Source organism: Engystomops pustulosus, chromosome 1 (assembly GCF_040894005.1).
Source record: "Engystomops pustulosus chromosome 1, aEngPut4.maternal, whole genome shotgun sequence".
NCBI classification, from domain to species: Eukaryota; Metazoa; Chordata; class Amphibia; order Anura; family Leptodactylidae; genus Engystomops; species Engystomops pustulosus.
Window position 1 is genome coordinate 228,545,059 of NC_092411.1, and position 245,937 is coordinate 228,790,995.

General features: G+C 39.9%; 1 protein-coding gene and 1 long non-coding RNA gene across 9 annotated transcripts; one reads left to right on the forward strand and one right to left on the reverse strand.

Moving 5' to 3' along the window:
• Window positions 1–1,799: 1,799 nt before the first annotated feature.
• On the reverse strand, window positions 1,800–25,518 carry LOC140074954 (uncharacterized). Its single transcript, XR_011849318.1, has 3 exons — window positions 25,339–25,518; window positions 11,644–11,734; window positions 1,800–2,068 (listed from the first exon to the last, which is right to left on the reverse strand). It is a non-coding gene; the product is annotated as an uncharacterized lncRNA (long non-coding RNA).
• On the forward strand, window positions 23,248–234,981 carry MARCHF1 (membrane associated ring-CH-type finger 1). 8 transcript variants are annotated; one of them, XM_072120270.1, is made up of 8 exons: window positions 23,248–23,369; window positions 23,928–24,136; window positions 120,121–120,171; window positions 133,752–133,831; window positions 134,054–134,791; window positions 143,569–143,749; window positions 169,449–169,596; window positions 232,432–234,981. In XM_072120270.1, exons 2-8 carry the CDS (start codon window positions 24,038–24,040, stop codon window positions 232,731–232,733), a joined length of 1,599 nt encoding a protein of 532 aa, XP_071976371.1. In that variant the 5' UTR covers window positions 23,248–23,369; window positions 23,928–24,037; the 3' UTR covers window positions 232,734–234,981. The 8 variants fall into 8 exon arrangements, with proteins under 8 accessions (XP_071976371.1, XP_071976361.1, XP_071976352.1 ...); XM_072120260.1 differs by lacking the exon at window positions 23,248–23,369 and adding an exon at window positions 23,376–23,718; XM_072120251.1 differs by lacking the exon at window positions 23,248–23,369 and having other exon boundaries at window positions 23,376–24,136.
• Window positions 234,982–245,937: the final 10,956 nt, after the last annotated feature.

The window sequence follows — 245,937 nt, forward strand, 5'->3', positions numbered from 1 at the left end:
AACCCCAGAGAAGACTTATAAACAGGAGACCCCTGGTACATAGATGCCAGCGATGAGCTTTTTATGTGTTTGCTCAGAGCTGTGAGTCTGACACACATAGGATGACACTAGGAATACATAAATGGATGGTTGGATAGCATTCGGAGAGAACTGTGACTGAAAGCTGACCAAGCTATGATCAAACTCATACAATTTTGGTCAGTAAAAATTGTATGAGTTTGATCACAGTGTCCTTTAACTAAGAGGGTTCATATGACAACCTTGGAGCAGTCGGGTGTCTGAGCTATACTGTTTCCATTACTTCCTTAGTAGTGGAAAGGAGATCTGGGAACAGTGTACTATGCTGTTCCTGAGATGGTCCTGTTGTACGCTGTTCCCACAACTTCTATAGGAGTTACAGGGATAGCTTATCTCAGACAGCTCAGCTTCTTATGCATCTGCCATATTGCACATTTCAGTCAAGAAGCATTGGATGGGAGATCATCTACCTGTCCTAGTATTCAGGAAGGCCTCTAATTTTAAGGGAGCCTTCTGGACTCTTTAGGAGAGTTATCAAGAAATTTTACAATTACCTACTCAGATACAGGGAGACATTTATCATATTCCGGTCCACAGTGTGCCGTGTATGATTTAAGCCACACCCCTCATCGGACGGTCTAGCTGGTGTTCAATTCTACGCCAGGCCTCACCAGGTGTACAGTTGCTCTATTATCAAGGTTGAACAGTGCACCCTGGTAAATGTCCCCCACAGTGTCCATGATGAAACATTCATAATAACATTTTCATCCATGAACCCAGCAGAAGTTTATTAAACAGCAGGGAGGGGTAGCAGACAGCCAGTGCCTACTCTTCTCCTCCTCTCTTTCCCTCCTTCTTCATACATGTGCCCAGTAAATACTGATCCTGCTGTGTCCCGGATCCATGGAAGTTGCAGAAAGCAGCACACTGCCACCTACTGGGCAATATGTAATTATGGAAATTTTAGGAAGGCCGACATTGCGGTGGTGGCTGCTTGGTGGTTTGAGCGACTATTGGACCTCTGTTGGCCACCCATCCAGCCATAATTTGTTTAGTATCTATATCATTTGGACTAAACTGAAAAAGCTGTAAAAACAAAGCTTTCATGGAAATCTTGCCACTGCGTTTTATTATAAATTCCACTGCATTTTGATTCTTTTTTCAGATTTTCAGTACATTATATAGATTAAGTGGTGTCACTAAGATGTACAGTACAATTCATCCTGCAGATAACAAGTCATTATATGGCTTTATAAAGGAAACGTATGGCTTTTAAAATGCAGGAAGTGTAAACGAAAATGCAAAATGGAAAAGCCATTGATCCTTAATGGGTTTTTGTGCATTAAGTTTATACACATATTTTTTCATAAGTTACATAAACATCATATTTAACACAGCCCTTGAAAAATTATTTGCTGTACTGCTAGCGAAATATACAATATTTAAACAAGGAATTGTTTCCTTTCCTATAATTACCAAGGACTGGTAAAGTTTCTACTTTCAAAAATATTAGAAATAAGAAAATCATGTTTTGGAAATAAAGTAACATCATTTCCTGTATTTGGAACAGCCAGAGGTTTATCATTACATTTATTAATTATGAATACTGATATAAATAGAAATTTTAGATATGTAATTATGTGGACAAAGTATCATCATAGTCCAGGCAAGTAAAATTCATATTACATGAGAAGTATAATGAATAATTAACTCTCAAACATTTTAATCTTTCAATATCTTTTTTATTATCCTTTCATTAAAAATGGCAGAAAATCCCCCTGGTGATGTAAAATGTACAGTGATTTCTATATTCGTTTTAACAGCAACAAAGAGAATACTATGGGTATAATCACCAATCTTGTAGAGTGGAATTGTCGGAACTGTGGAATTGTGGAATAAACAAGCTGTTACATTATGTATATTTTACTGATATCAATCTTTAAAACAAAAGTATAAAGGGAACACAGAGCAGCCAACGTTTATAGAAGTGGACATCTGTGGACAACTCCTAATCCATTCGCCTCTTCTTCAATGGTTGTAGCGGCACTCCCTATATAGCAAAATGAACACACATCAATCTCAGTGGTGGCCCAGGTATCAACAGGCAAAAGGAAAAACACAAAAGATTATTAAAATAATAGAATGACACTGGAAGAGATAACATTTCATAGTGCAAACTATAATACAATAAAATAAAATACAAACTATGCTATCAAATTTTATTTGGATAAAAATTAATAATTCATATAGTATAGACATGATAATACATCATAAACATGATTATAATATCTAAATAAAGCAATTATTAATAAACACATTTACAAAGAACAGTTCAGTCTGCACTTTGAGCAATTTTCCTGTTTTCTGGTCACATTCTTCATGAATCTGGCGCCCTTTGCACTGCTCCGACAGCGTGCACCACTTTTTTGGTGCAACATGCAACACATTTCGGTCAGACTTTGCATGATAAATGTGGTGCAAGGTCCGACTGAGCACCTGAACACCCATTTCAGTGCAAAAAATTTGTGTTGCATAATGACTACAAAAGTGTCACGTGCGTCACATTTGTGGCGCGGACACTTCTTAAATACCAGTGTAAGCCGATTGCACTAGAATGACCGAAAGAAAACTGAGCTCAGTATATGTGCCACAATGTGTGCACATATAAAAACAACCACAAAACTCGGCAGTGATTATAGGCGATTTTTAATGTTTAAGTACGTCACTGACAACCAAAAATATATATGGGCAAGTGATAATGTGAATAATTTTCTAGTATGTCCAAATGGATCTCTGCATTTTATCTGGCAGAGTGATTCCACAACACCAGCATACATTTAAGATGGATTCTTTGCAAATCTGGAGAGACGCCAGTCTAGTATGAAGTGTGAGCATGTTTCCAGTCAAGTCCATGTTACTGTATGGCAGTCTACTTTGTGCTGGTGTTTCTCTAGTAGTATACAAACGGCCAGTGATAAAGGTGTTGGTACTGTGACTGTCAGAGCGCTGCTGTATTTGTCCGCCTTACATGTGGCATGTGCTTTGCACATCTGTTAGTAGCTGGAAACTCCACCAGACCAATAGGAAGGTGATGATCACAGGGTGAGGTGGTGATTTAGTGCACCAATAGCTCAAAGTTTATAACAATGAGCACAGGATCTAATCAATGCAGATACTGCATGCCACAAAAATAAGCTGGTAAAAATAAAATCATTCCACTATTTTTCCAAATAGTTTTGTTTAATGTCATTAGCTCCTGAAATACAAATTAAACACCTTAGAAATGTCAGAGTTCCTCCCTTTACTAATAAATTGAATATGCGCTGCCAAAAAATTGTGAGGAAAAATTATCCTATACAGTGGGGCACATTTACTAAGAGCCCGGCAAACTACACTAAAATCAGTTTGTCTGTGCATAGTGCAGGCTGCGCCAGATTCAGGATTTTTGGATCATGTTCTTCATGAATCTGGTGCTCCTTGTCTTCTATTAATTCCAGTACCTAAAGACATGAAATGCTTGGGATATACACTCACCGGCCACTTTATTAGGTACACCTGTCCAACTGCTCGTTAACACTTAATTTCTAATCAGCCAATCACATGGCGGCAACTCAGTGCATTTAGGCATGTAGACATGGTCAAGACAATCTCCTGCAGTTCAAACCGAGCATCAGTATGGGGAAGAAAGGTGATTTGAGTGCCTTTGAACGTGGCATGGTTGTTGGTGCCAGAAGGGCTGGTCTGAGTATTTCAGAAACTGCTGATCTACTGGGATTTTCACGCACAACCATCTCTAGGGTTTACAGAGAATGGTCCGAAAAAGAAAAAACATCCAATGAGCGGTTCGAGCTGATAGAAAGGCAACAGTGACTCAAATCGCCACCCGTTACAACCAAGGTAGGCAGAAGAGCATCTCTGAACGCACAGTACGTTGCACTTTGAGGCAGATGGGCTACAGCAGCAGGAGACCACACCGGGTGCCACTCCTTTCAGCTAAGAACAGGAAACTGAGGCTACAATTTGCACAAGCTCATCGAAATCGGACAGTAGAAGATTGGAAAAACATTGCCTGGTCTGATGAGTCTCGATTTCTGCTGCGACATTCGGATGGTAGGGTCAGAATTTGGCGTCCACAACATGAAAGCATGGATCCATCCTGCCTTGTATCAACGGTTCAGGCTGGTGGTGGTGGTGTCATGGTGTGGGGAATATTTTCTTGGCACTCTTTGGACCCCTTGGTACCAATTGAGCATCGTTGCAACGCCACAGCCTACCTGAGTATTGTTGCTGACCATGTCCATCCCTTTATGACCACCATGTACCCAACATCTGATGGCTACTTTCAGCAGGATAATGCACCATGTCATAAAGCTGGAATCATCTCAGACTGGTTTCTTGAACATGAAAATGAGTTCACTGTACTCAAATGGCCTCCACAGTCACCAGATCTCAATCCAATAGAGCATCTTTGGGATGTGGTGGAACGGGAGATTCGCATCATGGATGTGCAGCCGACAAATCTGCGGCAACTGTGTGATGCCATCATGTCAATATGGACCAAAATCTCTGAGGAATGCTTCCAGCACCTTGTTGAATCTATGCCACGAAGAATTGAGGCAGTTCTGAAGGCTAAAGGGGGTCCAACCCGTTACTAGCATGGTGTACCTAATAAAGTGGCCGGTGAGTGTATGTGCCAATGATTAATTAGAATGTAATCAGAAACTTGCTGCAACTCCAGTAAGAGGCTCCACATTATAACAGGAAGCATAGTTAATCCATAAATAATGTTAATAAATGCAATTTCTGCATGTAACACATTGCACTGATCCTTAATTAAAAGTGCCTTCAGTAGATTACATAGTGCCTACTGTATCTATATATGCTGCGTATTTACCAATGACAGATCTTACACCCACATATCACTTCCACCAGCAAGAAACACATACAAATTACCAACCAGCTGTTATCCAAGGGGAGTGTAAATATTTGCTATTCTATAAGATATTCTTTATTATTTTAACTAACTGAAAGCCAGGACAAATTGTGTTGCATTGGATGATAACCATAGTAGGGCAGAAAGATAACCATAGTAGGGCAGATTTTGTAAGAAAACATAAATCTACCTACAATATTGATTCATTGGGACATTTACTAAGAGTAGTGTAAACTAGGGTGCGCCAGATCCAGCATTTCTGGCGCCTGTTCTTCATGAATCTGGCACTTCCCTGCACTGCTATGACTATGAGTTCACCAACTTTTTTGTGGTGCACCTTTAACACAGGGCATGCAACAGACTTTGCATGTTAAATCTGGCGCATCTGAGCACCGGAACGCCCCCTAATTTGTGTCGCATGATGCCTAGTGCAGCTGCTCCACAAAAGGGTCACGTATAACACAAATGTCGTACAGACACTTCTTAAATACCTGTATGTAAGTAGTTTGCACCTAAAGTAATGTGCAAAATTCACCAGGAAACTGGCGCACGGTCTTTAGTATGTGTGCCCCATTGTGTGAATGATTGGAATGTTATCGTCAGCTTGATTTATATAAATATGAGGTCATTCCATAGTGAGCAAAGGTTTGTTAAGCTAAACTTGTGGGTAGTTACTGCACCATGCCGTACAGTTATATCATGTAATTGCCTGGGCTCACTATAGTAGTGATTCCGACTGTTTAATCCCCTTCTATAGAGCTTTACTGGAACTCATCCGGACGATCGGCACCCTCTGCGCCAGGCGTTTAGGACGATCCAACAGTGTGTCTGTCATCCTATGCAAAATGCATAGGCTGACTAATGTAATATGCTGCATTACATGAGTATTGGAGTATATTACACTGAACAAGTGATCAAATGATCACTTGTTCATGTCTCAAACTGAGACAAATTAAATCAGTAAAAAAAAGTTAAAAAAAAAAAAAAAAAAAAAAAGATCCCCTTATACCCCAATCCTATGTAAAACTCAACACAAAAATACTACATATTGGGTATCGCAATGTTCATAACAACCCATATATTAAAAAAAAATAGTTACTGAATCTGCACTTCAAATAGTTTTTTAATTTTAATTTACTGCATAAATAAACATACATATAACTTATATTTTAGACATAAAAAACATTTTCCAAAGAAAAAGATACACTTTTATACAAACATACTGTATCTTATTGGGCTTTGTTTTTGTCTCTTAATTAAAAAACTCTCATTAATTTATCATCTGAATTGCAAATTTGCGTCCATATATTTATCCCCGTGGGCGGCTATGGCTACCTGGCGGTGGTACCCCACTCTCATGAATAGACTTATTGAACAGACAAACCTCATTTCAATGTGAACTCTACATGTTACTTTTTGAATACTACTTTGATAATAATGAATTCATAAGAGGCAAAACAATGCTTAATAGAGCAAGAAATTGTGCATTGAACATGGATAGATTGGAAATAATTGGAACACTTCCATTTGTCTTGTTGAGCATATAAAAGAAACATCTCAAAGGTTATGATAAGCAGCAAAATTCTCCTCAATGACTACATTAATTTTGCTTTTGACACATCCTATAGTAAAACTAATCTAAACTAAAGCTTTCCGGTATATGACATGAGAACAGTATCTGCTTTATGTAAAATATTCACATGCATAATTACTCACATGATAATACATTATTACTTCTGACTTCTTTATTAATCAATCTGAATAAATCCTACTGTATATAGTAACTGTAGCTTCATTTACCTGGTGCACATTCTTCTAGCATTAGTATTTGTCAGTAGGACTCCTTTCTCTGTGTCAGCTGCATCACCACTCATGTTGTCATAGTGGCAACACTTTCTCATCAGAGTGACAGAATTTCCTCACAGAGTGGCCTCGTCATCAGTCTGTTACGACTTCTTCAACAGAATGGTAGTGCTTCCTCATCAGAATGTTAGGGCTTCCTCATCAGAGTTTTAGGGATTCCTCTTCAGAGTGTTAGGGCTTCCTCTTCAGAGTGTTAGGGCTTCCTCTTCAGAGTACTAGGGTTTCCTCATCAGAGTGGAAGTGCTTCCTCATCAGAGTGTTAGGGCTTCCTTATCAGAGTACTAGTGCTTTCTCAACAGAGTTTTAGGGCTTCCTTGTGAGAGTACTAGGGTTTGCTCATCAGAGTGGTAGTGCTTCCTCATCAGAGCGTTAGGGCGTCCTCATCAGAGTGGTAGAGCTTCCTCATCAGAGTGTTAGGGCTTCCTCATCAGAGTGTTAGGGCTTCCTCATCAGAGTACTAGGGTTTCCTTAATAGAGTGTTAGGGCTTCCTCATCAGAGTGTTAGGGCTTCCTCATCAGAGTACTAGGGTTTCCTTAATAGAGTGTTAGGGCTTCCTCATCAGAGTGGTAGTGCTTCCTCATCAAAGTGTTAGGGCTCCCTCATCAGAGTACTAGGGTTTCCTCATCAGAGTACTAGGGTTTCCTCATCAGAGTACTAGGGTTTCATCATCAGAGTACTAGGGTTTCCTTAATAGAGTGTTAGGGCTTCCTTATCAAAGTGGTAGTGCTTCCTCATCAGAGTTGCTGGACTTACTTATCAGAGCGGCTGTACTGCTCATCTCTCCTTAAAATCAACAGCAATACAATGGGGGAAAAAGTATTTAGTCAGCCACCATTTGTGCAAGTTCTCCCACTTAAAATTATGAGAGAGCCTGTAATTGACATCATAGGTAGAACTCAACTAAAACAGATAAAATGTGAAAACAAATCCAGAAAATACCATTGTCTGATTTTTAAAGAATTTACAGTATTTGCAAATTATGGTGGAAAATAAGTATTTGGTCAATTACAAAAGTTCATCTAAATACTTTGCTATATATCCTTTGTTGGTGTTGAGGTCAAATGTTTTCTGTAAGTCTTCACAAGGTTGGCACACACTGTTGCTGGTACGTTAGACCAATCCTTAATGCAGATCTCCTCTAAAGCAGTGCTGTTTTGGGTCTGTCACTGGGCAATATGGATTTTCAACTTCCGTTGAGATCTGGAGATTGGCTAGGCCACTCCAATACCTTGAAATGCTTCTTACGAAGAAAGTAATTCATTACCCTCATTAGTTGGGATCATTGTCATTCTGATAGACCGAGCCACGCTTCACCTGCAATGACCTTGCACTCAAAATCTCACAAAACATGGCCCCATTAATTCTTTCATGTACAAGGGTCATTCATCCTGTTCCCTTTTGCAGAGAAACTGCCCCAAAGAATGTTTCCAACGCCATGCTTCACAGTAGGTATGGTGTTCTTTGGATGCAACAAAGTATGCACTCTTCTTCAAGTTGTGTTTCTACCAAACAGTTTGTCATATGGTCAGATGTAACCAAAGTAAGTCTCCAAATACTCTTCTGGAACATCGAAATGCTCTCCAGCAAACTTGAGATGGGTCCGGTGTGTTACTGATGTTGGCCTTTGTTACGTTGGTCCCAGCTTTCTGCAGGTCAATCACTAGTTCCCCCCGTTTGTTCCTGGGATTTTTGCTCACCATTCTTGTGATTATTTTGACCGCATGGGATGAAATTTTGGGTGGAGCCCCTGATCAAGGGAGATTATCAATGGTCTTGTATGTCTTCCATTTTCTAATTATTGCTTCCAAAGATGATTTCTTCACACCAAGCTGCTGCCTATTGCAGATTCAGTCTTCAACACGCCTGGTGCAGGTCTAAAATTTTTCTGGTGTCCTTCGACAGCTCTTTGGTCTTCACCATAGTGGAGTTTGGAGTGTGACTGTTTGAGGTTGTGGACAGGTGTCTTTTATACTGACAAAAAGTTCAAACAGGAGCCTCTTAAAGAAGAAGTTACAGGTCTGTGAGAGCCAGAAATATTTTTTGTAGGTGACTTATTTGCCAATAAATTTTGTAAAAATCAGACAATCTGATTTTCTGCATTTGTTATCACATTTTGCCTCTCATAGTTGAGGTCTAACTATGATGTCAATAAACTCTCTTTTTAAGTGAGAGAACTTGCAAAATTGGTGGCTGACTATATCCATTTTTTCCTCACTGTATTTGTCTATAGGAAATTATCGTGTGCATGACAATATGCTGTAGTAGAGACTGAATACTAAATGTGTTTATCTCTGCAGTATGAGAACATCGAGGAGACCATCTTGATAAAAAAATAAAACAAATACACCAGTACGTTCATAAGCAACAATCTTCCAAAATAAAATCGAAACCCAAAATTGAAAGAATTGTAACAGACAACATAATCTATTTGGTGCATAGCATACTCGATGATCCTGCTACCACATAGATGTCATACTCGAAATGGCATAAGCCAATAATACATTTATGAAACAGTAGTTGCCTTGAAATTTATCAAAGCTTGGAGTTCACCACCTATGTACCATCTCTTAAAACATGGTGTACCACTTTATTTGATTAATTTGGCCAAATGTCTCTTCCTGGTGTCCCACCGGATGGATTGGACCTGATTGATAAAAGCTGGAGACCTTAAGTATGGGGTCCATTGGCATTGCTAGGGTCACCAAAGATCTGGGGCATGAGCCCACGGGTACCGAATTCTTTGTTGCACCCACTTCCATATATACCCCTCCCCATGTGCTTGCACCAAAAACAACTATATGTGAAAACAACTTCGCAGCTATACAAAACACATTAGAAATGCTAACCTATTATATCCAGTGACTGCAGTAGTTGCTCTTCTTCTTCTCCATCACCATCTCTTTTTCTAGCCATGAATTGTACCAAACAGACATTTTTCATTTTTTGTCCCTAAATCATTGTCCCTAAATCTTTGTCCTCTAACAGTTATCATTCTTCTACTCCTAACAATCTCCCCAAAACAATGTAATAGTGCTACACAAGTCCTCCTAAAAATACTAGTAACACACAAATAGTGCTCCCTAGTGTATAAAATTACCCATTGTAAGACCCTACACTTGGCCCCATATTTTACGATTAAGCCCCAATTTTGGCCCTACACAGTGTAGGGCACCATACTTCACATCACACCCCTCTCTTGTGGCCCTCACACTTAGGAATATACTAAGGAATAGACCCTCACACTGTAAGTGCCACTCTACACTAACCAATAGCCCCCTACACCTCAGTAAGAGTCTCCCCACACTCATTACTATCCCACAAATTCACTAATAGCCAAACCACCTATAACCCTTCTTATTCAGTAATACCCCCCTCACATTCACTAATAGCCAAACAACCAATTATAAACCCCACATTTAGTAATAGACCTTCACACTCAGGAATAGCCTTCCACTTGTTAATAGCCCCCCCCACACTCAGTAATAGCTCAGCAATAGCCATGCACTCAGTGATAGCCCCTCCACTCACTTATAAGCCCACCCCACACTGACTATTAGCCCCCCCACTCTTATAACCCCCACATTCAGTAATAGCCCCCTCACACTCACTAATAGCCTAATAGCCCCAACATTCAGTAATAGCCCCTCACACTCACTGATAGCCCCAAACATACTCAGTTATAGCAATACGTCACTTATAGCCTCCCCCCACTATTGGATAGCTCCTAGCCACACTCAGAAATAGCCCCCACACACACAGCAACGCTCCCAAACCTCACACACACTGTATAATTTAAAAAAAATGAAGTGTGATAACATCACTACATATTCTACAGCTCCAGGCTTCTATAGTGAGCTTCTTGAAGCAGGAGACACGAAGTTGAGTTGTCATCACCTCCTGCAGAGCTCAAAACTCCACATTACAGATGTGTGGGCTGTGTATCGGAGCAGGATACTGATGGCACCACACTCCACTACAGTTATCATCTATATATGCGTCCCGAGGATGTGCCCCGGATCTAGTGATGCCCCTGATGGGGTTCATTAATAAGGTGTCTCATAATCACAATTATATACACTGCTATATTGATAATAATAATTTTATCTTACCATGTAAATTTTTATTGTATTGTTCTACATGGTTCCATTTAAAACAGCATTGCAAGTAGCGTGAGAATCTTTAGTCAATTCCAGACAATAGACGTTTAGTATATTAAGCTCATGAATAATAAATGCAACATCCCCCAAAGAGACTGCATCCTACAGCAGCTAAATTCTTTGCTTGCACTGCAAGATATGCACTCAGCGGGGTACAACTGAGAGACGGGATTTTGTAGTTACTCACAGGACAACTTAACAGCATATATTTATAAATCCATTTAATTCCTGCCCTGCTTCAGAAAATGGATGAAAAACAATCTATTTCCTCGAATAGACATGTTGTTATAACTCGCTACTTGTTGAACGTGTGGATAGAACATTTTCTAGTAAGAATGGGTGTGATTGCCACGTCTCATGTTCAAACACATTATTTTTTTCATTTCTATTGTCTTATGGTTGCTCTTTGTTGTGTCATGACAAGTCAGATGTGACAAATACACCATCTGGAGACAATTACTTGCTGCTATTTATAATGTAACAGAAAATTACTGAGTAAAAACGTAAAAGTTAAAAATAACCAAATAAATTATTAAAGTGAAACGTATATCGGATAATATAGCTCTCTGTTACATTAGCACAGTATTGTGATAGATATATTCTGATTAGACAAATGGCAGGTCATATACCTATTCAAAACTTCACCTTTTTTATCTATTTTTATAGCTTACATTGTGCAATTCCTTATGTCATTCCTTAGAAAGTCCTTATGTCCTTCCTTAAAATTTCTAAGAAAAACCCTTTCTTTGGGTCATTAAGTTCCTGGGGAGATACCAAATTTTTATAGTATTGTTAGAATAGTATTGTTGTCTTAATACATTTAAAAACATGTAAAAAAACATTTCTCTGTAACATTGCTTTCTAACACCCATAATTTTTCATGCTGATTTTTTCATTGATACCTTTATAGGACCTTCTTGTCCTGTGGACCACAGGTTTGACTGCAGCAGTTAGCTCAAATTGATGGGGCAAAGGTTCCTGGCTAACTATATAGATCTGCCAGAGCTGCTGATTAAAGTGCATGCTGTGTGTTTGCATTTTGAGCTCACACCCTGCTGCTACTCGCCTATTATGCACTGTAGAGGAACTTTGACCTACCCACCCACATCCTCATATGCGGTGTACACACTAGGTGGAATTCCAATTTACATATGCTGGAAAGGGTGTGTCAGCAGCAGCAGACAGTTGGGGAATGCCATCTCCAGAGGGTATGGTTAAGTCAATGTAGTGACCAGCAACCATTCACCATCAATGACTCCATGAGTGACATTTGTTTAGTGCTGCACTGATTCCAATATACCACCAATATGGTCAGAATTCGATGGCTGAGTTCTCATCAAAATCGAGAACTCCGTGGCAGCTGAGAAGGAGGACGTCGGCAACGCAGCAAGAACACCAGCAGAGTTGCATTTTCACTTCTCCTCAACCTTCACCACCATCAAATAGGCAGAATATGATTTGATGTTGGTGCTAGTGTCTGAATAAGTTCTGCATTTTAGAACTTCAACTGTAAATTTTTCAATTTCGCATTCCCTGAACTTTATCTTAAAATTTTTCAATTCCAGATCCCTAGAACTTTTTTTTTTAATATTTCAAATCTTTCATTTTTATTATATCACATCTCATCCAATACAAATACATTTACTTTCATTGTTCCAAATTCCCAGAACTTCAACTTCAAAATTTTTAATTCTGCATTCCCAGAACTTTAATTGGAAATTAAGACTTTCCTTATTCCTGGAAATTGAACTTGTTATTTTGAACTTCAGTATTCCTGGAATTTGACATGTGTTCTTTTCATATTCCTGGAACTTTAACCTAATGGAACTAGATCTTGAAAAATTGGCTTTGCAGATTCCCCAGACTTGAAATTTTGACAATCCGTATTCCCAGAACTTGAACTTGAAATTTTGATTATCCGCATTTGAAGAATTTAAACGCAGTGAGATGGAATAACTGGGTCTGAACACTAAGAGAACCTCTAACCATAGTGAGCTGAAAGGTTCAGGGTTTTCTCATGCTTATTTTACCGCAGATGGAATAACTGGGTCTGAACACCCGCAGCGCCTTTTAACGCTGTGACATCATTTTTCAAAATTTCTTTTTGTTTTAATGATTCTCTCTTTTTTATGTTATGTTATTTTAAGTACTTTTCCTAGCCCATTGTGGGCAGGGCAACTGCCCTGTTATCCCACCTTTTTCAGCACCTTGCCCTTATTACTCCTATTTTACAGCCATTTTTGGGTGTTAAAATTCAGCTCCCCATTGACTTCAATAGGATAAAACAATGAGAATATATGCCTCTCTTGATGTATATCTATGCATCTCTTGAGAATACCGTAGACAAGAGATAAATCAGGCTCGCTCACCACCAGGTGCACAATCTGGAGAGGGTCTCTACTCGCGTAGCAATAGAAAGAAAAGGAAGTTGATTGGCACTCACAAGGTCCGTTAAAATTCTTTAGCAGCTTTATTCATCCATAGTAGGTACAATACAAGTGAAGGCAGATGCAAGGATAAGGTGCTGTTCACATCTACATCTGACGTGTTTCAGACCATTAGGTCCTTAGTCATAGATATAATGGTGATTCGGACACAGGCTGATATACCCAGCAAACCGGAAGCTAAGCTAGCCACACAGATGCTGTGCAATCTGTCGGTCCGAGTCTAATTATGTGCATAAGTACAGAAGACAACTATAAAAAACAACAAAATAAACACTTAATAATTTAAAATCAGATAATTTCTAACATTAAGACCTTTCGAAACAATGCTATCTTAAATCAATATCCAAAAACCTTCTCGATTAAACTATGGACAATACAAGCACGATCTCCCAAGATGGTGTCCATGCCTTACAGGATTTCAGTGACTCTTCACAAAGACATACTTTGCTGGATTACATTTTTAACACCTCTACAGAAGCTACGGCATGTAACATTGGACTTACAGAAGCTCTTCTGGGAATTAGAAAAATTACTCACCAAAAGAAACTCTCATCTGGTGGGATTTTTCCACATTACAACAATACAAGGATAAGGATATGATTCCACGAGGCCTCCGGTTAAAAAAGATACCCACTACTATATACTCCGAGGACTTCGTTACCACCTGGAATTCCATCCTTACAACATGCTCTTTTCATTTAATGGACTTGATTCTTAAACATGAGAAAACAGCATTGGATGCAGTACGTACGGACATTCAACACGTTCAAAAGAATCTACAAGTCCATCTTTCTAACAAAGACTTCAAGGACCTAGACAGCAAACTCAAAAACCACGTCATGGAATTAGAAAACTCCATTGCTAACACTAGAAAAGGTAAATTCCAGCGGGGCCTCCTAGACTACCAGACAAATACCGTATATGAATGGGGAAGAAGAGAACGCTATACTCCTAGATCCATTTTAAAAAAAAGACATCAGAACCTGTTAAATAGAGACGTCAAAAAATCAGTAAGCTTCAGTTCCATGGAGGCTGAAAGTTCGGAGGGCTTATCTGATGAATCCTTGGGATCAGAAACAGGGACTATACCAAAACCAATTCAAACCACCTACTACGAAAATTCAAAACGTCCCAATAAATCAAAAAAAGGGGAAGGAGAGGAAGGAGAAAACGCAGCACGTCAGTATCCAAATCGATCACAGAAAACGCAGAAGAACGCGTCTTTAATTTGTCTTCATACATTGTCTCAGATGCTGAATTATCCTTCCTTTCCAAAGGTTTAAGTTTTGCACCTACTGACCATTTTGACCTGTACAAAACCATTCTGGACATCAAATGATTTATAAGAACATTGGCAGTTAAAAAACATTTTCTCAATGCAAATGTATTTAATCATGAACTGGGCTATTCCAAGGATCACATTGATACTAAGGAAAAACTACCACCTTTGACTTTCTTTCCGTGTATGGATGTTGTTGTATATGATAATCTGTTAGATTTGTCTCATTTAAGTCAGGATGTACAAAATTTTTCCATCAATCATGCTGAGAGTTTTTCTGTTATTAATCCTTACTTTTATCCAGTTAATTCAAAACCACCAGTCCCAGACAAATTTCAAGTTATTCAAACAGAACTAATAGAACTACATTCACACATCAATTACAACTCCACCTGTAATTTGACAACTAGGGAAAAAACAGCCATTACTTCGCTTAGATCCAATTCAGACTTGTTGGTGCGTAAGGACAAAGGAGGGGCTATTGTGCTCTTAGATTGTGGCCTGTATGACAAAATGACGAGAATTTTGTTGGAAGACACAACTAACTATATTCTTTTAGACCGCAATCCGACGGCGCTATACAGTTCCCAGTTATACCGACTAATACAAGAAGGAGTTTCATTGGGCATCCTAACATAAAAGGAAGCTGAGTTTCTTATGGTATCTGACCCTACAATTCCAATATTTCATACGGTCCCTAAATTACACAAAAACAAGATCCCCCCACCGATGCGCCCGATAGTAGTGGGCATCAAGTCATTGTCTGAACACCTTGGAGCCTGGTTGGATTCCTTACTCTACCAATTGGTCACCAGGTGTTTTGGGTACCTCAGGGATAGCAAGCATGTCCTATCAGTATTAGAACATATCACATGGTGTACTGATTTCTCATGGCAGACATGTGACATCGTAGCTTTATACACTAGTATCCCCCATTCTCTAGTACCCATAGCTCTTTCTTACCATCTGGACAAATATTCTGAATATTCAACTGACCTCAAACAATACATACAACAAGTTACACATTTTTTTTACTCACCTCTAATTATTTTCAGTATGATGGCATTTTTTTCTTACAGAAGTCCGGTGCAGCAATGGGGGATAAATTTTCCCCATCGCTCGCCAATCTTTTTGTTGTCTGGTGGGAGGAGGTTTATCTATTTACAGATTCTAATCCACTTATGATGCAGGTAGTTCGATACGGCCGCTTCATAGATGATGTTATCATTATATGGAATTCAGATGAGACATCCGTTTCGAACTTTGTATCATATCTAAATAATAATCCCTTTAACTTATTCTTTACATATCAGTGGCACCCTACTCATGTTACCTTTCTAGACTTGGATCTAACCTCTGACGCCATGTCATGCAGCATCCATACTTCCACATATGGTAAGGACACTACTAGGAACACAATTTTACACGGTTCGTCTTGTCACCCTATTCACACCATTAAAGGGGTCCCCGTTAGGGAAATGCTCAGCGCAAGCTACGCGCAATTGCTCTACGGAAGTCTCATTTAAAAAGGAAATGTCCCAAATAGCAGACAGACTCTCCATTCGGTGGTACCCCGCATGGAACCTACATAGAGCGAAAGTCATCTGTCCAAAAAATCAAGACCAGAACTTTTGTCTCCTTGTAAAGATAAAATTGTGGTTAAAGGTAGTAATTTTCATAATAAACATACGTTTGTCACCACTTATCTTATGGAATCCCAAAAAATTCTGAATTTGATTAAGAAATATTTGCCCATGTTAGCACAGGATGACGATCTACTTATCATATTATCACAAGGCTGTAATTTTTCCACCAAAAAAGCTCCCACTTTGGCCAATATGCTATCTCCTAGCATGATTAGTATTAAGGACAATATACAGTCATCCACTTGGTTATCAATTAAAGGCTTTTACCGGTGCGGAGCTAACATCTGTAAATGTTGCACATATGCACAGCTCATTAAAAGTGTTACTACCAATATAGACAATACTGTATATCCCATCAGAGAATTTATGAACTGTAACACAAAAAATGTACTGTATTGTATAACTTGCACTATTTGTGATCTAACCTATGTAGGATGTACTAGCCGCACTTTAATGGAGAGAATACGGGAACACCTCATGGGGTCAACCCTGATGTCAGGAATCCCTCTAATGCAGCAAAACACTTTATTTACAGACATCAGGGTGATCTCAGTGGCTTTTCTTTTAGCGGCATTGAAAGGATCAAACCAAATAGGAGAGGAGGTAATCTTAGGAGGAAACTACTGAATCGAGAAGGTTTTTGGATATTGATTAAAGATAGCATTGTTCCGAAAGGTCTTAATGTTAGAAATGATCTGATTTTAAATTATTAAGTGTTTATTTTGTTGTTTTATATAGTTGTCTTCTGTACTTATGCACATAATTAGACTCGGACCGACAAATTGCACAGCATCTGTGTGGTTAGCTTAGCTTCCGGTTTGCTGGGTATATCAGCCTGTGTCTGAATGACCACTATATCTATGACTAAGGACCTAATGGTCTGAAACGTGTCAGATGTAGATGTGAACAGCACCTTATCTTTGCAAATTTAGCAAAATTTAGTAAAAAATATGAAAAAATATTCATGCCTGGTATCCCCATAATCGTATCGACCTATAGAATAAAGATAACATGATTATTAGGCTATACGGTGAACACAAAAAAATAAAAAAGTAAAAAAATCCAGTACAGAATTGATGCTTTTCTACTCGTGACCTCAAAAAAAGTTCCTAAATTTTCAACAATAGGGGATACCAAACCCAAAATGGTAACACTGGAAAAAGCATCTCGTCCCACAAAAAACATGCCATCACATGGCCCCATAACGAAAAAGCTAAAATTTTAATACCATACAAAAGGGGCCATTGAGGAAACTAAAATCATGGCAGCTGCAGAGCGCTCCTTCCCTTCTGCGCCTCGCTGTGCCCCTCTAAAACAAATAACGGCCACATGTGGGGGGTCTCTGTAATTGGAGGAAATTTCATAATAAATTGAATGGTGGGTTTTCTCTTTTTATCTTTTGCAAATGTGTAAATTTTAGTGCTAACTGAACGTATAACCGACAAAATTTGACCATTCTAAATTTCACCTCCATTTTGATTCAATTACTATGAAGATCTCAAGGGGTTAACAATCTTCCTAAAAGATATTTCTGATAGGTTGAGGGGTATAGATTTTAAAATGGGTTGATTATATAGGGGGGTTTAATGCTAAATATGTAAAATTTAATTTAAAACAGTATTTATTCCCAAAATAGTCAATTCTGAAAATACAGAAAATGGATAATCTATTTGTAAGCCGCGTGACGTCAAAATAAATTATCCAGACATTTCAAAAATGATGAAAATGTAAAGTAGACGTATGGGAAATGTTATTCAGCAACTTATTAAGGTGGTAAATCTATCTGCCTTAAAACGCGATGATTTAAAATTTCGAAAATGGCAAACATTTGCTAAAAAAATTCATCATTTTTTCTTTTTTTTGTAAAGAAACGCAAAACTTATCAACCAAAATTTACCATCAAAATGAAGTACAACATGTGGGGAAAAATCAGTCTCAGAATTGTTTAGATAAGTAACAGTGTTCAAAACCATATAAAGAGACACAAGTTAGAATCCAAAGAATGGGACTGACCCTTAAGCTACAAAATGGCTGCATCCTTAAGGGGTTAAGGTGAGATACTTCAGGATAGCATCTTTAACAAATCACTCAAAGGTTTTTTTTTGCAGAATGGAAACACATTTGCTATGCACTAGTCCTTAGGAAAAAGGCAACTGGTCCTTAAGGAATCTTCAAATATTGAAAATAATGGTGTATCTATCACAGTACACAATTTTATCAGTACCAGAAAGTGTATGCCATCTGGGTCTGGTAAACAGTGGTTGTCATAAAGTAGTTGCAGCACTTCATCCTGGGTTGAGCAGTTGGCAGTTCATATCCGTGCTGCTAAGACTGTCTATGCCTGAGAAGTATGATGGCAATCCCAAACTGTGCAGAGGTTTCATTACACAGTGCTTGCTGCATATAGAGTTAATACTGTCCCAATTTGTCACCGAGCACTCCAAGATGGCATTCATCATCAGCTACTCCTCTGTGGGACAAGAACGATCCAGTTATGACCAGCCATAGTGCTTTCCTGGCTGAGTTCTGGTCTGTGTTTGAGGAACCCGCACAAGCCTCCTCAGCTGAAACAGCGCTACTGAACCTCCGTCAAAGAGACTCATCTGTGGTAGAATACGCTGTTAAGTTCCGTACCCTGACATCTACTGTCTTGGAAAGACGCGGCCTTATCTGCAACTTTTTAAAAGGGACTATCCTCATGAGTCAAGGATGCTTTGGCTGCCCGTGATCTGCCGGCTACTCTGAGCAGTCTCATCACCCTGGCCACTCGGATAGACGTGCAGTTTCTGAAATGAGCTGAAAAGTTGCGGCACGAGCGACCTCTAGACCAGCTTCCACGTCTGCCTCAGTTGGCCCGGTCTTCCAAAACCTGCTTTAGCCTCCAGTTGCACAGTCTGCAGTGGAACCTATGCAGGTTGACAGAGCCAGGTGTTTTCAAGAGAACCTCTGTCTGTACTTTGCCAGTCCAAAACACCTCTTCAGGACTTGTCCAGTCCGTCCCTAATGTCTGGGAAATGCCAGCACCTAGGGCTTGTGGGAGAAGCGTCCCTAGGTGTGAATGCCAATCCCGATGTATGGTGGCACCACTTCTGGTCCTGTCCTCCTCTGTGTCTTCCAAGTCTCTGGAGGGTCTGCTAGCTTGTTACCGGGGCTTTATTGATGTCTTCTCTAAGAAACAAGCGGAGATTTTGCCACCACATCGTCCCTATGATATTGCCCTGTGTATCTCCTTCTGGGCGTCACTCTTCCCAGAGGTCGTGTCTATCCTCTTTCTGTACCCGAGACGGCTGCCATGTCCGACTACATCAAGAATCTGCAGAGGGGTTTCCTCTCCAGCTGCTACAGGTTTCTTCTTTGTTACCAAGAAGGACAGCTCCTTACGTCCCTGCATAGACTATCGCAGGCTGAACAAACAGCTACCCCCTGCCGTTAATTACTCTTTGATCGCCTGCACAGTTCCAGGGTGTTCTCCAAGCTGTATCTCCGTGGTGCTTACAATCTCATCCGGATCCGCAAAGGTGACAAGTGGAAGATGGTGTTTAATACCCGTGACGGGCACTTTGAATATTTAGTAATGCCCTTTGGACTGGGTAATGCCCCTGCTGTCTTTATACATGTGTCGTGGTCTACCTAGAAGACATCTTAGTGTACTCTCCAGACCTTGAGTCCCACCAGGCATACATACGACAAGTTCTTGGTCGAATTCGTGCCCATCACCTCTATGCCAAGTTGGAAAAATGGCAGTTTCACCAGCACAGCCTTCCATTCCTCAGTTACATAATTTCCGACAGAGGCCTCCAGATAGACCCCGCAAATCTGTCTGCAGTTCTTCAGTGGCCACACCTGGGGGGCCTACAATCCATACAGGGGTTCCTGGGTTTTGCAAACTATTACTGGCAGTTTATTCCACACTTCTCCACTCTGCGGTCTCCCATCGTGGCACTCACCAAGAAGGGTGCCAATCCACGTGTCTGGTCTGCTGCTGCTGAAATGGCCTTCTCCAAGTGGAAGTCCGCTTTTGCTTTGGCTTCCGTGCTCCCGTCGTGTGCCCCTGGTGCCCAGCAGAACTCCCCTCTCCTGGCTCCAGCGGTGGTCTCTGCTGCTTCTGCGGCCGATAATTGGTGCTGGCCTGACTTATATTCCTGCCCCTTCCTGTGACCTTTGCCAGATCTTTAAGCCATCCCCTGAAGAGAAAGCTCCCCTGTGTATCCTGGGTTCCTGTGTCAGTCCGTTCCTGTGTTTCTGATCCATGTGCCAGTCCATTCCTGTGTTCATGATCTGTGTGCCAGTCCGTTCCTGTGTTCCTGATCCATGTGCCATTCCGTTGCTGTGCTCCTGATCCGTGTGCCAGCTCCTGCGATTCCTGACGTGAGCCCTAGTGTGCCTTCCTGTGTCACCCCGGGTACAGACTGTCTCCTGCATTACTACCTTGGCAGCCACCGTGGGCTTTGCGGCAGGCTCTGTATATATAAATATCCCTAAATGCTAGCCCTAATCACTAACCCTAATCACTGACCCTAATCACTACATATATTCTGAAGCCCTAACCACTAGCCCTAATTGCTAGCCCTAATCGCTAACCCTAATCGCTAAATATATTCAGCAGCCCTAACAGCTAGCCCTAATCACTAACCCTTATTACTATATATATTCAGTAGCCCTAATTACTAGCACAAATCACTAGCCCTGATCACTATGTATATATTCAGCAGCCCTAATCACTAGCCTAATCACTAGCCCTAATCACTAACCCTAATTACTATATATATTCAGCAGCCCTAACCACTAGCCCTAATCACTATATATGTCCAGTAGCTCTAATCACTAGCCCTATTCACTAGCCCTGATCGCTAGTCCTAATCAGTAGCCCTAATCACTAGGCATAATCACTAGCCCTAATCACTACTCCTGATCACTTATATTCAGTAGCCCTAACCACTAATCACAAAAAAAAAATTACACAAAAAAATGACGGCTGTGGCTGGCAGACTGAATAAAGATAAGGAAGAGGGGTGTGGAGGAGTCAGAGTGGGTTTTGTGGTGGTATTTGGATGTGAAGGGGCACTCTGAGTACACTGAGGGGACAGAGCTTTTATACACGGCACTGGTCCTGTCACTTCTGTAACGAAAATGACAGAATCCGACCCAGGAACCATCTCTTCCCTCCCTCTTGAACTGGGATCAGTCAGGCTGACCTATCGCCGTGATCGTCGGGCAGGGACAGCTGTGATTGGTCCCTGGCCCGATGTCAGTGACGATCAGCTGTCTATGACAGCTGTCATCACAGACTTGTCACCATGTGTTTACATGGTGACCCTTTCAATGAATGATGATATAGATTGTCTTTTTGCGCAAATTACCCTCTGTAAAAGACTATCTATATTGCCTTGCGTCATTAAGCTGCTTGTGTTTGATGCTTTATACATTTGTGTTTGATGCTTTATAGAGTATGTGCCCCTTATATGGTTTGCGCTATCATGATTCCTTTGTATCTTAATCTCTGATATTACCCCACCCCTCCTTCATCTCCCAGTTACCATAACTCTTCCCAGTTCCCTATCTACACAGTCTTGTTCTGTACAACTGCAGCTTCCCTCCTCCTAGGTCCTTAGTTTAAAAAATCCTCCAATCTTCTAGTCATTTTTAATTCCAAAACAGCTGCTCCCTTCCCATTGAGATGCAGCTCAAAGTTATCTTTCTGTAAAATGTTGGATCTAACAGAATATAGAAAAACATCATTGTCTTTCTGTCACTGTCCCGCATAACAAGTTGGTAATCGCTTATAGCTCTAAATCCTTATCATGGGTTCTCTTTCATTGATCAGATTTTGAAAGAATGAGTTTTTGGTGGGAGTCAACGTTAGAATTGGAAATATCTGACTAGTTTAGGCTGGTGAAGATGGAGTAATGGTGCAGGGAAGATTTTTTGTCCAAACCCTATGATACTTCTTCTTGAATGTTAAGGTTTACCTAATCATTGTGACTCACAAAGTTCATCCCTATCTCTAAGCTGTTATTCTGTGGAAGAAGGTCACAAAGTGCAACATGTAACAAATGTCAAGAATGGGTTCCAAAAACATGAGATATCTAGTGGAATCTTTTCCATGATGAATTGTGAGGTGCCAGGGAAGGTCCAATGCAATACAAGATGGGTGTCTCTATTAAAGTGGGTATTTAGTTAAATACTGTAGAATTTTATGTAGTAAGGGGCATTGGGTGGGGTGATAGGAGGGACTTCAAAACTATACTTTTTTGACTAGAAATGAGTGGATCTGTGGTTTGGGTTCGGCCGTCTGACCCGGACATATTGTCAGTTTGGAGGGTAAACACCCAACTAGGTAAATTTACGCCCTTATCATATAGCCATGGCTAGTTGATAGGGGCGTCAATTTGCCAGATTGGCTGTACACCCTTCAAACTGACAGTATGTCCGGGTCATGGGGCCAGGCCGAACCCGTCCTCCGGGTCCGTTCATCTCCACTTATGTCTTCTGGTAAAATAATCTGCAAAGAGTGAACAACTTGATTTCATAGAAATAGTACATGAAATAAGCAGATCCAAACAATAACGCTTCATCTCATTACAATGTTGTCTTTTTTTCCACTGTTTCCAATGCTTTCTCCTCTCGTATGTTCTTCTGTCCAGTGTCTTTCTCTTATACCAATCTTAGTTCTTTCTATTGCTGTCAGCGTCTTTTAGTAGAAACACAGATTATCTACAAATTAGTATTTTGATCATCGTTGCCGACAGATAATGTCATAAACGTGACAGAAAGCTAAAAGTGAATGTCTTCCATTGGTAATAAGGCAGCTGCTGTAAATGCCACGCTGGTGGAAATGTGTGCAGCCTGCCAGTGTAGCATGTGAGCCCCTGCGAGCAGATGCCTGTGTGCGCTGTCAGTGGCTGTTGATTCTGCCTGTGCTGCAGAAGCTGATTATGTCTCATATATACACACACAATCCAGCAAGTGGATAGACTAGAGGCTTACTACGATCAGCTTCAGAATAGCACATTGCTTCTGCCAGGGTGGTATTCCGCTTTACACCTGATTCACTCTCTGCCGCTCCTCACTTGAAGGCAGATCCTTTGACCTAAGCAGATTAGATGCATGAACGACACAGCGAGCTATCTGCGCTTTTCAAGGAAGAGATTTGGCTCCAAAATAGGGCACTAAGCTTTTCAGCCTTATGCCTATTTACCTAGTCAGCACGATGCAGTGTCTCAGGGTGCTTAGTAGCCTCCTGGGGAATCAACTGGGAAACAAAAGCAGAAGTGGCAGCCGCTGCAAATGTGGAAGTCTGTGCCATTAGAGAAAGCGCTTGCTAATAATGGCCTGTGAGACCCAGGTTTCCTTGGTTTCCATGACAGCTATTAGGTACCATAGAAATTGAATTGCACACTGCTCCTGGGGGAGTGAAAGGGTGTTCGAATGACAGAGCATATTACCTAGAACTTGTCGTGTTCATCTTTTTTTAAAACTAACTGGATTATGGCTTTTTTGGTGTCCTTTGCTTGCGGAAGATCTGGATTTTATCTCAACATTCATCTCCAGTAATATTTACTCTTTTTTGTGTTTGTGCATAGAACTGGACTTGGAAATTCAAGGATATGAGCTGTTATACAGGTGGGCTACAAAGGGGGAGTGAAAATAGCAAGCATCCAATCAGGTATTGGCTATCTGCAACACCAGCAATATGCCCCTGCAACAGATATCCGTAGTTCCTGCAAGGGAAACTGCCAGCAATGGAAGAAGTTCAATGGGAAAAAATAGAGAGAAGAACAAAGAAGTTGAGGTGAGTACAGCGTTGTCCTTATACTCTTGTCTATGACAGATGCCATAACTGGAAAGGGAAGATTTTTATAGTAAATCTGTTCTAACTGTATTGCATACATGGCTAAGTCCATATTATGACAGTTTTCTCATCTTATTTCATCATTAGTGCAAAGAGTTCAATCGCTCAAATGAGAGAAAGTGTTAGAAGATATTATAATACAGAATGATTATCATAACTTATAGTGATAACAACAGCACGAGGAATATAAAACATAAAATAATGATGACAATTGTGGCATAAATTAATAGCCATTCCTTATAGCTTTCATTAGCAATGCACTTACTGCATCTTGAGCTGTAGGATGCTATATTAAGCACCAGTAGACCTATTGTGAGGAGTCATCAGCTCATTGTTACCAGCCACCAAATTAATTATAATGCTGGTTCCTAATGACTGGAGCTTGTTAAAGGGAATTCAGAGAATTAATATGATGGAATGTTTTTGATTTTCAGAAATTTTTTATGCTGCCTAATCTTATTCTTACAAGATATGTATCACGTAACTTTCCAAATTACTTTAAAATGAGTTTTGTTGATAAAAATATTTTACTTTGTAGTCATACACATTCTTTATTTGTTTTAATGTCCTAAAATCCGCTACTTTCTAGAAGTACAACATGTGTAATGTTTGGCTAAGATGTATTTGTTGCTCTTTCATTTTGTGTGGGCCACCAACATGGAGAGCAATATCACATTTAAGATGTAAGGAGCATGGAATGAGCCAGTGCGAATTGGACTACAGGCAATCCCCAGGTTACGTACAAGATAGGTTATGCAGGTTTGTTCTTAAGTTAAATTTGTATGTCAAAACTATATATTTTAGCATTGTAATCTCAGCCATAATTTTTTTTGCTCTCCTTGACAATTGGATTTTAAAAATGTTGAGTTGTCATAAGGACCAGGATTAACAATAAATCTTAATTGCAGACACATTTGATAACTGTTATAGCTGTTTATTGTAGCCTATGGCTAAAGTACAGAAAATTACCAAAATCCAGAGGTCCATTTGTAACTAGGGGTCATCTGTAAGTCGGGTGTTCTTAAGTAGGGGACCGCCTGTATTGAATTGAATGTAGGTGGAAGTTTGTTTTTTTTCCCCAAGGGATGTTCTGCATTTCAGAGGTGACAGGATGTGATAAAAATAGATAAATACCCACTTACCTCTCCACATGGCCCCCATTGCTCCAGCACCTGCCTCTGTCCTACAGCTCATACTGTACCTCAGTGCATTGAAATGATAAAGGCTTTGGAGAAGAGGAGATTCTGTGGGAGACATAAAGACCCTCTGGGAGTATGTTTTTGTTTGTTTTTTTTTTTAAAACCTCCCTCTTCAACCATTACTTCATATATTTAGTCCTAGTTGGGTAAAGGGAAAGAAATACATGTCACGTTCCTTTCGGCCAATCAGAATCCTAATCAAATCAAGGTTATGGTGGCACTTATCAATCTCTGTTGTGCCGAGTCTGAGTGCATCCACAGTAGGTCTCAACACCGAATGAGACCAGGGAAAATAGAGCAATCTTTTTAAATGGGTGTGGGCACAATCAAAAACGGTTTCAGATGTACAGAAGTAAAACGTTTTTTTAATTTATAATAGTTTCTAAAATATGACAGACATTGAGTAAAATTAAAATGAACAATGTAAACACATCCGCGTACAAATCATGTAAAGATCTTAATATAGATATAGGAACTTAGTTCGACCTTAATTGTATGTGTATCTTGTTAACAGGATTCCTTTAGAGCTTTTTAAACAATTTTGCAAACAATTTTGTAAACAATTTCGTAAACAATTTCGTAAACAATTTCGTAAACAATTTCTATTCCTTCTGATAGCGGTTGATTCTCTAGATATAGTAATATTAGTAGTCCCGTACACAGTGGGGAGTCCTATGTCCCAATAGAAAGATTCATAAAGATGAAAAAATTCGTAGAGCTGAAAAATTCATGGGGATGAGAAAGTTCATAAAAAAGAAAATTGCATGCATTAAAAATAAAGATAAAAAATGAGTAGTTAAAAACAAATTTGTTTAAGAGTAAATTGGTATCCAGGAGGTTTTTATGTTGCACAAAGTGTAGGGCCCTACACTTGTGTAGACTCTTACAGCTATTTGCCAAAAATATATAGGATGTTTAAAGTCTAATCACTCACAGTTGGTTGATCATATGCGTCTTTCTCTCTGTTCGAGCTGGAAACGTTTACTATTGTGGAGGTTTTGGTAATCGTTTTTAATATGTGATGGCGTCCTCCACGTGCAGTGGCATCTGTGTATGTCCTCCGGGAGCGCTTCCACGGGAAACAAGTTCGTACGTTTCACACTCCTCACTCTCCTCCTTTCACGGTGTGGATTCTGTGTCTGTTAGATGCCGCGGAGGATGTCGCACTTGAGAATATGCAACGTTCCAGACAATAGGCTCGAGCCCACCCACGACTCGTAGGTGAAAGTTTTCTTGTATTTATATCGAGGGTGGTGTAGTGGATCAAATTGTCTAACCCAAAATGGATATTTAACCACACACAACAATGAGGAGGTCTCACAATTGCAAGGCTACTGAGGAAGAAGCATTGCGCTTTGAAACGCGTCTAGCCATTATCCACAAATTACTGGACTCTTACAGAACCTAAACATCCTCACAATTTGATCCACTACACCACCCTCGATATAAATACAAGAAAACTTTCACCTACGAGTCGTGGGTGGGCTCGAGCCTTTTGTCTGGAACGTTGCATATTCTCAAGTGCGACATCCTCCGCGGCATCTAACAGACACAGAATCCACACCGTGAAAGGAGGAGAGTGAGGAGTGTGAAACGTACGAACTTGTTTCCCGTGGAAGCGCTCCCGGAGGACATACACAGATGCCGCTGCACGTGGAGGACGCCATCACATATTAAAAACGATTACCAAAACCTCCACAATAGTAAACGTTTTCAGCTCGAACAGAGAGAAAGACGCATATGATCAACCAACTGTGAGTGATTAGACTTTAAACATCCTATATATTTTTGGCAAATAGCTGTAAGAGTCTACACAAGTGTAGGGCCCTACACTTTGTGCAACATAAAAACCTCCTGGATACCAATTTACTCTTAAACAAATTTGTTTTTAACTACTCATTTTTTATCTTTATTTTTAATGCATGCAATTTTCTTTTTTATGAACTTTCTCATCCCCATGAATTTTTCAGCTCTACGAATTTTTTCATCTTTATGAATCTTTCTATTGGGACATAGGACTCCCCACTGTGTACGGGACTACTAATATTACTATATCTAGAGAATCAACCGCTATCAGAAGGAATAGAAATTGTTTACGAAATTGTTTACGAAAATGTTTACAAAATTGTTTGCAAAATTGTTTACAAAGCTCTAAAGGAATCCTGTTAACAAGATACACATACAATTAAGGTCGAACTAAGTTCCTATATCTATATTAAGATCTTTACATGATTTGTACGCGGATGTGTTTACATTGTTCATTTTAATTTTACTCAATGTCTGTCATATTTTAGAAACTATTATAAATTAAAAAAACGTTTTACTTCTGTACATCTGAAACCGTTTTTGATTGTGCCCACACCCATTTAAAAAGAATCCTAATCAAGGCTCTTTATAATACTTTTTCATCACAAATATTGCACAACATTAATTTATCAACAGCTTTAAATTACTTTACACAGATACTTACACAAAAGGAACACACTGTGCACTGATATATACAGAACCACAAACACAGCTCAGCTATACAATCACATAAGGAACACACATGGCACTTTTACTCAGAGAAACACAATCCCACGCCTTCTTCTGCAAATTTGCGGCCTCATATACCTCCCCATAGATGGCAATAGCGGCACACTGGCGGTACATTGCCACACATGTGTGACACCGATCCACACTGAACATGAGGAAAAGATAGAGAATGCTCTATCATTTTCCATGTGTGCTCCCGTGCGCTGGTGTTTCCTATGGAGGGTGAGGGGTCATCTCCTCCTCTCCGACACACGGTGGTATGCCTGCCCGGTGGGCATACCGCCAAGTGAATGCACCCTTACCCTGTCCCAGTTCTCTGCCACATCCTGGCAGCATGAGGACCTTGAGTGATGTAGAAAGCATGTGATCCGTCACATGCTTCTGACATCATTCCAGGTCCTGGAGGCGATATCCCTGTCTGGACACCAGGTAGAGGAGGGAGCAGTCCGGAGGCTCTCCCCTCTAGGAGATCGGGTGCAGCGCTGTGTCAGCACATCACCCAATCTCCATTACAGTGGTCAGGGGGGTGCTGGTTCCACCTGACCTTCGAACTATAAGATTCAGACACTTTTTAGGATGATTTTCTTGCTAAAAAGTGTGTCTTGTGGTGTGTCAGAAAATATGGTAAAGTCTCTATAAAAACACAATAAAGGAACCTGTTTTCTTAAAAGCCCATTATTGCAGTTGTCAATTTGTAAAGTTGCCATAACACATTTTACGTGAAATCTTGCCTGTTTACCTTGAATGTCATGTGAGATTGAGCATAGAAGAGTCATCTTTTGGAGACTGAAGTGGCAGCTCCTGCCTGCCCTCCACATTTACACACATTACAAAAAACATGAGGTAAAGTGGCCAACCCCTTTAAATATTTATGACCAGTAATATTTGCTAAGATTATTTCACAACTTCTCATAATCAATGATTTACAAATAATATTCACCAATAAAGAAAGAACATCCAATTTATGTTTGATTTCCCATGTAAAAGCCGTGTCATATGACTTTGATATCACAAGAATGTTCTAGGGCTCCTCATTGTTTGACTCCTTCTCCTACTCTAGATTTAATATACCATAACCACTGGTGATTTGTGTAGATATTAGTTTAAGTTGGTAGAGTTGGCAGCAGTGTTTACACCGTGTTTGACATAGAGGTAAAAATACATCTGAAAAATTTCATATAAAAAGAGAGCAAAGCTGAACAATTCCTCTTATTTTTTCCCAATTACACTAAAATTTTGTACTTGCCCTAAGAAAAAATTATTATAAAGATATTTTTGAACAGAGTAATATTAATAACCGGTCTTGGGAGTCCAGCACTTGGAATCCTACCACTCAGATGATCCTGGCCCATGGAGAATGGAGCACGATGTCCACCTCCATTCTCTGTGTACTGCAGCTGAGCTCCTATAGACTTGAATTGTGAGAATTTGGATGGACTTCCATTTCCATTCAGTGTTGTTATTTCACTGCTCCAAGGAAGCCACCAGCAAATCCATGTCCCATGTGATAGATTCTTTTGATGGATCCCCACCATTCAGATGTTAATGAAATATCTTATCAGCTTATCATTATCCCTATTTTCAATATCAAGCTATTAACAATTCTAACAAGATATGAGAGAATTTATGTTCTTAAACTATTTCAGTCATTTTTACTTTAAGAATATTATCTTGTATGTTCTAATTTTTTCAGATATCATCCCACCTTCATAAATAAGTTACAGTCACACAAAGGGATGTCAATCACTAATGGCTAAACAGTTATAAAGAAACTCCCTGGAAACTCATAAAAACCTTGACTTTTGTTAGCTGACAAATCTAAGAATTAGATATTCTTCTTATTGAAATATACTAGATGTTATTGTGCCTCCCACTCGTAGAGTTTATGAACATGTCTTGTCTCTGACATCTCAGTTTGAAAACAGAATAATTCTTGGAAACTGAACAATGAAAAGTTGATAACAAAAGATATAATGCTAAATAGAAATAAATAGAACAAAATGAAGACCACATTGTCGATAATGCAGTGTATTTTGTGCTTTACCAGTCTAGTCTAATGTATATTCATTCTTTTTAAGATTTGGGTCATCATTTTTTACAATCCGCCATTATTGTTCAGTTAATGTTCATCAACATACATGGCGTAACAAAAAGGTCTGGACTGTGGAATATCTTTCGAAATACACAGATCGAAAAACTAAAAATATATGCATCAAATATTTTTTTTAAAATCTATCACTTAATATAGGGCGATTACAGTGCCATTTGTCAATGAAAATGGCTTAAAACATAGATTGGATGTTATTTTTCCTGGGGAATCGAAATCTACAATAAAAAATGGGGGTTTCCATCTAATATATATATATATATATATATATATATATATATATACATACACACACAGACAGTCCCGGGGTTACATACAAGATAGGTTCCATAGGTTTGTTCTTAAGTTGAATTTGTATGTTATGTAAGTCCAAAGGTCACAGTGGGCAGAGGGGTGCGTCTTTAACTAGGGTTGGCTGTAAGTCAGGTGTCCATAAGAAAGGGACCGCCTGTATTAATATTATTACTTTAAAGAGTAGAATATAGTGCAATATTCCCTATATTAGATAGCCTGATCATTTATGTGTATTTATAGAACATGTTGTTGATTGTTGTGTATATCAAGAAAGATTTGCTTTCTAAAGCAGTGGTTTTGTAAGTGTTCCTTTCTAAATCCGTGTTAACAGATACACTAAGCTCTGTTACAAAAAGGATTGACCTGATTAGACATAAATAGCATGTCTTTTAATTATTCTTAATGTCTTATGTAACATATTTTTCTCGCTTTGTAGATTTTTTTAAATTAGCAGAATATTATCTGCATTTAGTTTGTGTGAATACCAATGTTATCGAATGAGAGCTACCAAAACCTGAACATAAATGATGATGTCAAGCTCATAAAAAAGTAAAAGTACCTTCCTGGCTCCTGCCTTTAATGTTTTTGCCTTCTAGTTCTCCTTATGGTCTTGTCTCTGGAACACAAGTGAATATATTTGACTCTCTCATTTGTCTATAGTGACATACAACTTAAAATGGGCCCAATGTGTACTTGGAATTAATAGAATTAATACAAAATATAATACAAGCTAGGAATAAAGACATTCAATTCAAGACCTTCAACTTTTTAAACTTTTACGTTTTTAACTGCATGTTTTCCACAAGCTATAATTTTTTTCATTAACAGTGCTATATGAGAGCTTGTTATCAGGGAGACAAATTGTGTTTTCTCGTTGCAGTATTTAATATTCTGTGCCATGTACCATGTAGTGGGAAGCTGGAAAAAAATTGAACTCCACAGTTCTGATATTCTGATGGCCTTTATTTTTACGGCTTTTTAATGTGCAGTTGAGATGAGACATCTCCTTTATTGTTTGAATTAGTACAATTACAGCAATACCAAATTTATATTGTTTAGTTAGGCCTTTATAGCTTTAAAATGATTTTTAAAAAATTGCCTTGCTTCGCCAAATTCTGATACCAGTAAAATCTTTTTTACATCAGAGCCACGTCTATGTCTCCTGCCCACGTACACATTATGATTCAGCGGTGTAACAACCTGCTGACTTCAGAGTGTGTGTGTGGGGGAATTGCGCATAGACATGCCTCTGCCCGCACTGCCAGGAGGAACCTCATGGAGCCGGGAGGAGTGGTGTGGAAAAGTGAGGCTGTGAGACATTGGAGGGTAAGTATATATGTTAATTATTTTTAAGGAGGTTATATAGGATACTGACTGGAATTTATATATGGCGGGCCCCCAAGAGCAGATCTGTTAGGTGCCAGGGCAACTGCCGTGACCAGTGCCAGCACCAACCATGGCAGTAACTGGCGGTGTCAGCTGTGTCCTTAAACCATCTCCAAACACCCCTTTATGACTGGCCAAAGGTGGTGAAAGTGTTAAGGGTCATAGTTACTGTTTAAAGATTTACAAGCCTTATGCCTTATCGTTCTAGTTTTTACTTTCTAATGTATATCTACTGTACTCTAGTTTACTCTCATCTAATTGATGAGAGCATGGCATATAGCTGGAGTACCTGATTAGTTTGGAGCTTATTTCATTTGTTGTTTAATTTGTTGTTTATTAAAAAGGGGAAATAATTCTCAATGGCTCTAATTGAATCCAAATAAAATTTCTTAAATTATATTTTCTATACCTTTCAATTATCTAATGAAATAAATGCTATTTATAAACAAAACTATACTTTTACCTAAGGTGATTACTTTTATTATTTAACACTTTTATTCTGTATCTGATCATATTAAATCACAACATGGCTCCATGGAGAATGGAAAGAAGTCCATGGAGGCATGCTGTGATTTCATCTGATCAGATACATTCATGGATTAGATATTTCAAATGTAACCTTAATGGACCATAGATGACTTCAACCTGGTCACATAAGTGGCCACTGAAGGAGCAGAGTATCAATGTCCCACACATCAGCATGTCCTAGCAGAGACCTGTCAATCAGTACTAGGGAGGAAATGCAGATCAATATTGTACTCAGTAGTAGGCTGACACCACGGCCAAAAGAGAATGCATAAAGAAATCTGTTAATTACTGGCACTAGTGGAGATATGTTTATTATTAAATAGTATTTAATACATGCAAAGAATTTAAAACATACATATGTTACCAATCATGATATATAGTGTGGAATATAATGGAAATAATGTACATTGATATCTTTAATATAGAGATATATCTATCTTCATAGGATATATATAAAGTGCTAGTCGCTTACAAATCTAGAAAGATTAACTCTAGATGAAATGTTGAAACCCGTTGTCTATTTATAAAAGTTCCAATAGTATAAGTTAATATGAGAAAGTTCCAATGATATAAGGATAAGTCTTGTTTTTAGGGAATTCTTGCTTTTGAAAAACAATATACCTTTTTATGGTATGGGTAGTAGGTTCCGACTTACAATTGATTTTCATATCGCTGTGTAGGTAAAAGTTCTTCTCCGGCATCCCGGATATTTATTACCTTAAGATCCAGATTCTAGCGGGAGAGCGCGCCCGCGTTTTTCCGCAGGTTTGTTCATGCGGGATAGAAGTTTTTGTCGCAACACAAGTGTAGAGGAGACCTGGTTCCTGTATGGAATGTGGTAAGTATAGCGTTTCCTTTGTTCAGGTTCCTGGTAGTGTTGGTCTTCTATGGCAGACCGGGCGATAATTCTAGACGCGTTTCGGAGTTACTTAACTTCTTCCTCAGTAGCAGAACATAAATGAATGTCGTCTACCTCTGGTCTGTTGGTTAAATAACGCTTGTTCCACCCTATTAGGATTTGTGAAAAAGACGTACTGGATCTTTGTATAAAGGAAAAATGGATCTATGATAGATCTTTTTGTATTAGATAGATAATTATTATTTTATCTTTTCTTACGTGATGGAAGTTCTAGTATCCGTGGAAAATTTTTGGGAGTATAATGTAAGCTATTAAGACAGTACAGTAATTTCCATATTATTTAAATCATTTAGCAACCAATAGTAAGCGGTAATATATAGCAAATATCTGTATATGAGATATAAACATATTCATATGAATATACAAAAAAAATCAAAACAAGATTAGAATAAAATGAGATACGATAGTATGAACTGTGTCCATCACATACAACATTATATAATGCTATATATGAAAGAGACAATGGGGCATATTTATCATACGCTGGCCGCTGCATGTTCTCAGCGGGATACATCGAGAGACTTCTTATATGAAAGTCGCCGGCAGCGAGTGTGCGCAGGCGCGGGGACAATAGCGCCCCCCCCCCTTCACGCCCCTTCACGCTCCACTGGTATGAAGGTGGCAGATCGGGGCAAATAATAGCAAAAGCTTGCAATAGCTTGCAATAAGCTAGCATGTGGTAAAATTAGGTACCTCAGCTTATATTCGGATCAGCTCGAGTACATACGGTATTTAAGAAATGATACAATAATATGTATGATTTTTTGAAGTGGTGTTCTAATTTTTAGAAATGTATTATGATTCTTTGCAACATTTGAATTCCTGTCTATAATTGTGCTAATGAGTCTGAAGGGCTCTGGTGGGTGCTCCAGAGCCCCTTAGTACTGTCTTTATACTGGTTGTTACAATGAGCAGAGCCGCCCCTCCTATTTCCTGCGGCTGCTAGATGACACAAGCTAAGGCTACAATCACACTAACGTATGGGGGACGTATATACGGCCAACGTATATACGGCCGATATACGTCCCCCATAGGCAGCAATGGGCGCACGGCACCCTACGGGAGCGGTACCGTTCCGTACCCGGGAAAAAGATAGGACCTGTCCTATCTTTTCCCGTAATACGGCGCCGTGCGCCGCGCTCACCTCCTCCTCTCCCCGTACACTGCCGTTGCCCGCTACGGTACGGTACGGGCGGGCAACGGCAGTGTGAATATAGCCTAAGGGAGGGTGAGCCATGTTCTGCTTATTGTAACCACCTGTGCTTCTGCAGCACTGAATCAAAAAGTTTATTTTTGATTCAAGGAGCCAATGTTTATCAAGCTTGATTTTGATGGTAGATTTCATTAACCCCTTCGTGTCGAAGCCATTTTAGACCTTTAGGACCAGGCCTGATTTTTAAAATTTGCCCTGTGTCATTATAGGAGGTTATAACTTTTTGACACTTTAACATATCCAGGGGATTTTGAGATTGTTTTACCGTCACACATTGTACTTCAAAGTAATATTCAAATTTTGATGATATCTTTTGTGTTAAGTTATGAAAAAAACTTAAATTTGGCAAAAATTTCTAAAAATTCTTCATTTTCATAGTTCAAAATGTTCTGCTTTTCAGGCAGATAGTCATAGCACCCAAGTAACTTTATAACTAACATTTCCCGAATGTCTGCTTTATATCGGCATAGGGTTTTATGCATCTTCTCTCTTTTCTAGGTTGTTAGGAGGTTCAGAATTTTGGGAGCAATTTTTCTCATTTTTATGAAAAATGCCAAAACCCTTATTTAGAGGCACCTGCTCAGTTTTAACTGACTCTGAGAGGCCTAAACAGCAGTAAACCCCCATAAATCATGCCATTTTAGAAACTACACCCCTCAATGTGTAAAAAATCAACTTTAAGAAGTATGATAACCCTTTAGATGCTTCACAGTGATTAAAACAAAATGGAGGTCTAATTTACAAGCTGTCATTTTTTTAGACAATATATTAATTTTGGCCAAAAATTAAACCATCACAATGTATTAAATTACAAAAAACTCCACAAAGTTTGATACCCAACGTCTCCCGAGTCAGAGGATGCCCCATATGTGGTGGTGACTGCTGTATGGGCGCACGGCCGGGCATAGAACGGAAGGAGGCGCCATTCAGAGCAGATCTGCAACGTCACATCTTACAGGCTATAAAATGTTTATTTTTTTGTAATTTGGACATATGGGGGATTATTTTTTTGTGGATGAGATCCACTTTTCAGGTACATTATTTACAGGGGGCTCAATAGCCAATAATCAGATTTTATTAACTCTTTCTTGGTGATGGTTAAAAAAATCATTAATTCTTGTTTATGGTTTTTAGCATTTTTTTCGCCGGACGTTCACAATACCATAAAAATAATGTGTTATCTTTATTCTATGGGTCATCACGATTACGGCGATACCCCATTTACATGGCTTTTTTATGGTGAATTTGTTTTGCAGAATATAGAACTCATTTTGTGAGACATTTACTTGTTTTTGTATTGCCATGTAACAATGGGCAGAACATTTATATTTTTTTGTTTACAGCGCTGGTTTAGAGCTTATTTTTTGCGGGACAAGCTGTACTTATTCTTGGTATCATGTTGGGGTACATTTTACTTTTTGATCACTTTTTATGCACTTTTTATGCGGTCAGATGTGAAAATTTAATAATTTTTGTGAGGTTTTTTTGTGTTTTTTTTTACGGCGTTCACCGTACGGGTTCAGTGACCATTTTATTTTATTTGACGGGTTGTTACGGACATTGTGATACCCAATATGTTGTGGTTTTTTTCGTGATTTTCACTTTTTTTATGTTTTATATGATTACTGCATGGGATGGGACTTAAGGGGACTTTTATTCTTTTTAAATAATTTTTTTTTAGTTGCACCTTTTTTTAAAACAATTTTTTTACTGTTTTATTTTGTCCCAGGGTGGGACATGAACAAGTGATCATTTGATCACTTGTTCATTGTAATATGCTGCAATACTAATGTATTGCAGCATATGACATAGTCAGCCTATGCATTCTGCATAGGCTGACAGCTGCACTGTTAGATCGTGCACAGTGCACGATCCTAGCAGGCAGCTGCCATAGGCAGCCCAGGGGACCTGATCGTGCCTCTAGGTTGCCATGGCAACGATCGGCACCTCCGTGCTCTGCACGGAGGGTGCCGATCGTCGCGCCAATACACCATAGATGCCGCGGTCACTATGACCGTGGCGTCTATAGGGTTAAACAGTCGGGATCGCGATAGTCGCGATCCCGGCTGTTACTGCGGGATCCCAGCTACCGCGTACCGCTGGGATCCCGCGGCGATCGCAAGGGCTCAGCTTCTGAGCTCGGGCGATCGCCATGACGTGATTCTACGTCAAGGTGCGGGAACTACCCGCATCCTATGACGTAGAATCACGTCAGGGTGCGGGAAGGGGTTAAGGTTAATTCTAATAAGTTTAGTGAACACTGGTGAAAAGCTTTGAAAACAATATGTTATAAGCGCTATAATGGCAACAATTGTACTCTCAGGGCCAATGTGCATTACTAATTACATACAACTAGGGAAATGTATTCAACTCTCAAAATGCAAGGCTCAATACACACACTCTAAATTAAATTACCATTCTAAAGGGGCTAAACAATAGAAATGGAAATAAACAATACTCATTACTTGCTCTCAGTTTGTTACAAATAATAATTAATGACAACCTAAGCAGGTTTTAAGTAACTAGTGGTCAGATACAGCTCTAGGTTTCTATATCAGTTTTTTTTATATATTTTTCACATTCTTGTATTGTGCCATACCTCTTTTATTCTCCCTAGAAATTGAATAATAAATTCCTAGCTGCGTGTTACCATGTTCCTTGTTAAAGGGATGTGGCCCTATACAATTAGCACTGAATAAACAGTGGGGCAGATTTATCAACTTGTCTGAAAGTCAGAATATTTCTAGTCGCCCATGGCAACTAATCACAGCTCCCCTTAAAAATATTCATGAGCACTGGTAAAATGAAAGCTGAGCTGTGATTGGTTGCCATGGGAAACTAGAAATATTCTGACTTTTAGACAGCTTGATAAACCTGCCCCAGTATCTCCGTTTGTACAGATGCAGCAGCCATTTTTGTTGACAAGCGCCAATTTTTTTTCAAATTCGAATAAAGCATTAAAAAACAATGTATAGTTTAAATATATATGTGGAAAGTATTGACTAAAACAAATACAGATATTATTGTGCACTCGGTTGAAGAACAGTAGTTTTCAAGTTGGTCAAAGATTATCAATAGGATTTTGGGCTGGAGTTTTGGGCATTTTAACACATTAGTATGCTTTGATCTTAATCATTCCATTGCAACTGTAAGTTCATGACTGGGGTTGAAGTCTCCAACTTCAAAAATCCATAACTTTTTCATTTTTATGTGTACAGACCTGTGTGAGGGCTTATTTTGTGCGTAACAAATTTTACTTTCCTGTAATGTTATTTATTTTAACATGCCGTGTACTGCGAAGCTGAAAAAAAATTCCAAATGTGGAAAAATTGAAAAAAACCCACACGTGCGTCACGTTCTTGTGGGCTCAGTTTTTACGACTTTCACTCTTCGCTCCAAATAACACACCTACTTTATTCTTTGGTTCGGTGCGATCGCGGTGATACCAAATTTATATAGGTTTTATTGTGTTTTAATAAATTTTCAAAAATGAAACGAATGTGTACAAAAAAGAAAAAAAATTTTTTGCCATCTTCTGACGCTAAGAACTTTTTCATACTTTGGCGCACAGAGATGTGTGAGGGGTCATTTTTTGCGAAATGAGGCGAAGTTTTCATTGCTACCATTTTGAGGTCTGTGCGACATTTTGATCATTTTTTATTTCATTTTTTATGTTATGTAAAAAGGTGTAAAAGTCGCATTTCGGACATTTGGGCGCCATTTCCCGCCTCGGAGGTCACCGGGGGGTGATTTGAACTTTTAATATTTTATTAATTTTTTTTATTTTTTAAACTTTTTTTTTTTTCACTATTTTTTAACCCTAGATGGTCAGATCGCTCCTACCATATACTGCAATACTACAGTATTGCAATATATCGCATCTTTGCACACCATACATTACAATGAGCCACAGGCTCATTGTAATGGATATGCAGAAGCCATGTATCCTCGGGTCAAACGAAGACCCGAGGCTACCATGGCAACCGATCGCCGTCTTTTAAATGCCGCCGGCGACTTTGCCGGCGGCAACGGAGGGGTTAATAGCCGCGATCTGTGCAAGCACCGACCGCAGTTATTAGCGGTGGGGGTTTTCTGCAATATGCAAAAAACCCCACCTTTGTATGAAGAGGACTCAGCCCGTGAGCCCTCTTCATACATCCCTTATACCTCTGCGCCGTAGAGCTACGGCGCAGAGCATTTAGGGGTTAAAAGGAACCTGTCAGTGGATATTGGCCTAATATACCACTACCAGTATGTTGTCAACCAGCCAAACACCTTCTAGATCATGCTTCTCTCATGACCCAGTATGATGGAATCATTGGGAAAATCTACTTTGAAATAAGATGTAAATTGAATGTATAAAGTCTCGGAGGCAGAGATTTTAACACTGAAGTCAAGTTTCTCTATTCCTTAGAAAGCCCCCTTACTGGAATTGATGGCCCTGCATCCAGAAACATCACTAACCAGATCTTCTGAAATCAAATGGATGATTTCGATCATGGAGTTTTCCCCACCTTGACTTCAGTGTTAAACTCTCCGCCTCATTGACTTTACACAAGCAATTTACAGCTTACTTCAATGTTGATTTTCTGGATGATGCCCACACACTGGACCACATTAGAAACAACTAGAAGGTGTTACACTGCCTGACAATATTCTGGTAGTGGTTTATTAGGTCAATTGCTGGTGACAGGTTAATTTTTAATCTTCTAATGCCCTGTTTTTTTAAATTGGCTTTAACAATTATGAAAATGAGCCTGAGGGGCTTCTAGCTTTTATTAAAACCTAAGGAGCCTTGACCACCTAATTTCCATCATTTTCAATTCATAATTTTTTTTTAAAACTAGAGCATAAGAAGCCAAAAGAACAGCAGATCCTGTGAGATGGGGCACAAACCAGTATGTAAGTGTGTGCTTGGTTTACAATCCTTGATCCTGGTGGTAGATGTCCCTTGAGACTTTGGCAGCCTCTATCAGGTTCCTCAGGGATTGCTCTATATTCAACTCCATCCATTTTCCTTTTGACTGAAATAATAATAAATACATAAATACAGCATGATAATACCACCATGATGGGAATGGTGGGTTCAGTGGGATATTCATATTGGTCTAATCTGACCAGAGCTCCTTCATCCATATGCTTGTTGTGTCCCTTACATGACATTTTGCCAACTGTGGAGTAAAGACTAAAAGTTGTCCTGTGGACAGTTTCTCCTGAGCTGTGGATCTCTGCATGTCCCCCAGAGTGACCTTTTGCCTCTTCTTTCTTATTGGTTCTCTCCCTTTCTGGGCTGTCTGTTTACATGAACAGCCATATCATGGTAGGTCAGCTGAACGCCATGCTCCTCCTCTCCATGTTCCATGAGATGTTCCAAGCTTTGGCTATTTTTTAAAAGCTAACATTGTACACATTGTCACAACTTTCTGTCTGGATGGTGTGTAACTTGGTTTTTATGATGCAGTTTATTTACTTCTGTTCTCTAACAAACCTCTGGGGCCCTCACAAAAGCTGCACTAATAATGAGAATAAATTACATACAGATTTACCGTCAAATTATTTGAATAAATCAACCATATTTAATTACATCAATAAATTTAATAATTAATTGAGTAAATATAAGAATTTATTTTGGGGAAAAAATAAAAAAATGAATTGAAGATAAGTTTAGATACAGAACACAAGATTGAGAATATCAATTATGCAAGGAGGCTTATAACTTTTTGATGGCTGATTTGGGAAAAAACAAGCTTAATTTAAAGTAAAAAATGTAATTTGTTATGATAACCTAATTTAACTCTGAGACAAATTATCTGCAGCTGTGCAATGTAAAACATTAAACACACACCCACACAGAATTTCAAGAAACTGCTAATACAGTCAAAATATCAAGTTAGAAAATGATTGCTGATGTTACAGTATAAAGAGAAACCAGTAACACAAAAGGTAGACTCAGGTAGTAAGGTTTATAGAAAACCATAGGGATACATTTTACCTCTTAATTTTTTTTTTACTGCTTGCCAATCCTGTTTATAAAAAACAATTACCGTATATATACACTCACCGGCCACTTTATTAGGTATACCATGCTAGTAACGGGTTGGACCCCCTTTTGCCTTCAGAACTGCCTCAATTCTTCGTGGGATAGATTCAACAAGGTGCTGGAAGCATTCCTCAGAGATTTTGGTCCATATTGACATGATGGCATCACACAGTTGCCGCAGATTTGTCGGCTGCACATCCATGATGCGAATCTCCCGTTCCACCACATCCCAAAGATGCTCTATTGGATTGAGATCTGGTGACTGTGGAGGCCATTTGAGTACAGTGAACACATTGTCATGTTCAAGAAACCAGTCTGAGATGATTCCAGCTTTATGACATGGCGCATTATCCTGCTGAAAGTAGCCATCAGATGTTGGGTACATTGTGGTCATAAAGGGATGGACATGGTCAGCAACAATACTCAGGTAGGCTGTGGTGTTGCAACGATGCTCAATTGGTACCAAGGGGCCCAAAGAGTGCCAAGAAAATATTCCCCATACCATGACACCACCACCACCAGCCTGAACCGTTGATACAAGGCAGGATGGATCCATGCTTTCATGTTGTTGACGCCAAATTCTGACCCTACCATCCGAATGTCGCAGCAGAAATCGAGACTCATCAGACCAGGCAACATTTTTCCAATCTTCTACTGTCCAATTTCGAGGAGCTTGTGCAAATTGTAGCCTCAGTTTCCTGTTCTTAGCTGAAAGGAGTGGCACCCGGTGTGGTCTTCTGCTGCTGTAACCCATCTGCCTCAAAGTTCGACGTACTGTGCGTTCAGAGATGCTCTTCTGCCTACCTTGGTTGTAATGGGTGGCAATTTGAGTCACTGTTGCCTTTCTATCAGCTCGAACCAGTCTGCCCATTCTCCTCTGACCTCTGGCATCAACAAGGCATTTCCGCCCACAGAACTGCCGCTCACTGGATGTTTTTTCTTTTTCGGACCATTCTCTGTAAACCCTAGAGATGGTTGTGCATGAAAATCCCAGTAGATCAGCAGTTTCTGAAATACTCAGACCAGCCCTTCTGGCACCAACAACCATGCCACGTTCAAAGGCACTCAAATCACCTTTCTTCCCCATACTGATGCTCGGTTTGAACTGCAGGAGATTGTCTTGACCATGTCTACATGCCTAAATGCACTGAGTTGCCGCCATGTGATTGGCTGATTAGAAATTAAGTGTTAACAAGCAGTTGGACAGGTGTACCTAATAAAGTGGCCGGTGAGTGTATATATAGCTATATATATGGTAAGCTGCTTATTACAATAAACAATGTGCTGCTATCTCTACTACTGCAATTCTTTAGCTCCCACAGAGTTAATAAATTATATTTATCAACTCATGTAATATAATTTAGCATCAATACTGGATGGCTCAAGAAAATGTTATTTCAAATTGGTAGAGATGTTTACCCAAGTTTGTGGTCTTATCGTAGTTAATTCATATGTATGATATTCCAGTGAGTTTTTTCCAAACTGTAGCAATTTACATGGGTTCTCTAATTGGAAGGCTACAAAGTTTCTAGGGATTTCTAGGGGCTACTTTGTGAGGTAGCCCTCTTAACATCAAGTATGCCTAATGATATGATGTGGGATTAAAGCCAAACCAGGATATCTATTCCAAAAGGAATATTTCCCCAACTGTAGACAGCTCTGTTTTGACATGGCGGCATCTCGTCAGTACAGAGTAGGGAACTGGTTTGACAGGCTTTTGACAAGGTTCAGGAAGTAAGATTCTCCTTATGGAGATGTTACGCTGTCTTTCAAGGTAGGAAAAAGAGGCATTGTTTTCCTTGTCACAGCTTGAAAAATTTAATTTGTATCTCTCATAAGCACCCAGGTATTGTAACTGTGGTAATCTTCATATATTTATTATACATGGCCTCCTTCCTTCTTATATCAACTTCAAAATGATGCTAATGAGCATAAAAGGTTACAGGGGCAGTTTCCTTATGGACCTCTGTGCTACAGATTCAGAGGCTGTTACAGTGCACAAGAAGAACTACCCCTCCCACTGTGTGCTGAAACTGTGCTCTGCAACAACTTGTGAATATGCAACATGGAGGGGTTCTGGGAACTGCCGCAGGATTAGCGCATCATTTTAAAAGTTTGATTTAGAAGGAAAAAGCAAAGATAAAAAAATATTAGAGGATTACCCCAGTCACTGTGCCTGGATCTATGAGTAAGTGTCCCTGGTTTATGATGATGGATTTTGATGATAGATTTCCTTTAATGAAAGACTAATTAGAACAAACACTTAGACAGTTTTGTTCTTTATTTTGGAACAACAGATAGTATAAAAAATCTTTCACAAAACAATTGCATTGATTTTCTTTTAACGTTTCATCTTTTTAGGAAGATAAACAGATGATTGGTGGTGCTTATCAAAGAGGGTGGGCCTTCATGATCTCTTTCGTCTATGAGAGACAGACAAAATGGTTGAGCTACATTTACACTTTTTTTTAATGTTGGGAGATATAATCGGATCACAGTAGGGAAGGATATTGCCGCAAGGACAAATAAGAATTTTTTCCGTACTTACTACATTAAGCGTTGAATTTTATGGTGTTTGTTTCTGTAGATTATGTTTTATTTATATTAAAAATACAGAATTATTTTGATCATTTTTTACAAAATGACAATGTCAGGTCTTAGTTCTGACAAAAATCTGTAATTCACTATGTATAAGGCGTCATATTGTCGGTGTTGACAGCATTGAGTTTAGCTTGCATCTTGAATCCTTATGATAGATTTGTAGCATAGCAGCGCAGCCCCCTATGTCAACATTCTCAGCTCCAGATATTTATACTGCCAGAGCTCAGATAAGTGACTCCTGCATATATAGCAGTCACACATTGTCACATCATCACTCAAAGCTCACACAAGCATACAGACAAACTGATTTCTTCTTTCAAGATGGAAGTATAATTCTAGGGAAACACAGACACATAGTATGTTGTTCAGCAAACCATACAGATGGCCATAAATAGCCAATACAGTAATATGTACTGAGACAATAGTGTACTAATTGCTGGAAACCAAGGCACATTATTAGTTGGCACCCAATGCATAATTCTTTTAATTAATTAAATATGTTAAATGAGCATCAATTTATCATTCTGCAATGAGATATGGCAGTGATTTACATAGTCAATCAATTTAACATGCAGCAGTTGCTTGGCTCATTATATTGAGTAACCTGAGTTTGATTCATAATGTGGCTCTTTAACATAAAGAGGCATAAATACGTTTTAACATTAGTGATGCATTTTAGTGACATAATTATTTTAGGTATCAAAAAATCTTTTGTCTGCTCTAAGACTAAGATTTAAAATTTGGCTAATAGACAAGTACATCTAATAGAGAGAACTGTAGATCTGGCAACTTGTGGTGGAGAAATAATTTTAATAACACAGAATTCTATGACAAGTGATGTTTTATTATACTATCATAAAGTACTATATTGTATTTGGATCAGTTTAATTTTATGGGGAATCGAAATTCCTACTTCCGAAGAAAACTGAGTTTCCACAATACCATGTATTTCAAATGGCTCATATACATCACTGCGGTTTCCACTGCCTGTATGAGAGGCGACTGCTCGTGACTCAACTTTTTAGAGCAGGTCATACTCCTGCACGTGTTTGTGGCTTGGGCAGTAATTTCTACTGTCTTCATTGCATTAGCAGACCTCACCCACCGATTGCACATTCCCTGCAAACAATAGGCCACAGGTTAGCCCAGGCAAGGACATTTTTTTCAAATATGTCCTGTAAAAGCTCTTTTATTTATGAATAAGAAGGATACATATATATAAAAATATTGTTGGCTAAAGCAAGAATTTCTCTCCTGGTTTGTCCCTGCATTGTCTGATCTATAGATGATTACTAATAGTAATGTAATCACAGCTGGTTAGCCATAGATCACTGTTATAAGGGATCTGTCTCACAATGCAGAGACATGTTTTAAGCCTACTGTATACTGAAAATTGTTAATATAAAATACAGTATAGACTTAACGGGTATAGAAAGGATTAGGTGACTAAGCACATTTAAAACCAAAACAAAGTTCCCCCACCCCGCTCCTTACAACATATTTCACCCTACCAGGGTGCCTTCAGGGGAATGAGGCACAAATGCTGGCACACACTGATTTTAGAGAGTTACAAAGCCTGTGTGGGAGGTCATCCAGAATAAAAAAAATAATCCAATAGTATTGCATCACAATAAGGGAAGGCAGCAGTGATGGGGTTGAAGGGGAGTGTGGGTGCTTCTTCATCCAATTGGAGTGACCAAACTATGTTCACTTCATGCTCGTAATGTCACATATAGTACAACCTTCAACGTCAGGTATGGAGCACCAATAGGTACACCCAGATCAAGTGGCCCAATGGAAACACTGTCAAGAGATAGCACACTCTCATTAATGTGTGGTACTAAATGCCCCAATGTAGTAGATTTGAAACAAGGCACATACCATTTTTTTTTATTGGATGCTTATAATTTGATCCAAATATCAGACATTACCTTAGTAGATAGTATACATTTATGTGAAAAAAGATCAATAGTATTACAACATTTTGGGCATCTCAAACTGAGTTTTGTGATATACATAGACTAATAGAAATATATACTTATACACAAGGAAGCTAATAACTATAAGCTGTAATATAAAACAGAAGTTACCGGTGCAGAAAACCTTGCAGAGTAAATTTGGTTTTAAGTGAATACACTTACTGATATCTCTTATGGGGATAACCCACTTAATTCGCCAATAATGTAAAGAACACACATATAGAAGATAAAAAATGGCAATAGTACAATTAAGTAATTATATAATTAAGTAAATAATTCATTTGATGCAAGGTACTTTAGCGATGGTTCCATTCTGGTTAACTACAAGCAGGAATCCTGGGTTTCTACAAAGTCTAGGGGCTTCCCTGACGAAGGAGGAAGTATCCTCCGAAACGCGTAGGAAATTGTGTCCTCCTGGACTTGCCGTAGTTTCTGGTGATGTCACCATACGAAGAACTGCCGGAACCAAGTGTAGAGGTATAGCCACCGGCGGCTGGGGCTTTCCTCCACGGGTCCCAACCAACGCGGACACCAGTGAACTATACAAAACTCAGCAAACACACTCAGAGTATCGGACCACTATTTGATTGAAGAGAGACTCAAAACACCGCAAACCAACAAATAGCTGCAGGAACCAGGTAACCATCTTATTGCTACCAAGACTTACTGTAGAGCAACATAATTGTGTTATCCCATTTAATAGTGGAACATGGTAAAGCAACTACAGTACTGTTAGAGTGCATACATATATTTTTTGTGTTCCTCTAGTACCTTATAGATATTCTGTATATATGTCCACATTTGGCGCAGGTATCCAAAACACATTTGTTTTTACTTTTTTGTGGCTCCCTCCTTTTGTGGTAACCACTTGGTAGTTTGGGTGCAGGCCACCTTTCTAAAGATACCAGCAACATTAACTCCACTCATTCAAAGTTCCTAACCTAGTGCGCCAATCCAAAAACATATATACTAAAGTCTAGGGGCTACCTTGTGAGGTAGCCCTCTTAATATCAAGTATGACTTTCAGGATGCCTAATGACATGATGTGGGATTTAAGCCAAACCAGGATATCTATTTCAAAAGGAATATTTTCCCAACTGTAAACAGCTCTGTTTTGACGTGGCGGCATCTCATCAGTACAGAGTAGGGAACTGGTTTGACAGGCTTTTGACAAGGGTAAGGAAGTAAGATTCTCCTTATGGAGATGTTAGGCTGTCTTTCAAGGTAGGAAAAAGAGGCATTGTTTTCCTTGTCGCAGCTTGAAAAATGTAATGTGTATCTCTCATAAGCACCCAGGTATTGTAACTTTGTTAATCTTCATATATTTATCATAAGTGGCCTCCTTCCTTCTTAAATCAACATTTAAATTATGCTAATTAGCCTGAAAGGTTAGAGGGGCAGTTCCCAAAGGCCCTCTGAAATTTATATTTACCAAATCGAGACAGGAATTAAGTCTTTTACAATACTCTCTAGATGTGGATATTTTCAATAGGTGGGAAGAAACTAGCCAGTTTGGAAGAATCATATTTTTATATCCATAAAAAAAGAAGATAGAACTTGGGCATTAGGTACAGAGGAAATGAAAAAAGTTTTTTTTTAGTACTTTGGGAATTTATATTCGGCCCCTCAATATCAGTATAGTGGGGAGGCTAGGGAGTTTTTAGTTAGGGCAAATGTTCCAAAGTTGGATCAACAGAAGTCCATTTGGTTGGATAGACCATAGAAATGGGGGAATTGAGGGAGGCTCTGGCTGCGTCTAAGAAGGTAAAGGCATCGGGTTTAGACGCTATTCTGGTAGAGGTATATCAACTGTTCGAGGAAGTATTATTAAAGGAAATTTTTGATACCTTTCAAAAAGCATGAAAGAGGGGGCCTGGTGGAGACCATGAAAGAAGCTCTTGTAATCGTAATCCTGAAAGAGGGAAAAGGGATCATACCCTGGTAGATACTTATAGTCCCATTACCCTAATGACGTCAGACGCAAAGTTATTGGCTACAACAATGGCTCAAAGATTGAGGGAAATATTGGGAGATCTAGTTCATAGGGATCAGGCTGGTTTTATGAGTGGAAGAAGTACTACTGAAAATCTTAATAGACTATTCTCGAACATACATGGTGCCAAACAATGGAGGAGAAAGGCTTGTATTATCCTTGGACACAGCCAGAGCCTTTGTCTAAATAGAATGGGGATGTATCTGGGAGGTATTGGAGGTTATGGGAATAGGTCCCAATTTCATCAGGTGCATTAGAGTATTGTATAATGAAGCGATGGCCAGAGTGTTAATTAACGTTATGTGTCAGAAACATTTACTGTTAGGAAGGGCACTAGGCAGAGGTGCCTCCTGTCACCTTTATTATTTTGCCCTAATGATGGAGCCCCTTTCCTGTCCAATTAGAAATGATCAAGAGATAGTCGGATATCATTATGGGGAGAGAATTGAGAAGATATCACTTTTTGAAGATAATATTCTGATGTATCTAGGGAATATAGACTCTGTGTATTGAGGGTATTTCAAGAATTTAGGATAATATCAGGTATTACCATCAACTGGGATACATTAATAAATCAGTGATCATGAATATAGACCAAGGTAGGGAATTACCTCCACTTCCAATGAAAATAATAGATAATGGTGAACATTTTAAATATCTAGGTGTGAATGTGTAGAATTAAATGTTGTTCCAGTAATTAGATATGCTAGGAACAAGGTGCAGGCATGGAAAGGGCTAATGCTGGGTATTTCTGCTAGGATACAATTAATAAAGATGAGACCCCTTCCAAAATTCCTTTAAGTATTTGTAAATTCCCCAATATGGATCGATCGAGGGATATTTAAGATGGTAGATGGAATTCTATCAGATTTGGAGAGGGAAGAAACCTAGAATTAAATTGGAGACAATTAAGAGAAGTACACAGGATGGTGGATAAGTTAACCCAGATTTTAAAAAAATATATTATTTAGATGCACAGATTGGGAAAATACTGGATATAAGGTCTGTATGGGAAGAATATTTGACACCAACAGTGAGGGTTTGGAGGTATTACAACTTCTTCTAGATTCTTGAAATGGGGGTAAGTAGGAGGTGTAAAAAAGATCTACCATTAGGAATGTTTATATGAGTATACAATACTGTTAGAGAGGCCTTTAAGGGATTTATGAGGATACTCCTATACGGGGGAATACAAGATGGAGGGATGATTACTTGAATATTTGGATCAATACATTTTTGGATCAATAAAGGTATTAGAATGGTGGGCCAAATTTATGATGAGGGAGTTCTTAAAACTTGGATGACTATGAGAGAGGATTTTGGATTGAACAATAAGGATATGTTTAGGTTCTTCCAGATGAGACATGCATTAGAATCTGTGGAGGTGGAGATTACTCAAGGGAAGAACCCTCTCCCCATACATTGGTGCATTAAATAAGTGGGGAAACGAACTGGGCCCAATAGGGATTGATAGATGGGAACAAATTGTTAAAAGTATACCCGATGTATCATTTAATCCACAGTTGAGGGTTATGCAATATTTTATTGTGAATAGGTTGTACTATACGCTTTATAGACTATCCAAGATGTACAAGGAACCTGATTCCAAATGTAATAGGTGTGGAGAGGAGAGGGAGGACTCTGTTCATGTGTTTTGGGGTTGTATCCATATACAAAATTATTGGAAGGGTGTTTTGGAAATTGAGGAGGGGATTGAGGCAGGAGGAGGAGATGTATACTATTATTATTTTTTTGTGTTGGGCGGGGGGGGTTCTTTTTGTCTTATGCTTATGACATGGGTATGAGTGGTCATAATGGTAAATGTTTTTTATAATATAAAATGTGATCTTTATATTATGATAAATAAGATAAGGATTGTAAGGATAAATAAGATAAGAAGTTTTTTTTATCTCTGTAATAAGAAATGCAAACTGTGATTGATTAAGAAAAAAACTGAAATAAAGATTTAAATATATAAAAAAAATAAAGGACCACAGACCACCTTAATAAGCCTCCAGTGAGTCTGCATATAATTGAAAAGAAGGATGTTTTTCCTTATTATTATTTATGTTCCCACGGTGACCTTTTTCAACTGCAGCAACCAATGTTAATGTGCATGAGTCAGATGCCAGGAACATAGCATGAACTTGGTCAATGTAAAAGGTTAGCGAAAACAACACAAGATAAATAATGGAAAACTATTAGCTGGATGTATGACAGGGATATATAGGTGGATTTTTGACACTATTTGAAAAATTAGCACACCAAAATAGGAGTTTCTGTATTTGAACAAAACTTTTTGTGTGAATATAATATGATATATACAGGTGGTCCCCGGGTTACGTACAAAATAAGTTGAATTTGTATGTAAGTCGAGACTTTATATTTTATAATTATAGCTCCAGAAATTTTTTTTTTTGCCCCAGTGACGATTAGATTTTCAAAACTTTAGCTGCAATGTGACAAGGGATTATCAATAAATCTTCATTACAGACACCTCACAGCTGATCATTGCATCCAGAGAGCTTCACCAGAGGTCATAGTGGGCAGAGGGGTCCTTCTTTAACTAGGGGTTGTTTGTAAGTCGGGTGTCCTTAAGTAGGGCACCACCTGTACTGTATAAGTATAAAGTATATGTGAAAGTATAAGTTTATTGGTGAAAATTATATACTTCATAGGAAACTCTAGTGCTGCCTCTAGATGAAAAAAATTTGGGTATAGAAACATTATGGTATCCCGTGCACATTTGCCTAAAGATATTGCAGCTCAGCCAGTAGACCCCCACACTGGTAGGCTGCCAAAAGTCGTGTCCCAGCTGGTCCCAGAAATGCTTGATCGGCAATAAAATTGGTGACTGGTAATGTCAAGTAAGTGTTGTAGGCATAGTTTATTTTGCTGAAAATTTCAATTGGAAGCCCTGCCATGAGAGACCACACAAGTTGTAGCAGGATGTGACTTTCATGTGATGGTTCTCTAGATAATCTACCTCTCTCCATAATTGGGGCAGTGTTTCACCCCACAACAAAGACTGAATTGGAACACTCGCCATGTTGGGTCCCTACTAGAGATGAGCGAACACTAAAATGCTCGGGTACTCGTTATTCGAGACGAACTTTTCCCGATGCTCGAGTGCTCGTCTCGAATAACGAACCCCATTGAAGTCAATGGGAGACTCGAGCATTTTTCAAGGGGACCAAGGCTCTGCACAGGGAAGCTTGGCCAAACAGTAGGAAGAAAAAGGTTGCAAGCCGCACCAGGTGTGGATAAAACCATCGAAAACTCTTTATTCCAAAAAAAATTTTTTAAAATAACACGGAAGGTGTACATACAAAAAGACAGAGCATCTTGCTTGATAGAGAGTGTGAATGCTGACAAATGGCCTACGCGTTTCGGGCGTACACTACACCCTTACTCATGGCCAAACACCTGGGAACCTCAGAAAAGGATGGAAACACCACGGAAATGGACAGGAAACAGCAGGGGCAGCATGCATGGATGCCTCTGAGGCTGCTTAATCGCACCATTATGCCAAAATTATGGGCAACAGCATGGCCATGACAGAGTGACAGAATGAAGCTAGATAGCATGTAAAACATCCAATAATTGACCCTGACACTATAGGGGACGGCATGCAGAGGCAGAGGCAGCGGCAGCAGGCTAGAGAGTGGCATGGCAACATACCCTAAATGGACTCAGGCTTCAAACCAATGGGTGGCAGAGAGGAACCAAAGGAGGTGAGCAAGAAGCGCTCAAATAATATCGGTACATGATAAAAGTTTGCCAGTATATTTTGTGGATTACACAGCAGGGTGGCGACAAAGTTAACATGGAAGCCATGAAAACAACCCAAAATTCTGCCTGACACAGCTCGTTTGATAAGGGGACCATGTATGGAGGCAGTGAACTAGTAGTAGATTAAAGGTGCTGCAGTTAAAACTATGTTAGTTGGATCTTGGCATGGAGCTGGCGCTCCGCTGCCAGGCGAGCTTTCGCCAATCCAAGCCCCTGTCTATAGGCTACTCCCCAAACAGCACTTCTAAGAACCTTTTGTATAAGATCAAGTGTAGTAGCGTTCTTATAAGTTTAGGATATGGCGGGTGAGGGGAATGTAAACAGATGCGCAAGAAGCGCTGAAATAATATCCCTAAATGGTAAAAGTTTGCAAGTATATTTTGGGGATTACACAGCAGGGTGGCGACAAAGTTAACAACTTTGATGTGGAATGCCCTGTAATAGCTCTTGGGCGGTGTGCCTTTTATCGCCTAGGCTCAGCAGTTTCAGCACCGCCTGCTGTCGCTTAGCGACGGCACTGCTGCTGTGCCTAGAGCTACCGACTGATGGCGCCATGCCCACGGATGGTAATTCGGAGGAGGAGGAGGTGGAGGAGGGGTGGGAGGAGGTATAGTAGGCCTTTGAGACCTGGACCGAGGTAGGCCCCGCAATTCTCTGCGTCGGCAGTATATGACCAGCCCCAGGGTCAGACTCGGTCCCAGCCTGCACCAAGTTAAGTGTAGTAGCGTTCTTATAAGTTTGGGATATGGCGGGTGAGGGGAATGTAAACAGATGCGCAAGAAGCGCATGATGCGCATGGAGCTGGCGCTCCGCTGCCAGGCGAGCTTTCGCCAATTCAAGCCCCTGTCTCTAGGCTACTCCCCAAACAGCACTTCTAAGAACCTTTTGTATAAGATCAAGTGTAGTAGCGTTCTTATAAGTTTAGGATATGCCGGGTGAGGGGAATGTAAACAGATGCGCAAGAAGCGCATGATGCGCATGGAGCTGGCGCTCCGCTGCCAGGCGAGCTTTCGCCAATTCAAGCCCCTGTCTCTAGGCTACTCCCCAAACAGCACTTCTAAGAACCTTTTGTATAAGATCAAGTGTAGTAGAGTTCTTATAAGTTTAGGATATGCCGGGTGAGGGGAATGTAAACAGATGCGCAAGAAGCGCTGAAATAATATCCCTAAATGGTAAAAGTTTGCCAGTATATTTTGTGGATAACACAGCAGGGTGGCGACAAAGTTAACAACTTTGATGTGGAATCCATGAAAACAACCCAAATTTCTGCCTGACACACCTCGTTTGATAAAGGGACGATGTATGGAGGCAGCTATATGGACGACTTTTGGAGGTAGCAATGGAGACAACGTGTGGAGGCTGCTATGGAGACAATTTAATTTGGATAGTGCCTGTATGTGGCAGTCCCAAACATTTTTCAAACCAGAGGAGCAGGTAGGTGGCCCTCCAGTAAAATGGAATAGATTGAGTGCCTGTATGTGGCAGTCCCAAAAATGTTTCAAACCAGAGGAGCAGGTAGGTGGCCCTGCAGTAAAATGGAATAGATTGAGTGCCTGTATGTGGCAGTCCCAAAAATTTTTCAAACCAGAGGAGCAGGTAGGTGGCCCTCCAGTAAAATGGAATAGATTGAGTGCCTGTATGTGGCAGTCCCAAAAATGTTTCAAACCAGAGGAGCAGGTAGGTGGCCCTGCAGTAAAATGGAATAGATTGAGTGCCTGTATGTGGCAGTCCCAAAAATTTTTCAAACCAGAGGAGCAGGTAGGTGGCCCTCCAGTAGAATGGAATAGATTGAGTGCCTGTATGTGGCAGTCCCAAAAATGTTTCAAACCAGAGGAGCAGGTAGGTGGCCCTGCAGTAAAATGGAATAGATTGAGTGCCTGTATGTTTCACTCACAAAAATTGTTTCAAACAGAGGACCGGGTAGGTGGCCCTCCAGAAAAATTAAATGCATGAAGTACTATAGCAAGAGCCAGTGGGCCCTGTCAAAAAATAGCCATTTTCCTCTGCTTTACTGTACAAAGAGGAGGAGAAGGAGGAAAATGAGGAGGAGGAGGAGTGGATCAATTATTCAGGTTGAGCTTCCTTCACCTGGTGGAGATTGGAAATTCTGAGAAATCCAGCCTTTATTCATTTTAATAAGCGTCAGCCTGTCAGCGCTGTCAGTCGACAGGCGTGTACGCTTATCGGTGATGATGCCACCAGCTGCACTGAAAACCCGCTCGGACAAGACGCTAGCGGCAGGGCAGGCAAGAACCTCCAAGGCGTACAGCGCCAGTTCGTGCCACATGTCCAGCTTTGAAACCCAGTAGTTGTAGGGAGCTGTGTGATCATTTAGGACGATGGTATGGTCAGCTACGTACTCCCTCACCATCTTTCTGTAAAGATCAGCCCTACTCTGCCGAGACTGGGGACAGGTGACAGTGTCTTGCTGGGGTGACATAAAGCTGGCAAAAGCCTTGTAAAGCGTACCCTTGCCAGTGCTGGACAAGCTGCCTGCTCGCCTACTCTCCCTCGCTACTTGTCCCGCAGAACTACGCACTCTGCCGCTAGCGCTGTCAGAAGGGAAATACTGTTTCAGCTTGTGCACCAGGGCCTGCTGGTATTCATGCATTCTCACACTCCTTTCCTCTGCAGGGATGAGAGTGGAAAGATTTTGCTTGTACCGTGGGTCCAGGAGAGTGAACACCCAGTAATCGGTGCTGGAATAAATTCTTTGAACGCGAGGGTCACGGGATAGGCAGCCTAGCATGAAATCTGCCATATGCGCCAGAGTACCAACGCGTAAGAATTCACTCCCCTCACTGGCCTGACTGTCCATTTCCTCCTCCTCCAACTCCTCTTCTTCTGCCCATACACGCTGAACAGTAAAGGACTCAACAATGGTCCCCTCTTGTGTCTCGCCAACATTCTCCTCCTCTTCCTCCTCATCCTCCTCCACCTCCACCTCCTCCGATATGCGCTGAGAAACAGACCTGAGGGTGCTTTGGCTATCAACAAGGGAATATTCTTCCCCTGTCTCTTGTGACGAGCGCAAAGCTTCCGACTTCATGCTGACCAGAGAGTTTTTCAACAGGCCAAGCAGCGGGATGGTGAGGCTGATGATGGCGGCATCGCCACTGACCATCTGTGTTGACTCCTCAAAGTTACTCAGCACCTGACAGATATCAGACATCCACGTCCACTCCTCATTGTAGACTTGAGGAAGCTGACTGACCTGACTACCAGTTCTGGTGGAAGTTGACATCTGGCAGTCTACAATCGCTCTGCGCTGCTGGTAAACTCTGGATAACATGGTCAGTGTTGAATTCCACCTCGTGGGCACGTCGCACAACAGTCGGTGAGCGGGCAGTTGGAGGCGGCGCTGCGCTGCCCTGAGAGTGGCAGCATCTGGGCTGGACTTCCTGAAATGCGCACAGATGCGGCGCACCTTCGTGAGCAAATCAGACAGATTGGGGTATGTCTTGAGGAAACGCTGAACTATCAGATTTAACACATGGGCCAGGCATGGCACATGTGTCAGTCTGCCGAGTTGCAGAGCCGCCACCAGGTTACGGCCGTTGTCACACACAACCATTCCCGGCTTGAGGTTCAGCGGTGCCAGCCACAGATCAGTCTGCGCCGTGATGCCCTGTAATAGCTCTTGGGCGGTGTGCCTTTTGTCGCCTAGGCTCAGCAGTTTGAGCACCGCCTGCTGTCGCTTAGCGACGGCACTGCTGCTGTGCCTAGAGCTACCGACTGATGGCGCCGTGCCCACGGATGGTAGTTCGGAGGAGGAGGTGGAGGAGGGGTGGGAGGAGGAGGAGGCATAGTAGGCCTGAAACACCTGGACCGAGGTAGGCCCCGCAATCCTCGGCGTCGGCAGTATATGAGCAGCCCCAGGGTCAGACTTCGTCCCAGCCTCCACCAAGTTAACCCAATGTGCCGTCAGAGATATATAGTGGCCCTGCCCGGCAGCACTCGTCCACGTGTCCGTGGTCAGGTGGACCTTGTCAGAAACGGCGTTGGTCAGGGCACGGATTATGTTGTCTGACACGTGCTGGTGCAGGGCTGGGACGGCACATCGGGAAAAGTAGTGGCGGCTGGGGACCGAATACCGAGGGGCGGCCGCCGCCATGAGGTTGCGAAAGGCCTCGGTCTCTACTAGCCTATAGGGCAGCATCTCCAGGCTAAGCAATCTGGAGATGTGCACATTAAGGGCTTGGGCGTGCGGGTGGGTTGCACTATATTTGCGTTTCCGCTCCAGCGTCTGGGGTATGGAGAGCTGAACGCTGGTGGATGCTGTGGAGGATCGTGGAGGCGACGATGGGGTTTTTGTGCCAGGGTCCTGGGCAGGGGGCTGACTAGCAGCTGACACAGGGGAAGGAGCAGTGGTGTGCACGGCCGGAGGTGAACGGGCTTGTTGCCACTGAGTGGGGTGCTTAGCATTCATATGCCTGCGCATACTGGTGGTAGTTAAGCTAGTAGTGGTGGAACCCCTGCTGAGCCTGGTTTGGCAAATGTTGCACACCACAGTCCGTCGGTCATCCGGTGTTTCCTTAAAGAACCTCCACACTTCTGAAGATCTAGCCCTCGCCGCAAGAGCCCTCACCACGGGAGCTTCACTAGTTGACAGTGGCGCTGATGCACCAGCTCTGGCCCTGCCTCTCCGTCTGGCCCCACCACTGCCTCTTCCAACCTGTTCAGGTCGAGGACTCTCCTCCGTCTCAGAAGCACTGTGTTCACCCGGCCTCTCAACCCAGCTTGGGTCTGTCACCTCATCATCCTCCGATCCCTCAGTCTGCTCCCCCCTCGGACTTCCTGCCCTGACAACAACTTCCCCACTGTCTGACAACCGTGTCTCCTCATCGTCGGACACCTCTTTACACACTTCCACTACGTCAAGAAGGTCATCATCACCCACAGACTGTGACTGGTGGAAAACCTGGGCATCGGAAAATTGCTCAGCAGCAACCGGACAAGTGGTTTGTGACTGTGGGAAGGGTCCAGAAAACAGTTCCTCAGAGTATGCCGGTTCAAATGCCAAATTTTCCTGGGAGGGGGCAGACTGGGGGGGAGGAGGCTGAGGTGCAGGAGCTGGAGGAGTGGGGATTTCGGTGACATGGGTGGACTGCGTGGAAGACTGACTGGTGGTGGACAAATTGCTCGAAGCATTGTCAGCAATCCACGACATCACCTGTTCGCACTGTTCTGGCCTCAACAGTGCTCTACCACGAGTCCCAGTAACTTCAGACATGAACCTAGGGAGTGTAGCTCTGCGGCGTTCCCCTGCTCCCTCATCAGCAGGTGGTGTCTCACCCCGCCCAGGACCACGGCCTCTGACCCCTGCAGTAGTTGGACGCCCACGTCCCCGCCCTCGTCCTCTACCCCTAGCCCTCGGGTTAAACATTTTTAAAATGAGAGTTATAACTTTTTTTTTTTTTTTACTTCTTTTTGTTTTTTTTTGGTGTTTTTTTGTGTTTTTTTTTTTTTTTTGTGTTTTTTTTTTTTTTTTGAGTTTTTAAAACCAAACAATCCTATCCTATTGCTATGGCTATTTTCTAGCCAAGTATCAAAGGAAGCACACTACTATGCCAGATGAGATGACACTGAGTTATTGCCTAATAGAAATCCAACCCCTACTGAATTTTCCCACTTCGGCCTTTGCTATGGATATGTGCGCCACTAAGCGCAGAACACAGCGGTCGCAAGTCTCACTACAAATTGCTCAGAATTGGCAAGTACATGCACTGCAGAAACTACAGCCACCAGCAGATCAACCAGAAATCAAATATATAGAACGCTACTGTAGGCTTCAAGAAGCTGTTTGTATTCTCCTATGGCTATTTTCTAGCCAAGTATCAAAGGAAGCACACTACTATGCCAGATGAGATGACACTGAGTTATTGCCTAATAGAAATCCAACCCCTACTGAATTTTGCCACTTCGGCCTTTGCTATGGATATGTGCGCCACTAAGCGCAGAACACAGCGGTCGCAAGTCTCACTACAAATTGCTCAGAATTGGCAAGTACATGCACTGCAGAAACTACAGCCACCAGCAGATCAACCAGAAATCAAATATATAGAACGCTACTGTAGGCTTCAAGAAGCTGTTTGTATTCTCCTATGGCTATTTTCTAGCCAAGTATCAAAGGAAGCACACTACTATGCCAGATGAGATGACACTGAGTTATTGCCTAATAGAAATCCAACCCCTACTGAATTTTGCCACTTCGGCCTTTGCTATGGATATGTGCGCCACTAAGCGCAGAACACAGCGGTCGCAAGTCTCACTACAAATTGCTCAGAATTGGCAAGTACATGCACTGCAGAAACTACAGCCACCAGCAGATCAACCAGAAATCAAATATATAGAACGCTACTGTAGGCTTCAAGAAGCTGTTTGTATTCTCCTATGGCTATTTTCTAGCCAAGTATCAAAGGAAGCACACTACTATGCCAGATGAGATGACACTGAGTTATTGCCTAATAGAAATCCAACCCCTACTGAATTTTGCCACTTCGGCCTTTGCTATGGATATGTGCGCCACTAAGCGCAGAACACAGCGGTCGCAAGTCTCACTACAAATTGCTCAGAATTGGCAAGTACATGCACTGCAGAAACTACAGCCACCAGCAGATCAACCAGAAATCAAATATATAGAACGCTACTGTAGGCTTCAAGAAGCTGTTTGTATTCTCCTATGGCTATTTTCTAGCCAAGTATCAAAGGAAGCACACTACTATGCCAGATGAGATGACACTGAGTTATTGCCTAATAGAAATCCAACCCCTACTGAATTTTGCCACTTCGGCCTTTGCTATGGATATGTGCGCCACTAAGCGCAGAACACAGCGGTCGCAAGTCTCACTACAAATTGCTCAGAATTGGCAAGTACATGCACTGCAGAAACTACAGCCACCAGCAGATCAACCAGAAATCAAATATATAGAACGCTACTGTAGGCTTCAAGAAGCTGTTTGTATTCTCCTATGGCTATTTTCTAGCCAAGTATCAAAGGAAGCACACTACTATGCCAGATGAGATGACACTGAGTTATTGCCTAATAGAAATCCAACCCCTACTGAATTTTGCCACTTCGGCCTTTGCTATGGATATGTGCGCCACTAAGCGCAGAACACAGCGGTCGCAAGTCTCACTACAAATTGCTCAGAATTGGCAAGTACATGCACTGCAGAAACTACAGCCACCAGCAGATCAACCAGAAATCAAATATATAGAACGCTACTGTAGGCTTCAAGAAGCTGTTTGTATTCTCCTATGGCTATTTTCTAGCCAAGTATCAAAGGAAGCACACTACTATGCCAGATGAGATGACACTGAGTTATTGCCTAATAGAAATCCAACCCCTACTGAATTTTGCCACTTCGGCCTTTGCTATGGATATGTGCGCCACTAAGCGCAGAACACAGCGGTCGCAAGTCTCACTACAAATTGCTCAGAATTGGCAAGTACATGCACTGCAGAAACTACAGCCACCAGCAGATCAACCAGAAATCAAATATATAGAACGCTACTGTAGGCTTCAAGAAGCTGTTTGTATTCTCCTATGGCTATTTTCTAGCCAAGTATCAAAGGAAGCACACTACTATGCCAGATGAGATGACACTGAGTTATTGCCTAATAGAAATCCAACCCCTACTGAATTTTGCCACTTCGGCCTTTGCTATGGATATGTGCGCCACTAAGCGCAGAACACAGCGGTCGCAAGTCTCACTACAAATTGCTCAGAATTGGCAAGTACATGCACTGCAGAAACTACAGCCACCAGCAGATCAACCAGAAATCAAATATATAGAACGCTACTGTAGGCTTCAAGAAGCTGTTTGTATTCTCCTATGGCTATTTTCTAGCCAAGTATCAAAGGAAGCACACTACTATGCCAGATGAGATGACACTGAGTTATTGCCTAATAGAAATCCAACCCCTACTGAATTTTCCCACTTCGGTCTTTGCTATGGATATGTGTGCCACTAAGAGCTAAACACAACGGTAGCAAGTCCCCCTGCTAATTCCTCACAAAATGGTAAAAGATGCAAATTAAAATAAAAAAAGTAGAACGTTATTGTAGCCCTAAGAAGGGCTGTTGGGTTCTTTGAGAATCACTCCTGCCTAACAGTAAGCTAATAGAACACCCTAACGCTTTCCCTGACCAGCAGCAGCTCTCTCCCTAGCGGCATCCAGAGACAGAATGATCCGAGCAGCGCGGCCAGCGGCTAGTCTATCCCAGGGTCACCTGATCTGGCCAGCCAACCACTGCTATTGACGTGTAAGGGTACCACGTCATGCTGGGTGGAGTGCAGAGTCTCCTGGCTTGTGATTGGCTCTGTTTCTGGCCGCCAAAAAGCAAAACGGCGGGAGCTGCCATTTTCTCGAGCGGGCGAAGTATTCGTCCGAGTAACGAGCAGTTTCGAGTACCCTAATGCTCGACCGAGCATCAAGCTCGGACGAGCATGTTCGCTCATCTCTAGTCCCTACTGAAACCCAAATATTGTCATATTCCAAACAAAACCTGGATTTGTTGATAAAGACAGTACAGGTCTAGTTTATAGCAGTTCAGGTTTATTGTTAACAGCACCATTGCAAATAAAGGGGTGGTGGCTTGCTGCCCATTTCAGGGCACACAATGGGTGCCTTGACAACTAATTTTCATCTGGAACTGATCCGTGCAGGAGCAAGGTTATGTAATAAAACTGTCATCTACCCATTCCTGGATATTGACTGACCTCAGTAGTGAGATGCTGTAGAGGTCACCACTGGAAACATCCATTTGCTGTAGCAGTGACCTACCCTAAACAGTACACCATATGAAAATTGCCTTAAAGGAGAGGCACCAGGACACTGGAATGAAAGAGGGATGGGAGTGTATTTAAATGAATGAAAGCCTGTATGATAGCAGATTTGCGTAAAAACAGGACAACCCCTTTAATGACAATAAAAAGGCATTTTTTGTGTTTACTATATATTACAATTTGCTTTTAAGGGTCTATTATTTTTACAATATCTGTCTATCTGTCTTGTTTGGTTGCCTATATAGGCGTTTCCCCCCCACTTAAGGACAGCTGATTTGCAGACGACCCCTTGTTACAGACAGACCTCTCTGCTCACTGTGACCTCTTGTGAAGCTCTCTGGATGCTTTACTTTAGTTCCAAAGTGCAATCCTCAGCTGTAAGGTGTCTGTATTGAAGTTTTATTGATAATTCTTGGTCCCATTATTGAAAAAATTTGTCTGGGACAAAATTGTCACTGGGACAAAAAAAATTTGTCTGGAACTACAATTATAAAATATACAGGACTGCCTGCACTGGCATATTCTTAAGAAGCACATGGCTCACTAAATTGTACTTTTCTTCTCCTAAAATATCTAAATGTCTATTTAGGTATATTTAACAACAAGTACCTAGAAAGTTTAAGCTCTTGAAGCTCAATGGGAACCATTGTTAAACAGGTATTTATTGCTGCTTAGCGAGGATTATATAAACCTTGTATTTAACATATTAATAAGACTTTGCAAAGCTGCAATATCATACATTTCTGAACTTCCTAAATGCAGATTTCACAGCGTTTGCTTTAGAACATTCATAGATAAATAAAAGGCTATTGTTTTAAGACCAATGGCACCAGTACCTACCGTATATATACATTTGGCCCTCAGCCGGCACAAAAAATGATGTCAGCTGATTGCCAACGTCCTTGTTTGTGAGCCACCGGCATCACAAGGAGACCCGTAGAGGAGCTGAAGGACCCCAAGAGGAGCCAGAGGAGCCGAATGACCCGAAGCAAGAAGAGGACCTGTGGGGGCGTGGGAAAGATGAGTACAGTGTTAATTTTTTTTATTGACTCAAGTATAAGCTGATTTAGGTTTTTTCAGCACAATTTTTGTGCTGAAAAACTCGGCTTATACTTGAGCATTATACGGTAACTTGGCTTTAAAATCACAATTTTAAAATTTGTCTTAAATTATAAAATTATCATGTTCCATTGTAGAAGCAACTATGAAAAACTGGTAAACAAATGGCTGAATAGAGTGTTGAGTGTTTTTTAAGGGTAGCTCCCTGTACCCCTATAGTTAGCACTTTGCCATGGATAGCCAAAGAGAGCTATGCTGAGTTCCATCTCGCCTGATAGGATCTCACTGAAGTTTTCCGATGACATAGAAGTCAATGAAAAAGGGAGGGGAATCAGCACACAGCTGCTTATAAAATTAAAGCTGAGCTTTGATTGGCTTTCATGGGCAACTAGAACAGTTTTACCTCAGACACTTCTGATAAATCTCCCCCAAAGAATCCAGAGTTCAGAGCTGCTAGAAAAGAATAAGTCACATAACAGACACTGTTACTCTTCAACAGCACACTGGATTTCTGATTTCTGCTGAAAGGTGATATGTGCTTTAAATTAAACACACAGAGAAGTTTGTAAGTATTACAGTTCAATTAGTGTACTGAATCAGAAAATATTGGCACTACAAAAAAAACAAACAAATGCATCCATCGGGGCTCTTGGAATATAGTGGTTTGGATTGAAATCTTTGAGAAAAGCAGTTAAACATGGTATGAAAGCGTAGTGTGGTTTGTAGGGTAACATCTCTCAAAGTATTCAGGTAAATGACAAAAAAATATGCAAAAAATATCTATAATATTCATAAGGCTAATTAAGAGTTCAGCTTCGGTTTCCTTAAGAAATCTGTGGAATCAGCTTATGTAGGCAAGCAAAAAATCTGAATACGGTGAAAGAACGACCAAAGAAAGAGATTCAACTAGCACAAAAAGATACAGGCAGCCCCCGGGTTACATACAAGATAGGTTTCAAAGGTTTGTTCTTAAGTTGAATTTGTATGTAAGTCAAAGCTGTATATTTTATAATTGTTGTTCTAGACAGTATTTTTTTTGCCCCAGTGAAAATTGTAGTTTCAAAATTTTTTGCTGTAATAAGACCAAGGTTTATCAATAAAGCTTCATTACAGACACTTTACAGCTGATCATTGCAGTCTGGGACTATAGTTAAGCATGCAGAGAGCATCACCAGAGGTCACAGTGGGCAAAGGGGTCCGTCTTTAACTAGGGGTCGTTTGTAAGTCGGGTGTCCTTAAGTAGGGGACTGCCTGTATTTTTGGAATTCTAGAAAGAAAGGAGTCATATTATACCATTTTTGTTTGGTGTTTTACATCATAGATGCACCTTTATCAGGTATGTTGGCAAATGTTGAACTGTAAGAATTTAGATTTTTCCCTCCCCTTTTTTCAGTCGTAGGAGTGCTTGTTGGAGGGCTGCCTAGCAATTTTACTTCTTTGTGAAGGCTTTTAATATTCATAGGAAGCTGAAAAAAATTCCAAATGTAGTGAAATTATAGAATTGTTTTTACGGCTTTCACAGTACGAGTTTTATTATGTTTTTATAGATTTTAAAAAATGAAAACTTTGTGTACAAATTTTTTTTCTTCATTTTGCCAAATTCTGCAAACAAAAACTTTGACACATGCTGCTGTGTATGGTGTGATATTTCCATTAATACCATTTTGAGGACCCTTTTATAAAAAAATCTATAAAAAGTGATCAAAAGCCCGTACAGTCCTAAAAATAGAAGCATTGAAAATATCATCAAAAGTCACAGAAAATGACACCACCCACAGCTCCGTACACTGAAGTATGAAAAAGTTATTTTAGCGCCAGAAGATGAAAAATAAAAATTTGTACAGGAGATTTAAATTTTTGTAAATGTATGAAAACTTTGGTATCCCAATGTACCGACCCATGTATGGATGTATAATAAGAAGGCTCAGCCTGTGAGTCATAATACGTTAGGGGTTAAAGATGCGTCACCCAAAGAATAAAGTAGACAGGTCATTTGGGGCTCACAGTGAAAGACGTAAAATCCAAGCCCACAAGAAAGCGGCAAAAATGCGTTTTTTCACCAATTTCACGGCATTTGGAATTTTTTTTCCACTTTTCAGTACACGGCATGGGATATTAAATACCGTCACTATGGCCCCTTCCACACTTACGTTGCAGATCACGTCAGAGTTTGATCAGGGTGCTATCAGGGTTTGGTCAGTGAAAAACTGACATTTTGCATCAGAGTTCAATCAGTTTTCAGTCAGAGTTTGTTCAGTGTCTCAGTTTTTCACACACATTTCAATGCAATTTCAATGCATTGAAAGGACTCAGGGCTGAGGTCTATCTTTTCTATGGCAATTGATGCGTAAAAAACGCTTTGCACTTGCATGTGTCTCAGAGTGCAATGCGTTTTTGATTCATTTCCATAGACTTGTATGGTGCGTTTTTCACGCGCGTGACTTGCAAAAGTAGAGCATGCTGAGATTTAAACGCGCGTGAAAAAAAATGTAAGTCTGAAAAAGCCCATTGATTACAATGGGTCAAAGTGCAATGCAAGCTCTGCACGTCAAAAGCACGCACAGAACACGCGAGTGAAAAATGCAAGTGTGGAAGGGGCCTAAGAAGTGCAATTTGTTACGCAGAATACAAGCCCTCACACAGCTCTTTACATGGAAAAATAAAAAAGTTATAGATTTTGAAGTTAAGCGGTGAAAAATGAAAACGCAAAAAGGCAGTCTGATCACTCCTACTACATACTGCAATACTATAGAGAATTTGCTATCGATCAATAACAGAGTTATGTAGACTCTTCATACAATACTCTAATCCTACCATTTATGTGTTAAACGTTTGAAGAGAGCTGTCATACCTGGACTATGTTGAGAGATGGATTTTTGAGCTCCCGAAGTTACCTTGGTTACAATAAACTGTAACTTCTCCTTACTAATGACACATTATGCACTGAGTCACTGAACACTTGACCAGCATGAACGAGGTTCAGAGCTGCTTGGAACACAAAGTGGAACACATTACAGCAGTTCAGCTAATCCACGTATAAGGAGGTGTGGCTTCCTGGGAACTTGTATTTAAGTTCTCAGGGCCATTGCTCCGGTATTCTCTTGCATAGATCCCAAGTCCTAATGGTTTAGTTATATCTTGCACTTGAGTCAATTGTTTGTTTTTATTGAGCTTGAATAAAGCTTCTATAAACAATACATATTGGTACATCCAATTAGCATGTAGCATTAGCCCTCTGATGAGTCATGATTCCATGGGCGAAACACGCAAGGACCACAGCAACATTTAGGGTGTATTTAGGGCTTTTTAAGGGTCAGTTGTGTTACTGTTCTTGTAAGGACAGGAGTCTTTATGTGGGGGTCAAGGGTAAGACACTGGTGAGAAACAGGGACATGTGAACATCTTTGAACTGGTATCATGGTATTCAGCAATCAATGTGGTCAGAGCTGCCTGGAATGCAAAGTGGAACACATGACAGCAGTGAAACTACGGTGCGTGTAAGGATGTGTGGCTGCCTGGGATCTTGTATTTAAGGTCTCATTCCCCAGTGTTCTCTAGCATAGTGTCCCCACGTCCAAATGATTACATTTTGACAGGTAAAAGGTCAACACCTGTTGTAAATTCCACCATCAATCGTGGTGTTCAGCGGTGTTAGTGGTGCAGCCAACACCCAACATGTATGGATGTATAATAAGAAGGCTCAGCCTGTGAGTCATAATACATTAGGGGTTAAAGATTTGTCAGTATCATGCACCTGTTAATGTACATCAGAGCGTGCTCAAGTCAATATTAACCACCACCAATATCAACCACACCAAGTAGTTAGAGAGGGGGGACCCCAGAAGAGTGATTGCAGGTCAAAGCGTTGTTATGCCTAACAATAAACACAGGTTATAGCCAACCATAGGCTAAGATTTGGCTTAAATGGCAACAAGGAAACAAAACCAACAGAAAGCCACATGTATATGAAAACACTGTGGGCTCAAGACCAGTAAAGTTAGCACAAATCTTCTGTATTATACAGCTCAACACTAAACCAAAGAAAGAAAAGCTTAAAACAATATTAACTGTGTAAACAATGCATGTTTTCTCTATCCTGAATGCAAAACCTGATCCCTCTACACACAGAACAAACCTTAAAACATATACACAATTGGGCTCATTTACTAAGGGTCGCGGATCGCACATTTGTCGGACTCTCCGACGTTTTCAGGTTCTGCGCGGCTGTGACAGGTATTTAACAAGTGTCTGCGCTGGGATTGTGATCGGATTTTTTCGTGTCGTCGGACGATCCACCTAATTCGGACTGAGTGTGGGATTTAACTTTTAAATTGTGTTGCAAGACAATGCACTAACATGCACCAGGAAGAAGAAGGTAAACTCTGGCGGACCTGAGCCGGGAAGCGACACATGCAGCGAGTACATTATCGTCGGACAATGTCCTTTTGGTGAACTCAGCGGACCGGGTAAGTAAATGTGCCCCAATGTTATCTGAAGTGTCCCATGGAAACCAATCAGAGCACAGCTTAAATTTTATAAACAGCTGTGGGAAAATAAAAGCTGAGGTCTGATTGGTTGCCATGAGCAAAGAGTACAGTGTGCTGTCAGACACTTCTGATATTCTGATAAATCTCCCCTAATGAGGGAGTACACCAGTATAGCCAAAGATAGTAGATTTGTTAGTTCATAAACGATAATGAACTGATAATTCCCTGCCAAGGACGTATCTCATACATCCTCACTTCAGGGGGCTATAACATCGGCTCTATGGCACCTAGAAAGACACTTCTTTTTTCCAATGAAAAAGGAGAATCTCTTCTTTCAAATGAATCTTGTGTTTCTAGATGTCAGTAAACTGGAGATATTCACATTTAAAATGAGAATTTTGGGTGACACCTAGAAACACAAATTTAGATTCATATTAAAGAGAAGATTCTCCTCTATGAGAAGAATATGAAAAAAGAAGTGAGTTTCTATCTGACAAAGATATAGCCTTCTAAAGTGTACCACCCCTCTTCTAGATTCTTAGCCATCAGGCTATAGGGAGAATTTGGATGATGCTGCACAAAGGCGCTGCCTGCACCTCATCGATAATGTAAATATTGACTTTATATGTTACTAAGTTTTGATAGGGATAATATCAACTAATGTGTATGTTTTTATGGTAGGAGATGATTACTGAAAAAAAATTACTGAAATTTTTTTTTCAACAAATATGTTTTTTTTTAAAGCATTTTTGGTAGAGTAAATTCTTGTTGATGTTGTGTATGGGGTGGGAAAAGGCACCAGGTGGTTGAGGGCCGATGTGTGTTACCGAGGTGCCTAGCCTCAGTAAAGTAAGCCGCTAATCTCTGTCAGTAACCTTAGGCTTCTGACCCTTATTTAAAAGTAGCATAGCTGCTTGCTGCAGCTGTTCCAGGCCGGTTTTTATAGGAGTAGTCTGAGAGCTGGGTGGGATGACTGCTCCCATGTATCCAGGCCAGGTGTTGCCTTGGATTTATTAGTCTGGATATTCAGCAGAGCTGGGAGTGTGTGGCTCCAAGCCTGAAGTGTTGGTATGATGTCTTTCTCTTGTTGTTGTCTCAGGACTAGGTCCGAGATACTGGAGGACTCTGCTGTAACTTTACAGAATGTATGGTGAGGATAACCTTATGTTAAAGCCTTTGGCTGAAGAAAAGTCAACTTTATGTTATGCCTTCATTTTGCACCCTGCTGAAGAAAGCTGTTAATTTTTATTAGTGACTTTGTTTAAATAAACCTTCCATTATTGGACATTACTGCGATGGTGACCTTTGTGACAAAGCTTAACCCCCACAAGGGGTATATAAAAAACTGTTCACTTTGTGTTATTATTGTTAAATGCCTATTTGTGTGTAAACATCCGCTTTGATGTTAGTTTCATGCAAAAAATTATGTTTTCATGGCTATTTCAATACATTTTTTAATAATTTGTGTTTGTCACAAAGTTACATGAGGGTGATGCAGGCTGTCAACTGTAAATCAAGGCAAATGCAATTGCCTGGTTGTTTGCTTGCTTTCAAATCATATGTAGGTTTTAGAGATGCCTTTGCTTTTTAGTTTTTTTGCTATATTTTGCAGTTGTGACTGTCTTAAAATTTCTAGCTTAAAAGAAGATAATTAGTTAATTCAGTTTTAGTAATATTAGGATGATTTATTCATCTGAACATACAACAATGAGGTATCTCTGGACACTACACATGTTGATGTATTACATTTAGGAGGCATGATAGAGAAATCAAGGGCTGTTACAGATGTGGGGGATGCATTGCCTGTGAATACCTTGTGACAGGCAGGGAGTTTACAAGTAACAACACAGGTACACAATATAAGATCAACCATTATATAAACTGCAGAACCACAGGAGTGATATACAAAATCACATGCAAATGTGGAGCCGAATATGTGGGAAAAACTTTCAGGGAACTGAGAAGGAGGGAGGGTGAACATGTAAGAGATGTCATAAATGACAATGACACACCGGTGGCGAAACATGTTAACCTACTACATAATGGTAATCCCAAATTTCTGAGCTTTATGGGAATCGACGTGGTTAAACTCCCGCCTAGGGGTGGCAACTGGGACCAGAGAATTCTCCAGAATGAGTGTAGGTGGATTTTTAGACGAAATACCACCTATCCTAATGGTCTCAATTAACAGCTAAACTTCAGCTGTTTTCTTTAATGAAACACCTTTTTTAATTCTGTCATCTTTTTAAAAACCTGTTATTGCATTGTACAATTAGTAAGGTAACACTGTTGCATTCTTACCGTTGATGTGAGAACCTGCCGGCTCCGTTGATGGGTCATGTGACCACTGGGTCACGCGACACAAACGTTGCTATGGCTACGGGCATCACTCCCCTGGAAGTGACACGTCACCTGGAGCATGCGCAGCAGCCCTGCACCGGAACTCCGGTTGGGGGTGCACAAGGGCAGCGCTGCCCAACCAGGTAAGAGGGCACGAGCGAGGAGGGGAAGAGCCTCGGGTTTAAATTCACCGATATGGCATTAATTCAGTGCTCCGCTGCAAACCAAACAGGGGTAGTCACAGCTCTACATAGGGAGGTTAGATCATACTCTCCCTAGATCAAATTTCAAATTTTCCTGGGGTTGCTAGGTTGCAATAGGGTTTGAATAGGGTCTCCGTCCACTGGTGTCACCTTATATCATCCTACTGCATGGAGGTAGACCCAAATCTCCTGAGCACTAGAACCCGCTTATCTACCCTGGTACACAGACAGCAATGTGTACAAAACCATTTTATACTTTATACTTGCTGTTTAATTGACCGTCATACTCTGTAATTGAGTCTGCATGCAGGTAAATCATGTCTCCTTATCTCTAACTAGATGATGTACAATATATAGGAAGTATATGTTGAGGCAAATTCCTGGTGTATATTGTATATTTCTGCATGCAGACAAACTATGTTTTTTCAGAGGTATGTCTTTCATGTCTAGACAGACTTACATCAGGATTGAATAACCCCAGCACTTTTTGACGGAGTTTATTGTCCGGCTGTACTTTTGGTCTTCAGTAATTCCTCTTCTCACTAGACACGAGGGTTACCTCTGAACTGTCATTGATACAACCAATGGTGTTTGTTAATAGTTAGGGCACGAATTCTTTTAAATATTGGCTTTCTAATGGCAGTTTATGAAAATATATTTAGTTTAGGCGGTTAATTTGCCTGACGGGTTCTCTTTAATTCATCACAAAAAAATGCCATAAAATTACAAACCATCAAAGCAGAAACTCAGAACCCCCCCCCTCAATATTAACATCATGTAATCCCCCAATAAATATGTAGTACAAATATATAGGCAGTTTACAGATAGTATAGAATAAATCTAAATATCCACTCCAAGATAAAAGGATTACAATATTTAATGCACAACGTGGTTTGCAAAAATAGAATAAATGTAGATGTGTACAAGACAAATAGCAAGCACAGAAGTGATTATATACCATCAAAATAACAATCAATAAAAAATAATATCGCCAATGAGCATAAAACACATATATCCAGTGAATAATAAACACTTGATCTAAAAATGATGCCTCCTTATTCACTTCCATCCTCACTGTATAAGATTGTAATTTTAAGCCCTTCTTAAATGTGTCTACCACATCTGAAGTGACATGATAAATCTGAAGAAAAGTGTCCAGACTGAATGGGGTGTGAGTTGTTAAAAATGTTGTGCAAATCATAAATTGGAATATGCAACTATTTCTAGTCATTTTGAAATGATACAGCCCCACAACATTAGACCCAGTTCACATTACCTTTCAAACCTCCATTCCTTACCTTTGTTAAAAAAAAGTAAAGAATGGAGGTTTAAAAATCACATTGGCTTCAGTGTAAATTTTATGTAAAAAATTATGGTGGTACTTTTTCTCCGTTTGAAAAAAAACATATGGATAGCTTGCCTAACTGACCATCACGGATTACATAAAGTTTAGATTGATATAACTTCTATGTTAAATCTCTGTTCTTTACTTTTTATTACAGAGGTAAGAATCGGAGGTTTGAACAGTGGTGTGAACTTAGCCTTATTTCTAAGCCAAAACCAGTATTAGTTCGAAGATACAGAAAATGTTCAATCATTTGTTCCACATTGGCTTTGGCTTACAGCAAATTAAATTTAGGCTATAAAATGGCTTAACTCTGTATTTGATGAAAGAAAGAAGAGAGCCTTTTGTATAGCAGCAATAATGTAATACAACATAATATGGGCAGCTTGTACAAGTCCTGCTACTGAAATGGATACAAAAGATATCAATTTTTAAGCGCTACACAATAGGCTGCTGTCTTGTATTTCAGCGGCTGTGTCCTCTGCAGTGACTATTTGGCTATAAATAGTGATAGTTTGCACCTCCCAGAACCTTGTAATGTGTTCTCCAATAAACAATGCCTTTAATGCCATTTCTGGCTTTACTTTTATAAAAAAAATTGTCTACAAAATCTTTTACCTTCTGGTATGGATATTTTGTTGTCTTTTCACACCTTTGTCACCTAATGAGAAATAGCTGCATTATATGGTTATTGCTAGAACACTAATCTTTATATTCCTACAAAATAGGCAAAAAATGGTTCATATGATCATATGGTCCATAGGATCTATAGTCAGTATGATAATATTGAACAACATGCTGAAATTAAAATCCTTATAGAACTCGAGGTTAGGCGAGATCTGTCACTACAAGTAATGTTTTCTATAAGCAGTAACGTGTTCTGGTAGACAAGCCTTGAGTCACTTTTAGACCAATAAAAACTTTGCACCATTCATATATGTCTGTGTCCCTTAAAGAATTAACAAACGAAGAGCATAACTAGTTGACTTTCAGAGATGTCCATTGTTATAACCCTGATTAAGGTGATGTTTGCGGCAGCTAAGAAGAATTGTTGCCCCTTCATCACTTCCAGAACAATAGTTTCTCAATGTATTCTATAAAAGATCAAATGTTCTAATATTCAAATCCAGTGAAAAAGAAAAAATAGAAGTTTATAAAGTTATAAAGTTTGAAAAATTTCTTTGACAAAAAACAAACCCTCAGCTTCATAGATGGAGAAGAAAGAACTGCTTTTAGAATGTAGGAAAGGGAACATCACTTTGTCCTAAGCTGCGGCTTTAGAGGATCGATGGAAGTAATATAGTGGTGCTTTATCACTCGTTACTCAATATATTGCACCAATGCAATTGACAGGTTGACGGTCAATACTTTTCCTGTCCACACAGGATGAGTATTCTAGATATGGGGGGATTTTTTCAAGCCATTCATACAGGTAGTCCGCAGCATAAGTTAAAATTATGGGGGTAGAAAACATGCAGCGCAGCTCAGTTTCCATTATGACTTTTTATGATTATATATGGATGATAAATTGTAAAATCTCTCCAACTTTCAAAACTTACCCACTGAGTGACTTCCCACTGGGCCGAATTTACTAAGGGCTGTGCGCCAGTTTCCTGTTAGACTTGTTCTTTTCAGTACAAACTGCTTGCACAAGTATTTATAAAGTACCAGCGCAACGTTTGTATCGCACACGACCCCTTTGTAGCGTGGCTGCACTATTCCTCATGCAACACAAATTTCTGCACTGAAGTGGAAAAATTAGACCGTGAGCCACATTTATCATGCAGAGTCTGACAGAAATGTGTTGCATGCCCTATGTAACAGGTGCACCAAAAAAGAAGGGATGCACTCTGTTGGGGCAGCGCAGAGGGTGCCAGATCCAAGAAGAACGGGCTCCAAAATCCATGAATCCGGCACACTACATAGTGCACAAAGGGCAGATCGCACTGCTTTTAGTAAATGTGAGCAACTGTGTTAGCAGCCTACCTGACCACAGTCTCCTAAAAATCTCGAATTTGTACTGCACTAGATATATTTCATCAGGAAGACAGTTCTTCGACTGTAGAGCAATGGAATTTATTATTTGCTTTCCAACAGTTTTTTTTTTTGCAGCATGTTCAACATATTGATGATGTGTCATCATCACATATTAGCTTCTTTTCCAATTCTCACTGCTTTTTTTGTCACTTGATTTGGACGCAGCTTTTGAATCCCAACACTTTTCCTGCACTCCTAGTTTTAGACCAACCAAAAGCTAGTCTGCCAAGTTCTATTTCACCATCAGGAATGTGGAGTCATTTTAGACACTTTACGGTCATGCAGCAATTTACTGAGCCCTTGAAAGACAAATCTAAAATCTCAGTCTAATAAACCACACAGTTCATGGGCCAAAAAAATGGACCTTGTGACACAAATAATGAATGCCCTCTAAATAGTGTCTAAATTCATAGAAGTGAAAAATTGTTTGAGGGCTCTAAAACCCCCAATTTACACTCATTATTCATTATATCCTTACTTTTACATGAAAAGAAAACCCACTGTATTGTGCATTATTGTAATGAATAGGTAATCCGCACTTTATGCCGATCCTGGGAGCGCATCCATTTTGAAGATATTTAATTTCAATCATGTGAGATTAAATTCTACAAAAGGATGAGAAATAAATAACATTTACATTTCATTTTTTTTCCTTTCTTTCTTTATTTTCCAATGTTCTCTGTATATTGATTAGCTGAATAAAACATTTTTTAGTTTCAATATATTTCACAGACTCTCGGTCCTGCATATTTTTGCAAGTAAATGAAACTAATAGAGATACATTTTGTTAAAAACTGGAAACGTTGCACTGGTTTCCTGGGAACTTTCAGGGCAGGCAGAATCTCATTTGCTTTCATGAAATATGCAATGTTCTGGCACGTTTGAATTACTGTGCATAGGCGATATGTGGATTAACTTCAACCGACTTCATTAGGCACTAAATGCTGTACCAGACGGCCTCCATTGAATCAGGGGGGTCATTGAAACATTTCAGCGCTTGGGCTTTATTATACTTAAAAAATGTTATGGAAAAAGGAAGATTTTTTGTTATGCTGCAGTAGGAGAGGACAAAGCTGAATGAAGACTGAGGGAGAATGCGACACCGAGGAAGAGACTCATGAGAATACATTCCCGGGGCTAGGTCTTGAGGTGACCTTTTCTTTATACATCTGTATTCATAGGGGATTCAATTTCAGGACTAACTTCTTATTCATGTTTCTAAACTGTAGTATACGAACATTTTATCGTCTTTGGGTAGAGGCATTATATGACATAATAGTCATTTAATGGACAAACTATTTATTCAACTTTGGAACAAATGACTTGGAGCAGACTAATGGCTTTTTCTTTGAGAATTTCTTTTCAGTGTTTTGTATGATAAGCTGTATTATAAGATGTTTAATATAGATTCAGTGTGTTTGATGTGAACTATAAAACCTTTGCTTTGGTTCTATAGAAAGTCATTTTGTAGTACATAGGCACATGATAAATGTTTGGATGTTATAGTGAAGTTTTGTTAAGTTGGTGGGGTTTATGTGTGTGTCATTGTCTATTTTGAACAAATCAACATTTCAATGTAATTATACCCCGCTTGTAAGGTGTTGTATTGCAGGACACTTACATCATAGAGATGTTTAGCTCTTTATGTTCCTGTTTGTGACATGGGTAGAACAATAATATAATCTTTTTTATATAAGCAAAATAGTAGATGTGATAGATCAAAATATAAGGGTAAATGTTTACAGACTGATGTTTAGGTAGATATTAAGAAGTGTTTATCTGCTTTATACAACTGCTGACACAAACTATATGGGGGAGGGAAGACTAGTACTGTAATTGTTCCTCCTCTTCCGCCGATCATACTATCAGGCTAAGAATATGCTGAATTCCATCTGGTTCACTTCAGTGGGCAGTATGAACAGTGTTCTATGGCTGGACTGCTTATTGAAATCACTAAAACTCTGCAAGCTTTGCTCGGAACTGATTATGGTTAACATGTTCAACCTCTCAGAGCTCTGTCTTGTCATCTGGTGCAGACTTCATAATCATATAAATATCCTGTGTGTGCTATCCTTGTTGCTGGTTAAAGCACCTTTGGTAGCTCTATTGTCAGCGCTACTAATTGCTACTTCTTGTTTCTGATATTTGGCTCTTGCTTTTGACTATTCTTTGTTTTTAGGATTTTGTGCTGGATTTTATATTACTGTTGTGACCCAGATTACTGATATTTCCTGTATGTTATTTGTTTGCCTGTCTTGTTTCGTGTCAACACTTTGTTGCAGGGCCAGCCATTTTTGTGGTTGTCCTGTATCGCTTAGGATATGCTAAGGCAAGCAGGCAGGACTTGAGAACCTGGAGTTTTAGGGTTCACTGTTGCCACTACACAAATGCTCTGATGCAGGCTTTCCACATTTAGGTTTTGCATGCAGTTTTTAGAAAATTAGGAAAAAGTATAACTGACACACAATAACCCTATTCTTTCTTCACTCCTCTGCTGCTTTTGACCATAGCTATATGCAAAAGCCTTAACATGGATTAATGTGAACCAGTTATCACAAATAAGGCTTCCTATAAACAATTGTTCCTGATTGGCTCATATAAAAGGGGTTTTGCCCCTAAATCTTCTGTATGAATAGATGTCTCCTGTTTGTATTCAATGTAGAGTTCTCAAAGACGTAATTTTTTTATTTCTCTGTACAGATTGCTGAGGGCTTTTGTACGATGAGTTCCTATTTTCTGATATTGTCTGAGGTGCATACATTTTATTGCATTTTTGAACCCAGTAACAGAAAAATGTGCGCAAATGTCTGAATTGCCATTGTTTTGCCATTTTGCAACACATAAAAAATGTTATGAAAATTGATCAAAAGCTTGCATAATCCCCAAAATGGTAGCAATGAAAACTCTGTACTCCTAAATATGAAAAAGTTATTGGAGTCAGAATATAGTTAAACTAATAATTTTTTTTTTTCGTACAAACTGTTTTAATTTTGAAAAAATCTAATATAAACACCTAATAAAACCAATATAAATTTGGTCTCCCTATGATCGTACCGAACCAAAAAATATATGAGAGATGCCTTTTGGAGTACACAGTGAAAGAAGTAAAACAGGGCCCACAAGAAAATGGCACAAATGTGGTTTCTTTTCAATATTACCACATTTTGAATTTTATTTCCACTTCCCAGTACAAGGGATGTAATATAAAATACAGACACTAGGAAGTACAGAAAACAAAATTCACATGTGTGGTATCCTCTTACTAGGAAGAACAGTTATTTAGTTTATGTGGGTAAATTTTAGGGCTAAATGAACATATTAATGATAAATATTAGTGAATTCCAAATCAAACCTAGATTTTGTTTGAAGCTCTATAAAATACAAGCTTCCTACCTGCTGCTTTGAATAGTTTGAGGGTTGAAGTTAATAGAACAGGGTGATATGTGGGGGAACTGTACTTCCAAAACCGCTACAAAAATGAAATGGTTCTTAAAATAATTGATTCTAAATTTTTCTAGCAAATTTGAGCAAATGCTGTTTGATTTGTGATCTTTCTAGTGTCGTAATAAAACAAAAGGACACTTATAAAATGATGCCAACACAAAACTGAGATATCGTTGATGTTAGTTAGTAACGAATTTTGGTAATAAGATCATCATTTTGAAAACCGAACATTTAGAATTTCGAAAATAGCTAATTTTTTCAAATTGTTTACCAAATTCACCCCTTTTCACAAATTAATGCTAAATACATCAACCAAAATTTCTCACTAAGTTGAAGTACAAAATGTCATGAAAAAAAACAAACTCAAAAACACTTGAGAAAGTTAAAGCATTCTAAAGTTAATACCAGATAAAGTACACAGAAACGAAAAAAGCGGGACTAGCACACCTAAGATAAGTATAATGAGGGTCAAGGCTATACATATAAACTATGGAACTCACAAGAAAGCATAAGTATGCCACAAGACCAAAAAAATAAAGTATAAACCATGTTTATTTTATTTTTTTGGTCTTGTGGCATACTTCTGCTTTCTTGTGAGTTCAATACCAGATAAACTGACACATGCTGGTTTTGAAAAAAGGCCTTGGTCATCAAGGTGCAAATAAGCTTGGTCACTAAGGGGTTAATAAGGATAAGCCACAATACCAATCCCAGCTCACAGAGAAGAATAGTACTAAAATATTAAGTAGGCTTATGTTTTATAATCCAGTTGTTACATCTGTATCAGAGTCTTCTGTGGTTTGTTCAGGCTGAGAAGACACTGAATTCAATCTGCTTCACTTTTGTCTGCAGTGTGAACAGTGCTCTAATGGTTGGACTGTTGTTTGAATCCACCTTGACTGGCTCTCTGCAAACTTTTTTCTTAAAGGGGTTCTCCGGTCACTATATGTACTTTTTTTTTTTTTTAACTAACCAGTTCTTTTGCATATATCATAGTTGCACACGCTTACCTCACCACCCTGGACTGTATACTTTCTTTTCCTTCACTTGTCACTTCACAGCTCACTGCTGCAGCTGCATAACTCCAAGATGGCTGCCCCCATTCTGCTAAAAGACTACATCTCCCACAATCCCCCTGGTCAGCACAGCTTCTTCATACAGAGGAACTTGCAGCCACACACCCCCAGCAGGGAACAAGGAGCTGACTGCACATGTCAGACCAGAGAGCAGAGACAGTATACAGGTCGTTTCTATGGAAACTGGCAGTGCACAGGAATGACTTTGATTTCATGAAAAGGGGGCAGAAGATTTAATGACACTGAATTAGTAAAGTGATAAGTGTGGGGAGATAAGGTATAGTGAGGTCAATCTTTGTCACCGGAGAACCCCTTTAACCAGCGAGGGTTAACATTCTCAGAGCTCTACCCCTCTCACCTGAAGCACTCTATTCTGATTCATACACCATGGGGGCCATTTATCTGATCTCTGTTTGTTTTGGCTAGTTTTTCCCTGTCATATTTTCATTTGCTTCTTTGGTAACTTATTAATATCCCTTTTTCCTTGTGTTAATTGTTTTTTTTTCAGATATCTTTTTGAGACATTTGTTACAAATGTCGCAAAAATGTTGTACAAATGTCGCAAGTCCCTTCTTTCCATTTTCTAGGTTTTCCTTTTCAAAAAACTTTTGATATGTTGTAGGGAAAGTAATTTTAAGCACTTTTGCAATTGGATTAGTTACCCAAATCTTGCTCCTTCCTGGTGTATTTTGCAGACTTCTCCCTGATGTCAGTGACTCTTTATATGGCTGTTGCTAGGCACATCCCATCTTCACTGAGGAGCTGACTACTGTGGTAGACACACTGACCTCTCCTCTCAGCTGATTACCTGACAGTTCAGTGCTCCAGCATGAACTAATGTGGTAACCAAACACATTACACTTATCTCTCCCTCAACTTTCCCTACACTTGTATATAAAAGAATAACACATACACAAGCTGCAGAACGATAACAATCCTCCTCCCCCCATTACCTCACACTCCACAGCAGGAAATGGCAGGAGAGACTCTCCAAGTCTTTAAGCTGTCCCCTTATGTGCTGAAGTTTTACATAGGCAGATACATAGATAGATATATAAATATAAGAAAATAGCAGCACAATCTTTCAGAGATAAAGTTATGGGTGTTTTCCTGCACTCTCACCAGCCAGAGTCCAAAAGATATAAAAAATAAAGAAACGGCAGCACTCCAATTAGTGAAAACAAACGTGGTGTTTATTCCACCTCTAGCAATGTTTCAGCTGTGTCCCAGGGCTTGACAAATGCTGGGACACAGCTGGAATGTTGCAAGAGGTGGAATAAACGCCACATTTGTTTTCATTAATTGGAGTGCTGCTGTATCTTTATTTTTCATAGATAGATATGGTCTCATTGGTCAGCAGCGTGTGCTTGTGATGATGTCACAAGAGGCAGGTCCCGCCTCTCCACCTTGCTGATTGTAGTTTTCTTGAGAGCTGGAAATTGTGGTTGCTACAGGGCCAAAAAAGGTACTAAATTAGGACAGAGAGGCAAAATACTTTGAGGAATGATTCCCAGGGACACCTGGAGCTGAATTATGTTTTTTATTTTTATTTTTTGCTCAGAATGATGGTTACACTTTAAGCATGGTTTTGAGCCGAAAATATTGGAAATGTTTAACAATTTGAAATGATAATTGTCATTTGCAACATTTAGCACATCTGGAATAGAAGGTAAATGTGTCTTAATGACAATAAACAAATATCCGGCGGACATTTCAAAATGTCTCCAAAAATTGCAATGTGCCAAAAAATGTCTCAAAGAAAAAAGAAAATACAGGCAGAAAAATAATGATAAATGATCCCCCATGTGTACTATCCTTTTTGCTGGGTAAAGACTTTCCTGCCAGCTTTATGGTACATGCTTTGCTTGCTATTTATTTGTTTCTCTGGTTTTTGAAATTTGTCACTTGTTCTTCATTATCCTTTTGTTTATGCAATTCTGTACATTGTATGTTGTCATAGTTGTGATCCAGATTATTTACCACCCTTATTGTGTTTATCTGTTTGTCTTGCTTCGTGTCTGCGCTTTGGTGTAGGGAAGGACTGTCTTTGTGATAGTCCTGTATCTATGCAGAGGCAAGAAGTCTGGGCTGTTGGGGGTCTAGAGTTTTGGTGATCAATGTCACTGTATTTATGCGCATCATGAAAGAATGTCCTATAATATTACATTATGTACTAGATACTAAGTATCCATTATTTGCTCACAGCACTATTGTATTATTAGTTTTGTAAGTCTATACAATAATTATATACATCACATTCTCCTTTTGTAACAGGCTTAGTCCTTGACTTCCTCTGTGAGATTGCTTTATTTGCCTGTGGGTGTTATAGTTCATAAACTGTGCACTGTTCTATAGCAATTATTCTGTTTTCAAATGACTCCTACATTCATTTATTTATTCTGCCATGAAATATCGATCCCAATTTATACATGGTTTTGATACAAAGTACATGTCATACAATTTATTCCATATTATTTTATTTTATAGCACATTACATGAAGCAAATGTATATATTGTTTCTTTCCTATATATTTTATTCCTAAAGATGTTACAATCTTTCACATAGTACTGAATGGGAGTATTTATCTAAGTTTTTCCTTTTTTTTTTTTTCATTGTTCCTTTTTTAGATGGTTTGTGCCTTATTTGCACCTTTTTTGCGCCTATTCCCTAGGTTGCATAAAATGAGAGATTTTTGCCTTAGATGCAGTCTTAGGCCCCTTCTACACTCGCGAGTGTGATGCAATGAACTTGCATCATATCCGCAACGCATGCTGCTTGGATCGCACGGCCCAAACGCTGCACACCGGGATGTGAGTTCAGTCCCGGCATGTCAGTTCAGTCCCGGTGTGCAGCGCTCGGGCCGTGCGATCCGAGCAGCATGAGTTGCAAGTGTGATGCGAGTTCATCGCATCACGCTCGCAAGTGTAGAAGCGGCCGTAGGCTTGCACTATTTATCAGGCAGATGTGCTTTGTGTGATTTGCACTTTTTGGCACAAAGCATTTGAATTTCGCCACAAAAGTAAAAATACTATGCCAGCAAAACATTGGGGTTAGAAGTTTTTTCATGAAAGGAGTAAAAAAGGCGCAAAAAGAAACAAGAGCAAAAGAACTAAGACCCCTTTCACACATGCTTTTTTCACGTGCGTGTTCTGCACGTGCTTTTGATTTGCAGAGCTTGCATTGCACTCTGACCCATTGCAATCAATGGGTCTTTTCAGACTTGCATTTTTCCCACACACATGCACCTTTAAATCTTAGCATATTCTACTTTTTCAAGTAATGCACGTGAAAAATGCACCATGTAAGTCTTTGGTGATGCATCAAAAATGTCTTGCACTCTGAGACACATGGAAGTGCAATGTGTTTTTCACTAATCAATTAAAGATAGACCACAGTGCTGAGTCTTTCATGTGCGTTATCTGCATATGAAAAGCCCATTGAAAATACATTGTAAAAAACATGCGTGAAAAGATGAGACACTTAACAAACTGACTGAAAACTGATTGAACTCCGATGAAAAATGTCAGTTTTTCACTGACCAAGCCCTGTGACATGATCTGCAACGTGTGAAAGAGGCCTTCTCCTTGTTTTGCAGCACCTTCCACAGATGGTTGGTCAGATTCAAATCTGGAATATTCAGGTTATAGTATTCTTTGTCATAATTCTGAAAATAATTGTTACCTCGTGCTATTTTGTAAAATAAAAAAATACTAAAGAATTAATACAATTCTATCAAAGTTATTAAAAAGAAAAAAACATTTTAGTTAAGAACAGTTTAAAAACAGTTTAGTTAAGTTTAGTTTAGTTTGTCACTTGAAGTTTCTGCTACACTGAAAGTCCCCAAAAGCTTCATGGTCTCCATATTTCTGAATGGAAAATTTTTACAAATTGGAGAAATTGTCAAGATCCAATGGTCACTCTAGTTGAGTTCCCAAAATACTGTGTCAAAATACTCTCAGGTACTTGCCATAACCAAGATTAAACTTTTTGGTCTCAATTCCAAGAATACTGTCTGGAGGAAACGAGGCACGTATCAACCTCCCAACACCATCCCTACACTGAAGCATGGCAGTGACAGCAGCAAATTGTGCTTAAGTTTTTCAGTGCCTGGATCAGACAAACTTATCAGGATTTAAGGAAAGCTGAATGGAGCAAAGTACAGAGATATTCTTTATGAAAAACTCATCCATAGAGTTCTGGATCTCAGATTGGCTAATGCTTTAGCTTCCAACAAGACAATGGGGCACATTTACTAAGGGCTTTGCGCCAGTTTTCTGACGGACTTTGCACATTCTTTTAGGTGAACACGGCTTGCACAGATATTTAAGGAGTGTCCGCACCACTATTGAGTCGCACCAGACCCTTTTGTGGCGCAGCTGCACTAGACTCCATGCAACACTTATTAGGGGGCGTTCCGGTGCTCAGTCGGACCATGCACTGGATTTAACATGCAAAGTCTGTTGCACGACCTATGTGCACCACAAAAAAGTTGGTGAACTGTGTCGGTTCAGTGCAGGGAAGTGCTAGATTCATGATTTCTGGTGTATGTTTTTAATGAATCTTGAGCACCAAGCATTATGCACAGGCAAGGCACTTTTGGTGCAGTTTCTGACAATATTAGTAAATGTTCCCCAATAACTTTAAGTTCCCAGCCAGCACAACACAGCAGTAAGCGTGGGGACAACTTTTCATATTGTCCATGAGCAATCCATAAAAATGACTGTCCACAAATGCTCCTCATTCAACCATAAAGAGCTTTAGAACATCTGCAGAGAAGCATGGCAGAAAGTTTAGTTGTGCAAACCTTGTGACATTATTCCCAAGAACACTGAAAGTTGTACTTTTATTGTATGTTATTGTCCCCGCACCTGCGCACTCGCTGCTGCCGGCGACTTTTCATATGTGAAAGGGCGCCAGTTGCGTTTTTTTCTACGCCAGCGCAGCATCCCGCCCCGATACTTCAAGAGGCGGAAGCACGAGCGCCAGTGTATGATAAATATGCCCCATTGTCTCTAAAAGAGGAGAGAGACACCCCTGGTGTGCACCCCCATTTAGTAATGCTAGTCAGATTAGGAATAGAGGAAAGAAGGAAAAGTGAGGGGTGTATTATAACATAGCTTTTATTTCTATATTAAAATGTATTGTGCATACACTTTTTTGAACATTGGTCGTTCTTGATGCTGTTAGCATGTAGTTAATCACTAGACATTTAGTCTACCTGTTCCTGGGTAATAATTCTGTAGGAATATGTCCCCAATTTAGTAAATTCCCACCTATAAAATAGGTTCCTGTAATGTATTGTAGCCCTGTATGCCTCTGTTAGTTGAGTTTATGTAGTAAAGCTCATATTTGTCCTTTCAGTTTTCTGAATTGATCAATAGGCAAAGTTCCCACTTATTATTGTTAGAATGGTGATCCCATGTGCATATGGCTAGTGTGGGATTACAGGTGAATACTGTTTCCACTATTCACTTATATCTCATATCCCATTTGACGAAGTATAAGTGCACTTATCTCTGTGGCACCAGCGTGCATGGCAAGATGTTGTGCTGTATCATGGAAATGGAAAATACACAATTAAACTGTATAAACAATTGGTTGCTCATAGATTGTCTCAAAGGAGTATTAACAGGGTATTGGAGCAGTCATAAGAGTGTAACTGTGTATCAATTGATGCTACCCTATCTATCAGCCGATCTATCTGTCGGCTGGCTTGCAGATGATGCCAGTCTGCACGTGTGAATGCTGGTCGGCAATGTGCACTACAGTGTGTGGATTGCAAGAGTCTACCCATCCTACAGAAGATGTCGGCATTATACATTCCTTAGATACCTTAGGCTCTGCATAAACTGCACAACTTTTGATAATTTCAAAAGAGCCTCAGTTGCACTAAAGGCACGTTTGAAATAAAGAAGTTATTCCAGAAGACAAATTAAGCATGATTATAATTCTTCATTACGGACCTACAGATCTAATCTGCTACAAATGAAAGAAAAAGAGAAAGATGACAAAGTTTGATTCATCACATCTCTTCATAACAAATGGCCAGAAATGATTGGGATCCTTGATGAATACTGGAAAATCCTCCTTTCAGATCCTGGATGAAAATTGTAAAGGTTATACTATTCAGAATGCCTTTATCCAAAGTAATTTCTCCAATACTGCACCTAAAAGAACGTGTGCTTATCCGGGTTTCTTCCCTTGTAACCTATGTAAAACATACCAAATTTTCAAAACGACAAGAACATTCCAGAATTGCACTAGGAAAACATATACCATCAAAGAGCATATTAGCTGCACTACAAGCGGAGTTATTTATGTTCTTCAATGCACCTGCAACCTATAGTATATAGGCAAAATATTTAGGGATTTAGTGAACATATTTTAAGCATAAGAAATTATGAGAAAAATAGGATGGAGGCAATATCACAGAAGAAGGATTTTCACCCAACACCATTGGCAGAGCATTTTAAACATAATTTTTGCATAATTTAACGCATAAAAGACTTGACAGGGTGGGCAATTGAACATATTAAATTAGAAGTAAGAGAAAAGGACTTGGACAATAAATTATTGAGGTCAAAGGTCAGAGAATGAATTTACACCCTCAAAACCCTTAAGCCAAAATGATTACTTTAGAATCCAATAACTGGGTTAATAACCTCCAATTCTGCTTATTCCTTTGCCTCTGATATAAGGCATCACATAGTATCTGATTACTCTCTTTCTTATTTGCATAACACGATTTCTATTTTCCGTCTGATACACAGACCCAATAATATAATAATTAACATCCATGTTTACACATGGTCCAACACAGAGTGATTTCACACTCCAGGTCTTTCATAAACAATTCTAAACAAAGGATCCACAAAATAGGTACATTGGATAATCCACCTGTCAACCGGGAATAAGACGCCCATTCACTGGACCGCCTGTGCCCCAAAAGAAGCCGAGCTACTCGGCGGAACACAGGGTAAGGACGTATTAGTAGACATCTAATCAGGCCTCTCTCACCCTTGCTAATTTAGGCATACCTGCCTCTGCAGTGCAATTTCTGCTTCGGCCGTCTCTGCAGACATGGAGTACCCCTACTCAGATACAGGAGTTGGCATTCTGATCAATGGCCTATATCTCCTGTAGGACGGGACAATACAATACATTTTAATATAAAAATAAAAGCTATGTTTTAATAAAACCCTCACTTTTCCTTCTTTCCCCTATTCCCAATCTGACTACTTAGTAAAGGTTCTGGATACTGTAATTTTTGCATTGTTTAATCTCGGCTTTTCAACAAATTTCAAAAGTTTTTTTTTAACATTATTCACTTTATTCTTTCACTGTTTGATTTAGTGGTATTGAATAAAGTATGATAAAGGGAAATTGTGATAAAAGTGGTCCTTAAGACTTTCTGAATGCATTATATGCTAAGCGTTGAGCTGGGGTTTGCACTGCCTAGATCATCATTTGTCTCTGCTGGCTTACCTTCATTCTGTAGTGCATATGTACTCCATATGTTGTAAAGGAAAAATTGATTTATTAGACTCTGCCGGCTACTTCTTTAAAAAAAAAAGTGAAAATCAGGAACCAAAACTGTAGTCACAAAAGCACACATGACAGTCAGAATATGTTTCTACAGCAAAATTTGTACCAGTATTTGAGGCTTTACTCATAAATGAGAGTTTTCATATGGAATCATTCCAAGGAATTGTCATGTTGCTGAAGACGTACAGTAAAGTCTACAAAACCTTTATAACGAATTCCATTGAAAGGCTTAGACAATGTAGCCTATCATGTGCCCCAACTGTGTTTTCATAGACAGTAAAAAAAATTATATTTTTTGCTTGTTAATTATTAATGACTTCAAACTTTTGCTGTTAGGGCCCTTGTTGAAGTACATGCATTTTTTACAATCTCGTAGAAGACGGTAGCAGCAGGCGTGAGCATTTTATAGGTGGTTGCAACCATACTCTTGTGTGAATGTTTCAAGTCCCACTCCTACCCACTAAACGTGGTAATACAACTTACCCTCTTTTAAACAACATATGCTTCTTAAAGAGTTTCATGCCGAATACAGGGATTTCCTACGTTTGCTGATTTACACTAGTTCAGACTTTAGGGTGAAATGTGTGTTGCTTGAATACTTAAAGGAACCATCCATACCTTGTGCAGGGCCTGAAAGGAGAAGCATGTCTGTAGTTTCTTTCAAGGTTCAAGGAATACAATAAAAATGGGTCACAATCATCCCTTGATTCCCTGCACCATGCATTATTCAATGAATTAGCTTTGACTAGAGTGTTACTTTAAACTAACACAGATGTTTCAGGAGAAAAAAGCATCCATGACTTAGAGAGTGCTTCAAGATCGTCCCGTAAGGAGGATTTAGTGGTGGAAATTTCCAATTTCAAGCTTTGGAATAAATACAAATCATTTCTACAGTAGCTATAATCTTTTTGTTAATTGACAATGTGTTCAGTAACTATTCTTCTACCTTATAAGTCCTCCTCAGAGAAATCAAATAATTATATTTGTGTTAGTCATGCTGACAAGATGATTTTAATTAAAGCAGAAAATAATTGATAATCGTGCATTCTATTGAGGAAATGTGCTCATGCCTTCATGCCCTTTGGTAATTACTACTGTTAATTAAAATATAGTTTTAAGAAGTTTACGGTAATCTCTGTATTATGCATAAAGAAAAAATGACCTATGGTAGATTAATTGAATTGTCAGAATTAAAGTTTATAATTTAAAGACTTTTGTATGACTATATGTTTATACATTTAATTAACCCTTTAAGGATGCAGGGTATTTTTGCTAATTTCTCGCTCTCCATCTTCAAAATCCATAACTTTATCATTTTTCCGTCTACAGAGCTGTGTGAGGGCTTATTTTGTGCATAACAAATTTTACTTTCCCATGATGTTATTTATTATTCCATGCCATGTAGTGGGAAGCCAAAAAAAATTCCAAATGTGGAAAAATTTAAAAAAAAAACGTGTGTGCATTACGTTCTTGTGGGCTCAGTTTTTACAACTTTCACTCTGCTCTCCAAATAACACCTCTGCTTTATTCTTTGGCTCGGTAGGATCGTGGGGATATCAAATTTATACAGGTTTTATTGTATTTTAATACATTTTCAAACGAATGTGTACAAAAAAAAAAAATTTTTGCCATTTTCTGATGCTAATAACTTTTTCATACTTCGGTGTATGGAGCTGTGTGATATGTTATTTTTTTGCGAAATGAGCCGACGTTTTCATTGCTACCATTCAGAAAACTGTGCGACATTTTGATCACTTTTCATTACATTTTTTATGTCAAGTAAAAAGGTGTAAAAGTCGTGTTTCGGACATTTGGTAGACATTTGGGCGGCCGGTCACCACCGGCCGTAACCATTTTTATATTTTGATAGATTGGGAATTTTGGGACGCGGCGATACCTAATGTGTTTGTGATTTTTACTGTTTACAGTGTTTTATATCAGTTCCAGGAAAGGGAGGTGATTTGAACTTTTAATATTTTATTAATTTTTTACATTTTTAAACTTTTTTTTTTTTACTATTTCTTAGACCATCTAGGGTACATTAACCTACCATATGGCATTTTTGCACATGATTCATTACAACGAGCCACTGGCTCATTGTATTGAATCCTCAGAAGCCATTCAGCCTCGGGTCTGATGAAGCATGAAGGGGTTAAAGTAATCTTACTTCAATGAGTGTCTGTATTCCATTCAAGTTAATTGATTTACTATTACTATAGCCTTGAAGGCAATGTTAAGTTATGCTTTTATACATGGTCAGGTTATGGACAGACAAAGACAGTGGACAGTTGAGAGTCAACCACTTCAAAGCTGTCCCTGCCTAAATGTAATACCTACAAAAGCAGTTAAAGACAGCTGGTCAACTGGTCGAACTGTTCCCTTCCTTTGCCAAAATGCAAACATGGAGATGAAGACAGTACAGAAAAGAGGGAAGTCGGGTGAGAACCAAGAGGCCAATGCAGCACAAAATCACTAGTCATATGGCTAGTCAAAGAATCAGGCAAAAGGGTCTAGTATACCATATTGCCATACACAGAATGAACTCTAGCTAGCTTAGTAAAAGCATAGCTACTAAATATAGCACCACAAAACCGTTTATGATATGCCAGAACCATGGTCTAGAACAGGGGTCAGGAACCTTTTGGGCTGAGAGAGCCATGAACAGAACATATTTTAAAATGTAATTCTGTGAGAGCCATACAATATGCACATGCCTTCCAGCAGATAAGTAGCCACGGCACATGTCCCCCAATAGATGGGTAGTCACAGCACTTCCCCTTTAGTAGATAGATAGCCCTTGTACATGGCCCCAAGTAAATATGTAGCCACAGCACATGCCCACCAGTAGATAGGTGACTCCAGGACATGCCCCCAGTAGATAGGTAGCCACAGCACATGCACCCAAATTATCTTAGCATTGGCCGGACTCGGCATTTGTGGCGCAGCGCCCTCTGCGCATGCGCCATTTTTTTCCGTTAGATCCCGACATCTAGCCAGGTCTTTTCTGCGCATGCGCCACCCCTATGTGCCCTGAGCACCTGGCGCGGTCACGATACTCATTTCGCGCGCACACCGGCGTCCGCTCTGTTTATAGGCGGGCGGCGATGCAGCGCGCGCACATTTCTCCTACAGCATCTACTCATCTTTCTTCTTGCTGTATGTTGTAAGTATTGTTCACCCCAGCCTTATTATATCTGGTTAGGTTCCACCACCGATCACCATTTATAACATCTACTATTGTTATTTTTCCTATTTAATTATTTATTTCTGGTTTTATCTGTACTTATACTTAAGAACCATCTATGTAATCCCAATTTGAATTCACCTGGTCTCACTTAAGATAAGTGCACCTTTTACACATCTGGGTATTCATTGTATCCCATTCTAATTAAGTCGTTATATTATCCTGTCTAATGATATTTATGCATTTTTTCTCCTGCCATTTATTCTCAATCCTACTGTATGTATACGGACTTTATTTTATTTTAGTAATTTAATAATTATTAATTTTTATTTTTTGTTATCATGTTTTATAGTAATTGGTCTGATGAAGGGTCACCCCGAAACGCGTAACCAATTTTAATCATTCGTAATAAATACTAATTAGTAGAGATGAGCGAACACTAAAATGCTCGGGTACTCGTTATTCGAGACGAACTTTTCCCGATGCTCGAGTGCTCGTCTCGAATAACGAACCCCATTGAAGTCAATGGGAGACTCGAGCATTTTTCAAGGGGACCAAGGCTCTGCACAGGGAAGCTTGGCCAAACACCTGGGAACCTCAGAAAAGGATGGAAACACCACGGAAATGGACAGGAAACAGCAGGGGCAGCATGCATGGATGCCTCTGAGGCTGCATAATCGCACCATTATGCCAAAATTATGGGCAACAGCATGGCCATGACAGAGTGACAGAATGAAGCTAGATAGCATCTAAAACATCCAATAATTGACCCTGACACTATAGGGGACGGCATGCAGAGGCAGCGGCAGCAGGCTAGAGAGTGTCATGGCGACATACCCTAAATGGACTCAGGCTTCAAACCAATGGGTGGCAGAGAGGAACCAAAGGAGGTGAGCAAGAAGCGCTCAAATAATATCGGTACATGATAAAAGTTTGCCAGTATATTTTGTGGATTACACAGCAGGGTGGCGACAAAGTTAACATGGAAGCCATGAAAACAACCCAAAATTCTGCCTGACACAGCTCGTTTGATAAGGGGACCATGTATGGAGGCAGTGAACTAGTAGTAGATTAAAGGTGCTGCAGTTAAAACTATGTTAGTTGGATCTTGGCATGGAGCTGGCGCTCCGCTGCCAGGCGAGCTTTCGCCAATCCAAGCCCCTGTCTCTAGGCTACTCCCCAAACAGCACTTCTAAGAACCTTTTGTATAAGATCAAGTGTAGTAGCGTTCTTATAAGTTTAGGATATGCCGGGTGAGGGGAATGTAAACAGATGCGCAAGAAGCGCTGAAATAATATCCCTAAATGGTAAAAGTTTGCAAGTATATTTTGGGGATTACACAGCAGGGTGGCGACAAAGTTAACAACTTTGATGTGGAATGCCCTGTAATAGCTCTTGGGCGGTGTGCCTTTTATCGCCTAGGCTCAGCAGTTTCAGCACCGCCTGCTGTCGCTTAGCGACGGCACTGCTGCTGTGCCTAGAGCTACCGACTGATGGCGCCATGCCCACGGATGGTAATTCGGAGGAGGAGGAGGTGGAGGAGGGGTGGGAGGAGGTATAGTAGGCCTTTGAGACCTGGACCGAGGTAGGCCCCGCAATTCTCTGCGTCGGCAGTATATGACCAGCCCCAGGGTCAGACTCGGTCCCAGCCTGCACCAAGTTAAGTGTAGTAGCGTTCTCATAAGTTTGGGATATGGCGGGTGAGGGGAATGTAAACAGATGCGCAAGAAGCGCATGATGCGCATGGAGCTGGCGTTCCGCTGCCAGGCGAGCTTTCGCCAATCCAAGCCCCTGTTTCTAGGCTACTCCCCAAACAGCACTTCTAAGAACCTTTTGTATAAGATCAAGTGTAGTAGCGTTCTTATAAGTTTAGGATATGCCGGGTGAGGGGAATGTAAACAGATGCGCAAGAAGCGCTGAAATAATATCCCTAAATGGTAAAAGTTTGCCAGTATATTTTGTGGATAACACAGCAGGGTGGCGACAAAGTTAACAACTTTGATGTGGAATCCATGAAAACAACCCAAATTTCTGCCTGACACACCTCGTTTGATAAAGGGACGATGTATGGAGGCAGCTATATGGACGACTTTTGGAGGTAGCAATGGAGACAACGTGTGGAGGCTGCTATGGAGACAATTTAATTTGGATAGTGCCTGTATGTGGCAGTCCCAAACATTTTTCAAACCAGAGGAGCAGGTAGGTGGCCCTCCAGTAAAATGGGATAGATTGAGTGCCTGTATGTGGCAGTCCCAAAAATGTTTCAAACCAGAGGAGCAGGTAGGTGGCCCTGCAGTAAAATGGAATAGATTGAGTGCCTGTATGTGGCAGTCCCAAAAATGTTTCAAACCAGAGGAGCAGGTAGGTGGCCCTGCAGTAAAATGGAATAGATTGAGTGCCTGTATGTGGCAGTCCCAAAAATTGTTCAAACCAGAGGAGCAGGTAGGTGGCCCTGCAGTAAAATGGAATAGATTGAGTGCCTGTATGTGGCAGTCCCAAAAATTGTTCAAACCAGAGGAGCAGGTAGGTGGCCCTGCAGTAAAATGGAATAGATTGAGTGCCTGTATGTGGCAGTCCCAAAAATGTTTCAAACCAGAGGAGCAGGTAGGTGGCCCTCCAGTAAAATGGAATAGATTGAGTGCCTGTATGTGGCAGTCCCAAAAATTGTTCAAACCAGAGGAGCAGGTAGGTGGCCCTCCAGTGAAATGGAATAGATTGAGTGCCTGTATGTGGCAGTCCCAAAAATTGTTCAAACCAGAGGAGCAGGTAGGTGGCCCTGCAGTAAAATGGAATAGATTGAGTGCCTGTATGTGGCAGTCCCAAAAATGTTTCAAACCAGAGGAGCAGGTAGGTGGCCCTCCAGTAAAATGGAATAGATTGAGTGCCTGTATGTGGCAGTCCCAAAAATTGTTCAAACCAGAGGAGCAGGTAGGTGGCCCTGCAGTAAAATGGAATAGATTGAGTGCCTGTATGTGGCACTCACAAAAATTGTTTCAAACAGAGGACCGGGTAGGTGGCCCTCCAGAAAAATTAAATGCATGAAGTACTATAGCAAGAGCCAGTGGGCCCTGTCAAAAAATAGCCAGTTTCCTCTGCTTTACTGTACAAAGAGGAGGAGAAGGAGGAAAATGAGGAGGAGGAGGAGGAGTGGATCAATTATTCAGGTTGAGCTTCCTTCACCTGGTGGAGATTGGAAATTCTGAGAAATCCAGCCTTTATTCATTTTAATAAGCGTCAGCCTGTCAGCGCTGTCAGTCGACAGGCGTGTACGCTTATCGGTGATGATGCCACCAGCTGCACTGAAAACCCGCTCGGACAAGACGCTAGCGGCAGGGCAGGCAAGAACCTCCAAGGCGTACAGCGCCAGTTCGTGCCACATGTCCAGCTTTGAAACCCAGTAGTTGTAGGGAGCTGTGTGATCATTTAGGACGATGGTATGGTCAGCTACGTACTCCCTCACCATCTTTCTGTAAAGATCAGCCCTACTCTGCCGAGACTGGGGACAGGTGACAGTGTCTTGCTGGGGTGACATAAAGCTGGCAAAAGCCTTGTAAAGCGTACCCTTGCCAGTGCTGGACAAGCTGCCTGCTCGCCTACTCTCCCTCGCTACTTGTCCCGCAGAACTACGCACTCTGCCGCTAGCGCTGTCAGAAGGGAAATACTGTTTCAGCTTGTGCACCAGGGCCTGCTGGTATTCATGCATTCTCACACTCCTTTCCTCTCCAGGGATGAGAGTGGGAAGATTTTGCTTGTACCGTGGGTCCAGGAGAGTGAACACCCAGTAATCGGTGCTGGAATAAATTCTTTGAACGCGAGGGTCACGGGATAGGCAGCCTAGCATGAAATCTGCCATATGCGCCAGAGTACCAACGCGTAAGAATTCACTCCCCTCACTGGCCTGACTGTCCATTTCCTCCTCCTCCAACTCCTCCAACTCCTCTTCTTCTGCCCATACACGCTGAACAGTGAAGGACTCAACAATGGTCCCCTCTTGTGTCTCGCCAACATTCTCCTCCTCTTCCTCCTCATCCTCCTCCACCTCCACCTCCTCCGATATGCGCTGAGAAACAGACCTCAGGGTGCTTTGGCTATCAACAAGGGAATATTCTTCCCCCGTCTCTTGTGACGAGCGCAAAGCTTCCGACTTCATGCTGACCAGAGAGTTTTTCAACAGGCCAAGCAGCGGGATGGTGAGGCTGATGATGGCGGCATCGCCACTGACCATCTGTGTTGACTCCTCAAAGTTACTCAGCACCTGACAGATATCAGACATCCACGTCCACTCCTCATTGTAGACTTGAGGAAGCTGACTGACCTGACTACCAGTTCTGGTGGAAGTTGACATCTGGCAGTCTACAATCGCTCTGCGCTGCTGGTAAACTCTGGATAACATGGTCAGTGTTGAATTCCACCTCGTGGGCACGTCGCACAACAGTCGGTGAGCGGGCAGTTGGAGGCGGCGCTGCGCTGCCCTGAGAGTGGCAGCATCTGGGCTGGACTTCCTGAAATGCGCACAGATGCGGCGCACCTTCGTGAGCAAATCAGACAGATTGGGGTATGTCTTGAGGAAACGCTGCACTATCAGATTTAACACATGGGCCAGGCATGGCACATGTGTCAGTCTGCCGAGTTGCAGAGCCGCCACCAGGTTACGGCCGTTGTCACACACAACCATTCCCGGCTTGAGGTTCAGCGGTGCCAGCCACAGATCAGTCTGCGCCGTGATGCCCTGTAATAGCTCTTGGGCGGTGTGCCTTTTGTCGCCTAGGCTCAGCAGTTTGAGCACCGCCTGCTGTCGCTTAGCGACGGCACTGCTGCTGTGCCTAGAGCTACCGACTGATGGCGCCGTGCCCACGGATGGTAGTTCGGAGGAGGAGGTGGAGGAGGGGTGGGAGGAGGAGGAGGCATAGTAGGCCTGAAACACCTGGACCGAGGTAGGCCCCGCAATCCTCGGCGTCGGCAGTATATGAGCAGCCCCAGGGTCAGACTCGGTCCCAGCCTCCACCAAGTTAACCCAATGTGCCGTCAGCGATATATAGTGGCCCTGCCCGGCAGCACTCGTCCACGTGTCCGTGGTCAGGTGGACCTTGTCAGAAACGGCGTTGGTCAGGGCACGGATGATGTTGTCTGACACGTGCTGGTGCAGGGCTGGGACGGCACATCGGGAAAAGTAGTGGCGGCTGGGGACCGAATACCGAGGGGCGGCCGCCGCCATGAGGTTGCGAAAGGCCTCGGTCTCTACTAGCCTATAGGGCAGCATCTCCAGGCTAAGCAATCTGGAGATGTGCACATTAAGGGCTTGGGCGTGCGGGTGGGTTGCACTATATTTGCGTTTCCGCTCCAGCGTCTGGGGTATGGAGAGCTGAACGCTGGTGGATGCTGTGGAGGATCGTGGAGGCGACGATGGGGTTTTTGTGGCAGGGTCCTGGGCAGGGGGCTGACTAGCAGCTGACACAGGGGAAGGAGCAGTGGTGTGCACGGCCGGAGGTGAACGGGCTTGTTGCCACTGAGTGGGGTGCTTAGCATTCATATGCCTGCGCATACTGGTGGTAGTTAAGCTAGTAGTGGTGGAACCCCTGCTGAGCCTGGTTTGGCAAATGTTGCACACCACAGTCCGTCGGTCATCCGGTGTTTCCTTAAAGAACCTCCACACTTCTGAAGATCTAGCCCTCGCCGCAAGAGCCCTCACCACGGGAGCTTCACTAGTTGACAGTGGCGCTGATGCACCAGCTCTGGCCCTGCCTCTCCGTCTGGCCCCACCACTGCCTCTTCCAACCTGTTCAGGTCGAGGACTCTCCTCCGTCTCAGAAGCACTGTGTTCACCCGGCCTCTCAACCCAGCTTGGGTCTGTCACCTCATCATCCTCCGATCCCTCAGTCTGCTCCCCCCTCGGACTTCCTGCCCTGACAACAACTTCCCCACTGTCTGACAACCGTGTCTCCTCATCGTCGGACACCTCTTTACACACTTCCACTACGTCAAGAAGGTCATCATCACCCACAGACTGTGACTGGTGGAAAACCTGGGCATCGGAAAATTGCTCAGCAGCAACCGGACAAGTGGTTTGTGACTGTGGGAAGGGTCCAGAAAACAGTTCCTCAGAGTATGCCGGTTCAAATGCCAAATTTTCCTGGGAGGGGGCAGACTGGGGGGGAGGAGGCTGAGGTGCAGGAGCTGGAGGAGTGGCGATTTCGGTGACATGGGTGGACTGCGTGGAAGACTGACTGGTGGTGGACAAATTGCTCGAAGCATTGTCAGCAATCCACGACATCACCTGTTCGCACTGTTCTGGCCTCAACAGTGCTCTACCACGAGTCCCAGTAACTTCAGACATGAACCTAGGGAGTGTAGCTCTGCGGCGTTCCCCTGCTCCCTCATCAGCAGGTGGTGTCTCACCCCGCCCAGGACCACGGCCTCTGACCCCTGCAGTAGTTGGACGCCCACGTCCCCGCCCTCGTCCTCTACCCCTAGCCCTCGGGTTAAACATTTTTAAAATGAGAGTTATAACTTTATTTTTTTTTTTACTTTTTTTTGTTTTTTTTTGTGTTTTTTTTTTTTTTTTGAGTTTTTAAAACCAAACAATGCTATCCTATTGCTATGGCTATTTTCTAGCCAAGTATCAAAGGAAGCACAGTACTATGCCAGATGAGATGACACTGAGTTATTGCCTAATAGAAATCCAACCCCTACTGAATTTTGCCACTTCGGCCTTTGCTATGGATATGTGCGCCACTAAGCGCAGAACACAGCGGTCGCAAGTCCCACTACAAATTGCTCAGAATTGGCAAGTACATGCACTGCAGAAACTACAGCCACCAGCAGATCAACCAGAAATCAAATATATAGAACGCTACTGTAGGCTTCAAGATCAAGAAGCTGTTTGTATTCTCCTATGGCTATTTTCTAGCCAAGTATCAAAGGAAGCACAGTACTATGCCGGATGAGATGACACTGAGTTATTGCCTAATAGAAATCCAACCCCTACTGAATTTTGCCACTTCGGCCTTTGCTATGGATATGTGCGCCACTAAGCGCAGAACACAGCGGTCGCAAGTCCCACTACAAATTGCTCAGAATTGGCAAGTACATGCACTGCAGAAACTACAGCCACCAGCAGATCAACCAGAAATCAAATATATAGAACGCTACTGTAGGCTTCAAGATCAAGAAGCTGTTTGTATTCTCCTATGGCTATTTTCTAGCCAAGTATCAAAGGAAGCACAGTACTATGCCAGATGAGATGACACTGAGTTATTGCCTAATAGAAATCCAACCCCTACTGAATTTTGCCACTTCGGCCTTTGCTATGGATATGTGCGCCACTAAGCGCAGAACACAGCGGTCGCAAGTCTCACTACAAATTGCTCAGAATTGGCAAGTACATGCACTGCAGAAACTACAGCCACCAGCAGATCAACCAGAAATCAAATATATAGAACGCTACTGTAGGCTTCAAGAAGCTGTTTGTATTCTCCTATGGCTATTTTCTAGCCAAGTATCAAAGGAAGCACAGTACTATGCCAGATGAGATGACACTGAGTTATTGCCTAATAGAAATCCAACCCCTACTGAATTTTGCCACTTCAGCCTTTGCTATGGATATGTGCGCCACTAAGCGCAGAACACAGCGGTCGCAAGTCTCACTACAAATTGCTCAGAATTGGCAAGTACATGCACTGCAGAAACTACAGCCACCAGCAGATCAACCAGAAATCAAATATATAGAACGCTACTGTAGGCTTCAAGAAGCTGTTTGTATTCTCCTATGGCTATTTTCTAGCCAAGTATCAAAGGAAGCACAGTACTATGCCAGATGAGATGACACTGAGTTATTGCCTAATAGAAATCCAACCCCTACTGAATTTTGCCACTTCAGCCTTTGCTATGGATATGTGCGCCACTAAGCGCAGAACACAGCGGTCGCAAGTCTCACTACAAATTGCTCAGAATTGGCAAGTACATGCACTGCAGAAACTACAGCCACCAGCAGATCAACCAGAAATCAAATATATAGAACGCTACTGTAGGCTTCAAGAAGCTGTTTGTATTCTCCTATGGCTATTTTCTAGCCAAGTATCAAAGGAAGCACAGTACTATGCCAGATGAGATGACACTGAGTTATTGCCTAATAGAAATCCAACCCCTACTTAATTTTGCCACTTCAGCCTTTGCTATGGATATGTGCGCCACTAAGCGCAGAACACAGCGGTCGCAAGTCTCACTACAAATTGCTCAGAATTGGCAAGTACATGCACTGCAGAAACTACAGCCACCAGCAGATCAACCAGAAATCAAATATATAGAACGCTACTGTAGGCTTCAAGAAGCTGTTTGTATTCTCCTATGGCTATTTTCTAGCCAAGTATCAAAGGAAGCACAGTACTATGCCAGATGAGATGACACTGAGTTATTGCCTAATAGAAATCCAACCCCTACTTAATTTTGCCACTTCAGCCTTTGCTATGGATATGTGCGCCACTAAGCGCAGAACACAGCGGTCGCAAGTCTCACTACAAATTGCTCAGAATTGGCAAGTACATGCACTGCAGAAACTACAGCCACCAGCAGATCAACCAGAAATCAAATATATAGAACGCTACTGTAGGCTTCAAGAAGCTGTTTGTATTCTCCTATGGCTATTTTCTAGCCAAGTATCAAAGGAAGCACAGTACTATGCCAGATGAGATGACACTGAGTTATTGCCTAATAGAAATCCAACCCCTACTTAATTTTGCCACTTCAGCCTTTGCTATGGATATGTGCGCCACTAAGCGCAGAACACAGCGGTCGCAAGTCTCACTACAAATTGCTCAGAATTGGCAAGTACATGCACTGCAGAAACTACAGCCACCAGCAGATCAACCAGAAATCAAATATATAGAACGCTACTGTAGGCTTCAAGAAGCTGTTTGTATTCTCCTATGGCTATTTTCTAGCCAAGTATCAAAGGAAGCACAGTACTATGCCAGATGAGATGACACTGAGTTATTGCCTAATAGAAATCCAACCCCTACTGAATTTTGCCACTTCAGCCTTTGCTATGGATATGTGCGCCACTAAGCGCAGAACACAGCGGTCGCAAGTCTCACTACAAATTGCTCAGAATTGGCAAGTACATGCACTGCAGAAACTACAGCCACCAGCAGATCAACCAGAAATCAAATATATAGAACGCTACTGTAGGCTTCAAGAAGCTGTTTGTATTCTCCTATGGCTATTTTCTAGCCAAGTATCAAAGGAAGCACACTACTATGCCAGATGAGATGACACTGAGTTATTGCCTAATAGAAATCCAACCCCTACTGAATTTTCCCACTTCGGTCTTTGCTATGGATATGTGTGCCACTAAGAGCTAAACACAACGGTAGCAAGTCCCCCTGCTAATTCCTCACAAAATGGTAAAAGATGCAAATTAAAATAAAAAAAGTAGAACGTTATTGTAGCCCTAAGAAGGGCTGTTGGGTTCTTTGAGAATCACTCCTGCCTAACAGTAAGCTAATAGAACACCCTAACGCTTTCCCTGAGCAGCAGCAGCTCTCTCCCTAGCGGCATCCAGAGACAGAATGATCCGAGCAGCGCGGCCAGCGGCTAGTCTATCCCAGGGCCACCTGATCTGGCCAGCCAACCACTGCTATCGACGTGTAAGGGTACCACGTCATGCTGGGTGGAGTGCAGAGTCTCCTGGCTTGTGATTGGCTCTGTTTCTGGCCGCCAAAAAGCAAAACGGCGGGAGCTGCCATTTTCTCGAGCGGGCGAAGTATTCGTCCGAGTAACGAGCAGTTTCGAGTACCCTAATGCTCGACCGAGCATCAAGCTCGGACGAGCATGTTCGCTCATCTCTACTAATTAGTTTTTATACCAAACCGTGTGTTGGTAAAAATTTCTGGGTTACAAGCGCACCCATCTGTAGCGCCACATTTTTCTCTTCTGTGGACACTCCTTTGCCTACGGTTCCATTGGATACCAGTTCTTGTGTGCGCATGGGAAGCTGCTGAGGTAACCCCACGAAGGACTCATTACCAAGGGCAACTAAGGCCCCCACATTTATATCTGCGATTGGCCAAGTGGCCACCAGGTGAGCACCTCCTATTACTTACCTGAAAAACAAACCTCCCAAACGTTATCACACGAGGCGCCATCCTCTTTGGTTGTCTTTTTTGTCTTCTCTCTCTCATTTAGCTTTACCGACAGAGTTCCTCTGTCGGGTACCATTCAACCAAGAGTGCACAGGCAGACTACTACTTGGGACCGACTGGACCCATTCCTCAAGAATTTCAGTGTACTTGTTACCAGTAGACGCTAGACGCACGTCTCGCCGCCCTACCAGATCCAACTACGATGTGTCCCAAGGACAAGAGATGGACTTTACAAACGCTAAGTTCGATCCACCAAGTAATACAAACCATAACATTGCCAACTCAGGTTCAGATGAGGGGACAATCTCGACTCTGTTCCTGGAACTTGAAAAAGCGATGAAAACTGAATCACAACATCACTTAGATAAGCTTTTTTTAGATACCTACCAGCGAGAAAATATTATTCCTAGGGGGCTTAGGCTCCGTCCCGAACCAGCTTTCAAAAATGACCCCGTCTTTGTTAAAACCTGGGACTCGTTACTACACCACAGTTCGATGTCTCTATTGAAATGCCTCTCTGATAAGAGATCCACACTGATCAATACCGCCACTACCACTATAGATACCATCATGTCCAAACTAAAAAAATTTGAACATCACCCTCTGTACGATAAACTTGACAAAAAATTAAAAACAGAAATACAAACAGTAGAAAAAGAAATTTTAGATAAAAAAAGAGGTAAACTTGAAAGAGACCGTACCGATTACACCTCGTCAAATATAAAATACTGGACAAAAGAGAATAAACTCAGAAAGAATGCAGACAAAGTGGGAAGAAACTTTAACTATTCCCTTCCAGATGGATCTCGACCCAATCCCCATTACAACAGGTCCAACACAACAAAAAACCCCATCAAAGACCACAAATACCAGGCCAACAGACCACGCCCACAATTTTCACCCATCCGTTCTGGTAGAACTTTCACATCCTCAAACACATTGCCCTCTGCCCCCATTTTACGAGCTAAACTCAATGGCACAACATTACCCAAAACCATCCCTACTAGGAGTACCATCTCTACCCTAAACCCCGAGATCTTGTCCAATACATCTACTACTCACAATCTATTAAATCTTGACCTCCAAAGACCAAACCTACCGTCTGGTCTATACAAAGACCTTAATGAATCAATTCTCACTATACACAGTAACGGCTCCCTGTCCAGTAGCCCTCATGAAGAAGCCATTTTCTTCACACCAAGGGTCACTCCACTTACCACCACCACCACTCAAGATTTATCCCCTCAGCAAGTACCTTCATCCAACGAGTCAGGTCAGTCTTTTTTAGGACTTCCCCGAGAAGTCAAAAGAACTCCTACGTTTCAATACCCGCCCAACCCAAACATAAGGGAAATAGTCCACATAGCACCCCCATTAGGATTAAAAAGAAAAAACCACATAAGAGAGGAAGCAGAGGAGGAAGACTCAGATCCAGAAAGTCCACTCACACAGGAAGACCTATCGACGGAGACTCCCAGACTCAAAAGGCAAAAGTAAACCACTCCACAACTAAAGACCCAATTCCCTCTCCCAATCAGTCCCAGAAACCTCAGTCTACAGACCGAGTGAAAATATTTAATATATCTAACTATGTGTTAGAAGAGATAGAAATTAAGACACTGGAGAAAGGTCTCTCGTTCTGCCCTTCGTCCACTTCCAATGATTTTGATCTATTTGTGGACCTTAATAAGTTTATTCGAAAACTTACTCTAAAACGCCATTTCAATATAACCAGCACAAACCATCCCACAGATACAACCAACAATACCACACCTTCGGCACAAACCCCCTCCCCCTTTATCCACACAGATCTCAAGCCCAGGTCCACCTTCTACCTCACTCATCACAAGGGTAACTATATAGATACATTTTATGCGTTAGTTTCCACCGACTTTCAGAACATGGAAGCCAATAACAAAAACAGAAATAAAGATAAAACCTATCGTAAAAACAATTTGTCATCCAAAGAGAGAAAAGCCCTTAAGAAACTTTCTAGCAATGAAGAAATCGTTATCAAATCAGCGGATAAGGGTGGGGGAATTGTTGTACTTAACAGATCCGATTATATTGCGGAGTCTCTCCGATTACTCTCTGATACCAACTTTTACTCTCAGCTGTCCCACAACCCGACCATCAAATTCAAAACAGAACTATATGCCCTATTAGATGAGGGTTTCAGTCTAGGCGTACTGTCTAAGAAAGAATTACAGTATCTGAGAATAGAGGAACCTTCCACCCCCATTTTTTATTACCTGCCAAAGGTGCACAAAAATACCCAAAATCCACCAGGTCGTCCTATTATTTCAGGAAAAAACTCCCTTACGGCTAACCTCTCACATTATGTAGACCTCTTTTTACAAAAATATGTACGAAATCTCAAATCTTTCACTTTGGACACCTCCGACCTAATTAGACATATCCTACCCATACCATGGGAGGACTCTTACTTATTTATTACCATGGACATTTCCTCCCTTTACACTGTCATTCCACATGACCTAGGCACACATGCCATATCCCACTATCTAAGAAATGACCCAACCATGCCTGAAACTCAGAGCAGCTTCATACTCAGAGCCATTGCTTTTATTCTTTCGCATAATTACTTTGCCTTTCAAAACAAAATCTTTATACAGCAGAGAGGTACAGCTATGGGCAGCAAATTTGCCCCTAGCTATGCCAATCTTTATGTAGGCCTTTTTGAGGAGCTCAACATCTTCACCCACCCACATTTTGAGAAATGTGTAGTGTATAAACGATACATAGACGATATTTTTATTATTTGGAGGGGTAACAAAGAAGAGGCCCTTAGCTTTATTAATAGTGTAAATGACAATAACTGGGGTTTACAATTTACTTCCAATATAACAATTAAAGAAACCGAATTCTTAGATGTCGTGGTCTACCATAATAACCAACAGATTAATACCAGAACTTTCTTCAAAGCAGTAGACAGCAACAGTTTCCTGGATTTCAGTAGCAACCATTTTAAAAAGTGGAAAACCAACATTCCATATGGCCAACTTAAAAGAATTAGACGTAACTGCACGACTAATGAGGACTACGCAGTACAAAGTAAAGTCCTCTGTAAACGCTTTAAAGCAAAAGGTTAGCCTGCTCCCCTACTCACCTCTGCATGCTCTAAAGCAAGCATCCTGAGCCAAACTGAATGCCTAAAACCAAAGGCCAAGAATGCCTCAGAAGTACTTAATGAGATTAACTTCATTACCACCTTTTCAGACGATGGCGGTGAAATTAGGAGGATTCTAAAGAAACATTGGAACCTCCTACTCCACGACCCGCACCTTAAGAATATTTTACCTAGCAACCCTAGGATCACTTTTAGAAGATCCCGTACTCTTAAAAATATCCTTGCCCCCAGTCGTTTATCCATGCCCAAGACCAAGACTCCCTCATTCTTTCCTAAAGTCCAAGGGAGTTTTAAATGTGGCCATAGTATGTGTAAATGCTGCGAAACCATATGTCACAGGAAATCATCTTTCACGTCTAGCAATTCGGGTGAATGTTTTCAGATAAAACACTTCCTCAACTGCAGTTCGAGTTATGTAATTTATCTGATTGAATGTGGTTGCAAACTACAATATGTGGGCCGCACTATACAACCTCTGAGGGAACGCCTCAATAAGCACAGAAGCAATATTAGTAACGCCTTCCCTCTACACAGTCTATCCAGACATGCAGCACAATTCCATAAACGTAACTATAAAGATTTCAGCATCACCCCAATTGAACACATCCCCCCGTCTACTCCACAGAGATATAACCACCTTATTAAACGAGAGATGTATTGGATTTTTAGACTTCAAACCCTCACACCAGCTGGTTTGAATGAATCATTAGAAAATATCTTTTAATCTGTTTTTCATTTTATTTTATCTTAGCGATTTATTATCATTTATTTTATTATATGTCTCTTATATTATTATATTATATTAATATATTATCATTTCATCGTCCTTTTGCTCTATATTACCTCCACCATATTGCCTTTATTGTCAATCATTTATTTAATTATTTATCGATTTATTTAATTAATTAATTATTTACTAATTATTTATTTATTTATTTATTATTCAGTAATTATTATGCATTATGTACTATTAATTTGGCTTAGATCTCATTGTCTTAGGTGTTTTCACTCTCCTTTAGCATTGCCTTCACACTGCATAAACAATTTCCTTAGCATTGGCCATACATGGCATTTGTGGCGCAGCGCCCTCTGCGCGTGCGCCACCTACCGATAGTTCCCGACAATTACCTTTACATTGGCCTGACACGGCAATTATCTTAGCATTGGCCGGACTCGGCATTTGTGGCGCAGCGCCCTCTGCGCATGCGCCACTTTTTTCCGTTAGATCCCGACATCTAGCCAGGTCTTTTCTGCGCATGCGCCACCCCTATGTGCCCTGAGCACCTGGTGCGCATGCGCGGTCACGATACTCATTTCGCGCGCACACCGGCGTCCGCTCTGTTTATAGGCGGGCGGCGATGCAGCGCGCGCACATTTCTCCTACAGCATCTACTCATCTTTCTTCTTGCTGTATGTTGTAAGTATTGTTCACCCCAGCCTTATTATATCTGGTTAGGTTCCACCACCGATCACCATTTATAACATCTGTTATTTTTCCTATTTAATTATTTATTTCTGGTTTTATCTGTACTTATACTTAAGAACCATCTATGTAATCCCAATTTGAATTCACCTGGTCTCACTTAAGATAAGTGCAACTTTTACACATCTGGGTATTCATTGTATCCCATTCTAATTAAGTCATTATATTATCCTGTCTAATGATATTTATGCATTTTTTCTCCTGCCATTTATTCTCAATCCTACTGTATGTATACGGATTTTATTTTATTTTAGTAATTTAATAATTATCAATTTTTATTTTTTGTTATCATGTTTTATAGTAATTGGTCTGATGAAGGGTCACCCCGAAACGCGTAACCAATTTTAATCATTCGTAATAAATACTAATTAGTTTTTATACCAAACCGTGTGTTGGTAAAAATTTCTGGGTTACAAGCGCACCCATCTGTAGCGCCACATTTTTCTCTTCTGTGGACATTCCATGCACCCAAATAGACAGCTATCCCCAGAACATGCCCCCCAGTAGATAGGTGACCCCAGGACATGCCCCCCAGTAAATAGGTAGCCACAGAACATGCTGCCAGTAGATAGGTTGCCCCAGTAGGTACCCCAGTAGATTGGTAGCCACATCTCATGGCCCCCAGTAACTAGGTAGCCACCGCACATACCCTCCAGTAGATAGGTAGCCACAGTACATGCCCTCAGTAGATAGGTAGCCACAGCACATGCCCCCCATTAGATAGGTAGTCAAAGCACATTCCCCCAGTAGATAGGTAGCCATAGCACATGAACCCCCAGTAGATAGGTAGTCACAGTAAATGCTATCCAGTAGATAGGTAGCCATAGCACAGGCTCCCCAATAGATAGGTAGTAACAGCACATGCCCAAGGTAGGTAGGTAGCCCCAGGGCCGATTCTAGCATATTTGTTGCCTGAAGCGAATATTAAAATGCTGCCCCCCCCCCACTCCCTGTTAAGTAAATCCTTAAACTTTACTAACAATTAACAACCCTACAGACAGCTCCCTGACACTGTGTGACTGACTACAGGATCTGAGAGACATTAGTGACATCTAGTACCTTATAGATGACAATCTATTCCATCAGTAGAACTTTATTCCGGTTTCTCCAATCCATGAAGTATCACTGCTGAATTCACGGCCAGATGTCTTCAGCTCCGTGCAGTATCTCCACACTGCGTCCCTAAAAATATTACAGTCACTTACAGTATGAAGTCTCCTGGATAACAACATTGTGCTCCTAAATAATATATACCTCTCACAACACAACTGACCGCACACTCCCCACATACAAAATATCCCTTCATTATATAGGGATAAAATCTTGCCCCACATATACAGTTCCCTCCCAGCTTAGTAATATACTGTACCCGATATACATCCCCCCAGCTTAGTAATATACTGTATCCCATATACATCCCCCCAGCTTAGTGATATAGTGATATATACTATATAGCATTCCCCCCCAGTATAAAATAATTATTGCCCCATATAATATATATATAGCATCCCCCCCAGTATAAAATAATTATAGCCCCAAATAATATCTATAGCATCACCCCCCCAGTATAAAACAATTATAGCCCCAAATAATATATATAGCACCCCCCCCAGTATAAAATAATTATAGCCCCAAATAATATCTATAGCATCCCCCCCAGTATAAAATTATAGCCCCAAATCCCCAAATAAAATATACAGAACCCCCCCTTGTATAAAATAATTATAGCCCCAAACAATATCTATAGCACCCCCCCCAGTATTAAAGCAATCATAGCCCCAAATAATATATATAGCATCCCCCCCAGTATAAAATAATTATAGCCCCAAATAATGTATAGCACCCCCCCCCAGTATAAAATAATTATAGCCCCAAATAAAATACATAGCATTCCATCATCCCCCCCAGTATAAAATAATTCTGGCCCCATATGATATATATATATATAGCATCCCCCCCTATTATAAAATAATTATGGCCCCATATGATATATATAGCATCCCCCCCAGTATAAAATAATTATGCCCCCTAATGATATATATATAACATCCCCCCCTATTATAAAATAATTATGGCCCCATATGATATATATAGCATCCCCCCCTATTATAAAATAATTATGGCCCCATATGATATACATAGCACCCCCCCCCCAGTATAAAATAATTATGGCCCCATATGATATATAGAGCACCCCCCCCCCCAGTATAAAATAATTATGGCCCCATATGATATATATAGCATCCCCCCCCAGTATAAAATAATTATGCCCCCTAATGATATATATATAGCATCCCCCCCTATTATAAAATAATTATGGCCCCATATGATATATATAGCATCCCCCCCCTATTATAAAATAATTATGGCCCCATATGATATATATAGCATCCCCCCCCCAGTATAAAATAATTATGGCCCCATATGATATATAGAGCACCCCCCCCCCCGTATAAAATAATTATGGCCCCATATGATATATATAGCATCCCCCCCCAGTATAAAATAATTATGCCCCCTAATGATATATATATAGCATCCCCCCCTATTATAAAATAATTATGGCCCCATATGATATATATAGCATCCCCCCCTATTATTAAATAATTATGGCCCCATATGATATATATAGCATCCCCCCCCCCAGTATAAAATAATTATGGCCCCATATGATATATAGAGCACCCCCCCCCCAGTATAAAATAATTATGGCCCCATATGATATATAGAGCAACCCCCCCCCCAGTATAAAATAATTATGGCCCCATATGATATCTATAGCGCCCCCCCCCCAGTATTAAACGTTTTCTAGCCCCATATAGTACCCCCCCTCCCAGTATAACATGAAACCTCCCCACATTTAATGAAAGTACATGAAAAATAATAAAATATATACTCACCTGCAGGCGGCTGCTCCCTCCTGTGAGCCGCGGCTCCACACAGTGACACAGGCGCGTGACGTCATGACGCATGTGTCACTGCTTAGAACGGAGCGACGCAGCAGCCGGAAAGGCGCTGCGTCGCTCCGCATATAAATCGCGCCTGTTTCTTAAAGAGACAGGCGCGATTTATTTAGCTGGTGGGCGATTCGGGCGTTAATGGACGCCCGAATCGCCCACTTTAGAGCGGCAAATTTCGCCGCCCTTTACAGGGACACGCATTCTGCCGCCTGAAGCGAGATTTTCATCTCGCCTCATGGCAGATGCGGCCCTGGGTAGCCCCATTACATGCCCCTAGGCCCCAGTAGATAGGTAGTTCCAGCACATGCCCCCAGTAGATAGGTAGTCAGAGAAAACGGAATACTCACCTATCTGCTCTCCCTTCAGCAGCTTCTCATCATTCCCGTGCTCTTCTCTATGACCCAGGCGCCGCTGCCATCGTTGCTTAAGGAATGGCACCTGGGTCATAGAGAGGAGTGGATGCTGCTCTATATTGTAACACGGGTACTGTCACCTATGCAATGGTGCGGCGATTGCACCTTGGTCACGCAAAGGACGCCGGCAGTGGTAACATCCCGGTCTGCATCCAGTGGTCATCGCTATGTGTGTCTTAGATTTGTCTGAGAGCCAGATGCTGCCATAGAAAGAGCCACATATGGCTCCCGAGCCATAGGTTCCCTACCCCTGGTCTAGAAGATGGCATCAGTTCTCTCACATCTGACAGGGTAGCAATGAGAGTGGCGAGAGCTTCTGTCCTTTACAGCCGATTAGTTATTAGTTAACCAGAGCAACGTTCACAACAGACAGATGGATGTGGTGGAAATCAATCAAGGCTGCAGACTAGCAAGCACAGAATGCTACAAACTGATAGTTATCAGCGCATGCTTAGCTATACTTTACAGACACAGGCACAGATGTAACATATGCCTTGTGATTTAAAAATGAAATAAACAATTTACGGTAATAAGAAAAAATCACCAGAATAATGGTTAGAATATTTGGCTATAGCTATAACAAAACTGCAATTCCAAGAATGTAGAGAAGAAGAGTGATAAAATGTATAAATTGTTTTCTGTATATCAGGGATTTAAAAACAGTGGGTCAGGAGCCATGTGTGATTTACAACCCCATGAGTGAGTTTTGACCATAAGCAATAATGTTTGACATGGCATTTCTAATTTACACGTTATAAAAAGTTGTGGATCTTGTGTTGAGCTTTTTAGTCATAAAGTGCTGCAATAAAAGTGTTTTATAATTCTAAGGGATTGTGTCAAATTTATGTGGAAATATGCAGAATTTTGAGATATTTGTTGGAACACTATCCCTTATCCAACTTACCTGTTCTTTGGAGAAAATGCTAGATTCACTGATTGTGCGCCGGATATCCTGCATGTGTCGCTTCCCCGCTCAGGTCTGCTGTAGTTCACCTTCTTCTTCTTGGTGTATGTAAGTGCATTGTCTTGCGACATAATTTGAATCTTAAACCCCGTTCTCAGTCCTAATCAGTCGGAACGTCCAACAGCTACGCCCCCCCGATTTCTGTCGCATGAAAGCCAGCGCAGCTGCACCACAATCCGATTGTGTGCAACACAATCCCAGCACAAACCCCTGTTAAATAACTGTCAAAGCCGCGCAAATCCTGAAAACGGCGAACAGTCAGACGAAAGTGAGCAGCGCAACCTTAGTAAATAAGCCCCAATGTGTTTACAATTAAACAACTTCTTGATTTGTGAGTATTAACATAATCCATGGAAATGTGGTACTAATGCCAACAGTAGATCTGACTTGCCTGTATTCTAGTATTTTCAACAAAAAAGAGCCCATTTTCTGTTGCTTTGTACACTCTAAGTTTCCATAACTACCAAAGCAATAACATGCAATTTAATATCATTTTATGATCAGAAAGTACAAGAACCACTTAAATAATAGCTCAGCATGACTGTACGGAAATCAAATTCCCCATTGCTGCCATGCAGGGACTAATTAGAGGGGTTGTCCTAAGAATAAATATTCTTTAATTCAGCTAGATTGGGCAAAACAAAGTAAATTTGAATATAAATAATTTTTAATTAAATTTTTTTTAAAACTGGATTCCTGTTACATACTTGTTATGTTACTGCGGGTGTTCTATTGATTACACTTTAGAACATCCAGCTAATGTAACACAAAACCAAACCTACCCCTATACTCCTCCATAGATCATCAATGCCTCTCCAACTATGCAATCAGAACACCAAAAGGAACCAGAGCGGCAACAAACACCAATGCATAAAAGTAGTATTCTTTATTGAAAATACATATATAGATTCGACATATATAACCCTCAAATGGGAAAAAGATATAAATACAATGGGGCAGATTTACTTACCCGGCCTATTCGCGATCCAGCGGCGCGTTCTCTGCACAGGATTCGGTTCCGGCCGGGATCTATGAAGGTAGTTCCTCCGCCGTCCACCAGGTGGCGCTGCTGCGCTGAAAATCATCTCAACGCGCCGGAATGCACCACCTCGGACTAGGTGAAGGTAAGCGCTTCCCAAGCGACACTTTTTCGGGATTTAAATGCGGCGTTTTTTCCGAATACGTCGGGTTTTCATTCGGCCACGCCCCCCGATTTCCGTCGCGCGCAAGCCGGCGCCGATGCGCCACAATCCGATCGCGTGCGCCAAAATCCCGGGGCAATTCAGGTACAATCGGTGCAAATCGGAAATATTCGGGTAATACGTCGGGAAAACGTGAATCGGGCCCTTAGTAAATGACCCCCAATGTATGGGGGACACAAGTAGCCCAAGATGGGAAAAAGGGCAACACAGGAGACCAGTGGCTACCCCTATGAGTCCAAGTAATGTAATTGATAATAATAGTAATACAGTCAAAATGTTAGACTCAAATGAATAGGGGAAAAGTGGCAATAGTGCAGTAAAGGTAAACCATGCACATCACTGGAGGTACCATCCAGTGTTGGAAAAATATCATATTATTATTGCACACTCACCCGAAAACATGGTAGACAGACGCTGGGCAGATCAGGGGAAAGCCAAAGGATACACCCTGACGCGCGTTTCTCACAAATGCTTCGTCAGGAGGTGATGGCATGGTGCTGCATCTAGCCTTTTATAGTTACCCACGGCATCCCTACATATAGACGCACCGGAAATGCATCAACAGGAAACGCCACTCCGCATCACGTGATCGGAGAGATGTTGCCATGGAGACGCATTCCGTGGCTGTGCACTTCCCCATGCCCGCGTCAACAGGATATGATCATAAGGTAAGTATGTGAAAATAGTTATGTCCCGATATAATAAACACAAATTGACACACAATGTTAAAAATTAGACCAACGAACCGCACCCATGAAATATGGGCATAAAGTATAGCATGATCTTAAGCAATTATCATCATAAACATAGGGATATAACATAATCTTGAGCAGTAGTAATCGTTTAATATAAACATGATCTAGAAAAATCTTTTTATAAAATCCGTCAGGATTCATCTGTACCCATATAGTCTCTATAAGCCTTAATCGGTCTACAAACATGCCCATCATACTTCAAAAAAGTAAACAAGAAGAACCCCACATTAAATCTCCACAAATCATAAAGCAATGCTCATACATCTACATTAACATTCATTTCTGAATTAGACAGATATCCCTATAATCCATGTATATCAAGGTGGTATAAAAATATAGCAATATAGCATATAACCATGTATATATGGTGAGCTGGCCCGATGGTATAAATATAAACTGTTGCTCATACGTAAAGTATGAACTATGGAATGGATATAGGGATATGAAAATGTATGGGCTCGAACTAGAACACCCTAGTGAAAGTGCTGTAAGTGCATAAAGTGCCACATGCCTCAATGTGAAATATAGAAGTAGCAAAACTCAGCCTAAATGGCAATGAAGTGCTCATATCAAAATGATAAATACAATGTTATCCTAACAAAGATAAAAAGTGTGAAAAATAAAAGTGGGGGAATGATGTTAAAAATATCAAAATGATGACAATAGCTGGGTATAGTTACATATCCAGGACTACCCACTATTAGTGCATATTCGCAACATGTGTATGCAGTGAAATATACAATGTATGCATTATTACAAAGTCAAATAGTAAAAAATTACGTGACACCGAAGTGAAGACACAACAAAGGATGTATATATATAGGATATATATATACAGGATATATATGGGCTAATAGGGGTAGCCACTGGTCTCCTGTGTTGCCCTTTTTCCCATCTTGAGCTACTTGTGTCCCCCATACATTGTATTTATATCTTTTTCCCATTTGAGGGTTATATACTCACCGGCCACTTTATTAGGTACACCTGTCCAACTGCTCGTTAACACTTAATTTCTAATCAGCCAATCACATGGCGGCAACTCAGTGCATTTAGGCATGTAGACATGGTCAAGACAATCTCCTGCAGTTCAAACCGAGCATCAGTATGGGGAAGAAAGGTGATTTGAGTGCCTTTGAACGTGGCATGGTTGTTGGTGCCAGAAGGGCTGGTCTGAGTATTTCAGAAACTGCTGATCTACTGGGATTTTCACGCACAACCATCTCTAGGGTTTACCGAGAATGGTCCGAAAAAGAAAAAACATCCAGTGAGCGGCAGTTCTGTGGGCGGAAATGCCTTGTTAATGCCAGAGGTCAGAGGAGAATGGGCAGACTGGTTCGAGCTGATAGAAAGGCAACAGTGACTCAAATCGCCACCCGTTACAACCAAGGTAGGCAGACGAGCATCTCTGAACGCACAGTACGTCGAACTTTGAGGCAGATGGGCTACAGCAGCAGAAGACCACACCGGGTGCCACTCCTTTCAGCTAAGAACAGGAAACTGAGGCTACAATTTGCACAAGCTCATCGAAATTGGACAGTAGAAGTTTGGAAAAAACGTTGCCTGGTCTGATGAGTCTCGATTTCTGCTGCGACATTCGGATGGTAGGGTCAGAATTTGGCGTCAACAACATGAAAGCATGGATCCATCCTGCCTTGTATCAACGGTTCAGGCTGGTGGTGGTGGTGTCATGGTGTGGGGAATATTTTCTTGGCACTCTTTGGGCCCCTTGGTACCAATTGAGCATCGTTGCAACGCCACAGCCTACCTGAGTATTGTTGCTGACCATGTCCATCCCTTCATGACCACAATGTACCCAACATCTGATGGCTACTTTCAGCAGGATAAAGCTGGAATCATCTCAGACTGGTTTCTTGAACATGACAATGAGGTCACTGTACTCAAATGGCCTCCACAGTCACCAGATCTCAATCCAATAGAGCATCTTTGGGATGTGGTGGAACGGGAGATTTGCATCATGGATGTGCAGCTGACAAATCTGCGGCAACTGTGTGATGCCATCATGTCAATATGGACCAAAATCTCTGAAGAATGCTTCCAGCACCTTGTTGAATCTATGCCACGAAGAATTGAGGCAGTTCTGAAGGCAAAAGGGGGTCCAACCCGTTACTAGCATGGCGTACCTAATAAAGTGGCCGGTGAGTGTACATGTCGAATCTATATATGTATTTTCAATAAAGAGTACTACTTTTATACATTGGTGTTTGTTGCCGCTCTGGTTCCTTTTGGTGTTCATCCAGCTAATGTGCCTAATTTTATTGGCATAAATCACCCTACTGCATTATTAAAAAGAAATCTACCATCTAAATCAAGCATTATAAACCAGGGACACTTACTGGTAGATCCAGCCACTGTGACTGTGGGAATCTTCTTATATTTGTTACCTAATGAGTCTGAGAGTTTTACACTCTGTGATCTGGCTTTACAGGCTGTTACATTGCATCACCCTTTCCCCTGGCTGAGACAGTGCGAGGCTGAGACAGTGTAACAGCCTGTAAATCCTCAGGCTTATTAACAGGAGGCCATAGATAACAAATATAAGAAGATTTCAACAACAAATGACCAATTGTTTTACTACACGTCAAAAAAGCATACTATATGAAACCCAACAGTGTGACGTGTGACTACTAAATACCAAGATTTCTAAAAATGTTATACATCTTTATTTCAATTCATATAACAATATATCCGAGACAATATAAGAAGATTGTCACGGTGCCCGGATCTATGAGTAAGTGCCCCTGGTTTATGCATGATAAAATTTACAGAAAATTGTTTCATTCAATTTGTTTATGGAGAGTTAATACAGAAGAACAGTTAATAAATAACTGTAGATACATTGAAAAGAAAAGATGATCCCTAAGATAGACTGTTGATACCTGAGACATATGTAAGATGTATGTAAGATGCAGTGGTCTATTATACACCTTCTTATTGTGTGATTTGCTTTTAATACATTTGTGCACAGTTCTGATTATTGATATTAATGTACATTTAATAAATGTTGAATAAACCGGTTGCAATAGGGTGCTATGACCATGAAGATTAGGTGGGGGCTAACTATTAGCTTTTCTGTCAAAAAACCTTCACCTTGATTGACCAGCCACTCTTTTATTAGGAGAATGGAGCAGAAATGGTTGTAGAAACTGCACACAGTTTATTTCTTGCAGTATTTGTTTATATGATGAGATGACAGCTGTCGCATAATTCCACAGCAGATTGTGTGTAGCGAGGTCCAGCTCTCCTCTCTTTCCCTCTCAGCTCTGAATTAATAAACTCCACCATAGCCATCAAGTCTAAGTAAAGGACAGAACTTTTCTCCCCACATCACACTCATCTGTGTGTTATAGCTCTCTGAATGTCAGCACAGAATCTCCGCAGCACTCCACTGTACCTGGAAAGAGTTGTCCATCTTTCCTCTACCCCCACTGTCTGCAGATCAAGCATTTACTACATTATTGAAAAACAGACTGAGAACATCATCTCAGCTTCTTCCTCACTTCCTGTCCTGATGTATCATGTAGGTTGTTGGGTGAGTAGACACACGGCAGATCTGAAATTCCCCTTGCTTTAGTCCACCCCACCCAACCATGTGGTGGTGGGGAGGGTCTGACTGATGCCTCAACTCTACTTCCTTTCTTCCAAGCTTCTTTATACCCTAGTCGGTGTACCTGTGTGTGCAGAGAAAAGACAGGAAGTGCCTAAATACAAGGTCAGGGGAGGTCACTCTACCAGGCGGTAAAGAGTCAAAAGATACATTAGTAAAGTATCTTTATGTCATGAACAAATGTCAGTTTTGATGTTTTCAAAGATAGACCCTTTCAGGACCTTCTGAATGGTGGTTCCATGGCAGCCAATTTTTTTACAGCGGTACTTTAGTAGAAGATTTTAACAAGGTTGTTTGTTAAGGTTACATAGCGAATCAGCCTGTGACTCTTCAAACCAAGGACAAATGTGAATGTTAAGCACTTCACAGATATAGAAATGTAGTTACTTTTAGGTCAAATACAGAAAAATCACATTATTCATTTCCTCATGTTGTATTTATTTTGTGCAGCCTATTCTCTGTTGCAGTTTTTGTTTGCATGTGAGTAGTGGTTCTGTTACCATGGAAACTATTGTGTCTTTCCCATGTTTCCATGTCCATTCCTATTGCCAGCTTTACCATTTGTGTTCTGTTTCCAATTAAATATGACAGGCAGATTAGTGTGCATCCTCACATTCACATCGCATAAAGGCGATAATTAAGAATAAGTCACGTTTACTAGAAGAGTGTGAAAATTTAAAGTGAGAACATGTAAAAAGTAAAAGTGAGAATGTGTGAAAATTAAGCAATGACTAATGGTGCATCCTCTTTAAGAAAAAGAGATAAAACAGTAAATCTTGGAATATGTGAATATTATATTCTTATGAAAGCAGTGGAAACAGTATAATAGATTAATCATTCAAATATAAGGCAAACACATTAACTACCCGAAGTCAAAATGTTCTTTATTCAGGTTATTCATCAGGTTAAAACCAATATAAATACAACAAGTGTTTTGATCGGTTTCCTTTTATACACCTTTTATATATTAAAAAAACCCACAAAAAATAAAGAACGTTTTGACTTCGGGAAGATGCACTTCTAGAGAGGATTGTCCACAGTTTGCACTGTTTTTAGTAAATGCGGGTCATAATGTGCACCATGACACCAAATTTTCTTCATCAATGCACTTGAAATCAGTTTACTCCTGTTTGTAGGTGGATCGAATTACCCACTGTAATGCTAGTCTGTCTTGGCCTTCCATATCTTGTTTGTATATGAGTGCCCTAACAGCTAGGTCAGAACAGCCTTGATAGGGCTGCTGCTTCTCTTAATTCAATGATGCTTTTAGTCTAAAAGTTTGTTAACTGAGCATCGGGTGCATTGTAGAGACATGTTTAGCAGTCAGCAATCTCTCACCAGGAGATACACAACCCAAAAGTAGCCTCTGAAGCACTTTTCTTTTGTAACTTTCTTTTTATTATTTTTATTAAAAAAATACAATTAACTGTGTATTACAACACTTACACATTGATAGTATAGACATATTGCAATCTTACGTGTATAAGTATATAATACAAAAAATTTATAAAACACATAAAAGAGAATTATTAACAGTGCTCATAAGTAGGTATACTATGAGAAATAGTGGTGGCCTAGTGGAGTGGGATATTTTGACTGCACTTAATATTTGAAGTTTTATAAAACTGATTAAGGATTGGAGACCACAATTTGCAACCAAAAAACAACCATATACCAGGAGTCCCCAGGTTATGGTCAAGATAAGTTCTATAAGATTGTTCTTGTGTTGAATTTGTGTGTAAGTTTGAACTGGTATATTTAACAATTGTAACTCTTGCTAAATTATTTTTTGGTCCCTTTGATAAATTAATTTTAAACATTTTGTGTTGCTGTAGATTGTTAATTCATAAAGATTAACAATAAAGCTTCCTTGCAGACACCTTACAGATGATCATTGCAACCTAGTTCAGTAAACTACCAGCATCCACCAGAGATCTCAGGAACTAGAGGCCCTCTTTACAGTGGGTATAGAATGTGTTCAGAGACTTCTCCATTTCTATTTTCAAGTTCCTCCAAAGACGCTCAAATGTGTTTACATCATGGTGCTGGCTGGGCCAGTCTAGAAAAGTCACAGAGTTGGTCTGAAGCTTTGCTATTTTAGCTGTGTGTTTAGGGTCATTGTCCTGTTGAAAGGTAAACTTTTGGAACAGTCTGAGGTCCAGAGTACTTTGGAAGAGGTTTTCATCCAGGATATCTCTGTACTTGGCCACATTCATCTTTCTTTAAATTGCAACCAGTTGTCCTGTCCCTGCAGCTGAATATATCCCCATATCATGATGCTGCCACTACCATGTTTCACTGTTTGGATTGTATTTGGCAGGTGATGAGCAGTGCCTAGTTTTCTCCACACATACCATCTTCATCTCATCAGACCAGAGAATCTTATTTCTCATAGTGTGGGAGTTCAACATATGTTATTTTTCAAACTTTATGCAGACTTTTATATATCTTGCACTGTGGAGAGGCTTCCATCGACATACTCTGCCATAAAGTCCCAACTGTTGGAGGGCTTCAGTGATAGTTGATCTTGGGATTCTTCTTTACCTCTATCACCAAGGCTCTTCTATGCTTGCTTAGTTTTGCTGGACAGCAAGGACAAGGAACAGTCCTGAAGAGTACCAAAAATCATCCATTTAGGGGTTATGGAGGCCACTGAGCTGTTGGGAACCTTGAGTGCTGCAGAAATTATTTTGTAACCATGGTGAGATCTGTGCCTTGCCAAAATTCTAGAACTGAGCTCCTCGGGCAGTTCCTTAGACCTCCTGATACTCACTCACTGTGAGCTGTGTGCCTTTCCTAATGAAGTCCAATCAGATTAATTAAACAGAGCTTGACCTCTATGAAAGAGAACCATCTCAAGGACCAGAAGGAAACAAACAGCATGTGAGTTAAAGATGACTCACAGCAAAGAGTCTGAATTCTTATGACCATGTGATGTTTCAGTTTTTCTTGTTTAATAAATTAGCAAAGATATCTTCATTTTGCCAAGATGGGACGCAGAGTGTACATTAATGAGCAAAAAAAAGTACTTTTGAACAATTGGCTGAAATGATTCAAAGAGTGAAAAAATTCCAGGGATAATTTCCCTACCCACTGTAATTGTTAAGGGGTTGCTACCTGTATTGTGTGTTCAGTATAAATTTTAGATTACTTTTATTTTGATACTAGTGACCACAAATTTCAAGGTCAAGTCCCTTTATCCTGATGTGCCAAAGCAATAGGGATGAAAAAGGTCAGCAATTTACACTGTGCCGTGCAGCTGTAACTATTTATTATTGACACTTTTGGTTACTAGTATTTTCTACATGGGCCATAGTAATATGGGACCAGCATAGGTGATGAACTAGGTATGATACAGACATATTACATGCCTTCTTAATGTAGATGTTGTGACTTCTTAAAACTTCCCCAAATGAGCATCATTCTAAAATTATATCTCTACTACCATATGTTGTACTATATGTGGCATAGTCTTTTGGGGTTTGGCAAGCTTTAGTCATAAATAAGTGCATGCCTTACCTAAACCAGCTTATTTACAGAGTGCAATTAATAATTCTCCTAATGGTTATTAGAAAATAAACCATTGTATGCTACTCACTGCTAAGTGTTCATGGGTTTTCTTTTTCTCTATTGCCAACTTTTGAAGTGACTGTAATCACAGTAGTGGCACTCAAATACATTAAAGGGGTATTCTCGTCTGGGCATTCACATTCAGTTTGATAAATCTGCTATATTTAAACATTTCTTCAATTAGATGTTATTAAAAAATATGTTCCTGTGTGAAGTTAATTTCTCATAAATGTAGCCAGGTTGTCCCTTAGAAACGAGATGGCTTCCTCGGATACGGCCACGTCTGCTGGATTGATTGCACAAAGAAACAAAAGGTTTTTGTATATGAAATGTCCGGGAGTTACTACATGTTCCACAGGCGTCCTGTGGTAATGAATGCTGAATGCTGGAGGTCAGACAGGACTCAATACTGCATGTCTGGCCACCGCTGCCAGAGTGTGACGTGGTCGTAACCGAGGAAGCCATCTCGTTTCTAAGGGACAGAATAACTATATTTATGAGAAATTATCTTCACACAGGAACATTTTTTTTTAATAACATTCAATTGAAGAAATGTTTATAAATGGAAGATTAGTTAAACTGAATGTAAATGCCCAGGCGAGAATATCCCTTTAATTTAACATTTATACCACCCACTTGGATATTTAATTCAATAAAACTGAGAACATTCAAGTCGTGAAATAACTAGAGAGATTCTGAAAGGCCATGGAAGCTCTGCCTGTGTGCAACTCGACTTCATAAAATATGGATCCTTGCCTGCATGGCTTAAAAACATAATTTTTCTTTCATGTGTAGCTTCACATAAGGAGATTAGTCATCCTGTCACTTATTCAGTGTAAACAGTGTGAATATGAAGCTCTATTTCTGGGTCTTCTCTTGTAAAGTAATGAGAAGTAAAGCAAGGTACTGTGAGAAATGAGAAATGTGTGAAAATAATGAAAGCCTGGGTGTTCTGATTTATTCCGAACCATACAGGACAGAGGACTAAGCCTGTCTTACCCTTCAAATACAATAAGCAAGGCTCGCAAAAGCAATGTAAATGCTGCTGAAGAGGTTTAGTAGTAAGGTAATTTCAGGCATTAACTAAATACTCCCGTCTCTTGTCATCCTAGGAAACCAGAATACGATGCATATTCACTAAAACTTCACAGGATTTCAGAAGGAAATTATATCTGTGAGCTCGGTAGATTACAGTACATTTTGTGCAATCTCCATCCACTTCAAAAGTAGGACATGTAACAGCCAAGCACAGATAACCATTGGATGTCTTGGCCACTCAGAATAGCAAAATGTCTGAACTTTTAGTACAGAAATACTAGAAACTTTGAATAAATTTATTCTACCATATTCTTCACATGATGAAGCGTTACAGTACAAACTAATGGTTTGCAAAGCATTTTGTTGTCAGTAGTCTATGGACAATGACTTGTGGGACATGTATCAAAGCGCAGAAGAAAGAATTGTGGAGATCGAAATAAGAGCTTTACATAATAATTTGTCCATGTAAATGGTATAATCACTAATGATAACAATTTCTTAAGTGCAGAGTCTCATAGTTGAAGTTGAAGTTTTGAAGCCTAGGTTTAAAAGGGACCTTTTCTAGAATTGTTTGAAACTACCAAATCTCTATTTTACAGTACAAAGCTCTGTAGAATATATATTATTTAAACTAAAAACACAAAATGGATAAAACAAGTCAAGCTTACTATTTTGGAGCTGACCCTATAGGTTTGTATTGTATGTTCTACAAGGAATGACTTTCAGAAATGACTCTCCGATGTCTAAATAGAAAGAGAGCGATTTTTTTTTTGTTATAAATGGCCATAATAAAATTTTACTTTATTAAAGGGAAGCAGAAATGATAACTCTGGAAGCATAATGCTAGTCATTAAAAAAAAAATCTGTCATCCTGATGTAGACATTCATTTCAGCGTTTTAGCAAAGCTGGTTTTATTATATGCTGCAAGTCCAAATGTCAAAGAGTGATTCATACTTTGTGCCATTTTTTATTGCTATAGTGTCCTAAAATGACCACTTACAGTACTGCCTGTGCTGAGGTCTAACAAAATCAGTTTGCAAAGTATACAGAAGGACAACAACTTCTCAATTGATTTTTTTTTCAAATTACATTACTTATATTTTCCTGAATACTAGATAATTCTAGAATAATGCCGAAGAACACTTTGTAGCATCCATTGTCCCTAGCTGTGTTTCAATACTTTGGTCATAGCCTTTCTTTTTTCAAACCACTTTTTGGGCACACAGTAAATACAGCTGTATGGTGCTGACAATGACATTTTTTAAGACAGGCCAACCCTAAAATAAGATGATTTAAGGTTCTACCACTGCTGGGTATTGTAGCAATAAATTGTGATTTGAAAAAGAACTCAGAAGCAAATGAACCTTAAAACTGTAATGGACAGTGGGTTATAGACTCATTGTCTATATCTTGTGGCTTATCCCATGAGTATAATGCAGGTGACCTCTAACTTTTCACCCCTTAACCCCCATATGAGCATCTTGGTTGTAGTTGGCCCAAGTGGGTTAGGTGCATCTCAGCCACAGGAGGTCAGACAGAATATAGGCAGCTACAGTTCAAAGTCAGATCAAGTCAGGTTATCAATAAGAATCCATACAATAGAATTTCAAGACAAGTCTGGGGTAAGTAACACAGAAATCATATAATGACAAAACCAAACAACTAACAAGCAAGGAACCTATGATCCTCATGGACCTTATTGTGTGGGAAGGTGCCTTTTATAACAAGGCTCAGTCTGGGATTTGCATGGGACACTTTAGATATGGGCAGTCATGTTCTTTTAATTCTAAACTCTAGAAGCAGACCCAAGTGCCATCACTAGAAAAGGGGCTACTGAATTATTTATGCTGCACCACTTTTGTAAAATATGATTTTAAAATGACTTTAACAATTCCTTGAAACTTGGAAAGTATTAGATATTAGATAAGAATAATAATTCTTTATTTATATAGCGCACACATATTACAAAGTGCTACACAGCTTGCCAAATCGCTCAACCTACCAATTTTATATTAGAATTGGTCTGATAGACAGAAAATCTGCATCATATCTGTTTTTGTAAATATAACCTCACATATATAAACTATACAGATATGTTATACATATTATTGTCTGATATTCACAGCATAGTTACTGTACATCAAAACTGTATATAGTTTATGTTCTCTTTCTTATGTTATTATATTGCGAGAGATGTGAGATCCCAATTATGCTGCAACCTTAGACTACTTGCAATCGGCTGGTCCGGGCTGCACTCAATTCTTTCATTGCAAAGGTTGAATTCCACACAGCGAAAATGTGACATGCTAAGGATTAGGAATCTTTTTTACACAGCAACAGTTTGGTTAGTATGTACTCTTTCCACTACAAACATGGCTTAGGAACATGCCCATTCAGTAAGATTTAGACCATGAGAATGGAAGACGAATTTTGTTTTTTATCACTGGGTATGTGATCTGTTTATTTGGCAAAGCAATGGCACCAGGATGTGCTATTATACAAAGGCAAATCAGGGAAGGCAGTGTGATGTTATCTGCTGGATCTTGGCATATACAGTACGTGTTATATGACTTATAACACCTATCTAAACATTGTTACAGACCGTGTACCCCTTTCTTGCAATGTAGTTTCTTTCAAAAAGATATTGTGGCCTGCCACTCTTCAAAATGTATTCAGTAATGATTTGACCCCCAAGCCCTTTTTTGTTTTTGTGTTTCCATTTTTCAATCCGCATGTTCAAAAATCTGTAACATTTTTATTTTTCTGTGTTACTGTTACTGTTAGATAACAAATTTTACTTTTTAGTAAAAGTATTTTAAAAGTAATTTTTCATGCCATGTACTGGGAAGCAGGAATAAAATTGTAAATGCTGTAAAATTGGTTAAAAAACATATTTTCTCAATTTTATTGTGGGCTTTGGTTTTAAGGCTTTCACTGTGCACTCCAAATGACATGCTTCCTTTATTCTTTGGGTTGTTATGATCACAGGTATGCCAAATTATACAGGTTTTATTATGTTCTTATTTTCTTCATCTTCTGACCCTAATACGTTTTTCATACTTTATTTTACAGAGCTGTGTAAGGTGTCATTTTATGAGAGATGAGTTGAAATTTTCATTGCTACTATTTTGGGGACTATATGACCTTTTGAGAACTTTTTATTACTTTTTTTATGTGTTGCAAACTGGTGGAAAAGTGCAGTTTTAGACATTTGGGCACTGTTTTCCATTGTATGGTTCAATGTCAGGAATACCTGTTTTTATATTCAATAGATTAGTACTTTTGAGATGCGGCGATACCTGACATGTTCATGATTTTATTTGTGTTATATCAGTCCTTAGGAAAGTGGGTGATTTAAACTTTTAATTTTGTTTAATTTTTTAAACTATTTTTTTAGACCCCCTAGGGTACTTTAAACCTAGTGCTCGTACCATATGCGCCAATACTACTGTATTGCTGTATATGGAGATTTTTCTGTAGATCTGTAAAAGTGTGCCACTGGCACACTGTTACAGATCTGCAGCAATGACAGGTCCTTGTCATGGCAACTGATTATCACGGGAAGAGACGATCAAATTCAATATGGCGGCACTCTGGCAGCAACAAAGTTGCCAGTACCAATCTTGGGTGTTACCTGAGGGTGTTTGTTGCAATATGTCACTTGTATGGAGAGCGATCAGCCTGTGAGCAACTAAATACCTAAAACATGAAATATAAACCAATAGTGGAGATTATAAACTTTGTAATAAACTTTAATACAGGAAGGAAGAAATATCCTTTATTTATCCCTATCCTTTAACTTTGCATGTTCTCCTAATTTAAGCAGTTTCTGTAAATCAGCTTTTTGTTCTGTACATCACTGACTGCTGAGAGATTAAGGAGCCTGATAATGTTCCTTACGACTGCAGTCTTTACAAACAGTCTGTGCATTGTCATATCTCCTGACAGAGCTTAATCTTCAAGGGAAATAAGATATGACATAAGAATGTTTCACTTACTTTGCTCACTGCAGGAGAAGAAAGGGTAAAACATGGGAATTGTTTTTCCATAATGAAGTATGTTACAAAGTTAACTTTTGCCACAGCTTAGTTACACTTTGAGGAATCTGCTGCTAACATTTTCATTTAGACACTTACTGGCTAGCCTAGGCCTCATGTGCTGGTCAAAGGTCATGAACCTGAGTTAAAACTAGGCAGATAGAGAGGTGAGTAAATATATATTTTTAACTTGTAAGGGAATGGATATGACTGGGGTAAATAGAAATAGATAGATAGATAGATAGATTAAGGTATGTGATTCCTTTTTGTTTGCAGTCAATTAACTTCAGATTCTGCAACTATATTTGTGTATTCTACACACATGAGTACAATACTTCTAATAATTATAGCGCTGTAGACATCAGTTCATACTTTACTGTTCTACCTAGTAATTAGAACTAATTGACACAGCATGGATAAGAGTGAGGACAGAGGATACAGTCCTACATACTTATCACACCTATTTTGGTAATCTAATTTTATTTTGCAGAATGATAAATCCCCAGGGCGTTCAGCAAGTCGATCAAGCAACATTTCAAAGGTATGTGAAAAATGTTACCCATTCTCATGCTTGATAGAGTACACGGAGGTGCCAAGCATCAGGCTACATTATTTATTAGACATTATACGCACATATTGTATTTCACCTGTCAGCTTCAGTTTAGAATTTCTTTTCTGACTTTAATTAGAATGATACAGTGCCAATCCAATTTCCACATGTCAAGATTTTAACATGGCATATTGCTTTCATGTTATTCATTGTATCTTGCCAAGACAATGGCACAAATGTGAAGACTGGATAAATGGCTCATGTCTTTGCTCTTATTTGAAATTCATGAGATGCAACGAATGACAAGTGTTTATAAATGCATTCATTCGTGCAAACTTCTTACCATATTACACATATTCAACATCACACGCACTACAAATATGCGTAATCTGCAATTACCAAGGCAATGGAGGAAAAATAATATACTGTAGCATACTGTAAGTAAATTAATCAAAATAAAGTATTGTAACTATACATTATTATGCAATGAAGGTGTTTTCCGGCTTCTCCTGAAAAGTCCCCATGCAAGAGGAGGACCCACATAATAATTGGGATGCAAGTTCTAGGAGCCAGAGAGGACTGGGAGAAACCTTTGCATCTCCCCTGTCTAACTCTTGGTATGATGTGGCACTGGTTGGTGTCACTATTGTCTCTGTCAACCCTTCCGATTTGGCCTCTTACTATGCCCTTCTGTACTTTATCATCTAAGTCAAGAGCTTCATTTTGTGACTAAATTAAGCCCTGAAGTGATATATTAGCTTTTTATGATAATTTGAAAGTTTATGCAAAAAAGCAATACCTTCAAGCACAAAGAAATTATTTGCACAGTAAGCAGGGAGTTACTATTAACCATAAGTAAGGGATGCCCCTCTCCCCCCACTTAATGATTGTAAACTGTATTAATATAAATAATAGTATAAATACTATTACAAGACTTAATATTGGTAGTAGAAATCAGGTTTTGTGTACAGAAGAAACCACATAGTTGAAGTAAACACTATAAAGCCACTAATATTCTACCAGAAAGGAAGTCATACTCAGTGTTTCTGACCATTGTCAACATATACACCAGGCAGAAGGTCAGGACAAGCAGCACAGAATCGGAGTCAGAAACATAGCAATAGGTCAAGACATGCGGCAAAGGAGCGAAGTCAAAGGCAAAACCGGGGTCACAACGGGAATACACAGAAATAGCACACTGCATAAACAAGCTTTCTCTAGGGCACTAAGCACAAAGATCCGGCAGGGATCACAGGAAGAGGCAGGATTAAATAGATTACCTGGAATGGCCAGCGCCAATTAATGGCGCTCTGGCCCTTTAAACCTGCAGAAGCCCTAGGAGTCGGGGATGCGCGCGCACGGCCGAATAAGGCTATTTTTTGGATTTTACCCTTAAAGTGCTCCGGCTTTCCTTACGTTCTTCTTGGGTTAGCATATAAACACTCACAAGGTAACAAGGCTTGGTGGTAATTCCTCTCTCCAGAGTTATGGGAATGCATAGAGCACAAGGAAAAACTTATTAAAGAACTTTTTAATATGCAAAATAGGCACAATGCTTAATAGTTACAAAAATGGTTAAATAACAGACATACATAAAAGCAAACAGTAAAATAAAAAGGGATAAAATAAAGAAAAGACAGACCTCTTACTAATTAATTTGGCATAGAGATCTGCTGTGGAGAAAAACGATGAAAACCCTGGGAAGTCCGACAAGCTTAATGAATTCTCCATAGACAACCAGATTTCAATGGTGGCATGTTACTTGTAACTAACCATCTGGTCCACCCCCTTGGTCATGTGAGAGGAGTGTGGCTACACCTGAATCAAAGAGGAAAGTTGGGGACATATTTCCAAATTGTGTGATATCTTCTCACAAAGGGTCTCCTGAGAAGAACATATACCCACCACATTTCTCTGCATGAATTAACAAAAATAACAATACCAAACACCATAATGAAATGTTGTCCCAATGGTCTAATAGCCATTTTCTTGGCTCCCTTCCTCTGAAATCCTTTGTTCGCGACACCCCAGGACTATATGGAGATCCAGATTTGTTGACCAGAAATTGAAATATTTGCTTTATGACTAAGTTTTCTTTGAAGTATAATTTTGTCATGTTCTTAAGTAGCCGTTTTAAGACACATGACAACCACGAGGGTTTGGAGACATGCAGGATTTCAATAAGAGTTTGTATTGTGTTACTATATTCTTTTGTAAAAGCTAAAAGGGTTTGTCTGCTTTGTTGGCTTAAAAAAGTCTCAAAAAAGTTGCATTGGGTTTTTTGGGCCTTGCACATAACTATTTCCACCACTCCATTAATCTGGCATAAACAAAAAACTACTACTAGTGTAACCACGTGCAAGGCTACATTCATGACGTTAGCAAAATGTTGCATAAAAAGTTGCATAGTCACTCCAGTCCCATGCTGGTGTATGTGCTGGGACTTTTTATCCTGGACAGCAATTAGAGCATAATAACATTTAGTAAAGGGCCAAAGTCACTTTAATGAAACTGATGGGCAGCAGAGCTCCAAAGACAGACATAGAACTGTCCCAAGGAGCTGGTCTAATGATTAATAACCCCCAGAGTCTGCAGATCCTGATATTTACTCCTAGATTTTAGGATGTAGTCATGGGTGACAAAGCACACTGGCATTGGATTTTTGGCTGTAATGCTGCATTTAGCTCGCTATAGTGGTAATAAACAGAATACAATGAAGTGTATCTAGCCCACTAGTGGTTATACTCTTCTAAAAATACGACAAAAAAGTATTTATGAAACAGAATTTTTCTAGGTAATTATTTTATTTTTGTATTTTATAATGCCAATACATTTAGTCTAATTCAATAGGTGTGATAAGAGACAATGGGGCACATTTACTTACCCTGTCCCGCGGAGTTCACAACATCACTAACATCGTGCGATGGAGGTCACCTTCGTCTTCCTGGTGTTTATGTAAGTGCATTGTCTTGCAACACAATTTGAAAGTTAAATCCCGAGCTCAGTTCAAATCCGTCGGATCCTCCGATGGCCCGCCCCCCGATTTCTGCTGCATAGAAGCCAGCGCAATCCAATTTTGTGCAAGACAATCCCAGCACACCCCTGTGAAATACTTGTCAAATCCCAAATACTGCGCAAATCCCAAAAAATGTGAACAGTCCGACGATAGTGCCAATGGTGACCCTTAGTAAATAAGCCCCAATGGCCCAGAGATACTAAAGCCCCTGCACCAGGGGCCTTGTCCTTTGGTGCACTTGTTTTGTTCTGTCTATGCTGCCCAGCAGCAACCATCACTGTCTATTCACACAGTGATTGACAGTTGCTGCAGAAAGAAGGTGTTGGAAGAAGAAATTGGGTGGACCAGCAGACATGACCCCTCACCTGCTGCACCAAGAGGCTGATTTGCATAAAGGTAAGTACTTTACACAGATTTTTGGAAAACAAGAAAGATATATCTGAACAACTTATAAAGTGAACTATACAATGCTGTTGTTACTTGTTGGGTAATTTTTGAGCTGGTAGACTCCCTTTAAAGGACGTGATCATAGGTGTAATGCACTACAATACTTCAGTATGTTATACTTTTCAGCCTATGATTCAGAATCTGAACATTTCATTTCTGATTGTGATGTTAGTGCATTTACACCCTGTCACCACAGCTATGATCAGTGTTATTAATACCTGCCTCCATTCCAGCAAGGTGTTAGCTGTATGTTACACCTGAAACCCGCTGCAGATGACATTGACTCAAGTTCGGATTTTAAAGTAAAGGCAGTGATGGAGCTAATAGTTGTGGAGCTAATAGCTGTTTTAGTTCAAATCAATATAGTTGTCAGCCTAGGATATGAGTACACAACAAGAGAGGTGAGAAATTGATTTCTGTAACAAAGAAATTGATCACTATTAGTCTTAGTCTTTCTGTAAATGTGTTTAATGATGTGTCATATAATAGAGCAGAAATTATAGGGTAAATTTAAACCTGTAATTAACATTCAATAATGTCAACAGGGAGCCATTTCCTTATTATTTACTTGGCGTAAATGAACCAGTGATCTAGAAACCTTAGACTTAACCTGCCCTCAAACAATGTTATCCTCATCTTCGCAAATTGGAATACTGACTTATTGACAAAGCCAATCGAAAGGTCAAGTACAATTTCATTTGTGATTAAAAATCTAATTTTGTTTCATGGATTTTTTTTTTTTTGCTTCTTTAATGGGTATGGTATTCCCATCTTACCCAATCTTACACATGTATCCAGAATATATGCCATAAAGGTATGATATGCATGGGTCTTGCCTACACAGGGCTTATTGTGGCCGTTCATGTATGGTTTTCTCCATTTATGTACAAGTCATAAATGTGTGAGATGTCATACACTATTTGTAGAACCTGTGCCAATGTGGAAATATGATATCTTGTTGTGTCATCAACAGATATCTTCCAGCAGATGACCTTATCAGAGATCATTTTTAATCTCTTCAATCTGTGGTCATAATAAAGTGTCGAGTGCAATGTGATGGTACTGTTTCTTGGACAGATATTAAGTAGTCAGCATTGTTCAAGTTCTATTCACTAATAAACTGCTGAATAGTTATGCTTCCTGTTTTTTAACTAAAAAGGTTGTTCTAGATTAAGTATGTGGATTCGTTTGAATCTACTTTGCTGGAACTGCAAATCACCACCACTAAATTCCCAGCAGCTAACTTACAGTGATAATGTCCTTGTGTGGAATCTAACGTAGGCACTTTGCTCACAAACTTTTCTCGTCTGAGTGTCCGCCGAATCTAGTTTGGTCAGCACACTTTGGGCAGTGCATGTGTCCAACAATCCATGCAGAGAAAATTCTAGCAAGCAGTAGATTAATTTGCTCTCACTCCCTATCCTGTCTTTTATACCAGGCATACAAGGCATGAAAAAGTTTTAGACCCTTTTACCCCACAAAACAAATTCGGTACGGTTGGGAACAATGCAGGCAAGGGAATGCAATGTGCAGCCAAATTTACTGTAACCTGCACCAAACCTATACAATAAACTGGCTGTCAGGTTTCTGGGTCAATGGACCCCCTGGACCACTGTGGGATATGGTACTAGCCGACACCTGGTTTTCACCAGAGTCCTGTAAGCGTTAAACCGTTCACTTTGAGCTTGATGTTTAAAAATAATGCTCATATCATACTATAGTTAGGGAGAGAGCAGAATTGGTTAACACTCACAACAGTTTAACAAACAGGAGAAGAGGTAGACAGATTTGTGATTGTAACGTAAAAGTAACATTGTAACTAAGGGACACATTGCAGCACATTTCTTTACAAACTAATGCTGGATTCACACGACCGTTGCCCGCCGTACCGTAGCATGGCGGGCACACGGCAGCGTGCGGGGAGAGGAGGAGGGGGAGAGCGCTGCTCACCCCCACCCCTTTCAATAGGGATACATGGCGCACGGCACCGTATGCCGTGAAAAAATAGGACATGGGCGCCGCGTGCCCATTGCCATCTATGGGGGACGTATATCGGCCGTATATGCATCGGCCATATATACGTCCCCCTTGCGGCAGTGTGAATGCAGCCTAAGGATATTTTCTTAATGAACTACTGGCAGTCCCCTACCCAAGAACACCCGACTTACATAAGACCCCTAGTAACAAACGGACCACTGGATGTTTTTAATTTACTCTATTTTAGTTCAAGGTTACAATGATCAGCTGTGACCGTTATCACAGGTATCTGCAATGAAGCTTTATTGTTAATCCTGGTTCTTATGACAACCTAACATTTTTAAAATCCAATTGTCACAGAGCCCAAAAAGATACTGGCAGGGGTTACAATTATAAAATATAAAGGTCCAACTTACAAACTAATTCAACTTAAGAACAAACCTACAGAACCTATCTTGTACGTAATTCAGGGACTGCCTGTACATCAGAGAATTTTCACAACCCCACCACTCAATATCAAAAATCATCTGAAATGTTGGTTACTCTTTATGTTGTCTAAATCTCACTCCTGTAACTGGGAGGCATATAAAATGGTGTAACATCTCAAGACAGATGTTTGAAAGCTACAAAAGTGCCAAATTAATCAAACATCAATTGATTCTAAATATCTTATGGCAATAGAAACTTCAACAAAGCTGACTTTTACCATGTACTGTATGTATTCAGTCGTATAGAAGTTTTTCATACAAAACATCAATTGACCCCTAGATGGACAAGTAATTCATGTCCATTGCTAAATAACACCGGTCTTCAGGTCTGAATTACTTTGAGAATTATTACGTGTCAGATTTAAGGATTGTTCCTATTAATTATGTTGAATTACTTTAATGTACTAGAAGAAATCTTTAGAATATTACTTTAGGTTGTTCAGGCTGTAATTACTGGTTCCCATCTAAAGCAAAGAGAACAGCCTACTCTTTTCTTTTCAGAAGCTTGCACTTCACGTCTTTGGATAGTGCACATATACTTTCTCTTCAAAATACTTTCAACTAATTATGCATAAAAGCAAGTGGCTTCCGGGGAAGAAGACCCCCACTTGCAGCCAGCCCTGTACAGCAAGATAAAAGCACAAACACTCATGTCTTCCTAGAGAGAACCGACTATACAGACTCTAGCCTTGATTTGACATATGTTTGTCTTGCCAAAAACGAATTTCACCACAATTCAGGCATAGTTTAATACAATATAAAGCCCCACTCTACACCATTAGAAATAATACTGACATATAAAGGCAAAAGCTCCACCTCCAACTGATCTCATGGATTTAATGGTGCTCTATAAAAAAATAATAATGCTGCAGCATCAGTACATTTGGAAGGCGTGACTCTAACAGTCATAGCAAAAGAGTTGATCGTTCCAAGTCTGCAATTTCTAGAATATTACATCTTTATAACATCACAAACTCATTCAAGTCCCTTGAGAAGGCTAGTTGCCCTCGAAAGACAAATGATAGAGAGGACAGAACAATGCAGAGAATCTCCATGGGTAATCATTTAAACACTGCAGCTGTAATTGCTTGCCAATTATGCTCATCATGTTTTTTGAATTGACATACTTTCATTATGCAAAATACTGTTCTAGTGGCATGGTGTAACCCTTACAAAAATCCATCCATTGCTATTATTTTAAATGTATGAATAAAATAAAATGGGTCAGTTTTAGATATTTTCTTTTTGAAATATCTAAGAAGTTATGTATGCTGTTTTGACACAGCACTACTCTTGTTACCAGGCTGTTTTAAATTGAGGACAAATTATTTCAAATTATGTACTGTATATACTCCAATGAGTTCCTCTAAGTCTGATATTAGCTGCTGTAATGCTGGTGGAGGCACTGCACTGGGAAGAGCAGGTCTGACCTGTCTCTTATTTGTGACATTGTGGTGCACCACAGGAGTTCACATCTGGCTTAAGATACTCTCCAAATCCTGGGAACACATTGAAAATCAAGTGAAGATGCTGCAAGGCGATTGACATTTCAAATCAATCCTAAATGGTTCTTATGATCTACAAGTGGAACATAAGTAAGGGACTCTATATTTAGACACAGAACATTACTTTTTCGTGTTTGAATTTGTGTTTGCTTTCCAAATTGCTAATAGTAGCCTTATGTTTCCTGAACATAACATGACAAATGGTGTTTATCAGACAAGCAAGTCAGTAAGATAATTGGGAGATCTGTCTACAAGTCAGGAATTTATTTGTGCATCATTTCAAGAGTGTGTTAGCATTCAGAAATTGTTTCCAAAGAATATGGGAAATAGGACTTATAACATACTATCCTAATGTACATGACCAGGGGTGGGATCAGACGAGCCGCTCATCAGAGAGACAGCTTTGCTTGCTGTAATGGAGCATGGGAGCTTTCAGCTGCTCTACATTAATCACACAGGATGCCAATTTTTGAAGCCGCCGGCAGCTTTGCCAGCGGCCATGGACTGGTTGGCACCCGTGATCTGTGCTAACAACAATTGCGGGTGTTACCATTAAGTGTTGCGTCGGTAAGGGGTTAAAGGAGTATTTCCATTTTAGAAAATTATTGTTTGTATTAGAAAAAAATTATACAATTTTCCAATATACTTCCTGTATTCTATTTTCTAGATCTCTGCTTGTCCTACTTTAGAAAGCTATGTTCTATGTTTATGTTCTATGTGAAATTACGAACCGTGCACCTGTGTGACCAGGGTCAGATTACGATTACTAAACACTGGTATGAAACATAGAAGCTTTCTATTGAAGGGCTGAAATGGGAATATCCCTTTAAGTGCTGGCATTACACAACTCAACACTCAAAACTCATTACTTTTTACGCTAGGGTTGGTCCTATCTTTATGTACTTAGCTGTGATCCGGTAGTGTTTTTATGTACCAAAATGGATTTTGGTGCTGTATTTACTGTAAGTACTAAGCTTGGTTCTCGTGCTTTATTTATGTATAGAACTGTGTTATGAGACCATATTTATGGTATGAGCTTGGCTCTGGTGCTGTTTTTAACATGATTCTGGTGTTGTATGTGTTCTGCCTTCTGGATCTGTGCAGATAACAAAATATTTTTGTATTTATGGTTTTGTAAAAGAGCTGTATATGTTTATAAATGAGTTAATACGTTAATTAAGTTATTTTAGATACAAAAAGATTTAAAGTAAACCTACAATTTGATTTGATTTATGAAGCAAACATACCTTGAGAATGCTGTAGCTACACTGGTGCAGGATCATATCTAGGTTAATCCCTGAGTTGAGTGGTTTTGCTGAAAAAACAATAATGTTCTGGAACTTGGGAAAGCTGGATTGCATCATTGCACAAGTTACCTGAAGCTTGTATTACAGCTTGTATTACACATGGGACTTAGTGCAGACAGGACTAATCAACCTGAGCTGGATCACTCATGCACAGCAGCTGGGGGATGGTGCAGCAATTGATTATTCTGCCTCCAGGCACAACCCTGGGATTACATCATCCTGTGAAGCAGTGAATAACTAATGTGCTAGGAAAAGCACTGAGCCTGCCACAGAAGAGACAGAGCTTCAGTATCATAATGTTTTATTTGTTTTATCAGCAAAATCACTCAGCTCAGGGATTAACCAAGATATGACCCTGAATCAGTGTCGTTACAGCATTCTCAAGGTATGTTTGCTTCATAATGCATCAAATCATATGGTAGGTTTCCTTTCATTAGGGTATTAATATAAAGTGTATTTAAAAAAAATTTTTGCAGCACAAAAATTTTTGCAGCACAAACCAGCACAAACGTAGCACTAACGTTTGACACCAGTTTTGTTTGATTCCGTTAATGTGGGGGGGCTGCTTGAACTTTTGAACTTTCATTTTTTGTTCATATATTCAAAACAATAGCAGCACAAACAAAAATTTGCGCAGCAAAAACCAGCACAAACGTAGCAGAATTGTTCGGCACCAGTTTTGTTTGATTTGGGCAATGTGGGGGGGCTGGTTGACCTCTGATGACCTCTGGAAACTTTCATTAAAATCTCGAAAACGAAACAAAAATTTCTGCTGCACAAACCAGCACAAACGTTTGACACCAATTTTGTTTGATTTGAACAAGGTGGGGGGCCAACTTCACTCAGGTGCATGTGACTGATCACATTCTTCAGGCCATCTAATTACAAGGAGGAAGCCTTTGAAATTTTGAGTGTAGCAGAAATGTGTATGTGTGAAAGTTTGAATGCACAAATAAAGGCAGAGCTCAGGCTCTCCATTCGTTCTAATGAATGGCAACAGTTCCTGCACACGGCACATTGTATATATACAATGAAACCTCTTTGCACTGAAAAGGGGTGGTCTGCAGATAGGTAGCAGCTTCATTAGAGTATAATGGCAAAAAATCAATGATTGAATATAAAACCAGTCTTTTAGGAAGGTGGTCTTCACTGTGTGTATGTAAATATAAATTGGACACACCTCATTCAAAGAGTTTTCTGCATTTTCATAACTATAAGAACTGTAGATTCACATTGAAGGCATCAAAACAGATAAGAGACCAGGGCAATGCCACACAGAGTTCTGGCAGCAGACACATCTCTACAACAACTGTCAAGAGGAGACTGTGTGCAGCAGCCTTCATGGTAAAATAGCTGCTAGGAAACCACTGCTAAGGACAGGCAACAAGCAGAAGAGACTTGTTTGGGTTAAAGAACACATGAAATGGACATTGTGGTAATCGGTGCTTTGGTCGGATGAGTCCATATTTGAGATCTTTGGTTCCAACCAACATGTCTTTGTGCGACGCAGAAAAGGTAAACAAATGGACTCTACATGTTTCCCACCATGAAGCATGGAGGAGGAGGTGTGATGGTGTGATGATGCTTTGTTTGTGACACTGTTGGGGATTTATTCAAAATTGAAGGTATACTGAACCAGCATGGTTCCATTCGCTTTGCATTTAATTGGACCATAATTTATTTTTCAACAGGACAATGACCCTCAAAAACACCTCCAGGCTGTGTAAGGGCTATTTAACCAAAGAGGAGAATTATTGGGTGCTACAACAAACAACCTGGCTTCCACAGTCACCAGACCTAATAATAATAATTCCTTTATTTATATAGGGCACACAGATTACGCAGCACTGCACAGAGCTTGCCAAATTGGTCCCTGTCCCCATGGGGCTCACAATCTAATCAACCTACCAGTATGTTTTGGAGTGTGGGAGGAAACTGTTGGACCCAGAGGAAACCCACGCAAACAAGGAGAGAAAATACAAACTCTTTGCAGATGTTGACCCTGGGACTTGAACTCAGGTCCCCAACACTGCAAGGCTGTAATGCTAACCTCTTAGCCACTGTGCTGAATCCAAACAAGATGTTTTGGGGTAATCTGGACCACAGAGTGAAGGTCAGCAAGTGCTAAACATCTCAGGGAACTCCTCTATGACTGTTGGAAGACCATTTCAGGTGACTCCCTCTTGAAGCTCATCAAGAGAATGCCAAGAGTGTGCGAAGCAGTAATGAAAGCAAAATGTGTCTACTTTGAAGAACCTAGAATATAAGACATATTTTCAGTTGTTTCACACTTTTTTGTTAAGTATATTATTCCACATCTGTTAATTTATAGTTTTGGTACCTTCAGTGTGAATCATAAAATTTTATAGTCAGGAAAATACATTAAACTCTTTGATTCAGAAGGTGTGTCCAAACTTTTGTTCTGTACTGTTTATGTACACATACTGTGATGCTACCATGTGTTCATCTTTTTATTCCTATGTAGGTATTTAAAAGTGTAGGTGGACATATATATTTTTCTTTATGGTGTAGTAGATCATCACTGTATGATGATTTTCTACTATGGTGCAGAGCTCCAGTGCTATGTGCTGTCAGCTCTCTGTCTTCCCTGCCTTGTAGTGCACTAGATCTCTTTACAAGCGTTAACACTGATTCTGTGACCTGATTGGCTGAGCAGAACTGTGCCTTATGTTCCTGGCTGTGTCTCACTATTGTACCACACCAGCCTCACTGTAGCTCTGCTCTGGTTCTGTAGTAGTTAACTCTTGTGCCTATTTATGCTGCATTACAGTCACTATTTTGTTGGTTATACTTTAACTTAGCTCTGTGTTATTCTGTGTGATTGTTTTACTATTCTTTATTCTGTTTTCTGATCTTGACCATTATACTTTAGACTATGCCTTTTGGACTCCTATTTCGTACTTAAGATGCCATCTTCTTTGTTACCTCTGACCTTGCTTTCTGTGCTATTTGTTTGTGAGTCTTGCTTTGTGTCTGAACAGTGGCTTACTATATTCATGGTTGTCCTGTATCACCTTAGGATACATGAGGCAAGTATGCAGGTGACAGTCATGGGGGTGCTCAGTAAAGTGCTCACTGTCATGTCTGTGCTCCCTGTGGCCCTTGTCACCATTACATTATAACCAACCTTTAAAAAGGTTTTCCCTATCCAGTTTAGGATGAGTTCCATTCTTGATCTTGTGAACTGCATGGAGGGCCTAGCTGACTTAGAAAGCAAGCACATGCTTTGTCACAGCTCCAGACTGGGGCTGTGGCAAAACCTCTTATAGCCCAGAAACCTCCTCCACCTAGTGTTCACACGGTACAGATGGAACCAGGAAAAATTTGAAACATTTAGGGAGTACTGCATTTTTGGGTAAATTCTCTAGCCTCTCAAGGATAGATGGTAGGGGTAGTAGCCTCCTTACCCAAGGGGGACCCCCTGTCCTGGGCTTGGAATTTATCTCCAGCTTCAGAGGAATGGTCATACCTGGATCGAGAGCCTGAATGAGAGAACCACTCAGGCAATGAGGTATCTTCCAAGTTTGTACTTAAAACATTGCTGCCAGTAGCCTTGTTTGCGAAAGATATAATCTCTGGACAAGCTTTGGTTGACTCTGGATCTGTTGCAAATTTCATTGATCTAGCATTTGTTTCAGTTTTAGGGCTTGATTTAGTTATGCAGGATCCTCTTGTCCTGGTTTTTGGGGCACATTCTAGCCCTTAAGGGGGGGGGGGGTAGAGTTTGTTTTAAGACTCCACAACTATTCATACAAGTTAGTTCTATTTACATTGAACTTGTAGTGTTGTCTGTCCTAAAAGATATGTCTGCTGATGTCATTTTGGGTTTCCTTTGGTTCACTGTACATAATTCTGTATTTGAATACTGGGGAATCAGCTAAATGGGTCCTCTAAATGGGTGTTCTTCCCATTGTCCTGCTTTGTTAATATCTTAATGTGAGGAGGAGAAAAATCTGCTTGAATTCATTGCTGATTTTCTGTCTTTATGACTGTATGATTGTGGGATCTTTCTACTCTCAGGGTCTAAATACCCCAAGGGAAGGACTTTTAATCTCTTTCCCACAGAATTTGAGGCTATCTGAGAATATGTCCAGGACAACCTCAAGAAAGGTTGCATCCGATGGGTTCCCCTATGGGAGCAAGGTTTTTCTTTGTTGGAAAGAAAGCTGGCCTTGTATCGATTTGTACCTTAAACTATCCCTTTTGGACTCCAAATTCGTACTGCTATATTCGTTGTGACCCAGGCCTCTAACCTTGCCTTTTGTTTTATTTGTTTGTGAGTTGTTTTGTGTCTGCACTGTGGCTTAGGAAAGGACAATCTTCGTGGTTGTCCTGTATCACCTTAGGATATGTGAGGCAAGTAGGCAGGTGACAGTTTTGGGGGGTGCTCAGTTCAGTGCTCACTGTTCTCTCCTCCCTGTGCACCTAGCCAGCATTACAATAGTGTTATACAAAAACAATAATTTGTTTTGCATTGCATTTTTTAAAAAAACTTTTTCTATTTTTCATAATTAAGAGTTATCATATGAGCAATTGAGGGTTATACCTGAGTATGTTATATGAGCACCAGAAGACATCTTGGGCCAGATGTACTCAGTACCTTCTTATAAGATGAAGTGATTTAGATTTCTTTTCATTTTTGAATATGTAGTGTTTCTAGTTGATTACACTAAAGTTATAATGTAGAATATATTTCGAAAGTTGCCCTAAAAAATGTAGCTAGCCTAAAGGATGGAGAAAAATGTATAAATCTACACTTCTATTTATCATCATAGTACCTAATACTACAATATTTCATCTTGTCTTTTAGGCAAGCAGTCCAATCACATGTACTGCCCCAAGGAGCAACTCACAAACATCTGTCTGTCCTTCTACTCAGGATATATGTAGGTATGTATATATGTATGATATGCAACTTCTAAATGGTTAAAGAGCAGTGACCTTTAGATATGAATATATAATTTATGTTTCATTTCATTTAACAAGCTCATACACTAAATTTTTCATTTAGTCATATAGATGTAAATGTTGTTATAGCTTCATGTATCATTATTTTTCATCTCTTCTTTCATTACTTTTGCATGTCCTTTGGTCATGGATTTATTTTTGTAGAACTGCCTTGCTTGATGTTACAGAAGATGACTTACATCACACTACACCTGTCATGCCATTTGCAACTTCTAATAGGGAGTGTGGTAAAAAACAAGTGAAACGAAGGCTTAGACGAAAAAGAGCAAGTTGCTCCTCCTGTGCCCAAACATCAAAGCAAAGGAACACGCAACCTATTGATGTAGCACAGAAACTAGAAGTGATAGACACAGACTCTTCATCAGACGAAAGAAGATGGGCTACACGAGTAAGAAGAAATGGTAACACAAAACCTCATAAAGGAGGAAAAAAACAGGATAAATCACAAAATGGTTCTTCGGACTCTAATGCCATTGAAATGGTTCCTCTAAGTTCCAAAGATTCCCAAACGCTGAGACTTAATCCACATTATCTTCACCAGCATCAACAGCAGCATATCAGTAATAATACCAACAATTCTTCTTCCTACTACAGAAGGAGAAAAACATCAAAGCTCAGAGAGTCCAGCATCTCTACATCATCTGGATCACCAGTTGAAACCAAGCGACATCCTAACAGAAGAGTGAAACGAAGAGTAAAAACAGGTTGCACAGATACTCAAAAGTGTCAGTGTAACTTTAATGAAGATAAAGTCATTAAGAAAAATGTAAGGGAGGAAGGTGCTGGTGCAGAGACCTTGGCACCAGTTCCTGATACTCAATGTGAGACTACTGCTTCAGCTGTTAACTGTGATGAATGGGGTGATGATTTAGAAGTCTGCAGGTCAGTCTTCAGTTGTAGAACGTTAGTTGGAAACATAGTTTCTTTGTTTATTTTTTTGCTAATTTCTCACATTAGTTTATTCATTTAATACATGCTTTTATGAAACCTCATATATCATTACCATTTTAACCAATATATAAATATAAATACTATCTGATACATCATAGAAGGGGGTATACCCAGAACTGAGAGAATGTCACAATGGAGCTATATGAGGTGTTATTACATGCAGCAGGCCTGATTCAATGCAGACCAAAGATATGACTTCTAAAGAAAATTGTTATCTTATCTTTGTAAACTGCAAAATGCAGCAATTAAAAAGACTACATTTCCACCTTTTCAATACGTCAATCACTTTTATCCAGATGACAAAAAGAATATATATTTCAATGTAATATTTTGACAGGAATAGTAATAAAATTTAGAAATGAAAGTTATCAATTTATCATTTGTCACATAAGAAATATGTTAATATGATGTATTAATGGGTAAATAAAGGATTACGGATGTTTATACTATTAGTGAATGAAAAGTGATTGACGTCAGGTGCAAATGTTATTATTTATTATTAAGTAGCTTAAAAATAGTACGTAGCTGGTGAATTCTGAAGGGGCTGTCCTACAATAGATACCCTTCCCACATCCAGAGGAGGTTTATCTCAACTGTGGGTCTGACCACTGGGGCGCTCTTCAGTTAGGTGAATTGAAAGTCCTGTTTAATCCTACCTATGAATAAAGTGTTAGCATGTATGCTTGACTGGCACTCTATTTACTTCTATGGGTTTTCTATGACAGTGTTCTTATGAAGCAACTAAAAAGTAAATGAGGCACTGGTAACATGTATACACCAGTGCTTTATGTGCAGTAGAGTCTATAGAGGTCATTAGTCCTAAATTTTCTTAATTACTGGGGTCCAATAAACATGCCTCTGACACCCTATCTGACCATCTACTGCAGCTTTGAATGTGAGACTACAATTATATTATAAACAATCATCTTGGCCATGTCAATTTAAATTTTTATTATTTTGTTTGCATTTTGTACTTCGGGCATGCTCCCATTCAGATTCAAGCATGTCACAACTAAAATATGATCTCAGATCTCTTCCCATTGTTGGTGCTTACTGGCCGACTCACTTGGATACAGATACAGTTTATTGTTCAACTCTCCCCACAAGTGTTCAAGACAGTTGAGATTTAGGGACTGTGGGGGCAAGAACAGCAATTCTACTTCATTGTCATTACCTCTTCACCAATCTCAACTCAACGTCTACCTAAGGTCATTGTCCTTGTGGAATACTATGTTGTCCTTTCAATACACATTGTACTCAATTGCATGAAGTAACTAATTTTCTGGGCATGCTCTCATTAAGATTCAAGCATGTATAAACTGATATCTTATCCCAGGTCTCTTCCCAATGTTGGTGCATACTGGACAACTCATTTGGGTACAAATACAATTTATTCTTCAACTCTCCCTACAAGTGTTTGAAAAGGGTTTAAATCTAGGGACTGTGAGGGTAAGAACAACAATTCTACTTCATTCAACACCTCTTTACCAATCTCCGGGTATGCTTCGGGTCATTGTCCTTCTGGAATACTATGTTGTCATTCCAATACATATAGTAATCAAGTGTATGAAGCAACTGCTTTTGTAGAATACTACCATGTAGCTCATCATTGAGACCACCATTTATCCTGGGCAAGCCTCTAACCAACTTAATAATACTTCGTAACCCTCAAAGCATTCTTCACCGAATGTGACATTGCTTGAATTCCAGACCCATTTACACCCATCAGAGCCCAGCTTATTGACTTTCACATCTTCACTGCAAATACACATTCACATTCCCATTTCAACTCTTCTACTATTCACTTTTCCGACTTTAATGCCAAATTATTATGATGATATTGAAGTCGAGGGACATTCACTCTTTTTCAGGCCACCATTGCAGACTTGTGTAATGCATGTCACATAATGCTTGCATCACACTATTACACTACTATGCTTTATCTTAATATTATGAAGAATACAAGTCACCTTCACTGTTGTGTTTGTTGCACCAAAAATGATAGCTCCTTATTTCAAACCAGTCACCTTTTCAATGGGAATGAGCTGAATAATACACTGAGCTATTAGGGAATGTGAGAACAGGTTGTAATTTGTAGTATCCAATATGGAAAAAGATGGTTCCACCAGGAGCAAAACAGTAACCATGAAGTCAATGACAAGGATTTACATAACTAAGCATAAGCTCAAGTTTTGCAAATCAGATTTATGTACTTGTTAGCCAAGATGATTGTCTACAAAATTATGGTAGTTTCATGTTCACAGCTGGAGTATGGTGAGGTATGGAGCCTGAGAGCCTAAATTTTGAAACAGTACTTTCCTTTGCTTGTCTGTGTATATTTTAATGTTTCTAGCAAGTCAATAGTTTCTTCTTAAACCTTCACAAACAATTGGTAAAGGTTATGATTTTTTGTTCGACCAACAATAAATAGTCCTTACTGTAACTACAGACCATTTATGGCTTTTTTCATATAACCATAAACATGCGTCAAAAGTATAATCATAAGTCTAAAAATAAAATACACAATATAATACTGGACATTCAAGTATGCCCCATACCTAGCATCAGGAAATAGCATAATGTATGATGTCTGAACGCTGTGGGGAATTGCTCTGGTAGTTGACAGGTAGCAGTGCAGGAAGCAGTGACACACGAAGGTTTAAAAGTCCAACTTAAGTGTTTATTCACACTTGCAAAACAGAACACAAATTCAGCCTTGGCTTAGGCACATGCAAAAACATTATAAAAGTAATTCCTGCCCGGCTAGGCGCTGTCTAATACATTTTGAGGACCCTAGCTATCCGGGTACCAGGCTGCCTGGCACACGCTCTTGGCCAGCAGCAAGACAGGAGACCCTCAGTTACCTTTTGCTGTGAGAATGCAATCTCGCTTTCAGCTCTCCAGGTAGGGCCTCCCCTACTGCTTCTGGCCTGCAGACTAAATCAGACCCTAACGAGGCCTATGACCTGCACCTGTGGGCTATACAAAAGCCCAGGACCGAAGCCCGGGTGGAGTAGGAGTCCCACTACCAGCCTACCCCTACTCCATAATAAGCAGGCCCAGTACGGACATTACAAATGTGTCTGTGTTAGCTAGGCCAACACAGACAAAACAGACTATTCCTGCTTATCATGTCTGCATTAACCCTTGGGTTACTGCAGACAAACCCAGGGCTTTTACCACCAGCATTTCATCTGCCTGTAAGACAGATAGCGGTTTTCCCACACAACTCCTCTCACTTTCTCACATACCCTCCCCCTCAGTTCAGACCCACCGGGGCGAACTCCTGACATTAAGCAATGCGTTCGGGACAAGGCATCTGCATTGCCCTGTAGCTTCCCGGCTCTGTGCTCCACCATGAAACTGAAATTTTGGAGGGACAAGAACCACCTAGTGACCCTGGCATTCTTCTCCTTAGTTCTACTCATCCACGTGAGAGGAGAGTGGTCAGTTATGAGACGGAACTGTCGTCCCAGCAAGTAGTACCGTAGGGACTCCAATGCCCACTTTATCGCCAGACATTCCTTCTCTACGATACTGTAATTTTTTTCAGCTGGCGTGAGCTTCCTGCTCAGGTAAGTAATGGGGTGTTCCTCGCCATTCACCTCCTGAGACAGGACAGCTCCCAGTCCTACATCTGACGCATCCGTCTGCACAATAAACTCTTTCTTGAAGTTTGGCGCAATGAGGATGGGAGATCCACACAACGCAGACTTCAATGCCTGAAAAGCACCTTCTGCTTGTTCATTCCACCGCACCATGACAGGCCTTTTACCCTTCAGCAGGTCTGTCAGGGGAGCGTACGTGGTGGCAAAGTTTGGTATAAACCGTCTGTAGTACCCTACAATGCCCAGGAATGCCCTGACTTGCTTTGTGCTCACTGGTTGAGGCCAACCCTGTATAGGGTCAATCTTGTTGATCTGAGGTTTAATTATACCTCGACCGATCACATACCCCAAATAGTGTGTCTCCTCCATTCCCAGCGCACACTTCTTGGGGTTTGCAGTCAGGCCCGCTGCCCTTAGAGAGTTCACTACGGCCTGTACCTTGGCCAAGTGACTCGCCCAGTCTTGGCTGTAGATGATAATGTCATCTAGATAGGCGGAGGCGTATCTCCTATGTGGCTTTAACACTATGTCCATTAACCGTTGAAAGGTAGCGGGGGCCCCATGAAGCCCAAACGGTAATACAACATAGTGAAAAAGGCCCTCAGGGGTGATAAAGGCTGTCTTTTCTTTAGCCCTATCTGTCAGGGGTACCTGCCAATATCCTTTAGTTAAATCCAGGGTGGTGAAGTACCGAGCACCCCCTAGTCTCTCAATAAGCTCGTCCACCCGGGGCATGGGATAGGCATCAAACTTAGACACCTCATTCAATTTTCTAAAATCGTTACAAAATCGCAACGTCCCATCCGGTTTGGGAATTAGAACAATTGGACTGGCCCACTCACTTTTGGACTCCTCAATAACCCCTAGCTTCAGCATCTTCTGAACTTCTTCTGATATGGCTTGTCTACGAGCTTCAGGGACTCTGTACGGCCTTAATCTTACCCTTACCCCTGGCTCAGTGACAATATCATGTTTAATTACAGACGTGTAACCAGGCAACTCTGAGAACACATCTGTATTTCTTGCTACAAACTCTCGAGCCTCTCGCTGTTGCTCTTTGGTAAGGGTATCGGCTATTCGCAGTTCTGCCTCCGGCACAGGCTTATCTGCGGCCGGTGAGGGTATCGCAGGAGGTGGACTAGCCAGGACCATCTCTGTATGCAGACTCTCTCTGTCTTTCCAGGCCTTCAACAGATTTACATGATAAGTCTGCTCGGGTTTTCTCCGTCTGGGCTGACGTATCCTGTAGTTCACCTCTCCTATTTTCTCTATAACCTCATACGGTCCTTGCCATTTAGCGAGAAACTTACTTTCTACAGTGGGGACTAGCACCAACACACGATCACCGGGACTAAAGCTCCTTACTTTTGCTGACCTGTTATAAACCCGGCTTTGAGTTCTTTGTGCCTCCTCCATATGCTCTTTGACAATGGGCATGACGGCTGCCACCCTGTCCTGCATATCTGCGATATGGTCAATTACACTTTTGTGGGGGGTGGGCTCTTGTTCCCATGTCTCCTTGGCTATGTCCAGGAGACCCCTGGGATGTCTGCCATAAACTAACTCAAACGGTGAGAACCCAGTAGAGGCTTGTGGGACCTCTCGGATGGCGAACATTAAATATGGCAATAGTACATCCCAGTCCTTCCCATCCTTGTTTACCACTTTTTTTAGCATACTCTTTAAAGTTTTGTTGAACCGTTCTACCAATCCATCCGTCTGAGGATGGTACACAGAGGTGCGTAACTGTTTAATATTAAAGAGCCGACATAGCTCCTTGGTGACTTTTGACATAAAAGGAGTCCCCTGATCTGTGAGGATCTCCTTGGGAAGTCCCACCCGGCAGAACATGGCAAACAACTCTTTAGCAATTAGTTTCGCAGAGGTGTGCCGCAGTGGGATGGCCTCAGGATATCGGGTAGCATAGTCCATGACTACCAGGATATGCTGATGCCCCCGAGCAGATTTTACTAAAGGACCGACCAAATCCATGGCGACCCTTTCAAAGGGTACCTCAATAATGGGCAGAGGTACCAACGGACTTCGAAAGTGTACCATGGGAGCATGCAATTGACAATCAGGGCAAGTTTCACAATACCTTTTTACCCTATCATATACTCCTGGCCAGTAAAAACGCTGCAAGATGCGTTCCAGAGTTTTTGTGGTACCTAGGTGCCCTCCCATCACATGCTTATGTGCAAGGTCTAACACCATCTGACGATATGGCTGAGGCACCATTAACTGCTCCCGGGTTTCACCGTGGACCTTATCAATGCGGTACAACAACTCCTGATTTACCACCACACGAGGGAACAACTTATCCGCACCTGGGTGCTGAGGTACGCCATTAATTTCTACCACATTTTCTCTGGCGCGGACCAGAGTGGGGTCCTGGAGTTGGGCAGTACCAAAGTTGTCACGGGATACCTCCAAATCAGACAACTGCGGTCCTGTCACTACCTCCTCAGTTTCGCCTGCCATAACATCTAGGGGAAACATTACACTTCCATCTTCTGTGGCGGTCACCCCTACGGCAGGAACTCCAGAGTCTGGGTCATCAGGCTCGGCTTCAGAGATCTGACCAGACAACACAGGAGAACAACCCCCCAACTCTTGGTTTCCCCGCCATAGAGTCCAGAACATGGGGAAGTCCCGTCCCAAGATAAGGTCATGGGGCAAGTTCTTGACAACCGCTGCCTCATGTAGTGTCTCTCCACAAGAGGTCTGGAAGTTAATAACTGTGGTGGGGTAGTCCTTTACGTCCCCATGGATGCACAGGACTCCAATTGTGCGCCCTGTGACCGCCTTGGGGTCTGTGAGGGACCCATTAATCAAGGTCACCCGACTGCCTGAGTCCAGCAGGGCCAACGCTGGATGCCCTGCCACAGTCACCCGGCACAGGTGGCGCTCATCAGCAGAGTCGGGGCTAGTAGCTGTGTAGACAGGGGCAGCATAGAGAGAAACCCTTCTGGCGGAACTGCAGTCCATGGGCTCTGAGGAATTGGGGCAATGGGCTGCAATATGACCTGGCTCATGGCAGGTCCAACAGGTGGGAGCCTCCCCCCTCCTCCTCCCCTGGGGTACTTCCCGGACATTGGGCGTTGTCCTGCCCCGGGAATTTGTGGGTGACAAGACCTTCCGTGCCTTAAGGCCTGCCTTGGTATAAGGGGCTTTCTTTGTTAGGGCCTGAGTGGCACAAAACCTCTCCACCAACCCCACCAGCGCATCGGCATCAGACGGGTCCCCGTGTCCCACCCATTGTTGGATCTCACCCGGCAAAGCCTTCAGGAAACGGTTCAAAACAACCTTCTCGACCATCTGGGCTGGGGTTGATGTCTCCGGCTGAAGCCACTTGCGGACCAAGTGAACAAGTTGGTGCATCTGCCCCCTCGGTGGTAGCGCCTCCTGGTATCTCCAGCTATTCACTCTTTGAGCGCGTAGATGCTGATCCACTCCTAGTCGGGCCAAGATCTCTGCCTTTACCTTGGAGTAGTCCCGGGCATACTCCTCGCTCAGGTCGTAGTATGCCTGCTGGGGATCAGCGACGAGGAAGGGGGCCAACACCTCTGCGCAGTGTTGCTGTGGCAACCTCTCTCGGGTGGCCACCCTCTCAAAGCCTGTCAGATAGGCCTCCACATCATCCTCGGCGGTCATCTTGGTCATAGCTTTGCGGACCTCTTTCCTGGCGTCCTTCACCGTCATTGCTGGGACAGTCCTTTGCTGAGCAGCGGTCAGGGCTGTTATCTGCTGGAGCAGCAATCTGTTTGTCTCTTGCTGCTGCACGTTGGACTGGACAAGCTGCTTGATTAACTCCTCCATGGCTGTGGCTTGCAGCTTCAGTGCTGTCAACATCCAGGACATGCACTAGTGTATACTTCACTGCACTTTGCCCGCTCCAATCCACCATATGTGGGGAATTGCTCTGGTAGTTGACAGGTAGCAGTGCAGGAAGCAGTGACACACGCAGGTTTAAAAGTCCAACTTAAGTGTTTATTCACACTTGCAAAACAGAACACAAATTCAGCCTTGGCTTAGGCACATGCAAAAACATTATAAAAGTAATTCCTGCCCGGCTAGGCGCTGTCTAATACATTTTGAGGACCCTAGCTATCCGGGTACCAGGCTGCCTGGCACACGCTCTTGGCCAGCAGCAAGACAGGAGACCCTCAGTTACCTTTTGCTGTGAGAATGCAATCTCGCTTTCAGCTCTCCAGGTAGGGCCTCTCCTACTGCTTCTGGCCTGCAGACTAAATCAGACCCTAACGAGGCCTGTGACCTGCACCTGTGGGCTATACAAAAGCCCAGGACCGAAGCCCGGGTGGAGTAGGAGTCCCACTACCAGCCTACCCCTACTCCATAATAAGCTGGCCCAGTACGGACATTACAAATGTGTCTGTGTTAGCTAGGCCAACACAGACAAAACAGACTATTCCTGCTTATCATGTCTGCATTAACCCTTGGGTTACTGCAGACAAACCCAGGGCTTTTACCACCAGCATTTCATCTGCCTGTAAGACAGATAGCGGTTTTCCCACACAACTCCTCTCACTTTCTCACAACGCATACTTACATAGACAGTTCTGCAACTCCTGAATTGCATTGCACCATGTAATACACACTGCATCCTTTTTGCACACAGCCGCAAATCCGGATTAAATACTGCTCTAAAAAAATTTGAGCTTTACTTTGATATGGGCAACAGAGCCTAAACATTGTCCAGGTAAAGCAATTTACATGGAAGTTAATGGAGAGGAAAGATTGAAAAGTTACCAAGAGTGAGGGAATTGCAATGCAATTGGATTTGGGATGTAGAATCTATGTTCTTCATGAGTAGTATTTGGGAGCCATCATAGCTGGAAGTGTTCAGCCACCAGCACCAGAAATGCAGAATATAAATCATATTATGTGTCATACTATTGATTTACACAAAGTTTTTTTTGTCAGTTAGCATTTCAAGTATCCTTATTGGCCAATATGGTTTTGGTCTTATTATAAATGGATAAAGCTATATAATACGGAAAGGTTTATAAAATATGTCGCACAGTAATTGTAGCACTTGACATTGTTTAAAACACAAACTAATTTTAGTGCATTTTTCAGAATCTGCCATTGTGAGGGAGATGACGAAAATCCCCTTATTACACCATGTCGCTGTACAGGAACATTAAGATTTGTACATCAAGCCTGCCTACATCAGTGGATTAAAAGCTCAGACACACGTTGCTGTGAACTTTGCAAGTATGATTTCGTAATGGAAACAAAACTCAAACCTTTAAGAAAGGTAAGAAGATCATTGGCCTATTCTAATCAACAGATATGTTCAGAACGCTGGTCTTAGTAGATTGATCTGTATGCAATGTATGTGTATGGGAAATATTGCATGTAATTATTGAAAGGATTGCTGGGATATGTTAAGAAAAGAAGCAGTATAAGTAAAAAAAAAAATAATAAGAATAATAAGAATAACAAAATAAGAATTATTGACCAATTTCCACCACTGTCCCTGCTACGCTGTCTGTGCCTCCACTGATCCAATGCAACACGTACAAAACGTCTGTACCTCCAAAAGCCACTCAACTTTTTGTATGACTGTATTTCCTGCGTATCCTGAAAACAGTGGCAAAGCCTCGGGAATAATTTGTATGGCATCAGGAAGAAGTAGTCAGGATATGTTATATTTAGAAGTTTTCCTTTTTTTTGTTTAGAATTGTGAAAATGCTTTTTTGTGTTTTTTTCAAACGTCATTTTGGCCCAAAAATAGCTTTCCCCATAACTATATCTACCTGGATAACAGGAAGAGCATTGCATAGTAGGAGGGTGCAAACAGTAATTTTATTTTATGGACCATTGCGCACACTGTACTGAAAACGGGCCCATACAATGTCCATAATCAACCCCTGAAATAAAGCTGCATTAAAAATGTCATCATCGTAAAAACATTTTTTGTAACTGTTGGTTATTACTGACTCAAGAGATTAAAGTGTAACTTTCATTTCACTCATTTTTCATGTATGTGCAGGGAATGTGTTTTAAAAAATTATTTTAATATATTTCATTATGGTATTTTGGTTTTATTGAAAATCTACCTTTTAAAGCTTGGACACATAGGGGCAGATTTACTTACCCGGTCCGTTCGCGATCCAGCGGTGCGTTCTCTGCGGTGGATTTGGGTCCGGCCGGGATTCATCAAGGTAGTTCCTCTGACGTCCACCAGGTGGTGCTGCTGCGCTGAAAAGCATCTGGACGCACTCAAGTTCACCGGGCCGGACCGAGTGAAGGTAAGCGCGTCCCAAGCGACACTTTTATTGTTTTAAATGCGGCGGTTTTTCCGAATCCGTCGGGTATTCGCTCGGCCATGCCCCCCGATTTCCGTCACGTGCATGCCGGCGCCGATGCGCAACAATCCGATCGCGTGTGCCAAAATCCCGGGGCAATACAGGGAAAATCGGCGCAAATCGGAAATATTCGGGTAACACGTTGGGAAATTACCCCCATAGTGTCAGGAAAGGTGGAAATCTGAATCTTTGACAAACTGTGACCTTTGAAGTCTGAAAAAACAAAGAATAAATAAATTTACAAGGTACAGACATAGATACGAGCTAATATACACAGCAGCAGGGAGAGTGCAGACTATGTCCTCTTTGTCCATACCAAAATTTGTGAGTTTAGGTCTCCCAGACCTGACCCTGAACTTCATTAGATGTTCAGAGCTGGGCCTGGGTTTAGCATCAACTTCCATGGTGTTAACTCTATAAATACTGCTTGCAAAGTTGCCAGCGGCATTTAAACTGCTTAGTCACAGGTAGCTGCCATTTTTGGGAGGATCGTCGTTCTCCGATGACAACATCTGTAGCGATGTTGTTCACCAAAAATACTGGCACGCAGCATATGCATGCTAGTATAAATGCTGTTGGGAACTTTTCCAGCAGCATTTAAACAGTTTATACCCACAATAAGTGCCAACAACGATAGCAGGTGTTACTGGTGGGGGGTCCGGGTTCAGTACCTGAATTTTAATGGGTCTGCACATCAATAGTTACAATAATGATGCATGAAAAATCTACTTTAAAGGATTTAAATCTTGGCAAAAGAGGAAAATGGCATGGTAAAGAAATAAACTGTGTGATGGAGTGGTACATCCAGATTCATACTTTTGCTTTATGTAGACCTCTCCACCTCACAAAATGGTCACCAGTTTCCTCTTACAGGCAGTTCCAGCTAAAGGCCACTGGCCAGTTGCAGGTCATGGCAATAGGTTGTTGGTGAAAATACATAAAAGAAGGGCACTAATTATTTTGATCTTTAATGTTGTCCTCTATGAAGAATAGAATTCAAAAATAAGTATAATTATTTGTCTCACAATTACTGATATTTAGGTCCTGTGTGACTCAGAAAGGAGGTGACTCTCTTAAATGGTAAATGACATTAACCGACTGAAAAATGTGAAAGATACTTAGCAGATTTTGAAAGTGAGGAAAGTTTTTATTTTCAATTTTTCATTTGGTTTCAATTGAGTTTGGTATCTGAACATTTGTATTACCCATTCCTTGCAAATTATATCTGCCTTGCAAACACAAGCCATAATATAAATATAGTTTTGAGTTCCATATTTGCTTCCTTGTACAGCACAAAACTGTAAATAGATGTCATCTGCATTGTCACATTCATGCAGTATTGATGTATTCTGAATAATAAATGACCTAAGGCATCAGTATTCAATCACACAAGACTAATACAACAAAGCATGTCATTTATAATAATGCTAGCAGAGTACAACTAAAGTAAATAATGCCTCGAGACTTATATGCACAATAATAGCTATGCCAGGGTGGGATGTAACTTCTCTCCAAGAATGAAAAGTGCAATTATTTCTTCTCAGTAAAATATGTTCCTTTGTTGCTTTACTGTGCCAAACCTGGTTCTGCATACTAAGTCAACTAAGACATGTGTAGGAGTTAAGCACTTCATCCAAAACTACACCATGATAAGAGTCTGAATTCTAGGAATTAAAACACATGATGCTGTTCAATATGTTCATCAATATGATACTTTAATAATGTAAAAGCAGTGCTTAAGGGATTTAAAATGTTTAAAAGATGTTAGAACAGGCTTCGTAAAGGATACAAAGAAATGAAAGAGAGAATGCTCGCCTATCCAAATCTCAGTCACTCCGTCATTGGCTTTGTGATCTTCCCTGTCTCCTGGTCCTTATCTGGAACGAAAAATAAAAGGCACTCATAGGGCAAACACCTGTTTGTTCAATGGAATCCTATTTCTGGTGACTAAGGTCAGGTTAGTTATCCTCTCACGTGGGGTAGTTATGCTCAATGCATAACTTACTCAGAGTGTGTCAAGAGATGAGGTAGAGCTCAGTGCTCCTACCGTTTCCTCCTGGAAGGACCGAATTGCTAATGGCAGTGGATTAAAGGGAAAAAAGTGGAGTGCTGCTACATCAATTTCAGGCTCGACCAATGTTTGATCACAAATTCACTTTATTCACATAGTATCGAATAGTGAACTACGCGTTTTGGGGGCGGACCACTCCCTTCGTCAGGTTCTTAAATATTCTATAAATACATAATAAGAAAATGGCAATAATGGCAACAGTGATAAAAAGTAAAAACTGATAAAAATGAATGGGAATAAGGTAGTGGTGTGTCTACGACTGAACTAAGTACACAATATTGTTGAAGAGACAACTAAAAAATATAAACACATATATATATATACTCCAAAATATAGGAAATTCACTGTAAAAATGTCAATGACTTGTTGTGTATCACTGTCTATACAGACTGTATACATGCAGGTCACTAATACTCGTCCGTTTGGTGTATACATATCACATATATGGAATACCCCAGATATGACATTGGTTGTGTGGTGTACATGTCTTTTATCTGTATTAAGTCATTTTTTGCCCTTACAGTGATCCAGTTGGAGGAGGAATATTGCTGACTGAAAAGCAGTGGAAATCTAAAAGAAAATCATATGTTCCTGAGTTAGTGACCAATAAAAGTAAACTTATATGTGGGAGTTGCCAGATAAATAAAAACAATATATACATAAAAAATGTATAAAAAATATCTAAAAAATATATTCAAATTGGATCAAACACATCAAGGGGCACATTTACTTCCCCAGTCCCTGCGCGATCCTCGATCTGGAATGTCCGACGAGGATGCACTCTGCCGCGATTCACAAAGATCGTGCAACCAGTATCCTGCATGTGTCGCTTCCCCGCTCAGGTCCGACAGAGTTCACCATCTTCCTCCCGGTGTATGTAAGTGCTTGGCTTGCGACACAATTTTAAAGTTAAATCCCGCAGTTTGTCCGAATCCGTCAGGTTGACTGACAGCCTGCCTCCCGATTTGTGTCACATGAAAGCCGGCTCGATTGCACCAAAATCCAATCGTGTGCAACACAATGCTCTTCTAAATCCCTGTCCCGGTGGCGCGATCCCGGAGAGTCGGAAAACACAGGGGAAATGTGGCCGCGGGACCCTTAGTAAATAAGCCCCCGTATGTTTAAACAGATCATTTGTTTCTGAATTAGTGACCAATACAAGTAAATTGATATGTGGGAATCGCCAGAGAGAAAAAAGAAATATATGCATGTAAAAAAAATATCTCAAACAAACACATATGAATTATATGTGTTGATATGTTCCCACTATATATTGGTACATTCACAATATATGGGTATTAGACAAGTATGCAGGATACACTGGACTATACCATTGTGGCTTTCCTAAAGTGTGGCTCATGTGTTTGTGCAGGGTACTCGGCTTACCACGTTCCACTGCAGCGGCAAATGCTCTATTTCTCAAAGACAGAGGCGAGCCCATAGTGGGTTGTTTTATTGGCTGTGCTTTGCTATGTCGTCAGTCCTATCAGCTGTTTTTTTTTCCATCTTCTCTTTATTGGTGCTGACACATGGCAATGCTGTTACTGTGAGAGAGCGGTAATGTAATTGGACATTACTAATGTTAGTGTATAGTGAATGTAGTATATTCACTATGATTAAAATGTGCTGATGATGTACAGTGTTGTGGGTGTGCAAGATGTATAAAATTGAAATTAAAAAAAAAATCACGTAGGATGGGGCATATATGATCCATAGGTTATATGGGTAAATTCTTGGGTGGAGGTACACACAATGATTGGAGAGATACTGATAAATTAGCTATTTAGGTGCCATGTAAAAGTTGACGTCATTACTACACATTGAGATGAGACTTGTATGATCTATCATACAATGAATAAAGAGATTCGGGAAGGCGACTGAGTTATTAAGTGCCATGTATGGATTATCTGGGTAGGTGCCCAGATGATGCGAGTAAGGTGCTCTAATTTATAACATATGACCAAATGTTTGTGTACTGTATGTATGATCTAAGGTGTACGACCCACTTTTTAGGTGGTTACATGTACTTGGATGATGGACAGTGGATTGGGAGGGTATACCAATGGTTGATGTAGACCACTTATAATGGATATTATGGTAGGTGGGTGTGTTGGAATAGCTATTTAAAGGTGGTTTCTGAGAACACATTTGGATGAGACCCTTGGGACCAATGTTGATGATTCATATTATAGAACAGTCTCTGTGATCTCATTTAGACCGTTGTGCTGCAAAGACACTAATTTGTGGATCCAAAATACTTCCCGTATTTTGAGTTTGTTGAAGTGGTCAGACACAGTATCTGGCATCCAATCTATTGGGGTGATACGAATTTAGATTTTTTTTCTTCCTTTGCGTGGTCAAGGGGGGTATGTTTTGAAAGGCTGTGTTTCAGAAATTTGTTCTTGATATTACATCTGTGGTTGTTCATGCTCTTGTGCAATGGGTTTTGCAGCCAGATCTTGTGCAGTGAGCTCTGCAGATTTTTGTGGCAGATAACTTTAAAAAAAGCATTAGCAAAGCGAGTGTGTGAGCTTGGCGGCGAGTGTGCACTGATCCCAAGTGTGTGCAGTGTCTTAAGTGTGACTTAGGTTTAAGGGACTTAAGTTTGAGGGGCTTTAGCAGGTAACTTCTGTGTTTTTGTGTTACTTGACTGTAAATTCTTCTTTCTGTGCATATTTCTATTGTAATCCCCATTAGAATAATGGACTCCATAAGTGGCATTGCTACAAGGTGTACATCCTGTGCCATGTATGCTTTCCTTGAACAGCCGTTCGAGGGGGAATACTGCTGTGTGGGGTGTGTGAAAATTGCTCATCTGGAAGCCCAGATTCTGGATCTAAATGAGCAAGTTTCAAGGCTGCGGGCAATTGATAATATGGAACGAAGTTTGCTGCTCCTGGAGCACAAACTCTCTGGGGAAGATGGTTGTGGGGAGGGAAGTATGGAGGTGCAGAATGAGGGGGCAGCTAGTTGGGTAACATGTAGAAGGCGGGGTAGAGGGAAGAGTTGTAGAGAGTCTAGTCCTGATCTGGTGCACCCCAATAAGTTTGCCAGGCTGGCGGATGAGGGGGATATCAGCTCTGGGGTAGCAATGTTGCAGCAAGACATGGCCGCTAGTAACCAGGGGACTGTCTGCTCCAGTAAGAAGGGTAATGGGAGCACAGGCAAGGTCAGACAGGTGCTGGTAGTGGGAGATTCCATTATTAGGGGAACACACAGGGCAATCTGTCACAAAGACCGTGCATACCGAACAGTGTGTTGTTTGCCGGGTGCTCGGGTTCGGCATGTTGCGGATCGGGTTGACGGATTACTCGGAGGGGCTGGTGAGGAACCAGCGGTCATGGTCCACATTGGCACTAATGACAAAGTAACAGGTAGGTGGAAGGTCCTTAAAAATGATTTCAGAGATTTAGGCCATAAGCTCAGGGCAAGGACCTCAAAGGTAATTTTCTCCGAAATACTGCCTGTACCACGTGCCACACCAGAAAGGCAGCGGGAGATCAAGGAGGTAAATAAGTGGCTCAAAAGTTGGTGTAGGAAGGAGGGGTTTGGGTTCATGGAGAACTGGGCTGACTTTTCTGTGGGCTACAGGCTCTACAGTAGGGATGGGCTGCACCTCAATGGGGAGGGGGCCGCTGTTTTAGGGGAAAAAATGGCTAGAAGGTTGGAGGAGTGTTTAAACTAGAGACCTGGGGGGAGGGCAATTACACTTGTGCAGGGCAAATAGACGGTGTACATAGAGAGCTGGGAAAAGTCATAGTCCATGGGGGAAGAAGGGGGGCTGGAATGAGATTGGGGAATAAGGACAAAAGGAATAGGGATAGGAAAAACCATATAAAGTGTATGTACACAAATGCCAGAAGCCTCACAAACAAAATGGAGGAACTGGAACTCTTGATGTTGGAACGGAAATATGATATAGTGGGTATCAGCGAGACATGGCTGGACAGTAGCTATGACTGGGCTGTTACTATAGATGGTTATAGTCTTTTTAGAAAGGATCGTATAAATAAAAAAGGGGGAGGGGTTTGTTTATATGTGAATTCTTGCCTCAAGCCCGTCCTGCGAGATGACATCAGTAACGCAAATGTGGAGTCCCTATGGGTGGAGATAAGAGGAGGGAAAAAGAATAATAAAATATTACTAGGGGTTTGTTATAAGGCTCCAAATATAATGGAGGCAACAGAGGAAATGCTGATAAGTGAAATGGATGCGGCTTCAAAGCATGGTGAAGTACTTATCATGGGGGACTTCAATTACCCAGATATTGACTGGGGGGCAGAAACCTGCAGGTCCTTCAAAGGTAGCAGGTTCTTGTCAACAACAAAAGACAATTACCTGTCGCAACTAGTCCTGGAGCCAACAAGAGGGGGGGCACTGCTGGACCTTATCCTTACCAACAGACCTGATAGGGTATCAAAACTACAGGTTGGGGGGAACCTGGGGAATCATAATATCATTGATTTTGTATTACGCTTTACTAAGCATGTTAGTGAAGGGGCAACCAACACTCTAAACTTCAGGAGGGCAAATTTTCATCAACTAAGGGAAGACCTTAAAGGCATAGACTGGGATAATGCTCTCAAGGACAAAAGCCCCCCCCAAAAATGGGACTTTTTCTCATATATTCTGAAAAAGTCCTGTGAGAAACACATACCTTATGGGAAAAATCATAAAAGGAACAAGAAAAACCCTATGTGGCTAACTAGTCTTGTAAAACGTGAAGGTAGTGATGAGGCATTACAGGATTATAGAGAGAAAAATAAATCCTGTAAAAAGCAGATAAAGGCCGCAAAAATAGAGACTGAGAGAAATATTGCCAGGGAGAGCAAAAATAATCCCAAATTATTTTTCAAGTATATAAATGATAAGAAACTAAAAACAGAGAGCGTGGGTCCCCTTAGAAATAACATGGGGGTCATGGTGGAAGGAGATGAGGAAAGGGCCAATCTACTGAATGTCGCCTTCTCAACTGTCTTTACCCAGGAAAATCCCCTGGTGGAAGACACAATGAGGAATAATGTAAATTCTTTTTATAATGTCAACAGTTTAACCCAGGAAGAGGTACGGCGCCGCCTCGCAACCACTAAGATAGATAAATCACCGGGGCCAGATGGCATACACCCCCGAGTTCTGCATGAATTATGTACGGTGATAGACAGACCGTTATTTTTAATATTTGAAGATTCACTGAGGACTGGTTATGTTCCATGGGAATGGCGCATAGCAAATGTGGTACCAATATACAAAAAAGGATCAAATAGCGATCCTGGAAACTACAGACCCGTAAGTCTAACTGCTGTGGTGGGGAAAATATTTGAGGGGTTTATTAGAGATGCTATCCTGGAGTATCTCACTGTGCACAACCTTATAACCCAGCGTCAGCATGGGTTTATGAGAGATCGGTCCTGTCAGACTAATCTGATTGGTTTCTACGAGGAGGTAAGTTCAAGACTGGATCTGGGGGACGCTGTGGATGTTGTATATCTGGACTTCTCAAAGGCATTTGACACCGTGCCACATAAAAGGTTGGTATATAAAATGAGACTGCTGGGAATAGGAGAAAATCTGTGTATCTGGTTAAGTAATTGGCTTAGTGATAGAAAACAGAGGGTGGTCATTAATGGAACATTCTCAGATTGGGTTGATGTTACCAGTGGAGTGCCACAGGGGTCAGTATTGGGGCCACTTCTTTTTAATATTTTTATTAATGACCTTGTAGTGGGTTTACACAGTCAAGTTTCAATATTTGCAGATGATACTAAGCTGTGTAAAGTAATAAATACTGAGGTCGATAGTTTAGCATTACAGAGGGATTTGTGGAAGCTTGAGGGATGGGCAGAGAAATGGTTGATGAGGTTTAATGTAGATAAATGTAAAGTTATGCACTTGGGCCATGGAAACAAAAAGTATAATTATGTTCTAAACGGTCAATTACTTAGTAAAACTGAAGCTGAAAAGGACTTGGGCGTATTGGTGGATGGTAAACTTAATTTTAGTGACCAGAGCCAGACGGCTGCTGCTAAAGCAAATAAAATAATGGGATGTATCAGGAGAGGAATAGATTCTCATGATAAAGACATAGTTCTGCCCTTATACAAATCCCTGGTCAGACCACACATGGAATATTGTGTACAGTTTTGGGCACCAGTGTATAAAAAGGATATAATAGAGCTGGAACGGGTGCAGAGGAGAGCAACCAGGATTATTAGGGGAATGGGGGGACTAGAATACAATGACAGATTACAAAATTTGGGATTATTCAGTTTAGAAAAAAGACGACTGAGGGGAGACCTCATTACAATGTACAAATACCTGGACGGACAGTACAAGGATCTCTCCAAAGATCTTTTTATACCTAGGCCTGTGACCAGGACAAGGGGGCATCCTCTACGCCTAGAGGAGAGGCGTTTCTACCATCACCATAGACAAAGGTTCTTTACTGTAAGAGCAGTGAGACTATGGAACTCTCTGCCGCAGGAGGTTGTTATGGCCGACTCTATGTACATGTTCAAGAGAGGCCTGGATGACTTTCTGGAGAGAAAAAATATCACGGGTTATGGGGATAAAACATTTATTTAATTCTTAAAGGATGGACTTGATGGACTTGCGTCTCCTTCCAGCCTTATATACTATGAATGGTTGCGGAGTTCGTCCTACATATTGTTTCGTGCAAGTACATGATATTACGTATATTACATAGCTCATTTTACAGTCAAAATGGTGTTTTATTGGGAAGGATTCATCCGCACTTGTTGCCTGTAGGGATCTTATGCTCACCACCTCTTACATCACCCCATCTGAAGATTCCCTTCTTCCTTCCCTGTTTGGTATTCGGATTCAAGGATCGGGGAATCTGGGATTTTGGGACTTGGGGCCAGCATACTCTTCAGTGTTGATGCTCGCCAGAAGGTGAGGTTTGTTTTCTTTGGTAGGGATTCCCCCAAAATGGGGTCATTGAGTAGTATGTGCCAATTGTCCATTAGGACATTTTAATGTCTCTGTGTTGGACATTAAAGGTGGTGATAAAATTCAGTTCATATGTAATTTTAGGCTCACTTGTTGCTGGATCATCATTCTGTTTCATGCTCAGGCATTCATTTGCGTGAGCTCAATGGCCCTTTTACATGCCAGTTTTATGAGAGGTTTGCGGTATTCTTAATTGTTTTTTGTAACACTTGTGCCTTGTGAAGTTTTTCCTGATTCTTCTATGCTGGTTGAATGGGATGTTTCGTAACCATTTTCCATGGACGCTTTGAAAGTCCAGGTAGCTTTTGACTTCTACCTTTTCAAAAGATGTGTTCATAAGAATGAAAGTTTGTTAATGAAATTCATTGATGTCATCTATATACTGTCTAAAATGGATTATATGGTGACATCATGTGTCATTGGCCCAGATGTATTCCTCTTCACAGACCCCCATGAAGAGGTTGGCGAAACTTGGTGCTACTATAGTGCCCATGGCTGTCCCTTTTACTTTGTGGAAAATCAGCTTTTGGAAGGTAAAGTAGTTATTAATTAGGATGAATTCCAAGCCAGTCAGTTAATCTTATGTTGAGTCCTTTTCCATGTTCTATATTCGAATATAGTGCTGCGACATCCAATGTCATCAAGAGGTAGTCTTCTTCCCAATTCAGTTCTTTCAATTCCTCGATAGTTGTGCTGAATCTTTCAAGAAGCTCTTAAGGTGGGACACATACGTTTGTAGGATGATATCCAGATATTGTGAGAGGTTACTGGTGAGGACGTTCACTCCCAAGATAATGGGCTGTTCAGCTGGATTCTCCAGGGATTTTGCATCTTATGTAGGTGGTAAAAGTAGGGTACAGAAGGGTCTGTGACTGTAAGGAATTTTCTTTCCTTTTCCGAGAGGATTTTGATCTTGTAGGCGTCTGTGATGAGTGCAAGGTAGTCCTTTTGTAGTTCTTTGAAGGGGGTTAACCTTGATGGGGACATTCCTTGTCATTCAGGATGTCGAGTGCTGTCAGGTAGTCTCCTTTATCTGCAGCTCGATTATGATATCCTTATTGCCTTTCAGGCTCCTAATCACCCTCCTTTCTGGTCCTTTCAGATTGTGATTTAGAATGCAAGGTTTTTCCGTGAGGTGTCTGAAGTCCTTGGTGACCATGTCGCAAAAGATGATTTTGGTTTTGATGTCCACCTGATGTGCTTTTTTCGTGATGACCTAAGGGTGTCTTGGCGTGATGGCGGATAGTCTGGGTTTGATGCTGTACTTGATTTGTTCTACTTTTTCTCTCCTGTATGGTGAAATGCCTCTTGATGGTGAGTTTTCTAGTGAACTTATGGAGGTCCAAGAAAAGCTGGAAATTATGTACCTTCTCCGTGGGGCAGAAGGATAGACCTTTTTTTGATTACACTTTTCTCCGAGGAATTTAGGGTTTATGAAGAAAGGTTAAAAATTTTGATGTTGCCTGATTTTATATTAGTGATGGTTTTTCTCCAGGGCTACTCCTGTATTCTGCATATACCCATATATTAGGAATGTACCAATATATAGTAAGAACATATCAACACATATAATTCATATGTGTTTGTTTGAGATATTTTTTTTTACATGCATATATTTCTTCTTTCTCTCTGACGATTCCCACATATCAATTTACTTGTATTGGTCACTAATTCAGAAACATGTGATCTGTTTAAACATATAGGGCCTTATTTACTTAGGGTCCCGCGGCCGCATTTCCGTTGGGTTTTCCGACTCTTGAGTTCCCCTGTTCCTGCATTCCTGTGTCCTGTGCTCTTGTGTGTTCCTGCGTTCCTGTTCCTGTGTTCCTGTGTTCCTGTTTCCATGCTCCTGTGTGTTCCTGCATTCTTGTTCCCATGTTCCTGCATTCCTGTTCCCGTTCTCCTGTGTGTTCCTGCCTCCCTGCACCCGTGCTCCTGTGTGTTCCTGCGTTCCTGTTTCCCTTCTGCCTGGACCTCCCGTTGCTGACCCCGGGTTGAACTTGACCTTGCATCTCTACCAGCTGCCCTGACCCTGTGCCTGAACCTGACCACGATACTGACTCCTGCAAAGGTACCTCGACCTTGGCTGCCACCGCGGATAAGTCGTACCAGTGGAACGACCTGGTGGTAACCCGCCGCAGCAAGACCATCCCTCTTTGCGTCAGGCTCTGATGAAGACCAGGTGCCACTTAAATGCCGGTCCCAGGTGTCGGCTAGTACTGTCTCCCATGGTGGTCCAGAGGATCCACTGATCCCAAATCCTGATAGATGTGTTTGATCCTATATGAATATATTTTTTAGATATTTTTATACATTTTTTATGTATATATTGTTTCTATTTATCTGGCAACTCCCACATATTAGTTTACTTTTATTAGTCACTAACCCAGGAACATATTGTTTCCTCTTAGATTTCCCCCACCGCTTTTCAGTCAGCAATATTCTTACTCCAACTAGAACATGATAAGGACAAAAAATGACTTAATACAAATAAAAGACATGTACACCACACAACCAATGTCATATCTGGGGAATTCCATGTATGTGATATGTATACACCAAATGGACAAGTATTAGTGACCTGCATGTATACAGCGTGTAAAGACACTCCCCACCTCATGTATTGCCATTAGAGTACAGTGTTTCACAACAAGTCTTTGACATTTTTACTGCAAATTTCCTATATGTAGGCGTGTCTACATGTGTTTATATTTATTAGTTGTCTCATCAACAATATTCTGTACTTGTTCAGTCCTAGACACACTACTACCTTATTCCCATTCATTTTTATCAGTTTTTACTTTTTATCACTGTTTTTATTGCCATTTTCTTATTATGTATTTGTAGAATATTTAAGAACTGGACGAAGGGAGCGGTCCGGCCCCGAAATGCATAGTTCATTATTCGATGATTGAGCCTGAAATCGATGTAGCAGCACACTGAGGAAGCTTCACTATTTTTCCTTTTAATCCACCTCCATCCTGGTCCTTATCGACACACATGGTATGACTTCTCACCTACTCACTGGCAATATGGTGATAAACTCATCCAAATACCAAATTATCTTCTACAAGTGGGTTTATGAAGTAGGGATACCATTACTACTCTTACACAGAGCAAAGTGGGACAGGGTTTAGTGAAGCAACAAGGCACAGCAAGTACAGCCACAATTCTATAAATGCGTTTTTCACAGTTCACACAAAGGTAACATATACTGCTTAACTACTGTACTACAAAAAATATTTGGCATGACCGCCTTTTGCATCAATATTTTTCTGCAGGGAGATTGTTTTGCACATCTTGGAGAACGAAGTTTTTTTTTTTCAGTTCAACAACAAACTTGATTATCTATCAGTTTTTTTAATGTAATCTCAGACAGACCAGATGTTGTTAAAATGGCAAAAGAAAGAGTGCCAACCAGTTGCAAACCACTTACAGATGACCCCTATTTACAGATGGACCTCTCTGTAGTTTATAAGTTTACAAACACTTACTATTTAGCTATTTACAGAGAAATACAATGTTAACCACTTTCTGACCAGGTGAATGTGGCATTTTTTGTCAATTTTCATATTTATTGGTCTAAGGGCCATAACTGTGAAATACCTTAAAATTTTAAGGGATCTTTTTTCATTCAAAATTTTTTAGAATAAAGTTACAAAAATTTGAGAAAAATATATTTTTATATTTATATTCATTATTTTTTATATTCACTTTTGTTTTTTTATAGTCGTTTTGCTATATAATTATATATGATATATCATAAAAGACCCATGGGGGACAGTTCCATAGCTTTTCAAAAAAAAATTTAATTATTTTGTTCAGTATAAGAACCCCAGTTGCAGGGGGAAATGACCTTCTGTGGGGGCTGATATCTGATCAGAGCTATGCTGTAAAGAAAGGAAAAGGCAGAAGCTGTAATAAACTGCTTTTGCCTTCTCCCTAGGGTCTCCAGCTGTGTCTGATAGCTGTAGACCCACTCCTGGTCCAATGATAAGTGCAGGAGCAGGAGAAACTGCAGCAATGTCTTTTGACATTGAACTCAACGCTTTTCGTCAGTGGGTAGAGGGGATCACGTTAACTTTTACTATATGTTTACTATACAACATATGTAGATCCACTTTGTTTTTCTTGCAAGTCCTCAAAAACAATATAGTTATAATGACATGTCAAATGAAACTTTCTTTGTCATAAGTCTCCACTTGCTTGAGGTGACAGTATGGCAACTGTAGATACTGTTACAGTTGCCAAGGCAACTGGTTTCAGTGATACGGTATGTTCCCCATTATCTTAAATGTTACATTGTATATAAGTTATTTTGTACTGCTTTGATATAAATACACACACGCATGCTATATGTACCAAAGTGTTCGTAATGGACAACTATTTAAAGATACTAGACTGCACTATTTATCCGCTGTTGTTCATGGCTCATGTCGACAGGAAACCAAGAAGGCAGTTTTTTTGCCCTTTCAATTTAAAAATTGGCAAATACCTCTTTTGGGGTTTGCATCATTGCTGCATCATAGGCTTAAACTATTACTTAACAGCCAAATGTTTTCTTCAGCTTAACAAACAATATGGGCATTTTTTTAAGCTCAACAAATCAGAATTCTTATTTTTTTTTTAACTAAAAAAGGCTTATGTTCTATACATAACATTTATTATGTATTTAACTTGTATGTACCCCCTCCAAGGATCCCATTGTCCCACACTGCCGTATTTGTTTACAGATGCAGGCACACTCCACTCCGACAACTTCTGCCCATCTGGCACACGGCCCCTGCTCTACACCTGAAACAGCATTAGTTTCGATGTATATAAGGTGTGACGGCAAGAGACGAGAAGGGTTGCCAGGCGGGTCGGAAGTTGTCTTAGCATAAACGTACCTGCCTCTGTAAAAAAAACACAGCATGACACTAAAAGACAGGATCGTAGGAGGAGGTAAGTATAAGGTTTTTTTTATAGGCCCCCCAGGCCATCTGAAGATTTTATTTAACCACCCGGACAACCCCTTTAAGATTACAAATTGCCTTAACAAAACAAATACTAATCTTTTCTGACACCTCACTCATAAAGTTTCTATATTATTGACACATGTCATGTTTCTGCTAATAATATTCATTTTATGTTACATGTCAAATTACATTTTACAGAAATCCTGCTTCTCAAAACCTTTTTGTGAAATACTATTGCACCCTCTAGTGTTCTAAATCTTTATATAATATTACAATCATTCACTACTGGATTTTTTTATTCAATAATTTAAAAAAAACCTTAGTATTAAATCCCATATCGACTGGAACAACATTTCTAAGTTGGTATGATTTATTTATAATACTTTTTTATTTTCCTTTATTTTTCTTATAAAGGGCTAAAATAACTTTGTAGAATAGAATAAAAAAAAAAGAAAATTTAATATAGTCTCCTATCAGTACATGACAGCTAACATTATGGAGAGGAACCTAAGTAGACATGTGGCATAATTTACAAAATGATTTCTGCATGAATAACACCTTTATGAATATGTATTACAACCAGATGCATATATATTTCACATTTATACTGAATCAAAATCTTATTCTATATCAAGTGAGTGATTTGAATGTTTGGGTTTCTTTATTATAATTTTTTAAATTTTTATTTTTACGATTTTTCAGACTCCCTAGGGTACTTTAACCCTAAGTTGTCTGATCATCCCTATCATATACTGCCATACTACAGTATATGGGGATTTTCCTCCTCAAGGCTGTCACGACGACCGATTTCTGCCCCCCGATGATGCCCATGCCCATGCAGCGCTATTTTTTTGAAACCGCCGGTAGCTTTGCCAGCGGGAATAGACGGGTTAGAACCTGCGATCAGTGCTAACAATATGCAGCAAAGACTTACTGGATAAGGAGAGGGCTGAGCCCTCTCCACCCGACATGTGACGTACTATTATAGCACATGTCGGGAAGGGGTTAAATGTTCTCTCTGTGTTTGTGTGGGTTTCCTCCCACACTCCAAAATATACTGGTTTGTTGATTAGAACCCAATGGGGACAGGGGCTGATCTGTCAAGCTCTGTGTAATGCTGCGGAATCTGTGTGCGCTATATAAATAAAGGATTTATTTATTATTAGAGAGCCCCTGCCCACACTCTTTAATATTACACTGACCATCACTGAGCCCTCTCCAAACATTACATCTTCAGTAAGTGGGAATGCCCCACGCCAGTCCACTCCATGCCAGCCGCTCGACCCCCCCACCCCCACCTCCCTTCCACACACATTCTCTAAGGCATAGAGGGCAAGCTTTGGCCATGTGTCCAATTTTCTTACCCAGATATTGAATGGGGAGGACCCAGCCTTCATTACCAAGAGACATGTGGAGAGATCTTTCACCATGTGGATCACAGTTCTCCACAGAGTCCTGGTACTATGTGCCGTTTCCATTGGTGCTAGAGGTTGAGGAGAATTGAATATGGTATTCTACATTGTGGCCATGCCAACTTTCCCTAGGGGGTGCTGGTGGTTCTTCATGCTGCCACTGAGCAATCAATGTCAGATCAGAGCTCTGCCAGTAGTGCTTCAACCAGACCATACTTATACTTCCTCATTTTTATCTCAGGCTCTTGTGGTGGAATTAGTAATACTACACTATCTTCGTAGCATGGATCCAGCAGGGTGACCACCCAGTATTCATAACTGTTGACTATCTAGGCAACTCGGGTGTTATTACAGAGGCACTGCAACATGTATTGGCTCATGTGGGCAAGGCTGCACAGAGACAAGGAAAAGCTGTCCTCAGTGCAAGGTATCTCCTTCTCCACCACCACATCTCCCCCAGCCACGCTCCAATGATGCCCATGAGCTCCTCTGGGTGTCACCCTGCTGGGAGGAAAACTCTTTCCTTTCTTCCTCTTCCAAAACTGTCCCCTGGCTGGACAGTGCAGTACCTGACCGTAGATCCAGCAACCCACCATGCGAGCCACGTGGACAAGCCTGATACCTGTTCCTCCTCTTCTTCCTCCTATGTCATCATTACATCCTCCGTCATGGCCTGATGAAATTATTGAGCAGGCAGAAGATGGGGATGATAGAGCAAACAATGGCATTATGAGTGATGACGATATTGTTGGCATATTGGAAGCAGTGCATCACGGAACACACATGTCTCATAGAGGCCCAATCATTGGTGGTGAAGTGCTGCTGGTCATTACTTCAACTCACCTGGGCGTTCTGGAGCTGAGTTCCACAATTGCCTGCTGCTGCCCACACACCCTTTTCAGCATATGCAGTTAATTCCACCGAGTTGTTATATCACATATAAGGTGGTGGGTGGGAATTTCTTAAGTTCCTCTGCAGTGTAAATAGGCAAGGTGTGAATGCCCAAAATGCTCAGACGACACACACTCTATGTAGCAGCTCTAGCATGTCTGTGTAATTGGTCAGGATTTGCTAAAACTGGTGGTGCAGGGACTTCACTGAATGTATGAGGAAACAGTAGAGGTTTAAGTGGAGTAAGAGGAGGAATGGATTGATGTCTGGCAATCCTGGTTGATGGCAGGATATGAACCAAAGTGCTTCCAGCCTCAGGCCCAGCCATTACTACATTAGCTCAGTAGGTGGTAAAGTTCCTGCCCATGTGTCAGTTGTGAGGTGCACCCTGGGGATAATGGCATTGTGCAGCGCACACCTGATTTTGCCCACAAACTGTTGGTGCAAAGTGGGCATGGCCTTATGAGAAAACTAGTGGTGGCTGTGAATGACAAACTGTGGTACAGCAGCCATAACTAACTTAAAGCTGTCTGTCTTCACCAGCCTGAATGGTAGTATTTCAAAGGCCAGCAGTTTGTAAATGCTCCAATTCAGGACCAGAGCTTGTCCATGAGACGGCTGAAACTCAGAAAGCTGAATGGGTGGCACAGGCAGGCTTGGTGTTAGCGATGGGAGTGCTGCTTGTGGTAGTGGTGATGGCGTCACATCCTTCTTTTGACAAGAAACAGTTGGCCTTATCATTTAGGAGATGGTGGTTCTGGCTGAGCCAACCGAAGCAGAAGCAGAGAGAGCCTCAGGTGTTTCCAGGCTTTTTATTCTTATGTCTATGTTAACTTTGCAGGTGCCTGGTCATATATGAGGTGTTCATATTGCTGAGACTTTGGCCACACTTTATAGATTGATGGTACAGCATGCAAACGACACATGTTCTGTATTCCACACAGAACCCTTCTCAGACACCCTGTGGGCCTGTGTTCTGCTGGCTGATGACACTTCTTGACCACCATCTCTATGTCCAAACTATCGCATCCTTTGATCCATGTTTGGTCCAGGACCTCCTCATCATCTTCATTATCTTCTACCTCTGAGCAGTCATGGCTCTCCTTCTCAGCATATTGCAGAAAGCCAAAATAGTTGGCGGTAGGATTTCATCATCATTATAGATCTTTTGTGATTGTCCACCATACACACCCCCATCCTCCAATACAAGTTCTTGCCAATTTTGCAACACTATGGGGCACATTTACTTACCCATCCCGTCGCGATCCCCGCTGTCCATGTCCGACGAGGATTCAGATCTTCCGCGATTCACTAAGACCGTGGGCCACATTTCCTGCATCCGTCGCTTCCCCCGCTGAGGTCCGCCAGAGTTGACCTACTTCTTCCCGGTGCATGTGAGTGCTGATCTTACGACACAGTTTCGCTTTCGCTTTTTGTCCGAATCAGTCAGGTTGTCCGATGTCCACGCCCCCCGATTTGTGTCGCATGCAAGCCGGCACCGCTGCGCCACAATCTGATCGCGTGCGGCGAAAACCCGGGGCCATTCAGGGCAAAATGGTAAAAAGTTGGGGTGAATGTGGTGTTCGGACCATTAGTAAATGTGCCCCTATGTCTGTAACTGGGGCAGAGGCAGGTGGGTGGCAACAGAATTCACTTAGGAGGATCATCATACAATATGAGTGCCTGCTTCATGACTTTTAGCTGAGATGGCTCTGCAATTTAGGAATATACTATTTCAGCAAGAGAGCGAGTCCCCTCTGAAGTCCCTTGTGAAGTCCACCCATGTGAAGACAGGAATGGTGTTTATGTCTGTGCTCCATTCACTTTTATTGAACTACCGTATATGCCGGCGTATAGGACGACTGGGCGTATAAGACGACCCCCAACTTCTGCCCTAAAAATATAGAATTTGGTATATACTCACTGTATAAGACTACCCCTCTCCCAAATGAAAAAAAGTCTGCTTAAAACTTTGCAAAACAAACAAGAGAGCAAGTGCCTGGTGATCATAACTGTAAGCTGCGATATTAATGAAGATCCGACATGCTTCTGTAAGTGCCGCCTGTGACCCCCAGCTCTGTGACGCCGACCGCTGTGACAGGGCGGCTGCATTAGCATACAGCGCGCCGCCCCGTCAGCGCGTACTAAGCCTCTTCTAATGACTGTGAGAGGCGGACTGCCGCGCATGCGCGGCGGTCCCAGGAAGCGGCTCTCTGCGCGCTGACGGGGAAAAAAACACCTCACACAATGCTGCCCCCGTATATCCGGCGTATAAGACGACCCCCCACTGTAGCCATTATTTTAAGGGGTTAAAAAGTAGTCTTATACGCCAGTATATACAGTATTTCCCCCAGCGCCATAGAAGCCCATTTGCTATCATATTGCAGTATGTGACCATATTATTTGCAAAACATAATGAAAAAAAAATCAAATATTCATTTTAAGATTAAAACAAGGTTTGATGCTTTATCGGCACAACTTTGTAACTGGTTTTTAGCATCTGCTCATGTAAGTATATATCAGCAAAATAAAAATAATATGGAGCTGCAATAAAGCTGAGGCAAGGCAGATGGCAGCAGCAGTCCATAAATATCACAGATTAGATACTCCCGTGTGATTCAGTGGGGCTTGTCGCCTCGGTACATTGCTTTATCACTGATGGAAGTATGCAGTACTCACACATTTATGGCACCAGGGACAGCTCCATGTCAGAATATAAAATGATGCAAAATACTGCAAGGAAGAATTCTGTTCTTAGTGTATAGTGATTGATGAATGATTGAACATAAATTTCACAGTAGTTATTCTCAATCATGACATACAGATACAGCGGAATAAGATATTTATGTCTCTGTTCACACCAGTATCATGGTTTACATTTGTAAGATGTCACATTATCACAGCTTCTTTCTCTCAATTACTCAAATCACCTGTCTAACCATCAGCCTATTATTATTTAATGATATGTTAATTTTCTAACTGCTGTATAAGCTGAGTTCTTCAGCACAATTTCTGTGCTGAAAAGCCCTACTCGGCTTATACTCAAGTATATAAAAACCCCTTTGTGCTCGCCTCCAGCGCTCAACCATGGTGTCCTCTTCTCCCCTGGCTCGTCTTTTCCCCGCATCTATCGGCTTCCCAGCAGTACGTGCAGTCACGCCAGAGGTGAGTACTGAGTTTATTATTTTATCATGAAAGGGGGCTCTGCTGGACATTTCTTTTGTAAAGGGGTCTCTGCTGGACATTTCTTTTTAAAGGGGGGCTCTGCTGGACATTTCCTTTTAAAGGGAGGGCTCTGCTGGACATTTCTTTTTAAAGGAGGGCTCTGCTGGACATTTCTTTTTAAAGGAGGGCTCTGCTGGACATTTCCTTTTAAAGGGGGGCTCTGCTGGACTTTTTTTTGTAAAAGGGTCTCTGCTGGACATTTCTTTTTAAAGGGGGCTCTGCTGGACATTTCTTTTTAAAGGGGGCTCTGCTGGACATTTCTTTTTAAAGGGGGCTCTGTGGACATTTCTTTTTAAAGGGGGTTCTGCTGGACATTTTATTTAAAAGGGGGACACTCATGGGCATTTTATTTTTAAAGGAGGGCTCTGTTGGACATTTATTTTTAAAGGTGGGCTCTGCTGGACATTTTTTATGTAAAGGGGTCTCTGCTGGACATTTCTTTTTAAAGGGGTTCTCTGACGGACATTTGTTTTTAAAGGGGGCTCTGCTTGACATTTCTTTTTAAAGGGGTGCTCTGCCAGACATTTCTTTTTAAAGGGGGCTCTGCTTGACATTTCTTTTTAAAGGGGGGCTCTGCTGGACATTTTATTTAAAAAGATGACCCTCCTGGGCATTTTATTTTAAAGGGGTCTCTGCTGGACATTTCTTTTTTAAGGGGGGCTCTGTTGGACATTTATTTTTAAAGGAGGGCTCTGCTGGACATTTTTTATGTAAAGGGGTCTCTGCTGCACATTTCTTTTTTAAGGGGGGCTCTGTTGGACATTTATTTTTAAAGGAGGGCTGTGCTGGACATTTTTTGGGTAAAGGGGTCTCTGCTGGACATTTGTTTTTAAAGGGGTGCTCTGCCAGACATTTCTTTTTAAAGGGGGCTCTGCTGGACATTTTATTTAAAAAGATGACCCTCCTGGACATTTTATTTTAAGGGGGGCACTGCTGGACATTTTATTGATGAATGAAGGCTGTTGCTGGACATTTTTATCAAAGAGTAGTTGCTGCATTTTCCACCATAGGCTTATAAATTAGGTCAAAATATTAGGTGCCTCGGCTTATACTTGGGTCAGCTTATGCTCAAGTATATACGGTAACTATCTAGCCTTTATGAATTATGTTTTCCACCGGTTTATCATTATAGAATCTATCTTTCTAACTACTTGTCTATCTCTTTATCCATTACTTTCATCCAATAGCTTTCTTTTAAATATAATGACATGTCCTTTTACACAATTCATTTGTGTTTTTAGTGATTTTTTTATATCTTCATTTAGCATGTGCTTTAGAGACACATCCATCACACATTAATCACTGCTACATCTGCGATCACAGCATTACCATCAGTATTTCTCATACTTTTAATGTCACCATGTACAACAGATGAACACTTGAGCCTTACTCATCTGTGGCATGACACATGCATAGCTTTGCTTATTTCAATCATCAGCATAACCTTGTCAGCTACACTGAACCATCTCATTCTCCAAATTCATGGGATAAAACTGGAAATATAGAGAAATCACTCCCTCCTATCAGCAATCCTTAATCTGATGTAATCCACATCAGAGAGACTTTGCAAATCTTTATCTTGAAGATGAACACTTACCTACTAGTCATGCTATGACCGAGGAGGAGAGGTGGGTGTAGTCCTAGCAGCTTTTCCATCAGAGTAAGGAAATGTACCCTTTACAGCATAAATGGCTTAATAGGTTCTAAAATAAAGCAATAAAGGATACATTAAATGTGATGTGAAACTTCATTTCTTATTCCGCTTCTTTCTTCGATAAGTTTTGGCCTTTGTTAGATGCTGTGTTACACATGTGTACCACTAGGTAGCAGCAGTCTCCCATCATCCAGTTCCAGCCTCTCCCCAGAGAGATGATAGTCTAGCCTCCTTTAAATATCTTTGCATTCTATTTGCTCTATATCTGTATGTGCCTGAAGGAGAAATAATCTTTTTCCTTTTACTATGCACAATTTAAAAAAAGGTCCCTTCAGTCTTGCATAAAAAAAAAATAATACTTTGAGTTCTTATAGAAAGATGTATTTTCTGTTGTTCACACAATTAAATATAATAAAAATATGTAATACTTTCATATTCTGACAACAATGGTCCTCAGACGTGTAATTATCCCATTCTTCTAATTACTACATTAGCAGGGGGTACTGTACATATTGTGTGTTCAGTCAAGGGAATATCATCATGCTATAGAATTATAGGTTTGCAGCAATTTGTGGAGTCTAACTCTCGCAGAGATGACCCAAGGTCACCTTTACATGTGGATTTAATTACTAGCTCCAACTAAAAGATTTTATTTTGTTACTATGGAATACATCCCCAGATAGAATGTAGCGGATAGACTGTGGAGTAGTGTGCGGACTACCAATGCTGGGAAAATACTCTTTAAGATCCAGGGACCTGCTATATGCTATAAATACTAGTCATGTCTTCTTCTGGATCAGCCAGGCTTTCAGCATGGCAGGTTATGCTTGATGTCTTTTGTGATGACAATTCAATTAATGTGTTGATTTGACATCCAAATATTATAAAGAGATTCCCAGATGCCACTTGTCATCTCTCCATTCTCTCATACAGAACACTGTGACATGTTGGTCCTACGGTAATTAACAAGTGACATTGCCATCTGTAAAGGGAATCTGTCAGGCCAGTTAGTGAGTCCGAACCAAGGGCAGAATAAAATACCAATAGGCTCCATTATTTTTAACAAAAACACCATTTGTCTAAATGCCCCATGTTTATTCATTTAGTCATCTATTTTTGCTGCCCATTAGCTAAGTATATTTAACACATACTTGAAAAAGAAGGTCTCCTTCAGTATATCTCTACCTGGATCAGCTTAACCGGCAGGGATCGGCAAAACTTTTGCCACAAAACTTTTCCCTGTTCCTGGGGGGCCTTCAAGGACACTGTCCACCAGAAGAGAAAAGTTTTCTATACTTTAGTTATGGGTATTCAACATACCTAGAACCCTCCAATATGTTTCTATTTCCCCTATTGCTTCTGGTCTGTCCTAAAATGGCTGCTGACTTATTAAAAGAAACTGAGAGTAAGTCACAAACATGTCCTCTTCACAGCCTTGGTCCAGCACCATGAAGCGGGTATAATTGTGCTTACAGACAGCTTTTCTGATGTAGTCTATGTCCATTTCAGGTGAGACATGAGAAGGTAACATAAGGAAGCCAGAAAAGGCACGTTCTTCTCCATTCAACCTTAAAGTTTGACTATGAAAGAAAGTTCTCATATCTTAATCCCCTAGTGGTCCTTAATTAATAAAAAATATATATTTTAACTCTTTACTTTGCAATCTTACTCAGTTTTATTTCTGTTTGTTCATTAGCTGCTCTGTGTTAGATTCAGCAGTGGATAGGCACTAGCTGAACAGAAATTTCCTGATTCCTCTGTGCTATGCTTGTGCAGGAGATGCTGTGTGTTGACAATGTGCTTAGATGATCAGGGTGCATGGTTTAGCTACAGTTTTATTTAGCTTCTACTACTATCTGCCAAATAGAAAAATAGAGATGAGACAGATCAGCACTGCTATGCCCCTCCCAGCCTCCAATCATGACACTTATCTCATTGAGCTGGTCCCCTATGCACACTGCTGTACTGGAAGTGCCCCTGGCTCTGTTGCCTCTGTGTTATTTTGCTATCCTGAGTATATTTAAGAATTTTGACTTTGTGGGAATATCGCTTTAACTCCACTTAATAACGTCACAAAAGGTTTTGACATCAGTATCCACTATGTCAAAACTACTATGGATCTTGACCCCTATTGAACCTCCCACTATAGTCCTGTTAGACTCAGCACTTAATAGACTTATTGCTGACCTGAGTACCCAAGTACCTAAGGCCCAAGTGCCCCTAGTTGTTACCTACAGTCCTAAACTGGAGATCTTACACTCTACGCTCACCTCAGTTGTGGAAGAGTTATGTTCTCTTTTGCCATTGACAATGCTTAAGAAAAAAGAAAAAAAAAGATCAAAATCAAGCATGGTAAACCAAGGACACTTAGTCATAGATCCAGGCACTGTGACTGTGGTAATATTCTTATATTTGTTATCCATGGACTCCTTCCTTCTAAAATAAACTTTTAAAAGTATGCTAATGAGCAGGGGCTTAACTAGGAGAGCCAGAGCCCCATTGCAGATTAATGGATGGAGCCCCTCTTCCCCTTTAAAGGACATTGCTCAAACTTACTTGGCTTATGCATTTTATAGTATGAGGAACAGGTTTTTGTAACTTCAGAAACTTGCTGCATGTGGCAAAAAAGAAGTTATAAAAATATGTCAATGAGCAGGTGGCCTACGTCACCGGCGCTTTTCCTGGTTACAGACTAATTAAATATGCACGCCCCCACACTCTGAAGTTGAGCCTGGTCCCTTTCACTGATCACCAGGCCCACTTCAAAGAGTGTGGGTGTGCATATTTCTTTGGAGTCTTCTGAGCCAGGAGTCGCGCAGTTTTATTTTAGATGCATCCTGTAGTTCCTGTAGTTATGAAAACATGTTCCTCATACTATAAAATGCATCGGTCAAGTAAGTTTGGACAGCCTACCATCAGAAATTCTACACATACATATTTGTACACATGCTAATACAATCACACACATTTATACACTCATGTATACACACATTTATATACTTGTATACACACACGTAGGATACATTCACTATCGGCCATGCACCAGTTTTCTGTCGGACTTTGCACATAGGTAATAGGATAAAAATGCTCTGCTCAGGTTATTCATAAAGTAACACCAGTAGGTGCCAATCCACTAAATAGATGTGGAGAGAGATTCTATATTTTTTTTGTAATCATAGTAACACTTTTGCTCCATTATTCTTGTTTGAAGCATCTCAACAATAAATTGATATTGCACTGGATCCTATTATAAGTCAATCTGACTTCACTTGAAAACAATGTATGATGGGCATAGCCCCTAATAATAATGGAAGCCATTATGACGATATGGCCAGAGCTCTATACTTAACAGTCATCAATATATGATTGTATAGTATGAAGTATCCAAGATATAATATCTTCAGAGAAGATTTTCTCTTTATAATATCAGGTAATATTAACGTTTTTTTTCCATTTTCATTTTAGTGGGAAAAACTTCAGATGACCAAAAGTGAAAGAAGGAAAATAGTCTGTTCTGTAACGTTTCACATAATTGCCATTACATGTGTAGTATGGTCCCTATATGTGCTTATAGATCGGACAGCAGAGGAAATCCGACAAGGCAATGACAACGGTAAGCCATAGTGGTTCATGGATTTGGATATGCCATTAGCATGGGCCGCAATCTTGTGTAACACTTGTATATATAAAACTGTTTGCACTTGTAAATTCATCCTATGACACTATTGATTTAACTACTCTTAATTTTTTAACGATTTTAACGTTTTTTTGTTATATGCAGCGATAAATACCGAATAGTCTTTTCTTGGCTATCCTTTTGGCTAGACATAATCTGAAACCTGAAAGTTGTGTTCATTCACGCTCACCCCAACTGTTAACACCAGTACTGAAACCAGTCATGGGCATTAAAGGGATTGTCCACTTTAACTAAATAATTGATATGGTTTGTGTAAGGAAAATGTATATAATTTTCCAATATACTTTCTGTATCAATGTCTCACAGTTTTCTAGATCTCTGCTTGCTGTCCTTCTATAGGAAGCTTTTATGTGTACTTTCAGTCGATTGAAATCAGTCCATGGTCACACAGGTGCATGGCTCGTAATATCACACAGTTCCTATTACTCTCTATAATACTAATGGACCAGGCACCTGTGTGACCATGGACAGATTTCTATCCACTGGAAGCAAACATAGAAGCTTTCTATGCCAGGAAAGCAAGCAGAGATATAGGAAACAGTGAGGAATTGATACAGAAAGTATATTGGAAAATTGTATAACTTATCTTTACCCAAGCCATATCAATTATTTGTCAAAAGTAGACAACCGCTTTAAAAAAATTTAACTGCCACTGGAAAAGCCCATGTGGTGCTGTCGTCTAAGGGCAACTGGCAGTTTTGCCGGCAGCATTTAAAGAGTTAACACCCACGATCATTGCCTATTTTCAAACCAATTGGCACCAGTTTACACAAGTAAAACATCCTTGTTGGAGATTAAGTAAGTAAGGGTGCTCCATAAGTTAAAAACACTTTCCTGAAATATATATTACATCAAGACCAGTTTGGGAAAAAACATGGTTTAGTGGTATTATCCTGGTATTGGTATTATCCTGTGTATCCTATGTGTGACCTCCCAGTGTGATGCACATTGCAGCATCTCAAAGGTCTTGATAACTTGTCTTAACATAGATTTTTTGGGAGGGTAAATTAAATACCTTTAATAAATTCAAGGAATGAACTGTTGGATTCTCTTTTATACATGGCTTTCAGCATTACCATCATGACACCAAACTAAAGGAAATGGATAGATTCCTACTAACAATCCCTGCTGCTGAAAATGTTCTTAACCTGCATATGACCTGTTGCTGTATATGGAAATCATTGCAAAATACCTGTACACGTGGCGTGCTAGTCATATAAAGGTATAAGAGACTTGCGAAACACAAGGGAGAACAGCTAAAAGCATCTGTATGTACAGATCATACAGAGTGTAAATGAAAGCACTGACCGGGAGATCTGCCCCATAAAACCACATGGGAATGTTGCAGTATATTTCAGCCACTGTTCACTTTGGTGATTTACATTTAGTTTTTCTTCCAATTAATATTGTATTATATTGTTCTCAATGTTTTTTTGTTATGTTGTGAGCTGTCAACTAGAAACATTTCACGTCAAAACAAATTCAGAGTGGATTGCAAATGTCACAAGATCCCACTCAGGAACATTACACTAGTAACTAATACTCTCTATGTAATCTATTATAAGAATCCTCTCTATTTTGTGAATCAATCATCTTATACAATAATTAAGAACTTTTCATTTTATTCCCTGACGTCCTTAATGTATTAGTAGATTCCCATACGTTTACTAGAGAGTACAGGTTATTATACTGATCTTAGTACGGCTCATCAATACTGTTCCTTGTCTATTAGGTTTAGTATTGAACAAAATATATTTAATAGCATTGAATATAAAATGCTGTTATATATGGAATTTCCTGTAGAAAATTATATTGACATTCAGTAAACCATGTGCTAAAAGTATCAGACACATTCATCTAAGCTCCACAAGTTGCAGAAATCCTTGTAATTATTTATATGTACAAATTTATATGTGTGTTTAGAGCAATTTAGGCAGAATAATCATATACAATATGGCTTATTAAGTTTCTGCCTCATATCTTTGTGTGACAGGATGGGCTAACATGGCTTTAGAGTAGCACTGATGACTATTTTTTTTATTTGCACATAAAGAAACATACAATTAACACAACCTACATACAAAACAAACAGATATACCAATTTAATGCCAACAACATCCTGTAGAATTTTTAATTAGCACCAATGACATATCACCTATGAACCTTTTCTACTTGTATTGGGTTGTTTTTAGCCTAGAATTCAACTACATTCATCAACATTGACATATCGGTAGTTGGCTGCTTGCATGGGGACAGTAAGGAAAATTCATCACACCTGACATTACATACACTAATCTTGATCCCTTGTGTAATGCAGTAATTTGTACCTACTTCATTAAGAGGCATTAACATAATTAATTTGGAACATCTTGTGCCCTTCATGTGCCAGAAAATCAAATTGGCCATTATTCATGCCAAGTTCTGAAGTAAATTATGTTTTATCAGTCTGCAGGGGGCCATATGTTCCCCAACAAGCCTTAATGTATAATGAAACATTTTAAACATTTTTTCTTCCATAAAAGTATAGTGCATATGATATTAGTAAACTTTGTTATGAATTTTACTTATTTGTCTGTTTTCCGCTCCAATGCCTACATTTACTGACAGTAGAAATGAGAAGTTGTAAAGGTTTCAAGCAACCTAATTCCTTACAGATTGCCCCTTGACTTTTCTTCATACAGTGCTAATTTATCACGTGAAAAAATTCTCAGGTGTGTAAGAGCTTAGTTTTTGGCTTCTTCTTCATTTCATGACCATGGAAACCTCTAAAACCCAAATTGTCGCAATGATTCACTCTCGTCTCGACTACTTTAACTCTCTACCAATTGGTCTTTCACTTATTAAACTCTCTCCTCACCAATCTATTCTTAATGCAGCATTATTTATCTATTCATTTATTTAATTATTTTATCCCTTGAAGAATGGCAGGAACATGTACAAGTCATTCCTATTGTTTCATCTGATTGCGTTAATACTCTGTAACGGTTTCTTTAGTTTTATATTTACCCCGTGATCTCTACAACGCTGCAGTATACGAGGCGCTATATAAATAACGTTTTATCATTATTTCTATACAAAACAACAATCAGAAACACTGCTCACTACAGGGAAAGAAAGGATGAAAAAAAGAGATTTAGTGGTGGTTGGACTGACTTTGTATTCCACAGTCAAGAAAATGGGAGCACCATAAATAAACGAGGCTGTTGGCTTTCAGTAATCAGTTGATATGGACTGTGGTGATAAAGATAGGGAAATGTCAAAATTATGAGTAGCAGTAGGCTACTTGTTCCTAAATCAGGCTTGAGTCATAAATCAGCACCTCACAGGAACCAAAAAAAAGCTAGTGACTTCTCCAGCTTAGGTCACATCTAATAACCCCCATCTTGTTATGCCACATATATCAAAGACATGTGGCATAATTCATATTTCTGCTGCATATTCCTACCTAAAAACTCCATCCAAGTATCTGCTGCTACTGTACCAAAGGCAACTTAGTATCTGCTTCTACTGTACCAAGCGTTCCTCATGTTATCAAAGGCAGGAGGGGCGGTTAAGGGATATCAGTATTACTTTAGCAAATAGTCATTCTTTGGGCATTCCTAGCGGATGGATTGATCGCTTATTTTTGCTTCCCCAGGCAACTAACATATAACATTACACAATGTTCTGTTTCAATCCCTTTCATTTTATCAGCTGTTATTTTTCCATTGTATGTCTGTTTATGTTACCTTTGTTTAAACACACTGGACGACAGATTTCCTGTCGGACTTTGCATATTCTTTAATTTGCAAACTGCTTGCACATGTACTTAAGAAGTTCCAGCGTCTCAAATGTGTCAGAGGCGACTCATTTGTGTCGCAGTTGCACTATACCCGACAAGACACAAAATTATGAAATGTGCTGCATGTCCTATGTCAAAGGTGCACCAAAAAAAAGTCTACCCTGCACACTTCACAGACAAACAATACATAGTGCAGTTTGCACTGTTTTTGATAGATGTGCCACTTTTTGGTATTAAAACTTCGCTTTAATATGAGCCTTCTTGTGTTCTAATACAGGCGGTCCCCTACTTAAGGACACCCGACTTACAGACAACCCATAGTTACAGACGGACCCCTCTGCCCACTGTGACCTCTGGTGAAGCTCTCCGGATCTTTTACTATAGTCCTAGATTGCAATGATCAGCTGTAAGGTGTCTGTAATGAAGCTTTATTGATAATTCTTGGTCCAATTACAGCAAAAAATTTTGAAACTCCAATTGTCACTGGGGCAAAAGAAAAAAAATTGTCTAGAACTTCCATTATAAAATATACAGTTTCGACTTACATACAAATTCAACTTAAGAACAAACCTCCAGACCCTATCTTGTATGTAACCCGGGGACTGCCTGTAATTCCCTGACCTAAAGAAGCATTATCTATATTGATTGTTTAACCAAGTGTTATAATGTATTTGGGCATTGTCTAATGCAACATGTCTGTCAGGCATATATGACGAAAGATAGCAACTAAAATCGATTAGGTTTGAAGGACGGAGAGCTGTCAAAGGATGGTCAACCAGACTTCCATTCCTGAGGTCTGTGGTCCTGGCATGGACAAACACATTTACCTAGCCGTCCTATAATCCATAGCACACATAGAAATATATGTAGTAAATTATCACTGTTATATCACATTAAAATGATCAGACAGGCCCCATAAGTAATTAAATATCCAGGCAGTCCCCCTCACAAATTAAATTAACTGACAGTCCTTCTCATTAATTAAATGCCTAGGCAGCCTCCCCTCATTAATAAAATGATCAGGCAGCCCTCCTTATTAATAAAAATGTCAAGACCTCCACCCTGAATGATAATGTCCAGGCCACCCCCTCCTTAGTTAAATGTCCACAACAGCTCTGTTAAAAATAATAAACTATATACCTACTTCCTGCTTCTTCTTACCCTACGTCCATGTGCTCTGCCCACTCGCACACTATGGCTTCAGCAGGTGATGACACCTCCATGTCATAGTGTGTGTCCCACTGTTGCGAAGTCCCAGCGAGAACATTACCGTTGCTTCAGGAATGCAGGGAAATATACAGTTTCGACTTACATACAAATTCAACTTAAGAACAAACCTCCGGACCCTATCTTGTATGTAACCCGGGGACTGCCTGTACTCACCTTTCAGATACCCCTTCTCATTTTTGAGATGCTATGACTCTGTGTCCCTGTGAGCTGCCGTTGTACACACCATGACATCAGCCGGTGCAGAAATCATTGTGTGCGCCGCCGCGGGCCAACGATGCACAAACTATGACCTGCAGAGTGGTGTCAAAAAGGGAAGTACAGGGTTTGCTATTTATATTGACTAGAATATAAGTTAGGTTTTTTCAGCACATATTTGTGCTTATAGTCAAGTATATACAGTATTAGCGTGGTTCGCCATTAGAAATATATATTTTTCTTTTTAAAACAGAGATCCACAGAGAGTTTACAGACAGCTTTAAAGTAAGTAGCAGGAATATTGAATTCAGGGTTTATTTTTAAGGTAGTAAAGGCACATGGGCAATTTATGTAAAGGAGTGGGGAACCCCTTTAAGACATTTTAAAACCATATAAATTTGTTATCTCTGTGATTGTACTCATCAAAAAGATAAAGGGCACAATGAAAGAGGTAAAAACAAATTGCATGAGAAAATGTTGCCACTGTATTTTTTCATCAATTTCACCACATTTTAAACCATTTCCATTTTCCTAGTAAATTGCATGGTATAATAAATGGCACCACTAAAATTCACAATTTGTTTCCCAGGTAAAAAGTTTCTCTGTAAACTGAAAAAGAAGTTATTGCTTTAACAAACAGAAACACAAAACAATAAAAGGCTCCATCCTCTAAGGATTAAAATAGAATTTTAAGCTTTTTTGGAAGTATGCTAAAGAGTGTAGGTATAACCACGGCTTTAAAAACTATTTTTTCATATAGAGCACTTAAGTAGTTAAAGATTGACGCTGCCAAGAACATCCATCTATTATCATTGGAGTTGATACATTTATGGATGTTCTGGAAACAATCTGCACGTGTCCTCCATGGAAATCAATAGTAAGTTGTCTTCAATACAAAACATGACCTTTTTCTTAGGAAGGAACCAAATGCTTGTCCTTGGTATTCTGTTAAAGCCAACAACATCACATACTATGAACATCAATCAAAATGCTTTTTCTCGTGACACATTTGGCTGCTGATGTAAATTCATTACGTCTTCATATTTATTTTAAGAATAACCTTATTCTTTTGCCCATGTATTGATTTTGTAATAATACTATATAGGCATGTAGATTTAATTAGACATTAGTGATGAACAGGTTGGTCGAATATGTCAGCCACCCTGTCCATCTTAAAGGTTAACTGCCGGGATCAGTGCCAGCATCATCCATGCCATTTCCTGGCATGTGTTAGCTGTTTAATACTGACACCCACCACCTATGGAGACGGTGTGGTTCGTGAGCCCTCATCATACTTCTCTTCACAACTTGCCACCGTATATTTATCTTGGTTTACATTTTGAATCCAACGAATGTAGCATCTTTAATAGTTTCCATTTTGTATGTAGTGAATGCAGAAAATTTAACAGTTTGAATTTAGAACCCAGTGAATGTGGAATTTGACTTAATTTGACTTTCTAACCACCTTACTGAAAGTATGTATGTTCATGTTGGTTGTGTATAGGAGGATCCTCTTGTCAGTGATGACACCAACGGCAGTGCTCTTCATAGGCATACAACTTAAAGGAAACCTACCACTTGAAATGGTAGATGGAAGATGCAAATACCCAGCACCAGTTCAGGGTGAGCTGGTGCCGGAGCTTACTTTCGTTAGTGTCCTAAACCGCTGTATCGCGGTTTAAACACTTTTAAATCTTTATATCTGAAGGAGCTTCCGACACTTCCTATGTAGGCGGTCGCACGGTCGTGCGCTTGGTGCACCGAAGCTCATTCAGATATAAATATTTAAAAGTGTTTAAACCGTGATACAGCGGTTTAGGACACTAACGAAAATAAGCTTCGGCACCAGGGTGACTGAGCTGGTGCTCGGTATTTGCATCTTACACCTACTATTTCAAGTGGTAGGCTTCCTTTAAGCTATAGCCTTGTGTGGAAAATGGCATTCCACAGTGTGGACATGCTAATTGTCCAATTGTTCCTCCCTCTTCCTTGTGCTGCCACTGAGCTCCCAACTCTGTACGGGGACTCCGCCAGTAGTGCCTTCACCAAAGTGCACTTGTACTAATTTTTCTCTCATACACTACTGGCAGGATTATATGCTGTCCTTGCTGTGTGGATTCAGCAGGGTCTCTGCTCAGTATTCAGAACTAATAACTATTTGTTAAACTCGAGTGTCATAAGGCCAAGGCTACCCAGGGTCAAGCATAAGCTTTCCTCAGGGGGTGTGTCTCCTTCACCCTACCATACTAGAGTGATGCCCATGAATTGGTCTGGGGGTCGCACACACAGCTGCAGTATACAGAAGGAAGCAGGAGGGGAGGAAGCAGATTAGTTGGAGGAAGCAACTGGAGGCAGGTAGTGGTGTCCAGCAATTCTGGATGGTGGTCTACTGGTCAGTTATGAGGTGCACCTTGGTAATGATGACATTGTGCAGTGCACACCTGATTTTGTCCACAACCTGTTGGTATAGGGTGGGGATGGCCTGAAAAGAAAATTAGTGGTGGCTGGGAATGACATACTTTGAGTCAGCCAATATATAATCTTTAGATACATGCTTAAATAGTTGAGACTTTGGCCACGCTCTATAGACTGGTGGTGCAGTGTGTAAATTACACATGTTGTGTCTTCCTCACCCCCTGTGGGGTAGCTTTGGTGTGCTAAGCCCTTGGACATGCTGTGAAGTAGCAGGCAAATTTTGCTGGCTGACTGGGAATTCCTAACCATCACCTTTTCATCTGAATTATCACTGCCTTCTATCCCTGTCAGGTCTATGACCTCGTATTTACTGCTGGCATCTGTTACCACTGAGCCCTAGCAGCTACAGCAGTTGGGTTTCATCATCATTGTAAATCTCTTCTGATGGCCTGCCATCCACATGCTCATCCTTCAACACAAGTTCTTGGGAATCTTGAAACTTTCTGTCTGATTCAGGGGTAGATGGAAGGGCCAAAGAATTCCAGCTAGGAGAGTCCTCACACAGCATGACTTCTCCATGACTTTTGGCTTAGACAGCTTTGTTGTTTTGAAGGTGGTGAGGTTCTGAGCATAGCCAGAATAATCCCATGGTATGTAATTGACCCATTCCTCACCTTAAAGTGTGCTACACACCCAGACACCCGCTTGCCTCAGAGTCATGTCTCTGTCCCTTAATCCCTGTTTATCTCATTTTGAAACACCTCATATGCGATATGAGGATATAGGTGAAATAACTAATAACAATGGCACGATGTAGTACTGTATGAACACATAAATGAAATTAGTACTGTGAATAACACTGTTGTATTATACACTCACCGGCCACTTTATTAGGTACACCTGTCCAACTGCTCGTTAACACTTAATTTCTAATCAGCCAATCACATGACGGCAACTCAATGCATTTTTTTTTTAAAAGCTTTATTTGGTCTACCGTAAAGAATATAAATGCATACATATAGTCGCGGTTACAGTAGTGTCAGTATTAATACAAAGCATTGAATTCTTATGTTTTTTGACCATTGTTCTTATTCACAGTTAGATCTCAACTTTGTAACATAAACAAGGCGCAACTAGCGCCCTTACGGCTATTCGTCTGTCTTGTTCATTGCACAACAGCGTTTCCCTTGAACGATTAAAATCACACATAGTAGGAAATACATAAGTAGTATAACTATTTATACCGTGGGAGACATAGTGATCCAGTGTGTGGCATAAAATAACCTCATTTTTCTAAGGGCAGGATAGGTGTTTTCACGTAGGGAACCCCTTTCCCCTTGCTGACACTAGAAATTAGTTGTGTCTATCTGTAAACGGCCTAGGGTCCCTTTCAAGTTCTCAGTGTGGTACCAAGTTGTACGACATAGCTTTGCCATAAGACGCCTGATCTCCTCTGTCGTGAGGTAGGTGGTGATTAATTTCCTCCATAACTCAGTGCATTTAGGCATGTAGACATGGTCAAGACAATCTCCTGCAGTTCAAACCGAGCATCAGTGTGGGGAAGAAAGGTGATTTGAGTGCCTTTGAACGTGGCATGGTTGTTGGTGCCAGAAAGGCTGTTCTGAGTATTTCAGAAACTGTTGATCTACTGGGATTTTCACGCACAACCATCTCTAGGGTTTACAGAGAATGGTCCAAAAAAGAAAAAACATCCAGTGAGCGGCAGTTCTGTGGGCGGAAATGCCTTGTTGATGCCAGAGGTCAGAGGAGATTGGGCAGCCTGGTTCGAGTTGATAGAAAGGCAACAGTGACTCAAATCGCCACCCGTTACCACCAAGGTAGGAAGAAGAGCATCTCTGAAAGCACAGTACGTCGAACTTTGAGGCAGATGGGCTACAGCAGCAGAAGACCACACCGGGTGCCACTCCTTTCAGGTAAGAACAGAAAACTGAGGCTACAATTTGCACAAGCTCATCAAAATTGGACAGTAGAAGATTGGAAAAACGTTGCCTGGTCTGATGAGTCTCGATTTCTGCTGCGACATTCGGATGGTAGGGTCAGAATTTGGCGTCAACAACATGAAAGCATGGATCCATCCTGCCTTGTATCAATGGTTCAGGCTGGTGGTGGTGGTGGTGTCATGGTGTGGGGAATATTTTCTTGGCACTCTTTGGGCCCCTTGGTACCAATTGAGCATTGTTGCAACGCCACAGCCTACCTGAGTATTGTTGCTGACCATGTCCATCCCTTTATGACCACAATGTACCCAACATCTGATGGCTACTTTCAGCAGGATAATGCGCCATGTCATAAAGCTGGAATCATCTCAGACTGGTTTCTTGAACATGACAATGAGTTCACTGTACTCAAATGGCCTCCACAGTCACCAGATCTCAATCCAATAGAGCATCTTTGGGATGTGGTGGAATGGGAGATTCGCATCATGGATGTGCAGCCAACAAATCTGCGGCAACTGTGTGATGACATCATGTCAATATGGACCACAATCTCTGAGGAATGCTTCCAGCATCTTGTTGAATCTATGCCACGAAGAATTGAGGCAGTTCTGAAGGCAAAAGGGGGTCTAACCCGTTACTAGCATGGTGTACCTAATAAAGTGGCTGGTGAGTGTATGAGACAAATACCAAAAAAAGAGACTGATAACAATGACGAAAATAGTTGCAGGATTTGTAGTGTAAGGTAACATTAAATACTTTTAAAACTGATAGTGTAAAATTACACTGATGAAAATACTTCTAAGAGTAATACAATAAGGTAGAACAACCACAAATAGCTCTAAGTTTGTTAGTATGAGATGACATTAATGCAAATACTACTAAGATCAATACTGTAAGGTAACACTGATGCAAACACCCCTAAAACTTGCACTGTAAGGCAAAAATAGACACAAATAGTTCTAAAACTGGTAGTGTAATGTAACACTGATCACATACTGTTAAGACTGGCAGTTTAAGGTAACACCAATGCAAATACTGGTCCTGTATGCTTAAAGGGACACAAATACTTCTAAATCTGGTGCAGTAAGGTAACATATATGTAAATATTAGTAAGGCTAGTACTGTAATGTAACACTGATGCACATAGTTCTATAACTTATAGATTAGCTTAACACTGTATGTTGATGAAAATGCAAATAGCACCAAAACTTCTCCTTTAAGGGATTGCTATATGATACTGAAAATGCAATTAATACTAATACTAGTCCTTTAAGATATTGCTGTATGACACTGAAACTGCAAATGGTACTAAAACTGCTCCTTTGAGATATTGCTGTATGATGCCGGAACTCCAAATAGTATTAATACTGCTCTTTCGAGATATTGCTGTATGATTCTGTAATTGCAAATATTTTTGTCTCCTTTCTGTAACAGTCATGTTAATTATGGGCATGGCTCTAGTTGTATAGGGCTATAAGCTGGCCCTACCAGCTTGCCACATTTTCCCCAACATGAACCCAAAACCGGTTGTTTGGCTCTGGAGTCATTTGGCGCATTCATATGGACCCGAATTTTTAAGTTGGGGTCCACTCATAACTATTAGAGAAAGCATTTTAGAAATGTATCATATCTGTGATTTGTGTTTATATTAGAATATGTTATTAATGTATAATTAATGTAGACATTAGTTGTCTTGCTGTGAGCTCCAGCACTTCAATGGGTTTCTAACTCTTCTCTCACCACATGTTAGCAGAGGTCAATAGCATCTATCCATCATGCTACAAGAGTTTTACAATATTGAAGCATGTTTAAAACCATTGCAATGCAAATACACTATGATATAAGCATGTTAGACCTCTAAGCATAGAAAAGAAAGTCATCCAAATTTACCAATATTGTAAGTAGAAGTTAAATATCTTGTGTATATGAGAGCCTCGAGACTCCTTTGTCAGATAAAACAGTCTGACCAGAGCTCCTTGTGTGTCCTTTTATATATCCTTTGATAAATCGATGATTTCACTCCTTTCCCAACTATGTTCCAAATTCTTCAGTACACTTCCACACAAACGGTATTTGGATGGGAATAGATCGCTATTCAGACAGTTTTAAGCTGCGTTTTCTTGCATCCTGTAGCCAAATAGTGTACAGCTACTATAGAAGAGATTAAGCAGCAGATAGGGTAGTATGTTCAAATATATGAAGTTTATTTTATTAAAACATACTCACAAAATAGAATAAAAACATGCGCATATAAAATCCACCATGTGGACGCCAGACTCGCTAGTTCGCCCTAGCGAGTCTGGCGTCCACATGGTGGATTTTATATGCGCATGTTTTTATTCTATTTTGTGAGTATGTTTTAATAAAATAAACTTCATATATTTGAACATACTACCCTATCTGCTGCTTAATCTCTTCTATAGTAGCTGTACACTATTTGGCTACAGGATGCAAGAAAACGCAGCTTAAAACTGTCTGAATAGCGATCTATTCCCATCCAAATACCGTTTGTGTGGAAGTGTACTGAAGAATTTGGAACATAGTTGGGAAAGGAGTGAAATCATCGATTTATCAAAGGATATATAAAAGGACACACAAGGAGCTCCGGTCAGACTGTTTTATTTTTACTAATTGCTAGATGTGGGATCCATCTGTGACTGTTTGGCAGCTCCTATAGGGGATAGTGTGCATCACAAAAACACATTTTTTCCTTTGTCAGATATTGCTAAATGTGAACAAAATAAAAAATGTTATTATTTTAATTAATAATAAAATAAAAACATTTTTTTCAAATAATAATTCAGCTTCAGCAATAAATATAAGTAATAATCTCTACATTAATTGGCATTTGGATAGTACAGTAGTTCTATATATAGCAGTAGGAAAGCAGCACAACATATATAATATAATATAAGTGGGTGCAAAGCAGAGGGATTTGACCCCGCCCCTTAATGTACACAAAATAGAAAAAATAAAAATCAGCTTTGCATGGATACTTTTATTCCAAAGTGTCCATGCAACATGCAAATTTTTATGCATGTGAACCCTTATATCATGTGAACCTCTACTTACTCTAAAAGTGCCAACAAAAAAAATTCCTAAACAATTCAATTATGGCAGTAAAACTGTTGAGTTTCGGTAATCTCTTTCTAACCGAAATTGTCCTCACTGGTGAATGAAAAAATATGACTACAGGCGGTCCCCAACTTAAGGAAACTGGATTTACAGAGTCCCCTGTGACCTCTGGTGAAGCTCTCTGGATGCTTTTCTTTAGTCCCAGGCTACAATGAAAAGCTGTAAGGCGACTGTAATTAAGTTTTATTGATAATCCTTATTTGGAGTTATAATTAAAAAATATACATGTTCTGACTGACATACAAATTTAAACTTAAGTACAAACTTAAAGAACCTTTCTTGTACGGGGACTGACTGTATATTTCTCATTCCTGATCAAGATTTGCAAATGTCCCAAGGGTAAAGTATTAGTGATTCGTTAATTCTATGCATAGCACTACTCATATTATCAGCAGGTATGGTGGAGCAGTGCATGAAGTATTTAGCATGCATTCATTTAAACCCAGGTCGTAGATTGTCCATCATGGGCAAGACCAAATTATTTTCCCAAGGTGCCCATCAGCGTAATTACATAAATGACAGCTCCCATATGTACATATGGCTTTTGTGAATTAAATGTGTTTTATTTATTTGATTTAGAGGTAAAAAATAAATTGGCTTCATAAACCATGGGATACCAGACGTTCAATTTGCAGCAGATGTCAGTTAGCTCATAACAAGAAATGTGTTTCATGTGACATCAATATAAAAGTGTTAGACAGTATGAGATGACAAGTAAGAAAATATTGAGAGACCATCAAAGGGATTTCGTTTTCATTTTGAAATGCTCTATAACAGAGAGCATGGAACAGCAGAACATTATTTTTGACAATAAAAGGAAAACAAAAGTAAAGAAAGTTTAGTATTGTGAAAGTTACCTGTCACAGGCACCCCCGCGATCCATGTCACGGATCGGGGGTGCACCTATGCCCCTCGCGCTGGCCCCACTGCCCTGGCCCTAGACTTACCTCTCCACGTTCCTGCTCCTGTCCGCACAAGGCAGTGGTGCTCAGAGATTTAAAGGGCCAGCGCACAGGTGATTGGCGCTGGCCACTTCCGGGTCTGCATTTGATCTGGAGGCTCTTATCATTCCCCACCGGACTTTGAAGCCATTCCTGTGAAGAGAAAGCCCTCCTATGTCTCCAGCATTCCTGTGTGTTCCGTGTAGCCTGGGTTCCAGTTCCTCCACCTGTGTTCCGGTGATCCTGCTCCTGTGCCATGTGCCACTCAGTTCCATGTGCCAGCTCCTGTGTTCCTGACGTGAGTCTTAGTGTTCCTTTCTGCGCTGTTCTCCCTGTGTCACCCCGGGTTCAGACTGTCCCATGCATTGCTACCTTGGCTGCCACCGCAGGCTAGTCGCACCTGTGGAACGACCTGGTGGTACCCAGCCGCAGCAAGACCATCCCCCTTTGTGGTGGGCTTGCCTCCGGTCACTCCGGTGTCACTTGACTCCAGTCCCAGGTGTACCATTTAACTCAAACTTAATATAAAAATTGTTAAGCTGAGGGGAAATGTTTTGGTTTTGTGGTCAAGAAGTGACTTTGCCTAAAAAATACCGCTGTCTCTCATCACTTGGATTTGTAACATCTGTGCCGTTCGGTCTTTAGCGCCATATACTGTTCATGTAGTTTGGCAGAAGATGTGCTACTGACTGTGATTTTGTATTTAGTTTGCATTCTGTCCTGCACTAGTCTGAACACTACCTAATTTCACTCAATTTAATAAATATGGAATTTCTACTTATAATGAGCAGTACATCTTTCTTTATCTTGAATTGCCACATAATTTCACTCCTGGTTTCCACCACATCCCCTGCTAGTTTGGTTTGTCAAGATGTTAGGGGTCCAATCACTCTCTGGACAGGGATTTTGATATCTCATAAGAGCATTGTTTGACAACTTCCCAGTGCTTGCTATAAGTCTTCTTTGCTAGCATTTTCCTGGACAATTGTATTTTTGATCTTCTTATCCTTGCTTGTCTTCTAACCCTCCATTTTTCTTTTGATTCTTACTCCACCGTTCTCTTGGTTTTGACCCATATTTGTATTCCAATTCTACTGTGTTTTGTCCTGTTTTATCTCCATGTTTTCACTTTGGTGCAGGAAGGCAAAGTCGACTAGTTGTCACCTACTATCTAGGGTAGGAACAGAAAATAGGTGGGGTCAAGTCGGTTGGGTCTATCTTTGGGGCTAACTGTCCATTTTCTGTCCTTTCTATTCCTTCTTTTTTTCTTTTTCTTTGTCTTTCATTCTCAAACAGAAGTATTACAGTATCTTCACATAGAGACAGTTTTATTAAAGAGATTGTCTTTACGCTTGTAATATCCACAAGAGTAAACGCTAATTTTTATGGGAATGTCCATCAGGAGTTTTTATTCTGTATGGCATATTTTAGAGGTGCGACATTATTCTGTATGAAGGGAATATTTCTAGTTGTCCAGTCTAGATTTTATATGTGTCAAGAAAGTATACAATGTTCATTTTTCCATATTTCAGACTGCTCAGTCTTTAAAATGTGTAATGTAATAATAATTAGTTCTGAAAAATATCTTTTATGAAGTACATGTAGTGTCACCAGTACCTCCTGTTCTCCTTTTCTGCTGCATTAACATTCTGTTTTGGTGCTCGCTTTCATGTTCTTAAACATGCATTTTTTTGCTGAAGCGGTACTTGTGATCACTAGCTAAAAGCACCTGCACTGATGAACTATGACTACAAATGAAACCTCTCCTTTATTCTTCAGTTCAGTTCAACCATAAAGAATAATGTTTTATTACGTTGAAATACATTTAAAAAAAAAATTTTGTTGCAAAATACACCATATGCGCCATATACTGACTCCAATAATTTTTTCATACTTCAGTGTACAGGGTTGTGCAAGGTGTCATGTTCTATGACCCTTTACTTGCTTTTTATTTAACTATTTATGCAAAAGTTTATTTAAAAGTTAGTGAACATTTACAGTTTTATGAACATCAGCATAAATTGTGATAAAACATACAGTAGCATATTATGCAGACATGTTAAAGATGACACGGTCTATCTAGCATTTTATATTTTTTTTATAGCAATTTGTTATTCCAGGAAGTTTAAATTCATTTGGACTTCTAGATTTTCTGAGAAGCTCCAGAGACTAGATTTCTGGAAAATGTCCTGGTATTTTCAGAGAAAGCATCAATATAGGCATCAGCATTAATATTCATTATGCATTGGCTGGATAATTAACACACTTATCATAACTCCTCATGACAGCCTTGTGGGAAGCAAAAACCTTGAAATGCTAAAGTAAGAACTGTCATCTATACAATAATATACAGTTTTGTGACTTGACTACTAATTGGCGGTCTTTTTTTATTATTTTCAATTTGCTTATAAACTTATAGTTACAAAACCTAAAGCATAACTAAACAATTTTGTTAATCAATAATGCAGATGATAATAGTAAACTTTAAGAGAGGAATCATAAAAGGAAATATTCTCTAGGTATGGAAGGACATAATCTGTAGATCTTTTATTTTATATAAAAGTAAAAAACATAACAATACATAACACAAGGATAATATACAATATATACAATAACTTACCTGCTGGTCCAGCCACATTTACTCCTAGCAAAAACATTAACTTAAAATACACCAAAATGAATAAACACCAAATACCACAACCTCCACCCAACCGATTGTCAGATACTCAACCAAACCAATAAACAAAGATAAGCCACACCCACAAATAAACATAAATGACTATAAATATACATATACCCACCCCACACCCATTTTTTTTTTAAATATATAAAAACACAGAATACACATAACACTACACTGCACTAGATCCCTCGCCCGCACCCTCCCCTTCTTCTGTATCCTCCTTCTCTGCCTAAAGTGTACAGAATCAGAGGGCTTTCAGATACACTTCCCTGGACAGGAGTACAAGAGTAGAAACAACACACAGAAGCAGCTTTCTTTAATAATTATAATCGTTATTTATATTGTGCCTTCATATTCTGTAGCATTTAACAAATCATGGGGGACATCTACAAATAAAATAAGACATGACAAAGTGAAAACATAGTCGTATGGAACAATAGGAGTGAGGGTCATACTCGCAAGAGCTTACAGACTATGAGGATTAGGGGGTGACACAAGTGGTATAAGATCTTGTATTATGGTCCAGACATTCTTTATAAAGGAACATGTCCGTGAAGTGTTTGGTCTGAAAGACAAGCCTGACTGCTGCATTAAGAATAGATGGTAGAGGAGAGAGTTTAGTCCATGGAAAACCAATTAGTAGGGAATTACAGTAGTCTATGCAAGAGTAAATCAGAGCAACAATTAGCATTTTAGAGATAAGCCAGGCGTGATGTGACTCGCAGAAGTATATAGCATAATGAAGTATATTACAAAGTTTAATATTGCATTATCATCTGCTATATTGATTTCTGAAATAAAACAATTGCTTCAAAAGTTTAGTGACACTTTGACCCCTTAACGACTTGGACTTTTTTAGTTTTTTCACTTCCATTTTTCACTCACCACCTTCAACAATCTATAACTTTTTTTATTTTTCCACATAAAGAGCTCTGTGATGGCTTATTTTCTGTGTAACAAATTGCACTTCATAGTGAAGGTATTTAATATTGCATGCCGTGTACTGGAAAGCGGGAAAAAAATTCCAAATGCAGTGAAAATGGTAAAAAACACATTTGCAACGTTTTCTTGTGGGCTTGGATTTACAGTTTTCACTGTGCGCCGCAAATGACAGGTCGACTTTATCCTTTGGGTGGGTATGATTACGGGGATACCAAATTTATATAGGTTTTATAATGTTTTCAGACATTTACAAAAATTAAAACCTCCTGTACAAATTTTTTTGGGGGGATTTTGTCATCTTCTGGCGCCAATGACTTTTTCATACTTTGGTGTACAGAGCTGTATGGTGTCATTTTTTGCAACTTTAGATGGCGTTTTCATTGCTTTAATTTTTAGGACAGTACAGCCTTTTGATCACTTTTTATAAATTTTATTAAATATTTTTCAATATGGCAAAAAAGTGCCATTTTTGACTTTGGGCGCTATTTTCCATTACGGGGTTAAAAGCAGTGAAAAATCGTTACTATATTTTGATAGATCGGGCATTTTTGGACACGGTGATACCTGATTTTTACTGTTTATTAATATTTATATCAGTTCTAGGGAAAGGGGGGTGATTTGAATTTTTAGGTTTTTTTATTATAATTTTTTCTAAAACTTTTTTTTATTTTTACTTTTACTATTTTTCAGACTCCCTAGGGTACTTTAGCCCTAGGTTGTCTGATCGATCCTATCATATACTGCCATACTTCAGTATGGCAGTATATGGGGATTTTCCTCCTCATTCATTACAATGTGCAATTAGCACATTGTAATGAATGGGTTGAAACGAGACAGCTTCGGGCCTTCGTGAGACCCGAAGCTGTCATGGCAATGGATTGCCCCTCCCCGTGATGTAATCGGGGAGCGACGATCCGCGGCAAGATGGTGGTGCCCATGCGATCAAAGTGAAAACACCGATTGAGTGTGTTACCGGTAAGCCTTTGCTGCAATATGCAGCAAAGACTTACCAGCTATGAAGAGGGCTCATTCCGCGAACCCTCTCCATGCACCATGACCCGTAGGGAAGCGATTAAGTTTACCTTAACTTAAACTATATTTTTTAATAACGATGGTTTCAGTATTATGTGTGTATTTAATTGATATTCTTTGTAATGAAAAATTTTCTCATATTTTTCCAATGCTTTGCTTGCCGACATTCAACAGGAAGCCACATTGTTTACTTGCTGTGTGTGAACAATTGTCCACGGTCATATGATGTTGATACAGAAAGTATATTTTAAAATTGTATAACTTTACATATTACATACAAAATGAATTATTAGATTAAATTATATTAATTATTTATTTGATTTATTCATTTATCATCCATGGTCCTTATGTCATCTTCAGAGCAGTATTTTTCAAATAACATTGTTATTAACTTGAGGATGTATTAAGAACATTGATATCATACTTGACATTTAATTCTATGAATCCTACTGCTTGCTATTCAGCCATCAATTCATCTTTAGTGATGAAGATGCATTAAAAGGTAATATATTCCACTTAAGATTTATTAATATTGTATTTCTTTACATGGAGCAGGTGTATAAAACTTTCCTTACTTGCAGTTTTGTAGAATACTCTCCGAGGCAAATACCATGTTAACCATACGTTGGCTGGGTGAAGCTGGCTGCCTACATAAACACATTACATATGCAGCTTGTCATAACACATTGAGCTTAGTTAAGATAGGACTAATCAACCTGAGCTGGATGACTCATACACAGCAGCTTGGCCATGTTTCAGCAATTGATTATTCTGCCTTCAGGCACAATACAGTGATTACATAATCATGCGAGCAGTGCATAACTAATGTGCTTGGAAATGCGCCGAGCCAGGCAAAGGAGCAACAGAGCCTCATTAGCATTAATTTTTTAATTGTTTTATCAGTAAAACCACTCAGCTCAGGGATTAAACAAGATATGATCCTGCATCAGTGTAGCTACAGCTTTCTGAAGGTATGTTTGTTTCATAAGACATGTAATTAAATGGTAGGTTTCCTTTAAGGACCAAGTTAAAACAAATTCAATTCAAAATAAACAAAATTATTCAATGTTCTCACTGGGACTATGGTAAGTTTATGTTGTCCATTAAAAACAAAGTTATATGCACTTTCATATAATAAGGAGAAATACATTGCACACAAGTATGAACTGAGATTTAATGTGAGCTGAATTGTGGTCTCTCAAGCGGGTTTCTGTCTTATACAGCTGGGAAGTGCTCCAGAATTCCACTCTTTACAGAATGACTTGTGGTCAGGATGTGTCAATGTAGGAATACTGATGATTTTTTGCAACCAGTTACCCCCTAGATAATAGCACATTTTTCAACTGCACTATATTTTCCTTTCAGCCATTGCAGTTCTAGTCTTCACAGATGTTCTGGCTGCAGAGTTAGCTGACAAATGTACAATCTTGGTGACCCACTTACTCTCTGCTCCTAAACTTTTTTGCCCCTGCTGTTTGTACAAGCAGCTGTGGTCTAGAAAAGATCAAACTTTCAATCTACCAAAGTAGTGAGCTCCACAGTCTTGCAGTCAAGACCAACCTTTGTTACAGGAAGAAGAGGAAAAGTAACAAGTAGAAGGTCACATTACTTTACAGATGTATTTCATTAATATATGATTGCAATAACTCAACAAACCAAGAGATTTATTTTGAAAATTGTAAAAATAAATGGTTTATATCGCCCACAAAAACAAACAAACACAAATTTGTAATCTGTGATATAATGGTGCAAATTTTCTACAGTGATCTTAATATGAATGCTGCACTCTGATGGTTTACAAAGAACATTTTTATTTTAGATCCATAAATTTGCTCCAATATGTCATAAGTTACAGGTGGTCCCCCTACTTAACAACACCCGACTTACAGACGACCCCTAGTTACAAATTGACCTCCAGAGTTTGGTAATTTACTGTACTTTAGCCATAGGCTACAATAAACAGCTGGAACAGTTATCACAGGTGTCTGTAATTAAGATTTATTATTAATACTGGTTCCTATGAAAATCCAACATTTTTATAATCTAATAGTCATAGAGACAAAAAAAATTTCACTGGGGTTACAATTAAGAATACAGTTCCAACTTGAATACAAATTCAACTTACGTACTACCTGTATATAGGTAAACTAGTATGAGAATGGAAGATCTCTGATGAAGCTAAAAAATCACCTTTATTATATTTAAATTCCTGTCTTCATGCATTCTAGTAATCTCCATGATTTTTATGCAAAAATTTGTTTTTAAGAGTAAAACTGATCAGCTAAATTATTTTAATGGCACTAATCTCTGATGAAATAATGTCTTCAGCAATCACTTGAAATTTTCTTCTGAAATGGTACCGTTAACTCCCTTAACATCCTGCGAAGCAGAAAGTCTTCCAGACAGGGCTTTCAGCGATGCCCGCAGCTGGTAACAACAAAGTGCTGTGAGGATATTGTCTAGCTTCCTTTCTGCATATGCCTGAACCAATTACCATTTTATATTTGACAGTGTGACACAATGACAGAAAACATAAAATCTCCTTAAGAAAAATAGAAGAGCATGCTGTATCACAGAATCTAAGCAACAGAAAGTATTTCACATACGTGGGATCCATGGGGAAATTGTTTAGAAATGTCATCAGACAATATAATAGCAGAAGGGCCCTTACCTAATACATTTGTATTTTCAATGGTCTAAAGATACTTTATGGGAAGAGGAACAATGTTATCTAGTCGAATCAGGAACAGGAATCTCTATAATAGTAGACTTGTAGAAACAAAATACTTTAAAGGGGTGTTCCCATTTCAGCAATTTAATGTTATTGTTTGTATGATGAAAAGTCATACAATTTTCCAATATACTTTCTGTATCAATTCCTCACGGTTTTCTAGATCTCTGCTTGCTTTCTTTCCATAGAAAGCTTACATTTTTCCTTGGAGTGGACATAAAGCTGACCATGGTCACACAGGTGCACAGCTCGTTAGTATCACAGAGAGTAATCAGAACTGTGTGTTATAACGATCTGTGCACCTGTGTGACCATGGTCAGATTTCTGTCCACTGAAAGTAAACATAGAAGCTTCCTATAAAATGACAGCAAGCAGAGATCTAGAAAACTGTAAGGAATTGATAAAGAAAGGATGTTGGAAAATGGTATAACTTTTCATCATACAAACAATTAAATTAATTTTCTGAAATGGGAATAGCCCTTTAAGTGATAAGACGAGATGGGCAAATAAATCAAAGGAATCAAACTCTCCTTAAGCATGATGTGTATAAGGTTGCTCTGCTGTCAAGGAGAAGAAGACATATGTATCCTGTGGGTTAAAGTTGCTTTCATCTTTTTACTGATTATTGACATGATAATAGAGGATAAATCTATTACACAGGTGATGCTATTTTATAAAGTATATAGTGGTATAACTCCTGGAACGCTTGGTCTATTCTCGACTAACCCGCTATCTCTCAGCTAACTCCCTCCTTGACCCCCTACAATCTGGTTTCCGCTCTATGTATTCCACTGAAACTGCTCTTTCTAATGTCTCCAATGATCTCCTCACTGCAAAATCCAAAGGTGACTATTCTCTCTTCATTCTCCTGGATCTATCGGCAGCGTTCGATACTGTGGACCACCAGCTCCTCCTTAGGATGCTTCACTCCATTGGCCTAAAGGACACTGCACTCTCTTGGTTTTCTTCCTATCTCTCTGACCGCACTTTCAGTGTCTCCTTTTCTGGATCTTTCTCTTCTCATCTTCCTCTCAGTGTCGGGGTTCCTCAGGGATCAGTCCTAGGTCCTCTTCTCTTCTCTCTCTATACTGCCCCCATTGGACAAACCATCAGCAGATTTGGTTTCCAGTATCATCTTTATGCTGATGACACCCAGCTATATACTTCTGCACGTAACATCACCCCTGCCTTAATCCAGAACACTAGTGAATGTCTCTCTGCTGTCTCTAACATCATGTCCTCTCTCTTCTTGAAGCTTAATCTTTCTAAGACTGAACTTCTTGTCTTTCCACCATCTACTAACCAACCCAACCCTGACCTCTCCATCTCGGTCTGTGAGATCACTATAGCACCGAGGCAGCAGGCCCGCTGTCTTGGGGTTGTGCTGGACTCTGACCTTTCCTTTTCACCATATATTCAATCTCTTGCTCGCTCTTGCCGTATGCATCTCAGAAACATCTCCAGAATCCGTCCGTTTCTGACATTTGAAACTTCTAAAATGCTAATTCTTGCACTTATTCACTCTTGACTAGACTACTGTAACTCCCTACTAATCGGTCTTCCACTCTCTAAACTCTCTCCTCTTCAATCTATTCTTAATGCAGCAGCCAGACTTGTCTTTCAGGCCAAACGCTACACGGATGCCTCCAGTTTGTGCCAATCACTGCACTGGCTGCCTGTCTCCTTCCGTATTCACTTTAAAATAATAACCTTTATCCACAAAGCTCTGAATAATGCTGCACCTCCCTATCTCTCTTCTCTCATCTCAGTCTATCGCCCTTCCCGTGCTCTTCGATCTGCCAGTGACATTAGATTAATCTCTACCTTAATTCGAACCTCCCATGCACGTATCCAGGACTTCTCCCGAGTTGCACCAATTCTCTGGAATGCCCTTGCCCAGACTCTGAGACTAATACCCACCCTCCAAAGCTTCAGACGTGCTCTTAAAACCCATCTCTTTAGGCAAGCCTATCACATTTGCTAACTGCTTGAAATGTCAACTCTCCGTTTACTAATCCATCCTATGTACTATCCTATCTGTTATCTGGCAAACAGCTGATATATACCAAGCTCCAGGCTTCTCTGCAGTCTTTTTCACCTAGGACCCTGTAAATAAGATGGTGGCTGATGGCTGGTTCAAGCAGCAACATCGTTGTTTATTAAATTATTTATTAAATTATTTTATATTGTTCCCTTATAAAGAATGGCTGGACCATTATACAACCTCTTGTGTCACCCCCTCATCCTCATAGTCTGTAAGCTCTTGTGAGCAGGGCCCTCACTCCTATTGTTCTATATGACTGTTTGTTCTTTGTAATGTAATATAGTTGTATATGTCCCCTATGATTTGTAAAGCGCTACGTAATTTGATGGCGGTTTATAAATAAAGATTATTATTATTATTATATTATTATAAAGAATTTGTTCCTCAATAACATCACAGCACTGCAGATAAAATGGTGAGCAGTGGGTTAGTAGTCATAAGGCAAATACTGAAACTTCTGGATCTATTCTATTCCATGGCATTCCATTTTACTTGGCTGGACAACCAAAGGGGGTCATGGCTTTGTTCAGGGTCTGCTCCAGGTTTCAGTAGACCCCTGGGTGACAGAGCCTCAGTGGGTTTCTTTGCAGTCAACTCACGTGGCGGTATTAAAAATTCAGAAACTAAAACAGTCTTCTTATGGTTATTATATATAAAGCCCCCCTCACACCCTATGGCTTCATATATGTACATCCTTATGTGGGTCCCCCCACAGGCCTGGGCCCTGGCACTTGCCAAGGTATGCCCAGTGCTGTCACCGGCCCTGGCTATAATCTTTTATTAAATTATGTGATTCAGATACATTTTTACAATATTTAACTTGACTATACAATTTTTTAAAGCACTCAAACAGAACCATAAACACAGATTGTGTATTGTGACTCCCACTCTTGAAGTTACACCTGCGGTGCACCTACGCTAGAGAGCCTTGCAATTTTGCACACCCCACCCACGTACGCAATAAGGAACCATTACTCTCTCAGCCCTGCCACTTGCTTCAATCCTCACTGCCACCACCTATACTTCTATCATTATTAAATTATAATAAGGCATATAGGTGCCTCTTTACAGAAATCCCTCAACAATTGGTAAATCCAGTTTACAGAATACACAACTAGTTACTTAGCAATTATTATTGGTAATGCTGTACTTCAGACTTTTACCAAAGGTATATTTAAGGCTTTTACAAGTGTGAAATAATAACAATTTCTGGCGGTGTGCTAGGAATTGCAATAATTTCCTCACTTATACCACCAAGTGGGCATAGAATGGTGTGGCAGGGGGTTGTGCCCTATGCCTACGCAGCTGTAGCAGGTTCCCATTCAGGCAATTGTAAAAACGCAACTGTAGAAATGTACGGCAGGCCAGAGCCTCTTCATACATCTGACGTGGCGGAAGAGTTGGGGGCACAATGACCATTGTATGATAAATAGCACCCAATGTCAATTCCCAAAGTCATTACAACCCTCTAAAACAATAATTGTATGTGCTACCATAGAGTGTCATCATACTTCTTAGGAAAAAATATGTAAACAAATAGTAAAAATGATGAAAAGATTAAGGATGAAAAAAACTAAAAGTAAAGATTACACATGAAAAAATACTAATAGCAACAGATAAATGTAAATGCACTCTCCTTCTTATGTTATTAAGAAGCTGAGAATCCCACACATTTCCTTATTTTCTTTTTGTTTATTGTATACAAGGACAAATAAAAAAACCTTTATGATTCCAACCCACTTAGATCTTTTATGGAGCTGTAATCTGACTTTACATAAGGCATTAGGTGGAAACTTTCTAGCTTAGGGGTTGTCTATTTTCGTCAAATAATTGATATGGTTTGTGTAAGGAAAAGTTACTTCCTACTATGTTTACTTCCAGTGGACAGAAATCTGACCATGGTCACACAGGTGCACAGATCGTTAGTATCACAGAAAGTAATCAGAGCCGTGTTCTATAACGTGCCATACACCTGTGTGATCATGGTCAGTTTTCTATTCACTGGAAGTAACCATAGAAGTTTTCTATAGAATGACAGCAAGCAGAGACCTATAAAGCAGTGAGGAATTGGTACAGAATGTATATTGGAAACTTGTATAGCTTTTCCTCACACAAACCATATCAATTATTTGACGAAAGTGAACAACCCCTTTAAGCTTTAATGTATCATTATGGAGCACCTAACGTGATGAGATTTTTTTTTGATGTGTTGGTAATTTAATGTTTACTTTATGTAATGAATGCTGATAGAGGATGCAAAGGGGTTGTTTCCCCACCAAAATAGGACAAGAAAACCACCTGTTCATATCACAGTATGAAGCCATAAAGAAGCAGTAAAATCATATATTGAGAGAGGTCGAATGGACAGTGAATGGGCTCAGACATGTCCAACATGACATGTACCACATTTATATCAGGAGTAAATGTGTAATAGTATTACTTAGGGTTGTAATTCATGGACAGTGGGTATGGCCTATGTTGCAATAAGTTGCCATAAACATTTTTTATACTCATCATTATCAAAAATGGCCGGAGGACAATAAAACCAATTTCAGTCAGCAGGGACTTGATGAACTTGATCAACCTTTATTACACTATTAAATGTAACACAAAAGTAGGAGTTTTACAAGAAACACATAGGTGAGATTACATCTAGAATTTGAGATTACAGGCTCTTTCATAAGATCAATTATTATATCTTCGACTCTCAGTAAAAATGGAACAGTACATGAACCCATTAAACTAGGGTACAAATCACTTGTCTGTTTTCTTACACTGATCTACAGCCCCTGAAGGAAAATACTATTACAAGCTCCACTTTTGTTCTCAGCTTCATCCCAGTATTTCCCCTGCAAGTCTCTACATAGACGTCATCTGTGCGGTGTCCATCACTGGTGCGAAGCAGTTGCAGATACACAACAAAAAATGAAAATGTTTGGAAAGTGATCTGAGCTGATTCTATCCTCTTAGAAAGGGGAATGTTGCATGGCTAAGACTGGGAAGCAGATGAGAAAAAAGTAAAAATTTTTCTTTATTGGCCATGGCAAAAACGGACATTTGAATAGAACCATAGACAATAGGTACATGTGCTGTGGGTTGTGTGAAGCAGTTTACATTTACATTTGTCAGTGGCCCATAGTGGACCTCACATGTGACTCTACATAGTGGACTGACTGTATCATGTAACCTCATAAAACTGTATTATAAGTTTTCCAGGAATAAACTTTAAAGGACCCTGTTGACAGATTTTGCCCATTAAACTACCAGCCCCCTCAGGAATTCTTGCCCATTTACCTCTAAAAAATCTCCTTTAAAGTTATGTAAAAATGAACAGAAAAGAATTATTTTTTTGCATTAGATTAGTTATTCTTAGAGGCTGAATAGGGATAATAATAATAATAATAATCTTTATTTATATAGAGCCATCAAATTCCGTAGCACAAATCATATAGTACCTAGAAACATGCTTTTTGTGTCATATGAGAAATTCCTGTGTAATATCAAAATTACTTTTGATTCTGTGATCCACAGAAATACAAAACATATAGTTGGAAATGTCAGCTGCATTTAAAAACCAAATTCTCACATACTCTCTGTATTTCTGGTTTTGTAATTCACAAAAACACAAGCCTGAAGTGAAAGGTGAGATTTTTTTTATATGACGCTGAAAGCATGTTTCTAGGTATTATTGAACTGAAGATGAGGGCATCTGAAGTGATGCTCCCCACGCAGCCTCAAACCTTGACTCATCTCAGGCAAATATGACTCTTCTCTGCTCAATTTACGCATGGCTTTGGAGGAGTTTTTATATGTAAAAGGACAACATTTTATAAAGAAGAGGGATTTCAATACCCTTCCTTAGTGGGATAGTGGTTTAATGAAGTAAAATCAGGTGGCAGCTCCTATTTAATCATTATTGTGCTATCATGTGCACTTCATAAAAAAATAAACTTTAACTATATTGTTGTAGAATAGATAATATACTCATGTAAAATATCTCTTTCAAATACTTATCTTAACATGGAGTTTCTTTTATTTATTAGAGAGAAATAATGCAGAAAATAAAGGTCGGAAAATTGCATAATACCCATAATGCTCTGTAGGGATCTCTGACCTTTACCGAACAGTGAGATATCCAGTTTATCTGTAAATCCCCCTCAGCGCTTTATAGTTAATTAGGAGCAGGTGGTTTGCGTCCAACCGTCTAATCTTATAGATGAGTAATAGTTAGAACACTTTTGTGAAGTGCAGTAAATGTGATGAGCTATAACACAGAATTCAGTAAATCAAGTAGGAAACATACAATGATTCCACAGCAGTACATAGCATGTTAGTTTATGTATAGCCAAGTTAAATGCAGTGTGTGTGTGTGTGTGTGTGGGGGGGGTAATAGTTTCTATATGTATCATTTTTCTTTATAGACTTCTAGATATCAGGAACAGGTAATTCCATAATTTGTGGATCAATAATCTATATTGCTAATGTTCCCATCTTTGAAATACTTCCTTTTCATTACCGTTCCCTATGTCATGAATGTTTCTAGTAGCGTAAAACAAACCACCGACCATGTGGATAAAGTGTACTGGACTTCAGGCGTCATCTAAAATGAAGGGTGTGAAGGAAACTTAACTACCAACTAACTCACAATCCCATAGAATACCAGTTTGGGTAAAAGAACACAAAGTCTACCCAAAATGTTTCCCAGATCAGAGCCTGTAGACCCTTAAATATGTTAATGTTATATGAAATATTCCCTTATAGATTCCTTCATTAGTGAGCAGAGCCAAAATGCAAAGTTAGGGTCTGTACCAAATTTGGCGGGTTCAGCACAAGCGGACCCGGAGACCGAACAAGTGCTGCTGTTCAGAACCCGGGTCTGCGTTCCGAAATAAGCACCAAGCTGCTTGATTGAAGCAGCTGATGAAGCAGGTTACAACCACTTAGCAACCACAGGCATGTCCTCTGTAGGCATGCCTGTGATTGGCTGGGCTGGACATGTGACTCTGCAGTATAAGAGCCGGGTTACATGTCCAGATGCCATTACATATAGGAAATAGAGCTAGGGAGAGGTTGCTGCTCATCAGCAGGGTCGGTCAGTCACTCAAAAACCAGCAATTGCTCTTTTAAGGGCACTTAGGTGTACACATTAAGCTGCTGTTATTAGGGACAGATGGATACCTGAAATAATTTACAATGTTTTTTTTTTTTTTTTTTAAATAACATTTCCTTTAGTGACCACATTCAACTTTTTTATATCAGCAGACATACAGTATGCAGTGAGGTTATTCAATCAAACTTACTCATTTGCAACTAGTCTTAAAGACATTGATTCAAACTGTTCCTGTGTTTGTGCCATTAAGGGGTTAATGAAATTATTAGCAATTTGTGTCTGAATAGTCTCATCAATGGACTGTTCCAGATATACAGTAGAACAAACGAAATCATGAAATCAGCTTTTTATTAAACCACGGCTTATTGTATTAACTGGAGGAAAGAAGTCAATACCGTGTGAGTTAAAATCAATGCAAATAGGATATTTTTCATTTGCCATGCATTTTAAATGCATTTTCTATAATTAATACATAGTAATTAAATCGGAATTGTAACCATTTTACATATTATTGAAAAAATGAAATGAAAGATTATTTCTATGAGCTAAAGATTACATGGGGTATTAAAATAATGTCATATTTCAGATCAGTGGTACCATGCTTATAACAGCAGGGGAAAGGCAGCTCACCTGGATGACGCCAGCTATTATACTGAGCTTCCAATCACTAGATATACTCCAACTCCTGACAGGCTTCTTAATATAAAACTTCATGGCTGAGCCATGATAAAGATATTTTTTCGAAACGCGTAGGTTTCGCCTGTCTCTATTTTGCTCTTCCATTGCTGTATGTATTGCTGAATATTTTAATTTTTACAAAAAGCATTGAAGTTTTATCTTACGGAGCCTGTCGGAAGCTGGATTATATCTACTGTCTGGTTCGGTTGCTATTCTAATGGTTGTTAAAGGCAGCACCCGTGGAGCATACAGATGTCATCCACAGGTATCAGAGGATTCAGGGTATGCCAAGAAAATATCCTTACAACCATAACTTCAACTCTACCAGCCTGTACTGAAATCATCTGGCAAGACGTATTCATAGATTCCTGCTGGTTGTGCTAAATTCTGACTACCCACCCCTCCCCCAATCGGCAACAAAAACTTAATTTGAACAGGCAACATGTTTTTACTGTTAAGTTACCTATTTTAGCAAACTAAAAGCAATTGAGTCAGGGCTTTAGTTCATACTGTATGGCAGTATATGTGGATATTTCTCATCATTCATTACATATGAGCAGAGGGGGCACACAGCAGCATGTGCTTGGTTTACAATCCTTTATCCTTGTGGTAGATTTCCTTTAAGTGATTCATTTACAGAGATCATTTGATATTGATCGCCAATGCTGTAGTTATCCATTGAGAACAATATCCATTGCTTACATGGACCAAGTATTTCTTGTTTGATTGTCTTTTGTGCATATACTGTATATTATGTGTAAAGATGTGGGGGATTTTATACTGGCTGTATTGGGATAATTTCGAATTTAAGCTGGAAGGTGTACTTTTTAGGTAGATAAAAGATTATTGGTAGGTGTGCCTGTAGATCTGGTTAGGACAATTGTATAGATATAGAGGTTAGGTAAGTTTGTAGAGGTATGATGCCAAATAGGACTTAGCATGAAATTGTGCAGGACAAGTGTTGTTACAGTGTTGACCCTATATATTCTGCCTGGTAAGTAGCAGGAATCCTGTATATTGTACCTCTAATACAAATGTCTCACCTGTTCCTATCTAGAGGTTGAGCCATTAGTATTTGCCAAGGTAGTATTTTTTATAACTTTACAGCTCTGATAATGAAGTAACAGATTTGTATGTTCAGATTAAACCACCTTTTCTCAAGCAATGACTTTGTATTTTCTGGATTCAGGAAACTGAATATGATCTCACGGAAATAATTATGGAGCAATATGTTGTCCTTTCCTTTGGACTACTGTACAAGGTTATATTTTACATTTATTTTACTGTATATCTAACAAATATCTTCTTGCTAGGTCCTTATTCTTTGATTGGTGTCTGTATACTTCTTCTACACAATAGTTAGGTTGAAGATTGGATTTCCTGTCATATACGCCAATGGGCCCATAGAATTTAATGGGCATGCAAAATGCTGGACAAGCTTGTCGACTGTTTCCAATAACAACAAGCAGAATACAGAATTGTAGCTAATGTTACAGGTGGAAATTTCTACTGTGAAACTATTATAATTAATATAGAAACATCTAACGCTTAAAGGAAATTTACCATAAGAAATCTGCCTATTAAGGTAGATTTGATGGTAGGTTGCTAATAATGTCTTAAGCCCTGTTGTATTTTTGCCTAATCCTACAATACAGTACTTTCTAAACTACACTTTATCTAGCTTATATGCTAATTATCAGCAGAGGCTACTGGGGTGTGGAGTAGCCTATCCGGGCAGAGAGAGCAAAGGTTACTGCACGACCCAGTAGCCTCTGCTGATAATTACCACATTAGCTAAAGCTTAGTTTATAAAGTACTTTAGGGTTAGGTAAAAATAGATTAGGGCTTATCATGTTACTAACAATCTACCATGAGATCTATCTTATGCTTAGATTTCTGATGGTAGGCCTCCTTTAAATGGTGTTTAAAGAAAACACATCCTTTAAACATCTGCTGGCTCGGCCATATTGAATATCTGCTTTATTGAATTTTATTTTTCATAAAACACGTGGAGCACATTTTTAGTTTTCTACTTCTATATTTGATGCCAATTCCTTGTAAAAATGTCACAACTAAATTTTCAAAGATCTCATTGAACATATGCCTAGATGTCTGCTCATTCCCAGTTGGTCTTACTAGCCACTGAGGTCTCAGGTTATCTGCAGCAGACCTTTGTTGGATAAAGACCAGAAGGAGAGCTGTAGAACATGCTCATAGAATCAGCAGGGGACTGAATTAGTAAGTGTATTTTTTGTTATAAAATAACTATGGGATTTAATTTTTTTTTTTTACCAAGAACTGAAAAAGCCATTTAACACAAGCAGTAGAAATCACTCAGTCATAAGAGAATGCTACACTACCTTTTTCTTTTGTAGTGCCTTCATCAGGTGTCAGAAGCTTTCACAGTCACTAATGTCCATGGATGTTACAGACTTTAAGCTAAGGTTTCAGGCGTAGCATGAAAAATATGTGTGATGACCTCTAACTGTTATATATTTTCCCAATGGACTATGCATAGATGTCCTGGTCATGTATCATTTATTCTCTCCACAACTTTCAACAAAAGGGACTAAGATGAGAGCTACGATGATAAACATTATATACTGTAGACTTGTTATAAGCCTCCATTTATTGCAATACTACAATAATTCCTAAAAAAACACAAACCTAATATTCATTAGGTTCCCCTTATGCAACCACAACATGGCTGGTTCCTCAACACATAAAACCCTGGTGAAAATCTAATAGCCCCATCTATCATTTAGACAGCGTAAATTGCTGACTTGACAGCCTAAAAATGTGTCCAATTTTTCACAATGGCTTGTGTGGGGCGATGAAGAAAAGTAGATGCGATTTGAAAATATCCCATCTACAATCTGCAAGTAGAGCCACAGGAGAGTTATAAGTTAAGGTAAGTTAAGGGAGCAATATGTAGTGTGGGGGCATTATACAGTGGAGGGCCACGGAAGAAAACTCAGTGCATCATAATATATATATATAATATCCATTCTTCTTCATGGAATAGAAGTGGTAAATTGTACATGGGTGTGTGCCACTAGACTCAAAATCATAAGATAGATCAATCGGGGGAGATTTATTAAGGCAAGTACACCAGTTTTCTGATATACAAGCCTTGAAATAATTGCAATTTTGTGGGCACCCCCAGGTATTTTACCCTTTTTGCTACCTCAATGCCAAGTTGGTGAGGAGGGGCATGAAAGGGGCATGCAGGGCAGCAGAACACTAGCTTTAACAAAAGCCCTCTCTGATGAAGGTTACAGCACAATCCGGCATAATCTGCTGTAGAATAACCTTGTTGGATACATCCTGCTTATTATAAATTCCCCATGGGGATCATAAGAGGAAGGCATCATAGAACATAGGTCCAAAAAGGGGCATTAAACCATGCTGAATGCCACTTGGGGGGATATAATAATGTGTGGCACTTAGGGACAGTGATAAAGGAGTTACCGAACATATGCAATTTTGAAGAACCATCTACATCATCTTCTTGACGAGCAAACTAACCAGAATTTTGGAGTGCTTAATAAAGTGGTCTTTTAGCTCTAATTATAAAGTAAATCAATGCTGAATTTTATGCTAATTCTGACACAAATCTACAGTACTTTGAGTCTAACATTTTGTTTTTGCACGTGTTGATTTATTTTTTGTATTTCAATTTTTTGCACTTTTTGAATTTTTATTTCAGTGCCCATAACAATTTCAAGATGAAATAAGTTCTGTAAATCATTTCAGTACATATTCAAGCTTTTATATTGATTTTCATAACCTTTTATACACTGCCAATATTCATGTGGCATGGATTGCTTTCCCCTTTCTTCATCTGTGATTTTCTAGTCAAGAAGCAGATTTTCAGAGCTGAATTATTAAAAGTATCTTCTCTTCTTAGTTTATACAGGTATTAATAACTTCCCGTCAGTCTTCATCCCCGGTGGGGTTTATAGTTCAATAAATATTAATTGGCCCATTGTGTGCACCGGTTGCGAGTAGATCCATTTTAAATGAACCGTGATGTCAGAGTTCATTTCAATTTTTGAAGAGTGACTGCCTCTTGATATGATCACTGCACAAATGAAGATTTATTTCACTGATGAGATGTAACAAATCATGCATCGCTACACACAGTTATACATTCACAGCTATTTCATCAGACCTGTGACAGATTGTCTCACAAGTCCATCAGCAGAATGCATTTGTATTTCAGAATATCTTGTTATCGTCGTAACAGTATTTCTATCTTGAAGCGGTTGTTCAGGATAAAATATTGATGAACTAATTTTAGAGCAGACCATTAATGTACTCACTGGAGATCATTCCCCACTGACCATCAGAACTCTGTCAATGAACTCCCTACGCTGGGTTATCCCTGGCAAGTATATATGGTGTAAGGTGGTTATAAAACAGAGATTTTGAACAGCCAGTTTGCTGATTTAGACCATTTTCAGCCGATCAATGGCAGAAATATGTGCAAAATTTGAGCCGCATTGTTAGAATTTTATATTTATTTTTAAGCATTGTAGTTGTAAATTTGTTCACAGCGGACAACCAATATGCCTCCGTCAGCAAAAGTCTATTAGACCACAGGTCACGGGAGAGATTGATTGGTCATTTGGTGATTTTAACTTATGGCATTGTGATACAAGATAACCTGCACAGACTAATCATGAATGACAAGTCAATACAGAGGTTGTCCGAGATTGGCAATTACAGTTCTAACCTTTGGTTAGGTCATTAATTGAAGACCTGTGGGGCTATGACACTGGGACGCTACACAGCATATTGTATAAGTCTACAGATCTCAAAGCAGAGTGTTCTGTATACACGGTATTGGTTGTGCTGCTCTATTTCCAAGCCACCATACAGTGTATAGAGCCATCTGCTTCTGGACCTTTACACTGTGCAATAAAACAGATGATCTGGAGAAAAGGACCCCAATCTCCAATTAAGACCTATCATAAATACAGCCATCAGTTGTTTATACTGGCCCCTAACCTGGACAATTATGCCTTTAGAAAAGCACCATATGATATGTGTAAATATATCTCATCTGTCTGCAGAAATTGACCTAATAATACACTACCGGTATCTTGTCACGTAGAATAACACCTTCCGGACCATATTTCTTTCATAAGCCATCATGGTGCCAAAATACAGAAAATCAACTTTGAAGTGAGCTGTATAATGGTTAAATAAAGTCATGGGTGAGGAGAGTTTAGCACTGAAGTTAAGCTCTTCTTCACTGTGATTGACATCATTTAACAGGCTTCCAGATAGCGGTTGCCTCTGGATGCAGGGCAGTCAATTACATTGGAGGGGAAATTCTGAGTTCATAACTCAGCAACCCTAAATTTCGGATATTATCATAAACTGATCACAGAGAATAAAAGAGCAAATAGACTTGCAGTGTTCGGACTAAGTTACTTCAGATGGGAGTGCTGGCTGTTGGACCACTTTAACATAGGTCAACAATACTTCTGGGTCAGGAAATGACTTTAAACATACAACATAAATGCTCTGTTCTCAAAAACAAATGCTTTTAGACATGTTTTTCTGCTTATTTGGGTATGCTTTGTCTTCTTAGAAGGCTATACATTTGTTAATGCTCTAAATGGCAATTGATCAGTAGGATGTTCTTAGGTTGAAGAGTCAAATCCTTAACAAATATATCTAGCTCTGCCCTCCTAATTCCATAAATCTTGGGAAATGTTTGCTCAATTAACTGAATTATAATCATAGCAGTTGCTAAGAGATGAAAAAGCTGAGTAAAGTTTTCAGCCCATGGAATTGAACCACATTTAGAAGGATTTAGGAAAATAAGAATTATTTTGTAGAATCAACTTGGAGTTTGCAGTAGCTTAATATATATTTTTTTAAAGATACAAAATATATTGACACTTGATATATTACATTATGAAATCACAATGCTACTGAAAAGCAATGTTATTTTAAAAAGTAAAGCAGAATCCTCTGCCATTTTCCTTGCAGATCCTCTCCAGCTCCCTCATGTTAGATGGTGAAACTTAGTGGACAGTCGTTTTCCCTGCAGCTGAAACCCCTTCCCCCCATAGCATGATGCTGCCACCACTATGTTTCTCTAATGGGGTTGTATTTGGCAGGTGATGAGTAGTTTTCTCCACACATACAGCTTAGAATTAACAACAAAAAGCTCAATCTTCATATTGGACCAAATAATCTTATTTCTCATAGTCTGGGAGTCCTGCATATGTTTTTATGTAAACTGTGTGCGGCTTTTATATGTCTTACAACTTGCCATAAAGGGCTGCACTGAAAGTTGCACTGATAGTTGACTTTGAGAAACTTCCTCCCACCTCCCTATTGCATCTCTGTAGCTCAGCCACTGTGATCTTGGGGTTCTTCTTTACCTCTTCACCAAGGCTCATCTCCCATGTTTGCTTAGCTTGGTTGCACAGCCAGGTCGAGTTGTGGTCATCCCAAACTTCTTACATTTAAAGATTATGGAGGCCACTGTGCGCTTATGAACCTTGAGTGCCACCGAAATTGTTTTGTAACCTTGGCCAGATCTGTGCTCTGCCACATTTCCAAGCTGCTTGGGCAGTTCATGATTCTTATGTGCTCTGATAAACATTGTGAGGTCTAATATAGACAATGGAAATGGACAACATGTAAGGTAAATATGAGACTCACATTTATGTGATATTTCAGTTTTTCTCGTTTAATAAATTAGCAAAAATATCTACATTTCTGTTTTTTCTGTCAAGATGGGGTGCAGAGTATAAATTAATGAGCAAAAAAAAACTTGTTTGTTTTTATCAATTGGCTACAAAGAAACAAAGAGTGAAACATTTAAAGGGGTCTGAATACTTTCCAAACCTACTGTATGGTAGCATACTTCTGGTACTTTTGGTCCTTTTCATAGATTGTAATCTCTTGTTAGCAAGTCCTTCACTCACATTGTTTCATATGACTATTACTCTGTAATGATTTATTTTGTCAGCATCTGTTCTCAACTCAACCTATTCATCAAAACACAAGAAATAATTGATATATATTTACATATTTCAACATGGTGCATGACCTCAACACCCAGTCATGAACTATAGCATCTATGGTCTACTATGAGGCACAGCTGGGGCATCATTGGTCAGCCAATCATGTGTGCCTTTATTTCTGTACAAGCCACTCATACTCAATACTGAATAAATTAAGATAGTTTTAATATTTTTGCTAAGAAGTATGTAGTAAATGGCCAATGGTGTGTACTGAGTTTCTGTAACCTCACTTTTTTCTTTTCTATAACAAATTGAGACCTTCTGCAAAATATTAGAGACAATGAAAACTGAAACAGTAGAAAAAAAAATTCTATAAGCAGGTCTAGAATATGGTTTTAATCCTGTTGTCTACAAGGTCATTATTCAGAGCCACATACATCTTATCCACTCTCTCCCAACAGAATGTAGACAGTCCAGTCTGTAATCCCTAGCCTGTGAGATGAATCTAATGTCCAAGTGTTTTCTTTAGTTCTAATGTAAAATACTTACACTGGATTTTCTCTCTCTACAACATATATGTCATAAGACTGAATGTAATTTTCATCTTTCCCAACAGACTCCATAACCTCTGACTTTCTGCTTCACAGCACATCTTGAACATCCTCTTAGGTCTTTTCTCTTGTTCACTTCTAATTGTCCCTGACATCAACACTTCACTTACCTTGAGCAGCTGTCTCTGTAGGAAGCCACATTCTATATTATTTAAAATGACTGTGCTTTAATATTCGCATCGAAGCCAATATATTATTTTAGTTCCATTGTTCTAAAATGTGCAGAAGAAAATGGAATGATTGTATCATTTTCACGATAGATCAATCGCACAATAAGTAACCTCACATTTTTTTGCAGCCATGATCCTTGAAATGCCGCACATTCAGTGCTCCAATCACTTGCTTTTTAATGTTTATGGGAATAACTTGAAAAAACTGAACCCCCATTCCGGCCCATGACTTTTGACATAATGTTGGATTCACAATTATTTAGCCAACAGCCGCTCAGTCCTGATTCATCATAATAAAATGGTAATTTGCCCCTGCAGAGCATGTCTGTTATCCCTGCGCACACTATGTATTAATACCTGTATTCAGCTGTATAATAAATTAGTACTTCATACTCAAATAAAGTGTCCAAAGGTTGTAGTTCTGATAATGCCTATACAGAGAAAAGTGTATTTCAGGAAGGAACATCCCTTTTCACTAAATGCGATATTAGCATTTTTAGCCGGAAATGCATTTATTGAAAAGAACATAATAAATACAACTTTTTTTTTTTTTTTTAAGCCTAAAGACCTTTTGCTTTTTTCTGTTTCCATTTTTTACTCCAAACCTTGCAAAAGCCATAACTTTCAATTTTTTCAGTTTACAGAGTTAATTAAGGTCTTGTTTTCTGCAGAACAAATTATACTTCTTACTGGAACCATTTAAAATTCTTTGCAATGTACTGGGAAGCTAGAAAAAAAATCCAAATACTGTAAAATTGAGAAAAAAATACTTATGGGCTTGATCTTTTATGCAGTGTGGTTCAAAGGTCCCATCTATTTTATACTTTCAGGTAGTACAGTCATGGAGATACTAAATTTATAAAGCATTTTTATGTTCTAGTACCTTGATAAAGTGTTCTCTCTTTGAAAACCCACATCGGTGCACATAGCTGCTTGATGTGTCATTTTCGAAGGATGAGATGATGTTTTCGTTGATACCATTTTGGTAACTGTACCATCTTTTGAAACTTTTATGGATGGGAAAATAGCAGTGATTCAGGCATTTGGACATTTACAGCTACATGTTGATTGTGCTAGGCTGTAATAGTGATGACAGCCATTGGAGCCTCTCATAGGCTCTTGGCTGTCATAGCAATCTATTAGCGCCCCCTTATAATGCCACATGTTTGACTATGGTACTTAAAAATAACAATAGTGGGTATTACGGAACAGAAACTTGTACTGAATGGAGAATGCCAGTGAACACATTCCATACAGGGTTAATAACCATACACTATAATATGGATAAACTCCCACTTCAGTCAGTTATTGGATGCTTTAAAACAAGAAGTTTTCTTGTGATTCTTCCCCTCTAGGCGAGGGCTACATGACAATTTGTCCTGTGATTGTCTTCATTTGTCCGAAGATCACCATAACACCCTGCATCCTTACTGATAATTACTATCTTTTCTCTTTCTAGTTTTACATTCAATCTAGCTTGCATTGATCACGGTTGTTAACACTTTGAGCAGCTGCCGTCATCTTTGATCTGATATCATTGGGGAGCAACGACCTGTTGGCTGTCTCATTTTAGCTGATCTATTACAATGTGCGATTTGCACATTGTAATAAATGATGTGGAAAATCTACATATACTGCCATACTGTAGGGTTGAAGTATACTAAGGGATCTAAAAAATAGTTAAAAAATAAAAAAAATTAAAATAACCTAAAAAGTCAAGTCATAAACTTGTTAGGTATCACTGCATCCCAAAATGTCTAGTCTATCAAAATATAATAACGTTTTTTGCCAGCGTTGAACCCTGCAACAGAAAATAGCACCCAAATGTCCAAAATGCCACTTTTTCGGCATTTTGTAGTATATAAAAATTTTATGAAAAATGATCAAAAGGTTATACAGTCCTCAAAATGGTAGCAATCAGCTCATCTTGAAAAAATTGACACCTTACAGAACTCTGTACACCGAAGTATGAAAGTTATTAGCGTTGAGGACTTGCAAAATGTACAATGTGATTAATTTAATATTTGCCATATGCTGACATCTACTGACATAACTATACAGGTACAAGCATTTGGTCACAAGACCTTCCCTGAGACAAGAAGCCTCTAGAATCTTCTGAGGGAGGAGTCTCACAGGTCCAAACTCTGAACCAGAGGGAGGATCTTGCTGTGGCTAGATCATGGGGAGATTAGACTATGCAGGTTGCTGAGTATACAGCTCCCTAGGCAGCTCGCAGCATTGAGTCCGAGCACCAGCTTCCAGTTCCTTCATCCAGTTACAGATCTGCACCAAAATCGGTTGCCATCTTTGGAGCATAACATTGATCATGGCACTGAATGATTTACCTCAGAAGGCACCAAGCTGCCTGCAGTCTAGGCCAGGAGGGCTTCCTCATCTGTAAAGAAATTCACATAGCCAGAAGACAGAGTGCTGTACAAGGGTCTTTAATGATATGCCAGTGTGATTTCCATATGTCTAAGAAAATGCACATATATGACCATGATAGGGAACCATGCCAGTAACCTCCGTGAGTAAAACTCTTAAAATTATTTCCCACAGTGATCCAAACTGTGTAGACCCATCCATAGTAAATGAAAGTAATGAACATAGTAATGAAAGACTGCACTGTAACCATTACCACAAGCAATTGACTGTAAAAACCCCAACAAAGTAAGCGACCAACACTCTTAACAGATCTCTTGCAAATAAGTACCCTGTGTCACGGGCATGGATGCCCCTGCGACCCATACCTCAAGCGCACACGCATTCCTCCCGGTGCTTCTGGTTCCTTGCTGAAATGAAACTCACCTCTCCCGGCTCCAGCGGCAGTCTCCGTGGCTCAAGCGGTCTGGCACGGTCCCCATCTCCTAGGGTGCACCCACTGGCTTTCTGAGATTCAAAGGGCCAGCGTGCTGATAATTTATGCCATCCCTTATAAGTTCCCAGCCCCTTCCTGTGTCCTCTGCTGGTTCTTTGTGCTCATGCCATTGAGAAAGCTTTTTTCTCTGCCTTGCGTTAGTGTTTGGATTTCCCATTGTGACTCCATTTCTGCATTTGACTCTGACCCTGTTCCGCCTGACCTGACCTCCTGCTTTGATCCCGAGGTTGATCCTGTGCTGTCTCGATCTCCCGCCTGTCCCCGACCACGGGTTTGTCTGATGATTCTGTGCCTCACCTAAGCTTTCACCGCTGTGGTACCATGCCGCAGCAAGTCCAACCCGCTTTGCGGCGGGCTCTGGTGAAAACCGGGTGCCACTTAGACTCTGGTCCCAGGTGTCGGCTTACATCATTGTCCGCGGTGGTCCAGTGGGTCCACTACCCCTGGAGCCTGACACCCTGAAACATGTATGGGATTAAAGTATTTTAACTGACAGTAAAGATTCCGGTTCCTTCAGTGATAACTGTGTCGGAGTTGGTCATTACAGACTTGCATCACCCCAAGAGGTTAGACGAGTTCAGTGTGTGGGACACAAGTTTACCATACCAGCCCTAGTACCAAGTCCACACGTGGCACCACAAGTGCTCAAAAAGCTGCTCAAAAATGTGTGACTGTTTTGCACTAACATTTGAAAGGAAAATAAAGATAAATCTCCCTCGCCAACGTATTACAGAAATTGCTAAAAAAAAACCTAATCATATAAAGTGACCTTATGAAATATGCAGCCGCATCCAGGAAAAGATTCTTGTATGTCTTAGGGATAAATTTCACATATATATTATGTATTAAGTAAATGCATATGCTTTGTATAATTAGATTTCCTTAAACTACATAATCTAAAAACTAAAGGTTAACCCCAGAGGTAATTTAGTTTTTACATTATGCATTACAACAAAGATGTATATGTGGTCTATGTGCCACCCCCCCTCAACTATTTCAAACGCCATCAACTAGATTGCATTACATTTACTCTGTAACTTGCATTATGCAGGAATTCTATACAAAAGAGAAAAGTACTATAGAATAAACCAAAGAAAATGTGTATATAAAAGTATTAGGTTCCATTTCCCAGAGAAAGACACTCAAGGTACATCACTGATGTCTATGCCGAGGGCTAATTGTCTATCAGCATGAACATATCATGAAATGGACTGAAAAGCAGGAGTCATGCACCATTTGCCATGATAAGCACTTATGTATCTTTGTAATATGTTTGTGTAAACACACATGGACTCATTCTACAGAGAATTGAGAAATGACCTCCATATCTACACCCAACATTAAGAATAAGAGCAAGAATGTTTCCATTTTTCTGTTTAGAAGCAAACAACTAAGGCTGCATTCACACCAATGTGTGCCCGCTGTACCGCAGCACGTCAGACAACAATTGGCGCACGGGAGAGGAGGAGGGGGTGAGTGCTGCTCACCCCCATCCCTCTCCATAGAGATATATGTCCTATCATTTTCCAGGTACGGAACGTTGCAGTGCTGCACGTGTGCGGCACCGCAATGCTCCATACCATGCCGTGTGCCCATTGGTGGCCTATGGTGGACGGTTTTAACAGCGGCTTTATATATGCATCCCCCAACGGTCATGTGAATTCAGCCCAAAACTAACAACTGGAGCAGTGTATGACTTATAATAAGCATACAGTATTTCACACTGTAGCACAGACTCACTTCTGAGCTGCCAAAACGAATTACAATAAATTCACTTTCCCTTTAAAAGGGAACCAGTCACCAGGTTTTACCGCACTAATCTATTAGTACCATCAGGTAGAATACGAAATGTCCTTTATAGAGTAGTATTCATTCTTTTGTGTAACATCTCATCCATATACCTTTTAAAAAAGTTCTCAGGCAAATAGCGGCTCATCTCAGCCCATTTTCACATGATATGAGTCAAGTTTAGAGGCTGCAGGGGAGTGTCTCTTCAGAGGCCCCTATCCTTTAACTACATACAAGCAGTTAAAAAAAAACAGGTAGGAACCAGATCTTTATCTGCAGCTCCTATTGCCAACAATGTATCTATCTACTATATATCCATTTCTGTAGCTCAGAGAACCACAATCCTGCTATGATCTGAAAGATGAGTTCTGTATCTTTAATATGACACAAAAACAAAAGATAGGGGCATCTGAAGTGGCACTATCCATGCAACCACTAAACTTGATTCATCTTTTGTGAAAATGAAGTTGGAAGAGTCATATATGCCTGACCTGGGAGGAGATTTCTTATAGATAAACCGGTGAGATTTCACATTAAACAGGGTATTCTAGAAAGGACATTTCATACCCTACCTAAGGGACTAGTCATTTAGGGGGGAAAGCCTGGTAACAGGTCCACTGCCATGTGCTGTGCCATGATCTGGCCACACTTTTTTAGTCCAGATCACGACCGTCATTGTAGTCAATGAAGTGTGGCCGCGGCACAAAAGATAGAGAAGAACCTATTTGTGTCTTGTTTTGTGGCACGGTTGCTCAGCTTCTTATGGAAAGGGGTGGGATGAGCAGAGCACTCACTCTTCCCCTCTCTTCCTGGCTTGCGGCTTACAGCACACTGCAGCTGTTATGGCAGTGGGAATGTAGCCTAAGGCTTTCCACATACATTTCCCATACATTGAAATTGCAGAAGCTGTAAGGTTATGTAAAACAAAATAGTAGCAGGCATTTTAAACATGTAAACCATGCCATTTTCAAGAAACTACATCTGTTGCATATGGGATGGGCGTAAAAAGTCAAAGTTGTGCCAGTTAAGGCCACTTGTCACAGAATCCTTGAACTCAGAGAGAACTTGGTATATCATTTTGACAAGAAGTGCATATTTACACAAAGAAATGTCACACCAGTCCTACTCCCAACTTTATGATGTGGGGTGGCAGAATGAGTATCATTGGGGAACAGTGATCCTTTGCTACAACAGCCTGGAGTCTCTCCCAGAATCCCAGGGCTGTCATAGAGAAATTACATCAAATTCAAACGCAGTTGAATCTCAGTAGTACTGCTGTATATTGTATGAGCGATCACATAGGGTTCAAGGTACACTTTTGGCCTAGAAAAAATAGTACACATAGATCAAATCTCCCCCTTTCCCTAGAGCAGAAAAAATCAACAATTATAAACATGTTCTAAAATGCCACTCTATCAGTTTTTAAGAAGTTGATATACAGTCTCCAAAATGGTAGCAATGAAAACATCAGGACAGCCCACAAAAAAAGTAACCTTGCACAGGCATGAAAATGTTTTTGGTGTCAGGATTTGGTGAAAAGAAAGTTTTCTTTTTGTACAAAAGATTTACATGTTTTAAATTTATTAACGCATAATACAACCAAGAAATTTGGTATCACCAGGATTTAACTTGCCCAAACAATAAAAGGACTGTATCATTCGGACAATGAAAAGAAATAGCACAAATGAATTTTTCATCAATTTCATTGCCTTTATAATTTTTTCTTCTCTCCCATTACATTGCATGGGATATTAAATACTAGCACTAGGAAGTAGAATTTGTTCTGCCGCTCTGTAAATGTAAATAAAAAAATTATGGCTTTTATAAAGAAGGGAACAAAAAACAAGGGTTTTTTTTGCCCCTGAACAGATTTTTAAACAAATGACCTATACGCAGGATAGATCATCAGATCTTGTCGATGAGAATCTCCCACATCACCTGTTCTTAAAATATAGATTTTAAAGAGGGGTAAAAAGATGACTCCATATAGAGAAATCTAAGATCTAAGATAAATGTTTTGAAATAAAAAAAATTACAAAACGTTAATGGTGAATGGCTAAAATAGAATTTAATCACATGGAGTAAAGAATATTTTGTAAAGAAAGTACATTGATTGATTCACAAAGAATTATTTGTTAAAGAACCTTGTAAGGTTTATTATAGCATAAATCAATACACTTTTTGGATAAAATGACCAACATACATCTTCCAGCTATACTCTGTGACAAGAAGCAGCAAGGGAGAATGATTATCATTACTCTATTTTGTTAGTTCCCAATTTCTATCTTCAGTACTTTTTTTAACGCAAGATTATTAAAATCACTTGAATCCAACCTGGCAGTATCATCCTTAGCTTAATCAGAACAGTGGGAGAGAAAGGAGAAACAATAGAATTCATGTCCTACTTTACACCATTCATTTTCCAAAAAATAAAATAAAACAAACTCTGTTATGCAGAAAATGACTTAATAAAAGTGAAACTAAATTTGTATTTAATATCTATTTTATTTAGGTGGGTCTGAAAACAATTTGAAAGCCAATTTCAGGGCTCTAAAATATAATGAGGGCAGCTTTTATAGTCTGCTTTGTAGATCAGAATGCTAAAGGTGCTATCTATTTTTAGAAAATAACTGATATTGTTTGTGCAATGAAACACATTGGCCTTCATTCATTAAAGCGTTTGCGGCAGTTTTTGGTCTGACTTTGCACTGATAAGAAGTACAAACTGCTTGCACATGCATTTATAAATATATTTATAAAGTGTCTGCACCAGTATTGTGTCCCGCCTCAACGCAAAATTGTGCACATGCCGTTTTTTTTCACACACAACATTTATTACGGCAACTCAAGAGAATTGTGTCGCAAACCATGTTCCAGTATTCAATAATCTGGCGCACTCTGCACATTAGTGAGGCAAACTTCACATGGTGCAGTTAATAAATGTGGGCCATATAATTTCCATATTTCTAGATGTCTTCTTGCAGTTATTCAGGGATGCCTAATGTGATGTCACACAGGTGCACAGCTCATTATATCACAGAGCAGTGTGTTATTGAGAGCTGTAAGTGGAAAACCCATTTAAGCATGTAATCTCTTTTAATCTCCTCCTTTCCGTTAGTAGGGAAAAAATGTAGTCTGGGAAAACAATATCTATGTGAGATGGAAGCTTTGTGTATTATTTGATATCAGTTTATTTCAACCAATTGTAACTATAGCATCAATACATATAGCATCATACATGTCTCTAATTTGATTGCTTTGATATAAGATCAGAAACACCGTTCTATCCATTTGTAAGTTTTCCTGTCCGATGAGAACAAAACCTTTGTCGGTAATTGCCATGGATAATTCTTTTATATACGATCATCTGAAAGTAACTTGTGTACTCACTTATTTAGAAATGCATACCATAGAGTTCTTTACACCTCTGCACCTCTTCGTACCGATCCTGGTGGTGTTCTTTAATGTTTACACGCCATGCGAGAGGTGTAAATTCACAGCCCTTGCGTGACCTCTCCTATCTCTCCCAGCATGGGAAAGGAAGGTGGCATGCATAATTAGCAGCCCCGAGTGCCGGACATCTGTCCCTGCATTCCGGGCTGCTAATTTTAAGTCTTTTTTTCTAGGCTATCCCTGTGTCTTAAAATTAAAGAAGACCAACGCCAGAATCCGAATGAAGAGGAGCGCAGGCGAGTATGTCTGGTTTATTTTGTGTTTATTTAAAGGGTTGTTTTCCTTTAAAGACTTTACCTTCTCAGACTCAAAGCATGTACCATAGCCTGCAGGTCTCTTCTTTTTTACAATTAAGATTACGGTCAATCTCAGGTGCCATGATTGAATTTTTTTAACATATACTCTAACCCCTTGGGGGAAGGAGAGGGGTTGCTTCTATGGAGTTATTCTGGTATGCCACTCACACGAGCAAAGTTTTCAGACTCCTATGAAAGAAGAATAATATACATTCATGTACTGCGCTCTCCGGTAAGGATTTTAGCATACACAGTCCTGTCTCTCCTACATTTTCACTGGCTGTTTGTGTCGCATGAAAGCCGGCGCCGAAATCCAACACAATTCCCTTTCAAATGCGACGCAAATCCGAAATCGTCGGAATATCCAACGTTTGTGTGGTCCACGGACCCTAAGTAAATGAGCCCCAATATGTAGTTGAAAAATGAACAAAGGAAATCTGTAAATTAATCTGTCTACCATGACTCTGCCTCCCTCTCACATGGAGTAAAGAATATTTTGTAAAGAAAGTACATTGATTGATTCACAAAGAATTATTTGTTAAAGAACCTTGTAAGGTTTATTATAGCATAAATCAATACACTTTTTGGATAAAATGACCAACATACATCTTCCAGCTATACTCTGTGACAAGAAGCAGCAAGGGAGAATGATTATCATTACTCTATTTTGTTAGTTCCCAATTTCTATCTTCAGTACTTTTTTTAACGCAAGATTATTAAAATCACTTGAATCCAACCTGGCAGTATCATCCTTAGCTTAATCAGAACAGTGGGAGAGAAAGGAGAAACAATAGAATTCATGTCCTACTTTACACCATTCATTTTCCAAAAAATAAAATAAAACAAACTCTGTTATGCAGAAAATGACTTAATAAAAGTGAAACTAAATTTGTATTTAATATCTATTTTATTTAGGTGGGTCTGAAAACAATTTGAAAGCCAATTTCAGGGCTCTAAAATATAATGAGGGCAGCTTTTATAGTCTGCTTTGTAGATCAGAATGCTAAAGGTGCTATCTATTTTTAGAAAATAACTGATATTGTTTGTGCAATGAAACACATTGGCCTTCATTCATTAAAGCGTTTGCGGCAGTTTTTGGTCTGACTTTGCACTGATAAGAAGTACAAACTGCTTGCACATGCATTTATAAATATATTTATAAAGTGTCTGCACCAGTATTGTGTCCCGCCTCAACGCAAAATTGTGCACATGCCGTTTTTTTTCACACACAACATTTATTACGGCAACTCAAGAGAATTGTGTCGCAAACCATGTTCCAGTATTCAATAATCTGGCGCACTCTGCACATTAGTGAGGCAAACTTCACATGGTGCAGTTAATAAATGTGGGCCATATAATTTCCATATTTCTAGATGTCTTCTTGCAGTTATTCAGGGATGCCTAATGTGATGTCACACAGGTGCACAGCTCATTATATCACAGAGCAGTGTGTTATTGAGAGCTGTAAGTGGAAAACCCATTTAAGCATGTAATCTCTTTTAATCTCCTCCTTTCCGTTAGTAGGGAAAAAATGTAGTCTGGGAAAACAATATCTATGTGAGATGGAAGCTTTGTGTATTATTTGATATCAGTTTATTTCAACCAATTGTAACTATAGCATCAATACATATAGCATCATACATGTCTCTAATTTGATTGCTTTGATATAAGATCAGAAACACCGTTCTATCCATTTGTAAGTTTTCCTGTCCGATGAGAACAAAACCTTTGTCGGTAATTGCCATGGATAATTCTTTTATATACGATCATCTGAAAGTAACTTGTGTACTCACTTATTTAGAAATGCATACCATAGAGTTCTTTACACCTCTGCACCTCTTCGTACCGATCCTGGTGGTGTTCTTTAATGTTTACACGCCATGCGAGAGGTGTAAATTCACAGCCCTTGCGTGACCTCTCCTATCTCTCCCAGCATGGGAAAGGAAGGTGGCATGCATAATTAGCAGCCCCGAGTGCCGGACATCTGTCCCTGCATTCCGGGCTGCTAATTTTAAGTCTTTTTTTCTAGGCTATCCCTGTGTCTTAAAATTAAAGAAGACCAACGCCAGAATCCGAATGAAGAGGAGCGCAGGCGAGTATGTCTGGTTTATTTTGTGTTTATTTAAAGGGTTGTTTTCCTTTAAAGACTTTACCTTCTCAGACTCAAAGCATGTACCATAGCCTGCAGGTCTCTTCTTTTTTACAATTAAGATTACGGTCAATCTCAGGTGCCATGATTGAATTTTTTTAACATATACTCTAACCCCTTGGGGGAAGGAGAGGGGTTGCTTCTATGGAGTTATTCTGGTATGCCACTCACACGAGCAAAGTTTTCAGACTCCTATGAAAGAAGAATAATATACATTCATGTACTGCGCTCTCCGGTAAGGATTTTAGCATACACAGTCCTGTCTCTCCTACATTTTCACTGGCTGTTTGTGTCGCATGAAAGCCGGCGCCGAAATCCAACACAATTCCCTTTCAAATGCGACGCAAATCCGAAATCGTCGGAATATCCAACGTTTGTGTGGTCCACGGACCCTAAGTAAATGAGCCCCAATATGTAGTTGAAAAATGAACAAAGGAAATCTGTAAATTAATCTGTCTACCATGACTCTGCCTCCCTCTCTCATGCTGGGTGACATCATGCAAGCATGGGTCTACCATGACTCAGAGGGGGTGGGCAATGGAGCAGTTCAATGCACAGAACTAAGAGTACAGCAGTGTGAGTACATGTTCCAAGTGAAGCTGAAACATAAATCAATTATCCTACTGCTACTGACAATACACATAATGGTATAAGTACAGATCTCCAAGATTGCCTGAAATATTTAGCTTATTAAATTGCCATAGGCTTTACTGTGTATGAATTAACTAAAGTTTTGCATCAGTATAAACATTGTTTACAGTTTTAAGAGCCATTTGAGGTGAAGGTAAATGGTGACAGTAGTTACCAGTGGCGAGCTAGTAATGCAAGTAATATAAGCTATAATAAAATTTGCTTGAGACTTTTAATTGCCATTGTGTCCTATTCAGTGAAGAGATGGAGTATAACTGTAGTCTGCTGGCTGTAGACCTATTGTCTTATGTAATGTCCTCATGTGGCAAGTACATCTTGAAACGACCTAGAGTTGTTGTCTTATTGAAACAGAATTAATTGCTTCTGGGAATTCGATGATTTTTTGGATAATTTTTGTCATCAAGCAGAGAAGGGAACAAAGCACATTACTTGCCTAACCTAAGAAACCTAGTTTTGTTTATCCATTAAAGTTTATTTTATTTCCTTTAATTTAGTTATCAGTACTCTTACATAATCACAGTTATATTTGTATTTCAATCTGCACTGTCTATTTGTTCAGACACACCAGAGATATAAGAGCCAAACTGCTCTTCTAAGATTTTCTGACCAGCACGTACTATATACCCAAAAGGCTTTTGTCTCAATCCTCCAATGCTGGCACATGGGAGCATGGGAGTAATACTAACTTCCTGCAATGCAAGGATTGTGGTGGAATCAAGTGGCCTAAATACTATCCCAACTTTTTACCGTTTTGTCCTGAATAGCACCGGGTTTTTGGCGCACGTGATCAGATTGTGGCGCATCAGCACCGGCTTGCATGCAACACAAATTGAGGGGCTTGGATGTCGGACAACCCAACTAATTCGGACAAACTACAGAATTTAAAAACCAAATTGTGTCGCAAGATCAGCACTCACATGCACCAGAAAGAAGAAGATGAACTCCGGCGGACCTCAGCGGGGGAAGCGACACATGCAGAAAATTGGAGGCACAATCCTAGTGAATCGCGGCAGACCCGAATCCAATTCGGACATTCCGGATCAGCGGCGTCAATGGGACGGGAAAGTAAATGCTCCCCAATGTCTTCCATTTTGGTTACAAAACCAATGGGAGACAAATTACAAATTCCAAGTTTGGGGGCATAATTTTAAAAAGCCAAACCTGTATTACCTGCTTTTGATTATATATTCCCTGGAAACCCTGGGATCCCATCTTTCAATATATAAGCTTAGGCTAAGTTTGGAGGATGTAAATAATGGTAAGGTGGTTTCCTAGGTCTTATACAAATTGAGCACATGGTAGCTCAAATCTCGCACACATGCATAGTAGAGCAAAAGTACAAAAATGAAAGGAGCAGAGATATTAAAACAATTTAACCACTTACCACTCATGCCCTCCCATTTCTGCATTTAGGTTTATTGCTTCCCCACCTTCCAAAAGCAAGAACTTTTTTATTTTTCAGTTTACATAGATGTATGAGGGCTTATTTTCTGCATTATAATTTGGACTTTCTTGTGGCACCACTTAAAATTCCATGCAATGTACTGGGAAAAATCCAAATGTGATGAAATTTATGTACAAATCCAGATGCACTATTTTCTTAGAGGCTCTGTTTTTACAGCTTTCACTGTACAGTCCAAATGAAATATCACCTTTATTCTTTTGGCCGCTATGATCTTGGAGATACCATATTTTTATAGCTTCAGTTCACATTGATGTTTAGACTGTCACAAAAATAATAATGTCAAACTGACAGATCTGTGAAAATGTCCATTGATGTCAATGGAGTTTTACTGGCTTTATTTAGTATCCATTGGACTTCCATTACTTCCAAGTGGAAAATTGGACAGAAACATCAAAACTATTTCTGTAATTACATTTTTTAAAAATGTGTGTGTGTGAAATGGGCCTGAATATTGTGCTAAATTTTTGCACACTTTTAATGAAGCCACACCTCTTATTCAAACATGGTGCTTAAATATCTACAAAGTGTCTAAAACACTTCATATAGAGTTTTTCTTTTCTTGGAGATAAAGAAATATTACTAATTTCTCAATAATTACTAGTATGTATAATTACTAGTATGTATATTGTAAGACACTGCAGGGGCAATATGTTTCCCCTGGGTTTTCCTATAATGCAAGGCGTTTGTGTTTGTCCAATTGCAAACACTGTAAATCCTGGAAGTATGGTTCGAACAAGTAATTTATTGGAGCAGTTATTTAAAACTCTCCTGGGCCAGACTTGTCTGGAATAGATCCGCAGGCTGGTAGTGGGGCGGTCCATTCCACCTCCTTGTTTGGCTAGGCAAGGTTTTGAGTTGTTCAGCATTTTGGACACAAGTGATGGTAGCAGTCTCATCAGGCTGTATAAAGCTGCTGAGCAGAGCTGAAAGAAGACTGGCAGAGTGCAGTACAGCCCTGATGTCCATGTCTGGAGCAGCAATGTCCTTGCAAGGTGAATTTATGTTGTAGTGGTAAGGGGAACTCATTGTATAGCAAGCTCCCAGGCCTGAATGTGAAGGCTGTTTTTTTAGTACTTTCTGCTGGAATAAATGCAGGCGAGACCTGTTTTGGACTGAACATTGGTGTCACGGTCTTTAACTGCATCACAAATCTCCGCTACCTCAAACTCTACTGGGCCAAATCTCCCACAATATCCAAAAGTACTTTAACTCATTTCCGAATGACTGCTAACTTTAAGTGGGCACAGTTTCAGCATCTTCTGACGTTGCTGCAGTTTTCTTCTGCTCTTGCACTAGTTTCCAGAGCAGGACAGGGTCTTCTGTGATAGGAGACAACCGGAGACCCTAGGGAGAAGACATGAGCGGTTTATTACTGCTTCTGCTGTCTCTGTTCTTCACAGCATTACAATGAAGTACTGCTATGCAAAGAGTAGCAGAGCCGACAGTTAACCCCTTCCCGACACGCGCCGGGTCCCGGGTGCATGGAGAGGGCTCGCGGGCCAAGCCCTCTCCATAGCCAGTAAGTCTTTGCTGCATATTCTAGCAAAGGCTTACCGGTAACACCCGCGATCGGTGCTAGCATCTTGCCGCGGATCGACGCTCCGCAATGACGTCACGGGGAGCGGTGATCCATTGCCTTGACAGCATCAGGTTTCACAAAGGCCCGAAGCTGTCTCGTTTTAACCCATTCATTACAATGTGCTATCAGCACATTGTAATGAATGAGGAGTAAAATCCCCATATACTGCCATATTGCAGTATGGCAGTATATGGTAGGATTGATCAGACAACCTAGGGTTAAAGTACCCTAGGGTGTCTGAAAAGTAGTAAAAGTAAAAAAAACTAAAAATTCAAATCACCCACCTTTCCCTAGAACTGATATTAATATTAATAAACAGTAAAAATCATAAACACATTAGGTATCGCAGTGTCCGAAAATGTCCGATCTATCAAAATATAATAACAGTTTTTCACTGCGTTTAACCCCGTAACGGAAAATAGCGTCCAAAGTCAAAAATTTTTTATAAAAAGCGATCAAAAGGGAGCACAGTCCTAAAAATGATAGCAATGAAAATGCCATCAAGTCGCAAAAAATGACACCACCCACAGCTCCGTACACCAAAGTATGAAAAAGTTATTGCCACCAGAAGATGGCAAAATCAAAAAAAGTTTTTGTACAGGAGGTTTAAATTTTTTTAAATGTATGAAAACATTATAAAACCTATTCAAATTTGGTATCCATGTAATCGTAGCAACCCAAAGAATAAAATAGATATGTCATTTGGGGCACACAGTGAAAGCTGTAAAATCCAAGCCCACAAGAAAACGTCGCAAATGTGTTTTTTCACCATTTTCACTGCATTTGGAATTTTTTTCCCGCTTCTTAGTACGTGCCATGGAATATTAAATATCGTCACTACAAAGTGCAATTTGTTACGCAGAAAATAAGCCATAACAGAGCTCTTTATGTGGAAAAATAAAAAAGTTATAGATTTTTGAAGGTGGGGTGTTATAGGACGCTGGTAGTTCTATAAATTGCTATGCACTATAACGATTAATATCACTACCTTCCTCGTTGTACTGTTTACTATATCTTATATCTTCTGTTTCTAGTCTCTGTATTGCACACTATAATTTACCACACTCAGGGTTAATACCAATAATATTTATTAACACGCTAGAAGTATACAATGTTAATCACAATACCCACAAACCCACAGAATCCAACCCACCACAATGCATATAAACACACACACACAATATAATAATCCTTACACCTAACTATCCCTATTATTACAGAGAACGAAGGGGGACAGGGAGATTGACAGGAAAGCAGGGGTACAGAGATAGGTTAATAGATGGAAACAGGGGAGCAGGGGTACAGAGATAGGTTAATAGATGGAAACAGGGAAGTAGGGGTACAGAGATAGGTTAATAGTTGGAAACAGGGAAGCTGGGGTACAGAGATAGGTTCTGGGGTACAGAGATAGGTTAATAGATGGAAACAGGGAAGCAGGGGTACAGAGATACAGGTACTCAGCCCAATCCGGGAAGGTGATATAGTCTGTGGGGTGATCCTCCTAGCTCCTTCTCCCTTCCTTGCTGGTATTCAGGGCAGATTCCTTCTCCTTTCCTAGTTGGTCTGTAGGGAAGATTTTCCTTCTTCCTTTCCTAGCTGGTCTCCATGGAAGATTTCCTCCTCTGTCCTCCACTATCATCCCCTTATAAGTCTCTCCTCTGTCCCTTCCCCCTAGATGGTGGACAACAGATGTATAACCCTTCCTATCCTGTATTTCCAATACAGGATGTGTATTTAGTCACCCATCCAGACCCCCTCAGGTAGGAATAACAGAGATCCTGGATTCCCATACTGGCATAGAGGTGTGAAGCATCTCTAGATAACTGGCCCTGGAGAGTTTGAGTGACATTCCCATAATAAAAGGGGGTTGACATCCTGCTGTCCAAGGATACAGATATGTGAGATTGCCCTCACCACATCCTGAGTAAGAAAGCAGCTGTGTTCTTTCCCAGGGGAATGGAATATGACAGATGGACATTTTATACATATATATATATATACACAAATACCTATGTACATGAATAGACACTTCCCTTTACAATCGCCCTGTTGTCGGGGACTCGACAATTAAAATTTGAGGGAAGTGTTGTGTTGAACCGTATTTGCCTATTCAACCATATTTATCCCTGGTAATGATTCAGGATGGAATGAAGTATAATTTTGCATTTAGGCACCAAGACATCACTTTCCCACAGAGCCACCTTCCTGCCCGTCACTGTAACCCAGTATCCTCTGCCCACAGAGAACGTCATCTGCTTCTTGTCTCTTCCTCTCTGAATCACAGTCCTTTACTATGGTATGAGTCTCTTTGGTTGACCTTGTCTGTGTTGCCAGTCTCTTTCTGTAGCCAATCTCAATTGTCATCCTGAGCAATATAGGACTTCTTTAATACTTCCCACAGGCAGGTTTGAGAGAAAGGCCATTTAGCACATGCAGCACCACCCTTGATCTGGTGTTATGGTCATGTAGAGTCATCATCCAATCTGTCACACAGGCAGCAACTTTTCATCAGAGGTGTTAAACGAAGAACAACGAAGAACCTTGATTGAAGTGGTATCCATGGACAGAGAACCTGGATCTTTACCAAGGCAAAACAGCTGACTAGAATGGGAGGCGATGTCTCAGAACCTAAGGTCAAATTGTGAGGAGGGGCATTGCCTCCCGTGTCCCCAATACCTGACATTCAATCCATCCTGTTATTAGTCATACCATATATAAGGTTAAAAGGCAATTACTCACCATCGTGTGGGGATACCTTACCTGTCCCTAAGGTCCCTACACATATAAATAACACAGGCACACTCTAAATATTGTGTCACCCTTATCCACAAAACACACAAATTCCCATCATTAAAATATAAAAATTAACCCGATTAGGGTAAGGACTGTAGTCTGTAGTCATCAAGTTATCTTAACGTCTGACCTCTTATGAGTCCATGATGCTCTTTCTGTCTCTGTTGTGAGCGTTGATCAGTCCTCTCTAATTTTAACTTGAAAATAGTCCATTATACATAACAGAGACCAGGAATAGAAGAATCACTGTCATTGGGCAAATTAGCATATCAAAGAACAAAGTTGCTTTGGAGCTGTATCCAAACAGTCTCTCCGAGCAGGACACCGCAGAGCCTTTTTTCCATGGCATGGACAATCCCTGCAATCTTTATCTGGTCAAAGTCCTTGATTTTCATTTGGACAGATATCCACACACTTTTCAGGGTTAATTGATGTTCTTTCCTTCAGATCTGCTACATCAATACCTAAAAATAAATAAAAGGAACAATGGCCTCCTGGGAGGAGTTCTCCTCCTTTTGAGCAGTTAGTTTCATCCTGTGTTACTAGGTTCCAAATTAGCTTACATTTGACAAGATAAATCCACTGAGTAAACATCCAGCACCCTTCTCAATGTCTGTAACAGCAATTTAAACAAACCATCTATATTGATGCTAAAGTTAATGTATCTGCCTCTGGGACACTTCCCACCAGGAGATTTATATCTACCACAGTATACCTCAGTCATAGTGGTCCCTACCATACAACAACTATTGGAGAATCCACTCCATTACATATTAGTATCTGCCATTACCATTACAGTATCTAATACCCATTGTGCATAGACGACAAAGTAGTGTTATGCCACCTCCTGTACACAACTGTCCCCATAATGATTAACATAAATAATTGTATGGAAGAAGATCCCTCTATTTAATACATCTGATCTAGTCCATCAGCCTGTACCTTCAAACTGCTGATTTATATAAGCTATCCAGTTTTACTAGGCTGCAGATCATTTCATAGTATTCTAGCAGAGTTGTTGCAGTTTAACTTTAACATTTTAATTGGTCTTTAAATTGTCTGAGGCCTACATCCCCCTGAATCCCTCGGCATACAATGTGCCTACAGGGTGCAGTTTACATATAAGGATCTATCACAAGAAAACAAACATTACACATACAAGTTACACATAAAACCAAAGACAACAGGTAATCACAAGCAGACACCACATAGACAGGACCACAGAATGTAATTTAGGGCCTACTTGTGATTGTCCTACTCAGTTTTAATTGGTCACTTTGAATCATCAGCACATGGTGGGGCACATGTGGCTGGGAAGAAACCCTTTTATAACCATTTTCTTTGTGCCACACAGATGAATTTTCTATGGTGATGTTGCTAGACACCTTACAGTTACTTGCACACGAGCAATGTCTAGCAAAATGACCAAAGCTGCCACATTTAAAACATTTCACACAGCAGTGTTTCTTCTGCCTTTCACTATTTGCCAATTTACAATCCTTAGCTATATGACCTAAGCCACCACAAGAAAAACATGTAATACCTTTCATGCTTGGCTTAGGACAGTTTAGATTGTCTCTACATCTTCTAAACTTCTCCATAGCTAGGGATGCACTTCTGACAATCCTACTTTTGCAGGTCCTTACTATACCAGAAAGCAATGTTTTACCTTTACCTTTCTGGCTAGGATCACTGTTGGGGATGTTTAATCTGTTGCCAGCTCTACTCCCCCCTTTTTGCCCTGCAGAGGGCAAAACTTCTGAGGACTCTAGCCTTGACTTTAAGGTATAAGACAAGGCTGGCACAATTTTGGAAAAATTACTAATGATGTCTTGCAAGCTAGATATCAGTTGAGACCTGGCTGCAAGTTCATCATTGAGCTTAGCAATCACTACATCAGTAGATGCTGCCTGATCCTTAAATCTTTTGACCTCAGTATAGGACTGAGTCAACTGTGCCTCAATATCAGCATTGTGCTTTCCAATTTCTATCAGTTTTGACTCCAGATTCACACTCTCTGCCAGTTGTGTCTGTAAAGCACAAACCTGCTCAGCGTTATAGACACAACATTTGCAGTGAGAGTCTGGGCATTTATTACTTGACACCAGAACCCTATGTTCTGGCCTCTGCAGCGTCTCATTATAAACATAAATAAGTTTCGCCAGCATGTGGAGCCGTTTAGTAGCCTTATTTAATATTGACTGCTTCTTCATATATTCCTTATCATAATTCTGCATTTGTTCAAACAAATCAGACCACAGCGTTTCAGCTGACTTGTATGATGTGGGTGGCTCTGGGTTAAATTTACTATTCTTAGATAACTTCAACAATGTGGAAAGATCCATACTTACTTGTTCCATGGCCATCTCCGCTGTTGGTGCTGTCCTCTTTGTCTGTGCTGCTTGAAAAAGGTCCTTTATCTTCCGGAACACCTTTTCCCGACCAGCTGGACTTCAACCGTATAAGATGAACACCAACATTGATGCAGTGGAACGACACCCTGATGGATTTCTCTTCCAACTACTCCTTGTCAAAGAGCCTCACACAGATTTGCAAAGAAAACAGAAAATTATTAATAATCATAAAACAGTACACAAAAAAATTAAAATAGGTTCTCTGTTATTAATTCTTCCTTGTCCTCTCAAGCACAGCTGTGATACCTGTCCGAACTTCAAGGCCTTGCACACAGTATAACACGACACTACACCGTGTACCAATGTTACCTGTCCGTGCTTCTACCTATCTTAGTTCACAGTATAAAACAGCTTAACTTAATGAACACATAAGAACAAATTAATTAACAGTTGGGCCTGGCTCGCCAATGTTATAAGACGCTGGTAGTTCTATAAATTGCTATGCACTATAACGATTAATATCACTACCTTCCTCGTTGTACTGTTTACTATATCTTATATCTTCTGTTTCTAGTCTCTGTATTGCACACTATAATTTACCACACTCAGGGTTAATACCAATAATATTTATTAACACGCTAGAAGTATACAATGTTAATCACAATACCCACAAACCCACAGAATCCAACCCACCACAATGCATATAAACACACACACACAATATAATAATCCTTACACCTAACTATCCCTATTATTACAGAGAACGAAGGGGGACAGGGAGATTGACAGGAAAGCAGGGGTACAGAGATAGGTTAATAGATGGAAACAGGGGAGCAGGGGTACAGAGATAGGTTAATAGATGGAAACAGGGAAGTAGGGGTACAGAGATAGGTTAATAGTTGGAAACAGGGAAGCTGGGGTACAGAGATAGGTTCTGGGGTACAGAGATAGGTTAATAGATGGAAACAGGGAAGCAGGGGTACAGAGATACAGGTACTCAGCCCAATCCGGGAAGGTGATATAGTCTGTGGGGTGATCCTCCTAGCTCCTTCTCCCTTCCTTGCTGGTATTCAGGGCAGATTCCTTCTCCTTTCCTAGTTGGTCTGTAGGGAAGATTTTCCTTCTTCCTTTCCTAGCTGGTCTCCATGGAAGATTTCCTCCTCTGTCCTCCACTATCATCCCCTTATAAGTCTCTCCTCTGTCCCTTCCCCCTAGATGGTGGACAACAGATGTATAACCCTTCCTATCCTGTATTTCCAATACAGGATGTGTATTTAGTCACCCATCCAGACCCCCTCAGGTAGGAATAACAGAGATCCTGGATTCCCATACTGGCATAGAGGTGTGAAGCATCTCTAGATAACTGGCCCTGGAGAGTTTGAGTGACATTCCCATAATAAAAGGGGGTTGACATCCTGCTGTCCAAGGATACAGATATGTGAGATTGCCCTCACCACATCCTGAGTAAGAAAGCAGCTGTGTTCTTTCCCAGGGGAATGGAATATGACAGATGGACATTTTATACATATATATATATATACACAAATACCTATGTACATGAATAGACACTTCCCTTTACATGGGGAGTGAAAAATGGAAGTGAAAAAACTAAAAAAGGCCAAGTCGTTAAGGGGTTAAGTGATCTCTGGGTCTAAAGGGGTTAATCAAAGTGGAAGGGTCTCATTAGTACAGCTCTGATCAACATCAGCCCTCTCAAGGGGTCGTTTTGCCCCACAATTCTACCACATTTGGAATTTTTTTCCAGCTTCCCTGTACTTTGAACAAAATAAAAAATGATTGCACTAGAAAATACAATTTGTGCCATAGATAGCAGCCTCCTATTTCTCTGTAAATAGAAAATACAAAAAGATATGAGGGAAGTAAAAATGGAAATGCAAAACTGGAAAATTGCCCGGTAATGAAATGGTTAAACATAGGATATGAGTTATATACTATGGAAACAAAAGGAAGGGACATGTGACACAGACCGATGCAATGGGTCCTTTGACTAAACTCCTTTCCCAGCTGTCTCTGCTGTAATGAGCAATAGGGCACAGTAAAATGAGTACTGTATCCACCCATGCCCTCTTACAGCCATAAAGATTATTATAAAGTATTACTGGAGCAGTTTATAATATTTGCAGATAACGATGCCAAACAGAGAAAATGTTATTAAGTGTGAAGGTATAAAACAGCAGTGATCACAAATTAAATCTGTGTGGATTTCAAAAACTGAAACTTAGAATACTATTGAGCTTGGCAGAACATTAAAGTGAAAGTTAACCTCTTGTACTGTATTTTTTAAAAATACTATATATTTTTTTCATTTTCTGGGAAATCCATAAGTAGAATATTATGATATATATATATATATATATATATATATATATATATATATATATATATATATATCAACAAAATGTAAGAAAATATGAGAAATGAACATTTAAAGAGAAAGTGTCCTTACATACACTGTTAGGTATCAGCACTGATAATTAACCATACTTTTGTGTGCATTGTTAGTAGTGGCAGGACTGTGAAAAATGCATTTATGTTCCAGGATTGTAACTTTTCCCAGTGCAATGGAGGGCATGGGTTTGTACATTGTACTGCGTCAATTACTAATTGATCTATCACTGCTTACCAAAATTAATAAAAATTGTTAAATTCAAATTGTAAAATCAACACATCATAGCAGCAACATCCCATGCAACATTGCACCAGCAGGGTGAGCAACCCAACAGGTTCGCTGGCCTCAATCCCGCAGCTTCTCTTCTTTCAAGTCTATGGTAGTGACAAACATCACATGGCAAATAGAAACTTGGCTATTCTCTCTGCTCTTACAGACTTAAATGGAGAATTGTTATGCATGCATTGCAAATTCTCTTCACTCAACCTGACCAAGGGAAGGGGCAGAACCCTGCTCTTGAGATGAGATGGTGGAACATGCATCTATTGTAAATTCATAAAAAGTTCTGATTTGTTATAAAAATGGGAAAAATATGTCAAAACGGGAAAACCCTGTCTATAAAATCAGAAATACCTAACATGTAGAATATAATAAACATCTGAAATGTTTGCTTTGCATAGCTGTCCAAAATGTTCATTTATTTTCTTTAAGTAAAAAGTTAAGGGAGATTTATTAATCGGTCGACAACAGAATTCTGTCTTAGTTTGCACTGAGAAAACTGTCTGCACCACATTTATAAAGGGTTTTAGACAGTTTTCTGGCTCTCCTACGACTAGCTTAGCAAAAGGAGGCGTGAAAGGGGGCATGGCTTCTCACTAAAACGGTCCCTGTGCCAAAAATACTGCTGACCCAACAGAATTTTGTCCTAATTTTCTGGTGTATAGTAAGCTAAATAATAGGAGGTGCAGAGTACGACTAGACATTCTTATACTAAACCAGATTTATCATCCAGCATCAGACTTTTATATGAATCTGGTGCCGAATAAAACTGTCTAGTCTAGCTCTGTACTGTTTAACCCCTTAACGACTTGGCCTTTTTTAGTTTTTTCACTTCCATTTTTCACTCCCCACCTTCAAAAATCTATAACTTTTTTATTTTTCCACATAAAGAGCTCTGTTATGGCTTATTTTCTGCGTAACAAATTGCACTTCGTAGTGATGGTATTTAATATTCCATGGTGTGTACTGGGAAGCGGGAAAAAAATTCCAAATGCCGTGAAAATGGTGAAAAAACACATTTGTGACGTTTTCTTGTGGGCTTGGATTTTACAGCTTTCACTGAGCGCCCCAAATGACATGTCTACTTTATTCTTTGGGTTGCTACGATTATGTGGATACCAAATTTGTATAGGTTTTATAATGTTTTCATACATTTAAAAAAATTAAAACCTCCTGTACAATTTTTTTTTTTTATTTTGTCATTTACTGGCGGCAATAACTTTTTCATACTTTGGTGTACGGAGCTGTGGGTGGTGTCATTTTTTGCGACTTTTGATGGCGTTTTCATTGCTATCATTTTTAGGACTGTGCGACCTTTTGATCCCTTTTTATAAATTTTTTTATATTTTCCAAAATGGCAAAAAAATTTCATTTTTGACTTTGGACGCTATTTTCCGTTACGGGGTTAAACGCAGCGAAAAAACGTTATTATATTTTGATAGATCGGACATTTTCGGACTTGGTGATACCTAATGTGTTTATGATTTTTACTGTTTATTAATATTAATATCAGTTCTAGGGAAAGGGGTGTGATTTGAATTTTTAGTTTTTTTTATTATAATTTTTTTTTTTAACTTTTTTTTACTTTTACTTTTACTATTTTTCAGACTCCCTAGGGTACTTTAACCCTAGGTTGTCTGATCGATCCTACCATATACTGCCATACTACAGTATGGCAGTACATGGGGATTTTACTCCTCATTTATTACAATGTGCTGATAGCACATTGTAATGAATGGGTTAAAACAAGGCATCTTCGGGCCTCCGTGAGACCCGAAGCTGTCATGGCAACGGATCACCGCTCCCCGTGACGTGATGATCCGCGCATTGCCGGCGCGATCGCAGTGAAAACACCCACGATCGGTGCTAGCACAGATCGCGGGTGTTACCGGTAAGCCTTTGCTGCAATATGCAGCAAAGACTTACCGGCTATGGAGAGGGCTCGGCCCTGCGAGCCCTCTCCATGCCCCCGGGCCCGGCACGCGCCGTACTAGTACGGTGCGCGTCGGGAAGGGGTTAACCTTAGGACACTTTTTATAAATCTGCCCCAATATTTCTACAATATCAGCGAGTCAAAAACAGGTGAAAGATTTGGCAATTTAAAATTCTTACAAAGCTAAAGAAGTGGTGAGTTATGTTAGTGCTAAGTCACCTGAGAATGTGACAATGATTATATATTAGTTTCTAGATTTAACCCCTTCCCGACGTGTACGGCGCGTGCCGGGTCCGGGTGCATGGAGAGGGCTCGCGGGCCGAGCCCTCTCCATTGCCGGTAAGTCTTTGCTACATATTGCAGCAAAGGCTTACCGGTAACACCCGCGGTCGGTGCTAACACCCTAACCTGTCTCGTTTTAACCCATTCATTACAATGTGCTATCAGCACATTGTAATGAATGAGGAGTAAAATCCCCATATACTGCCATATTGCAGTATGGCAGTATATGGTAGGATCGATCAGACAACCTAGGGTTAAAGTACCCTAGGGAGTCTGAAAAATAGTAATAAAAAGTAAAAAAAAAAATTATAATAAAAAAACCTAAAAATTCAAATCACCCCCCTTTCCCTAGAACTTATATTAATATTAATAAACAGTAAAAATCATAAACACATTAGGTATCGCCGCGTCCGAAAATGTTGGATCTATCAAAATATAATAAAGTTTTTTCGCTGCGTTTAACCCCGCAACGGAAAATAGCGTCCAATGTCAAAAATGAAATTTTTTTGCCATTTTGGAAAATAGAAAAAAGTTAATAAAAAGTGATCAAAAGGTCACACAGTCCTAAAAATCATAGCAATGAAAACGCCATCAAAAGTCGCAAAAAATGACACCACCCACAGCTCCGTACACCAAAGTATGAAAAAGTTATTGCCACCAGAAGATGACAAAATCAAAAAAAAAAATTTTGCACAGGAGGTTTTCATTTTTTTAAATGTATGAAAACATTATAAAACCTATACAAATTTGATATCCACATAATCGTAGCAACCCAAAGAATAAAGTAGACATGTCATTTGGGGCACACAGTGAACGCTGTAAAATCCAAGCCCACAAGAAAACGTCGCACATGTGTTTTTTCACCATTTTCACTGCATTTGGAATTTTTTTCCCGCTTCCCAGTACATGCCATGGAATATTAAATACCGTCACTACAAAGTGCAATTTGTTACGCAGAAAATAAGCCATAACAGAGCTCTTTATGTGGAAAAATAAAAAAGTTATAGATTTTTGAAGGTGGAGAGTGAAAAATGGAAGAGAAAAAAATAAAAAAGGCCAAGTCGTTAAGGGGTTAAAGAATATTTAGGGTATGTAACTACCTTTAAATAAGGGGAAAAAACCCACAGTGGTTTAAAATCCTCAGTAACAAAAAAAAAAAAAGAGGGATAACTCACTGTACATGTAACTCCTTATCTACTCACCTGGAGTTCTATGTCAATCTGGCAAATCAGAAATGAAATGAAAGTCCAACACCCAGCAGAAATCTTTAGCATCATTCTATAGTTTTTTTCTGTTACATTTCCGGAATTACTGGTTTTGAAAAGATATCTGCTGGGTTCTGTATTTTCTTCTTCTTTTTTGGATTTTTAAATCCTCACCTTTGAGTAGCCCATGTTATTTGGTAAAGACTTTTCGTTCCGTCCCATTCACCAACAGGTAGTTACACTGTCTGCCGTGTTACATAATCACTGAACTTTTCATCGCCATTTATTCTTGTTACAAGCGCATTAGTATTACATTCACACTACAAAGGCTGCCTCTGGTGCTCTGATAACAGGAATTTTCTCTAAAATGATAGATAGCGGTAGAAGTTTCCTATATTGTGCTGGTTTTACCTGCGGCATTATCTAGGAGCTGCTAGAATACTTTGAAATTATATGTTTCTCCAAAAAGTTTTTTTTTAAGTGGATCGCTTATGCTGTTTCTATCCTTTGAAACATGGAACAAATTGTAGATTACTGCATATTTTCAGTTTATATAATATCTCATTTTGTTTTCTTTTTATTTAATAGGTGTCCTGGAATGGCCATTTTGGACAAAATTAGTGGTAGTGGCTATTGGATTTACAGGCGGCTTAGTTTTTATGTATGTTCAGTGTAAAGTGTATATACAGTTGTGGAGAAGACTGAAGGCTTACAATCGAGTGATATTTGTTCAGAACTGTCCTGACACTACAAAGAAGCTTGAAACTAAGAACTATCCAAATAATCAGAACACTGAACTCAAGGATTCTGTATCTGTCCCAGTTTCACAGACATCAACTAATCTGCAGTCATGTTCCAACGCAAGTGTACCAGGAGTCATGTCAGTTTGATGAGTGTGTTACAATTTTTCCATATACAGTAGGTGTAAATCTCCAAAGGATATACATTAAGTGTTTCTGGTTCACTGAAGACATGCAGCCGGATACTAGTAATCTTCTTCCTCAAGGAGTGCAGCCGAATCACACGCTGGAAATGACAGTACTGCAAAGTTATAAATGTCATCGATCTCATAGTAACACAAAACAGCAGAAAGAGTATTAAAAAAAAAAAGAAAAGTCCACAATTTTGTAAGTCAGCAAAGTAAAACAAGTGACTATTAGTTTTAATTTGTGAAGGAAAACCTATTTTTCCAGTTGTTGTATTTGTTACTGTGTGAGTGAGTTGAATGTTTTCTATTGAAAAAAGTATTAAATTGCAGACATACAGATGGCAGTTCAAGATGGGAATACACCATAAATTAGTCCACTGTAGTTCTGTATGTTGCCTAATGAAAGCACACACGTCAGACCCAGAATGAATTTACAAAATGCACTTTGTACATGTTACATTATTTATAAAGATTCAGATTTTGAAGTTGAATGAAATAGTAGACTGATTATTTTAAGTGAAGACTAGAAAAAAACATTCTCTTATCTGCTTTAATAGAACCATAGAAAAAAGGTAAAGCCAACGCCCTCCAGTATATTCTCACCTGTGAGTATATTCAATAACATTGAGAAGAAGGTGTAAGTGCAAGTGCTCCAAGGGGGTGTCGTCAGAGTCACTCTGTCCCTTATACAACCCCCGGAGCACTTCTCCCCCTCCTCCCTCTGTACTTTTACCAGCTCTTACACCCTACCCAATCTTGAGCAGTACAGAGTATGTGCTGCCTGTACTGGCGCAAGATTTAGGAGGGAGAGGGGAGGAGGGGGTGCTCTGGTGGCTGTGTAGGAGCCAGAACCCTGGAGACCAGTGTGACTATGGTCCCTGGAGCATGTGTACTTGATTTACATACAGATTTATTTTTAAGCAGACTACAGGACACAGCTCCTCATAAACTTATTGCTGCATTCACCCAGCTGGGTACTACCCAACAGCTTCAAGGGTGAATACAGATATAAACCAGTGGTATATTTTCCACTTGGGAATTATATTTTACTCTTTAAAAATAATCTACTTCAAATAGTTGGTAAATTGTCTAATAACCATTTTCTAGTAGAAGGGCAGCAACAAGGACTTTTTTAGAACATTGTTAATGTATTTTCTCCATGACCTCTTGTTAACACACACCTGAAGTCTTCAGACCAGGAAACTGCCAAAACGTTTACTGAGGTGGTCTCACTTGCCGATGATTCATTAATCAAGTGCATGTTTACCCTCTGAACTGATTTGAAAGTAGTAAGAGTATGGTTAATGAAAATCTACCATCAAACTCAAGCATATAAACTAGGGACACTTACTAATTACCACAGTCACACTGCATGAAGCAATCTCTATCTTTGTTATCCATGGTCTCCTTCCTTCTAAAAATCAACTTTTAAAATTATGCTAATGATCCTGAATGGCCCGGGGGGCATTACCAGAGTCATACCAGGCTCTCCCTGCTTTTTGAGCACTTGGAAGCACTCATTGCACAAGTGCTGAGGAAGCAGGAGGAGGGAGAGACAGTGCCACAGCCTATAAAGGTAGATCAAAGGGGGCTAAAGTAGCCCCTCAGGCTCATAAACATCATTTTAAAAGTTGATATTAGAAAGAAGGAGGCCATGGATAACAAATATAAGAATATTACCACTGTCACGGTGCCTGAATCTATGAGTTAAGGTCCCTGGGTTATCATGATGAATTTTGATGGTAGATTTCCTTTAACATTTTTACACATTTCTCATTTTTGCTTAGATTTGGTTAAATAAATATTAGAATCTGTTGTGTGCCGTTTTTCATCTGAGGTTTTATGTAGCTAATTCTAAAATAAGTTCAACCTAGTCATGCTACAAAAATTTGGGCAAAATGATTTCAAATTTTCAAAGGAACCAACATTAAGTCAATTGTCTCTAAACCTTTTGACTGGTATTATATAGTAATGTGTCCACACTTACCTCTTCTATAAGTTTACTAAACACAAATGATGGCTACTCGGCTATTGTGTAAAATGACAATCCCTGGAAATTATTTTAAGTTATTGGCAACTGTGTATTTTCAGATGACTGAACGTTAATGCAACATTATTTCCACTTAGTAGAGCCGGAACGGTGAATGGTTTGCACAAAATACAGTATGTTCATGGTTTATTGCATTTTGAATAAAACCAAAGCTGTCTTAGCACTGAATCCATTTGTCTTCTATTTTTCTATTACATAAGGAAAGTACATCTGTGCCATCAAGTCTGTGCAACATTTTTAGCATTTTGATTTATTGTCCTTTCAGGCCATCAAATGAGATATTTTAAGGAAAATTACAAATGTACCAAAAACACCCAACTATGTATGTAAATCAGAAATCCAATAGAAAAAAGGACTTTAAGCTTAGTGGATTGTAATTAAAAGCACTATATTACGATATCTTTAAACCTTGCCACAACAGATCATTTAAAGGGAGCATGCCACCAGAGAACTACACTATAAACCCCTAAGAGTACCTTCTAGATGACTGTAATTGTATGTTCATGGTTCCTTTGTGTATTATGTACATTGCAGCTTAGTCCCAAAAGCAAACACTTTTATTCAGCTTGGTTTCTCTCATTGATGCAGTCAAGGAGGCGGGTGACCAGTCAAGATGTCTGCCGGCCCTCTTTTACAGCTACCTCACAGCCAATAAACACAACTCTCCACATGTTCCTTGGCACTGCCCCCTGTTCATGTCACTGCAATTGTGTTGGAAAACTCTGTGCATGCGCAGTGGGGCTCTGCATGTTAGAGCATGGCCGGCTAGCTCTAGCTCATACCTAGCACTACACGCACTATTCAAGCAGCACTGTGACATGACGAGGGGCAGTGGCAATGGACGTGTGGAGGAGTGGGTTTACCAGGCACTACTAATGTGAGAACTTGACTAGTCTCCAGCCTCCTTGAATGCATCAATGAGAGAAACCAGGCTGAATGTTTTTTGAGATGAAGCTATAATGTACAAAATGCACAAAGGAACCATAAAAATGCAATTACAGTCATCTAGAAGGTATGTTAGGTGATTATAGTGTGGTTCTCTGGTGACAGGTTCCCTTTAAGCAAAATTAAATCCATGCAAAGTCGTCAATATAAGATTACTAAATACATTACTATTCATGTCAATATTTAAAAGTAGCACCAAATTGGTTAAGTGAGGATAAGTATATAAAGCCGTGGGATGTGGATCCACTGTTTCATCAGATAAGTTTGACTTTGGACTAATTCCAAGGGTGTTTTCCAGTGTATAAATTCTTTAACTCCTGTATGGGGAACTTCTCTGTGCTGTAACAAGATCACAGGGCTCTGAGCTTAACACTAAATAAATATATCTTGTATCCAGCACCTCAAAATTTTATCTTTTTCATTAATGCATCTTATAAGACAATATGATTTGTAAAGCGCTGCAGAATTTGGTGGCGCTACATAAAGATCATTATTATTATACAACATTGGTTTGAATGGTTGCAACACGTTTCAAGCGAACTCATTGTTCACTTTGGCTAACAAAACTACAGATGTCACCCACCTTCTTAAAAGCAAGTGGAAAAAGTAGCTGCTCTAATGCCTGGCTATAAAAGTGTCATTGTTTCATTGTAGATAAGGTGTAAAGTCTCAGGTCTAGCAAACCAAAATATACAGAATAATACTGAGGCAGATACCAATTAATATCTATTATAAAAGAATATCAATTTCAGACTTTAAATACTACATCAGGAGATGTATAGTTTAAGGGTTAAACTGTTCTAGTTGCCAATGGAAACCAATCAACCAATAAACAGCTGTGGGAAAAACGAAAGCTGAGCTATGATTGGTTGCCATGGGCAACTGGCAGTGGCGTAGCTAAAAGTTGACGGGCCCCCTACGATGATCTATGGTTTATAATTACCAGTCTCCTCATATGGGAAAGTAACACCTTATGGGCCCCCTAAGCCTCTTGGGCCCGGTTGGGACCACACCCTCTGCACTCTCTCAAATTACGCCCCTGGCAGCTGGAATAGTCTTGCTCTCAGACACTTCTGATAAATCTCCCCCATTGTCTGTATACGGTGTGTCCGCATGCCGAGTACTGTCCCACTCTGTCTGCAGCAGGTATATTCTGCATTATCCCTGTAGCTGGCCCATCTATAGTTTAGCCAAAACTTTGTCTGTATGGATGTTTCACCAATTAGACCCAGCTTCTTCATAAATGTTCAATAAACTTGTCCTAAAACTATTCAATTTTCATACAAGTAGATATGAAAATAAAAAATCCACAATATTTCAATTGAACTGCCCATTCCATAACAAATCTTTGGCAAAAGACATGAGGGCTTTAGGTCACATAGGATGAGATTTCCTATAGTGCTTTATAAACGTGGGTGCATTTTGGCATGGGATGTTAATGGCTGGAGAGGAATTGTGACTTTTCAACTAAAAGGTTGCCAAAAAGTAGCAAAAACTAATTGTTTTCACTTAAGTTTGTGACTTTTTGAAAAGTTGCACTTCATAAATCTGTCTACTACCTCTGGATTCCCTTGATCAATCTGGAGTAAGTTGTCTGAAGTGAAAAATGGAGTGGGTTGGCACACTCAAGAAGTCATACATTTTGCCCAAATTAGCAGATGCAACAATTTTTAGACATTTTTCAGGCAGAAAACTTACATAACTGCAATTATACCTCCCCTTTGCAGCTTGACCCATGATTCAAACTCTTTAGAGTTGGTTTTGTAACCTTTTTCAGTCCAACAAGGCTCTTGGTGAGTTATCATTTGTTCATCTGATGATATCTTTACAACATTTCTGTGTAAAAGTGTAAGAATTTAATAGATCCCAGTTCTTTATATAAAGCGTGTCACACAGTCACGCCTAACTATCATCCTACTGATTGCAAACACCTGAATTTACAGTAATTTCACCAAATTATCTGTTACCTGGATCAAATTATAAAACTTAACTTTTAATAATTAGCATATAATAAAATAATATCAAAATACAATTGTTAAAAATACCTAGTGTAATAGATACAATTCATGTGTCCAATAGGTCACCAGATGCACAGTAATCAAAATTTTGCATGACAGGGTATAGACACTGTATAGGGTAGAGAAGGAAAAAACAGGTTTGGTCTCACCAGTCTTCACTTGATTGCGTTGGATTCGCAGGCAATTCTGAAGGGAGATGCTCAGACTGTCCCTGTTTTTGCCCTCATCTGGAATCCCGTTTCGTGCAGTCATACAAACGCCATACAGAAACCTAGTGTTCAGTCCCGGGTGGAGTTGAGCCACTGCTCGAACCCGGTTTGTTAAAGAAAAGTTACTGGGCCAACGCCTGCATATAGGAATAGGTAGTGTCACGGTCATTTAGACCTAGGACATACCGCAACCCACTGCCGTGTCCCCTGAGGAGTGCATATGACTGTGCATGAAACACGTAGGGAATAGGGAATTCTATGATTGTAACAATCATAGATATTAGGGCACAATAGTATGCATGCAGGGACCGTTTTGGGGACCGCCCTTGTAAGGGCTGGGAGCTACTAACAACGGGGTTAGGATTCCAGATGAGGGCAAAAACAGGGACAGTCTGAGCATCTCCCTTCAGAATTGCCTGCAAATCCAACCCAATCGAGTGAAGACTGGTGAGACCAAACCTGTTTTTTCCTTCCCTACCCTATACAGTGTTTATACCCTGTCATGCAAAATTGTGATTACTGTGCATCTGGTGACCTATTGGACACATGAATTGTATCTATTACACTAGGTATTTTTAACACTTGTTTCGTTGCTGCTTGTTCTTGGTTACCTGGATCAAATAAAAAGAAATTCAAGTGTAAAATGTTTGCTCATTGCTTTCATTTGGTTTTCTTTATCTAGGTTTAGAATTAATGAAGTGTGAGGTCAAATCTATGTAAATACATACATTCTGAAGAGTTCACAAACCTTTATATACTAATATGTTGCTATAAGGTTATGCCAGAAGCATAATTTAGAGCTGTTTTATAGAAAGACTTAAAATTAGATTTCAAAATCAACATAATAATATGTATGTATATACAGTGCGGATACTCACAGTCAACCTCTTACACATGATTAATCTTGTTTATATACATTCTTTAGAAACCATATGGTGATTAGTAGTTCAAAAGTCACAAAGGATTAGTAAAGCTAAAATGTATTCCTAAAATAATTCAGGCAGTACAGAACCTGTATAATACACTTCAATTTCTTTGTGTTTAGTATACTCCAGGAACCTACCCCTTAAAAAAAATAAGTAATGGCAACATTATCATTCCAGGGGCGAACCTCAACTCTCTGCTACCTGAGGTGAGCTATAGAACTGCATCCGCTCCACCTAATCCAGTAGTTATTTAACACATTATTTTTTTTAGACATTTGGTTCTCCATGCAGTGTATCACACCCATGCTGACACTAGGTGTGAAGAGACACTATTTGTAAGAGTTGACAATAGCCCCCTATCTTGCTACAGATGGTGCTGCCTGAGGCAAGAGGCTCAACTTACCTACTGGATGGTGCACATAAAATGACCCATACAGTGACCAAAAAATGCAGCTCTGATGAAAAAGTTGTCTAAACCTGTAACATTTAAAATGCCATGAAATCAGGCAAAAATGAAGGACTTCATTAGTTCAGATTTCATTTATTAGAAGAGAACATTCAATAGTACATGTAGCACACACTATAGCCAAAACACCGTTCATCACATACTGTATCAAGTAGCTCTATTATCCTAAATACTGCGACAAACCCATGAGAGATGATTACAGTGGCCAACTTAGAACTGAGATGTACCAGTATCTGTAAAATTGCAGACACAATCAGCCATGTGGGTAGCATACACACTACATGTATTAATAATTATAGCATCAATGCATATACTTGGGGGAATTGTATATTCATTTAAGTTGGTGATACATATACAATAATTGATGGGGGTGCCCATATGTCATTTTGGGGGCATTGTATATAATCTAATTAAGTCTGGGTGACTAGTAATAGCAAGTGAGATGCAGTATCATAAAATATATATTAGTACACAGCAAATGCAAAAAAAAAGTGTGAAAAAATGCATATCAAGTAAATCATTATCTAGGGAGAACAGAATCTTATAGCCAGATGTAATACAGACGGTCACCTACTTAAAGGGAACCTGTCACCAGGGACCTCATTTTCACTAAAGACAGATTGTAAAAGCACATAACACCTGCAGTGCAAAAATGCCTCTCTGCCTTTTCTAAGCATTTGCATTACAATATAATTGTGTGTTAGAACTTACTCTTGCATCCTGACATAATCCTGGGGTAGTCACAAAACAACATGTGACTTGATTTTAAGCAGGTCCTTTCTTTTTAAGCAGGGCCTTTCGTTTTGTCTCTCAATAAGGCCTTATATAAATGACTGTGTGCTGTTTGCAGGCCACTAACAAAGGGCTGTGTGCCATTGTTTGCAACCTGTAGGACATGGGCGGGTGAGCACCGTTGTCCATTAAAATGCCCTGCCGCAAATCTGGGTAGGAATAGGACCTGCACTATAATCTGCGACCTGGTCACCCAGCATAAGCACGGTGACAGCACACAATTGGCCATGGTGGACAGGAGCTAGCCACAGTTTGTGCAGCTATCTCATGGCCTCTGCACATAGTCCTGTACATGAGGCCTAAGTGTATTCTTTGGTCTTTGATTTGAAATGTTTTTTAATGTTTTGAAAACCTCAAATTCAATCAATTATTTCAGTGATTTGCTGTTTCCCAATACTGAGCACATTGATCTGATTTATGATAACAATAAACACCAATGCTTTTTGCTATCCTGTTGCTTTTCTATATTATGTTAAGCCCCTATCAGTTGTAGAACATGAAGTGAAATAGAGAATGATTTAAAATACTGTAAATTACCTATTTACAAATAAAAGTATTGCATTACATTTCACACAGAATAATGCATGTCCCACCAGCTGGGTACTTTATAAAGTAATAAATTGGAATTCATACGAAAGAGTTCTGTAAGGCTACACATTGCACTCCAGATACAACACCTCATTGTTATGCTACTAGTGCCCAACGTTTTCTATTGTACTTGAAATTGAAAAATTCCTCTACATTCAACACAAGCAAGAAATCCATTACAGTATTATAGCTTTCTAGCAAGTATCTACTGTGGCTGATGGAGAAAATATTACACTGTAATTTTATTTAAAAGAGAAAACAAAATCACATATTTGTCTAAAAAAAAACACTTAATTATGTATTTATCCTTAGAGGACTCAGTTTTTTGTGTGTGTGTGTTTTTGTTTTTAATCCCCCACGCACATTTGGCTGCTCTTTGAATTTTTAATAAATTCACCATGGAGAAACTATCCCACATAACTAATACATAGTAAATGCTCTAATTATAAGAATACAATAAATAACACTGAAAACACATTATATAACTTTTACCCATTCCATTGAGAATAAGCAGCACCCAATAATACTACATAACTTTGACTTTATACAGCACTATTTGTAATTTGTTGGCTCTCCTACTGAACCTGCGGCTGAAAAAGTACATTGCTATTGAGACATAGAACTCATTACTACTTTGCTGCTTTCTGAGATATTGCTCATATAACTACAAGTTAATAGGAAACATAAAGGAAATAATTGCTACCTTTACAACGATAGAATATTATGGGAAAAGCATAGAATAGCTAGAGCAATAAACCAATGTCCCATTACAGTTCCATTAAAGAAAATATATCAAAGGAAAATGAAAGATATATCATGTTTTACTATATTACCCCAATCTGGCAGTAGCATAATATTAATTGAGGTAAAAAGCTGCAGAGTTGTCTAATATTTTAGATTTTTTACTGCTAAATAATGTGTATATTTTACCACCCCTTTAGTCAATTTCTTTATTAGCATCATTATCTTTTCCCTGTAGCCAACAGTGAACTGTCAATAATATAACTGCTGAACCAATGTAGCGCATAGAACATCAATACTTGTAGTTACTCTAAAGTGATAAATATCCCAAAATACGGATATTGATAAGATGAATAATGTCCTTGTGAAAATGATATGCTACCACTAAAAGTCAAGGACAAGATACAGAATATCCAATTATAAAAGGAGATCAATTTAAAAGAAATAGTCAAAATAAAATTTAGAAATCACATGAAATATCACGTGTCACGTCTCAACTGAACATCACATTGCCCTATCAGTGAAAAAAAATTGTCCAATCACATCTCTCCCAGGATCTTACATTTTCAGCAGATTGTACATTTACTGATTGTCCTCAGCTGAAATGAAATATAAAGCACATCAATCATACAATGTACAGCTGTTATAATATTGGTAGACTGTGCAAGAAAGCCACATTGGTTGTCCGAACATTGCACCGGATCATTGGAGGTGCACGATGTCAGACACCTGCCAATATAAATGTATTTACCTTCCTCCCTCTCCCTATTCCTTTGCCTTTCAAAACCCAACACTTGCTTTACAGTTTCACCAGAAATGTCAGTGCTCATGTGACTGCTAGGAGTAGTCAATGGCCTCAGCAGTCAAAGGTTAGACATGCATGAAGCGCTTTTTTAAGGTCATGTCACAACATCCATACACTGAAGTATGAAAAAGTTATGAGTGTCAGAAGATGGCAAAATTAAGATATTTTTTTTTTTGTGTAAAGGTTTAAATTTTTGTAAATGTATGAAAACATTATATAACCTATACACATTTTAGTTTATTTTGGAGTTTACTGCTAAGATCTAAAGCACTCTCATGTAGCATGTGTATATTTGTTCTGCAATGGAAGTTTTAAGTCCTTAAATTTTCCTTTTTAACATGTATACCCTCCCAGCCAGAAGTTGCTTTCTAGAGTTCTTACAAGAGTTATATAGTGATCCCTGTTACAATGTTAATCATATATACCAGTGATGGCGAACCTTTTAGAGGCCGAGTGCCCAAACTACAACAAAGACCTGCTAATTTATCGCAAAGTGCCAACACAGGAATTTAATTTGTGATTTATACTCCCTTCTCTGTCACAGTTTAATTGATACCAGCACTCTGAGGACACCAATAAAGCAGAAAATAGTCCCAGGTAGCGCTGTCACTTTAAAATAGCTCTGTGCTCAGCAAGTCTGGGACTGCAGGAAGTTACCTGGAGTCATCTCTGGTGATGGCCTAAGTGCCCACAGAAAGGGCTCTGAGTGCCACCTCTGGCACCAGTGCCATAGGTTAGCCATCACTGATATATACAGTAATATACATACAATAAGCATAATTATTAATTGCTTTATTTACGTCTAGTCAGGTCTACTGCAAATTGTGCCAACCCAGAGTCTACAAAATTGCTAGTCAATAAGTTTATAATCTCCCACTTGGATTATTGCGATATTCTTCTCTTTTGTCTCCTAGGACAATCTCCAATTCCGATCCTTCTTAAACTCTACTGCTCAGGTAATCAACTTTTTTCTCCATTTCTTATGTGTCCCTGCTCACTGCCAGTCCCTTCAATGGCTTCTCAGTATACTAAAAATTCAGTTTAAAATAACGAGCAGGAGTCACAAGGAAATCCACCACCTTCCATCACTGACCATATCACCCATTCTCTGACCCTCCAAAGATATTCAGCTTTACTCTTCTACAACGCGCTTAACTCCTCCTGTGCAATGCCTATACTGCGGAAGTCTCTACCAAACACTTAAGGCTGCCCCCAACATTCCAAACCTTCAACTGTAGCCTGAAAACCCAACTATTTAGAATTGCCTAGAATATACACTTATCACTTGCTTTGATCCTTAACCTTGTGTTCCATCTACCCTCCCATACAGGTTGTGAGCCCTCCCAGAATATTTCCTCTGTCCACTAGTGCCATTTCAATCCTATTTTCTCTTGTTTTAATGGGGTATTCTGTAGCAGACAATTTTTAAAATATATTCAGGATAACAAAATAACACATTCTGTAAATATGTGTTATTAACAAAAATACAGCATTTCACAAATATAATTCCAACCTGTCTCTATCAGTCCTGGTGTTTATAATTTGGTTGTCCCTGATTCCAAGTATAAACTCCTGACTATGGTCAGACAGATTCCTCTCATGAATATCTTGCCTGCACACTGCAGTGCTCTCTGCCTCCTGCGCCTCTCCCTGCATTACAAGATGAGCTCAGACACAGGCTCTTCCTGACGGCAAACAGCGTGCAGAGACTTAATCTACAAACTAGAGACAAGATAAGGTCAAGATAAGGAGAGGCATAGGAGAACTGACTGTGTGCCATAGGTAAGGTAACAGAACTGAGTGTTTCATTGTCTTATTGCGTCCATCTCATGAGTCTGATCCGTCTCATTTCTCTTTTTCTGTGTGTCAGAATGTTCAGAAGCTAAAATGAAACTTTAGCTAAACCCTGTACCCTGATAATTTAAGCACATTGTCAGCAATGGGATCATAATGTGTCTGATTAGAGAGTCCCCGCCCACACCCTGGAAAAAACAACTGTTTTTAACTGTAAATTTGTATTGAATTTTTAAATTTGTACAGAAGGAAAGGAAAAAGGATAAGCATAAAATATAACAGGTAACCTGCATACACTCCAGGAGACAAGAGATAATGCAAGGCATTGTAGTTTACAACAAAAGCAATACTTTTTATTTCAAGGATTGAATTTTTTTAAAGGTATAAAATCTCAATAACTACTATATATATTTAGTTTACGTTATATATCTACCTTACATTGTACCGACCTAAAGAATACATAGGGATGTTTCATTCAGACAGCAATGTAAAAGCGATTGCAATGAAGCTCACAGGAAAATGGCATAAGTGCAATTTTTGACAATTCACAAAACTGAAAAGTGCTGTGGTATTAAGGGGTTAATGGCAGAGGCCCTGTTACACTTCAAATATTTTTCAGGAATGGTTTGAAATATATGGTGTGTGGCGTGCTGCAATTTCTGTAATGTATTCAGCGGCTGGAGCAGTCTGTAAATGTAAGAACATTTAGATGTATGCTAAAAGCCATGACAGCAGCTCGAGGTTTTTAAACAAACAACACAAAGCACCACTTAGTATACTAAGCAGCATTGGAAAATATTACATAATATGTTACTATGACAAACAATCCAAAATACAAATTAAATTTACACTTGCCATCAAAGTTGTCACATGGCACATCAATCCCATTTATTGTAATACAATTATTGAAATGAGCAGCAGACAAATGACAGGCTGGAGGGATGATTCAATTTTACAGTATAGGAGATTATAAAATATCTTATCATGAGGATGAAGAATTAGGGTTTACCATATCCCATATTTCACAGTGAAGCGTTAGAACATCAGCTGCAAGTGCTGATCATCACTAATGAGCTGTTATCCATGACTCACTAACAATGATATTCAGAGTTTCTTTAAAGCTGCTCTACATAATGACATAATGTAAATCAAAGCAATGAGATTTAGATATTTTCTCATTATAAGGAAGAACATTTTCAACGTCTTCTATTCTGGAAAACTATACAAGACTGAATTGTTCTGGTACAGGCTATTGTCCACCTATAAGGCCAATATGGGGGCTTTTATGTAAATTATGTTAAAAAAAAAATAACCGGTGCCTATCACTGCTTTTCCTTGTTGATGTACAATGACTGCAGTAGTGTTACATTGCATCTATAGTGACATCATGTAAAATGCCCACATTGGTTTGAAAGGGGTGGTTCCAATTTTTATAGGAGCCAAACTGTCCTTTTTTGCAAACAACTATAGAGTAAAAGTAATAAATTCAGAATGAGTTTAGCTGCTAATAGAGGTGCTGTATCCATTTGTACAGTACTTGACCCCCTGCAATCCATCAATGGAGGCCCTCTTCTCACTAATAGGTGGAGTGGCAGGGCAGGCATTCAGTAGTATAGGAGTGTCAGAAATTGCTGCCCCAGCAAATAGGAGTGCTCATCCAGCCAATACATCCCATTAATGACAACGGAATCCCTCTTCTCCAGATTTCTGAGGATTACGTTCTGGAGATCGGTTAGGTTCCCAGCGTTCCCTTATGAGGAAACCTTCATGTGATTTGTTGCTGCTGTCCAAATTGATGTCAACCGAGTGCACACATAAAAATTCACACCAAA

Excerpts from the sequence above, each read along its gene's own strand:
- MARCHF1 (XM_072120270.1), top strand. The coding sequence starts at position 24,038 with ATGCCCCTGCAACAGATATCCGTAGTTCCTGCAAGGGAAACTGCCAGC. Across the intron at positions 133,832-134,053 it reads TCTACTCAGGATATATGTAG|AACTGCCTTGCTTGATGTTA; the intron begins GTATGTATATAT and ends TTATTTTTGTAG. Across the intron at positions 134,792-143,568 it reads GATGATTTAGAAGTCTGCAG|AATCTGCCATTGTGAGGGAG; the intron begins GTCAGTCTTCAG and ends TGCATTTTTCAG.